General features: G+C 36.8%; 2 protein-coding genes, 1 non-coding gene and 2 pseudogenes across 9 annotated transcripts; 4 read left to right on the top strand and 1 right to left on the bottom strand.

Moving 5' to 3' along the window:
- Positions 1-37,924: 37,924 nt before the first annotated feature.
- On the bottom strand, positions 37,925-42,534 carry LOC148092594 (large ribosomal subunit protein eL34-like). Its single transcript, XM_087819404.1, has 3 exons — positions 42,510-42,534; positions 38,609-38,709; positions 37,925-38,149 (listed from the first exon to the last, which is right to left on the bottom strand). Exons 1-3 carry the CDS (start codon positions 42,532-42,534, stop codon positions 37,925-37,927), a joined length of 351 nt encoding a protein of 116 aa, XP_087675530.1.
- A 42,289-nt stretch (positions 42,535-84,823) lies between these two features.
- On the top strand, positions 84,824-270,094 carry GULP1 (GULP PTB domain containing engulfment adaptor 1). Of its 7 annotated transcripts, none has more exons than XM_087819717.1 (13): positions 84,824-84,918; positions 150,324-150,419; positions 193,942-194,016; positions 200,614-200,675; positions 231,607-231,678; positions 238,934-239,032; positions 244,735-244,872; positions 248,331-248,447; positions 249,109-249,201; positions 251,592-251,627; positions 260,903-261,041; positions 263,922-264,016; positions 269,752-270,094. In XM_087819717.1, exons 3-13 carry the CDS (start codon positions 193,989-193,991, stop codon positions 269,821-269,823), a joined length of 951 nt encoding a protein of 316 aa, XP_087675843.1. In that variant the 5' UTR covers positions 84,824-84,918; positions 150,324-150,419; positions 193,942-193,988; the 3' UTR covers positions 269,824-270,094. The 7 variants fall into 7 exon arrangements, with proteins under 7 accessions (XP_087675843.1, XP_087675841.1, XP_087675845.1 ...); XM_087819715.1 differs by having other exon boundaries at positions 251,589-251,627; XM_016213455.2 differs by lacking the exon at positions 84,824-84,918 and adding an exon at positions 123,848-124,605 and having other exon boundaries at positions 251,589-251,627.
- LOC107537775 (transcription initiation factor IIA subunit 2 pseudogene) lies at positions 111,338-112,788 on the top strand (annotated as a pseudogene).
- LOC148092593 (U1 spliceosomal RNA) lies at positions 163,392-163,553 on the top strand. The gene has a single exon (XR_015714970.1). It is a non-coding gene; the product is annotated as a U1 spliceosomal RNA (small nuclear RNA).
- Positions 270,095-279,676: 9,582 nt separating the features above from the next.
- Positions 279,677-279,784, top strand: LOC148092592 (U2 spliceosomal RNA; annotated as a pseudogene).
- Positions 279,785-288,358: the final 8,574 nt, after the last annotated feature.

Below are 288,358 nucleotides of genomic sequence, written 5' to 3'. Positions count from 1 at the left end.
TTATTTGAATTGCATTGATCATATTTTTTTCTCTTGTGCACCTTGTGAAGTTCTTTACTGAAGAAAAATAACATGGTGATTAAGTGAAGATTCTTGGTTTGTTAAGATAATGCAAATGAAAGCATTTGGTAAACCATGAAGTGGTGTGTGAAAGGTAATGTTTAATTATATTTTCATCCCCCTGAGAATGAGTTAGAAGTGGAAAACCACAGATTGTTAAAACTGCTAATGATATTTTAAGTCAACTTTCACAAGACCAGAATTGAAACAAAATTAAAGCCCTAAAAAAAGGATCTTGTAGCTTCCATTTGCAGACTTTAAAGGAAAGTCTCTTTCTTTCACAAAGTGGCCTGGAAAGAATCAACAGAGCCTTTGTAAATAACTTCTGCCTTAAACTTTTCATTAGTCTACTGTCTGAATGCTGGAGCACCCACCTCTATTTTTAAACCTTTCCCTCCCAATTGATAAGGTACAATCAAATTAGATTAGATTATCATATCTTCCACTTTCCCATTGTTGATGCCTTCATGGAAGTTGTGATTGCAGAAAGCTTCCTAGTTAAGCACTGTCTGCCCAATAAAGTACATAGAGGCAGCTCCAATTTTCTTTAAAGACAGGCATAAATTGTATAAAATGCATTAGTATGACAGAAATAGGGCTAAAGTAAAATGCCTGAGCGTTTAAGAATACTTAACTTTTTGTTTTTAAATAAGTCCTATTAAAGATTTTAATTTTATTTCAATTTTATTATTGCTTCAACTTTTTCAAAGGAATCGTAATAACATTTATAGCAGTAATACTTTACATTTATGTTATTTTAAACTCTGCTTAAAATCCTAAATTGCTATCCCAATAAAGTTTAAACTTCTTAGCATGACTCATGTTTATTCTTCTAAATCCATCACTTTCTAGGACCTGGGTTTGCTCTGTACTTGAGCCACCCCCAGTTGCAACAATTCTGGGAATATGGAATACTGTCTTTAGGCTCAGGCTCCTTTTGTATGTTTTTCTCTACCTACCTTGTCTGTTGGTTCTTATTCATCCTTCACACCTTGGCTTAGAAAACTCAGTCTTTCTTGAACTTCAAATTTGGATTAGACAATCTTCTTTTGTTCTGGCTTTCAAAAAACTTAGCACTTCCATTGTCAGGGTATATCTGATGTTGTGGACAGTATGCACTTATTGTCTGGTCCCATGCCTGACACACACATAGGAGGTGATCCAGCAAATGCTTATGAATCAATGGATGGATGAATGGATGGAACAGATATGATACATTATTTTTCATAAGGATTAATTGACCTGTTTAGGCTTCATCATTCAATTATACAACAAGTGTTCTTGTGTATCTGTTATGGGCAGGAATAGTACTGAGCACTGGCAACTCATTTGTGAACATATTGTTTGTACCCTGAGGTTACATCAAGGCTTCTGAACCTTCTCATGACTGACATTTTGGGCTGGAAAACTCTTTGTTGGTGGGGAAGGCTCTGTCTTGTGCATTAAAGGGTGTTTAATGGCATATGTGGTCTCTACCCACTAGATGCCAATAGCTCCTCAGTTATGATAACCAAGGATGTCTCCAGACTTTGCCAAATGTCCTCTAGGGGTCAAAATCACTCTTGGTTAGAACCCTGGCTTACACTGTATTGGATGATACAGGTGTTAAATTGCTATTTATGATAAAGTGTTATGATGGAAGATGTATAAAATGATGAATGTGTGTATAGCAAGGAATACATGAACTAGTCTAGGAACTAAGGAGCAGAGCAACTCTTCAAAGTGGTGGACAAGTGCAACTTGGCTCCTACCCACAAGAAGCAGATGGGAATGAGAGTGGAAGTGACAAATATGTAAGGCTAGGTTTTGAGAGCAGGAAAGCTGTTACAGTGGACAGATTAGAGCCAGTGCTGGTTCTTGATCCAGATTTAAAGGTGTGCTTGAATATAATTGAATAGGAATATTTAATATTGATTTATGACAAAATAAGGAGACTAGAAGATAGTTTCAGTAATCCAGGGTAAGGTGGCTAAGGCCTGGACAAAGCTAGTGACAGCAAGTCTGAATAAGCAAGGGTGAGATCAAGAATTGCAAACAATAGAACTCGGTAATCTATGACTTATTCTCTCTTTTGTTTTCCCATCCCAAATTCTGTAAAGAAAATAATGTGAGCACAGAAAGTCAAACAGTTGGGGAAAAGAGGTGATAAAGATAAAGAAAAATTCACCTAAAATAAAGGATCTTTTTGTCTGGATCAGTTATTCTAAAACCTGACTTTATTTTTGAAACCTGAGATTTTAAAAGATACTGATACTCAAGGCCAAACAAACCAAGAGAATCTGACTTAACGGCCAACAAGAGGCCCTCTATTAGTATGTTTTAAACTTCCCCAGGGCTGAGAACTGCTGGTCTGCACTTATCTCTGACTGTCTTCACCTAAAGACCATTGACACTCAGGCTTCTGATAGGTACACAGTTTGTCAGTAGGAATTCACAAATGGTGAGCACCGGCCCTACTTTGGATTATGCACTAATTAATGATTTCTTTGGGCCTTCTTTTTCTTTGGAAAGTTAATATATCTTTAAACCTCATAATGGATTAATTGATCAGACTGGCAGTATCCCACTATTAAAGCATTCCTTACTAATGGTGATAGTTTTCACAAATATAGCCCTTATAAAGTGTTTCAGAACAAGATTATTTTTTTCTATGCAACTATGTTTTTTCTTTTCTTTTGGAATCCAGAGGAAGAGGAATATAAAGAGAAAGACAAAAAGAAAGAGCTATTCTTTTTTTAAATCTCACTCCATTGATACATTTTCAATATTAAACAAAGACTTCTTTAAGGAAGGAAAAGTAAATGATTATGTCATGATATATTCACGCCTGTCCTTGCCCCTCTGCCCTTAACAGTACAACATATTTTCCTGATGAGTTAAAACTTTCATTGATGGCATCATATGACTGGAAAATAATATGAGAACAAGATCCCAGCCAAGGCTCTGAAATTTATTATGGAAAATGTGCAAAGAGCATTCTACTCAGAAATGCAGTACATAGATGGCATTGTACTTAAATTAGAAATTCCCTCATGATGTTTGGAATGTACTTGAATTATACAAATTTACAAGGGCACATTATTCACATTTTTCTGGAATCTTAAGTATTAGGACTCATTCTGAACCTCGTAATAACAGGAATAATCTGTGTTAACCACTATCCTCTATTGCCTTAACATGACAGAGTTTTTTGAATCAATTCTTTTTCGTCAAATTCTCTTTTTATTTAATTGGTGGAAAAACACATTTTCAAGGATAAATAAGTCATAGTTTTATAAAAATGCAAATATAATGAGGTTGTTCCCCTATTTTAAACCATTCTACCTTTGCATTACTTTTTGTCTAAATTCTAATAATCTTAAACTAGCCTGTAAGGCTTCCTGCCTCTCTTATTTCATTGTCTGACTCTCCCCTTTGTCCTCTAGATTTTAGCCATGCTGCTCTTCTTTCACTGCCTCAGGTGTCAGTGTCCCCAACAGCCTCAGAACTCGGGCCTGCCAGTCCCTCCCTTGACTTACCTCATACTCTCAGTTACCTTATTCTAAATACACTCCTTATTTAGAGAAGAGTTCACTGTCCTCAGAGACTAGGTCAGGGACCCCTATTGTCAGTTGTCTAAGAACTTCCTTTCATAGTATGTGACAGATTTGCTTTTTGTGGTTTCAGTTGATCATAGTCAACTGCTGTCTGAAAATATTAAATTGAAATTTTCTAGTATAAACAATTCATAAGTTTTAAATTTCAAGCTGTTCTGAGCAATGCGATGAAACCTCAAGCCATCCCCCTCCATCCTGCTGGGACATGAGTCATTTCTTTGTTCAGTGTATCCGTGCTGCATATATGCCCTACTCGCTTCTCAGTCACTAGCAGCCAGTAGTAGCTTAACCCCACGTCGCAATGCCTCTGTCATTGGCCTCACTTTGTCTTGTCACAGAGGCATGAGTTATCTCACATCACAAGAAGGTGAAGTGTGAGTACAGTATAAGATATTTTGAGAGAGAGACCACATTTTTAAAAAATTCACACTTTTATTACAGCATATTGCTAATGGTTCTATTTTTATTAGTTATTGTTATTAATTTTACTGTGCTTAATTTATAAACTAAACTTTATCATAGATATGTATGTACAGGAAAAATACCGTATATAGGGTTTGGTACTATCCGTGGTTTCGGGCATCCACGGGGGTCTCGGAACATGTCCCCTGGGGATACGAGGGGGCTACCCTAACTCATGTTCATCGAGGCTCTTTTGTATGCCTGATCAATGTCAAATGGGAAAAGCATTATTTAAAGAAAACAGTTTATAAGATAACACTTTTTTATGACATGATCCATTAAGGAGGAAAAGAGTGGAAGTGGTCTCTGAGCAATAAAATGGAGTGGTAAGGGCATCAGCTCTCAAAAAGGTCATTATGTGGTGCATCAGTTCTACCACTCCCAGCTATATAAATTTGGCCAAGTTTCTGAAACCAAATGAGTTTCGCTCTTAATCTGTAAAACAGATATATTTACATATATAAAATGCTTAATGCAGTGCCAGAGAGGGCACTGTTAATAATGAATGCCAGTGTGGATAGCAATAGTAGAATTAATAACAAGGGACATATGTAGCCAAGAATTCCCTTTTACTAAGATGTCTTAAATGGAATCTATAAATAGTATTTTTACTTCTGCATTAGCATCTTTTTTCATAAATTTAAACTTAGCAGATAGCAAATATGGTTCAGTGAGGAAATTTTGGTTATCTTAATTGACTGAACTTCATGTTCTCAATAAAAATTACATGAAACTAAAATCTAATTTTTACCATTTTTACATTCAAATTATTTTTATTCTATGAATTTCAGACCATAATAAATTGAAAATAGTTTGCTTATTTTACATGCATTTTTTATTAAGCTATTATAATTTGATAAGTTTTTTTAATGTCATTTTCCTACTTGTGGTCTATACATGGCAAAAATTTTAATCATTGCTAAAAATTACAAAATATTTATTTCTCAATTGATTTGTATCTCATACTAAGACAATAATATTTTTAAGTTGATAAACCTATAACATTTTGTAAGTTTCACTTATATTTAGTAAGTGAAAGGAACTACAGAAATAAATCTTTATTAAAAGAAAGTTTAATTGAACCATAACAAAAAGAAAATCTAACCCAATGGGTTTAGCATTCACATTAGGCAAAAAATGATGATCATACCTCCTTAATCAATGCACACGTGTATTTCTTTATGTCTTGAAAGGAGGGGCTTTCATGTTTCACAAATTTATTAGTATTTATTTTAACACTATATTCAGTTATAAGCCAGAATAAAGATTTTATTTTCAAGTGCTCAAATGTGATGCCAGACCCTTAGGATGCAGAAAAAGACATTCAGTGTAGTAGGAATCACATGTTTCTAATCCATACACAAGAATGGACTTTAAAAATGGGCTTTAGAGTGTCTAAAAATTCTCTGAAGGGAGGTGGGATACGGTGGAAGGGGTCATGCATATTTGCATATTTGTACAGCGAGAATCAGAATTTAAAGGAATCTCTTTCCTTGGTCCAAGGCCATTTTATAAGAGGCATTGTTTCAGCTGAGAAAACAAATTTTCTGCACTCATGAATCTCACATCCTAGAGGAGGCTGACAAAAGTATATATATATATAATTAAATGATTTTATAGGTTAGACTCATTTGTAATGAAAAAAGCAGCAGCGTATATTTTACATTCATTTACTCATTAAATATGTATTGAGAATACAAAGTACCAGGTTTCTTTTTAGGTCCTAGAGATACTCATTTTAAAAAATAAAATAAAGTAAAAACTCTACTCTCATGGACATACATTCTAAAAGTAGAGACAAACAATAAACAAGATCAATAAATATGTGTTACATATTAGAAAGTGATTAGTGCTAAAGAGTCAGATAAAAAGAAAATCAGTCTAGAAACTGTGGTTATAGTGAAAGAAGTTGCAACTTTGGACACAACAGCCAGGAAAGCTTGGATACAAGCAGGTTTGGGGAGTGTGTCATTCCAGGACCTCAGTTTTTGACATATCAAGTTGGAGATGCCTATTAAACATCCAAGTGCAGTTGTCCAGTGACAGTTTTATATATGATTGTGGAGTTAATGGGAGAGGTCCTAGCTGGAACTATAAATATGGGAGTCATTAGCATACACAGGGTATTTAAAGTCATAGGTTTAGAGGTATTCACAAAAGAAGTGAATAAAAATTTTAAAAGACAAAAGTTACAGAAACTAAGTTCTAAAGCAATCCAAAATTGACAAGTCAGGGAAACAAGAGGAACCAGCAAATCTGGCCAGTGAGCTACAGAAAAAACAAGTAAGCATATAATCTTGGAAATTAACTGAAAAACTATGTATTAACCCTCTTACATGCTGCTGAAAGTTTAAGTAATATGGGACTGAGAGTTGACCACTAGATTTAACAGCATGGAGGTCATTGGTGACTTTGACAAGATTATGCTCAGAGCCTGGCAGTTGTGACACTTGATAGAGAATTAAAGAAAATAAATTTAAGGCCATGATAATTGACTTCATTTTTAATTATTATATCTGTAACAAGAATGGAAATAGGGCAGGGCCTAGCAAGAGAAGTAGAGTCAAGAGAAGGTGATTTTGTAATTGGGAGAAATAGTGGCGTATTTGTATACTGGTGGAAATAATCTAGAAGATAGAAGTAACTGATAATACAGTTCATAAGATGACTCATATTTTAACATTCTCACTCTGGTTTCTGAGTGGAGAATAGACTTTAAGAGGACAAGAGGGTAGGCAACTTGGACTCAGTAACTGGTGAGAAGTAGTTAGATTCTGGATGGATTTTTAAGCTATGGGGAAATAATTGATAAAATAATTTCCTTAAGTAGTTGATTGGTGATGAAATCTAATGAACAAGTAGATGCACTAGCTTTAAATAAAAGTGTGGAAGCTCAGCCATTAAAAAAAGAGAGAGAGAAAAGGGAATGTATACACAAATAAAGCTGAGTGGATAGATGGGATCGTGGGGCTTGTAAATGTTCTTTTGCTTCAATTTCCTCAGTAATATAGAAAAATAATTATAAGCTGCAGATGTGAGACAGGTAGGAATGGGTTGAGGAAAGAGGAGAATGTGGGAAATTGTCATTAGGAGAATAAAAGATAGGATGGAATAAGGAACTACTTATTGCTGGACACCTTTGCAGTTTCCCTTGAGGTTCCCTTTTATGCATTTAAAGACAAACTAGCTAGCAGGTTTTATGTTTTCCTGCAGTTATTTTCAGCTGCATGGTTATAAGCATAGAGTTGGGGTTTGCCAGAATGTAGTTCAGACAGACAAGTACAAGTGAGAGAGGGGCAAGGCAGTTGATGGGATATGCAAGGACATGTTTGACTTCTATTGCTGCTCTGACAAGTTACCATAAACTTAGCAGCTCAAAACAGCACAGATGTATTATCTTACAGTTCTGTAATTCGGAAGTCTTCCAGAGGTGACCCACATTCCTTGGTTCATGGTCCCCTTCTTCCATCTTCAAGGTCAGCAATGAGTTGGTGTATCTCCGTGTCTTTCTTCCACAACCACACCTCTCTTACAGGAGCAGGAAATGTTCTCCACTTTTAAGAACTCCTGTAATTATGTTGGATAATCTCTCCATTTTAATGTCCTTAACTTAATCACATCTGTAAAATTTCATTTGCTATAGTTTTCTGTCAAATCAGAGCAGAGTTCTGATTTTCACAATTCTTCCAGTATTTTTGTTGCCTTTATGAAGTGTATTTGTGGAGGCCCTCGCTCACTCTGCCATTCAAGAAATTCCACCCCTGCTGCTGTCTGGAGAATGGACTAGAAGAAGTCATTGATGGAGGAAGCCTCCACTTAGGTCATTATCACAATGTCTTGATGAAAAACGGTGAGTGCTTTGGGCGAGGTAGTTGCAGAGTTGTAAAGGTGAGAATTAGAGGGAATTGAGGTATATTTTTCCTTCTTATTAACTGACTCTATAAATCTTTTAATACTTACTTTCTCTCTCAATCAAGGATATTAGAGGGAGCCATAAAATTTTCATGCTTTCACTTAATCTGTATTACTAATTAATAAAATAAGGCCTAACTCCTATAACTTTACACTATCATTGATAGTTATTTTTAACTCTTAGTTTGTAAGCAATAGAAACTTGCTTACATCAGCAGCACAGCCTCATGTAAGCCTATCCAGGTTTGTATTTGTATTCTCCTTAAACATAGGTTTTCAGTTATTGTGTAATTCACAGACACTTGCTATACCCACACCTTTCTTTCCTCAGCTCAGGTATACACACATATTGACAAATAACCTCTCTCTAATCCTTAAGGCTTTCTGGACAAGTAAGGCCCTACTTCATGTGATTGGCTACATTTACTTTGCTCTTCAGACCCTCTAAAAATGAAACATAAGTTAATAGGTTTTGATTCAGCTTGAGTCAAAGTATTAGTGCTGAAAACACTGGTAAAGATTTTTCTAAATATAGAGTGACCAACTGAAGGATTTTTCATTCTAGAAACACAATTTGATAAACACAAACATACTCTTTTTTCTTCTGTATGCCTCAATTGTTATTCACATCTTGTAATGACACTAATAGAGAAGTAAACACTACATTTTCTCTAAAGAATCTCATGCAACAAAAGATGATTTGACTTTAGGTGGTGAGCACACAATGTAATATACAGATCATGTGCCATAAAAATCCACATTTGAAACATATATAATCTTATTAACCAATGTCACCCCCCAAAAATTTTTAAAACATACCTAAAGAATCCCATGCCTATTTATGTATCATGTCCTTGTTCCTTTCTCTACAAGATAAGCATCAAACACTGATGACCTCAATTAATCTAAGAGATTGACATTATTAAAGTTCAGAATTAATACTAGGAATATTATGTTTCATTACCTTTCTCCTAATTAGGGATAAAGTAGACCAACAAAAGTTTTAGTGAAGTTGTACATTTTTCAAATTTATGTAGAAGTCTATTCTAATTCACACTATGTCAAATCTATAAATGTTCTATACAAATTACTGTAATTAAGTTAAAAGATAATTTGAACAAAAGCTAAGTAATTAATTTTTCTCTTATCTGACTTCACATTGTGATCATAACTGGATTTATTTTTCATTATTTGACCTTGCACTTGAAGATTTTCTCAGACAACAGGAGTCCCTAATGAGTTATTTGTTATGATTTAATTTTTAAAACAAATAGCTGTGAATTTAATACTACCAATATTTAGTAGTATATTCATTTCTTTTCATAATGTAGATAAAATATTTAGATTTCTTTTTTAATTTGGCTTCAAGAGATACCAAAAGATAATACCACATTTTAAGTTTCCAATGAATACTTTATACTCACTCCAGTGAGCTTTACAAGGTCAAGAACTTACTAAATTTTCTAATACTAAGGCTTAGATCAGTATATGGTTATTTCAGAATGATCACTGAACACAGAACAGAAAGGTGAAATCAAAGAGAATTCTTGACATTGAAGGACTCAGGTTAAACCAGAACTGTGGTGGTAAAAATCTCTGCCCAAGTAACTATCCAAAAGACTCAGAAAACCATCAAGAAGATTTCTTATTTTTATGCCTTCTTTATGTCTCTGTGTCTGATTTTTGGGTCTTCCTCACTACCCATGCCTTCAGTAAACTTCAGAGTTCTCTAGTTGTTATCTCTCCAGGAACTCTACTGATGCTTCTACTTAATACTTATTTGTCCCACAGCATCATGATGCAGTTTGTAATAGAATTTAGAATATATTTTTGCATCTGAAAGATTGCTTAGAGACCATCTAGGCTCTTCTATTTCATAGGCAAAAATATTGAAACCTAGAGATTTGTGGGACCTTGTTCAAGTTTAGATATTGTGTTAAGGCAGAAGCAAGAATTGACTTAATATTTACATTAAAGCAATTTAATTTATTACTTTCCATGTAACTCAAATAACGCTATGCCAGTGCCTACTTTCAAATTGACATGTCAATTTAAATCATGCCAAAGAATAGCAGGGAGACACAAAATGTATATGCTAAACAGAAGCCAGTTCCACTGTGGAGATATGCATACCACATGCATAAATATCAATGAAATGAGAGCAGTGTCAGTATAACATTTGTGACTGTCATGGAACCTGTGCTGAAAATAAGGCATTCCTAGAACCTTGACAAACTGAGAAGGGAAATCAACAATGGTGGCTACCAGGTGGAATGAGCCACTTGTGGACATGATCCACCCTAAAGAGCAGATAGAAGATAGGTGAAGAAAAAGCTTCTGTCAGAGTGACAATAGCAGTCTCAGTTGTCATCACTTTTTGGCCTACTCATAATAATAAATGATTCAATAGCTTGATAAATTCTAGAAATGGATGGAGTTCATCGTGAACATAATTAGTGGTACTGCAACCTGCTTGAAGAAAAAAATATGTCAATGTAAGGGGATATATCAGGACGGTAATACTTATTTGTTTCTGCTAAAATCCCTCAAAACTCACTTAGCTTCACTCCTTTCCATACAGACTTCTTTATTAATACACCCGTCCCCTTCTCTGAGAGGTCAGTCTCCCGGAGGATAAGAATCCAATATTAATTAGGAAAAGAGTGTCAGAGATTAGAGAGTTTGTCAATTTTTAACTCATGTTCATAAAAAGCACAAAATCTAAAGATCGTAATCATTCTGGAATTAAAGATAAATCTTCTGTTCTGTGGCAGATGCAGTATATAGTATTTCTTCTTTGCTAGATAAATATACCGTGTAAGTAGTCACCTCTCTTTGCTCTCTTTCCATATTCACTGGATTTATTCACTTTTTTATCATTCAATATCTAAGATGCTCTGTTATTGGGAGAATAGTGATTTAGAGGTGAGGGAACGTGTAGAATTTCAATGTCCTCAAAAGAAAAAAAATGTCCCCATGGTGAATTAATAGGTGCTCTGCCTTATACATTTCAATTTTTCTAGTGTAGTAACACTCTTTCCACCTTCTGCATACTCTAGACTTACAAACCTGAGGTAGAATGTACAAAATGAATTTATTCCACTCTGTATCCCCACATGTGAAGTCCTGCCCAAGCAAAGAGCTGGCTTCCTTGTGTCCTGTCATCTCTTCATAAATGCTACCATAACATTGATGCAGATTTTTATCAAATCAGGAGGTTTTGAAACAAAGGTGAAATTTTAAAAGATGAGGAAAAAACAGCCTAAAAATGTATGGATGTATTTGTCTTTCCTAAATGCTCTCAAAACTCTTAAACTCTTCTTTGGCTTCATTTTCATTCATACAGACATCTTCAGTAACATACTTGCCCTTCTTTGAAAGGGTAAGCTCCTGGGAGATAAGAATTCTCTAGAATCTGGTACAGTGACTGCCATATAATAGCCACTAAATAAATATTTAACAATGAGAAAATGAATGAATAAGTTTGTTTTTGATGGAAAGAAACAATTCATTCTTTCCTATATAGCTCATATACCTACAGGATCTCTGAGTAATCAGTATCAATAACAAAGAGCATGGATTAAATGCCTATTTAAATAATCTTTTTAAATAAACAAGCATTCTCTCTCTCAACGAGAAGTCTCCTTTAATAAAAAAGCATTAACAATTGAAATGGAATTCAAAGTAACTTGTGAATGAATACATTAAAGGAGGAGGAAAATTACATGTCTATGAAAAAGATATGGAAGAAGGTGAAGAAAGAGAAAATCCAGGTCTATTTTTTGTTGGATTCTTCTAGAGTTCTGACTCAAAATATGAGAGTCAAAATTAGATGTTTGCCTTCTATGTCGATCAAGAAAATCTTGACTTTTGAGCAGCTTACTTTATCATTTATCATTAGGGAATATTGACTGTTCTTTCTTCCATTACTCTTAGACATTTGACATAGTACGAGTCACTGTTGATCATTAATTGCAACATCTGTGTAACTGTCTAAGAAGAAAAAAGTCATACTTTGGCACGGTAGCACTGCATTGTGGTACCATTAAAATTGCAGACAACTGAAAGAGAGCAGGTGTTTTCCCAGTTGATGTTTGTGATAAGCAAATGATCAGTTCTCTCATATTAAAGTAGACCACTGCAATCATTAGTGAGATAGCAGTTTGCAAAATTATAAAGCATCCATTTAATCAAAGTGATCCTTGACTATGACTCCATAATCACTTTTAAATGGGCCGTGTTGAATGGCTGTGTGTTACCTGTGATTCTCATAGATTTTACTGACTAATCTCTGTAGGACATCCCTTCAGTGTTTCCATGCTTTATTTTTTTAACTTAAAGTTATCATCTTCACCAAATTATTGTGTGTCACATCTCCAGCCTTACTTTAAAAATTCTGGAGAAAGTAATTGCTGGATTACTTAAGTTTTACTACTTTTAGACAAAAATAGCTATTGGCGCTATGAAAATATCAGTCTTCACAGCCACTTTGATATTCTTTTTTTAAGGATTTCAACTCCAGATTTTAGGATCATTGATGAAAATTAAACAAGCTACAGTTATGATTTTCTGTACTCCTAGTCCAGTATTTGACTTAAGTTGAATTGTAGGGCACCTAAACCATCACATTCCTTATCTACTTTCCAAGTTATTTTTTAAAATATAATATGATGTTCCAGTGACTTTGGTCTATAACAATAATAATAATAATGTTATGTCTTCAAAACAGACGTTAAGATAGTTCACGTTTACATAACTAAAACCGGTTTGACTCTTTAAGGCAAGCTTGCATCTCCACAGTATCAGATGGTTGGTAGTTATTTTTCCTACTTGTTTGGCTCAGCTTAAAATTCCCACATCAAACCCTCAGCTGGAACAGCAGGTGGAAAAGTACAGTCTGACATCTTTAGGTTTTGCCAACTCCAAATGCCAATGTGAACCCAACGCCACAGTGCTCTGTTCAGACACATACCACCTCCCAAACTTTAAAGTTCAAAACACATCTTGAGTTTCATGAACTAATACAATGAGAAAAGAAAAGAGTTGCTTTAATCCTGAGGCAAATTCTTTAAAATATTTCTGGGATTGTTTAATTCAGCAAACCTTTACTATATTTAATATAGTAATTATAAGAGAAGGGTGGCGTGAGCAGAGAGCAAAACAAAGTAAAGCATAAATCTTGACTCAAGGTGCTTAAAATACAGTGGTTTCTTGGATAGAGATAGCAATAAAATACTTTTTATAATTTGTATAATTTTGTGACTTAGGTGTTTGTTGTTTGTTTGTGTGCTAGAAAAATTATCTCTTGTTCCTTTACTTAAACATAACACTTTTGACACCTGAGTTGTGTGGTTTTTCCACACATCAAGCAATTCTGCAGCACTGGCTGGGTGCCCTACAATTCAGTTCAGTTCAAATACTATCTAACTGGAGTCAACATCAGATTTCACAGGTTAAGGGCTCAGTCCCACAAGACCCCCATCCCACCCCCACTTCAGATGCCAATCACAAGTCCAGGTTGTCTCCTGTGCTTCTGACCATCTGGATATAAATTGTAGGTTCCCATGAACCCCTCATGAGAATAGGGGGTAGAGCTGAAACTTCCAAGCTTCTAATCATAGTTTGATCTTTCCTATCACTTAGGAAATTCAAAGGGATTTAGGAGCTCAGTGTCAGAGGTTCCTATTACTCAGGAAATTATAAAGATCTTAAGAGCTGTGAGTCAGGAACTGGGCCAGATACAAATATAGATAGGTAGATTAGATGTAAATATAGATTGTATTATTACACAGTTTGTTAAAAGCAGCATATGCTAAACTACAGTGGAGATTCAAGAAAACAAGTAAACATAACATGGTTTTCCTCAAAAAAAGCTCTATGATTGAGATGGCATTTTAAAGAATGGTAAAATCAAGAAATAAATTTTAAAAGGTAAAATAAAACAGAGTAAGGAATGGTATATAAGCAGTAAAAGAAGTACAAAAGCAATACAAGTATAGCAGCAGTCAAAACACATAGCGTTAAGAAAACATCCAGATATCCAGATTGTAGCACAGCATCCTTGAAGAAGAAAAACAAGAGATGAATCTGGAAGAGCAGGTGGAATCCAGATCACTGATGCCTTGAAATGCAGCCTGAAAAGTTTGAAGTGCAGGCTCTGGGGAGTTTTTGGTAGTTACTATTTGTTCATTTTTAGCAGGTAGGTGAAATTATTGGAGTTCTACTTGAGAAGGTTTTGTTTGAACTGTTTTATTTTTATAATCACTTCAAGTAAGTACCAAAAATGTGTAAATAGCAGTATATATAAACAAAATAATTAAAAATTTACATGGTGTTCAACTACTTTAAAGAGTGCATAAGGGTACTCTACATATTTTACAATATTTACGCCTAAGTATTTCATTTTATTGGAAAGATTACAAATGTTCCACACATGTATTATTAGCATAGAGAAATGGATTCATTTTTGTGTATTGTGAATTGTGCAACCTTGTTCAGCTCAATTATTAGGTCTAAGATATTGTTTATTGTTTGTTTTTTGGTATTTCTTTTCATAGAGTTCTTGGGATTACTGACATAGATGATTGTGTCATTTATAGAGATGGTTAAATTTCTTCCTTTCCAATCTGTATGCCTTTTATTTCTTTTGCTTGCTTTTATTACTTTTTAAAGTGTGGTATTATGGATAGATAATAAAGACACCGAAAGTTCTAACAATATATACCTGCACAATTTAATTTCCTATTTAAAAAGATAGATAATTAATGAATAAAATGAATTATGAAAAGAAAATAAAAGTTTTATCTGAACTGTTCTTTTTTTAATATATCTTTATTGACTTCAGAGAGAGGAAAGGAGAGGGAGAGAGAGGGAAACATCAATGATGAGAGAGTCATTGATCAGCTGCCTCCTGCACGCCCCCGACTGAGGATCGAGCCCGCAACCCGGGCATGTGCCCTGACCGGGAATCAAACTGACTACGATCTCCTGGGTCCTAGGTCAATGCTCAACCACTGAGCCACGCCCGGCTGGGCTGTCTGAACTGTTTTATAATCACTTCAAGTCAGTACCAAAAATAACATCAATAATTCGTGTGATACAGTTCAGTTAGCAGGTTTTGCTCAACTGCATCAAGCATGTTGTTTAAAAAATAACTTTTCTTCTCTCAGTAACAACTAATTATTTAGAAACAAATCAGAATAAACAGATTTATATTTAATGCTGGAATCTATTATAGTTTATAATCTTTATTTTAATCTCTTCAAATTCAAATGAAAATTCTCATTACCTTAAATTAATTTTAATCAAGTGTTTGAATCTGTTATGAAATTAAAGCTCTATAAATTTTTGTTCTATATATACCTAAATGAGAGAAATAAAGTAATATTATAACGAGTTTCATTTCTCTTATAACAATACCTTGAAAAACAACTCATACAAGCCTACCTTTGCCTTTACACTGGGAACTCTTGCTTTCCTAAGTAATTGGAATTAGGACTTCATACAGTGGACTAATACGCCTAGGACAGAATGTCCCAAAGTGAGGTACATAAAATATTGGCCAAGAGAGGTATTCTAGGGTAAAGTTTTCATTGATTTGTTTAGTTTGGAATAAAATATATAATTTTTTTGAGGTTATTACCTATTATTTTTTAAAAATTATCTATGAAGTCCTGAAATCTATTTACCTTTGTTTAATTCACTGTTTTTATAATTTATTAAACACTACTCTGGAATAGCAAACATCAGATTTCCTAGAGTTTCTTGGAATTCATGCTGGAAAATGCTAACATAGGCAATGCTGACTTCACTCATTCAATAAATACTTAGATCTCAGGGTTTTGGTGGGTATTACTGAAGTGTATTTGGTATCCCTTCCTCTCCTTTCAGTCATTGTTTCTCTGGATATATTGCTACCAGCTTGTACCATATAATGGTCTCTAAGTACCTGACTCAATGACTAGTAAACTAATCTGAAAACTGTTTGTGCTAGTGTATTGCTCAACAAATCTTATTGTGTAAATGCTTCACAGCTAACACAAGTCAACAACTAGGGACACTTATATGCATAGCACAGTATTAGACAATTGTTTATTTTCTCCCACCCTCACCTCCTCTGTCTCCAGTACTTAGACCCAACCCCATTTAAATTGTAAGTACCTCAGGAATTATGACAGCCTTAAAAGCTATTTTGAAGCCAGCTTCCAAATCTTCAACTTCCCATATATTACACAACTTGAATGACCGGTTACTCTCTGAAGAAGAAAAGATGCCTATTCAAACAAATGACATTAAGTTGTAGCTACTTTATTCAATTTCAAAGTAATACTAAGATTAGTTCAATTTGAGAACATCCTTAATTTTAATTTTATTATACATATAAAAGGATAGCAGCAACAGCATCTTATAAATGTGTAAGCCACACAACAGGATGACAGTGAATTAATGTAATAATTTTATATAACTGAGAACTGTTGATTTTATTTCTCTAAACTTCTTTACCCAATATATTATTTTTAAAGACATTACCAAAATGAAGGAATTATTTTTCAACTATTTTATCAGCTTCCTCTAATCTTTCTAATTATTTTTCTGCTATTTCATTAGTCTTCCAAAACTCAAATCCCTCTTAACAGATCATTTGCTGCACTTTGTTTTTCTCTGTTTTACATTAATGAAACTATCATACCAAAATCTTTATGTGAAACAGCCTATTTGGTTATCTTGGCAATAAGAGTTAAATCAGTTTAATCCTTTCTCAGTAAAAATATGACAAAAATTTTGACTCAGTTTAAAGCAACACTTGGCTTACACCTCTTTTTTGGAATAACTCTATATTTACATGGTCCTTCCTAGGTTTTCTAACTCTGGCTGACACTTTCCACTTAGCTTTTTATAACTAGCCAAATCAGCATTTGACATTTTAAAATATAACAAATATCAAAAGCAAAAATAATTTTCCTTTTATATCTATGTTTGACCTTGGATTTTTTTCCTAAAGTTTATAAAATTTTACTTTCTGCTTACATTTCTCTCAATAAAAGATTAATAGTTTGAAGCATTGAAGAGACTTCTTAATGAGAAAACGTAAGAAGTATAAAATGTTACTGACATTATTATGAGCCAAAAATGCACTTATCTAATCTTAAATTCTTAAGATGCATAAAGAAAACTTCTACAATCATTCTGGTGCATTTCATATTTTATTTTCAGATCACATAAAATGCTTTCCCTATTAGCCAAGGAAGTGTCTATGTTTGCATCTCAGAAAATATCTAGACTTCTTAATACATGCAGATCTGGAGCAGATCATAACAATAAATATTCAAGAGCAAGCCTGGTAGGATTTTCAAGAATACAGGTGTTGACAAAGAATTTATATGCATAATGCACAACCCGAGGACATGGATAATGGTAGGGAGAGGGACTAGGGAGGGGGATGGGAAGAGGTGGAATGGGTCATTAGGGGAAAAAGGGACATCTGTAATATCTTAAACAAAAATAAGCAAATAAACAAACAAAAAAGAATACAGGTGTTGAGACCAACTAACTAGAATGGGGACTTTGGAAGAATTTGCTCATGGAGTTAAGAGTTGTAGAATAAAAAATTATTAGAGCTATAAAAAACTTTAGATAATTCTCTCATTCTGTCATTCTGAGAAAAAGGCTGTGATTTCTGCCTAGTTAATTGTGCATTCTTTCCAATAAATGAAATTAACTCTTAATTAAACCTGGTTCATAGCAAAATTATCTAGGCATATTAGGGTGGCGTTCAGCTCACTCACATGTAACCATGGATACATGAGTACTTCAGGGAATAATTAGAGGGTTACCTGGGGGTCCAGATGTATATCCAGGCATTGACATGGGACTGGAAAGTTCAAAAAGTTTACATTTCCAGGCAAGCTAGAATTAGAATGAGTCTTTCCTCTGCCTCACACTTCATAATATTTATAATTTTAACAACTTGGTTAAAATCATTCCATTTTATATATTCCCAATCTTTACTCCCTCCTCACAACTGTATTTTTATATTTGCTATAACATGTATAACAGTAGCTCTAAAATGATTTTTTTCCCTGCTGTATACACACACTATGTTTCAAGTGCAAGATTCCTCCCATCCAAATTTCAGTTTTGCTAAATATAACAAAGCCCTTTCTTCCCTACTCATAAAATATATCTAAGCGTCACTGATGGTGATATTATTGAAGAAATAATTTAAGTCCATTAAACATACTTAAAATATAAATTATTCAGAGTCCTTATTACCTTTTTTTGAGAGAGAGAATCACTTTCAACATACTTCATAATTGATTGAACTAAAACCAGTAACACTGAAGGCAAGGATGAATTATTTAAAGTAAATAATTTGTGACAATATGGCACTGTTTAAAATATCACATATGAAAGCAAAGTGAATCCAAATAAAACATCCCTTTTTTCAGGACATGTATTAATTGTACAGATAAGACAGGTGGAAAGCTACATTGACACCAACTCATAGTCACTCCATCAATTCTTAGTTTACAGTGATGTGCCACTTGATGAGGGGAGCCCCTTCTGAGAAATGCACCGTCATTAGGCGATTTCATCATAGAGCTAGTGCACTTACACAAACCTAGCTTGCTGCTCTGTAGGGTTGAAAAAATTCTTTTTCCTCTACCTTTCTGGGTTCTTGACTGAGACATCCCTGTAGTAAAAGAGTTAATGGGAGAAGTAACAAAAGTTGACTAACATGTATACCTCCTGGATGTAGGGAGAGGCCCAAAAAACTGAGTAACTTGCCAAAATGGGTGAAGCTACCACCTTAAATAACATCATTAGCTGAAGACAAAAGGTGTTGGGGATGGAGGGAGTCAGTGATGGAAGGTTACCAGGAAAAGCACAGTAAACAAGTTTAAAGTTGTTACACAGATTCGTGCCCTTACATTCTGCATCGATCAGTCTCTAGAGTTAAGGTCTTCTTCTCGGTACCTAGAGCAAGACCTTACAAATGGAATTTCCCTTACAAATGTCAATATCTTTTTTACCCCTACAAAGGGTAACTTCTTGGTTTTCAGAGCTTCTCCCGGGTCTTCTGTTTCTTAAAATTAACCAGCACATAATAACCCTATCTCACATAAACATATTTGGGGGTGACAAATTTTGTTCCCCTTCAGCTCCTAGGCCACAAATCTGTGCAGCATGTTAGTGTACTGAATACCATAGGCAATGGTAACACCATGGTAAGTACTTGCATAGTACATTACTAGATGAGGTAATGGCAGAGTCGGTGTAAGACCGAAGTTTTCCATGTTTGTAAGAAGATGCAAAAATAGTTAGTCATGTTACTGTGACTAGATGGAGTCTCAGCTTTCTATCCTGAAGGCACTTCAACTAGCATCTTGATATGTCCAACTGAAGCAAATTAAATAAATAAATGCTGACAAAATATGGTATAGTTGGACGAAGGAAAAATCCTCTAGCCAAGTGAAGGGGACAAGTCTTCCAGAAGCATAGGGTGCTACTCCAAAGCTGTTAGCTTGCTGAGCTTCCTAGATTCGGACACCCTGTTAATGGATGCCTGTGCATTATCTTTCACCAATAACATATCTTGTCGAAAACTCATTTTGCCAATGAAAATTTATTTTTACCATTCCTTGTGTTAATTAACAAATTCTCTAGTGCAGATTTAGATTACACTAATTGAAAGGCTTGCTGTACTGTGGCTAAAGCTAGAGCCTTTGATTAAACTCTTTCAAATGCTAATTAACCACCCTTGAATGTAAACAACTGATTTCGGTGCTTAAAATTTAAATGCTTCCTAAAGTGTTCGTTGAAGTTAATGATAGCAAGTTATCATCCAGTCTCAGTGTGGGGAATGGGGCTATGTGAGACTTTTTTATTGTTATTACCACAGAATTGATGGGCAGTTAGTTAGCGAAATAGGACTAAAGCTGCTAGATATGCCACAAGACGTAGAAGAGAGTCTTACAAAATAAAAGAATTGCACTGAATCCCCACACAGTTTCAAATTACCTGTCAGATATCCTAGTAAGTGAATATTTCATTTTTGCATAGACTTTGTCTCTGCTTTACATTAAAACATAAAATATTTCTGCAACCATTTTAGCGAACACTTAATTTTCCAGCAATGCAAGTGACATGTCAGTCAAGGGGCAACACTTATTTTGTTCAAACCTTTATCAAGAATCAGTTATAATTACAGAAAATAATGTCACCAGTGACAATATTGCTTTTGATAGTTGAATCATCAATACTGCACACTTGGATCAGTCTTCATTTGCAGCTGTTGCAATCACAGTAATATTAAACATTAGTGCAAACATCTGGCTATTGTATCATGCCTTTTCGTATAAGTTGTACATAATCTCTTATAAAGTAAAACGCTTTCAGTTGTATTATAATTTCCTTTTATTTCTCTTTTATGTTTCACTTATGTTACAGTAACTTGATCTTTTAAATTCTATGTATAGGGGTCATATTATTGATGAGTCTCATTTCATAATAGTAAAGGAAGGGTTCAAACTGTGAAGCCATTGAGCTATTTCAAGGCAAATTATAGATGATATAACAGGCTTTGGACAAACTGCTGAATAGAGGTGTACACATGGTGAGAATTCAATAGAAGAGAGCATGATTTCACAGGGGGCCTAATCACATTGTTTAGTGATGTTTTACATTAATGCTCATTAGTCAGTCCATAAACATAGTTGTTCCTAAAGATTATGGCAGGAAAAAAGATAAAAATCACTTTGCCTGTGTTCTTAAGCCCATCTAACAAGATGAGAATGGATGTTAGATGTAATAGATGCGTGGATAATTATAAAAAGAGAGCAGTAAAGGTTTTGTCATCTGTCAAAGCAAAAATTAAACCAGACAAACAGGTAAGGAAGATTTTATTGAAGGTTGTTGAAGAAAGAGATCAGAATCTAGCTTTTGAACTCAATTCCAGTAAAACAAAGGGTAAGAGAGTTTTTGAAAAACTGGTTGGGGATCATAAGTCAGTTGTATTTGTTAGTTGACCTTACTCAAGGGAAAGTAAACCTCCTCATATATTCATGAGAGTAGGTGGTTTCATAATAAGGGATCCACCCAAGTTAGGCCCCTACCCTTCCCAGAAACTAGGAAATAAAGATGCTATCTCCCTTGATGTTTACATTTCAAACAGATGGGCAACCAGATCATAGAGAAATTCATTTTTGGGTTATAAAACTTCCAAAGGACAGAGAAAAAACTTTGAATTATTGAGCCAGTTTTTGGTCTTATTTTTCTACTTATTAAAGTTTTAAGGATAAGACAAAGACCAATGCACACATGGGTTCTGTCAACTGTGAAGAAAATTATATGACTGATAATAGTGCACACATGAATGATAACTTCAGAAATGTCTGTTAAAATTGTTATTGAATTATATTTCTAACTTAATAGACAGGGTGAATATCACATTTTATTGATATGTATGCATTGCCCCAAATGCTACAATTTTATCATGTTTTACTGTTAACATAAACAAAATACATAATAATTTAAATGACTGAGTAATAACATCAATTTTTCTCTATAAAATTCAGTTTCAAAAGGCATCATGCCCATTTTATATATCCCTTAAAGCTGATATATTTCTGCTATCCTTTCATTTGAAATAGATTTTCATACATATGCTACTCTATTGCTAGAACACTGAGGGATTACTTTAGAAATATGCATTGCATTTTTACAGTACAAGAAAGTATGAAAAAACTATCATTATTATTTTTATTATCTCCACTCAAATATACCTGTTTATGCAAAACTTGACGTTGAACAGAATATTTTCTTATTAAACCAATAAGGAAGGATTCATTTATCCCTAAGGATAGAAATATTTGTATTTGTGTAGACTTGGCTTTATAATAGCTGTATTATTTCTAAATTTACAGATAAGTTCTATTAGAGTTTTCTCTAGGTGCATCCCCATTCACCAATAATAAGTATTTGAAGAGAATACTGTTATATTTTTTCTTTCTCTCTCTCTTTCTTATTACTTATGTGCATCATCTACTCGTCATATTTGTCCCAAAGCAGCTGGTTTAAATACAGTTCTTATAATATGGCAATTGGGAGTCAGAGTATATTTTCTGAGTAAAGGAACAAAATAACAAAACAAAAACAAAGTGCATTTTCCTTTTCAAATTCTTGTCACTATAATTCCTATAGGTTACAACCTACTCTGAAGAAGCCCAATATACAAACTGAAATATTATAAATCACATAAGGTGAATATTTATGTTATAAAATAATGTGCTAAGTTAATGAAAAGCAAGTCAATCTGGTGCATTTGCAATTAAATTAGATCATTCTTTAAAATTCAATGTATACAGTCTCAATTTCTCAGGAATAATAAAACAAAAATTGTTTAAAGGGAGGCAAATCACCTGTGTTGCAAATGGGTGTCTAAGTGGCTGAGAGGGAACAGAAGTGACCCTTTAAGGATTCCAAGGCAGCCTACTGGCATGGCAAGAGCTGTAGGCTTAGAGGCAGTAGCTCTTCACCTTTCTCTTGGTGTTTATTATATCAGGAATATGCATTGTTTAACCCTATTTGTTCTTTTACAACCATTTAATCATTTTTATCTCTCTATTTTTAAGTTTCTTGTTTTCTCTTTAGCTTTGCAGCTCACACCAGGAAACTTTTAAGTCCGAAATGCATGATCCCGTAGGTCACCTTTAAACATGGGGGCAACTACATGGTTCTGATGTCTCCCATGATCCAAGTCTGTTTTCTCCATAAAAATGTCCAAAGATTCTACCTGTAGGATAATAAATAGCTTTTTATACTCTTTTATTTTAGGCTGCTTCTAACCCCTCCTCTCCCCCCAAGGATTTGCTTGTTTTTTTGTGTCTGAGTCAATAGGCACCAGGGAGGTTAATTTTCCCAGCGCCACTTCCCCAATACAGCCGCTTCCACGGTGGGTTAATGAAGAGTTAGGTGCAAGTTCTCTCCTGAGATGCTTTGGTATAATGTATAGCACCCTTCAATGAAAGGACTTCTTCAGCTCCGGATTGTGCGGTTGTTTATTGGTTGTCTGGTTTTGTTTTGTTTTGTTTTGTTTTCCCCCCAGGTAGACATAAAGCAGCCAGCAGGGGAGAAAATATAGTACCAATTTCCTGATCCCTGGGAGTTCTTAGCCTGAGGTAAGGGAAAGAGCCCATCTGTGGCTCACCACCAACTGAACAGACTCAAGTGTTGCACTCTCAAAGAAGCAAGGGACGCCGCTCCCAAGGTGCCACCAGCAAATTAAACAAATTAACCTCAGAGCTGCAAGGACAATGTGAGTTTATACTGTAGTACCTTATTTCATATTTTAATTACAGCTATAGCTATAATCATTCTATATTTAACTACCATCCTTTTCATATTTTTCAGATACGAACATAAAGTACAAAGTTAGCATAATAATGAAAATTGGTAGGGTTAGTGGGATACTAAAACTGTTTTAATTTATCAATATGCAAAAAGTTTTGCCTCGTAAGTAAAGACACCAAGGATCCAATCAAACTACTTACATGAAATTGATAACATGCTACTCTGTTGTGTAGTAGTTGAAGGCTATTCTGTGCCCCCAAATTATCAAAATTATTCTACCAGTGCTAAAAGAGAAAATTAACCTAATGGGTGATTTTGTGAAAGGATGATTTACTTTTGGGTGAGTATATTCTACTTTGGTTTTCTCCAGTAATTCCATTTCACCTTTTAAAGCAGTCACTCATGAGAAGGGGAAATTTTAAAAAAATGTATACGTACATATTTATATATAACTAAAAATATCCCACTAGAAACCAGCTCTGTTGATTTTTCCCTACCCATCTCTAAACAGTTTCCTGGATGGAATCTACAGCTATCCATTCACTTGTGGGTATTAAAAGTGTCTTTTTGTTCAGCATTAGAAATCCTGGTCCAGTTTAATATTAGCTGCCCTTAAATCTGCCTCCTCCTCTAGGGCATTTTGTTAGAATCCTTGGAGCAGCTCCCTTTGTCAATCAGCTGTCGTTGCATTATAAACTACCCCAGAGCTCAGTGCTTTAAAACAACAATCAATTATGATTTTTCAGAAGTCCATGGCTTGGCTTAGTTTGGGGTGGCCCCGCTCCGCCTGTCTTCTATTCTCACCCCCCTCCAGGGTAAGTGAGCTAGCTGAACAAATTCATCTCGTAAGGATGGCAGGGGCACAAGAGAGGACTGTCTACAGCATGCAAGCATATTCCCAGTCTGTGTGGTGTCATCTGCTGTCATTTCAAAGGCAAAGCAAATTCATGGGAAGCCCAACATCAAGGGGGCAGATGCTCATTCCATGGAAGTGAGGGAGTGTGAATATTTCTGGATAATAATCTCATCTACCACATTGTACCACGTCCCTATATCCTGCCACCCCCCACGCCCCTGGCACGGTTCTTTGAATTAGTGAGGAAAATACTGGAAACATACTGCTTTTCCTCTGTCTTTTTGTGCAGAAGCTGCTTCACTCCCAGAGGCAGTCCTTCCAGCGTGATTCCCGTCTGCTACCTCCAGGGTCCTCACAGCCCACACGAAAACACAGCTTCTTGGAGCCACCAAACTCTGAGCTGTAGTCACTTCCACAATCACCATCTCTGCTCCACACTGAAAGGCATTTCTTGCAAGGTTTTTGCCAGTTTGTTTTCCAAGCAGATGTAGGCATCATCTCTAGGCCCTTTTCCAAACTCCAGGGGACACACATCAAGATTTTCCAGCATACAGGCTGGGGCAAAAGTAAGCTTACAGTTGGGAGTATGTGAAACACAGTGTTGATTCTTATATTATTGTTTACTAATTATTGTATGATCTCAAGTATGTAAACTACTCTTGCCCCGCCCTATGTTCCCACCGTCTGGGTACCAGCGATCCTTGAGCTCTTGTACGCGGCTCCATCACCACTGTGGAAGACAAGGGCAAACCCGAGCTGCACATCTTACCCTAAAGGCCTAACTCGGCCCACTCCCTGCCATCCAGAGATCACAAAGCTACAATGTACCATCTTCAGAGCTCTGGTGGCTTATGTGCTGCATTTTAAATCTCCAATTTAGAATGCGGAGCTAGAGTTGAATAAATTAAGAGAAGGTCCTGTGATTATAATTTTGTTAGTCTTTTCTTCCTTGGTCCATTACTCAATACTGTATTTCATACTGTGGGCCAGAGTCACACAGGCAGAAGCCTGCCTGTTAGAACTTGGAGTTCACAGCATGATCCAGGGCCTAAGCAAATTTTTCCTATCTGGGTGGCATAATATATAGAACTTTATTATTAGACATTATTTCTTTGAGTTAGCACCTCATCTGCAGGAAGTCTACATTTAGGAGGTATATAGTCTCGTAGCCTAACATTCATTACCAGTCCTTCATATGTTTGTTATCACAGCCCTGGGTATCACTGAGGAGTAGGGCCAGAGGTGGAGGTAGGACAGTTCTGAAAAGAATTTGGGGTCAGAAAAAGGCCTCCTTTCATTTTGTCTAAAGCTACTTCTAATTGACAGAATTGTTTAACATTTTTATTGTTGACATGTTAATATATAGGGACTCTTAAAATTAGACACTTTTACAAAACATGAAATGAGAATTCTTGTGCTTGACTTCTCTGCTAAGAATCTGTGACACCTGAGGCAAAACTTGAGTACCTCAGTGTTTCATTTATGCTTGTTTTACATTTACAGGGTGTTGTGAGACTGAAATGATAGAGCACTAGGAAAACGGCTTTAAAATTGTAAAGTATTATATGATGAATTGCTGACATCACTGCAATCATATCTGTTCTGTGTATTTAATTGAAATGCATGCTTCTCACTTCAAACGTTAAAGAATTATAAGGCATTTAAAATGCAGTACTTTGTAATTATTACTTATAAAGTGCTATGTAAGTGGATAATGTAATTGTAACTTCCATTGTTTTTTACCTGCTTTGACCATAAATCTCATAGCAGGAATTGTTTAGGACGTGCTGTAGGTATTATGAGAATGATGTCATAATTTCCAAAGCACTCTGAGAATCTTGGAAAGAAAGATAACCAAAATATTCTTTTTTTATTGGTGATCTCTTTTTGGTTAATTCCTTATTAAAGATACCCAAACATATATATCTCAAAAGTATTATCACATATATATATTTTTTAAATTTTTTAATTTTTTAAATTTATCTTTATTGTTGAAAGTATTACAGGTGTCCCATTTTTTCCCTCCAGTTGACCCCCTCCACCTCGTTCCCATCTCCTCCCCAGGCCTTCACCCATTATTGTCTGTGTCCATGGGTTATACATATATGCATGTAACTTCTTTGGTTAATCTCTTCTCACCCTCCACCCCCCTTCCCTCTTTCCTCTGAAATATGACCGTCTGTTGCATGCGTCAATGTCTCTGGATCTATTTAGTTCATTAGATTCTTTTGTTCTTTAGCTTCTTTTTAGAGAAGACTCTTCAACTTTTCCTGTAGTGCTGGTCTGGTGGTGATGAACTCTAGCTTTTCCTTGTCTGTGAAGCTCTTTATCTAACCTTCAATTCTAAGTGATAGCTTTGCTGGGTAGAGTAATCTTGGTTGTAGTTCCATGTTTTTCATCACTTTGAATATTTCTTGCCAATCCCTTCTGGCCTGCAAGGTTTCTGTTGAGAAATCAGCTGACAGTCGTATGGGTGCTCCCTTGTAGGTAACTGCTTTTCTCTTGCTGCTTTTCAGATTCTCTCTTTGTCTTTAACCTTTGGCATTTTAATTATGATGTGTCTTGCTGTGGGCCACTTTGGGTTCCTCTTGTTTGGGACCCTCTGTGCTCCCTGGACTTGTAAGTCTATTTCTTTCCCCAGGTAGAGGGAGTTTTCTGTCATTATTTTTTCAAATAGGTTTTCAATTTCTTGGTCTCTTTCTTCTCCTTCTAACACCCCATAATATGAATGTAGGACCACTTGAAGTTGTCCCACAGACTTCTTACACTATCTTCATATTTCTGGAGTCTTTTTTTCCTTTTGCTCTTCTGGTTGGGTGTTTTTTGTTTCCTCATGTTCCAAATTGCTGATTTGATTCTCAGTGTCCTCTACTCTACTCTTGATTCCCTGTAAATTATTCTTCATTTCAGTTCATGTAGCCTTCATTTCTGATTGGTACTTTAATATGTCATTGATGGTCTCACTTGTTTTCTTAATAGTCTTACTAATATCCTTGAGCATCCTTATAACCATTATTCTGAACTCTGTATCTAGTAGCTTGCTTGGCTCTATTTCTCTTTTCTGGAGATTTTTTCTGTTCTTTCCTTTGTGACATGTTCCTTTGCCTCCACATTTTGGCTGCTTCCAAGTGTTTGTTTCTATGTATTAGGTAGAGCTGCTATGTCTCCTGAAATTTGTAGAGTAGGTGTCCTGTAGGGTCCAGTGGCTCAGCCTCCCCAGTCACCTGAGCTGGGCCTTCTAGGTGCTCCCCTGTGTGGGCTGTGTGCACTGTCCTGTTGTAGTTGAGCCTTGGTTGCTGTTGGCGTCACTGGGAGGAACTGACTCCCAGGCCAATCAGCTGTGAGGACCAGCTGCAACTACAGCCAGAGAGCTGCTGTGCTGGAGACACCCCTATGGAGCAGGATTTCACCAAGTGGAGCTTTGGTGTTCACCAAGTGTGCCCCTTGAGTGTGTCACTCGTGGCTGTGGTAGGGTTGTAATCCAGTGTGGTCGAGTCTGACCACCAGGTGCACTGTCTCTGGGGCCTCCCTGGAGGTGCAAAGTCAGCCTCTGCCAGTGCCTTGCCCAGGGCCACCCAGCATGAGCTACACAGCAAACCATAGTTGGCTGCTACTTGTGCTGGGCTTGGAGGTGCCCAGGAGAGGCCAAGCTATGAGCCAATGCAGGCTACCTCTAGTGCCAGGCCTGGGGCCACTTATCAAGCCATATGGGGCCCGCTGCTGCTTGTTTGAGAGATTTTAGGAAAGTCCTAAGCATGAGGCTCGAGAGGCCACTTACACAGAAAAGCCCCTGGAAATGGCCTGGATGAGCCTGCAGGTGGGGAGGGGCGGGGCCTCCTGGAATCACGGGGTGGGGCCAAAGGTGCGAGTCAGGTGCTGGCGACTCAAATATGGTGCCTGCCTGCCAGCCGTGTGCGGGAGGACTCGCCACAGGAGCCATGGCCTCTGCCAGCCCTTCTGCCTGGGAGGAAGCCGCCCTCCTCCTCTCGCCCGGATCTCAGGCAGGTTAGTTCCTCCCCGAGTGTCCCGGGTCCTTTCCGGCTGCTGCCCGGCGCTGGGCTCAGAGGGAGCGTCCTAGTGAGTCCGTGCCGGGCCCTTTAGAGGAGCAGCTGGGGCTCCCGCAGCCTCTGGGACCCTCGGCCACAGTCCCCGCTGGTTTCACAGCCTGGAGTTGTGGGGACGGCTCTTCCTGGCCCTGGAGCCCTGGGCTGGGGGCCTGCTGTGTGGCTGGGACCCCTCACTCCTTCGGGAAACTTCCACCACCACGATGTCCTCCGGGGTTTAACCCACGGCACCGGGTGTGGGCCCGCGGCCGCGTCTCTGAGATTCAGCCCCGACCCGCCCGCGTCCCCGCCCCTCCTCCCCGTCTCGGTGCTGCTTCAGCTCCCTGGCTGTGGGGCTTCTGTGCAGCTGGATCTCAGGAGGCTCCGAGTGACGGTGGTTCTGTGTTTTAGTTGTGATTTTGATGTGGTTGCGGGAGGCGGCGGGTGCAGCTGTGACCTACGCCGCCTTCTTGTTTCTCTCCCCCCATCACATATACTTTAATCAAGATATTTATAATTAATTCTTTTATGAGGGTAATCTCTAAAAAGATTATAATGCTGACCTGACATGAAGCATAGGCTTCTTTTTATTTCCTTCAGTATCAGCTGTGAAATCTAGGGGGCTTCTTACTTTAAACTACCATTCAGACCCATACAGTCACACTTGGGGCAGCCTAGTGGGAAGAGCTTAGGGCAGGAGCCGCCCCTCCCAGGAGGCGTAGCAACCATTCCCTTTCCGCGGGCGCTGTGTTCCCAGCAGTCTCTGCAGCAGTCCTCCCACGAGCTATTTCCTTTTGTCCTGGGGTGATAGCTCAGCTGCGAGTAATATGACTTCACATGAGGTTGACATGGGAGTTGCTCTGGCTTAAATCCTCAGGAGTCTACTTCTTATAATATCTCCAATGGCATAGCTTACAGATTGTCCACTAGTGGTGTGCCCAGTTTCAGAAATCATGGTAATTAAAGCAAAGTCAAATGACATAATCTCTTAACATATTACCTAGGGAGCCGGGCCGAACGTGGCTCAGCGGTTGAGCGTCGACCTGGGATCCAGGCGATCAGGGTTCGATTCCTGGTCGGGGCACATGCCCTGGCTGCGGGCTCGATCAATGACTCTCTCATCATTGATGTTTCTGTCTCTCTCTCTCTGAAATCAATAAAGATATATTTTTTAAAAAAACAAAACATATTACCTAGGGAACAAAAATAAAGAGTAAATTTTATCACATGGAGAGGGAAAAAAATATGTGATAACCCTTCAACAGACAGTAAAAAGTAAAAAATTAGCAGCAAATATAATATTTCTAATTCCCTCTGGTCTGCTTCTTGCCCTCCCTTCTCCCCCCCCCCCCCCCCCCCCCCACACACACCATTGAGCCTGCAGCTTTAATTCTTAGGCCATATTTACTCAATTCAGACCGGGAGAGTCACGAGAGCTTTATTTAGTTTGGCAGCAGTCACCTTAATGATAGCTATGAGGATTGACACAATTAAGTCTCACTACATAAAGTAATCTAATGATTAACTAAAGACGGGAGAGGAATCTACCACTGCAAATTTAGTTGAGTAACTTTTTGTTTTGTAAAAGAAATACCAAACAGTTTAGATAAGCACTGCTTTGTTCTTCCTTGAATTGGAGCATTGTTCTTTCAGTGCTTTCATACTCCCCTAAAGCCAGCTTTCTCCTCCGTTTCTACTTCCCTGCCACCCACACCTTCTCTCTAAGTGCTCTAGATCTGGCATCATTATTGATTTCTCTCATCCCTGGATTCTCTGCTTTTAATCAATCACCAAATTTTGCCAGTTCACACCTCACATTTTCTTTATTTTATTTTTCTTTATTTTTCATTCCTTCATTTCTCATTAGCAAAGGCTAATATACATGTATTATATTTTTAATTCCAAGAAGCTGTGGGATGTGAAAAAATGCCTCTGGACAGTGGTATGGGAATGTTAAAAGGAGAAGGGAGGAATCATTTCAGTTTTATCCCGTGGGAAAACCAAGCTGCCAAGTGCTGGCTCTTTTCAATGAGGTTCTGAAGTTTTAGTCAGTATGTTCACTCATCTAAGTTTCCCTCTGTGCTGTCCTTCGCCCTCAGGGTTAGCAAAACATGCACTTTGGGATTCTTTGCCATCAAAATGATGATTTACAGTAACTCATTGATATTCTGTTTCCTGCCTTACATTGCAACTCCCTAAAATATTAGTGTAACTTAGGGATGTGACTCATTGGTTGAGACTCTGGCATTCAAACTCATGACCGCAATGGTATCAATAAGGCCTTAAGACTAATGAAGTCTTCATAGGTCAGGAAAGAAAACTAGCTAAGTTAGAGCAGTATCTTCTATTTTATGAGTCATCTGCATACTATAATATTTTTATATCTGGGGGCTTGGATTGTTCACTGATGAATTACATATAAATTTATCATTGAGTATAAGAAAAATAAGAAAGGAAAAATCTCCTTGGCCTTAACACTGAAAACCTAGCCCAAGTTGCACATTAACTTGTGTGTGAACAGAATTTTTAAACTTCTGAACTATAGACCATAAAATATTTTTAATAGGCTTATTCTCAGAAGAGAAGTAAAATAAGATGGCAGAAATCAAGTAACTATGAGATTTTCTATTAAAAGAATAAAGTTTTACCCCAGAAATTATGTGCTTATATCTTTAACTCTTTAGTGATCTCTTTAGATTATTTTGCTCAATTATTTTTGTTGGAGTTAAGATTTATTTCATTTCATTTACATTTTCTGTTAACATATTTAGTTGACATTTTTTTAAAACTATAGAAATGTAGTTCAGTTTGTTTCAATTGTTTCTAACTTGACATCTTCATTTCTGTTATTATTTTCTTTAGAAGTCTATCATTTTTCTTCTTTTTTAAATATGTTTTTATTGATTTCAGAGAGAGACAGGGGGGAGAGAGAGAGAAATATCAATGATGAGAGTCATTGATCAACTACCTCCTGCACACCCCCTACTGGGGATCAAACCTGAAACCAAGACATGTACCCTGATGGGAATCAAGCCATGACCTCCTGGTTCATGGGTCGATGCTCAACCACTGAGACACATCAGCTGGGCTTTATTTTTTTAAGTTTATTTTTTATTGTTGACAGTATTACAGATGTCCCCTATTTTACCCCCACATCCCACCTCCACCCAGCCCCCACCCCACCCCAGGCCTTCACCACACTATTGTTTGTGTCCATGGGCTATGCATATATGCATATAAATTCTTTGGTTAATCTCTTCCCTTACCCCCATCCTCCTTCCCTCTGAGATCTGTCAGTCTGTTCCATGCTTGCATGCTCTGGACCTATTTTGTTGGTCAGTTTATTTTGTTAATTGGATTCCACATATAAGTGAGATCATGTGATGTTTCTCTTTCTCTGACTGGCTTATTTCACTTAGCATAATACTCTCCAGGTCCCTCCATGCTGTTGCAGAAGGTAAGAGGTCCTTCTTTTTAACAGCCGCACAGTATTTCATTGTGTAAATGTCCCACAGCTTTTTTATCTACTCATCTACTGATGGGCATTTGGGCTGTTTCCAGATCTTAGCTATTGTAAATAATGCTATGAACAGAAGAGTACATATATTTTTTCTGATTGCTGTTTTGAGATTCTTGGGATATATTCCCAGAAGTGGGATCACTGGGTCAGAAGGCAGCTCCATTTTTAATTTTTGGGGTAAACCCCACAGTTTTCCATAGTGGCTACACCAACCTGCATTCCCACCGGCAGTGTACCTAGGGTTCTCTTTTCTTCACATCCTTTCCAGCACTTGTTTGTTGATTTATTGATGGTAGCCATTCTGGCAAATGTTAGATGATACCTCACTGTAGTTTTAATTTTTATCTTTATGATGATTAGTGATGTTGAGCATTTTTTCATATATCTATTAGCCATCTGTATGTCCTTTTTGGAGAAGTGTCTATTCTGGTCTTTAAAAACCACTTTTATCTGATGATTCTTTTGCTCCTAGAGCAATTAATTTTCTGTTCATAAAGTCTTTCACTATGTTTCCTAGTAAATATTTATTTTCTCCATAAATCCTGCAATCCATTGCTTTGCTTTTTAAAAATCTGCTAAAAATATTATAATAAAAATTGATAATCTCCACCTACAAAAAATAAAAAATATTCAGGTAAGAGATTTTACCATTAGGAACTCAGAGCATGAGCCCTCCAGTCCTGTCTGGATTAAAGAGTGGTATACAACAGATTCACTTTATAAAATCATGACTTTACAGAATTACAATGCATCTTCACATTTTTGGGTAACCATGGAAACTGTAGGTAATAACAGGTCCCACTGGGACTCATTCTGGGAGAAAACAAAGCAGGGACTACATAGTTTCTCCACAGAAAACTTCTCTCTGCATTTTTGAATGGCACCAACTCATGCTGATGCTACAGTGTTAGTGAACAGAAGATGAACGTTTGTGATCCTGAGAATGACTCTGAATTCAGCACACTCAGTTTTCAGCCCTGTGGAGCTCAGAACACAGGCACAAAAACCAGGAGAAGGAAGGCTTCTCTCTCAGAAACCAGGAAATAAATGGAGTTTATGAAAATTATCATGAATTTTAAAAAAGAAAATAGATACAAACACAAACCTGATATTCTGCACCCCCTGAAAATAATAAAGCTCTATTTGCAGCACCTAGTTGGGCTCACTTGCCATTTTGAATTGGATTTTTTTAAACCTAGAGATCACCTAGAAAACATTCCTTTATTTTGAAGAAGAAGAAAAAAAGGGAAACCCAGAGAGTTTAATTTATCAGCTCCAGATTACCCCGCTAGTTGGAAGCAGAATAAAAGTAAGAAACCATTCTTCTTCCTGGCCGGGTGTGGCTCAGCGGTTGAGCATCAACCTAGCATCCAGGAGATTGAGGTTCAGTTCCTGGTGGGGTCACATGCCTGGGTTTCGGGCTCCATCCCCAGCAGGGGGCGTGCAGGAGGCAGCTGATCAATGACTCTCATCATTGATGTTTCTATCTCTCTCTCTCCCTTCCTCTCTCTGAAATCAATAGATATTTTAAAAAAAACATTTCATTACTCCAAATCTAAGCCCTTTCTGCTCCATCTTACTATCTAAAAATGGAAAAATTGGGTTAATTTTTTTCTAGATGAATTCCTGCCTTTGCAAAGGACAGATTTCTGGCCTATGACTTAAGCTTGGATCCTCAGTGTGTTGACCAAGAGATAATGACTGACCTTATATTGGCCACTGTTATCCTATTTCCTCCCTTTCTGAACAGCCCATGTAGGTCATTACCCCAGTTACATGATCTGTTTCTCTATAACTCACCTTTAAGACTCTCTCCTCTGCCCCTTCAGTACCTCCTTGCTGTCCCTTGAACACATCCGGCATGTTCACACCTCAGGACTTTTGCACTTATTGTTCTCTAAGCCGGTAATATTCCTCCAGATACTTACATGGCTCCCTCTCTACTTCCTTCAAATGTCACTTTATCAATGAGGACTTTCTTAACCATACTCTGTAAAGCACACCCACCCCAACCCTGAGACTCCTTATCTCTCTTCTGTGCTTTATCTTTCTCCAAAGCCCTTATCATTAGTGACATGCTAGGTTTTGCATGTTTATTTGTTAATTGCCTCATCCATTAGAAATATAGCTTCCATAAGGGTAGATTTCTGCCCATTTTGTGCACTGTTGCATGCCCAGGACCTAGAACAGTGGCTGATATAGTATTTGCTCACTAAATATTAGATGAATGAATTAATTAATACTTAATGCTTCTCCCTTGGGTACCCATTTTTCTAATTTCCTTCACTATGTAACATCTAGCACCACCATCTATCATTTAAAACTGTTAAACCTTAAAACTATAAAGAGAGAGAGAAATTGAAAATGAGATTAGCTAAATCATAAGGAGAAATTACATCAACAAAAAGACAAGAAAGCGGTAGGTCTTTGTTGAGTATGTATACATTGCAAGAAATGAAACATAAATGCCCAATGTTGTAATGAGTCTTCTTCACAGCAAATTAAATAAACATGTATCTCAATACTTATTACACCATGTCTTGTAGGTTTGTAAATGTTGGTCTTTCTAATCTGATCATGAACTTCTGATGTCAGACATGGTTCTACATTTTTGTTTCCCTCAGGATAGTGGCTTCCACATGGGAAAAGCTAGTAAATGTTTACTTGGTTGACTTGAGTTAAATATTACTGTGGAAGTAGGACAAAAAGAACTCCATGAAGTATTGCTGGAGTCCCTGTGTTTGGAGCAACATTTGCAGATGGAAAGAAACCAATAAATTTGAATGAATGAATGAATGAATGAAATAATTACCAAAGTTAGAAAAAAGCAAAAATTCAGAGTAAAAGATTTATAAAGTGATTCATGCCAAAAACTGAGGTTTTCAAAGCCTAAAATAAAGAGACAGAGGCTTGTCAAGAAAGAGACTAAAAACATAGTAACACAACTTCTTCCTTTAATTTTGGTATAGACTCATTACATCTATAACAGCCAATTGCTCTTGTTAACATTCTTCCATTTGACACTTATCATATAACTGCTCGAAAGGCTTCACTCTTCATTCACGGACAAAAATATGCCATGAGCCAAAAACATACTCCAAACCTTATTTTGATTATTTAATTTCCCTGAACACTACCACTGAGACTTCACAAATATTTCCAAGAGGCCCACCTTCCCTACATGATTATGAATATTTCACACAATAGTACTCATACTCTTGCTTCAAATAATACTAACTTAAAGGAAGCTCTCCATATATTTTTTAAAAACTAAATAATTTATTGAACATATCATAATAATTATCAAATTTCCTATGAACAGAAACTTCAAATCCCCAAAATCTGTTGTTTAGAAGCACAACAAATATTGATGGAGTGATCCTTAGAAATCCATCATTCTATTAGGTGCTTGTTAACCACTGTAAAAGAAGATAAGTGTGTATAGGCCCTGAAGTAGCTACTTATCTTGAGAAGCCAAATCCCACAAACCCAGCTAAATTAACTCTACTCAAACTGATTTGATCAGAGGATCACCAGGAATCAGAGGCATTTGCACTACTGGCAAAAATAGTGTCTTAAACTGCTTTCAAGTTGGATTATGGACAGCAGTAGGATATAAAGGAAAGTATCAACAAAGCAGTTCTGAATCATTCCTTTGGGTGCTTCTATAGGAATGCAGACTGACTGACTTTATTTAAGCTGTTGTATGTTTGTTTCATGTATAATTATAAATTAACCCTGCACAGTAAGAAATCAATGGTAAACTCAAAACTATTTCTGCACATACAATTTGGATGTTAGAGAATTTTTAAATTACATATATCATATATGTCACTAGCAAATTAGTATTATTTCTCTATAGAGAGAAACAGGCATAGCATAGCTAAGATAAAGCTTCTGCACACAACACATTCACAGTTAAAAAGGTGGTTAATATGTTGGCACACTTAAGTTATAAAAAATATTAATTCTTAAGCTTTGAGCAATTGATATATATTTGATAGGTTCACAGAGAAAGGAAATATATTTGAGACAACAAGAATATAATTATAATTAAAAACTAATAGAATATAATGAAATGAAACTTTCCAGATATACTTTTACTATGTAAAGCTTTTTTTCTTTATTATGTCACTTATTTTTTATTTAGAAAATAATACTGTAAAATTTTCCAAGTATTTAATTCCCTGAGTCTTGTATCTATATCCAAAATTCTTAATTACATATCTCTTCTTATAAAATGTGCATGTTTTGAATTTAGTAGTTTATAGTCTTTCTTAAGTGAGTTTATAATAAAATATATCCTTTGTACTGAGTTACCTAATTTTAAACCATAAGCAATTTTTTCATTTATAACCTTTAGTTTCATGGATGGTGTAGAAAAAAAAAATGAAGCAGGTTCTTTAAGCTGTTTTAAAACATGCAGCACTTTTTACAGAGGGAAGAATATTTATTTACAAACTTCTTTAAAGGAAAACATCTTTATATACTAGGAGAGTCTCTACACTGCATGTATAGGTAAGATAACCAAGGGAGGAACATAAACTTTTGTCTAAGGATGGATAGTTGTTTGAAAAGCTTATTTTACTCCCTTGGTTATATTACCTATTTCAAAAGAACATAGTCTGTCCTTAAAAAATAAGACTGTATGTTCCATACAGAGAAAGAGGCAAAAGCCCCAAATTCTCCAGAGTGGCTGCTGCTTCTCCTTGAGAACTAAGTCCATTTTCCTATTCAACCAGGATATCATTTCCTTAGGAGCATGACTGTCCTGAGGTCATCTACCTATTGAGGCTCCTGTTCTTTCTGCACTGGGAGAACATCCTTGAAACAAATTCAATTCTACTGCACAGCTGACAAAGGATTTCTTGGAATTTTCCATAACAATCTCTTCAGCAATTTCTCTTTAAAAACCTATTTGCTAGTCTCTTCATGCCCAAGACCCACAAAAGCTCAGTTTACACTGAAATGACAGTCACATAATATTACAAAGTCAGCCATTTTCTCCATGCTTTATATCCCTTTAATCCTTGTTAGTGTCCCCACTGATAATCTTCCCTTCACTATATATAGTTAGGATTTTTCCCTTCCTTTTCTCTGACTTATCCAGGTACTATCTTTCCTGAAAATGTTTTCTATCCTTTCTGGAAACTGCGCAACATGTTCACTAAGCTCTCTTCTGAACTCAAACATTTCACAAAATCCTGACTTTGTCTCCATTCTTTGGCCGCAACTGAAATATAAGCCTTCCTTTGGAATGATCTTTACACTGACCCCTTTCCGGGAGAAGCTGTTTTTATGTCCCATGTTCTATAAGCCATTTGACATTATGAATCACTACTTCATTCCCCAGTGCTACCTACATCCTTATCAGGCTCCTAAGGTCATTGGAAACTTTTCACCTGAGACAACAAAATTTCTCCAAACCCTGAATTCCAGCATTATCCCAAATCATGACTCTTTGAACAGCTTAATTCCCTTAAACTGGGCTTCCATTCTCATTTACATTTGCAGCCATTGCCTCTTTCTTGTCAGTGCCCAGACTGCTTGACTTCATCTCTGTCTTTTTCTAACTTTCTGGTAGCATCCTTGCTACTCTCTGAACATGCCAAGCTTATCCTCACCCCTGCGTTTTTGTACAGCTACCTTCCTTTTCTGGAATACATGTGTCAGTCAGGATGATTTCAGCTGCTAGTAGCAAGGAAAACAGTGTCTTAAAAAAATAGAACCTATATTGGTTTACATAAATAACAGTCAAAGGGAGGTAAAGTTTTAGGGCTGGTGGATCCAGAGCTTAATGTTGTAATAAAGTTCATAAATTCTTTCCATCTTTTGGTTCAATCATCCATCACGTTGGCTTCATTCTAAATCTAGTTCTTATGTTCCAAGGACATCTGCCAGTTGAAATAATAATGAAATGCTTTTTCTTTGACATCCAGAATTGGATTGTCATCACTCCCCAAAAGAGCTATCAATTTCTCTTCCCAGAAACCCTCGTAAGGCCCTCTTTTTATCTCATTCCTCAGAAAAGGAGTCATATACCCTTTTTTTTAACTTTAGCCTTTTAACTGTTTTATTACACAAAAAAGTTTCTTTTTCTTTCTTTTTTAATTTTTATTTTTATTTAGCTTTCTGACTCTGTCCTTATGCCTTCAACAATAATTTTTTTCTCCTCAATAAGGAAAGCATGCTTGATCCTGTCATGGACACATTTAGCACACATGGATCCACCATAGGCCCTGCTGACATGTTTTTTCATTTTAGACAATCTCATTTGAACTTTAGGTCTCACAGCATGAAAGAAATCCACAAAGTCAGCCTGGGGGTTTGGGCACATGCCACATGCAGACTTTTTTTTTTCTAATCCTCACCTGAGGATATTTTTTCCATTGCTTTTCAGAGAGAGTGGAAGGAAAAGAGAGGGCGGGGGGAGGGAGAGATTGGTTGCCTTCTGAATGGGGCCGGGGATCTAGCCTGCAACCGAGGTATGTGCCCTTGGCTGGAACCCAACCCGGGACCCTTTAGTCTGTGGGCTGATGCTCTAAACATGGAGCCAAACCAGCTAGGATGCAGATTTTTTAAAAATATATATATATTTTTTCATTGATTTTAGAGCAAGAGGAAGAGGGAGAGAGAGAAACATTGATGTGTGAGAGAGAAACACCCATCAGCTGCCTCCTATATACTCCCTACTAGGGGTGGGCCGTGCCACACAGGCATGTGACCTGATCAGGAATCGAACCTGTAACCTCTCTGTGCATGGGATAACGCTCAACCAACTGAAGCACACTGGCCAGGGCCCATATGCAAGTTTTGGTGCTTTTCCTACCTTTTTGGTATAAACAATTCTACTACCAGGGGTTTGGGATAGCCTACTTTTGTTAGAGGCTGTATTGTAGGACAGCCTGTCAAATGCTGAACCATTCTGAATGCCTGAACAAACCGTCCTCAGAAGAGTTATATACCCATTTCTAAATCAATAACTGTGGTAAATAAAGTAGGAATACTTTGATCAGCAGTAATTAGGACCCAACTCTGGGGCCAGGAAGGTATCTATCCATCCATCTAGGCCCCCTTCCATCCATCCATCCATCCATCCATCCATGCTAAAGGAATGTCTCTATGTTAGATTTTCATCCTGTGTGATTCAGGGATTGAGTTTAAATAATCTATAAGAAAGAGATGGTTCTCATGATCCTTAGAACAGTGATTTTCAAATCTCATTTTTCTTTGAGAAATATGTTCTCCAAATGAATGCTGTACGGGGCTAACTACTTAAAAGATATCAAAGTAGACCTTCTTTTCTTACAGATGGTAGGGATTAGAAATGGTGTTCTCATCCACTAGGAAGTTTCTTAAGGTTAACTTGAAAACTGTCTGGAGAAACCCTGGTGCTTCATAGGGTGCAGTTTGAAAACAACTGTCTTAGATTGTTTCTTGAGTGATATTCAATTATCCCTAACAACTTACTAAGAGCTGATGAAAATGATGTCTGAAGTTGAGTTATACTTTGCTACTGATTGAAAAAAAAAGTCTATACATTCTAAACACTAAGCATGATGTTATCATAGTTGATATTTAATTATGAAAATTAGGAAACTTATTGTGATTTTACTTCAAAAGCAGAGCTTTTCTATCTCAACCTGAAGATAGATATCAGGCCTGCCTGTAGATAGAGCCAGGATTTTCTCATGAATCATAAGATTTACTCTATCTACATCAAAACCTAACCTGGAGTTAATTTGTTTATCCTGGGAAATGGCTTGACCAGAGTAAACTCTTCCTTGGACCATATTTAGAACCACTGTTTAGGCCTCACTGGATGAGGTTTGGGACAAGCTTTTTTGTTGTTGTTTTTACATAGCTAAATACAGGACCATATTGATCTTGAAAGACATTTGCATTTTGAGCTATTTACATTATGAGTCCTTGACATTTTGATTCAAAGTTTAAAGACCAAACCTGTAGCCACCTGCATTTCTCTGTCCCATGAATTTCCACCATTCCCTTATTGTTGAGCTATGGGAAAATGAGATATCAAAATGTCACAGATTTTTAGTAATCAGTGCAGACTCCCTGCAAGGACATTGCTTTCCTAGGAGAATAGTCATAGATCAGTCATATGATGGATTTCATAAGTATATTAAACTCAGATATCTGAACTGGCTTTTGAGAGCTAGCAAGTCTTTATACTGCCTGTCAGCCTCCTATCAGGGACAGCTAATCTGATGGAAGAAAATGTGAGCAATAGAATTATACAGTTGAAAACTGGTTTCTACTTCTTGAACTTCAAAAGCCGTACAGAATTTCTGTTTTGTTCAAGTCACCCTAGTGTCTTGGGATAGAAATAAAACCAGGATTACATTCCAGAAGACCAAACCCTCCGTTTAGTTGTTGTACTTCTGTATTTGTTTGGTTATAATAAACAAAATCAGGAAGAAGGCTAACAAGGGACAGGAACATGCTCCATATTTCTCAACTTTTTATTCATAGAAGGCATAATTAGAATTGGGCCCTTCTGGTACAACTTATTTGCCATTCCTAATTTAATACATTAAAAATAAATTTAAAAGTGAGATGATTTTGGAAGACATAATACCTAATAGAAACCACTACAAACCAAATAGAATGAGGAGAGATGGGTTGCTATAAGGAAATCAGAGCTCAAAATTGAAGAAAGCTGATATAAGGAAAGAGAATGAAAGTACCAAAGTTCCAAGTGCATTGAAATGTCACTTTCTTTTAAAAGCTAAGGTTTAAACAGTAAGTATATAAAACACAAATATTAAATGTAGAGAAAAATGAAAAAAACCCTGAAGAACAAATATTAAGAGAAGTAGAATCTTCTTGAACAAGGTTTCAAATAAAGCAGAGTAAGAAAAAGAAACAGTAGAAAATAAATAACTAATGAATGATAAAGTTTTAGAAGTCAAACAAAGTGTACAGAGTGAGAAGTAGGGATGCAGTTTCATTGCTAATAAGTGATAAAAATTTAAAAAAATAAAGAATCTATACATCATGAATTCAGTCTGACAACCACAAATGGCTCATACATTACACAGTAACCTAGGCCTCTAGTCATTTTTCCATTGACACACTACAAACGTCAGTGTCTCTATTGAGTCTTGCGGTTATGTACCTTTTAACTCTAGGGAGCACTGTTCTCAGGGTTACCTTGTGTGAATGGCGATCCCTAAAGGGAAGAGCCTGCCCATCAACACATAGCCACCCTGCCCACCACCATGTTTTCAGATCTCCTTTCTCCTCAGCATTCTGACTCCTCCTCAGTCACTCTCAGCAGATGACTTTTCCTTCTGTTTCAGATATAAAACAGCAGTTGGAACTACACCAAAATTCTGCCACCAAGTCCACAAATATTTCTGCATCTCTCTGCACCCTTTTCTACTGTTCTGCAGATGGTATTGCTATCTTATTTCTTGTCTAGAGATCATTACTCCACAATCAATTATGGCCTTTTTCTCAATGTCTTTAAATTGTATGCATTTGTGATTTATCCTCTGAGTTGGATCTATCAAAATGTTTCTTCCTGAAAAGAGCCCTCCTTTAATTGCTCATATTCTTTCAGCTTCTTTTCTCAAAAAAGTTTTGCACTTTTGCTTCCAGTTAACACCCTTCAATCTGCTGTAGCTAAGGTCACTAAGGAATGCCATGTTACTAAACACCGAGCACAATTTTCTTGCCGCAGTCACATGAATGTGACGTGTCTAACTTCCAGTATCCTTATAGGGAAAGAAGTGACTTCCTCTTTTCACTTTCCTTTGGGCTGGAATGTATTCAGAATGCACAGGCTGGAGCAGCCACCGTGGGTTCAGAAATGAAATCATGTGCTGAAATAATAGTTACCTGGCCAGCCCTGTACCACCTTCCTCTTTATTGCTGGAAAACAGAAATGCATGGCTATTTCATTTAATCTATTGCATTATAGGCTTTTTTCATTAGAACAACTTGAACCAAACCTTGACCAATATATAATATTGATGTTGAGGACTCCCAAATCTGTTTCTCCAGGTCAAGCTCCAAATTTCTATAATCAATTACCTAATTGGCATGTCTCAGAGACATCACAAATTAGTAAGTCCAAAATTTAACTTTTGATTTTCATCTGCAAACTTGACTGTTTTATTGTTTTCCATTCTCTGATAGTCACACCATCATACATTCACCTTTGGTTTCATGTTGGACCCCTCCCAATTCCTCACATCCTTACCCTCATCTGCATCCAGTCCTTTCCCGTTGATTCTGCCTTATAAATGTGTCAGTAATCTATTTCTCCCTACTTGCACAGCTGCCAACATAGTTCATTCTCTCTGGCCCTGCCTCCTCCAATATCCTGAGCATGATCTATAAGGAACTGCAGTGCTTGGTGCTTCTCAGTCTTTTAGGAGGGCACTCTGCCAGTGTTCTCACCATACCAGTTCTCCTGGACTTCTCATATTTCTTCACATCTATTGGACAGTTTGTTCTCTCAAAGTCTTTGTCTGTACTTGCTTCTGCCTACAGATCTCTTTGTCTTTGCCTATGTGAATGCTATTCTTCTTCATGACTTAGTGTTACTTCTAATGGAAACATTTCCTGAACTCCCAGGCTAGGTTGGATTATCCTCTTATATATTCCTGTGGCCAAAAGATAATCTAGTTTTTTGTTCATTTGCTTGTTTTTAGCCACATCAACCAACACCTATTTATTAATTCTGTAAGTCAGATGTTCAGACATGGTGTGACTGGGTTCTCTGTTTAGGATCTCATAAGGCTCCATGGAAGAATCTGTTCCAAGCTCACTCTTGTTCCTGGAGGAATTCAGTTCCTTGTGGTTGTAGGACTGAGGTCTCTGTTTCCTTGCTCTCTGTCAGTTGGGGCCACCCTCAGCTCTGAGTCCACCCACATTCCTTGGGAGTTGGACCCTTCCATCTTGAAATTCAGCAGTGGCACATTGAATCCTTCTCATGCTTTGAATTTCTCTGACCACCCTTCAATAATCTAGTTTTAAATAACACACTTATCATCATCAAAGTCTTTATTTATCTAAAGTAATGACATTCATTTTCCTACCTAGAGTGGCAGAAATATGTCTGTTCTGTTCTCTCTAAGCTAGCACTTGGGTTCCACAGTTTTTTGTACAAACTTAGGTACTCAGTAAAAACTTTTGACTTCTTATTTTTAAAATAATGAACAATAGATGGCAAAGTTGAAAAAATTTAAATTTTTGGTTTTATTTCAAGTATATTTAACTGGGGCTTAAGAGTCTTTGTTAAACTGATATTCTGAATTGCATTCACCTGCTAGCTTATTTAATAAACTGAGATATCCTGGTTTATGCATTTGAGAATATGATACAATAAGTTATTTTTAAATACTCTTCTAGTAAAAAGTTGATGAAAACTTGGTCATCAAAAAGGCAGCAAACTAGGAATGAATAAGTAAGAATGAAAATAGCAGAGAAGACAGAATACAATCAAGAGAAATCTAAATAAGACTAGCGTGTGCTCTTTTAGTGACCTGATAGTTTTCCTGCAATTGCTTAAATAGACAAGGCAAGTAAGCACAGTATGATTTCCCCCCCATAAATATCTCCAGTTTAGCCTCTGCATATAAAGCTAATATATGTTTTTTGTTGTTATTGTTTTTCTCATCTATTTTGGGCAACTATATATCCTGTCTCAATGCCAAACAGAAATATAAGGCTATTATGTGACTTTAATATTCAACATTTTTCTCCCTACAATTTTTAGTATATTTGTGTCAGCGTTACCATCTAATTAACACAAAAGAAATCCCAGATACACTGGCTAAGCACCTGCTTTTCCTTATCTAATTGCTTTGTGTTGAATAGTTAAGACATATTCTTAATTGAAAAGAATTGTTTTTACCTTTTTTGTTGTTGTTGTTAGGAACCTGCCTAAATATTTTATAGAAATTATTTTACAGAAGCTCTACCACCACAGCCCCCAACAGTTAATTTATATGGGTGTATTGGAATATACTTAACTTGTTTAATTCATTTAACCTAAATAAGCAACAATTTCAAAAATTATTAAAAAATCACATGAAGGTCTAAAATGGCATGGAAAATTTTCCTTTTAAAGAAGAAAGCTGACTCTGAAAAAAGAGCCAAGGTTATTTAAATTATTTATCTTCCAAGAAGAGGGCCTTTGAGGATTCCATAATAAAAGCTATAGTTGTTCCATTTGATCAATATCTAAACGTCATAGACAGTTTGTTCTGTAATTAAAAAGTAAGCCCACTTCTTAAGGGACAGCAGCAAAAAACAACTCTCAATAGAACAAATCTATGGCATCTCATCACCTTGGGATTCAGATCACTGATGAAGAGAATAGAAAAGAGGCCTTGAGAAACTGTACACACATACACACATGCAAAGCTCATCAGTAAAAAAGATAGTTACCCACATTTATCTGACTGCTGTTACATAGATTGAAAGTTGAACTGGGGATAGTGCAAGAAATAATTCTTAAAAAATTTAACTGTTAATTGAGTTTAAAGAATTAGTGCTCTTCTTTATTCTCTAACTAATCCAAGTTTCATCAGAAGAAGTACAGGGGGGAGGAACAAACAAAATTCAGTCATTTGACCTTCAGAACAATGTCTTCATTTCAGCAACATACTACCTCTATTTTAAACTTTTTAGATTTGCTTGAGTTTTCTAAATATTAAATGGTGTATTATATAAACTCACAGAGAAGCAAAGCTTTCTAAAATGTCCATCAGGGGGGAAAAAAAAAAAAATCCATGCTTGAGTATAAAAGTAACTGCAGAAAAAATAACTGAGTGTAAAGTCATCCAATTTGCATTACTCCCCCCTGAGGTTGACTCGGAAACCTACTAAACCTGAGAAGACTGCACCCTTCAGCTAATCCAATCCCACCAATTAAAAAAACATTCTTATATACAGCTAATGACCCAAGATAAAGCTAAGTGTCAGGGGCAACTTAAACAAACCAAACTCATTTTAGAAAATAGTTTCATTTTATTTCCTATCCACATATACATCTTCTTAACTGAGATGTCAACAAATATAAATTATATAAGCTTGGTATTCTACAGCTTTCTCTGAACACTCTGGAATGAGTGATGTTAAGAAAATTTTTCATATTAATTAAATTCTCATCTGAGCTCATCCAAAGGAAAATTAATTTAAGAAAGCTAAAGGAAGAATTTGTGGGCTTCATCTTTCCATCTATAAAACAAAAATGTTCACAACTGTTCTCTGTGATGTATAGTGTGGCTAGCTTATGGGTCAGAAGAAATAATAGATTCAAAAATCTTCATAAGCATAAAGGACTACAGTAGTTCCCCCTTATCTGCAGGGGATACAGTCCAAGAACCCAGTGGATACCTGAAACTGCAGATAGTAACAAGCCCTATATATATATACTGTTTTTCTTTCTATACATACATACTTATGATAAAGCTTAATTTATAAATTAGGCACAGTAAGAGATTAACAATAAATAATAATATAGTGGCACAATTATAACAATATACTGTAATAAAAGTTATGTGAATGCTCTTATTCTCTCTCTCTGAAAACCAACTGATAACCAAGAAAGCTACTAACTGACTAATACATTCTAGATATGCTGGACAAAGAGGTGATTCACATCCCCAGCAGAAAAGAGCAGGATGAGGCATTATGCTACTCAGAATGGCATGCAATTTAAAACTTATGAATTGCCTATTTCTGAAATTTTTCATATAATATTTTAGGACCATGGTTGCCCACAGGTAACTGAGGCCTCGGAAAGCAAAACCACAGGTAAGGGAGACTACTATATACAAATTCTAAGTGATACTATTCCTTTTCGGTCTGTAGACATCATCCACCTCCAAGCAACATGCAAAATAAAGAATAGAAAATTTGCTGTTATTTTTATCTGCATGAACATTTTACCCAGCAAAATTTCTTCTCAGAAGTGATGGTTTTCATCATTTCTATAAAATTTCAATTTAATAGGCATTTATATTCATGATATTACCATACATAATTCATAATCAATATTTCCTTGTGACTAATTTGGTTAGTGGATTCTGATTCTGAAAAATTTCTCCTAAAAAAATAAGTTGTAGAGATTCATTATTCAAGGTAAAACATTCCTCTATCCATGATACTTGTCAATTTCTTTCAACCCTAAGTGTACATTAAAACCTTTTTCAAGGTTTATTTTAAAATTTACTGTTTTGTTGGTTAGAGCATTGTCCCAATAAGCAAAGGTTGCAGGTTCAATGTTTGTTTGCTCAGGGCACATGTACAAGAAACAACTGCATGCATAAATAAGTGAAACAACAAATCAACGTTTTTCTCTCTCTCTCTCTCCTTCCTGTCTCTCTCTAAAAAAATCAATAAGTAAATTGAAAAATTTTAAATTTACTGTTTTTAATGAGCACTAGTCAATTTTTGGCTGCCCAGCATGTGAACTCCTTTTGCTATGTTTAGAAAATGTTCCATAGGTCTTGATGGAAAACACAACCTACAGCCCACTATTGAACTTGAAATACTAGAACAAGCTTTTTCAGCCTCTGTAACAGCTCACCCAATCTGATGCATAGGAATCAAAAGCTAGAGATTCAAATATAACTTGAAGAGATCTCTTTCAAGAGGAGGCCAACATATAATTCCCATGGACATCTGTGGCAACAGTGGTAAATGTGGCATGACCACAGTGTTCAATGGTGTTATCATCACAGTTTTCTCTGCCCTGTTCTGTCATGATTTTAACTGTGACCGTAGCAGTGTAGTTTCCATATCACTCTTCTTTTTCTTCCTGGAAGATCTATAATCATTCTTCATTCTGTCAGCAACCCGGTATCATTCTAACAAATTCCTAAGGCAGTCAAAGTTCATCGGTAGTATGGTACACTACTGACACATGAACAAAAAAGACAATATAACATTTATAATATATATAACTAAAGTATAAATATATTATGCATATATCTATTTCAACTATATTTATAGAACTAAATGTATTTTTCTAAATTTCAGAAAAATAAAATAAGGACCTATTTAGGAGTAGAGCGGATAAAAATAAAGATACATAATTTAAAGAAAATGTATATTGGCATAAAAATAATCAGTAGTAATTAGTTTACTACTTAGTAATTAGTTGGCTAGAAAATAACATGGATGATAATAATCATTTGTATTTATGGATAACTGTGTACCAGACACTATGCCAAACACTGTACTAACCACTCACCTAATCCTCAAAACAAACTGTGGATGTAGATGAGAATGCTGATGCTCATGAAGGTCAGGTAATTGCTTTATTAGCACAGTGAATAAATATAAAGAACATATGTGAACCTCAGTCCACCTAATTCCAAAATAAAATCTCTTAACCGTCATAATACTCTTTATGTTGTACATGTAGCTAATTTATTAATTACCAAGATTGTACATAAAAGGGTCATTTTCACTCTATCAAAAATAATTATAAAAACAAATGAAATATTGGAAATGACAGATTTTATGCAAATTTTGCTTGAGGGTCCTGAATTTAAATTATGCCCTTGCAAAAAAATACTTCCCAATTCTCCAGTCAGTCATTTTGATACGCTCATCAGTAACTCTTTATCAAAGTAATACAGTATAGCATATTAAAAAACAATAAGAGGCACTCTGCGCCTAATCCTAATGACAGGGATAGAGATACAGAGGTGAGGTAGCGGAGGTCTGGGTGTCACCATTACTGGGAGGACACAAAGCCTCAAAGGCACCATCCAGCCTCTCCTAGTTCACATCGCCCCTACCTATTGGGGATGCACTGTGGGCAGTGTGGGGGTGCAGGGGCAACACTGGGATTTCACAGACTCTGAACCCCATGGGGGCGGGGCCCTGAGGCGGAAGCAATCTGGTCGCAGAGGAGATGCCCAACTTCCCAAAGAATACAGGGCATTTTCCAAAGCCCCCGAGGGATCCCAGAACCAAAGCAGTGCAAGAGAAACTAAAAAGCTTGTGCTTCAGCACCACCAACTGGAAAACAAAAGAAGGACTTCTTATCAACTTACAAGAGAACTGCCACTCTTAAAAAAAAAATCTCATTCCTATAGACACCTAGACAAAGAAAGAATCCATTGAAAACCACAAATAATCAACATAACAAGGCAGCTCAGAAAGAAAATTTTCAAATCTTCAGAAAATAAATTTAAAGACATGGAAATTTATAATCTAAGTGACAGAATTCAAGACTGCAGTTCTGAAAAAAACTCAACGAGAAACAAGAAAACACAGATAAGCAGTTTAATGAACTCAGCAACAGAATCAGCACTTTACCAAAGAGATTGGAATTTTAAAAAAGAAGCAAATAGAAATTCTGGAGCTGAAGAGCTCAGTAAAAGAGATGAATAAACTAGCAGATTTAGGGAATAGAGCTGACCTGATAGAGGAAAGAATTAGTGATAATCAAAGGTAGAAATCTAGAAATGATACAGAGGGAGGAGAGGGAAATCCCACTAGATTCTCATTAGATTCCTCAGCAGAAACCTTATAAGCTAGAAGAGAGTGGACTCAAATATTTAAATTGCTGAAAGAGAGAAATTACCAGCCAAGAATAATATATCCAGCAAAGTTATCCTTCAGATACAAAGGAAAAATACTTTCCCAGACATACAGAAGCAGAGGGAATTTATCACCACAAGACCTCCATTACAGGAAATACTGAAGGGGCTTATTCTACCTGAAACAAAAGATAAAAGGATACAAAACTATGAGTAAGAATACTAACGGACAGACAGAAACAGGATATTGCAACACGTTTTCAGAATGGAGTATTACATACTTAAATGTAACACAGGTTAAAGGAGGTAAAAACATTTTTTTTTAAATATATCTCTATTGATTTCAGAGAGAGGAAGGGAGAGGGAGAGAGAGAGAGAAATATCAATGATGAGAGAGTCATTGATCGGCTGCCTCCTGCACGCCCCCGACTGGGGATGGAGCCCGCAACCCGGGCATGTGCCCCGACAGAGAATCGAACCCCAATCGCCTGGATCCTAGGTTGACGCTCAACTGCTGAGCCATGCCCTGCTGGGCAAAAACATTTTAAAAAGAGAGAAGAGCCCTGGCCTGTGGGCTCAGTGGTTAGTGTCACTCTAGACACGGATCTGCCCTGGGATGGTCTGGAATGTGTAAACTATTTGCTGCTAAGTTTCCTTGGTTAGGGAAGATAAAACCTTGTGATTCATGAGCTGGCTGTAAATTGGTCAAATTGTTTAGCCTTGCTTAAATTGTTTTCTCAGTTTCCCCTTATTCCTCTTGTCAAGGGATTTCCTTCCCTAGCTTCTTGCTATCTTGCCTCACTGATCTGGCTCTCTCTTTAGACTGTGTTAATATTTGCCTTCTGGTGTGCCTCATAATTTTTTCTTAATAGGACATGATGTGCTGGGTAAACGGGCCTTTAGTGATGTGGCGAGGTGGGAGGAGAAGCTATGCTTAGGTCTTGGTCCTTCAGCAAGCCTACGCCTCCGACTCTGAACTACACAAGTCTCTAGTTCCCTCATCTCATCTTCGGTGAGACAGGGTGACTAGGTTGGGCTGGAGCTGAGAATTTTCCTTTCCCGGGTCACTTAGGCTCTGACACCCCAGCAGATTAGGCTCTGGTTAAATAGTTTCCCCTGAGGGCAGGCCTGTTAAGGACACAATGCTTTGGTTTATTTCAAAATGGTTTCTTTTTCCTCCCCCTGCAGAACCCAGGAGGGGACTTTTGTCTTACACTTCCTGTGGGAACCTGGTCGAGCTCATGGTGGTAAACCTCACAATATTGGGGGAGTCTCAATGTCAGGGTCCCTGACTCGCTCATGTATGTGGGGTCCCCACCCATGTGCGTTAAATTTGGTTATTTTCTATTGCTAACCTGTCTCACTTATTTGATATATCATTTTATAAATTATGCTAGGAAAATTGGTAACCCATATAGAACAAAATAATAATATATTTTATATTATCTCACATCTAAAAACTTACTTAAATTTTAGGTGAGTAAATAACATAAAGAGCAACTTGTGTCACTTCTAGAAATAGTAGTAGGTAAAACAAATTTATGAAACAAACGTAAAATGTATAATCTTTGAGAAAAATGATAACTTTGACTACACTGAAATTTCAAACTTTACTACTAAAATGACTTCATAAAATGTGAGCATTCTAGCCACTATTAATATTTAGAAATATGAAAGTTACCTGCAAATCAATGAGATAAGGAAAAGCAATTTAATTAAAATAGAAACAACAACAATAAGGGCTGGGAATAGGCAAGCAACCAAGGGAGAAACTCAAATAGTCAATAAGCAGATGAAAATGTGTTTAATCTCTCTAGAAACTAGGGAAAAAATTTTAAAAATGACCACAATAAAATGCTATTTTACATTCAGCATTGGGAAGCATCTTCTAAATGCCTGGTATTAAAGAGGGAGTGAAGCAAAAGGAAATCTCATACATTGCTGAGGGAAGTATAATTTTGTAAAATTTCCTTTGGAAAGCAATTTTGCAGTATCTGGTAAAGTCTGCAGTAGCTCATAAAACTAGAGATGTACATGATCTAAGACTCAGCATTTTCACAGTTAGGGATATGTCGTACAGAAACATGCACATTTATGTACAAGACACATATATAAGAATCGTTTTTTAAAATAATGTTATAATAATGCTAGGTAACATTATGCAGCATATGATTCTAGTAAACATTTTACCTACGTTAACTGTTTTAGGTTTCAAAACAACTCTCTGAGGTACAAGACAATGCTATCCCCTTTTATAGATGATAAACTTGAGACAGAAAGGAAGGAACTGGCCATATTCACATAGCTGATAAGCCATAGAGCAGAATTTTAAAAGAGGTAGTCTAGCCCCAGAGTCAATCCTCCTGACCTATCTGCTATTTTTATATCTAAAGCCTGAACAGAAATATTTAGGAGCAACCTAAATTTTCTTCAACAAGGAAATAAGTAAGTATAGTCATACACTAGAAAACTTTGCCGTGGCTTCACCTATCAGCTTGGGTCTAACTTAAATCATAATCCCAAACAAAAAAGAAGTTACAGATGCATATATCAATTTGATGTCATTTATACACTAGAAGCATGTTGAAGTGGTATTTGCAGGGAGAAGAACCCCCACCTACCCCAACCCTGATTAATATTGTACACGTGGATTGGACCAGCTCTACCCGCCCGCCGTTATTCGTGGCCCTGGTTCCATCTACAGCCATCTTTAGGAATTTCCTTGGGTAGCATCTAGTGTCCTTTGTCTTCGAAAGACCAGAGTAAGGACCAACTTCAACCAGTAGAGTGGTTATAATAAAACTCTAAGAAAATAGGTCCTCTGTCCTTCATTCTGCAGGGTCCTCAGGTTTTAGGCAGAGTTTTCCCTACCTTTTTCAGCAGACTTTATACTCTTCCTTCAAGAATATTAAGGGGATGGGCTTTATAAGGAAACAATGATAACAGCAGCAGCAAAGTCTTCATCACCCTAAATTCGTATCACTGAAATGAATCCCTTAAATGATTCTAAACAAACACGATCTACTTCAAAATGACCCACTGTTTACCCCAAGACCAAGAATCTGCTGACAACTTTTAAAGAGCAGCATTGATTGCTCAGATCTGACTAATGAGGTTCCCATTATGTTTCATCCATATTTAAATGCTCCCTTTAAGGAAGCCTGACTATGGGTATGATGATCTTCTGTCTCTACCTTTCAAGTCATCTGAAATTTAAAGAGGCAATTTTTACTGAGGTATAAAAGGCATTTTAACAGGAATTTAAAACTTTAAGTGCAATAAATTCAGCTTCCACAGTTCAATTTCAGGCCTCAGTGAGCAGGTGGGTGATTTGCCCCCTTATTGTCTTTTTCTTTAAGGCTTTGACTTTGCTTATGTATAATCTAAAGACATTCTTTCACAAATGTATTTCATTTCACACAATTAATCCAAATTCCCTTATTTCAACCTATATCATTTCTACCTAAACAAGATTTATTTTCAGATAGTAAATAAGTAGCTAATATTTATTGTAATAATTTTGAAAAATCTATTTCTTTATACAATATTCTTTAAAATGTGAAATAGTGATGGTTTAATAGTCATTTACACAATTTTTTAGAAAACTGTTCTTTTCCTCCCTGTCTTCCTGTATTGAGATAGGATGTCAAGATATAAAATAATATTGCTTACTATTATCATGAAATATAACTTAACATTTTAAAAGCAAATATCATATCAGAAATGTATCACTTTTAAATAATACAGGCTTTCTTCATAAATCTATATGATGAAAACTACAGTAACTAGTTTTATACGAAGATGAAGTATACATCTTTATTTTTAAGAAGACAAAAGGGAGCCTCTTGTTTTTGAGGATGAATGTAAATGATGTGTCTTTTACAGTTTAGCATCTTTCCACAAGTACTTCAAATTCAATTATGACTGTGACACACTTTATTTTACTGATGAAAGAAGACAAGCTCCCTCCTTTCATTTCTTTTAGATCATAAGACTCATATACAGAATGTTTTTGCAGAAGTCAAGACTTTATTATTCTCCAGACAACCTCCTTGAGAGCTTTAATGATTCTGATACAGGTTCTGTCACAAGCCTGACACAATAGATGTGTTTGGCAGGTGATATCAAGATAGAACCTGAGTGCGTATTCAGGTTAGAAGTGCTTGTACCTGAGAATCATATGGTTTTATTAAAGGAACATTAGTGTTCAACAAGCTCTTGTTACAACTGTGATTTAATAATGTTTTTCTTTAGTTAATTAATTAATACAGTGAACAGTTGTCAAACACCTACTGTATGTGAGGCATTAACTAGAAGTTGAGGAAACATGAGACTGATAAACTAAAGAAGATTTAAAAACTTATTTCTGCCTTGTGGGTGTTGCTCAGTGATTGAGCATCGACCCATGAACCTGGAGGTCACAGTTCAATTCCTCATCAGGGCACATGCCCGGGTTTCAGGCTTGATCCCCAGTAGGGGCATGTAGGAGGCAGCCAATGATGATTCTCTCTCATCATTGATGTTTCTCTCTCTCCCTCTCCCTTCCTCTTTCTGAAATCAATAAAAACATTTTTAAAAAATTGGTTCCTTAAGGTTTTTGACTGAAGCCATCTCAGTTTTGTAAAGGAGCAAACATACACAAACAAGAGTAAAATATGCATTATAGTGGATAAATTTTGTTTGCCATAATGCCACTCTGGTAGAGTGTATTATTGTGCGTAAGTACTCACTGTCCTTTCCAGTTAGGGAAAGGAAATCATAACTTCCCTAACCAGTTGATGTCATGTGTGACTTTATGACTTGACTGACCAGTGAAATACGAGGTTAAGCGATATATTAAGAGGCAGAAGTTTAAAAGCCAATGTGCGGTTTATCATGGTCTTGTTCTGGCGCTTTGACTGTTAGTGTTTCTGCTGGAGGCAGCAATATCATCCTGGGTCCTGAAGTAAAAACTACTTCAAGAAGAGTCATAACTGGCCAAGAGCGAATATGTAATGTATTGGGGAACAAACCTTTGTTAGTAAGCTAATGAAACTTGGAGGGTGTTTGTTACTGCGGCATAAGCTATTGTATCCAGGCTCCTACAGTCCCTTGGGGTTGTACAGCATGTTTCCAGGAAATGCTCTAATAAGATCAGGTGAAATAAGACTGAAAACTCTGAAATCATAGATGGAGCTGTAGATGGTTCCACAGTTTCACTAAGAAGACTACACTACTCTACTTGAGATTCAAGGAATTCATTTGTTGTTAGTGAAGTGAACTGATACTATTGTCATTAGAAGTAGAAAGGAGGCGTAGGACATAAGAAAAAAAAACACAAAAGGCAAAAGGCAAACCACAAGGAAAACCACAAAAGGCAAAGCACTACTTATGTGTGAGACTAGGATGTGAGCAGGTGCTGAACTCTAAGACTATATTTCCCAGAAATTATCAAAACTCAGGGCAAGAAATTTGAGTTTTACAGACCTTGAAATTAGCTTTGGTACCAACATATAATTATGCCATTGAGCACCAGGTTGCTAACATATAGTTACTCTATGACATAAATGTTTCTATCATAGAATGAGGCACAAAACTGATGTGGAAGACAAACAGAAAAAAAAAATCAAAGATAAGACACCTTCAGGGCCCCATTATCTCTACTTGCTCACAAAATTATCACATCCCTGCCCACTGACTGATTCCTGTGATTTGTGTTGGCAAGCTGCCTCATTTGAGGTATATGAATTGTTTATGTCACTTTAGGGCTCGAGGAACTTACAAAATAATAAACTATATGACAGTTTGAATAAAATTACTATGAGGTGGGGCCCAGGCACATTTTTAAGCTCTCCAAATGATGTCAAAATACAGCCAGAATTTAGAGCCGTTACAATATAGGGGTAAAAAAAACCATTTACAGGAAATATACATTTCAGTTTAGCCCTTTAGAGATAGTGGCATATGTTCATTTATTTTTACCATTTTAGTAATTCTAGTGGTAGAAGTTTTAGAATGAAAACTGAAAGATCAGCAATAATGACCGGTGGTGCTGCCTACAAATAATATAAAACAGTGACTAGTTAAACACCACAGACAATATTTGCTCATTTCACAAAACAGATGTGTTGTGATTTGTTCCCAGGGGCTGAGATAGGCTGAGTTTTTGGTCCCTGTGAGCCATTTTAGAGTTCCTAGTCTTATAGGACAGGAGAACGTCTAAATTCACAATGCAGAGGTAGCCTTTTTCTTCCACTAGAGAGGAAACTAGTCCAGAACCCAGAACTCTAATCCTTATGCCAAATTACCATGCTTTTATATATCTCATCACTTAGCATATGGACCTCAAAGAAACTCAATAATATATTTTTCCTATTTATGCTTTCTGGCAGTAAAATAATGTGAATAATTTGATGCTGGAATTTACTTGATTAAACTAAGAAAATTGCTTCAAAATTACCTCTTAATCTCATATTGTCTCTCAAGAACATTATTTATTTGGTCAGTGGTATATTTCAAAGGAGTTAGTTGACTTTCATCATATCTGAGACATTTCTAAATCCATTCCAAATAAATTCTAAATTATGTAAGAACAATCTTTGAGAACTCAATGGCAATAGAAAAATATTTCAATATCTATAACTTCTTTGATTATATCGAGTTTAAATTCCACAAATTTTTACACCTCGCCAGGCTTGGCTCAGCAGTTGAGCGTCGACCTAGGATCCAGGAGATCGGGTTTGATTCCCGGTTGGGGCACATGTGCCGGTTGTGGGCTTGATCAATGACTCTCTCATCATTGATGTTTCTGTCTCTCCCTCTCCTTTCCTCTCTCTGAAATCAATAAAGATATATTTTAAATAAATAAATTCCACAGATTTTTAAAGGAAAAAATAATCTATAGAGAAAAAGACAGAGGAGCAAGAAATCACAAGATGAACAGTATACTACTGAGTGTTTTTAGGTACAGACAACTTGTCACTCAGAGGGTTAACTAGCTTCAGATATTCTGAAAAAGCTGGGTAGAGATGGGAAGGTCTTAGGGAATCAAGCAGGTGATATTTCTCAATTTGAAACCAGTAATTTGGAGTTTAAGCTTCAACTTTCCTTCTCCCACCCCCACATAAGGGTTGCTAATCAAGGGTAATTAGCCAGATTATAGCTTCTTACTGGGGAAATAAATGAACAGGAGGACACAGCTGCAATACTGTGTACTTCTAAACTGCAGTACTTCTAAACTTTATGTACACAGATCCCCTGGGGATTTTGCACAAATGCAAATGCTAAATGAGCAGATCTGGGGCTAGGCCTGGGATTCTGCATTTCTAACACGCTCCCACCTGATAACCTATGTAGCCAATCCTTTCATCACACGTCTGTGTAGCAAGACCAGAGTTGACATAATTCTATTCTAATGATGTTTTATCTGTGACCTACTTGTTACCTTAGTAACTGACTATTCACTATACTTTTTCTTTCACTAACAAAATAATTTCTTTTTAGGTGATATAACAATAAAAATAATACAAATCTCTTTCTTTATGTTACTTAATTTACTATTTCAATTAAATGGAGTGGAAGGTGGAAAAATGAAATGGAGTGAGAAAAAATATTTTCTCAAATAACCACTTGAGAAAAATTAAGCAAGCAGAAAGAAAGAAAATGAACATCCCTTTATCCAAATGATAGTTTTTTTTAAATTAGGCCATATGAAATTTTTATTTAAAATGTCTACAATAATTTATGTAATAATAAGTCTGTTTGGCTCTAGCTAGCTAGTTGGCTTGGAGTAATATGACTAAATTTTCATATCTCCACCTATAAAATTAATAAATTGAATACAATTACTTTCATTGCCTCAAAATTCTAAAATTATATAAGAATTTTTATACCCTTATTTAGCATTAACATAAAACAAATATTGGTCACTGAATCTAATAAAAGTTTAACCTCAAATCCTAAATAATGAAAGGCAAAGTGGATATATAAATCTGATATCTTAATTAGAGACTGTAATAGGATAACAGGCTTAAACACCAGCTCTGCTGTTTCCTGGCTGAAAGACTGTTTTGCTTTCTTTTCCCACTTAATAAAAAGGGGGAAAAGGTAAAAATTTCCTTCCTAGGGTTGTTTTCTAAGACTAGAAATTTTGATATATGTAAAACCATGCCTTGCCTGGACAGTTGGCTCAGGGGTTGAGCGTTGACCCATGAACCAAGAGGTTACAGATTTGATTCCTGGTCAGGGTACATGCCTGGGTTGCAGGCTCGATGGCCTGCAGGAGGCAGCCTATGGGTGTTTCTCTCTCTCTTGTCGATGTTTCTATCTCTCTATCTCACTCCCTTCCTCTCTCTCTAAATATAAATAAAACATATCTTTTTAAAAAAATAATTAGCAAGCTATTTATTAAGTAAATCATAAAAAATTTAAAAGTAAATAAAATATTAGAGAGGTCTGAACCAAAACACTAACAAAAATAAGCATAACAGTTTACAACCATAATTATTAAAAATATCTTGCAAGTTTCATTCTTTGTGAATTTGACCTGAGACTGATTAAGTACTTTAAATTGTTGATGACCTTAGAAGGCTGAAAGTGAGAATCCACACAGTATAGAAGGGTTCTGATTTTTCTTTTTTCTTTTAAATCTCTGACAGAAGCCTGAAAGTAAAAGCAAAAAGTCCCAAATGCAATGGTATTTGTAAATTCAGCCTGACAACTATAAAGGGTAAACAAGAATTGCCAGGCTTCATATCACTATAGTCAAAGTCTCCTAAAAGGAAAATGTTCTTAACAGAAGCATAAATTTTGGACTATTTAGGGGAATATTTGAGGGGGTTTTTCCTTGAAACCCCTATTTAGTACTAAATTTAGTACTATTGTTTGACATTTACCTTTGGAATTAAGAGTATTCAATATCACATATTGTAACCTCAGTGACTGCTTTTGGACAAAATGAGGTAACATGGGTAAGAAAAGGAAACGTGACTGAAAAGATAATTTTAAAAATTATTCAAAAACAGTTAAGTTTTTAAGACACTGGAAATCCAGCAAGTAAGGATAGTAATCCCTGAGAGACAGAAAACAAATGAGATGAGACTTGGTTATTGTCCTACTTTACTACCTGGAAAGACTTATTGGGCCATGATATCAGTAGAGGAAACACTGGGAGGACTTAATGTTCTCCGTGATTTGAGCAGACTGAGTTGGAAGTCCAGGAGAGTAAAAGTTGCTTGAGATCTTGGGGCTGGGTATGGGAGAAACGAGCTTTACACACAGAGAGTTTCAGAACCTTGCAGAATTACCCACCTGAGTTTCAGCTGAGTAGTGATTAGCACATGCATCCAAGAAAACTAAGGCCAGAGAAGCAACAACCCAAAGGATTAGAAAGAATAATTCCTGGAAGTTTGCACAAAGAAAGGAATAGTTCCTTTTCTCACCATCCACTGTGGAAAAAATTTGTGATTCATGGTAAATTGGCTAGAGTTCCCAGAAGGGTTTTATCTCATTGGTAGAGCAAAATTAATCTTAGACTAAATGTTGCTTTGTAAAGGATAATAAAACTTAAAAGCTAGACCCAAGTGAGTGAATGGTTTCTAAATAATGTAATTGTTTTCCAGAACAAGGCATGAGAAAACATAAAATCAAATAAATGTCCGCCATCCAATAAGACAAAATGCATAATTGTCTGGCACCCAATCTGGTATGCAGAAAATGAATCAATCAATGGAAAACTATCCAGAAATGACAGATAATGGAATTATAAATCAGTCACTTGAAAATAGTTATTATAACTGTATTTGTGTGTACAGGCCACTAGGGGAAAGAGTGAACATGTTAAGTAGAGCTAACCTGTTAAAGGGACAAAAATTGGAACATATAAAGAACTTCCAAAATTCAATAATGAGGAAATGAACCACTCCATGAAAGTGATGAGCAAAATATTTGAACAGATGCTTTCCCAAAGAAGATATGTGGATTGATACTAAGTCCATGGAAAAATATTCAATATCATTAGTCTTTAGAAAAATGGAGAGAAAAAAAACCTACAATGATATAGAACTACAAACCAACTAGCTAAAATTAATGGCTGAGTGTATCAAGTATTGACAAAGAGGTGGATCAATTGGAACCCTCAAACACTTTTCACAGGAATATAAAATGCTACAACCATTTTAGAGAACATTTGGCAGGATCTTAAAAACGTAAATATTCACCTACTGTGTGACCAACCCATTCCATTCTTAGGTATTTACCCATGAGAAATGAAAGCATGTATCCTTGCAAAGACTAGTGCATAGATGTTCACAGCAGCTTTATTGGTAGTGGCCAAAGACTAAAATATAAAAACTCCACCAAATTGTAGTATATCTAAACAATGTGATACTAGTTAGCAATAAAAAGGAATGACCCATTGGTATATATAACGACAGAAATGGGTCTCAAAATAAGATACTCATTGAGAGAAGCCAGAAGAAAAAGACATCACATAACATGTGATAATATTTATATAAAATTTTAGAAAATAAAAATTAATCTACAGTGACAGTAAACAATTCAATGTTTCCTTGAAAATGACAGACAGTGAGAAACTAGAAGGAAAGATTAAAAAGGGGTATAAACAGATTTTGATGATAGACATGTTTATTATCTTGATGATGTTGATGTTTTATGGCATATACATATGTCCTAAATATCAGTTTGTACACATTAAATATATGCAGTTTATTTTATGTCAATCATGCCTCAATAAAGCTATTTTTAAAGTACCTAAACACAATCACATGTAATTCCTGCATTATAACAATATAACAAATACATATATTAATAAAATATTATAGTATATTATACTACTAATAATAAATTATACAAAAATGTAACTTATGGTGAAATAGTTCTTTTTTAGGAGAACTAAAGATGAGATTTTTTTCTTTTAATTAAGGGTCACCTTTTCACAAGTAATAACTATTAACACGTCCTCTAGTTGGCAACTTGGCTGTCCTTCCAGGCTGCTAGTGAGCTCTTTCATGAGAGAAATTAGTATTGTCAATAATAAATTTTGCAACAGTACCAAGATTCTGTTCTATACTGATTCTAGTGACCATGTAAAGAGATGATGGAGTGTGGCTCTCAAAGGGCAAAGGACCCGAAGCATTTCCTCCAATAACTCTTCTGTGCATACACACAGTTTTAAAGGGCAAGATAATGAATGTTTCCCAGGTGAGGAGGAAGGACAGAGATTAAGAAGCTTAAAATATTATAGATGAAAGGAAAGCCCCTGCCTTCTTCACCCCAGTTGTGGGATTAATCTCCTTCAGTAGGACAGGATCTTAAGCACTCACTGGAAAAACAATCATTCTTAGAACCATCTTGCCCAGGTTTAATATTTTCCAGACTATTATTTTCCATTTAGAAGGGATGTCAGGTCATGGAAAAATAAAAATAAACAAACAACATGGAAGCTTGGAAGGCAGACAGATTTGAACTCAGATTTTCTACTCATTATTTAAACCTTAGTTTTTTAACCTGTGTACTGGATAAGTTAACACCAGTAATGCAGGATAATGGTAACAATTAGAGAAAATTTGTACAAAGTATAAAAGATCAGAGGCTTTAGGGAGATAGCAACATGAAACTGTCTAAGCTCCTGTATATTCATTTATTGATTTCATTCATTTATTCACTATTTATTTTAGCCTATAATATATCAGATGTCAGACATTTTTCTAGATGCATGAGTGGTATTAGTGAAAAAGATAAATATTTTCAAACTTAAGTTGCTGCATGGAAGATTAATATTAAAATAAATATGATAAATTAATATATTAGGTTCTTCATTAGAAGATGGAAATTTAAAGGGGAATATATTTAGAGGACAGTTGAACATAGGATCCAAGTTAACACTGATACTCAGATATACAATTGTATCATATGACCCATGAGTTAGAGCGGGGCCATATGAGACAGATAATAAATGGGATCCTAAAGTTCAGGTGGGACCAGCTATATAATTTATGAAGCCCAGTGCAAAATAAAAATGTAGGGCACCTAGCCAAGAAATTATTAAAAATTTAAAGATGGCAACAGTGGAGCATTAAACCAAGCATTGAATACTTAGCATGAGGCCCCTGTGTGACTACACAAGTTGCACACCCAAGAAGCTGGCCCCGGGCATAGATCTGATTCATAGTGGGTTCATTTGTTTGTTTGTTTCTTAAGGGTTTTTTTTGGTTTTTTTAATATTACAAATGTCTCTTTTTTCTCCAATGACCCATTCCACCCTGTCCCATCCCCCTCCCCAGTCCCTCTCCCCACCATCGTCCGTGTCCTTGGGTTGTGCATATCTGCATATAAATTCTTTGGTTAATCTCTCCCCCTCCACCCACTTGCCCTCCTCCATCCCTCTGACATTCGTCAGTCACATCTATGCTTCCATGTCATTGAATCTATTCTGTTCATCAGTTTATTAAGTTCTTCAGATTCCACATATAAGCGAGATCATGTGACGTTTGTCTTTCTCTCCCTGGCTTATTTCACTTAGCATAATTTTCTCCAGGTTCATCCATGCTGTCCCAGAGGGTATGAGATCCTTCTTCTTTATAGCTGCGTAGTATTCCATGATGAATATGCCCCACAGCTTTTTTTATCCACTCATCTACTGATGGGCACTTTGTTTCCAGATCCTAGCTATTGTAAATTGTGCTGCTATAAACATAGGGGTGCATACATAGTGGGTTCATTTGTTCCATAAACCCTCCCAGTTTTCATTTTCTAAAAATATAATTGGAATAACTATACTTGGTAGTTGTCATATCTCCCACATTGGGTCCTAGACACATAGGGTGAACTTGATGATGCATGTGATGCGCCACACAGATCCTCTTCAAGAATGACAGAATTATTTTTGCCAGGGGTGGTGCCAGAGGCCAGCTCTGAGCTATTAGTCCTTTTTCGGTCTCTCCTTACCTAGAGATATTTGCCAAAAACAAAGTCATGTCTTTGCTTGGGGGTGGCTCCTATCTAATGCAAGAGAACAGAGGTACAGCTCCCTCGCTCCACTCCAGAACTCACAATGGGACTGGCAGAAGCAGAAGCCTTCACCGGGGCTGTAATTGTAGCCCAAGTTTGCCTCTGTCCAATTCTGCTTCCTTTCTCTCCCTTCAGTAGGTGTTGGTTCAAAGATCACTCCTTTGTAAAGGTCCTGCGCACAAATCTCCATTCCAGTTCTGTTTCCTAGGAGCCCAACCTGTGACAGTACTCTGGCAACTGTCGCTGAGATACAGTGAAAAGACCAAAGGACAACAATTCATGTGAGGGGTCCATCAGTCTGTACAAACAAAAGTAGCAAAACAGTAGGTACAGTTCATTATTGAAATCTGAGAAAGAACCTTTAAGGAGGCACATATATAGAAAAGAATTTCTAGAAATAATGCATAATTTGCACTAAAAATCTCTGCAGATAAATTAGAGGATGGGCACCGTCAAAACCTCAAATAGAGCCCAGCCGGCACAGCTCAGTGGTTGAGCATCAACCTGTGATCCTGGATGTCGAGGATCAATTTCCCATCAGGGCACATGGCCAGGTTGTGGGCTGAGCCCCCAGCAGGGGGCGTGCAGGAGGCAGCTGATCAATGACTCATCATTGATGTTTCTATCTTTCTCTCCCTCTCCCTTCCTCTCTGGAATTAATTTTTAAAAAATTAAATTTTTTTTTAAAAAAACCTTAAATACAAATAGAGTAGCTAGTGGAAGAGACAGCTGAAAACACAACACAAAAGTATTAGCACATGGAAAATGTGAGTGAAGATAAGAGACTTAAGGGATAGACAGAGGTGACATAAATTTGAAGAATAACAGTTACCGAAGAAGGAAAAAGAATACACGAAGAAGAGACAGTGATTAAACAAATAATGAAAAACATTTTCTCCAAGCTAAATAGACATTTAAGCTTGCTGATTAAAATGTCTCATCCAATTCCAAGTAGTGTTAATGACAAAAGATTTATGTAAAGGCATATTATGGTAAAATATTTTTGAACTCCAAGGATTATGAGAAAATTTTACAGTCTTTTACACAAAAAGGACAAGTCACTTACAAGAAAAAAATTATGTCCAACCTCCTATCTGCTAAAAAGCAGTGTGAGGATTCATACTCAGACTGCTGAGAAAAAAGTGTGATAACCTGAGAATTCTTTAGTCGCACCAGGCATCATTCTCCTAGCAGAGAGAAAGATATTTGTGGATAGCCGAGGATTCAGGGAGTTAATGATCCTCATTCATCATCTGAAATAATAGTTAAGAAAAATATATAATGAAGGTACTGATTTCCCAGAGCTGAGAATTCAAGATAAGAAAATAAAGAGGAAGCAAAGGTTAGTAATAACCTTTCATCATGGAAGCCTCCAGAAAATGTAACTATGATCTTTGTGCTAGACCTTGACCTAAAGGTTTACCAGAATAGATATAAATACGTGAAGCACCCGAACAACATAATCTTTCTGGGCAATGCAAGTGACTTTCAACGGCTGGACCAAAATGCAGGGAAGGATGACAAGACGGGAGAAGTTCAAGGAGAAGAGCCCTTGAACTCCTATAGCATCATTATTGATTTTCTGAGTCAGGATCCTTTTGGTTTCAAGCAACAGAAACCCTAAACACTTAAGCTTAATATAAAAAGGGAATATATTTTTTCAGGTAACAGAAGCATCCAGGGCTAGCGTCAGAAAAAAATTCCAGATGCGAGAGCCAGGTAACATTTACTAAAGGCAGTACATAAAACGGTAAGATCGCTGTAGGTTCGGGATGATACACCAGGAAATTTAAGCATATTGGCCAGTTTCCCCTGTGGCTTCTGGTGAGCAAGGAGAACTCAGGGGACCCGAAGCCACTGCCCCCGCAGAGGGCACGGTCGCCTGTGCAGGAGCCAGCGGGGCCGGAGGAGCCATGCTCACTGAGCAGCCACTGCCCTGATTTCTCCCATGGCCTTCGCCGTCTTTATACACCTCGTGCCGTAGGGATAAAATCAAACGTCTAAAAGAGCTGTAGTATTCATTGGGGTGTTCATATTCACAAGGTGTCAAAGCCAGTGCCCTATGGGGTTAATTTACTTCACAAGGAAATCGGGGATGCCATTACCAGGAGGACAGCATGTAGGCAGGCAAGAGACACAAGGCCACTCAGAGCCTAACAGCCTGATATATATGGGGGGGGGGGGGGGGGTAAATGCCTTAGGAAAAAGCCTAAAAAACATTTTAACCTTCTGTATCACTCAGAAGAAAGCTAGATTAGGATGCACAAAATTGGTAAGATTTTATTCGGACCAGCTAACTAGTTTCTTTCTCTCTTACAGTACTTTTCCTGAATCCCGAAGAACTGTCTAGATGACACACTTTATTACTACACTGAGAGCCTATAAATTTGCTAAACAATTTAACGTGCAAAAGGCTTGTCATCTTTATTAGGTTATAACCACGTAGAAGATAGGCTCTGTTTTTTATTCTTCCCTATCCAGCCACTGGCACAAAGTCACCGATTTATTTAATCATTTATTTACCAAATACATAGAGAATACATACCATGCCTAAGACAGGGCGGTAACTGCTAAGGGTACAAAGGTGAACACGCCACTCTCTCTTACCACAGATTCCAAATTAAGTGTTTTGCACTATTTCTTACCACAGGTTCATCCTAAAGGAAGAGTCAGATTACAGCAAATGACTATACTGCCATCAAAGAAATACTACAATTAGTGTAGGAAAAAGCAGACCACGGAGAACGAAATAAATGTTGCTTTATGGTAGTTAAGGAAATTCTCGAGGCAACCTCACAGTTGAGATGATTGCTTAGACTAAATCATATAATGTAAACTGGGATTTAACTTAGGAGAAAAACAACTCACTTCAGTGTGTATTTATGTCCATATGTATATATGTATTTAGTGTGGGTCTGCTGCTGAAATTTTCTTTCAGTTATCTAGGGGAAAAAGTTTATTTTTTCTCAAACTTTAGAAGACTGTTTTTTACTGGTATAGGTTTCTAGATGGGGATAATTTTTTTTTTTTTTTCCAGCACTGTTAAAATGTCATTTCATTATAGGCTGGTTTCCATACTTTTTGTTAAGAACTTATCTTCAAGTCTTTCTGTTACTCTTTGAAAGATAATGTGCCTTTTTTCCTCTATAACTACTTTTAAGATTTATCTTTGTATTTGGTTTTCATCTGTGTTGATATAATTGTTTATATGTGCTTTCTTTGAATTTATCCTGAATGGGTTTAGCAAGCCTCTCAAATCATTTTTTAAAAAGCGTCAGCCATTATTGCTTCAAATATTGCAATCCTCCTCATTTCCTAAAGTCACAGGCTGGTAAGTAGCAGAGGGAGGATTGGTCACCACCAAGAAAAGACTACCTTGTTAGCTGTGTTTTTAACCTCTATGCTATAACATGTATTTTAGCTAAAAATACAAGATGAGTTTTCTATTTTCACCTTTGCTCAAAAGAATCAGTTTTGCAAGAATTTTTTCAAATATTTTCTATAAATTTGTTATTTTAGTCTTATCAAACAAGACATTTAAAAGAAACAATCTAACTGACTGACTTGCCATTTTATTATATTTTAAATGAAATTTGCTTTGTTTCTAGAAACAAAAATTTTTAACCTACCAGAAAACATTTGCACAGTGTGTGTGTGTAATTTTTCTGTTGCTGGAGATTTCTTAGAACTGGAATTTGTCCAATTCAAGCAGTATTTCCTGACTTTGATGTTAGCACCTTTTCATTTATGTGTGGGAATTTTACATATTGTTTTAAAAGTTATTTTTATGTTATTTCTGAAGGCTTTTATTTTAAACAATTTCCTATTTCCTTCGAGGGCATTTTTAAAAACATACCTTCTCATTGTTTGATTCAAAGGCTTATAATAGGTTCAGAGTTTCTATTATGTACTGTTTAAGAAAATTACTTTGAACGTATAATATAGGGAAAGATTTTTATTTATACCACAACTTAGGACATATCATAAAGTAACATTAATAAAGAACAATTACTTGTCCCAAGAAATATTGACCAAAGAAAATGAACAATTGTTGTTAGAGTAGTACTTTTTAACAAAAAATTATACTAATAGTCTCTTAATGTATTTTACACTAATATACCTTAAAAAAATCATTTCCAAAATATTTTCAAATTTTCTCTAAGTAATACCATTTTTCTCAAGGGTGTTACACTATTTTTGTATATTTAACCTCACATTTCTTCATTTGGGATTAATAAGTTGAAAATATATTGTCAAGCTTGAAAAAATTGTGCTAAATTGAAACAACAGGGAAATATGCAGTAGGAGAAATAAAAATATGAGTTTAAATATTGTGGCAATTGCAAATATGTAAAAATATTTTCTTATCAAAAATGAAATTTCAATATTTATTTTTATTTGAAAAGGAGTAAATTATTTTACTGAATTACTGTAATTATTTTAATTCCCACATGCAGTCTGTAATGCTGATTTTTATTTATCTATTTTATCATATATATATAATTAACGTGTATACCAAGATGCTCTGAATTTAAAATTTAGAGGACAACTGAAGTAGGGGAATCTTAAGTAGATAAGTTATAAGAACAATTTGTATATCTTATCAATTAAACTTATGCCTGAAGTGGTATTTTTCTAAAGTTAATATATTATGGATGGATTATGAACATTATGTTGTATAATTGAAACAAATTGTCTATTTCAGCTGAGAGTGTAATGAATCAAATCTACATGACTCTGTACTTTGAAGACTTTGAAGTGCATCATAACACTAGAGATCTTGGCTCCAAAGCATCCTATAATCTCTACAGTGACTCCATTAGGAGAGTTTCCCTGGTTTAACCACGGCTGGGATTGGAGTAAAATAGGATGTTTTGCTCTTTTTCTGTTCATAGTTCTTGTTTTCTCATTATGTGTGGGTTTTTTTATTTCCTCCTTTATTATTTTACATTTTCACTTAATGGACTTACAGAGATCTCGATTCTATTTTGCCAGCTTTCTGTGAACTAATACACTTCTTCCCACTTCTTGGTAATACAACCACAGTCATAGTGATTGGGGTCTATTCCAGGTCCCATTATTTCCCTGGTCCTTCTAAGTAACAGCTCACGCTTTCCACACTGTATTTGGTTTCTCTCTTTATTTCCAGTACATGGGTTAATAGGTTAATAAGTAAAAGTATTTATATATTGGTTAATTCTCTAGTAATCCTTTCAATATAATTATTTGGATTCCTGGCTATACCCACAGTGGACAACAGGATAAATAAAACATTTTCCACGTAATCGATAAGCTTATTCTAATCTAAACAAGGTAACTTTTTAAAAAGTAGAATGAATAAAAGGTAGAGAAGAGATAAAGAAGGGGGAAAGAAAAGAAATAAAAGAGGAAAAGAAAGACCCAAAATAGGGGAATTCTTCTTAAAGAGATAGTAATGAAAACAGTGTGATATTGATGTACTGATGGATCAACAGTAGAGCAGAATAAAGTACCTGGAAACAGATCCAGAAATATGACTCTATAGTATATACGTGAGGTGGACTTACAAACCAGTGAAGAGTTGGTGACTCTCCTCTTACTGGTGCTGGGACAATTAGCAATTCACATGAATAAAAATAAAGTTAGATCCTCAACTCAGATCTTATACAGTCCAGTAGGTCCAAGAATAGAATTTTAGGGCATTTCAAACTAATCATTAAGATACTTTAATTGCTAAAATATATAGCATCAAAAATGTTTACTCTTTAAGCATCCTTTTAATCTATTCTAAATAACTTTAATTTCTTTTCCACAGAAACATTTTTACATACATGCTTGTTTTTGTTTTGTTGTTTTATTGAGTCCTTTACCAAAAATTTAAACTCTAAAAATAGTTCAACATTAAACTATTAAATGACATTTTATCCATTATTCAGTATTTAAAATATCAACTAAGGGTAGGATATATATGTTGATTACAAATGAAATGATTACATAAAATTAATACACAGATGATTCTATGTGACAGAAAATTGTTGAATGTGTTCTTCTCTTTTGAAGAAAACTCATTTTATCATAGCCGAAATGTCAGTAGGTGAATTATAATGGTTTTAACTTCTCAACCCATCATGTCAATCTTTAAAAAATTGTGAATAACCTGAAAATATATTACAATTATTTCTAGATGATCTTTAAGAAATTTGCATAGCAGGATACTGAGTGGGATTTTTCTGCTCTTCCATTGTACTACAAGCTTGAAGCTAGAGTTAAGAAGACCTAAGTGCTGGTGCATTCCAAAGAGAGCCACCCACAACTCTGGAGGCACCCTAACTCTGGAGCAGAAGTTCAAGCCCCTACTGATAGTCCAGTCGCCTGGAAAGTGCAATGTTCATGGAGAAATTTTCCTTCTGTTCCACTGGGAAGATGGGGGCACTCTCTCCTGTGGGTAGGACTTTCTTCCCCAGGCATTGTTACTCTTAACTCTTTGGTAAACTAGCAGCTCCCCACAAAATCTAGGCAGCTATACCTATTGTTCCCAGAATCTCCCAAATTAGGCCCTCGTTTGTTTTGAGCAGGAAAATTGATAGATTATCACTCAGCTTTACTGGGTTTCCTACCACTAGTTCTACCAGCCTTGCTTTTAATATGCAAAACCCAGCTTTAGAAACTTCAAATGAAATCTTTTCTCTCTCATTTGGAAATCAAAAGCACTTTGCTTTCAGGGCATTATTTGCAGGATGAGTTTCTAAAAGCTTAACTAGGGGCTCAAAAGTCAGAATGTTTGCACGTGTTGGTGTATACAGGCAGAGAACAGAAGGGAATTAGCTACCGGAGCAATGGGTACAAGGAAGTCTGCAAAATTATATCTTATTTAATACTACAAAATGTTATCCTGGACTGTACTGTGGGCAAAAAAGGGGCCACATACTAAACCTGACAAGCTCAGAAGAGGCTGCATGGCGGCCTTAACACATTCAGAGACTAAAGTAACTGCATAGGATAATCTGAAATTAAAACTTCCTAACTAAAAGCAACTCATGGCAGGTGGTCAAGCCCTAGGCAGGTATGTTCTTTGACAAAGGTCAATATTTACCTTAAGCGAGCCTGTCTATTGTAATTTTGCATGTATGATAACATACCTTTGAAATGTCAGAGTCATCTTCTTTTTTCCAGACTCCTCAGGGCACAATCAGAACCCCTCATTGTTAGCTTGTTGCCCAAATACCAGCTCTACGAGCTGTAAATGTTAATTGTTAACTATCCTGTACCCACCAATGTTAAAGAAGCATTTGTCCTTTTTACTCTTGATCCAATCTAACAGATTTTCCAGCTTTGCTTTTTCCACTCCTGCCTCCATAACCTACCACCAGTGAATTTCATATGACCCTCCTTTGCCTCCTCCTTTGATTGTAATGTATAAAATAACCTGCAGAACTGCCATTCTGCAGAGCATTTTCTCAGTCATTTGAGATTTTGCTTCCCGGCAGTTGTCGTCAGTTTGGCTCAAATTCATCAAAATTCTCTGCAGGTTTGGAGGTTTCTTTTATCAACAATACAATTGATTCACATGGCTCTAGAGGAGCTTAACCAAGACCCAAATCCAATTTTTCTGGCTTCAATCCATGCATTTTTTTCTCTTTCCATGTCAGTACATGACTTCTCTCACACATGATTTCAAATGATTTGTCTTAGGCTTGTCAAAACCAGTTATATACTAATGAGGATTATTACCCATGCTTACAACTGGAAGTATTAGGCCTGTTTAACATTTAAATGTTCTTGTCAAGAAAATAAAAGTAATACTATCTATTAACAAAGACCAATATTAAAAGCTATAGAAATAATCTACTAAGTACAAATGAAAAATCTGAAGACTTCCAATAAACAAATAAAATAAATAGGTTAAAACTCCCCTCTGCCTTTCATTAGTAGTGTGGTCTGGGAACTTACTAGAGATTATTAATATTATAAAGTACTTTTGACCAGGACCCTAGCTAATAAAAACTAATTTTTTAGCTGCTACAAATAAAATATTCTGAAAAAAGACACAAAATTTGTAAAAATAAGTTACATTAAGAGGTTTACTCTTAAGTGTATATTTTAATATTGCTTTAAGTATTTACAATAAAAAGAAAATTATTTTTGCAGACCAGTTGAAATAATAAATTGTAAGCCTTTTGGCTTACTAAAATTGAATTCAACTTCTACTTTTAAACATTATTTGAAGTGGATGAGACAATATTGCTTCAATTATACGTGTGAAATGCAACCACTGTACTAAAAGACACATATATACACAACACATTCCCACATGATATACTTTTCTTGAAGAAGGAAATTTGAATGTTAGCGTCATAAAAACACATTATGCTTTGCCTAATGGCATATAAGTGGTTTCTGGTGTTTGGGCATTATGTAAGTTATTTTTCTAAATATCTTTTTTTTTTTTAAATATATCTTTATTGATTTCAGAGAGAGGAAAGGAGAGGGAGAGAGAGACAGAAACATCAATGATGAGAGAGTCATTGATTGAGCCCATGACCTGGGCATGTGCCCTGACCGGGAATCGAACCCCGATCGTCTGGATCCCAGGTCGACGCTCAACCACTGAGCCACGCCCGGCCGGGCAATTTTTTTTTCTAAATATCTTATGTGGATTTTCATATTTATTTTAATGTCAAATTGGATTTCATGCTGCCTAGTAAGAAACTGTCGTTTTTTAAGCTTATGAACTACATTTTGTATTTCATTTCATTCTTTTGTTATAGAAATCTGACATATACAAATACTTCAGGCATACTTGTGATTTCTATATTTGTACATGTTCCTTCTGTTTCCAATAACTGTAAAATTAATTTATAATGTAAAAAAAAAAAACATTCAGCATGCTATGTTCTCTGCTTCCCCAAATTTAATAAATCCCAAACCAAAAAGCTCATACTGATTAAAGCCCCTCTATCATTAAAGCAAGTTACATTCAAATAATGTCCAATCTAACTAAAGATAACTCTTTTTTGCATCTTAAAAATATTAATTAAAATGTGTTGAATATCCTCAGTTTAACCTTCTGGATTTATTCTCCAGCCTTTTTATCCTACTATGCTCCCTAGAAAACTGACCCATCAGGACTGCATCCAATTGTCCCATTGCCTTCAGATTTTCTATTGTGGTTGGGCAATGGGGAGCACCAGCAGGATATGGGAATGTGGGAAGAGAGTGATGTCAGCACAGTTATTCCTCCTGTTCTATCCTGTTTAGTCACCATTTAGTTATGTCTCTCTACTGAAGGTCACAGCTTCTATTAGGCATTCTCCATATAGTTATCCTCTCTACTAGATTCTAGTAACCATTCCTTCTCACTCCTCTTGTCCCTTTAGGCCTAGGGGTGGTAATGGCTTCCCAAAGCATTATTCTATGAGAGAGAATAGCTGTATTTTAAACCCTTCCCATACCTTTATAAATAGTCTCTTTATTAAGCTTGTCTCAAATTATCTAGTTTGAATAAGAGATTTGTTTCCTTCAAGACTCTGAGTAATACAATTTCTCAAAGAACTTTCTAAAATATTTATATAGGTTAATATTTTTGGTACTTATGAAATTTTTATGTTTTATACATAAGCTCAAAGGTCAATTCATTACTAGTTTGTCACAGTAGCATGTAGTCTCAATTGTTATGAACTATGCACTTCTCCATATGTCTCATTAGCCCCTTATTGTACATCTAGAGTCCATGTTGTTCAGTAATAACTAGAATGTTCCTTTACTGTTTACTTTTCTCATGAACTTCTTAATCTTATCTTTTTTGAAATTCCTTCAACTATTGGCTTTACTCTCATGACTTTACATTTTCTCAATAGCTGAGATTAAAAATTAACTTAATTAAAAGGGTGGTGATCCTTGCATAAATGTAACTTTAGGAATGCAGATCCCTAGAAGTATGTACATCACTCTAATTTCCTGCATATTATCAAAGATTATGAAAATATACACTGTAAGGTTGTAAAGGTAGCTAGACAAAAGCAGTAACTGTAAGATTAGTTTTTCCATAATCATATTATGTAATTGACTGTTCTCAGAAGTTAGGAGTATTTAAAATTCCAATAATGCAGTATTTAATATATTAAAAAGATACTAAAGGGTCATGAACAGGGCCCAAAATTTATTGAGATAAATTAAAGCTGTAAGACCCCACAACTGGTACCTTCTCTCAATGCAAAAAAAAAAAAAAATCACATCACTCTAAAGTTTGTCATTTCTATACTCTCTGAATTTAGTGCTCAAATACCCAATAATATTAAGCTTGATGAAAAGGGAACCCAAGTCTCTTCTTAACTGTTTCCCATACCTCCAATTTTACACAGCTTCAATATCAGAGTGCATTTTCTAAAACAAAATTATTCTAAGATGTTGAATAGCTCCCATTACAGAGAACTACGCAAGTGCAAGATCCTCACCAAATACTTACCAACAAACTGAACTATTTGAACTTCCATGTATTTCTCTTTCTACTTCAAGCTTCGCAGCCTTTGATCACTCCATTCTCTCTACCACAAATGCCTTTCTTCACCCTGCCTGCCTGATGCACACTCAATAACTTTTCAAAACTCAGCTCATAGTGTGACAACATGCCTGGTTTCTATATTGTTAGCACATCCTATCCCTAACGCTAAAGAATGTATTTCTATTTTCGCGTCTAACCTGCATTTATTTATTGCATGAGTGTCCCTCTGTTGGACTATGGGTTCTTTAAGGGCAAAGACTGTGCTTATTCGTTGTCATTTCTTTTGCCCCAGTGACCAGCTCAGTGACTGGCATGAGAGGTAATCATACTGAATCCCGCATGAATGATGATGGAAATCCTGGAGCAGGTCTGATCTCCAGCATTCCTGCTCCCTAGCAGTACACTTACTCTAGTTCTTTTATCAGACAGTGTTTTAAGATTAGAACCAAATTCAGTCAAGTGATGACACTAATGAGGTGAAAGAAACACACTTTTTAACAAAAGAATCCCAGTTAATAACTTTAAGAATTGTGAGGGAAAAAGGGAAATCACTATTAGAACACTAGACTAACAATCGCTGCAGGCAAGATCCATCAATGAATGTTAAAATTATTGGGCAGAACTTTAAGGAAGAAATAGCATATTTGCATAGTCTCAAACATCTCTCCCCAAATATTTATTAATTACAAAGCAGAAAAGAGCAACTTTACAGTGTAGAAATCTTGCAGACACCACCTTCACCAAGTTAACATCACCAGTGTGAACTCATGTCAATATCACATACCTCCAATATGATACAATGAGGACAATTTACCTCTGTGACAATCTTTCCCAGTAACTCATGACCCCAGAACAACTATGAGAAAACAACAAAGTTGATGTGAGGGACATTCTACAAAATACTCAGCCACAACTCTTCAAAATAGTCAAGGTCATGAAAGACAAGGAAAGACCAAAGAACTGTCACAGGCTAGTAGAGACTGAGACATAAATGCTATGTGCGATTCAGAAAAGGAAAAGGTACATGGGTAAAAAACAAAAGCAAACAAACAAAAACTGGTAATGTCTGAATAAATGCTATAGATTAGTTAAAAGATAAAAATAAAGGCATAACTGGAAGTTCGAACCTTTTTTTTTTTTTTTTTTGCTTATCAGTTTAAACTTCCAGTTTTAAAATAAATAAGTACTGGGGATGTAATGTACATGTGAAAGCTGCTAAGAGAGTAGATTTTAAGAGTTCTTATCACAAGGAAAACATTGTTGTATCTATGTGTGGTGATGGATGTTAACAAGACTTATTATGGTGACCATTTCACAATATATACATATATTATGCAACTACTATGTTGTACGCCTGAAAACTAATATAATGTTATATGTCAGTTATATTTCAATAAATTTTAAAAATACATAAATAAAATAATGCCAGAAATATCTTTTATTTCTGCAAAGAAAAATCTACAATAATAATTTGATATTTTTAGCCAAAGCTATTGTTTTCCTTTTATTTTGAACCACATTGATTTAGTTTCAATAAAACCCCCAATTAACATATCAAAATTTCATATGTTTTACCTGTTTTCTTGTACAACTATAATTTATTTTGTATTTATTTGCCAGACTATGGTAAATGTTTTATATTTACTAACTCCAGCAATTTTTACAACTCTGTTTCAGAAATAAGGAAACTGATACTAAAGAAGAGAATGTTACTTGTCCTAGATTCCACAGCCAATAAGTGTCAGAGCACAGATCTGAACCCATGATTTTGTGACTCCAAACTCCATGCTTTAAAACTCTGTGCTATGCTTCTTCCTTCAAAAATCAACAGCCCAAATTTCACATTTATAACAAATATTTGAAACTTAATTCAGTAAATAAAATTTAATCTGTCAGAGCTTTCTTGAAACTTTAAGAACTGGGTTTTTTTTAATGAAATAAATCCACACAATCATTTACTTATACTTCATGAATTCTCCCCTGAACTCATGCATAGCACAAAAAAATTTCAATAAAAACAATTTAATTTTGCTTCTTAGGCATTTTATTTTATTATAGAGTTTCAAACAGAACATTGTATTTATAGATAATGGTGTTCACTTAAAATCCTTAGCAGTTCATTTCTATGGGGAAAATGGGTGATCCTTACCTGTGCTATCAGTATATGTGAAAGATTTGTGTAATTTTGAAATTGCTTCTGGAGGGTTTCTTTTTTTTTTTTTAATTGACAATGGACTTGCACAGTCACACCCTTTGAAAACCAGCCAATTTTCATTGAACTGATAGCACTTCATCTATATGTATTCTCAGGTTGCCAGGCTGGAGAGACTGTTGACTCAGACCCAACATGACAAGTCTCTGTTCTAGAAATTCTTGCCACAGATTGCCTTTTGCTGAAGACCATTTGTTAGAATTATTTTACCCCTGTAATGAAAGAGTGACTCAGTGAGAGAACTGTCTTTTGTTGTTAGATTGTGATAGGAGCCAATATCCCCTTTGCGTTTAAAGCTTGATGCCATTTTCCCAAATCACATTATGTCAGGCCCAAGTGTGTAAGTGCCTTGCTTTGCTCTGCTTTTCTGTCAGGCCCTATCACCAGGCCTGGGTAAATTCTGATACAGAATTTTGAAAGGAATTTAAGAAATTAACATTTAGCAAAAAATCACGTCATACTTTTGAAATAAAAAGTTTTATTTTGTCAAAAGTAATTTCTTAGACAATCTACAATAAACATATTGTTTGTTTTCTATCTTACTGCAGGGGAAAAGTACATAATTCTATTTGCAATAAAATTTCTGTTTGTTCTATTTTTTGTATTTTAAGTATAAGAGCCTTCAGTGGACAAAGTAGCTTCTGAACTCAGCAGTTTTTTTGTGCAAATAAAGCTGCTGTGAGCAAACTTTGCAGGCCTGCAAATGCTGGGGCAGGAGAGCACATCTCAGGAGACCACTCCTGGTCATTCAGCCAGGCCTTTCCGTGAAGCAGGTCCAAGGCTTTCTCTTTTGGTCGTGACTGGTTTCCACGGAAGACACTCACCACCAACTGAAGTGCACGCGAACTGAAACCAGAAGTGGAAACCTGACCTGGATTAAGATCTCTGTTTTCCCTCATTTCTACTGTAAAGTAGGGCTGTTGCATTCCAAGTGTTACTTGTGTTCTGTAGTTCTTGTGGAATAATGGCCCTTTCACTCTTAGCAGTAAATAGGGAGCTGAACAAATGGCAAAGTAATGGGTTGCAGGTAAAGATATAATATAAGTGGGTGCAGAAGTCAAGTCTTTTTCAAGTTGGAAATGCGTCTTTTGATTTAGGATCAGAAGAAAAACTGAATAATGAAGTGATTCAAATAAATTGATACGAAGGTTTAACATAATTCTAACATAAGAGTTTTGGGGTCAAAACTAGGAAAGAGAAAGATACGATAAGGAAATTTAACAGGATGATTCTAAACAGGTAGTTCATTTGGGAAAATAAACTTTGAGAGAATAGTATGAAACTTTTGAAGGGGAAATAGGAAGGTGGACTTGTCCAACAGATATTTTTAAACAATTATACTGTGAGGTAATTAATGTTTATTGCAGGGATACACTGCAAGATAAATGGAAAAGGGCTGCTGTTAGCCCATATGGCACCTTTGTACAAATTAGACCTCCCCCGATCCTCCCCCAAGGAAGCTCTGCAGGGGCTCCTCGCTGATGATGCCTCTGAAGTTCGAAAAGATGCCCCTTTCTCCAGGCTCCTGTGTCCACTGGCTTGGCTGGCAGAGGAGCCTGGCTGGATTTCAGTCTTCACCGCACCTTGTTTGGGGAGTCTTATTTCATTGCACATACTGTTTGACACACTAGAAGTTCTGCATGAACAGACCCTATTTTAAATCTAAAATAATATATGACAAGAATTACTTCTAAAATCACTGGGAAAAGAATGGATCATTCAGTAAGTGATGTTGGACAGCTAGGTAATTAGCCTGGAAAAAAAAATAAGACAAAAGCCTTATCTTGGATTTCACACCAAACTAAGTTGAAAAGAAAAAAAGTAAAGCTACAAAATACAAGAAGAAAATGCAGGTGGTTAGTTCACTTGGAATGTTTTTATAAGAATTACAAAAACAACAACAATACACAGATATCGTAAAGATGACATTTAAAGAGATTCTATTCAGCCCAAAAAAACCCCACCAAAATAATTTAATTATTTTAAATTAAGTTTAAAGAAATAAATTTAGGTTCTTTTTTTCTTTTCTTGGCTAGAGATTAATACATTTGTTAAAGAACATTTAAAAAATCAATAAGAAAATTATACAAATTTATAGGGAAAAGAGAAAAATGAACATAATATATAAATAGCCAGTTCATAAAAGTATAAATGCTTACTAACTGTATGAAAGCATGTTCAGCTTTATTCACAGTGAAAGTAAGAGAAATTAATACAATAATTGAGCTAATTTTTCAGATTATTTGAAACCGTAAAAGTGTTTGGAGGAAAAAGTAAAAACCAGGATAGATAGTTTACATAATAATATTTACATACATTAAAAATAAATATAAAAAATATTTTGCAAGAATACATACAAAGACAAAAAAAGTTACATATTAAATACATTAGAATGAGTATTTCTGTTGGGTGAGTAATGGGAGGAAATTAGAACAAAAGTGATTCATTTACGAAATGAAGAGGGGCCTGTGGGAACTTGCAGGCTGGTGATGTGCCGAACGCCCAGGGCCACGCTTCTCGCGGCCCGAGCCTGCACGTAAATATCGCACAAGTGACGCGCTTGAAGAAATGGCACTCTATATTGCCCATGCGCCTATATGTTCATATAGGTATTCCTGAATTACTTTGACAATATGAATTTCTACTATTAAGGATAATGAAAGTGGAAATCAGATTTTCACTGGAGGAGAAAGAAGTTACAGTAATGGAAAGTGGTATTGTACTGGAATTGGGGGTAAATGCATGGACTAGTGGCTTTCAAGATGAAAGGTGATAGATTGGATAGATAGGTAGATAGATGATGATAGATAGAGGATAGATGATGATAGATGATAGATATAGATAGATGATAGATGATAGGTCGGTAGATAGATGATGATAGATGATAGACAGATGATAGATGATAGATAGATAGATAGATAGATAGATAGATAGATAGATAGATAGATGATAGATAGATAGATAGATAGATAGATAGATAGATAGATAGATAGATAGATAGATAGATGATAGATAGATAGATAGATGATAGATAGATGATAGATAGATAGATAGATAGATGATAGATAGATGATAGATAGATAGATAGATAGATAGATAGATAGATAGATAGATAGATAGATAGATAGATGATAGATAGATGATAGATAGATAGATGATAGATAGATAGATAGATAGATAGATAGATAGATAGATAGATAGATGATAGATAGATAGATAGATAGATGATAGATAGATAGATAGATGATAGATAGATAGATAGATAGATAGATAGATAGATGATAGATAGATGATAGATAGATAGATAGATAGATAGATAGATAGATAGATAGATAGATAGATAGATAGATAGATAGATGATAGATAGATGATAGATAGATAGATGATAGATAGATAGATAGATAGATAGATAGATAGATAGATAGATGATAGATAGATAGATAGATGATAGATAGATAGATAGATAGATAGATAGATAGATAGATAGATAGATAGATAGATGATAAATAGGTAGATAGATAATAGATATAAATATGTGCATGGATTCCCTTGCTTTGGCTACTGAGAGGGCCTAAGTAAAACAAAAGACTAACAACAATGACGTTGTACTTGGTGCTCAGCTTCCAAATACCATCCTTCAGTGAAAGGGACTGGCTTTGGAGAAATGGCTGATTCCAGGAATATTAGAAGAGTTGAATATCTTTTTGTGCCCCAAAGTGAGGAAGTGCTCCTGAATGATGGAGTGGCAAAAGGACACAGAAGTTAGCTTTAAGGGTTCCCCTATCCAAATCTGAGACAATTTGAGTGTCAAAATAAATCATGGTAGTAACATAAATAAAATAGCATTTGAATAAAATAACAAACCATTCATCTATACTAACAGAAATAAATAAATGAATCAGTTGAAAGTTTGATGAAAAATGAAATATTTACATAGTTTCAAAGTACCTCCCCAGAAAATATCTACCAATTACAAAGGAAAAGAGATTAACATTACAGAGGAGAAGCCTGGCAGATACCATCACCTTACTGAGTGAGGATCATCAGTAATAGGAGAAATCAAAACTAGGTGCAACTTGATAGAATTTTTTTTAAGAATATAGTATCATACTTTTTTGTCTTACCAGCCAAAGACTCATAACCTGACTCTAACACAATAAATTAAAGGACATTTTACAATATAACTAGAGAGCAATTCTCAAAAATAGCAACATCATGAAAGCCAAAGAAACATAACTACATGTAACAAGCGATCTCAAACTGGGTCCTGTTTCTATAAAGATCATAATAGGACAAACTGGAGAACTAGAATGGGACCTGAGAAGTAGATGGCAGAAATACATCAATGTTAATTTCCTGATTTTTAATGGTTTACCTTCTTTATGGTGAGGACCGTGTTTGTAAGAAGTATGCAAAAATATTTGGGGAAGATGGGGGTATTATGTTGGTAAGTTACACAAAAATGGTTCAGGAAAAAAATAATTATTTGGACTTTATGTGCAATTTCTCTATACCTTGAGATTTAAAAAAATAATAATTAAAATAGTTTGTACTCTAAACTTAAGAATTGACTTTAGGTATTTATTCTAAGGAAATAATAGACAAGGGATACACATACATGTTTACAGATGGTGTACAAAAAATACGTGTACAGATGCCCATAGTTTCTTTGTTTCTAATAGCAAAAAAATTGTTAATAAACTGGTAGGGGAAAAGTCCATGATATACTGGTATACAGTTATAAAGTAGTAAGTATGCACTGCATATTTCCAGGTGAAAAAAATGAAAGAAAAATGTGACTTGCTGCTGGCACTGGGCAATGCCTTTTCTCTACTCCTGATTTCCATGCTAAAATATTTTTTCTGGGTCTTTACTCATTTGCCCTTGGACAGGTGTTGTGACGTATTTGATAAATACATTTAGGAATAAACTTCTGAAGAATTACCGAGCATGCAGGGCTCAGCTACACCCTTCTCTCTCCTCCTATCCCTCCTCCCTCTCCCCCCACCTCCTCATCCTCCTCCAAGAAATGGATCTCAGGAAACAGCATTTAACTCCTTTTTTTGTCTCCTGGGTAGTGAGGCCAGGAACCACGTGACTGAGGCTGATATTGTAGTTTTTCATTTTTAGATCTATCAATTCAAACCAGATCTCTGTCAATAATACAGGTAAGATTTTAGCTTCTATTTTTAACTTTTGTTCTATTTCTCAATTTATTTCCAACTCAGGTATAGAGAAGGAATGCTATTTATTGGACTTCAATAATACTTGGAAGGTACAGAGTGAACGTTAGCAACAAATACACTTGGTGGTGGGAATAAAATTATATTTATTTCTTTTTTCTGTTTCCTCTCTTCATTTTTTTGCAAATGAGTATGTTTCATGTTCTTAATCAGGAAGACCAAAATAGAATGAGAAATAAAATGATGGACAGTAGGAAGTAAATGTAACACTAACTTTGGATCCCCTTAGGAACTCATTGGATCTCTGGCCATTGTTGTACATAACAAAAATAAATATGCCCCCCTTTTAGATTCACATAACTGAGATTTTGAATTCTATCTTAGCTTTTAGAAACTTAAAAAAAAATTATCAAATACTTTAAATGATGGGTTTGCTGTAATATAGAGCTAAACAACCAGCACGTTTGTATGTTTTTGTGTATTTTTGTAAAAATCATCAATAAAATTTTTTTTCTCAACCTAAATAATAGTAGTTGCCTGTTTTAGTCAAGGTTCTTTTTGATCAAGTAAGAGAAATTTCTAACTGGCTTGAGCCAGAAAATTAATTTTAAAAATATTAGAAGGCGAATAAAAAGTTTTCAAGTTTGGGGGTAGATACCAAGAAGAGGCGTTGCTAGGTTATATGCGATCTCTACTCTTAATCTTTTGAGGAGCCTCCAGACTGCTTTCCATAGCGGCTGCCCCCGTCTGCATTCCCACCGGCAGGGAATGGGCTCCTTTTCTCCACAGCCTCTCCAACACTTGTTATTACCTGTCTTGTTGATAGGAGCCGTTCTAACAGGTGTGAGGTGCTATCTCATTGTAGTTTTGATTTGCATTTCCCTAATAATTGGTGAAGTTGAGCATTTTTTCATACATGTGTTGGCAATTTGTATGTCTTCTTGGGAAAAGTGTCTGTTCAGATCTTCTGCCCATTTTTAATTGGATTGTTTCATTGTTGAGTTGTACGAGTTCTTTATAGATTCTGGATATTAACCCTTATTGAAGGGATTATTTGCAAATACCTTCTTTCATTGCCTTTTTGTTTGTTGGCAGTTTCTTTTGCTGTGCAGAAGCTTTTCAACTTGATATAGTCCCATTCATTTATTTTTGCCTTTATCTCTCTAGCCTTTTGGGGTCAAATTTATAAAATCTTCTCTAAGACCGAGATCCATAAGTTTAGTACCTATGTTGTATTCCATGAAATTTATTATTTTAGATCTTATATGTAGGTCTTTGGTCCATTTTGAGTTAATGTTTGTATATGGGGACAAACAGTAGTCTAGCTTCATTCTTTTGCATGTGGATTTCCAATTTTCCAGGCACCATTGTTTGAAAAGGCTTTGTTTTCTCCATTGCATGTTTTTGTGTCCTTCGATAGAGGACTGGCTAAAGAAATTGTGGTAATATATACAATGGAATACTACTCAGCCATTAGAAAAGATGAAATATTGCCATTTGTGACAACATGGATGGACCTTGAGAATATCATGCTAAGCTAAATAAGTCAGACAGAAAAATTTAAGAAGCATACGCCTTCACTCACGTGTGGAATATCAAACTGAAAGCAACAATGAACTAACAAGAAAAACAAACAAACATGCATAGACACACACAACTAACTGTATGGTGGTTACTAGAGGGAAGGGGAGTGGGAGGATAATAAAGGGGAAGGGGGGTCAAATAGGTAATTATGGAGGATGACTTGACTTTGGGTGGTGGACACACAATGCAATATGAAGATTGTGTACCATAGAAATGCACACTTCAAGCCTATATAATCTTATTAACCAATGTCACCCCAATAAATTTAATAAACAAAAAGAAAAAAGGAAATAAGTTGACAAGAAAAAATATTGGAAGGCTGCTGAGTCTCTTCAGAATCCATATGCACCTATGATGAATGTGAAGAATTAGTCAAATAGAAACCTGATCATTTGTTATGGGTAGAACACAGCATATTTTAAGGGTAGTGCCCTGTCAGGGCCTCGCAGCTCTTCTCCTTGGCATCTCCCGTCTTCAGTTCCCAGCCTGAGCTATAAATCTGATTTTAAACCTTGTTCCCTTTGGTTTTAGTGTTTTTAAAAACTTAGTTCTGACATCCTTGAGATTTGTACACTTCTAAGCCATTTTATAGGGCAGTTCATATAAAAAGTCAGTTTATGAAAGTGACAGAATAATTGCAAGTGAGAGACATTGTAAGAAAATATAAAAATGAGAAAACTTTAGCACTGTATGCAATGATTGGGAAGAGATAGTTATGGGGATTTAGGCATCTCCATTTCTTCTTCATGAAGGATGCATTTTATAGTTATAACTTTTTCTCCTTTTGGTGACTTCCAAGTCTCATGGAGAGGGAGAAAATACCTTAAAGAAAAGGCTATGAAATACCTTCAAAAATTATTTTATTGGCTAATTCAGGGGGAGACTCGAACAGTAGAGAACCCCTCCTTAAAAGGATGATATGGGGTCTTATCTCTGAGGACCTGGGAGTTGCATAAAAGTTCAAATGATTTTCAACATTGACTAAGATGAGAAAGGGTTTAGAAAAACTTCCCTTTAAAGATACCAGAGGCAAGTGAATAAGAAATAAGTATGCTACAAGATTTTCCATTAATTTATATTCTTTGAAGCCTGATTGATTCTTTTTTGTAAGATATTTTTTACTACCTGGCTGGTGTGGCTTAGTAGTTGATCATGGACCCACGAACCTGGAGGTCATGGTTCGATTCCTGGGTCAGGGCACATGCCCAGGTTGCAGGCTCCATCCCCTGTGGGGGCGTGCAGGAGGCAGCTGGTCAATGACTCTCTCATCATTGATGTTTCTATCTCTCTCTCCCTCTCCCTTCCTTTCTATGAAATCAGTTTTAAAAAAATTAAAAAAAAATTTTTTTATTTATTTTTAGAGAGAGAGAAAAGGAGAAGGAAACATTGATATGAGAGCAAAACATCCATTAGCTGCCTCCTGCACGCCCCCTACTGGGGATGGAGCCCACAACCTGGGCGTGTGCCCTGACTGGGAATCGAACCAACAACCTTTTGGTGCACAGGAGGATGCCCAACCAGCTGAGCCACATTGGCCAGGGCATAGCCTGATTTATTCTTATGCTCTGAACTTGTTCAAGTGGGGGGGCAGTGTACTGAAGATGGATCTGGTGTTTCCCAAAGTAGGATTCACAGATCCTAGTGGTTCACTGATGTATTCTTGGGATTCTAGAGTTCTCTATCAGAATTTTTTATTTTATTTACTTATAATTTTACTTTTTATGGAGAAGGGTGGAATCTATCTGAATTTTTAAAGTATTATATTAAAAACATATTTATAATTATATAATGTAATTATTTCTGATTCTGAATATTGAGCTACCGTTCGATTTATTTTGTAATCCCATTGATACCAAATGATGACCTAAGTGGCATCATTTATTTTTTAATAGTGTTTGTAAATTAATTGTTTAAAGGTGTTAACCAAAGAAGAGATTCAGGCTGTAATAAAGACCAAGAGGCATGCAGAATCAGATGGCAACCCAAACTGTGCTCTGGAGAGAACAAAGAAAAGCAGGGTTTATAAAGGCAAAAAAACACAAAAAGTAATTCTTTCATGCAAATGAAGGATTGCTGGGGAGGTTAACAGGGATTGGTTAGTTCTAATATGCAAAGGAGGGAGGAGAAAACTACAAGGAAAAGAGTAAAGTCCATATAAGTCCACTTACCGGTTGTTGTGCCAGGGTGTTTATGGCTGGCCTTGAGCTGAGTTTAGCAACAGCCTTAGCAACTTAATAGCAGCTCTGAGAACTGAGGCACAAGATGTGTGCAGATCCCACTTCCTTAAGAGCCACTGGGCTCAGTTTTAAGGGAGTCTCTTAGCCATGCCTATTCCATTTCATTTTCTTCATTATCAAAGGTTATGCACAGAAAAAGCAACTAGCGTTGTCCTCAGGTTAATGTTTCAATGTAATTACTTTACTATGCATTTGACTGTTGTGATGAAGGGAAAAACATAGTTAAAAGACTCTATCCAAGTATAAAGAGGCCTGATTTCTGGTCCTAGCTTTAGCACTCCTAACCATGAGATTCAAGAGAATCAATTTAGATTCTTGGACTTCATTTGTTTTGTATTTAATAAGTTTGGCTAGAGCTAGGTGAGCCCTAAACTTAGTTTTCATTTCAAAAACTGTGATACTGTATCTTTTTTTTTAATGGAAAAGCATCAGGGAGAAGAAAATTGATTCAGTTGACAAGATCTTGGGGGAAATTTCCAGTACCATCTTCTTCTAATTACAGTCAAAGATAGTGGGATGTAAGAACCAAATATTTATTGAGTACCTTCTCTGTGCCTGACACTATTCCAGCTCTTGGAAATGTGAGGGTGACTCTCTGAATTTCATTATATAATTCCTTTTGGCAGTTGTAATTGCATTGAGTGTCCTAGAGCACAGAATGACTAAGTAGCGAGTGGAGAGGAATCTGGCTTGCCTGATTCTAAACCCTAGATTCTACTGTAATACATTATATTTGCTAGCCTTGTAAAATGCCTTTTTCTCCCCTTTTATCCATCTATATTCACATCCAATTGAAAATTTAGTAAATTAAATCCTGAGCAGTGTCCCAACGCTTTTAGTCAAGTTCCTCGCACCCTCTAAGAGCGGCTTACAGGAGGATGCTCCCTGCCCTTCCCTCCACGCAGAGGCTTCCCGGGTAGGCATGGTTGGTTGGCTTCCCTGGACCCAACACAGAGGCCCGGAATTCCGAGAAAACATCTGCATGGGCAAATGGGCATGACCTGGTGGTTGAGGCAGTTTTCATTTTTTTTTAAAAAAAGACATAAACTGCAGAGATTCGGGCTGAGTTTAAAGAAATGAGAAAGAAAGAAAGGCAACAATTCAGTAGAGGTGCCCTCGGAGCAGCAGGCACAACTGTGTCCATGCTTTCTCGACAAGGGGTATTCGTGCGCTGCTCTGCACACTTTTTCCTATTAAGCAGCAGAGATGCTTTTAAACTGCGCTGAGAAACGCACAGAGTGAGGAGAGGCGAGGTCTCCTCGAGGGCTTCAGGGGGAGGCTCGAAAGGAAATTCGGCGGGGGACCGGGGCGGGGTGGGTCATTGTGCTTCTGCTTCCACCCGGGCGCGAGCGGGGTGGGTGAGGCCTCGCCCTCCGCAGCCGGGCTTCTCGCGCGCCCCACTCCCCGCCGCAGCGTCCCGCGCGCGAACGCACACAGCGGCGGGCCCGCGGGGAACGGCCGCCGCGGGCTGAAGGAAGCCCGCGAGCCTGCGCCCCGGCGGCCGGCCTGGAGGCGTCCTCGGAAGCCGCCAGGAGCGCGCCAGCCCGAGTCGCGGAGAGTTCCCTTCTGGCCGAGAGGGGGAGCCCCGCGCGCCCAGCCCGGAGCCACCGGAGTCCCCAGCCTCCAGCCCCAGCCGCCGCCAGCGCCAATTTTGGCTTCAGCCGCTTAGGAAGAGGAGGGAGAGGGCCGAGGGCTGGAAGAGGGAGGGGACGGCAGCCGCAGGGTCCCGCGCGCGGCACCGCGTCGGTGCGCAGAAACTTTCCCCGCCGGCCGCCGAGGCGTCGCCGGCGCTGCGCCGGGGCCAGACCGCGCGGCTGCGAGGACGCGGCGGCTCTCCGCGCCCCTGCCCACACCTCGCCCGGCCGCATCCGTCAGTGAGGTAGGAGCGCGCGGTGGGTCGGGGGCCTTCCCCGGCTGCAGCCCACCCCCCGCCGGGCCGGCGCGACCTCTTTAAGGCTGACATCCCGGGAGGCGGCGGGCGGTGGGCTGCCCCGGCCGCGGGCGCCCGCGAGGGAGGGCGCGGGGCGCCGGGAAGCCGCCGCCGCCGCGGGGCAGGTTGCGAACGTTAGGACGGGGCACGGCTGTGGGCGTCGTCCGGCGGGGAAGGAGGCTGAGACCTGTTGACCGCAGTGGCAGTGCGCTAGGGAGGACGGCGGAGTCTCCCGGGGACCGGGCGCGGGGACGCAGCGTCTCCCGACTCCTGGAGCCTCCCCTCGCCCTTTGTGGCAACTTTGGCCGGGCTGGCCCGGCGGTGGGCTGCCGCCGGCGGGGCGGGGCGGGGGCGCCGCGGGTCAGTGCCGCTGAGGCCGCGTGGACCCGACGGGACGGGGCGGGAGAGGCATCGCCGGGTCAGGGCGAAGCGACCCGGGAGCGAGGAAACTTCTCCCGGCGTCACCTCCCTTTTGTTGGCTCCGGGCGTGTGGGCCTGGGGGCGGGGAGGCGCGGAGCTCCGAGGCGCGGCCGAGGATTCTTTGAAGCCCAGGCTGGGAGGGCCCGAGCCCGGGGGCGGCGCCCACTCGCACCCTTTCTCTGGGTGGGTCAGAGAGCTCCTTCTGGCGGGCGCTGCGTTAGCGGGGCGCGCCGCGCGGCGGGGGATGAGACCCTGGGTTCCCCGCGCCGCCGCCCGCTGCCTTCGCGCAGACCCTCCTCCCCGGGGCGGGCTCGCGGCGCCCGCCCGAGCCCCGCGCCGGCGCTTCTTCCCCGCGCCGCCGTCCCTGCGTGCGGGAGGGAACTCCTGGCAGGCCGGGCTCTCGGAATGTGTTTACGATGTTGGATGGGACTTGGAACGGGAGGCTGGACGCCGCAGCTGGAACTAGCGTCCCGGGCGGGGTAGAGAAGGTGTAGCCGGTGCTGGGCTTGGCGAGTCCGCTCAGTACGCTGGGCAAAGCACGAGTAAGTGCAAGTTGGCCGTCAAGGTGCCCCTTCCTAGGTCCTGGCAGGTTTTTTCCAACTGACCTCGCCTTTCGCTTAGAATCAGACATTTGCATGCACTGTTTCAGTCTGCAAGCTTGACAAAGTATAATGCAATCGATTAGGAAGGATTGAAGAAATTTATTTGGGCACCTGCTTAAAAAAAAAAAAAAACAACCATCACGTTGCACCAACGCTTGAAGATAAAAGTTTTTGGAGAATGTTCTAGTTATCACACCACTTGTTAATTTATAGGACTAGTGAGAAGCGATGCTGATGATTTTGTATCTGTGATTCCAAATGGGTCATTAGGTGCTAAAGGGGCGCATGAGACAGTGAGTGTTGGTAGGTCGGAAACTCTGAGAGGAGTTGGAAAATTTTCAGATTTGCAAATCTCCCCGTTTCTCTGCCAGTCTTTACCCCCTTCCCCCACAAAAACAAGTAGGCTTGCTAGAAAACCCACCAATTGGGAGAGTGCAGTTTCTGGCGACTATAAGCCTTGCTGGAAACCGCCCACAAGCTAAGGTACTGCCCCATTGCATAATTAAAAAGTCTCCTTGAGCTGTCCAGGAGTGTTTTCCAAGTTTTTACGACTGACAAGGAAAGAAGAGAGGAACCTGGCAGGCAGCCAAACTAGCCTGAGCTCAGTAGCCAGGCATGAAAGGGACAGGGGAAGTTGCGGGAGATAATTGGAAAGGAGCTCTTGGTTGTACTTGGGTTTAAACATGGGATTTCTTTTGCAACGAGAATTTTTCGGTGACTAAGACCAGCCTTCTTGGCAAAAAGTTCAACTCAGCTTAGAGTGCAGTGGGATGTGGCACAGGAGGATGGAAGCAGCGCTGTAGGAGTAAAGTTTGATGGTTGCTTATCAAGTATCGCAGTGGAATAGCTGAGGGCCTGATGCTGCTTGTGCTGACAGTACTTTGCAGATGGCCACACTGTTGCTACTTGTTTCCTAAGCTTGGACCCCGCTTGCGGAAACTTCAGTCCTTTGACCTTGACCTTCTTTGTTGTCATAGCCAGTAAGAATTGAAGACGAGCCTTGAGCAGATGGTTTTCCACCTAAATTGAGTAATTCAATTAGGTATTCTCAAATGGCACAGATTTGGGTCATGGAATTAAAGTGAAAAACGTGTCCAGCATGTCTTTCTTGTGTTGTCAAAAGTGATCCTGATAAATAGATCTTGTTCTTTCACCTGAAGGAGTTGAATTTGCGTGATCTTAGTATTTCACACAACATTTGCCCAATACTAAAGGTCCTGCTGCTTTTGAGTTCCAGAGCAGCCAGGAACTCAAAGCTTTATCTGCAATTCAGATCCTTTTATGTATTAAAATTGTTATTTATTTTATTTTTCAGGGACGTAGGTCCACTATTGTGAGTTTGGGGTTGAATGGTTAAAAAACACTAATGTGGTTTGTATTTCCTCTGGATTGATGACTTTGCGATTGTGAATATAAGTCTGCTCTCTGAGATTGACTTTATGAATCACTCTTGGCAAAGTGTTTTCCCTGACTATGATTTCAGTTTTTCCACTTGCAAAGTAAAGAAACTTTCCTTTACATAATTACAAGCTTGGTGTGAGCATTAAACAGATGAAATTATGTTAATAGGTTTTTAGACACAAAGGTCATAGGGTTTCTGACTAAGTGGTTCACTTGAAATTATAGAGGTAAAATAGTAATATTTACATCTAGAACACATACAATGGGGGCATATCTGTATTTAATTTACAAAAATTATTGCTTTTGCATTTTAATCATAGTTAAAGCATGATTAAAGTTTAATCATAAATTTTAATTTTGGAGAATGTTGGGTGAGATCTTGTTATGGTTAAAGCTGAGTCATTCTCTCAAACAGAAAAGAACTATCAGCAAATTCATTTATTTTTATTTCAGTTTGTATTTATACTCAGGACTGGTTGTTTTTTGAGTTTAGCTCAAGTTTATCTTTTTGAGATGTTACCAGGTATATTTGCAGAATTTGGCTCCCTTCTTGGAAATAACACTTGAAAGACTAAAATACATTTATGATGTACAAACTTTATTTTTTCAGTGGCCACAATGACTTCCTTAAGAATTTAGAGGGTAGATGGAGGAGCCATTTATTAATTGATTCAACCAATATTAGTTGGGTACTTTTTATGTCCCAGAAACCATCAGCCTTGAATTCAAATCCTCACACTGTACTCCTGAGCACTGTGATCTTGTGCATACTATTTTACTGGTTTTTTTTTTTTTAAATTTATCTTTTTGTTGAAAGTATTACAAGTGTCCCATTTTTCCCCCCAATTGACCCCCTCCACCTCGCTCCCACCCCTTCCCCAGGCCTTCACCCCATCATTTTCTGTGTCCATGGGTTATGCATATATGCATATAACTTCTTCGGTTAATCTCTTCCCACTCTCCATCCCCCTTCCCTCTTTCCTCTGAAATATAATCATCTGTTACATGAGTCAATGTCTCTGGATCTATTTAGTTCATCAGATGCTTTTGTTCATTAGCTTCTTTTTAGAGAAGATTCTTCAACATTTCCTGTAGTGCTGGTCTGGTGGTGGTGAACTCCTTTAGCTTTTCCTTGTCTGTGAAGCTCTTTATCTGACCTTCAGTTCTAAATGATAGCTTTGCTGGGTAGAGCAATCTTGGTTGTAGTTCCATGTTTTTCATCACTTTGAATATTTCTTGCCACTCCCTTCTGGCCTGCAAGGTTTCTGTTGAGAAATCAGCTGACAGTCCTATGGGTGCCCCCTTGTAGGTAACTAACTGCTTTTCTCTTGCTGCTTTTAAGATTCTCTCTTTGTCTTTAACCTTTGGCATTTTCATTATGATGTGTCTTGCTGTGGGCCACTTTGGGTTCGTCTTGTTTGGGACCCTCTGTGCTTCCTGGACTTGTAAGTCGATTTCTTTCCCCAGGTAGGGGAAGTTTTCTGTAATTATTTTTTCAAATAGGTTTTCAATTTCTTGCTCTCTTCTCCTTCTAACACCCCAATAATATGAATGTTGGGCCTCTTGAAGTTGTCCCAGAGGCTCCTTATGCTATCGTCATATTTCTGGAGTCTTTATTCTTTTTGCTCTTCTGGTTGGGCGTTTTTTGTTTCCTCATGTTCCAAATTGCTAATTTGATTCTCAGCGTCCTCTACTCTACTGTTGATTCCCTGTAAATTATTCTTCATTTCAGTTCGTATAGCCTTCATTTCTGATTGGTACTTTATTATGTCATTGATTTTCTCAGTTATTTTTGTAAAACTCTTACTAATATGCTTGAGCATCCTTAAAACCATTATTCTGAACTCTGCATTTGTTAGCTTGCTTGGATCTATTTCATTTAGTTCGTCTTCTAGAGATTTTTTCTGTTCTTTCCTTTGTGACATGTTCCTTTGCCTCCACATTTTGGTTGCTTCCAAGTGTTTGTTTCTATCTATTATGTAGAGTTGCTATGTCTCCTGGAACTTGTAGAGTGGCTTTGTGTAGTAGGTGTTCTGTAGGGTCCAGTGGCTCAGCCTCCCCAGTTACCTGAGCTGGGCCTTCTAGGTGCTCCCCTGTGTGGGCCGTGTGCACTGTCCTGTTGTAGTTGAGCCTTGGTTGCTGTTGGCATCACTGGGAGGAATTGACCCCCAGGCCAATCTGCTGTGAGGACCCACTGCAACTACAGCCAAAGAGCTGCTGTGCTGGAGACACCTCTGTGAAGCAGGATTTACTTCAGTGGAGCTTTGGTGTTCACTGAGTGCGCCCCTTGAGTGTGTCACTCGTGGATGTGGTAGGGTTGTAATCCAGCATGGTTGAGTCTGACCACTGGGTGCGCTGTCTCTGGGGCCTCCCTGGAGGTGCAAAGTCAGCCTCTGCTAGTGCCTTGTCCAGGGCCACCCAGCATGAGCTACACAGCAAACCGTAGATGGCTGCTACTGGGGGTGGGCTTGGAGGTGTCCAGGAGAGGCCAAGCTATGAGCCAGTGCAGTCTGCCACTAGTGCCAGGCCTGGGACCACTTATCAAGCCGTATGGGGCCCGCTGCTGTTTGTTTGAGGGATTTTAGGAAAGTCCTAAGCATGAGGCTTGAGAGGCCACTTGCACAGAAAAGCCCCTGGAAATGGCTGGGATGAGCTTGCAAGTAGGGAGGGGTGGGGCCTCCAGGAATCACCGGGGCGGGGCCAAAGGTGTGAGTCAGGTGCTGGCGATTCAAATACGGTGCCTGCCTCCTGGCTGCCTGTGGGGAGGACTCACCAAAGGAGCAATGGTCTCTGCCAGCTCTTCTGCCTGGGAGGAAGCTGCCAGTCCAGCTCTCTCCCTGATTCCAGGCAGGTTAGTTCCTCCCCACGTGTCCCAGGTTCCTTTCAAGCTGCTGCCCGGCTGGGGCTTGGGGAGCGCATCTGAGTGAGTCCGTGCACGGGTCTTTTAAGAGGAAAGCCTGAGACTCCCGCAGCCCATGTGACCCTCAGCGACAGTCCCCACTGGTTTTCACAGCCCAAAAGTGTGGGGACTTCTCTTCATGGGCCCGGAGCCCTGGGCTGGGGGCCCTCCTCCCTCCTCTGGGAAACCTCCGCCGCCGGGATGTCCTCCCAGGTTTAACCCGCAGCACCGGGTGTGGGCCCGTGGCTGCGTCTCTGGGATTCAGCCCCGATCTGCCCGCGTCTCACCCCTCCTACTGGTTTCAGTGCTTCTTCAGTTCCCTAGTTGTAGGGCTTCTGTTCAGCCGGATCTCAGGAGGTTCTGAATGATGGTGGTTCTGTATTTTAGTTGTAATTTTGATGCGGTTGGGGGTGCAGCAGGTGCAGCTGTTGCCTGCGCCGCCACCTTGTTTCCTCCCCCACCATTTTACTTCTTAAACATTTCTATTAGATGGGCTATGTACAGAAACCCAGGAACAGAAAATAGGGCACAGAAACTCACCGGGGCAGAAAGCCCCAGATGCCTAGCAAGGGGCAAAACTGGGAAAACAATAACCTTGTTCCCAGGGTAACCTACCCTCCCCAGCATATCACTGGCCCTGCGGTTTAGACCCCTGAACAGTTTCTCCCTAAAGATAACATCTAGGCCTCAGTTGTATTTCAGCTCCTGGCCCAGATAAGCGGACAGATGGCACCAGGGGCTGCCTCAGGACTGGCCACATTACCTAATGATGCCCTGCCCCCAACTAATCAGTGGAGACCTTGACCTTGAAAGAGCACACCTGGAAAGCTGATGAATATTCTGTTGAGACCTCCCCTAAGATTCCTGCATGCAAGAAAGATAAATACGTTCAGGACACAGGACCCAGTGCAAGCTCCCCACAAGGGGAGCACGCGGGAGCCATCTCCATCCCTCCGCTGGGACCCCACAAGACTTGCAACCAGGGGAACAATGGGCAGCGGTAGTTGGTGCCGGGCTCACCCCCTGAACCTGTTTCCAAGGTCCCCAAACCTGTCTCCAAGGCCCTCTTCTCTCTCTGACTTCTCAGGGAGCCAAAGCAGCCCAGCCTAGGCTCTCCTGTTGCTTCTTCTATGTTCTTTCTTGTTTCACTCTCCCAGGTATATTTTTGCTGCTTTCATGGACCCAATACACTTTGGCTCAGTGCTGTGTAGCCCTTCTCTTTCCAAATCCCCATCCCCTTTTAATAAATTTAATTTTTCTTTATTTGCCTGTCTGAGATGGCTATTTAGCCTGCTTGCACACCACCGACCTTAACCTTTAAATTTCACCGACATATAATTTATTGTCTATATTGCTATCTATAATGTAAGAACTTGTTAATTGCTGATTCATGTGTGATAATAGTGAAATAATTAATTTTCAGTTGGGCGTGTCTGTAAAATAAACTACTTATATTTATAGCTCAGTCTGCTGTGCTATATTCATGGATGTTTAATTTAACTCTCAGGAGTATAAGTTAATGTATTAGAGGGAAAAAAAAAAGGAATAAGTTTAGTAGTCTCCCCTTATCTGTTAGGTATATGTTCCAGAATGCCCACTATATGCCTGAAACTTTGGATAGTACAGAACCCTATATATACTGTTTTTTGCTATACATACATATTTATGATAAAGTTATATAATTTTATAAGAGATTAACAATAACTAATAATAAAATAGAATAATTACAATATGCTTTAATAAAAGTTATGTGAATGTAGTCTGTCTCCCTTTCTCAAAATATCTGGAATTTCCCATTTAAGATCTTCTGACTATGGTCGACCAAGTTAACTGAAAGAGTGGAAAGCGAAACCATAGATAAGGGGGGACCACTGTACAGGTAAATTGTTTAAAGAATAAAATATTTCAGTAAAATACTTTTATTTTGAGACCTTACCTAATCATTAACAGTGAATCTATGAAAGTAGTAGAAGTATATGGGAAATAGTAGTTGAATTTTTGGTCATATTAACAAAATTGGTACTTTATTTGAATAACCAAAGAACACGTGAATGTTCCACGATGTGTTAGGGTAATCTTCCAATTTTGCTTTTAATTTTAAATTAAAAAATTTAAATATCTTAATTTTCATTGCTGAATATTAGATTATTTTTATTTAAATTTCACTTAGAATTTTTTGTGACTCATTCTGCAAAATTGCAGTTTGTTTTCTAAAACTTCTAAAGAAGAAAAACAGTTACTTTATCTGAATATAATAAAATCAAAAGTAGTGACAGGTGCCAACTGCCTGGCTGCCAGGAGGCCTGCCCTAAACATATTAGAGGCTGGAGGATCTAATGGTGTTTGCCTTAATGCATTTAGAAATCAGGAAATTTAGACTTGCTCCCAGGGGAGATTAATATGTCCAAACTGGAAGAGGAAAAACAGTATAAACTTTGAACAGAGAAATCTTGTTTCTTCCAAAGAGTAGAGGTATGAAATTGATATTACACTTTTATTTTTATAAATAATGACTAAAAGTCATTGTTCCAGGGTTAGCCTAGAAAGGTGTTTATACTTTTTAAAAGGCTCTGTTATGTGCCAGTTTTATGCTCAGAAAATGTTTTCAGCCATTCTGATGATGCTTACAGTGCGTGATTATTTTTCATTGGAAGATAGTCAAATGACTCAAAAATTGTACTGATTTCCTGTTTTCATTGAAATGATATAGTTATGGCGAATTTGGAATCAGCCTCATCTTTCAATATTGTGTACTAGAGGCTGGCTTTGGAAAGGCTGCTCCGATTTGCTCATATAATATGAATAAGTAAGTTAACTTATGTAATAATTGTGATTTCCACTATATGTTGGTTTGTTTTCAAAGTATAGAGGAGTTTTTAGGCTTTTATTTATACTTGTAAAGGTTGAGAAAAGTAGTGGGAAAAATCTGCTATCCACATTCTTGGTTAGGGGCTCTGATGATACAATCATGAAAGTGTTGTGGAGGAACAAACTTGACTCTCAAGGTTCTTCTGGCTGGTCTAATAATCAAATAGACATGAGACAGATTGACAAGAGAAAATAATAAAATTTAGTACATATATATGTATGGGAACCCCACTTATATGAGAGAGTCAGAGAACACGGAGGTTCGGAGGTAGAAAGGGAACCTGAGAATGTAAGACGTTCTGAGCTAGGGATGCCCTTTGGGCTTCAGAGGGTCAGTGCAGGATGACAAGAAGAGCAGATGCTCGTAAATAGGTTTGTTCTGCTCTACAGATATGTCAGTATCATCTCCTATTGACAAGGCCCTTAATTCAGGCGCTTCTGGGTAAAGAGAGGGGCAGAAGTTTCTCTTGAGCCTGAAGCTGAAACTGCCCTCAGCTCAAAACAATCTGCATACCACACACAGAGCACATCGCGGAGTGACTAGCCCGAACCCCTGTGGAGGCCTTTTCTACTTTCCTTAAGTAGGACACAGACAAATATAAATATTAATGGTAAGTTTATAAGGTACATTGAAGTAATAATTGTGTGGAAATGTAGTGTTTTCCTGGTATTGTATAGCTTTTTCTTACAATTATAAGATGTTATTGTTAACCTGTTTCCTGAAACTCCAAGAATTTCAGAGAACTTAAACTTTGCGAGAACTACCAACAAAGAGCAGACTAAATGATTTGGGCTCCGTCTTTAGTCCACTTTCTTGTAGAAATGATAGTAATTTAAATGGCTGAAACACAGCTAGTTGAGAGTTTTGGTAGAAGAAAATATAGAGTATAAATAACTATAAACTGAGTCATTAAGGATTTGGCTGTATTACATTTTCAAATAATTATGTAATATTTTATCAAATGATAACTAAGCTCTCTTTCTCAGTTTGTATTTAAATGAGGTAATAATTGATTTTAGATAGCATTTTAGTTAAAAAAGCAAGAAGACCTATCTGTACTGTGGTAGCAAATCTCCGAATTTGGTGTAATTAAAAGTTGACATAAGAGAAAAAAAAAGTGATTTTAGCTTCTTGGTTTCTCTTATAGCTAATTACAATCAAAGAGGGAGTGCCATCTTTTAAAGTAAAATTTTAACAGCAAGTAGGTTCATTTATCTAGATTTCCACTTGGGTAAGTTAAAACGAAGGCTGGTAAATACTGATAAGAGTTTTGTTTAAGAAGACAAAGTACTCCAGGCACGTTACCATTAGCTTCCTCAGTCCCAAGCTCCAAAGACCCCTTCCTTAACATCTGTAACTAGTTTCCTAAGCCCATTTTTTCTAGGAATTACTTTTTCTACCTCTTTGATTTACCAAAGAAATGTTCTCCTATTAAAAAAGAGGAAGACAAAGTACTTTGTAAGTGTTTTTAAAGGTCAACATGCATGTTATTCCCTATAATCAGTTTAATTTTTGCGTGCTGTTGAAGAACTCCATAGTAAACACAGAATTTTGGCCGATGGTGGAACTTTTCCTGCTACCTCCCTGAGGGTCTGCACTATTACTAAATCATAAAAACCTTCAACATAAATGTTGGTCATTGCTGGCAGTACACATAAATACAGAGAAAGTTTGGCTTATTGTAAAGGACAATTGTATAACTGAATTAATTTCAATTGAGTATAGTTAGTAAGAGGATGTTGCTTATACAATGCAATCTAGCAAAATACAGTTTGAGAGAATTGTTAAGGAGTCACATTTGAGGAATGAATTGTCTTTGAAATTCTCTAAATGTCATCTGAAATGGTAAAACTCTGTGACATTTCAGAGTAGTTATTGTTTTGAAATTTTGTGAATTATTATTTCTGTTTTAATGCATCCATTGTGAGTCTGGATGTATAGGAGAAAAGCCTTTACAATTGTTAACAGCAAACTAATAAGAACTATTATATTCCTAATATTGTCTTTAAACCTTTTTAGAGGAAGAACAGCTACTAAATTTATAACATTTGAATTGCCATAGGCTTAATTGCTTAAATTAAGTAGATAGGAAACTTATGATTAATTTGGAAATTTGAAATTTCCTAGTGCACATGAGGACTTAAGGAACAACATTTTGTGACTTGATAGAATAAATCTTTCTTTGGGACTTCCTTATTCAATATGATACAGATTTTCTCTTAAGTTGTCATAAAAATTGCAACCCCTCCCCCCTCGTTCTGGAAAATGTAACTATGTTTAAATTATGAGTAAACAAAGGGATTCTTATATGATTCAGTTGAATTTAATAAATATTTATTGAACACCACTTGTTTTTGTTTTGTAGTTGTGCCCTTCTTTTATTAAAATTTATTTATTGACTTGTTTCACCATCCATGTACTCATTGGTTGCTCCTTGTATGTGTCCTGACTTGAGATTGAACCCACAGCCTTGGCATATGGAGATGACGCTCTCTGACCAACTCAGCTACCTAGTCAGGGGCTAGTTGTGTCCTTTTTGGTAGTAACGGACACCTATCTTAAATTAAATTTAAGTAGACTTAACTAGAACTTATTTCCATATAATTCTGTGCTACAGTGGAGAGGATGTTCAGGGAATAGGAGTGGGGCTCATTCATCAGTGTGAAGGGAAGCAGTGTCTGGAAAGAAAGTGTGGAGTTGATTCCTGGGCAAAGGATTAAGGTGAGTTAGGCAGGCAATGAAGGAAGACAGCTAAGACGGAGCAAGTGGCAAAGATGTAAAGTGTTTAACAGGGAAACTTGTGAATTTTGGAACTGTGGAGATGTTTCTCCTCTGTTTTCGTGTTGATGATCATAATCATTAGTAATTGCATATAGAAGTTTAAGAACTTTAACTGTATTAATTATTTTTAAAAACTCTCTTATTTTTCTTTTTCTCTGTCTCTGAATCTAATTGGCGTGTAATCGGAAACACAAGAAGTTGGAGTGTGTCTAGTGGGCCCTTGAATTTGAATGGGAAACAATAATATCATTACTTTCATAAACACCTAATTAAGTTTAGTGTATCTTTAATTTTGAATGTAGGAAACACACACACACAGTATTTTTTTGTTGTTGTTTTGTTTTGTTTTGTTAATCTTCACTGCATGATAGTTTTTCCATTGCTTTGCAGAGAGAGTGGAAGGGAGGGAAGGAGGGAGGGGGAAGAGAGAGAGAGAAAAAGAGAAACCTGGATCGACTGGTTGCTTCCCACAGGGGCCCTGACCTGGAATGGCGGGGTGGGGGGGGCGGGGGGGTAGGAGGTGGGCAGCTAACCTGAAACCCAGGTACGTGCCCTTGACCGGAAATCGAACCCGAGACCCTTTGGTGTGCAGGCCGATGCTCTAACCACTGAGCACACTGGCTAGGGCCACACAAGTTGCAGATATTTGTTGTCATGTCTCATTGCTCTGGCTGTATATATTTTCTGAAATATTTTTATGTTTATCACTAGTTTGAAAATATACTAATAATTACATCTCCTTGTAGGTATTATTTTTTAATATGTGCATATGTCGATAGATATGTAGCTATCTCAATTTGTTTTAAATATATTTTAATAACTGTCAGTGATTGGTTATTGAGGGGCACTTGTTCCTTGTTTCAGTCATAGTTAATTATGTGAGAGGACAGGACTGGGGAAGGGCCTTGGATAGAAGCACCAGGAGAGAGACTAGGTGGGGCTGCTTTAGTTCTCTAGAAAGTCAGAGAAAAGGGGGCTTTGGAAACAGGTTCACAGGGTTAGCCCAGGACGAGCTGCCATTGCCCATTGCTGCCCTGGTTGTAAGTCTCCTGGGGTCCCTTAGAATTTAGGAGATGCGTGCCTGTGGGGGAGGAAGGGGGGAAGCTAAAGGTGCGGGAGTGTTCTGGGGAGGGAGAACTTGTGCTGAGCCCTTTGTTTTGAGGGTTTTTAAAGGCTGAGAGCTTAGGGGAGGTTTAGGGGAGATCTCAGTAGAATATTCATCAGCTTTTTCAGGTGTGCCCTTTCAGAGTCATGGTCTCCACTGATTGGTCAGTGCCAGGGGTCTTTAGTCATTGAAGTTAGTCCTGATTTTGCTGCTTTTCTCCGCCTGCAGCTGAAATACAACTGAAGCCTAGATGTTATCTCTAGGGAGGTGACCTTCTGTATGTATCTGGCTGTAAATAGCTTGGCCAGTTTATCTGTCTCAGTTTCCCCATTCCGCTTGCCAAGGAATTTTCCTAGCTTCTTACTATCCTGCCTTGGTTGGGTTTTGTATACTTTGGATATGATTACTGCTATTACTCTATAAAAATATTTTGTTACTCAAATCACCAAATTTTACTTTTAAAATCAGTAAAAAGATAATCATCTTAACTAAATTCATTTTGAGGTGACTAAATTCTACATATATCTCAGACATTTTCTGCGATGACATGATTTTGCTCCAGCCCTTTGCCTTTGAGACTCTACCTTTTGAAAAATTATTGTAGATAGATAAATAGATAAATGGCTGGGTAAGAAAGCTTTATCTTGCTTGGACATGAAGATTCCCAATGCAAAATTAATTTTTTTTTCACATTTTAGACTATAAAAGTCATGATCTGAGAAACTGAGTACATCTGGAAAAGACAAACCCAGAACTAGTTTCTTTTTACAAATTGTTGAGGTGTTGTGATGTGACAGGTACTGGTGTTAAGAAAAAAAATAAAATTGAACAAAGCAAATCACTATCCTAGAGGGGGAAAAAAATTAATACAGTATTCAATAAAAATAAAATAATTTGAAATGTAAATTCCTCATACAATCGATTCATAAAATTACATCACTCTTTATTTGGTTCTGTGGTGTCTTTAGTGTATTGGAAACATTAAACATACATTAAGAAACATTAAAGGAATCTCAGTGCCTGATCTGAGTAATTTAAAGCTTGGAGCCCGATAAAACTAACATCACTTTAAATGGAAAAGATAAAGCTGATAAGGGTACAATTAAAGAAAACTGTGAAGTGCAGGTCCATTCACACAGGTATAAAAACTGCAGATAAACTTTTAAGTAAGAACTAGTTTTATAAAACTGTAGTTCAATGGAACTATTAGCAATTTAATTCTTTTCTGCCAGGGTGTTCTTGAGTTTGATTTTTGTTGTTGATAATTTAGCATTATACATATTGGTTTTTATAATGTGCTATGTCAAAGTGTGGTGGTAGTTCTGAGTCTTTGTCCTCTTGCTTCAAAGGTGATAGGAGTTACCTGAAGCTGAGAACTGACAAAAGCTGGAGTGAAATATTTTAGAGCATTAATGCTATCTTTGGGGGGAAATGGTTAACCAGTGTTTAAATAGGAGGTGGAGACAAGCAAACCATGAATAATCTAACAGATTTAGTGAAGAGCAAGTGTCACAATGGGCAGGTTTGCTGGGAATGAGGGGGTGTGAGAAACGGAAGGCTGGAGGTTGTGCAAGCAGAGCTTGTGAAGAAGAGCAGTTGGTGAAACGAGGCGGAATGTTGCAGGTGTTTAAAGGCTGCAGTAAAGCAGAGTGGTGCCTGGGTCATTGGTCAAGAAAGAGCAAGTCTGTTGTATTAGAACTGGTATCAGTGTGGATGTGGAGAGCACTGCGATTAGGTTGGAGATTGACATAGGCAGGCCCGTAACTTGAATACCAAAGGAAAGTGAAAGAGACCTTAGAAATGTAGTTACTAATGGAGATATCCGAAGTAACAAGACTTTCTACATTACTGTGATTGAGTAATCGCATACTGTGATTGCATAAAAATGCAGTAAACATGCTTGAGATACTTCTTCTATGAGATCATGACCTTCATTCAAAGCTAGACGAGAGACCAGGAAAATACAAAGTGCTGCAAATCTCAGAGGATTATTGTTCTTCTAGAAGCTGTTGTTCAGGGATTGTCCTGGGGCATCCCTTCCCCTGACAGAATAGGATTGCCCTCTGGTGACCTTTTCCTGCTTTAAAAGGAAACCACATTCTTGTGTTTTGAATATGAATAAATGCCTTTTGGTATGGAAACGACTGTAAAGGGACTTTGCTTATCTATTTTGGAAATTTTAATAGAAAATATAACTTGGCTCACAGCAGATATAAAGTGAGAAAGAGGATAAGTATCCAGATAATCCAAATTCCAACTTCCACTTGTGCTAAAGTAATCAGAAAAGTGAAGAGTCCCCACCTTAAATTGTTTCCTTCTAGTACGATCTTCTTGGCACCTGTACTTTTCTTAACCTATTTTCTTATATATGTGAGTCCACATCAAAAATGACTTTTTGAACGAGATAAAAGTAACAAAGATAGGATGGGGTTTAGGATTTGCAACCTCAAAATGTGGCACCTACTGAATATTTCAACCTGGAACAATTTGGGAAATGGCATGTGAAAGAAGGACTTTGTAAGCTTTCCCTGATGCATTCTCATGTGAGAGGTGCCCTCCCAACCCCAGGAGGAAAAGAGCACCCTTATCTCTGAAGAAAAGGGATAGTATGAAAGACTACAGATGAGCGTTGAAGACTCGCTGAGAAACAGATAAGCCTGGCCCCTTAGCAGATGTTCCCATAATATGTAGTCTTGCCTTCCCTCCCTCCGAATGTAAAATGAAGATAATGGCACGCACCTTATATGCATCACTTTCTCTTGTGTGTCCTTTGGCCCCAAGATTTTTAGAGTCCACACTGTCTCTGTTGGGCTTACAGAGAGGCAGTGTCAGCTTTCCTTGTTCTTATCAGATTACCCGAGAATTCTGATTATCAGAGAATTCAGAGAATAAGTAATAAAGTTCCTGTTGTTGTTGTTGTTTTTGAAACTGTTCCTTTGTCTACAGTTTGAACCCAATGGCATTTTTCTTTTTCAATCCTCTATTTTCAGGAGTGGTCTCTGTGTTAGGAAGAAATTAAGTTATGTTATCTTCAGATTCCAAACCAGTGTAAGAAGAAGCTCTGACAATGGATCAAGCCTGATTACTCAATAATGATTCTCTGTTACTGTGACGTATTTGGAGAAAGGCTGAATAGCTATGGCTTTTGCCTACTATAGAAGACTATCCTGTAGTTTGTCTGTAGCTTAAGACATTGAGAAAGAAGATTTTTAAGGTCAAACCATGATAATAATTGAAATTTAAATGGGGTGATCAGTCTCCTGGAATAACATTTGTAAAATAAGAGAAAGCCAATAATTTTGTGCTAAATGGATTAAAGCTACTGGGATTCCTACATTTGCTCATGCAGACCATTCAAAATACCTTTCAAACCCTATTCTTATGTGCCAGCTACTGTTCTAGATTCTGCCAAAGTATCCTAATCTCAAAGAAGCATGTACTCACAAGCTTAATTTGCCTACTCAGTTTCTTTGAAATCCAAATTCATTTGAATCTGAGCTTCTACTCCATAATTTTGTTTAAAGTAAAATTAATTACAATGAGGCAATATCCATCCTCCAGAATTATGGAGTATTAATCTTGTGACTTCATTTACTCTTTGGATGATGTTACATTTCCCTAAGTGTATATATACCTTTCTTAGAGTACTGTGGCTGTGAGCTGTAGTGAGTCCTTCAAGTTTTCAAACAGAATAAGAGCAAGGGAAAAGGAGGGAAGGAATATGATAAACTTTGCGTTTATGAAACCTCATGGCATGGCTTTGGGCTAGATGGAATGAAGAGGTATGAGAATAATGGTATGGAACCAAGTTAGGAAATGTTCAAAAAGCCTAGATGAGAGATGATGAGGGCCTGAATGTAGGAGGTACAGTAAGGGTGGAGAAGAATGAACTGGAATAATTTTGAACTTCCAGAATTGTTGGCTGATTGGATGTGAGCATTTCAGGAAGGAGTAAAGAGGATCACGTGCAGACTTGGATTGATTGACTAGATTGTGGTAATATTCACCAAGATAAGGAATTATAGGGCAAAGAGCATGACTGGAGGAAAAGACTAAGAATTCCACTTTGGGTTTTTGAGTTTAAGGTGTTTTTGGACAATTATGGGGGAGATGCTCCTACAGTAAGTTGGATATGTCACTTGGAAATAAGGAGAAATCCTAAGATGAAGATACAGATTTGAAAGTTATCCGCATGATTGGTTATTAGTGCCATGAGGTCAGACCCTTGAGAGTATTAACAGTTAAGGGGAATCAGAAAATGAAAAGCCATCATAAGAGACTGAGAACCCAAAGGTGAGCCTGAAGTCTCTATTCCAAAGGAAAGTCTTACCTGCGTAGCAGGTAGATAGAGATCTAAACTAGAATTATTATACAAAGGAAAGAAAAGAAAGAACTGAATTGCCAAATAATTTAAAAGAACTGTTTTGTGTTGTGAAAGGTAAAGACCAAATTGCACCTTAATATAAGGCAGATATTTCTAGAATTGGCCAGTTTAGCTGGCCAGGGCTTCATGTTCATTTTGTGGTTGTGGCTTTCCATGGTCATATTGCTCCACTCCAGAAACAAAATAAGGATCCACAGGTTTGGCAAAAAGAATCTCAATCCTTGGTCAAAAATGAGGTATTACAGGCCTTCCTAGGTTATTTTCCCTAACTCCCCAAAGATATTTATGCAATTTGTTCCCACAAAACCATTGTTAAAGATAATCAAAATTGTATTGTCGAGTCACATTGATTGCGCCTGTGGATTTCAAGGTCAGCTTTGCTGATTCCCACACCATTTTTGAATTTAACCAATCATTGCAGTAGGGTTACCTAGAATTAAGTGCGAGTGGATGCAACCAATTTTGACTAAATGGATTTTCCTAGATTATTGAAAACTATTTACTATTAAATTATATTACTATTATTATTTACTATTATATTTACTATTATTTACTATTAAATTAAATTAAATTATATTTAGAAAAGCATTTTATTATTTTATGATAAACATTATAAACCTGCACCTATATGTTGACTATATTTATATTATTAAACATTTTTATTTTCTAAAATCAAATTTGATTTTTATATAGTAACTCAGCTGGAAAAATAAAGAATTTAGAGAAATAGAGAATTGAAGTAGACTGCAAACCTTAGGCCTTTTTAGACAGCTCCTTCAATATAATTAAAAAACAGCATATCTACATTTATTACTCTCTTTATGTCATGAGTTTTTCTTTAGAAACCAGGGCTTTAGAAGATACCTAAGGCTTTTAATTTTCTTCTTTTTAAAACATTTCATAAGAAGTAAAATAAAATAAAAAAATGCATATAAAAGGATTTTTATAAATTTACTTAGTAAGACTATTCTTGGAGATAGTACTGAAACAGATTCTTTTAACACTTTCTCTGGTTATTTTTAATGCATTTTTAGTTGTGGACTCTTAAATTTTTTATCTGATTCTTGGGTAATCTTTGTCAAGTTAGTTTCTGTGACTGGAGGGGGCAGAGGAGGATGAGAAATAATAATGTATTTAAGTGGTACGCCACTTCCACGCTTGTGTTTTTTGCTCACAGCAGTGGAAGGCCCACAAGAGCAGGGATAGCTGTGCATTTACTTATCCCTAGCGACCCAGCACTTATAAGGGGCCTGGCCCAGTGAGCACTCAAATATTTGGTGAGTGAATGGAGAAACAAGAAATTGAAGATCTTAAGAGAAAGTGTACCTCATCCAACATGCGTATACTAAAATAATGGCTTGAGAAGTGCTGTTAGAAAGATGCTGATGTTGGAGAATGAATGGGGGCAAGGACACACCTGTACTACATTGACCCCTACCCTATTTGTTACCTGAGGGCTAGTGCTTGGAAGTCAGTTTTTATCTTGGAAACATTAGCAGAAACAATCCAAGCTCTGCACCGTGAGCTAGACAGCTCCACACAATCTCTCCTTGGTCATCTATCTCCCTCCATATGAAAGAACGACACGGATTCTCATGGCCTACTTTTTCTTTTTAAAAATCATTTTATTTACTCATCTTTTTGTTAATCCTCACTAGAGGATATTTTTATCATTGATTTTTAGAGAGAATGGAAGGGAAAAAAGGAGGGGGGGATATACAGAGAGAGATAAACAGAGATGTGAGAGAGACACATCAATTGGTTGCCTCCCGAACGGGCCCAGACCAGGGCCGGGGATCCAGTTCGAAATCCAGGTAAGTGCCTTGACAGAAAATTGAACCCATGACTCTTGCCTGTGGGCCAGGCTCTAACCACTGAGCCACACTGGCCAGGGCCAGGGCCTACTTTTTCTATGATTATTTAAGATTATACATGTGATTATACATATGTGAGCAATTCGGTCCTAAAATCATGTTTCAGATTGAATTGGAATATTCTAAGATTGAATGAAATAGAAATTGCTTGTTTACAAAATGCTGGGAGCAAAATGTAGTTGACACTCTCTAATCTACTGGTATTTCAATTGGTAATTTGGGGAGCAAGTTCTAAGAAGCGGTGATAACTAAAGAGAAATATTTAGCATAATTTAATTGTAACTTGGTTTGCATATGTTTGTCTGTTGGAATAATTACATGGATTTATTTTCCTATGTTTCACATTATTTCAAGTTTATTTCTGCAACTTGTCCAGATGTTTGTGTTGAAAAATGCCACTTACTAATAAAGTACGAGAAATAGGAGTAAACATGTTTTATTAGTTTAAGCAGTATTAATGTATAACTCTCCTTGAAAAGTTGAGGACACTGATTTTATTTGTATTTATTTTATTTATTTTATTTTATTTATATGACTCAGTATATGTTTTTATAAAGATATGTTTACAATATAATTTTAAATATGCTATTAAATATATTAGTAGATTTGTGTTATCTACAGTTTTACATATATAGTGCATAGATGATATTAGATGGAACAAATGTTTTTTCTGAGAATGAAATTGTAGTTCCATAAGACCATAGATTTTATGACCACAGACTTTTCTTTTTTTTCTTTTTAAAAAATATATCTTTATTGATTTCAGAGAGAGGAAGGGAGAAGGGGAGAGAGAGAGAAACATCAGTGATGAGAGAGTTGTCATTGATTGGCTGCCTCCTGCACGCCCTCCACTGGGGATCGAGCCCGGACCGCAGCCTTTTCATTTCTAGTTTTTCATCGTTCATTTTTTGCACCTTGGCAAGATAATCTTTAGCATCGGCCAAAATTTCACCTGGCTATTTATTTTAAATTACCGTAATTGATGAGTGAGAAACTTTATGATACTTGCCTAATTTTAGTTGGAAGAGATGACTGATTTTCTTCTCATTCATTTTTTTGTCCCATAAAATAAGTTAATAAATGAGAAAAACCAATCATAAAACCACAAGTGCAGTTATTTTTACTCAGAATTAAATAAAGCAGACAGGAAATTCAAAGTATTTCTTTAACTGTTCATTGACTATAGCTATATATGCTGTCTTAATGAATCAGAGTAACCCTCATAAGAGTTGTAAAACATTTATGGAATCCATTTCAGAGGTGCTATAATTTGTTTTATAATTATTAGGAGAATTTCTGAGTTTCTAAGCATGTCCTAAATGGTCTGTTGCAGGGATTTTCAACCTTTTTCATCTCGTGGCACATAAACTAAGTACTAAAATTCTGCAGCAAACCAAAAATTTTTTTTTGCCAATCTGACAAAAATAGGTATAATTTTGATTCATTCACACTAGACACCTATTGTTGTGTTGGCTGTTGTCGTTTTTTATTTGACAGTCTGAGGGAAAAGAGGTCAGTGCCCCTGCCTAAATAGTCAGGTATTGCACGTTTTAAAATTTGCTGCGGCACACCAGCGTGCCTCTTGCAGCACATCTGTTGAAAATTGCTGGTCTAATGGTATCAGCTGATTAATTTTCAGACAAGTATCAAAGTACAAGTGTCAATAAAATTCCCAGTAGTAACAGTGGTGTGCTGATGACATTCAGTTGTTCTTTTCTTTCAATAAACTCTACATATGGAAATTTAGCCCAGTACTTCATTTAATTTATGCATGATGTTTGCTTTCTAAAAGAAATTTAAACCTATGAAATAAACTTTAGGATTTCTTTAGCTAGTTCCTTTTTGGGAGTATGATTAAAGCTATTACTGCAACTTTTAGACAATTTGTCTCATATAAAGCAAGATATTTGTATGACATGCTTACAGATTATAGCAGAATTTTTGCATTTTGCTTTTGGGAAAACTCATTAGAAAATAAGTTATGACACGTGAATGCATTCCCATTATAAAAGATCCAAATACTCCCAAGACCTAGAGAGCAAAATATGAACGTTTGCCTTCAGGTCCCCTCACACCCATACCCCTTCAGAGGTAAAACTGCTCATAGCTTAGTATGCAGCATTCCAACACAAATGCTACCCATTTATAAACATATACACCTTGATGTTAAAAAATAACATTATAATGTATATTCTTTTAACTTGGGTTGGAAGACATCAACATATTTTGAAATTCAAGAATTTGATCTGTATAACCCAAGGTCACTATTATTTGGACAATTTACACAAGTAGTTATAACTGCTGCCCAATGTATGTCTCTCTCAGTTATTCTAGCTTTTTTTTTTTGGCATAGGATCGCTGAGAAATTGAAAACATGTCCATGAGAGAGTAAAATAGTTATGTAAAAGTCAGTTCATTTATCAGCAAGCTAGAAATGTAGCTTGAAAAAATAGCTATTCATTTTTCTTCTATAAGTGTTTGTCAAGTTTGCCCACATTCATTTTGTATGTTTGTGATCACTACTGGTTTGGCCCCATATTGCATTTTTCATGCTAGCCATACGTAAATGTGTGTTAGAAACTTTAGATTTTTCTTTGATTTTTAAAATCTTGTCTTTCCTCTCATTTGTCCTTTTGTGCTTTACCTATCTTCTCCCATTTTTGACCCTGCCATTTTAGAGTGTGTTTGACGATGAATTTAGTATAGGATCTCTTAACCATGGCAATACTGACATGTCAGGCCAGATAATTCTTAGTTGTTGGATGGGGGCAGGGGTCTGTTCTGTGCACTATAGGATGTTTAGCAACTCATTAGATGCCAGCACTCTGATGCCAGCTGTTTGTTTAACCAAAAGTATCTTCGGATGCTGCTAAATGTCCTCGGGGGGGTGCAAAAACACCCCTGGTTGATGCAGATCTCTCTCCGGGAGGCAATACCATTCCCAGGTGATTCCAGGTGTCCCTGGAGTGCAACATTAAAAACAGTTTATAACATGTGGCTGAGTATAATATTCATGGTGATTTATTATACTCCAAGTTTGTAGCTATTCTTTTACCAGGAATTTCTTCAGCAATTCTCAGTTTCTCACAACCCTGCGATTCTTTCCTACCTTTGTTATTTCAGCTGTTCCATGGTGGTTTATTTTGGAAATGCATATTAACTAACGTTTCTTATGCCACCTTCACGTAGCTCTTTGTAGTAAAGGTCACGTTTATTTAAGGAGACTTTATGACTGAGCGGTACATCGGAGCGGGACAGCTTCCATTCCCATTGCTTCTCCGACCCTTACTTGGCCTTCACTGCCTGTGGCCCTCTTTGCTGGACATTGCTATCTTTCCTCTCACCCCGTGGTAGCTCCTCACTCTGGTTCATTGCGGCTCTGGTGTCGCTTCACCCCGCTCAGAAACCTTGGGAATCTACTCTTTGCAAAGACCCCTTTGTCTCTACTTTGTGTTCCCGCCACCATGGGCCGCAGCCCTCCCGAGGTCCCGCAGAAGCTGGACAGCCATTGAACCCTGAGGAGGTTTTTTCCTGTGTTTTGGTTGTCCCCTCGCATTCAGTTACTCTCCTTGGAAACCAGTATAAATTGTCTGTTAATATTTTCACTTCTTTCAAGGTCCGGCTCACATTCTACCTCTTACCTTAGGCTTCTTGGGTTTTTGTAACCCTCCACAAACAAGATGCACTGTCTCTCTTCTCCCTGAATTGCCGTTGTGCTGCTTATTTTTTCACTGATTTTTTAATGGCCAGGTGCGATGGCAGTGTAGCAGAAAGGCATGGGCTTCCGAGTCAGGCGCATCTGGTTTCTGATCCGTTCCCTGTGTAACTGCCCCGAGCAGGGACCGCGCTGTATATATTCTTTTACTTTCTAGGGACTCTGTTCCTCGCGCACAAAGTCCCAATTGGCAATAAATTCGTGTTTGAAGGATGAATAACCACTGATTTATGAAGGAATGTTATTTTAATATTTCCTCAAACGATAACATGAAGAATCTCAGTGCTTTTGCCACCCACAGAGAAATGATTTCCTTCTCCGATAAAGTGCACAGTTAAGGAGTCTGTGTGTGGAAATTGAATGAAAATACACCATTGAGGGAATATCTGAAGATTGCTTGTGTGTGTGTGTGCTCGCCAGCACGCAAGCTGGGGAAAGAGAAGTTGTCTTTTACCATCATTGCTGCTTCTATTTTTTCCAAGTCTGTATGTACCCATTAAATGTACTCGGTGCCATTAGCCTTTAGAGCCATCTGTGGTTATGATTTCTAATGTCAGTTGCTAATATTTAAGGGGGAAATTGCTATGTCTTGGAATCCAGAAACTATAGGGCATCCCAATCTCTCACTCTTCTATGATTTACCTTCTGTGCAATAAGTCACCAGACAGGAAAAAACCTACCATGTTTGCAAATAGAATATCAAATGATTTATTGATTTGATAATCTAATAATTGAGTTACATAGTTAGGCTCCTGAATATAATAACTTGCTTTTATATTTGCTTGTATCTTCAATGGAACCTTATTGCAACATACGTAGCATTGCAAAATTTGGTACTAGGTGTATTTGTCTTAAACTTACTTCAAAGGGCTAATGACAAAAATAGGAGAAGAGATTTAATTATAAGACATCCAGGTCTCTAAAGAAGTCTGGACCCTTGTGCTGCTCATGCATCACAGAGGTGTCTGTGAGTTCTGAGCACTTTTTAGTATTTACTCGGGACTAAATGAGTAAATGACTGGATGTCAGTACTATTAATTAGATTTTCTGAACAGTCTCTGATGGAATCATTTTTCAGGGAACATTCTGAAACTAAACCTGTAACAGTAATTGCTTAGTGAACATATAAAAATGCCAGCAAACTTTTCTGTGCTCTCTCTTCAAAAAGAATAATATTCAAAAGAGCCTCCTTTTAAATGATACATGAGGATTTTTCTCCCTCCTTAGATGCCTGTCTGTTCTAACCAGAACTTTCAAGACACTGAATATAACAACTTAGAAATCTTTAAGTATTTACCTCAGTTTAACCAATTGAAAAATTAATTTCCCTTAGAAGCATCGCCTCTCTCTGATCTACTGTAATCAGTCACAAGTATGTTGGTGCTAAATGAAGCTATTGCATACTGACACTTTTATTAATGTATATTCCAAAACTCAGTGCAGTGACATATGTTTGTATATCCTTAAAGTAGGTTATACTGAATTGTGCTGATATTCTCTAATTTAGGAGAATCTGGGGCATGCAAATTTGCCAGAAATATTAGGCCATGGCTGTAGTTGGTGTACTCCTTAGAGAAGGCAGTAAAATTTCTGATTATATTTCAGACTTGAATCTTTGAATACTATTAAAAGGAAAACAAATAAAATATTTAAGGATGGCTATTGTTACTTCATGTCTTGTTCAATCTCATGTTGGTCAAATAGAATTATTTTAAGTTTGATTTTCTTAGTTGTTTCTGTCAGAGATTTATATTTATACATAAGAGAATTATGTAAGAAAAAAACCCAGTTTTCTGTTCTCAACCACTTTTCATCTAACTTTTTTTTCTTATTTTAGAGACAGGAGGGGAGAAAGAGGAGAGAGAGAAAAATAGAGAAATATTAATTTGTTGTTGCATTTATTTATGCATTCATTGGTTGATTCTGACCGGGTTCTCGAACCTGTAACCTTGGAATATTGGGATGATGCTCTATCCAACTGAGCTCCCTGGCCAGGCCTGACTATAACTTTTTAAATTCTTTGAGTGATCCTTTAGATGATGATAGTAGTAGTATTAGAGTAATCTTTGAATTCTAAGAAGAAGAAAGAAATATGCTGAAATTTCACTTTTATTTTATGGTTAAATATATTTTGCTAATTTCTTTTCTATAACTATTTGGAGATCATTTTAAACCTAGAATAAATTTGCAAGAATAGTTGAAGGGATGCCCTTTAACTACATAACTTATTGATATCTTATCTCATATGCTATCATATGCTCTCTCATTGTGCATGTGTTTGTGTGTGTATGTAATATGTTCATATGTTATATATATGTGTATGTCCATTTTTTCCTAAGCCATTTGAGGTGGAGGGTTTTCTTATCTTCTTTGTTGTTTAGTATCCATGTTCATGATTTCAGACATTTTAACCTGATTTGGGAGGGGGTAATCAAAGCATTCTGGTAAATTTGCTTTTTCATTATTAGTAATTTTTATCCTAGCTTCAATTTTTTATGCTCAATTCCTAGGCCCACTATGAAAAAGTGTAGACCAGTGGAGCCAGAATATATACCTTTGAGGCGTTTTGACTAATAGTCACAGGGCAGGGGATAAAGGGAAGGGTGGTGGTACATGGAGAGGATGCATTAACTCCCCGTGAAGACAGTGTTGACTGGGATAGAACCACTAGTTAACCTTGTCCTGTAGCACGTAATTACTTTTGTGTTAAAGGTGGAATTTAGTCTGAAAGTTATATCTGAGTACAAACGTTTCTCAGCTCTTAATTTTCATAGATCCTTGATTTCTGAGTGTTTAGACCAGCACTTTATTTCGCCACTCAGCTCATTCTTATTCTTGCATGCATTGATCCAAATAACAGAATAATGTAATACCCATGATCCAAAAAACAATAATGTAATGTAATGTAATGTAATGTAATGTAATGTAATGTAATGTAATGTAATGATATCCAAATAACAAAATAATGTCTCCTTAAAATACAGTTCCAGAAGGACTGTGTTATTCCTTTCTTTGCAGTTTCCTACTGTACTGGAGTCGGCTTTTAATACATGCTGACTGGTTTAAATGATGATGTACTCCACACAGCTGCTCTGTTTTGTTCTGTTAGCTTAGTCCATAAATCTGTGGAATCAGCAAGGCAGTGTCCTTGGTCACCTGATGGGCTGCTTGAAGTTTTCTATATTTTATGTTACACGTGTTGAGTCCAGAGCTAATATTTCAGTATATATGCAATCTGTATAAACTTCAAGAGTTTAACAATATTTTAATAAAATATATTTTATTATTTTGTACATCTACTATTGAATGCTCAACACTTTACCTATGTTGTCTTTAAATTTTTACCAAAATCTTACAAAGTAAGTGAAATTATCTTTGTTTTACAAAGGAGGAAAATGAAAGAGAATTCATAGTTTGCTTTTTAGATAATAATACCTCCCTTACTGTGTCAATGTAAAAATTAAGATACTATATGTATTGAGCAACTCACACAGAGCCTGGCACATAGTAGCCCTTCAATAAATGAAGGTTTTATTACTATTGTTATTGCTGGTTATTGTTATTACTCTTATCAATGCTGGTGTCTCAGCTGAGGCTTAGCTGTGGCTCTGTCTCATCTGAATCTATAATCTGTGTTGATTATATTTGATATCTTTTGAAATGTAAGTGGAGTGAACACTTGATATAGTTTTATTTATTATTTTTATGCAGCTATGTTCTCAATTATTGCAAAGAAGCCAGGTGTTAATGACCTTCTAGAATAACTTTCCATCATATGTCTTAACTTCCAAAGCACTCCTTTAATTATTAGGGCTGACTCTGTGTTTCATGCTGATGACACTATTCCTAGAAGCTATGCTACTGACACGGTGGTCATTGTGTAGACTCAGCACAGGTCTCCTGGACTGTGCTGCTGACTCAGCAGAATCCTGCAGATAAGCAGTATGCCTCTACAAGGCACCAGTCTGCAGTGGAGAGATTTATCTGTAAAATCAGAAAAGAAAAAGAAAAAGATTCACATTAAAATGGGTTGAGGGCTCTAGCTCAACTGTTCTCTGTGTGGCATTTTGTCAGATTTAAAAAGCATGTTGTCAGAGAGCTAGTTCACCCGTAGGGCCAGTTACCAAATAGCCTGGTGTCAGATTCCAGATATACCACAAGTTTACATTTTACACTGAGACCGCTTTTATCAGATGGCTCTGTGTTTTACAAGTGCTCACATGAGGGCAAGATGCCTGGTGTGCAGAACATGTAATTGATGAGTGCCCTGGGGAATAATGACAGGGAGATGAGAGTCCTGTGCCAACAGAGGACTCTTTGTTTCACAGACATTTTCATCATTTTGGACAGGGTTATTTGAATGCAATAATGGATGGACAAGGTCTTCTCTACTTGTGCCTGTAAATTGGGAAATCATTTCTATGTGACATGTGGGCACTATTACTTTAGGAGAAAAGAGAAGTGTGTTTGTTTTTTTGATGTGCCTTGTAGGTTTTCCTGGGACTTCTCAGGTGACAAAACTTTTAGTGATAGGACTGGGACTGCAGAGTTGATTTACTGTGAAGTTAGTGAGCCTTAACTTTTAGGGCTCCTTATTTTCCCAGGCTCTGACCAAGATCCTGGGGCTTATTGGCATGATCACATGTAAAATTTGAAATTAAGATGTTTTATACGCTGGCCATGCTGCTCTGTAGCGGGAAGCTATAGACCTTAATGCAAGACTGAACAAGAAAAACAGTTTCTTCCTCCTAAGCCATGGCATATCAGTTATATAGAAACATCACTTTGGGAAACAGTCTTTAGGAAGGCCTCGATGAGCTCATCCAGCCTCAACAGATGACCCCCAACTTGCCCTTCAAGTTCCACTTCAGTTTGACAAGACTATAAACTCAGCATTGGCTCAGAGGGTCAGAACAGAGTCCATTTCAGGGGCTTTCTAAATGCGTACAGATTCAGTGATAATGTGTGGACTTTTGTATTGAATGATGTTGAATTCAGAGAGATTCCAGAACTTATTACAGTGGGTAAAGTGAAAATTGTAGCCTGTGCTGGTAAAAATACTGGCTCCAATACTAGAGAATGAATAGAAAAATGCCTTTTTTTATGCCATCCTCTGTTGTTATTCATCACTTTTAAAAGAGTAGCATAGAAAAGACTTTATTTATTCTAGCATTGCAGAAATGACTACACTGTGCTATTCTGAGAATCCAGTAAAAAGAAGCTTTTTTTTTTTTTAATATGTTTTTTTAAAAATTGATTTCAGAGAGAGGAAGGGAGAGAGAGAGACAGACAGAGAGAGAAACATCAATAATGAGTCATTGATCCGCTGCCTCCTGCGTGCCCCCGACTGGGGATCGAGCCTGCAACCTGGGCATGTGCCCTGACCGGGAATCGAACTGTGATCTCCTGGATCCTAGGTCATCGCTCAGCCGCTGAGCCACACCCGGCCGGGTGAAGCTTATTATTCTTTAGCCTTTTACGTTACCTTTATTATACAGCATGAAGAAACAGAAGTCTTTTCAAAATGATAGATCACATGTTGCCTTCCTAATAACATTCTTTAATAAACTCCTTTTAAAACTAAAAACAAACAAAGATGTCATACATTATTGGTAAGATTGAGGTCTTTTGCACCCTTACTTCCCTCTGTAATATTTCCCCAGTGCAAAGTGTGTGAGAGCGGCCATGGCCAATTTTGGAATCTGGCTAACGGGATGCTGAGTTGGAGATACATTTATTTTGGGCTTAGTGGGATATATTAGTGTGAGCCATATGAAATTGTCATTTTTGGAGGTCATAGATGATTGAACATTGGCAATTTCGTATGGTCATATGTGGTTCGAAGTTACTTCAGTATATAATTAAGTTATTTCTACTGTCCTGGTAAAGGAATGTCTTCCAGGAGTCTTCCAACTGCTTACTGAGCCTATGTACCCAGCGTGATGAGTGAAAGCACAAGGCCCGAGGTCATTCTGTGACATGCATGTGCCCTGTGTAGCACCTGGCGCAGAAAACATATGGGTAGAGGAGGAACAACCTCATAGAGGAGAGGTTGAATTATCTTTCTGTTCTCCACAGAAAATATTATGAAATCCTTGAAATATGCAGAGGCAACCATAGTGTATGAGCTAAAGCAAAACAAAACACCAAAAAGAGAAGTATACAGAAACATGTCTAGTAATTGTTTGAACACACAGGCAATTTTTCTGGATTTTGTGATTTTTGTGATAACTGTCAAATTATTTTTTTGTGGTATTTTGAAATTTATTTTCTTAAAGGGCTTCCCTGCCCCTATTGTACAAGCTTGGATTTGCCCCTAATGGGAAGCATATGAAATGGGGTCACAATAGCAAACAGATCTTCTCCAGGAACCCAAAGATCCCTTTCAGAGATCATTTTTGTAACTTCTTAATTAGCGATCAATCATAGTAACATGACTGGTTTCCTTTCATAGTTAAAAAGGTGTGTAATAGATCAAAATGGATTATAAAAGTGATACTAGAGAATAAAGGTATGTTTCTAGGGTTAGGATTAGAGTACATTTCAAACACCATAGCAAGTCTATTTCTACCCCTCTATCTTCTGTCAACCCTGTTTATCACTATCTCCCCTTTCAGAAAAATGAAAACGGATAGGTAACATCAGTGAAAGAGATTCTTCTCTTAATGAAACCAAGAGTGGGTGTGAAGGACCTTTTCTAAGGATATCTTCCAATATTTTCCACTTTGTTTCTCCTAATGATGTTACCCTGATTACTTTTTTTTTCTTTTTCTTCAGGGGTGGCCTGGGAGGTGCTACTAAAATCAACAAATATATTACTTGTTAATAAATTCTCCACCAACACTAATTCCTCAGTTTTTGTGAGTAAAACAGATGTTAACTCTCCTCTCCATTATTTTTTTCTTGTCTTCTAATTACACCAACTTTGGGGAGTCTGGGAAAGTCTAAGAAAAGTAATGATATTCTTATTGCTGCACACATCAAGTCCCCACGTGTCAAAAATAAATTAGAAAACCAAGGACTCAGAGGTTCTACTAAAGTATGTTTTTCAAAGAGCTTTTCTTTAATGAACACTTGCAGGGGGATGAAGTGTCTCATGAGGGACCTTGCTTGGTTTATTCGTGGTGGATATGAGTATGTAGGATGGATATTTAAATATTTTATACTTCCTTGCCCTTTGGAATATAACATATGTATGCCTTTTCTTTCCATTGTTTCTTTTATCAGAAACATCTATGATATACATCAAACATCATGAATCAACTGATCATAAATCCCCTGCAAGGCATCAGAATGGGGAGACCCTTGATGTAATGCCCAGCTATGATTCTGCCTCCTTTCTTTTGCATTTTCCTCTCTTGGTGAATGTGACATCAACCTTCAGTTCTATAAAACGGAATGTGAGGCATGCGAGATGCCTCGTGACTTATATACCGTATCAAACTCATGCAAAACCTTCATAGTCTCTCCCTTGGATGACCTCAGTCCCTCCTGACTTCTTCTGAGCAACAGTAAAAGTTCTTTTTAAGGAAATATAGTTTATATAGCATGTTTATAAGCCTAATTCAGTTGACAGTCACCAATGCATCATATTGATTCATTCCACAAATATTGTTTGGTGGGTTGAGTATCTTCAGATTGTCTCCCCTAGGACCATTTTCCACCCTTGACTGTCCTGCTCTCTGGCCTGGAAAGAAAATTAACATAGACTATCTTTATAAGCCCCCTGGGGAGAGAGCTGAGTGTGAGTTTAGGTAGTTCTCTCAAATCTTTTTTTACTGGTGGCCTCAGTTTGACCATTGCACTCTTCTAACCATCAGTGTTTTTTCTCAAGGCACCCTCTCTAACGGACTCTTAGGATTTCCAGTATCTTTCCACTTTTTTGTTCTTTCAGGGCTGGAGATGGCAATAACCCTACTATTATTATCCCCGAGATTATGCATTATCCAGTTTGATTTTCCTACATCTTCCCACACCCTTGTCCTTTATTAAATTCTCCACCAATTATCTTAATTTTAGTGTGGCACCCGTTTCCCTCTAGGACCCTGGCTGATACAATGCCAGTCCAGGAATACCTGCACGATGCTTTGACGTGACCAGTGACATGCAGAGGAGGTGAGGCTAAAGCCGTGGAGATGTGTAGGGAAAGAACCTCCGCGTAGAACAGCAGCTCTTTTCTTGAAATGTTGAATGGACAGCAAGGTGGACTGGGCGGCTGGAATTAAGTAAGCAAGTGGAAGAGTAGCAGGAAATTAACTCAGAGGGGTAGTAGAATGAGATGGGAAGACCAGACAGCACCTTATTAGAGCTTATTTTCAGTATGCAATTGGGACTCACTGGAGGTAATGACAGACTTAATGTGTTACTCTGGATACTGTTTGGAGGATGGGCTGTGGGGGGGTAGAGGCAGAAACAGGAGGCCAGTTAGGAGACTATTGAAAGATGACGGTGATTGCAGCAGCAGAGGTAGTGAAAAATGGTGGGATTTGGTATGGGGACAGGATTTGCTGATGGATATGGGATGTTAAGAGAGGAGTCCAGATTCGTGTCAAATTTAGCAACTGGATGGATGAATCTTGTCATTTTTGATATGAAGACAACCATTAGAGGAAGAGTTTAGGGAGTAAGTGTAGAAATTTGATTTTGGACTTGTTAAGTTTGAGATGCATCGAAGTAGATGTATTGAGTGCGCAGTTCCTAGGAAATGTCTAAGGTTAGAGATAGAAATTTAGGAGTTGTCAACATACATGTTGTATTTAAAGTCAAGGCATTAAAATCACCTAGACTGCTGATTCCCAAACTCTTTAGTTGGATATTTGTAAATATAATTTTTACTGTAAGCATATGATGATTAGATCACTCTTGTCAACCTTTAGAAAGAGCATTATTAAGATTAGACATAATATTTTATAAAAAATAAAGAATTTGTATATTTTATAATTAACATGTATACAGTATAAGCAACCTATAAGTGTGCATATCTGTTAAAATACTGAGATGTATGTAAACTCATAGGTAGACCTATGAAGTGTATATAACACATAGGCTATGTTTGAAAATATTGTGTCTTTTTGAAAGGCATTTTTATTTAAATGTCAGAAAGTGACAGTAATCACTGATTATTTTTTGCCAAAGAGAGAATTAAGTTATAACTCTGAGAAAAGAATATTACGAGTACTATTGTATCTATCCTTGAAATGTCAGTCTTCTTTAAAAATGCAGGTATTTGAAGCCATTTGTTTACAGTGTAGCATCTTTATAAGTACAAATTTCAAACACTTGGGTCTTCTATGATTTATCTCTAGCTTTTTAAGATTTTGAATAAAAGGCAATTTATAGTAGTAAAGAAATCTTAATACTTAAAATACTAGACTAGGAGTGAGCAGTGTAGATTTCTAAGCTAGTTTTTTGTTTTTTTTTTTTTTAAATATGTTTTATTGATTTCAGAGAGAGGAAGGGAGAGGGAGAGGTAGGAATACCAAGGATGAGTCATTGATCAGCTGCCTCCTGCACGCCCCCTACTGAGAGTCAAGCCCGAAACCTGGGCATGTGCCCTGACCGGGAATCTAACTACGATCCATGCTCAACCGCTGAGTCTCACCTCCTGGGCTCAGGTAATTATTTTGTCACCAACTAGCCATGAGAATTTACAACACTTAACACTCTGTAGGCTTAACTTCTCTAGACTTAACTTCTGTAGGTTATTTGTTTGAAAATGAAAAAGTTAAATTAGATTACTGGTATTATCACAGTTCTATAGATGCCCCTTCAGACTGGTTACAATAGGGCAGTTATGCCAAAGATGCCTGGGTCTGTCACTGTTTCAGCCAGAGCCTTTAGCTTTTACTTGCTCTGTGTTAGTGTCTACCAAAGGAAGATATTTTGAGCCACAGGATCACCAGTTTAAAAATATTAGAAAAACAGTTATTTGCTTATCTTTTCCAGAAAAACAATATTTTCAATCATGTGCAAAGTGTTTGTCAGCATTGAGAGCTGTCTACCTCTAAATCACTGCCCCTACCCTGCCCTCCAGTTCCCATTCAGTTCCATAATTGCTTTCCCAGGTAACTATTCTTTTTTGCCTCTGAAGTATAATTTAGCCTTAACATTCTCTGATTATAGAGTCTTAGGACTTTACAGTCGAGACAGACCTTAGAAATGATCTCTTTCAACCTCTTTTCTGATACAGAATGACCACCACATGCCTAAGACTAGTTATTCAAAATCTATTTGCAGAGTGCCAAGGGCTCATCAACTGGGATCGTAACCCGTTCCATTGTGTAATGGCTCTTACGCTTTCTTATGTGCAGCCAAAATAAATACCTTTGAAACCTCCACTTTTCTGTCATTTTACCATAGTGATTTGAAAATACTATCTGTGGTTAGTGGCTCTCAAAGTTTACTGTACAGAGTTTACTGAATTGTTTAGAGGGTTAAGATGGTTAGTCTATGACTCTTTATCCAAATATTGTCTCAATAGGTCAAGAGATGGAGTCCAGCAATCTACATTTTTAATACACATTTCATGTGATTATAGCTGTAGATAATTATTATAACTGAACACAGAATATTGTGAAATGGAAAATTGAGTTATAAATTTGTGTAATATGATTCCATTTTTGTATGTAATAGAATCTATGTATAAAAAAAATCAATTTAAGAGAATATCCCCAAAACATTATCAATGTTGATTATTTCTGCTTGTTGGGATTATGGACAACTTAGACTTTTACTTATCTTTACATTCTAATATTTCCATAATAATTGTATATTCCTTTTGTTATTAAAAATAGTAAATTTTAACGAGTAATTTATCACCCTCACTGCTTATCATAACGGTGATTTTTATAGAAGATGGAACTTGCATGGATGAAAGAGACATCCCTAGTCTGGCAACATTTTTATTGCTCCTGAGTCCTTTCAGGGCACATTAGAGGAAAGGTCCTTTGGTAAAAAATACTGACTCTTCTGATGTTCTCTGAAAGGAGGACAGTGTTCAACCTTTGTAGTCATCTCATTATTTAGTCCACGGGCATTTCATCAGTCATCCATTTGTTCTTTCAGCAAACATTTCTGTTCCAGGATTTGTGCCACTCCCTAAGACTATAAGGAAAAACTTGTGCACCAAATTCTTGCTATATCAGAGGAAGCAAAGGGAGCATAAAGAACAGAGGAGCTGCCTCTCCTTGGGAAGGTCTGAGGTGGAAACGTGAGAATCCATCTTATCTAAGCAGATGAGGTGGTGGTGGTGGAGATTTTTCCTTGAGAAGCATATGCAAAGCCATAGAAATGTGGCCCAGTTGTTATAAATGGGGATTTGATGTGGCTAGAGGGCTGGCTGCCGCCCATGAGAACATTACAGGAGGTAATTTGGACAGGTAGGCAGGAGTCCAGTCTTGGAGCATCTTATATGCTATTTTATTTTTTGTAGTTATTTATTTTATTTTTATTGAATTTATTGGGGTGACAATGGTTAATAAAATTATGTAGGTGTCAGGTGTACGAAGAATTTGGGAATTTAGGTCAGTAACTCGATAAGTTTGACAGATAGGTTGGAGTGGTGGCTGGAGATTGTGAAACCAGTTAGAAGACTATTTTGGTACTAAGAGACTAGAGTTAAGGGATGGAATTAACAGGACATCCTGACTGATCAGGTGTGGGGATAACTAAGAGGGAGGAGTCTGGCATGACTCCTACTTTTTTGTAGAAGATTGATGGGGGATTGGATTCTAGCACCATTTAAAATATTATTACTCTCCCATGGCATAGAATGAGCAAAAAGTACATGGCATATTTAGAAGAAAATAAAATATTTGTATTCACTATCTGGACATTGTTTTCCATGCACCCATCTCTGTATTTAATTTCAGCATTTCTAAGTCTCAGAAGCTTGTTGTGGCCTAGGAAGTTTTTATTATATATGATTTCATAACTTTTCATTTATGTTATTTCCTGTTGTCTTTGTGAATCTAAAGATAACTGTGAAAGAGATATTATTATCTTTTAGAAAAATCAAAAATTCACACCAATGGGAGGGATGGATGTCAAAGAGCAAGGATAAGTTTCATGAAATGTTGGCTATTCAGTGATGGCAGATCATTTAAATGAGACTGGAATCCATGCATATTTATTCATGTGATCTCTATAGTCCATTCTAGTATTTAAAACTTGATTTAGATAAATTTACAGAAGGGGTAAAACTCTAAGAGTAAATGAGCTTACATGATTTTTATGTGTTATTGGTAGCTACTAATGTATGTAGTCTGTTGATTTGAAAAAGTAATTTTCTTTTACGTATACTAAGAAACAGATTGCTAACAGATGTCATATATCTTTAAAGCAAATTTATGGTACATTTCAAAAAGTAACATATGCTTTTATAAATAAATTAAGGTACAGAAGTGAAAGTAAATTTAAAAGCCTCCCAACTTTTCTCTACTACAACTTGATGAGTATGCTTTCATATTTATGTGTGTTTGTATAAATGCCCACTCATTACTTCTGGAAGTATATTATTCAAAGGATATGAAATAAGATAATAGACATAACGGCCATGAAAAACATGTCACTTAAGTCTTGATAGTTGTATTCTAGCTGTTCAAGCGGGTGACACTATTTTGGGCACAGATGCTTATCTGTTACTAAATAATTAGTAATTGGTCTAGTTTAAGCGAGGATTAATTCTCTATGTAGTTGTTCTTTTCTAGCTCAGAGGGGAGAGTAAGTATGCGTGGCATCTCTTCATCTGTAAACTCTATCTGTAAACTTTTTTCTAATCACCCAAGAGCCTATTAACCCTCCTTTAGCCTGATAAAAAGGGTCGAGGCACGTAAAGAAAAGATAGCTCTTTAACCTCCGGTGTCTGTAACAGCAGAGTTGCTTTCATATTCCTTAGAGTTGGGGAAGGGGCTCTGGGCTCGAAGCCAATGTAGGAGACTTGCAGTTTCACAACTACTGGTGTTCCTTGCTTGATTGTTAATGACCTACTGTGGCTCTTTCAGTTTTGTGAGGAGCTGTGCCCGCAAGCCTCAGGACAGCGGTTTGAAAACAGATGATCCTCCGAGGTCTCCTCTTAGGACCAGCTGCAGTTTGGATGCGCTCACTCATTGTTCGGCAGTAAGCAGCTTAGACCCAACTAGCTGCCCCCTCGACGGTCCCCGTACAAAGCTGTTTCTGTCCTACCCAGGCGGGGACTCCGGGCTCAGCTGCTGAATCTGCGGAATTAATCAAAGCGTACTTAGACCACATTCCCCAAAGACTAGTGATTTCTATAGTGACTCCACCCCAGCACTGTGAACTGCCGTCCTTTTCAGTGACCCCCTGACTGCTGGGGACCTGAGAGCGGCCTAACTCCGGGAAGACAGTTTAGATAGAATGGCCTCAGTGCTTATTGATGAGAAATGTGGATTTACACGTTCTTCCTGTCAGGGTTTGTAATTAACACTTCTCGAATCTCGTAAGTTCTGAATTTGGTGCTGACTTGCACTCTTTCATTTGCTCCTAGTAACACCTTAATAGATAGTTGTAATTATTTCTGTTTTACAGAGAAGGAAATCGAGAGCTGCTAGGATATGTGTCAGATAATGTAGGAGGAGAAGTGGTTTTTTATTTTGGCTGCACGTTGAAATCACCTGGAAAGCTTTTGTTGAAATACTGATTCTTGAGTTTATGGCAGATGAATTAGATTAGAATCTCTGGGGGTGGGCCCAGGCATAGAATTTTAAAACAAACAAACAAACAAACAAAAAACCTTCCCAGGTGATTTCCTTTTGCAGCCAGAGCTGAGAACTTTTGTCCTAATTTGTCCCTGGACCAGCCGCATTTGCATGAGGTAGAAAAGTGTTAGAAATCCAGACTACTGGGACTTTCCCGGACATACTGTATCAGAAACTGAATTTTAAAAAGACCCCTAGGGAACTATTTGTACAGCTTTTGCAACCTCTCTGTAAATCCAAAGCTCTTCTAAAATAAAAAATGTTTATCAGAAAGAAAGAGATAACGTTTGGGATGCAAAGATCAAAACCTTCCCTCCAGAAGCTCAGTCTTGCAAGAGAGAAACTTATTAAGAGGCAATTTGCTAAAAGCTATAATGGAAATAATGTAGAAAGTGCTGTCGTTTTTCGGGAGAAATTGAAAAACGCTGCTTGGAGAACCTTGTCAAAGGAAGGTGACTCGAAGGCATTCCCGGCACAAAGAAAGGAGGAGGACAGTTCTTTAAGAAAAGTTGCTAATGTAAAAGGAATTGACAAAGAACATGAAACTGAGCCTTGATGAAAATATAATGTTTAATATGCACATGTATATATTTTTAAAAATAGGATAAACCCTAACTAAAATTGAGGATTAGTGCCATACAGGAGAGGTACTATAATAATTAATGGAATAGTTTCTTTTTTTTGAGAAAAGCAAAGTAATTAAAGGAAATTCATCATTCCTAGCATTAGCCCTCTTGAAGGGGGTTGCAGACAGGCGCTGTTTTGGGATTCTCTTTCTGGGGGCTGTCGTCACCCTACTCTGCCATAACATTTCAGCTTCTTAAAGGAGCCACTCTTAATTTCTCCCCCAGGCCTTTGCAGGTGCTTTTTTCTCTGCTGGGCTGGCCTCACCCCTACTTCTGGTTAACTCCTCCTCATTGTCAGTTAGGGTTCTGCTCAGAATCACGTTCTCCAAAAAAGCCCTTATAAGCACATATGCGTAGCCCATGGACACAGACAGCAGACAGGCGAAGGCCTGGGGTGGCTATCGGTAATACTCTCAACAACAGCAACAAAACAGCCCTTTCTAGTTTACAGTCTAGGTTGGGGACCATTCTTCTGGGTTCCTATAGCATCTTGTATGTGTCGCGTTGTTGGTACTCTCATGAAAGAGTACCTTGAAGGCAGGGATTACCTTACGGCTTCTGTGTCTCCAATTCTTTGCCAAGTGTTTGACTCAGTAAATGCTTTGAAATAAATGAAAGAATTGAAAATAATAACCTATATTTGCTCTTAGTTTACAGTGACAAATAATCTTTGGAGATGGCCAGAAGAGATTGAAATGCTTTTTGCATTAATAACTAGGAAGAAATTTAGAGACTTCAACCTGTGTATAACACGTCTGGTGTATAGTAGATTCCCAGTAAATTTTATATTCTTATTTTAATACTTGAGGACTCTGATTTAGATTATGTTCAAGATGTGCCTCTCAGCATGTTATTGAGAATATGTGTTCAAACATGGATCATTACTCATAAATTAACAATAACTTTTATAGCTTCCAATTGTTAAGAACCTATACATGTCAGGTATTATAGAAATAACATATATATTTAATAAACATATATGGTCACATTTAATTCTCTGAAAAAAACATGCAAGGCTAATATCAGATTTGGAGGCATGGATTATGACTCATAAATGTATGGTTCTGGAGCTCAGGCCCTTTTCCTAATCATCTTTCTTTCTGCTCTTCCCCGTTGCCTCCCTTTCTTTAAGAACAACTGCTTGCACCTTTCTTTTAATGGAAATTACATGGTTGGGCATGAAGGACTTGGCCTTTGATCACTAACTTGCCGTATGATCATATACAAATCACTGAACTTTTCCTCAGTCTCCACACTTATAAAATAGACCTGTTAAACTGTATCAGGGGTTCATTTATTATGAAGCAATTATCTGAAAGGCCAGTGTGTGCCAGGCACTGTTCTAGGTTCCAAAGATAGGGCATCAGAAAGAACAGGCAAGATCCAGAGTCCCATGGAGCGTATATTATGGTGACTGAGGCGGAAAGGAAACAAGTAAAACAGAATCAAATAGTGATCGGTTCCATGAAGCAGGCAGAACACGGCGACCAGGAAGAACTCGGCTGGAGCAGGTGGGATGGCCACGGGGGGTGCTCTGAGAGGCCTTCCCCCAGGCAGTCACATTTAGGTGGGTACTTGCAAGCAGAGCAGGGGTCAGTCATGAATGCATTTGGGGATGCAGAGTTCTAGACCACTGAAGACCAGTGTGGCTGGCAGGAAGGGGTGGCAGGAGAGGAGAAGAGAGGCTGGCAGGTCCAGATCATGGACTTAGAGGAAATAGTAGAGACTCTTTCTCAAACGCTGGTGTGTGGATTCCCCAGGGAGATCCGTGGTGATGTTCTTACACCTTCGATACCTTTGACATCTTTGATACCTCCTTCCAACATCTCCGCCTCTTTTCATGTGTTTGGGAAAATTTGTTTCTATGAGTCATGCCTTCGAGTGGAAGCCAGAAAATTGCTTCCCAAGACTCTTTTGCGTCAAGGACACGTGCGTATGACCAAGGCTCCGTGTTAGTCAGATGCATACAGGTAAAACCTTAAATTGGAAATTAGTGACAAGAAACAGGCACTATCCTGGCAGTGATGGTGGCTGATACATTTCATCTACAGGGGCAGCTATAGCAGAGTTTCTAATATAGCATCTGACTCGCAGATCCTGGTTAGCAAAGTGGAGTTTAGTGAGAATGCCTGGTGTTGGTGGCAGTGCTGAGCTTCCTGGACCATTTCTATGCTGTTATTTCAGTACCATTTCTGACTTCATAGCTTGGTTCTCTTGCCATCATGAAGTTTCTGTGTGTCTCTAATATTCACCTATAAATTTCTTTATTTAAATTTACTAGAGTGTATTTCTGTTTGCAATTAAGAATCTTGTATCAGTGCCCCAAACTAGAAAGTAAGTGTCAGGGAGATTTACTACCCATGTCTGAGAAGCATTAGATTTATGAGAATCATTCCTACTCTAAGTTCTTGAGTTAATTACTGGCTAAAAACAACCTGGAGATGTAAACGCTGCTTATTTCAAAACCCAATTTCCAATGTTTTTATTTACAAAATTAGTATTGGTAAACTTGTTTCTGTCTTAGAAGCCTACTTTATTCTCTGCACTCATGGGACAGCAGATTAATCATTCAATTATCTTCTCTGGAAACCTCCTATCGGCCTCCATTAACTTAAAGAGGAGGACCTAGTATAAAGACTAGAACTTCCCACTAGACCTTAGATCTCTCTAGGCTTCCAAATGTATCATCGATAAGGAATGTATTGCCCTGGACAACTCCTCCCTCATAAAACCCACCTTGTTGGTAAAACTAAATGAGAATTTAATTATTAACCACAATCCTAAACATAAATGCATATCTTTGGAGACATTTGGTATCTGTTTAGTATCATTATTTCAATAAAATATGTAAGCAGCCTTTTATCAGGTCTCCTATGCTGCATCTGGGAAAGAGCATATAAAACTTAAGTGGTTCTTAATAGCTGTACAAAAGTAAGGTGAAAATATGTTTATAATTATCACTATCCCATCTGTTCTCTACTTGTGCCAGGCTGGTCTCGGAAGGGTTGTTAAAAATGTAGCTACTTCTCTAAAATGGCTTTCCATTTTCTGCCTCTCTGGCTACCCTTCCACTCTGTGTTGAAGTTCTGAGTCTTCACTAATTCCTGGCAATTTTATTTCTTCGTTTATATTCTTATATTTACAGGTGAATTTGTGCCCCCTCTCCCCTCCGACATATCAATTGGATGCAGTGCTTTTCATGATGACTACTAGCAGAGAAAATCCCTCTTCCAACAGCTATTTAGGTAAAAATGATGATTGATTCCTGGGAATATTTCACTTGTTTATTTTAGTGGAAATTACTCATGATTACAAGTAGGAGAGAAGTGAGGTACCCATTTTTCTAAAGGCTTTATCTGCCATAATACCAGTATACACTTTTAAGAGCAGCTTACTTTGAATATCAACAGAAAAGCAGATTTTTGATTCAAAGTGTCTTTATGTGAGATGTAATCATTAGGCTTATGCATATTTAGGCTTTGCTTTTGCTAGTGAATTTTCAGACTTCCTGTTCATTTCCTGCTTTGTCAGTAAGATTTTGGTGACTCACTTACTGAGTGTTATTCCCTAGAGTTCTTCTCTCAGTCTTTATGGGTTTAAAGACAGAATGCTTTTGGTGGGAAATTCTCTTCCTGGAATATCTTTTCTGGTTGTCCCTCTGCCCTCTTTTTGTCTTAATATATGATGTACGTTTTAAATTATGCATTACAGCTGGAGATGTACATTTGCTGTATTACTAGGGAAATTTTGAGAAATTGAAAGTAAATTTTTTAAATAAATAGCTAGGTTATGGGTAGATGATGGTTATATATATTCTGTTTATATATATATGTTTAATTTTTTTATAATACAAAATTAAAGAGAAAATGTTATATTATTAGACTGATATGACCCTGTGACTAGGCAATTTGCTAGGCTTCTCTGAGCTTCCTTATTTGTAAAAGGGACTCATAAATAAAGGAGTAAAAGTTTCATTTATAGGATTAGGATTTTATCAGGAAATGAATGCTCTAGTGTTCCAGTGCAGACTCTACTCTAAAAATACTATTCACATGTTGAGTATTAATTATAAAAGGATTTTGTGCACGTGTCACTCAATACTGATTAACCTAAAAAGAACTGGACAGAGATTTGCATAATTATTTTTTGTATCAGGGTAACGTAGGGTCATGGAGGCTAAGAGATGGCTTGTGTGGTTAGAAGGTGGTCACTTGGGAAATGGAATAAAATTAAGCGTAACTTGGAGCAACAAGCCCTTTATTTTCTGTGTTAGTGAAGTAAGTGGTGATCTTAGTTAATAATAAATGATAACTATTTCTTAATTGGGGGACATTCTTAATAATATCTTACTTAAGTTAATATTGGTTTTGTGGGTGAGGTTCTTTAAAATTAGAGAAACTGTCCCTGGAGAAAGAGGTCTAGGCTAGTTTCTCAGGGAGTCCAATGGGAATTTAAATCTGCTCTAAAAGATTGATTTAGAGATAATTTATTGTGAACATTTAATTCCAATTAATAACAGCTAACATTCAAAGTTTACTATATCCCTAGGAATACGCAAAACGTATAACAAATTATCACATGTCTGTTTCACAACTATATAATGGAATACTATTACCTTTCGTTCTGTGGATGAGGTAGGTCATTGCGGCTCAGGGAGGTTAAATACTTTGTCCAAGCTCATATAACTAAAAAAAAAAGATAGAACTGAGAATAGAAATTGCCATTCTAACTCTAAGACCTATGGTCTTTACTATACCACATTGGTTCTTTATAGCAATTATTTCAGTCCAGTCTGTTTTCTAAACATTTTTGTTTTTCTACCTCTTTTTATATGCTTCTTTATTCAGCTCTTTGAGCAAGTACACATGACATTTTTATTATAACAGTTTAGAAAGTCCATTTTGGAAATGGAAAGGATACATATCAAGATGTATAAGTGCAAATAACTAATTACATACTGTGTTCGCTTCCTAGGACTCAAATACTACAAGCTTGGTGACTTAAAACAACATATTTATTTTCTCACAGTTCTGGAAGTCAGAAGTCCAAAATCAATGTGTTGGCAGGACTGAATCCTTCTGTAATCTCTGAGGGAAAATTGGTTGAGTCTCCTAGCTTCTGGTTGTTGCTGGCAATTCTTGTATTCCTTGATTTGTAGATGTGTAATTTCAATCTCTACCCTTGTCTTCATGTGGCTTTCTCCCTGTGTCTCAAATCTCCCTCTTCTTCCTTTTATAAGGACACCAGTCATTAGTTTTAGGGCCCACCCTACATCCAGGATGATTTCATCTGAAAATTTTAACTTAATTATATCAGTAAAGACCCTCTTTCCAAATAAGGTCACATTCACAGGTACTAGAGATTAGGACTTGGACATGTCTTTTAAGGGACCACTATTTGACTCACTACCTATTTTGAACATTTATATTAAAGAAACAGGTGATATAGTACAAGTACAATACAAACTTTAGTTTTAGATCATCTCAATTTATAAATTACTTAGTTTTAAGTGTATTTTATACAAGAATGTTATTTGATACACAGGATATCACATTGCCAGAGATTCTCCCAAAGATTTTATACTAATTATAATCTTTTAGTTATTTCCAGGATATGCTATTGCATATGCACATTTAGTTCCTCATTATTTAATATTTTGATATTCGAAATTATTCTTAAGAAACTCTAAATGTTAAAAAGATATTACATATTCTATTGATGTCTCCTGCTTCTCATTCCAAAGCACTTACCATCATGACACAGAATGTTAGCACTAGACTTAGTGAGGAGATAATGAATTAAAAATATTTACATGGTTTAAGAAGATGTAATAATATTTGATGATTGGCCAAAATTGGAAGCATCTAAGAAAGAACAACCAAACTGGGCATCAGAAAATCTGGATTCCATTTTCAGCATTTTACAAGGTCTGCTCCTCTGCAGACCTTAATTCTAGAGAATAAAATGAACCACAGCATGTAGATTGCTAAGAGCCCTGGAGAGGGTGACTCATGAAGAAATGTGGACATCACATTTTGAACACACTTTTAGAAATAAGAAATTAGGGTACCAAGGATGATAGGTGTTCTGTACATGTTTAAGGCAATCAATATGTGTTTTTGACATAAACTTAGAAATACTGTATTTGTTTTTTAAAAGTTTAGTGTCATACTATGGAGGAGATGCTAACTGAACAATAAAAAATGCTGTAGTACTATAGGGTTAGAATAGAAGTCCTCCTAGCTGATGGTATTGGGAGTATTGTTGATAAAGTAACAATAAAAGATAGTTAAGGTAGTGTAATTACTGAAAAGATGTATATCTACTTAAACTATTTTATTTTAACTTAAAGCTTATACAGATGTATTTATTTGTCAAACTTTTCATGTAAATTAAGGCCTTTCCTTTGAGTATGAGCCTACTGATTGGAGTATTACAAAGACTTTCCTTGGTAAAAAAATTCTCATTACAGATCATCCCAATGATTAGTTCTTCGTATATCGTGGTTTGATTAGGAAGGGGGAAGGAGGAATGGATGCTTGTTAGGCAGTCAGCAGTTTTCATTGCAATAAGCATGAGGCAGGTACAGTAAGTGTGGTGGGAACAGAATTTCTTAAATATATGTGGGGCAAAATCTAGTAGCTGTGGGTGTTTAGTTAACTACAGCACCAGTAGGTATGGTTTACATTTTAATGGAGAGTGTCAGTAAGTCTGGTGAGTGGTGAACTGGGTAAGTGGAACTTTGTTTTGAGAACCTCTCCTCTTTTAATTGAGTTTTAAAAGTGCTACAAAAGGCTCACAGAAGATTCAAAGGAAAAGGACTTGCAGAGAAAATTAGATTTGAGCCAACTTTGAAGGACAAGATAGTGAAAAGATTCATGATAAGGAGAGTGCCTGCTTGTCTTCTGGGATTGAGAATTTATTCCGGGCATTTGTATCACAGGTTGAGAGATAAGGGGAGAGAAACTTCCATTGATTTCAGTGCTCTTGAGAGAGCATTTCTGTGGTCACTGGGTCATCTAGTTGTATAGCTGTTCTTGGGTGGTCTTTTCCTGGATGGCCATTCTCACCTCACTTGAACATGGTAAGTCAGAGACGAAATGTAGATGTGATATTCTTGGATGGTTTACAGCTGTACTTATTGTGTGATATCATTTATATATCTATGCACATACTTCATTTATGATTAGGTTCTTTGAACAGATATGTCTTGCAAAATAAGATTAAATCTTCTATTTTAAAGTCTAACTTTTTTATTATAAAAACACTTAGGATCTTATTTTTATGAATAATTTCATGCCCAAACTCTGAGCAATGCTTAGAAATATCTGCTTTCTTAAAAACCTCAGATTATGTACTTTAGTCTTCGCTAAAAATACACTTTTTGCTTACTAAGTATGGTTATGAAAAATTGTCTTCTTTATTATTTTCCTGACCTGTTTGTAGTGCTTGCTGTGAAGCAAATGTACTTCTTCCTCTCCATTCAGTTATGCAAGATGATTTTCCTGTCATTGGCCTCACACCACTCTCATAAGCAATTTGTGCTATCTGCCAGTTGCCCCTGCTGTCACACACAACAGTCTAAAATTGTTTTCAAGATCTTTTTTACTTAACTGATTTTTTCAAATCCCTCCAAGAAATTTCACTGCACATCAGCTAACTTGATCATCTTGCGGGAGACAGTGAGAGGGAACTATCTCAAGGTCAAGAAGCAGTGTAGAGCGATGAAGGTAAATGGAACTGCTGTGGTTTCAACAGCATGCAGGAAATGGGGAAATACGAATATTGGGTATAAAACACTCTTTGTAGACAGTTAGGTGTTAATGCAAAGGGATATGGTGGAGATAAGGTTTTATTAAAGATTAAAGAGATGGGAACACATTTATAAAGAAACCAGTCAAGGAGGGTAGAAAATTGATGTATCTTGGTCCTATTCCCTTTTCCAGAAACAGTGTTCCTCCTCATTATTTCAAACCCATATTAATAGCAGTAACCCCTAATATTGTTTGACTGTATTGAATGTGTCACTCTGTGTGATGTTTTATGAAGAGAACTATGAGGTCTTGCTCTTGCTCTTTGGAACTTGCAGCCTGTAGCACATGATGTAAACAGCGATCAGTCCTGCTTTGAGCGTGTTCTTTAGCAGAGTTTTCATGTAGCCTATTTTTTTGAGTCATGGTTTAATATATATGTCTGTATGAATCACATAAAACAGACTTATTTTAAACCTTTCCATGGAAAACAGAAATAACCCCTGTTTTTTAGGCCTTAGTCCTCATAGTGTTTTATTAGGATTCTATTGTTTAAGATAATATGGCTTGATTCGAGGTAGAGTTAAATCCAAACAAGATCAGTTGTGTTATAATGGGATGGTTGGCTTGAGCCCAAAAAGAACTTTCAAAGGCATTGCAGAAATCTCCAGGTGAAGGGGCTTCCTGATGAGTCATTTAATGCCTCCAGATGCCTATCAAAGTAGTCATTTTGGAGTATACACAAATTGAGTACACTGTGTACAAATTGAGTGCACTCAACTGTACACAAAATTTTAATGAGGACAATTACCAGAGTCTTAAAAAAAAACAAGAACAGGTTTGTAGAACTTTAGGGGGAAAAATAGCCTTCAAAATCCGTAGTATTTGATAAATCACAGTACTAAAGAATGTTTTACTTTTTTGTGATACGTGTTCTTTATAGTTTATGCAGCACTTAATAGGCATCATTGTTTTCGATTTTGATTCGCAGCATAGCTGATCCATATACAGAAGAGGTATCGTTATTAGGTTATCATGGATAGGGAATTTGAGGCTCAGAAAAGTTAGTAGTAAGTGCTAACATGTTGAGGGCTTATTAAGGACCAGGCACCCAACTTCCCCAGTGGCAACATTTTACATGACTATAGTACATTATCTTATATTAGTCAGTAATATAAAGCAATAGTTGCCTAAGTATGAACCAATTTTCATAATATTGAATATTGATGCCTTTTTTCTTAATAGTAGATAAAAATTACTTAAGCTCTCTGATACACCCAAAGGAAAGTACTAAAATCTATATAAAAAAGAAAACCTGTTGACATTTCATTTTAATTAATGCAGAATGCATTCACAGTGTTGTTGTATTTTGAAGCTTCCACATTCCAAAGAAAACAAAGGCTCTACAAGTGTGTCATCTTAATGTACCACAATCTGTTTATGTGTTTGTCCATTGATGAGCATTTAGGTTGTTTCTGTTTTTTGTTTATTTTGAATAATGCAGCTATGAACATATGTGTGCACACTTTTTGGGGACACACGTTCTCAATTCTCTTGGGTGTATACTTCAGAATGGATATACAGGGTTGTATGGTAACTGTATATTTAATATTTTGAGGACCTGCCAAACTGTTTCCGAAAGTGGCTGCATGTAGTAATTATGATACTGTATTACATTTCTAAAACACTTTGTGGTTAGTAAAGTCCTTGTCTGCATGTTCTATTCTCTCTCTCACTCTGGCACCCACACACCCCATGACCCAGGGCACACGAGGATATTCCCGTTTTACACGGGATGTATTTATGTAGGCTGCCCAGAGTTGTCCAAGCAGCGGAACACAGGTTGGCTCCACCGTAGCGCTTTAGTCTATGAGCATCTCACTGTCCAGTGCAGAGATCAGAAGTGCATATGCTGAAATCATCACATTGGGCACTAGAAAGAATCCTTGGCAACAGGAAAATGGAAACCAACATGCTCATCAGCCTTTTGACCTTTAGATATTTTCCCGTGCTAAGGTGGTTCTTTAAACTTTAGTGCTGATATAATGAACCCATCAAAAATAGGCTGATGTTTTCCTTTAATTTTTCATCTGTGAAGTGATGGTAATGTTAGTTCTTACTTGTATGCTTGTTGTCAGAACTTAAGAAAATAATAATAATATAGGCGGGAGCATGGTGGAGGGGGTTAATGTGTGTGTGGGGGGGAAGGGGACATCTGTAATGCTTTCAACAATAAAGATAAATTTAAAAAATATTTAGAAAAACAAAAAAACTAATATGTTTGTAAAGCACACAAAACAGTGTCTGGGACTCTGTTGTTATCTCAGGTTATTAATAAGGACTAGGTTTTTGGAAATGTGGGCAAGTTGCATGAAATTATCTTCATTACTGGAAATAGCTCCCAAAGCACAAGTGCCACTGATGTCCAGAAAACAATGTAATGTGTTTGTCCTAATTATGAAGAGATATTGTCAATGACCAACACATTATTTGAAGAAAGACTTCTGTATAGTGAGTACTTTGAAAAAATACACTATGTATTTTAGGAAGTTCATTTCCTTGAGGAGTTCATACTATTAAAAACACATTATTTTCATCAGGGCCTGCAAGGGTTGGGTTGTTGGCAACGGGGAGTTGATGTTTAATGGAGTCTAGAATTTCAGTTGTGCAAGATGAAGACAGTTCTGGAAATTGGTTGCACATACTTAACACAAACATGCACTAAAAATTGGTTAAGATGATAAATTTTATGTTATGTATATTTTACCTCAATTAAAACAAAAAAGAAAAAACACGTTATTTTAGTTTTAAATTTTACTTTATTTCATTCAAGCACACATTTGTGGAAGTTAAAAAGGATACATAGGAATGAACATCACTTGAATTAGGGAGTTCTCGAACAGGAAAACTATATAATAAAGGAGCCTGGAGAGACAACTCCTCCCACCACCTCCCACCCTAAAAGACAGAATAAAAAATTGATGTTGCCCGGCCGGGCGTGGCTCAGCGGTTGAGCGTCGACCTGGATCCAGGCGATCTGGGTTCGATTCCCGGTCAGGGCACATGCCCGGGTTGCGGGCTCGATCAGTGACTCTCTCATCATTGATGTTTCTCTCTCTCTCTCCCTCTCCCTTCCTCTCTCTGAAACCAATAAAGATATATTTAAAAACAAACAAAAAACAATGATGTAAAAGGCCAATGAATAAAAATAAAATAGGCAAGTACTTCATTAAAAAAATGGTATGAATAGAACATTTCAGTTTAAAATTTCAGTGATGAAAGGGCTTCCACCCTGTAAACCTGAGAAGATGCCAAATGTATAAAAATAGGTCTTATTTGTATGTTTTTATTTACATGGATAAAAAATACTGTTTCGTTTCTTTTTCCTTCCTTTCTCCCCCCTTTTCTCCCTCCCTTTATGCCTTCCTTCCTTGTCAGAATATCCAGTCAAACTTGATTTTGCAAAAGATGCCTTATGCTTTGTTTTTTATTGGTTCTTTCAACTTAGTTAGCTAATTAATGAGATTTTTGTTGTCAGGAAAAGTAAGAATGACTCTTAGCCTTTGGGCAATGCATCGGTAAAGCGTTGCCTCCTCCGCACTGTAGCAGAGCCCAGTGAGCCAAGGAGGGTGGCCCCTAAGGAATTTTCTGTCTGTGGCTCTTTTCCTTAGTATGGTATTGTTATCACTGTACTTGAGAGTTTATTTGTATATATTTATTTATGCTATGTCAGAAACAAAGTAAAATATTTTTAAGGTCTTTTAAGTCATGTTTTGTGTGTGTGTGTGTGTGTACACGCGAATAAATTGTAAATGTCAAAAGGAGTCAACTGTTAGACTTATATTTCACAGACTATTCCGTGAGAAACAGCCTGCAGCTTTGGGGACTGAAACTAAGACATGTTAGATACACTTTGGATGAAACAAGCACTTGGGAAGAAACTCATCTGGATATATTTTAGTTTACTTAGGCTTTAACTTCAAATGCACATCAGCCTGTGCACTGAAGAAACAACAGATGCTAAAGAGCAATTTAAAAAAAACCTGTCTTTTTTGTTGAGAGTATGACAGGTGTCCCCCCTTCCTTCCCTCCATTGATTTTAGCATTTTGGGGTCATAGGCCCTTTTGAGAATATGATTAAAATATGTACATACACACCTAATATTGCGTAAAATTTTAGGCAGTCTGACGACTTCTTAGAACACATCTATATAGCCGAAGAACCACTTGGACATGAAAAAACCCTCCCACACTAAGAGAGAATAGAAAATAGAATGAAGACCTTGTCAGTGATTCAGATGAATAATTTGCTAGGTCAAGTAATAGCAATAAATTGCTCTCAGTGATGACATTTTAAAAAATTTGCCTTTAGAATACATTTACTACTATGTGATTTTACTGTAGAGTTCTGTAACATTTTAAACACTATTAAAATATTATTTAAAAAGTGTATTTTTCTGTGTCCCATTTGTGGAATCTTATACTGATAACGAACCTATTTTTAAACATAGATGTTAAAGTAATGATTTTAATTAAGTAATAATTTTAGTTTATGAAAGAATATTCAAATATATGTAAACAACCACTTCAAAAACTTTAAAATAACTTTTAAAGAAAAAGGCATTGTCACAAAGAATTTCAAAATGATGTTTGCAAAACAATTTAGCCATAATCACAAAGCCTTCAGATTGTTCCTTGCAATAAATAACATCATTGCTAAACCTTTCTATTAATTAGTAACTGGAAATTTTCATTTTCTGTTTAAAATAAAATGAACTACAGTAAAGTTACTTTACTATAAATATGCATATCATTGATGAATTATGGTCTTTTTAGTTTTGCTTGTCTATATCATGAACTTACATTCATGAATATAAACATATGCATCACTGATATGCTGTGTGATTTGAACAAAATACCTCACTCTTATAACCATGCTTTATTTAGGTCATGGAAGGTATGGTTCTTAATATGGAGAAAATCCTTTTTTATTTTATGGTGGCATAAACCTGAACACAATTATTTTTCCTAACAAATGAACATTTAAAGCTCTTTGCCTTTCTAAAATGTCACCGCACTGTGTAATACTGAGCAGATGACAATTACAGATATCTTGACTATTAAAAAGATATTAAGTGCTAAATATGGTGTGCAGCATTTGAAACATGTTATGCTCTGCAAATGTATTTGATAGGAAGTAGATATCTTCATTTATGACAATCACCCATTCATTTATTCACTTATTATGTCCCAGGCATCTTTCTTTCTAGTCATTTTTCAAGAAACACTGGTGACTACACCTGACCTCAAACTTTTAAAATTAGAAATGCATGGCACCCTGGCACTTGTATATTTTAAAACTTGTTAAGGTGTTACTAATATACAACTAGATTTGAAAACCATGTTTTTAGTAGTAAAGAAGAAAGATAAGAGCTCTCTTCTCATGTTAGTGAAAGAAACAGACAAAATGAATAAAAATTTAAGCTACAGGTAAATGCTATAACAGAAAATAAAACAGGGCAAGGGGAGAGGGCATAGCAAAATGTGGAGTTCTTAAAGAACAGCAGTCACACTAGGATAACCTGTTGGATGTGGTGACATTTGAGAAGGTTGAATGATGGGCAGGTGCTTGAGCTTGGTGAATGAAGGTGCAGGAAAAGGGCTCATGTAAAGATCCTAAACAGAAATGACCCTGATGACCCTGCCATGTTTGAGGCAGGGCAAGAAGACTTAGTGGGTGGAATGGAAGAGGAGAGACGGAGAGAGGGAAGGTGGGGGTGGGAGTGGAGGGACAGAGAGAGGAGAGAGAACCTGAGCACAAGCATGACACAGCTCAGGTAGAGCCTGGAGGTCTGTGTGAGCAGAAGCCATCAAATGATTTGAACTTATATGCATTTTTAGAAGATCATTGTGAATCATTAATATCATTTCAGGAAAAAATAAGGAAGCTGTGGTTGGACGTTAAAGATTTCATGTTTGTTATGATTTGTCCGGCATTCACGCCTAAAGCAAATATAGGTTTGGAAGGCAGTTTGGTGCTCACCATGACTTTGAATTATGAGGAGGCACATTTCTTTTAGGAAAATATAGATGTCACTTATGTTCAATACAATTTTTTCTTAAATTCAAAGGGACTTTGAACAAAATCTAGTTTCTATCATGCTTACCTGCCTTTCCAAATTTAATTCTCTTTCCGCCTTAATGACAAAATGTTCTTTATAAACACTGATACATATTTCAGCTCAATTTTAAAAAATAAAAATGATTTCATGGCTTTTTTATGAACCCAATTTCCTGTGTTTGTAACTACTCACATGTCCTTCCATGTTTCAGGCAAGACTCTAGTTGTAATAGTTGACTGATTATCTGGAGATAAAACTGTTAATCATGAAATCATCCCGATTTCACTTTTCTGAGAGCAGTTTGAATAAAACTCTGGAGATGCTCCATGAAAAAGTGTTTTCTTGGTGAAATAAAGTGTCATGTTATAATAAATTTTTGGAGCTTCAAAATACATAATAATATATCAAAAACATGAGACATACCACAGTGGAAACATTGTTTAGATTTATTTGTTCAAATGTTTTCCAAACATATTTGACTCAGGAACCCTTTTGAGTGTGTGTATGGGTGTGTGTATGCTTATCTTTCATAGAACTAGCTGTCCTCAGAATTCATTTTCAGAAACATTGTTTACATATATAACTGGCTTTTATTTCTTCAGGTGATATTATTGATGGTGTCTCACTAACCTGTACATGTTCATAAACATAACAAAATAGTGGAAGACTTATGGTTCTTTTCGACAATGAACAGATTGACATTTATTCCCTTTATTAGTCCCTGCAGGACTTAAAATTAAACCTGTTAATAGTTTGTGGCTTGTTCTTCTAAAGTCTTCAATTTAAATTTATAGATGACTCCAGGCCTTCTCATTAAAAGCGTAGCTACAGCACTCCTAGTCATATGCCAGGGTATTAAATGGTTGCTTCTTTCAGAAGCCTCTGAACATTAAGGAGTCTGGTTCCTTTCTCTTTATTTTCAGTTATCTGATTTAGAAGGCTGATAGGTTATATTGTCCACGAAAGTAGAGCACTCTTTGTTCCCTTTAGTGTGCTCATTGGTTTTTTCCACTAAATATATAACAATTGAAGAATCTAGAGAACTACCACCACTTACTTCCAACTGGCTAAAGGGAATAGAATACAGAAAAGGAAACATGCTCAGTAGGAGGTGGGTTCAGTTCTGTCAGCCGATGGTGGATGGTAGGTGGAGTCAATTCAGCACTAGCAGGAATTCCCAATTTGGGGTTCAGTGAGGAAGGAAACTTTATTCAGTGCAAACGGCTCAGTTGTGATACAGCAGAGCTGTGGAACAGTGTTGTGGCTCAATTATGAAGCAGCACAGCATGGTTGTGAAGCGGCCCTGGGGCCCGGCTCTTCTGCTAGATATCTCTGCTCTGCTCTGCTCTGCTCTCCCTGCCCTGGGCCACTTTGCTCTGCCCTGTGCTGGTCTGCTGTACGCCAGAGACATGGCTTAGGTGTTTCAGATCCGGCTGCGAACGCAGCCTTCAGTCTTCGGCGGAAAGGCAAAGTGGGCTCTCTGAGCTGGAGGGGAGCTGACTCATATAGACAGAAGCCCCTTATTGGGCTGTCCTCATGCAAATAAGGACTCCAAATCCTCAGAGTTTGATTGGTCCAAAAGGCACTGCTCTGATTGATCGGAATGGAGCCACTCTGATTGGAGTCACAGTGAAGATGCTAACGGGATGTGGTTGCACAGCTCTGATTGGGCTGGGAAGGCCTCAGTCCTACTGATGGAGATAGGGTTCCAGGGACTCCTTTATGAGGGCTGGCTCAGGTGGCAGGGACAGTGCAGGCAGGCAGTGTAGTGCAGCAGGCAAGCAGCTCAGTGCAGGCTTCTCCCTGAAGTGTGGTTTGCTTGAGAGGCCCGTGTTTAAAAGCGGCTTTTAGGAACTGCTTTTAAATTTGAGCTCAGTTGGCCACCAGGAGCCTTTCTCTGTATGTGTCTCTTCTTTCTCAGGTTCCACAGTTCTGTCCAATTAGGGAAAAAAAAGCATAGATTGTAAAGACAGGTGGGCGATATGGCTGTCTAAGTGATTTGAAAGCCCTTCCTACTCTTAATTTCCCAGGAGCTATGGAAATAGTAAATTTTGGAAAACAATTTTCTTCTCAGTTCTCAATATCTTTATTAATGTTATTGCCTATTTTTTCTTTTAAAAAAAATATTATTTTTGTCATTTGTATTTGTAAGAATTCAGAATTATGACATCTAATTGCCTTTGGTACATTCAAGGGTTCATTTTCACACCTTTGAACAATTATAGTATGTCTCTGTGTGTGACATTTTAACTCCATAGAAGATTCTGTGTACCTGTAGATTTGTAGATGCTTTGTAATAATTCTGTGCTCACTCAGGGAATTAAGTCCAATGGATGGGAGCTGTCCAAACAATGGGTATACATCAAGTAATGGTTGACTAGAGTTGGATTTAGTGTATTTGCAGGAACTGAATTATGGAGGAGTGTGAAATGTATCCTGAAAAATTCCAAGGAAGCATCGAAGCGTGGTTAATAGGTGGATGCAAAATAAAGATTTATATATTTGAGCTATGGTTGCCAAAGAGTAAAGCAAGGACTGGGGGAAAGAGTGTAGATAAGGCAAGCCAGTCCAGTTTTTAAGGCAAAAGGTTGTTAGTGTCTGGCAGTGGGAATGGAGAAGATAGAATAAATTCTAGAGATTTTTGGAAAATAAAATGGATAAGATGTGGTGACAGGATATATATTGGAAATTGAGTAAAGGGAAGAAATATGATGTAACTTGAAGAGTTAGCAACATTTTGCTAGGTGAGAAATTTGGGAACTTTGGCAGTCAGGGAGAGAAGGGCTTATTGAGACATGGCTAATTTGTGACACCTTTGGGAGCTGACCAGAAGCAATGGTCTCGCTACTTCATATGCTTGTGTAATATTGAATTTTATAGATTATGTCTCATTCAACATATCAACTTTAATATTGCAGTTTTTCAGAAGGTATATTACAAATCTTCAATTTACATGTGGTGGGCTTAATGCATGCTATGGCTACTTTATCGTCTGTCTTATTCAGAACTAGCTAACCTCTCTTAGTGTTGCTCAGGAGAATCATTCACTATAAATAAATAAATCCTTGTTACTTCCTATCCAGTCATTCTGCTCACAGTGCTCAAGTAATAGGAAGCCCTTTTTGCTTCCACGTGGGGGTCACAGTTTTGTTACATGGAGGGAAATTGCCACCGAGACCACTTGGTCCCTAGGATTACCTGGGTTGCCTACTTGTACAGAGATGTCTGTGGAAAGAATTTACAGTAGAGAGTGAAGATTTTACATTCCGAGTAGCATGCCCAGTGAACCAGGTTCATGGTACTAGGCCCTCCTTGTTCTAATGAAGCCAAACTAATCTGAAATGTCTTATCTCCAAGAAGTATAAAAGTCTAAAAATGCACAAAAAGATAATGATTTTTACCTTTATATATGTTTGTATATGCAGGTAAATAGGGCATAAATTCCTTGAAGGCAGGTAATTTGTCTTGCTCACACCACTGTGTCACTATTGTCTAGACATATCCCTGACACTCAATAAATATTTGTTGAGTGAATTAATTTAGTTACTGGAACAGAGGTTCCAGTTTTTCTCTTAGCTTACCGTTTGTCCGTGCCTGTGAACTGGCCAGGATGGATGGAGGGCAGGGCAGTGTGGGGAGGCTGCTCCAGCTGTAGGGCAGCCAGTGGAGTTCCTGTGGGTGGCCCAGGCTAGTGTCCAAGGCTCCCGGAGGCTACCTCCAGGCACTTCGGAGGACGCAGAGTGGCTCCAGGAGTTCAGGGTGAAGCCGCGGGGAGCTTCTGCCTGTGGGCATGGCGTGGCCGTGGAGTCAGGTGGCATTAACAGACAGACACCCGGGGCTTTCACAGGTGTTCTTTTGAGGTCTAGGTCAGCTCATGCCAGCGAGTGGGATTAATTTGTCAAGTTGTGGTTCTGGAGGGAAAGTGTGCAGAAACAGGTACCAAGATAGTAACAGTTCCATACAGAGGCCCACGGGAGGGATGCACAGTTGGGGACCTGGGTGTTTCCTCCCTCTTAGCGGAGAGGCTGCCATCAGAGTGACCGCACTGTCCTTCAGCCAGTAAGGAGAGTGACAACATCACCGAATGAGAAACGAAGGCCGGGTGCTCTCTCCCCTAAGGGGCTTTGGCTCTGGGGGGGGGGGGGTGACTGCCGCCTGGGAATCAGGGTGTGGTGGTGCTGGGCAGGTGCACTTGCAGCTGGTACCCCCCCACCCCCCGCACCTTTTCTTTCTGTCCTTGACCTCCCTGCGTCCCGTCCCTTCCTCTCCTCCCTTTCAACCTTCTCGCTCCCTTTCTCTCCTTCCTTCACTTGCAGGGTATGATTTTGTAAGTGTGGTAAAGAGTCTGTACCTAATATTTTATAATATAAGAAAATAAAATTTAATATACAAGTAAGAATAATCTAGGAAAAATAGTTGGGCTTTCTTCGTGTTGAGGGAGCCATAAAATTGAGATTGAGAGGATATATTTTGTTTGTTTGTTAATCCCCACCCAAAGATATTTTTCCCCCCATTGCTTTTTCAGAGAGTGGAGAGGGGGATGGAAGGAGAGAGAGAGAGAGAGAGAAACATTGATGTGAGAGAGACACGTGACTGTCTCCTGCACGCACGCCTTTTAACCGGGGCTGGGGAGCAGTTCTCAAACCCGAGATTTTTTTCCTGCTATACTGATGTAGTCTATGAATACATTTAATTTAGTTTTGAGTCAAAAAAGCACAAAATGTTTTAAGAACAACAAAGAAAATACAGAAGCTATAGATGCATTACATTTGCTTTACTGTTCTTGGGAAGAGAGAAATTATAACACATCTTTGTTTTTGCTTTTGAATTAACTGTAGAACAGATGTGTACAAATGAAGAGCATATTTTCATCTTTGGAGACTACACTTTTTTCAGTGACTTGAGATGCATGACAAGAACTTGTGTGGTCCTCCCTCCACCTCTTTTCATTGGATTAGTATAATTCTTTGAAAGTGTATTAATTTGATAGAGTAAAAAGGTTGTTTTTACAGTGTTGTATATGATGATGCTTTTTAATGTGTGGCTTTAAGACGGATTCTTTAGGTGGATAGCGAGGACACCAAGCAGAAGAGGTGATGTTGGGTTCTTTTGAAGCAAGGAAAAAGACACATGTCGTTCCTTCAGTAAGATTTAGTTTTGGGCTGGAGACAGGAATCCTAAGCATGTGGCCAGTCTTCAAGGGGACTCAGGGAAAATGGACTGAGATGCAGAAATGTGCAGTAAGCTGTGCAGCTCTTCTGAGCCTCATGACAGAGTTGAATCTCTGCCATTGGAAAGACATAGCTCCCCTCTGTCTTTGCTTTTCCTGCTGCTACTAACATTTTTTCTAGTCTGTGTTTCTCTGCCTTCTTTTGACAGTTTTTGATCATATAGTCATTATTCTTCATGACTTCTACTGCCTCATAACATCTGCAAAACATCTTTTTCCTGTGTGGTTTGTTTTCTGTTCCAATTACAAATAATCTGATTCTCTTCCTTGTCCGAGTTCAGAATTTAGAGATGTTCTTGGTCTGGGTAACCTACTGTCACTTTGTTTAGGTGGAGATTTTGCATGAGGTCACCACTTAAGCCTTAGATGATATAGTCTTAGCTTGAATGCTCGCTCAAGTCTCCTCAGAGGGGAAGGGTTATGCCGAATGACTCCGGGTAAGTTATTCCTCCCGCCTGAGGATGAGGGCAGGATGCTTGTAGGTGGGATTTATAGGCATGGCAGGCATTTGGGGAGCAAAGAAGGCAATTTGAGTGTAGTGAGAAATTGCTTAGGCACAGGGAGTGCATTGTTTGGAGGACCTGCAACACCTAGTCCAGTGACCGGCTCACACCTGGCCTTCTATGTATTTTTGCCTTGATGAAGCATCAGTGAATGAGAAATAACTGTTCCTTACTTAGTTTTTGAGGCTTTCCTTGGATTTCATTTTATATGTTTTTATCACCGCCCCTCCTTTAATTCGCCAATTTTTCTTCTAAGTTAATTTTCATTCACTACTTAATGGGTTATTTCAACCTATAGGTGGAGCTTAAAAATACATAAGCCACTTCTACAAGGAGTTAAACTTATTTGCTAATGGTGACATCAATAAGTATGTAAGGCTCTTTCTGTTTTAAAAAGTGATAAAGATTGTATCTCAGAGTGTTGTCTCTATCCTGAATAAATTACTTCTGTGCAAAGTTGCTGAGCAAGTACTTGGAGACCACACAGGTAACACTGGCATAAAACAGAGTTAGAGTATTTAAAGTGTGAGGGGTTGTCTTTAAATGGATTGGTTTCAAGTATATGTGCCACTTCTTTTTTTTTTAATCTTCACCGAAGGACATGCTTAGAGAGAGGAAGAGAGAGAGAAACATAGATCGGTTGCCTTCCATATGTGTCCCAACCAGGGATCGAACCCACAACCCAGGTATGTGCCTTGACTGGGAACTGAACTGGCAACCTTTTGGTCCACAGGAGGACACTTAACCAACTAAGCCACTCTGGCAAGCCCACTTATATTTACCTAACTGCGTGTGTTGTTGTTGTTGGGATTTTTTATGTTTCTTTATTTTTTTTCATGGCAGACCTTGATGACTTATAAGATTTTTCTTCCTTCCAGCACTCTTTGCCTTTCTTTCCCAAATATATATTGAGCATTTACTGTGTACCAGGCACAAAAAAAGTGATGTAATTTTTATCTAAGTCAGACATACAGTAAGCCTGTGAGTGCTGTAGTTATAATTCAGCTGGAAAGATGTAAGTAGATTGAATAGAATGTTTCTTTGATTAGGCAGCAATTATCTTTGGTGTACAAGCATCCAATATATTCTTTCTGACTTCACACTGTGTCTGTTTTTTTCAGTTGTAGGTTTTCTTGGCAGGTACTAATAGAAAAAGTAAACATCATTTCATTTGACAATTAGCAATTCATAACTTAGAATAGTTTTCTCACAAGATCACGCTTTAGCCACTATGGCCGATAGTTTTTCTTTTCCAGTATTATCATAAACATAGTTCACCCCCCAAATACGTGAAATAAAATGACAAACAGTACACAGGATTTTAGCAAGCAGACTAGGGTGATATCCTTTAATTGTGAAAAAGAAATAAAATGATTCAGAATTTCTGAGTTGTGGTCTTGGCTCTGATGCTCCTAACTCATCTCTCACTATTGATTTTCTTGTTGGGAAAAGAAGGAAAACACAGCCCTACATATGGGTCAGGGTTGGTTTTTGAAAATAAAATGTCACTATAATCACGAAAACATTTGAAAAGTAAAAAGAACCTTACAGCTTCATCACCATCAGAGGCTGATCTAGTTTGAATAGATCACTATTTAGAAATTAAGAGTTAAGTTAGGTGCAAGCGCTTAATAGGATGACATCTATTTTAGCATTATAATAACAGGTTGTAATTTTTTACACATTTGACTCCTCTGCTGGATTAGAAACCCATTGCTCCATTTGTATCCCAGTGCACAGCACTGAGCAAACGTTCAATAAATGTTCATTGTATGAATAAAACTGCAGAGGAGATGAGGAAAGAACATCTTTACAATGTCTTAGTCTGCTTATTATAAACTAGTGAACAAGCTTTTAGTCATATTTTGGAAAGAGAGGCAAATTCATCAAGCAGCTGGCTAGGTCATTGTTTCCCTTTGCCTCAGTCTATGAGGTTGGTGGGCTTTTGTCCTATTCATTTAACACCTTTTTCCCCCCCCCTATAAATGGTTACAGCCAAACACAGAGAGGAGTGTTATTAGCAATATCATCTTCATTAACTGTATTAAATGAGGACTCTATCATCTGAAAGAAGGTACTGTACTGTTTCAGTTTTAAGTGTTTTCATGTAGACAGCAAAGAGATGAAGACGGCTTTGCCCGGTTTTATCTAGCCGAGTTCTCCGAGGAGTGGCCTGCTCTGGCTAACATTAGCGCTTCCCCTGATGACACATTCAGAGCGTTATGAAGACTGCTCTTTGATCTATTCACAGCTTGGGACTTAGATGTAGTCGGGATTACATGATCTACTTTCTATGGCTCAGTGTTGAATTCTTATGAAATGTCTTTGCAAAAGTTTACATGCAAACGTGGACTCTGACATCACTGTTGGAAAAGGGAAATTTGGTTGTAAATTTTACCTTTCCAGCACACATAATTTTTCCCGGAATGCATTCTTTTTGGCTAATAACATGATATCATATTTGTACAGTACTTTACACTTTCAAACGTGCTTTCATACATAACTCCTTGGAAAATACCCCCAGGGGAGAGGAAGGATGGCACTATCAGCATCGTGTTGCAAGTGCCCTGTAGGTTACTTTGACTTAACTTATATATAAAATATTCAGTTGTCAGATGAAATTAGGCTTGACCTGACTATGATATCATTCCCACATTTTTTTATTCTAAAAAATCTGTGGGCAAAGGAAAGGCTTGCTAGGCCTAGGCTAAACCGTATCATTGGGTTTTAGAGCCTCGGGAGATTAGGCTCAAATGAGATGATTGCAGTCTTCTTTGCTCACAGATAGGAAATTATCTTCATTTATCAGAGTAACTGAAGAGTAATAAAGAGATATCTTTGATGTTTGTCAAGACAGAAACGACTCCCTTCTGATGGAGAAAGTGTGTAACAGAGAAGGCTTAAGAGAAGAATGTTTATAGCTTGGGTAAATATAATGCTTATAAATTATAAATTTGAGATATATTCACTTTATAACTTAGACTCTGCCCTGTGGGGTTGAGGGAAGGAATGATTCAGATATATATTTATAATTCATGAGCTCTTTCTTCAGTAATTATACTTTATTGAATTCTGTTTGAGATGTAGCTAAGGTCTGAAAGAGGGGGAAATGGGAGCAAATTCTAGAGAAGGATCAGGTCACTTTGGGGAGCAGTGCATAATTACACAGCATATTATATTTGAACCTATTTAGGAAAAAAGGAAAATGGTCATAATTTTTTATAAGGGCACAGTGAAGAAAAATGAGCTACGGGAGCTAAACTTCTGTTTCTTTGTGGCTGATATGTGGGGAGAACTTTTTGGTGCCCTATGCTAGTTTGTGCACTTACTCTTCAAAGTGAAATTGTAGACCGGGTATCTGATATATCCTTAAGTCTTTTATAAATTTATTTTGTTTTTTCAGTCCTAAAACACTAATAGTTCATCTTTAATTTTTATAGGCCATTCACATACTACATAGTAGATATTAAATCTTTATCAGATAGTGAAAGCTACAAAAGGTCCAGGTGCCAAAGTAAATAATTGCTCTAGAAACTTCTTTAACCAGTTAGGAAAGCACAAAAGATTTACTTAGCTAATGTCTTTGTGAAAAGCCCCAAAGAAATCAGAAAGTACCTTATTGGAGTAAAATCAGGTTGAAAGAATTCTATTCAGCTGCTGATCAGTTTATTTGCTTTTATGCAAAACATAACATTAACTCATCAGGAATGAAAAGGTATTATTAATCTTGTGTAATTTTTTAATTAGTAAATGCTCCACATCACCTGTCACTTGTCAAATTTATAAAGCTGTTCATATCTATTATTTATAGTTGTTTAAACCAATCACATTTATACTGTCTTCAACAAAAGTGATGTGATTAATATAATACTCCAACCTAAATTTGATGAAAGGCTATATTATATCATTTCTTAAGAAAACACAAACATTTTAAAGTATGTAAGTTCTGCCCTCCTAATTCTGAAAAATCTAACTGAAGGCTCATCTGTACTTCCAGGTCCCTTTCAACTTCTAACAGTATTGTCAAAACACCAAGAATAGCTGAGTAACAGTTTTGCAGACAATTTTTATTTTTTTTCAATATATTAATCAATCATCTTGGCCCATTATTGTTTTGTGGTGTTAGCTCAATTTAGGGAAACTCACATAAAGTTCAATAAGATGTATATTATACATTCGTATATAACATATTTGAGAGTGATGTTTTGGTTGTACTTGACAGAAAACCAATTAAAACTCAGTTAAGCAAAACAAAATATATATTGGTTGTCATAATTGAAAGTTCTAGAGTGATAGTTCAGGCATGACTGAATCCAGGCACTCAGGTATGTATTTCTCATTGCTCTGTATTTCATTGGGTTGGATTCATTTTAAGGCAGGAAACCTGAGGACAAATAACCACCAGGCTTTAATCTTCCATTGAATCAATTCAAGTGGAAAGGGATTGCTCCTTTTTAAAGAGTTTTGGGGAAAGGTGCTGATTTGATTTTCCCTTTCTAACTTAGTGCACATTTCCACTCCTGAGTGAATAATGATGACTGGGGTCACTGTGCTCTCGTTGCTCAGTGTTGGAACGAGCACTACAGTCACCCTCAGCCTAACCTACCAGGAAGGAGGGGAGAAGTGTAGGTCTGCAAAGGGTGTTATTATGAGATTTTTCTTGGAGGTTGGGAGGTGGGGAGGTGCTGATGTTGGCAAGAAAGCACGAGGTACATATACACTAAATTAATTAAATGGAGAATGAAATGTATACTGTTATGTGAAAATACCATTGGAAGAACAGCAGTTTAAAACAGTATAGTAATCTTTGGTAGTAGAGCAACATAAAGGATGATTGCAAAACCTTAATCCTGAAAATGTTTGATTGTGGAAAAAGGCCTTGAAGCAACCAGTCATCACATGAAATACTAGTAATGATGGCATCTCTAAGACTATTACTTCATCAGTAAAATAATTATTTGGTTAACGATAGATACATTTAAACACTTTTTGTGTTAAATTATATTGATGCAGAAGGTATTCCAGTGTTCCTTGAGCAGTGTCTGCATAATGTAAGTCAATTATACATTTTAATTATGATAATACTGCAATTAATGTAGAAGAGAAAGGATTAGTCAGATCCCCTCCTCGTCCCGACCTTAACTGTGGGGAATTGGAACACGGAATTACAGCTCACTGAAATTTGTCTTTACATATATTACATTCTTCTTGGATATTAACATGACTAAAATTAAACTCCACAGAACTGGAAAAATTTAACTAATGACTTTAAATAAAAACATTTTAAAAAATGATTTTACCTATTTCAGAGAGAGGAAAGAAGAGGGAGAGAGAGAGATAGAAATATCAATGATGAGAGAGTCATTGATTGACTGCCTCCTGCATGCCCCCGACTGGGGATCAAGCCTGAAACCTGGGCATGTGCCCTGACTGGGAATTGACCGGTGACCTCTTGGTTCATGGGTTGACGCTCAACCCGTAGGCCACACTGGCTGGGCAAAACTAATGACTTTTTTATGAAATCCAAGTTAACGATTGTTTTTTTTAACCCCATTTTTCATCAAGCACAGTTTCTTGATTTCCTTCATTTGAATAGCCTCTATTGTGTGGCTATTTACAAAAGTGCATAATAAGAACCTTTGTAGAATAGGTGCTCTATTTCCACACAAACTGAAAACTATTTTCATTGTTTTAGAACTTCCGATAGTAATATAAAGTCTTTCAAATGTTAAGCATGGCTTTTAGCATAGATGTTTTATAAATATTTTATTTAATCACCTAAATATGTTCTAATATATTAAAATACTGCAGTAAAGAACAATGACTTATAATTTTTGTCTTTTGAGATAAGGAAGGAAGGAAGGGAGGAAGGGAGGGGAGGGAGGGAAGGAAGGAAGGAAGGAAGGAGGGAGGGAGGGAGGGAAGGAAGGAAGGAAGGAAGGAAGGAAGGAAGGAAGGAAGGAAGGAAGGAAGGAAGGAAACTAAGGCATGAAGGAAGGAAGGAAGGAAGGAAGGAAGGAAGGAAGGAAGGAAGGAAGGAAGGAAGGAGGGAAGGAGGGAAGGAGGGAAGGAGGGAGGGAGGGAGGGAGGGAGGGAGGGAGGGAGGGAGGGAGGGAAGGAAGGAAGGAAGGAAGGAAGGAAGGAAGGAAGGAAGGAAGGAAGGAAGGAGGGAAGGAAGGAAGGAGGGAAGGACAGAAGGCAGGTGCTTAATATATGGAGAATATTGGGACAAAGTTCTGTTTCTAAAGAATTTGATGCTTAAATCCTTCCTATTTGCAGTGTTTCTGAAATAGTCCTAGTATTAGAAGATAAACTAAGTAGGTGTTGAATTCAAAAAATTAAAACTAATTAAACTACAGAACATTGGACAAAAATAACCATTACTTAAATAAGATTCTTTGACACCTTTGGTAATTACTTAGCTGCTTCTGTGTCAATTCATAGTTAAGGCCTTAATGTAAGAACTAGCAGCTTTCATATTTTGTAGGTTAAGTATATAACTGACATTAAGGAAAACTAAAGTAAAAACCTACCTTTTCCTAATCTAATGAAGGAATTGAGTGAATGAATGTAGTTATTTGGGAGAAGGGCAATGAAGGCAGAGGGAATAAAAAGTTCAAAGGCCCTAAGACATAATGTTTGTATCAAAATCTCAAAAACTCATTTAAATATTATAAAAATAAAAAAGCACACCTCAAGGAAAATAAAAATTATAAAATAAGTATTTAATAAATCAAACATAAAACTTGTACTTCACTTTCAGTTAAGGAAGTACACATTTCAGAAAAAAAAGACAATCTAATCGTCAAAAGATTAGAAAAGAGATTATTGCTGTCAAGGTGGTTGAAATTAGCATTATCATTGGCTATTGGTGGAAGTCTTTTAAGTATATCTTTCTAGAAAACAACTTGATAATATGTATGAAAATACTAAAAAAACAAACAAAAAATGCCAACTAATTTTGTCTTTCCTTTGTCTTTTCTCTTTCCAAGATGAAAAAAAAAAAGATCTGGTTAATTACTCTAGAAATCATGACCTAATTTTACGGTTGCCTTTTATCTGTGTCTTGTTTGAAATGTCCTGTCCAGGATGAACAAATCTATTTCTAGAGAAGGAAGAATGTGATAATTCAGTCTTTACATTTTGAGGAAAGATAAAAAAAATAGCTTTCAGATGGCATAGATGCAAAAAGGAAGAAATAAGATGTTTGAGATCTGTCTTTAGTGTAATTTAAAAGAGTAAAAAAATAGGCCTAGCTTTACCAATGGTCTCTATCAAAGTTATGGAAGGAGGCAGAACAAAACAGGTATGTTTTCGTATATTTGCCCCCTCCCAAAAAATAACACCAAACACACAAAACACTCTTTGCCCTTTTGGTAAGGAGAGATAGTATTCAGAGATATATACTGTGAATATTCCTGCTACTATTTGAATTTAGGTCAGAGATACGTTTGAAAATACCAAATTAAGGGAAGGCATGATTTGTGCTGTTGCATCTTGAAGGAAAAATCCTTTTGTTTGTTAGCATACAAATGTAAAAATCTAAACCAACTGCTATGCCTGGTTTAGTTATACATGAGAATGAATAGAAGGGTAAGCTACCTAAACACTTCTCCATAGCAGTCAAAGTGGGATTGTGCTGGGCAGTGAGACAGACGTGAGCAAAGCAAGGACGATGGGCCAGGTACAGAAGGTCACCACAGTGGAAAGTCCTGGGTGCCTAGCAAAGGACAATTGTAGGGTGGGACCTTGCCCCCAAGGTCACCTTTCCTACCCTAGCATATCCCTGGTCCTGCACTTGGGACCCCCTGATGTTTCCTCCCTAGAGATAACATCTAGGCCTCAGTTGTATTTCAGCTCCAAGCCCAGAAAAGCAACAAAACCAGTCAAGGCTGACCTCAGGACCAGCTGCATTGAATAATGATCCCCAGGGACCTACCCTAAAATTTCCACCCTTAAAGCCTTTAGGGCATTTTGCTTAGCATAATACTCTCCAGGTCCCTCCATGCTATCTCAAAGGGTAAGAGATACTTTTTTTTTTTTTTAACAGCTGCGTAGTGTTCCATGGTGTAAATGTCCCATGGCTTTTTTTATCCACTCATCTACTGATGGGCACTTGGGTTGTTTCCAGACCTTAGCTATTGTAAACTGTGCTGCTATGAACATAGGGGTGCATATACTCTTTCTGATTGGTGTTTCAGGTTTCTTAGGATATATCCCCAGAAGTGGGATCACTGGGTCAAATGGCAGAGAGTATTATGCTAAGCGAAATAAGCCAGTCAGAGAAAGACAAGTATCACATCATCTCACTCATGTGGGATCTAAAGAATAAAATAAACCAATGAACAAAATAGATCCAGAGACATAGAAGCATGGAACAGACTGACAAATCTCAGAGGGAAGGTGGGGGTGGGTTGGTGGGTGGGAAGACATTAACCAAAGAATTTGTATGCATATATGCATAACCCATGGACACAGACAGTGGTGTGGTGGAGGACGGGGTGGGGGTGGGGTACTGGGTTGAAGGGGTCAATGGAGAAAAAAAGGGGACATCTGTAATACTTTCAACAATAAAGATAAATTTAAAAAAAACAAAAACAACCCTTAGAACAGAGGACCCAGCTTGCTCTCCCTCCTGGACATGCCCTCACCTTTTTCTTCTGCCGTCCATTCCCCTTCCCCACAAGTGCCTTATGATTACCTTCCTCACTTCCAGGCTCCAAGGGCCCTTCTTATGCCTCTATAACTTGTTTCTTAAGCCCATTTCTTCTTTGAATTCCTTCTTCCACCTCTGCGGATTATAAATAAATGCTCCCTTATAGTTTGAGTCTTGGCTCTGAATTCTTTCCTAGCCACTCAAGTACCAAGATTGCTGAACCCAGGTCTGGTCTGACCCCACCAGTCTTAACACCCAGTGCTGTTCCGCCACCTCCAACATGATGAAAGTTAAAATAGATAAATGCTTCCTAAAATTCTGTTTCACCTTTTTACTCATGGGCAGGGCTGTGGGCTTGATCAACTAGCTAATATGTGAAGGAGAGAGCTGATATTAGTTGTACAGCCTGAGGGAGACGGTGTATATATCTTGGGTTAAAACATTTAGTTTATTATCTAGCAATCTTGCTATTTGCCTTATCTAGCAACTGTTTGTTACTCTACTTTTTCAAAAAACTTACATCATTTACCATTGTTTCCCTTTTGGTAGGTAACTTCCTTGAATTTTCACAAGAAACAATTAGAATTTTAGAATATGTATTGTAATCTCTAAATTGAGATATACATAAATGTAATTATTAATTCTACTAAGTCCAATTTTAATTTTATTTTTATTTATATGTGATTCCATCTGATACACAGAGGAAAGTGATTGAAGGAGAACTTGGATGGCAACTGCATGATTGAAACTGTCCAAAGTCAAGTGTCTCTTCTTTCAACTAAAGTTAGCGTATCCAGGTAAGAATAAGTGATAGTTTATTTATATACTATTGAAGAAAAGATTTGAAACTGCAAAAAATGTTTTTATTTTGTATCAAACATTTAAAAAGAAAATGGTAAAATACATAAAAGCAAAATAAAATTAAAATCACTATTGAGCCTGTTTTCTAAAAATAACTTGTATAATTTTGTTCTCTATCATTTGATTTTTTGTTCTGTTCTTTTTCCCTTTACATGAAGTTGAGATAATATTATATGTATTCTCTGTTGAATTTCTTTATTATTTTTGTAACAAATCTATTTAGTCCTACTTGGTAGTGTTAGTGTTTCATAGTTCCCCTTGTATGTGTTAATATGAATAAATGATTTTTAAATATTTTAGATGTGTTTATTATTCAGAGACTATGCTTATAGATAGATATATACATCACTCTTTTTGCATTAGTAGTTACTAAAGTTAGCATCACTGTTTCAATGGTTATAATATTTTAAAGGCTTTTTTATTCTTATTGTTGACCCATTGACTTAAATATTTTTTATTCAAAGAATTTTCCTAACAAAATCTAGTTGGTGTAGAAGGAAAAATTCAAAATTAAGATTCTAAATTTTGGTTGCAAGCAGTAGCATCCTCCACTCACATATATTCAGCCATTATATCCCTTACATAACTAAGCCTAGAAGAAATGTGAATATTATATTTGCATAATCTTTCCACATTGTCTAAAACATATCATTTATAAATGATGGCAAGTATACATTTATTCAGCTAATATTTATTAAAAACTTATTATTACAGTAAGCCTAAGCACCTTGATTATTTGAATGAGGTGGTGGTGATGGCAGACATTAAGGGCAGGAAGGTACAGGAACAGTTTCCTGGGTCTTCTAATTTTCGATAAAACATGGCAACATAGAAAACATGTTTCAGTTCCTTAGGTACAGGTAGGATGTACTAAGCGCCAAGAAGGAAGTAAAAGGGAAGGGCAATTGCTGGTAATGCTTTCCGAATGGGACTTGAAGGATGCTTCACAAATGAGACACCGATTTTAGTTGCATGTAAGAAGTACAAAGTCAAGACAGTGTGACAGAAAGAGAAAGGTTTAGTTTTGAGACTAAATGAAGTTTAGATTCAAATGTGACTTTAACATAGTTTTAAGCTTTTAGAAATATTAAAAGATACATCCTCATGGACATAACAGTATATTGGGCAGAAAGTGTGATTAAGATGATGCAGCCATTCAAGATAGTGGGAGAATAAACATGACGAAATGGGACGCAGTGTTAAGAAAGCAGCAGGAAGGAGGTACAAGTACAATTTCTTCTGCCCCCTTCTGCTTTAATAGGTGAGACTAATAGCACTCTTGCCTGAAGAGAGTCCCTGGGGAAACACCTCAGTGGGGAGCAAATTCAAATCCTATTCAAGGGATGTATCATGCCCTATCTGCATTTAAATACAAAAGAAAATAGCCTTTAAGCCATTGTAGAAATTAAAGAAACTATTTTGCTTTCACTCACCTTAGGTTGTATATTTAAAATTTATATTCAGTAAATGATACTTCTGTTCTAATAATAAGTGATATTCAAATTAATCTTTACTTGTATAATAATAATATTAGTTTTCATTTAATGAAGAGATTTAAAGGAAAAATGTTCTATATATTTATGTAATATGTAATTGTAATGAATAGTTCCTTTATAGATTAATTGCTATTTGAACGAAATAGTGAAACCTGGCAAAGTAATGTTCATCACATATGTTGGTCTCTGTGTTGCAAAGTGGTGAACTCTGGGTCTTCCAGTGTAAACTAATTAGTTATGCTCTGAGGGTATCATTTACTATACTAAAGCCTTCACTTATTTAGAAATAACATCTTTATTAAATGGTTTAATGTGCTTTAGAGCAGGATTTACGTTGAAAACAAAGATAAATAAAATTTCTAATAGAAATGTTTTTAAAAAGGAAATGTTTTGGAGAATAGGATTTACCTTAGTACGTGCAACGCACAGGGAAAAGGGAGTGGCTGTCTCAGAGGAGTAAAGTGGCAAATCATGAATTTTACATTTCATAGCTCATCAGTAATGGCCTGATCATTGAAACTGAAAGCGTTTCGATCACTGGGCCGTGCTGCGCCTTCCTGCCGTTCCTCCCCCATTGGCAAAGGGAGCGTGCGTGGCGAGTTTGAGTTATGTGCCCTGTGCGGGAACCAGGGCACTTGATGAACAATTCTCTCCAGACTGCTCGCTCGGAGAGGGCAGGCTCCCCCAAGGAACTTCAGAGTTTGGGGACCAGGATGCGGAGGGAATGTGGGACAAGTGAAAACAATGTATGTTTGATAAGACCCTTCTTCCAAGCTGCCTTTCAAAAGCCCTAAATCTCTAAATGCACTTTATCTCATAATAAGGATTTTGCCAGTAAAATTAACATAGATTAAATAATAATGTTGCTTAGGGTTTGATAAATATCTACTATTATGAAAAATGCTTTTGATCTTTTAGACAGGTTTTTTAACTACCGGTCACGTGCCAGTTGATGTCCTTAGCACTGAATATAAAATTGTGAACAGCAGAGTGAGTTCTTGCTTTGTTTGGAACTTATAGTCTAGTGAGAACTGAAATACAACAATTAATATACTACAATGAGTCTAGGGTAGGACGTGTATTAGTTTCCTAGGGTTACTCTAAGAAAGAACCACAAACTGGGCGGCTTAAAACAACAAAAATTCTGGAGGCTGGAAGTCTCAAATCAAGGTGTCAGCAGGGTCACGCTTCCTCCAGCGTCTTTAGGGGAGACCCTTCTTTGTTTCTTCCAGCTTCTGATAGCTCCCTGTTCCTTGACTTGTGCAGCCCGCCTCCAATCTTCGGCTCCATTTGCCCGTGGCTTTCTTCCCTGTGAGTCTTTGGGTGTGTCCCCTCCTCTTATAAATATATCAGTCATTGGACATGGGGTCCCTCGTAATTCCACAGTTTTATCTCAAGATCCTGAACTAATTACATCTGTAAAAACCCCATTTCCAAATGAGGTCACATTCTGAAGTTCTGAGTGAACGTGGATTTTGGGGAGATTCTCTTTAGCCCACTCTAGGAGGGTACAGTACTGTTGGTGTCCCCAGCAGGGACCCTGGGCCTATTCCTGGGGCACGTTAGAGGAGGCTACCTAAAGGAAATGATGTCTAAACGAAGGGTGAACGTTCAGTCAGGAGGAACCGAATATATTGTGGACCCTCCCAGCATCTGAGGAAACAGCTCGTTGGAAGAACTGGAAGTAGTTCAGTGCAGCTGGAGTCCAGAGTGGGCAGGGCTGGGCAAGGGCGGAGAGGAGAGGCATGGTGAAGAGGGTAGGGCAGCTGGCACGGAGGCTAAGGGACCTGGCATTACCCTGAATGTAGTGTGGTGCTGCTGGAGGGGTTAAGCAGCTGAGCAGCCAAATAGGATTTGTGTTTAACAAACCCCACGCTGGGTGCAGTGTGGGAACAAGGAATGATGGAGCGATGCTGAGAAAGAAAGCTGGCTGCGAGACTCCGCGGCACTCCAGGGTCGAAGTAATGGAGGCTTGGAGGAGGAGATGCTGGTGGGGTGAAGAAAAATAAATGCAATAATGGTATGTTGAAAGAGTGGAATTGATTCTGTGTGAATGGGTGACAAAGGGTGAAAGGAGAGGAATCAAGTATAATGGCCCAGGAAGCTAGAGAGAGAGAGAGAGATTCAGTTTTGGATATTTTCAGTTTGGGTTGCTGTGGCACTTCCAAATGAGTATGTTTAAGAGGCATTGTTAATACGGGACAGGCGATGTTGAGTAAGGAACTCTTAGTATATAAAGGCTACCTGAAATTGTGGGGGATATTTGAGAAAAAAACTTTTATTTCTATATCCAACACAGAAATATTATGCACACTGAAATAATGACATTTAGAAATATTTAATGGCATAGGAAATAGTCATTTAAAATGCAAAAAGAACAAAAGTGAAAACAAAACTGGAACGCACAGCTGCATCTACAGTAAGATTCTAATACCCTATATGCCTGACCTGACTACCTTCAGTATTAAATACTGAAAGTAAGTGCTCCTAAATGTTAGCAGTGCTTATTTCTAGGTGATTTTAATTTTATTCTTCTTAACTTATTTTTAAAGGTCATTGGAGCATATACTACTTTTATAATAAGAAAAAAAAATGCTTTATTGAGGGTAAATTTTAGCACATAAAATGTATCAGAAGTAGGATTTTACTAGTGTAGTATTTTTGAAAATATGTAATTGATTTCAAGGATTGGGTGTTTTTGTTTTGTTTTGCTTGGTTTGTTTTTTTGTTTTGTTTGTTTTTTGGGGGGATTGGGTATCTTTTGACTTAGGAGGAAAAAGAGTTGTGAATGAATAGAATTATACTACCTGAGCCAGGTATTTCATAAAATATCTTGAAATATACATTGAGATATGGATTGTGCATCCTTAGTATGGTTAATAAGGTATTTAATAAATCAGAGAAAAAATTACTACTTTTGGACATAAAGTGGAAAATAAATTAGATTTATTGAATAAATTACAAAGCATTCTTCACTTGAGTTTGAAAACTGTATCAGTGTATGAGCAATTTAATAAATCAAGATTTGGATCCTTTTATGTAAGTTGTCATTCATAATGCCAGGTTGCCTTATGTAAGGTGATTAGACATAACATTCCTGTGCAGATTTTACTAGTTTCTATAAGCCACAAGTGGTATTTAGATTTCTGGAATGCAGAGTTAGAGCTTTAATATTAAATCTACTTTACATATCCAAGGGTCATGCTGGGAGAAGAGAACATATTTGCATGTTCTTCTGTTCTTTTCTACTCAGTTTCAGAACATTAAACAACTATTCCATTAAAATTTTAAAATTATTTTTATGCTATTTCCTTTCTTTGGAGTTACCAAGAGATAACACAGGGTAATTAATACCTCATAATAACTTTCATAGAAGGCTGAATGCCAGCTAGCACCTGCAGTGGGGAGAATCATTTGACATTTATGTGGCAGTCTGTTTTTTTTCCCTTCAAATTTTGATAATTGCTTAAATAGAATTGTTTGCTTTGCTTTGTCAATAAAATTATTTGCTAATCCTGACACCTAGGAGGAAATAGAAAAATGTTGTTTAACTATAGTTCAAAATTCAAACATGACTTGTTAATGGCTATAAAGTAAGCAGACCCTCTTTCTTTAAAAATAGTTTTAAATATACTCAACTAATGTGTATACTGGAAATAAATTTGTTGGTTAATTTGTTGGAAAATATAGATTAATAATTATAATACAAAAGGAGCATAAGCTTACATTTTACTCATCTCAGTGTGGATTTTGACTTTTTTGCAAGCAAGTTTACATCCCTTATATCATTTAGTTAAACTATCCCAAGAATATTTTAAATGGCTTGTCCTATTCAAATTTTGACTTATTTAGTACTATCAATGTGGAATTTTACTAGAAAATCTATCTACTTGGAGTTTATGGGCCTTTTATAAAACCCTGTTCTTGGGGGGAGTTTTCTAAACTCTTGAGTGAGGATTAAAATTCTGCTTGGGATCCTAAGCAACATTAATAATATTAATAATAATGGCCAGAGTTATATATTGTATGGTTTGTGTCAGGCACTGCTCTAAGCTGTCTGTGCAAATCAACACATTTAGTCCTCATGGAGAAATTTTGAGGTAGTTTACAGGTGAGAGAGTTTAGGCACAAAGAGGTGACATAAACTTGCCCGAGGTCAAATGGCAGAGCTGGGATTAGAACCCAGTTAGAGTCCTTGTTTTGTTCATTACACTCTACCGCAGATTTTCAGCCTTTTGCATCTCATCACATAAACCAATTACTGAAATTCTACGGCACACACAAAATATTTTTTTTGCCGATCTGACAAAAAATAGGTATAATTTGCGTCATTTACACCAGATGGCTATTGTGTTGGCTGTTTTCTTTTTTTTTCTTTTTTAACAGTCTAAGGGAAAAGAAGTCAGTGCCCCTAACTAAATAGTCAGGTATTGCATATTTTAAAAATTCTTGCAGCACACTGCTTGAAAATCACTACTCTACTGCATAAAGACATACATTAGCATGAGAGCAAGTATTTTAGTCCCAAAATCAAACTAGTCAGTATTCCCATGTCATCTTCTCCTGAGACAATCTGACATTCAGCTCTATGCTAGACACGTTACCTATTTCATCTTCTCCCACACTTCTGTACCTCCCTCCCCCTCATATTCCAGTCATTTCAGATCCCTTAACTCTTCTCTTCTTCTAATATTTTTTTTATTTGCATGTTTTCTAGTATGTATCACTATAAAGAGATTCCAAGATAAACCTCTAATTTTGTTTAAGAAGGATTTTACTATCTTAAAATGGTGTTTTCATCCTTTAGTTCTGTGCCCTGTGATGCTAATGCAAACAGCAACAGCAAGTTTTCAGGGTGATGGGATTATTAAAGGAGCTTTTGATATCTCCTTTTATAATTTAAACTTATATTTTATATTAAGATATATTTCAAAAGGAAAATTATAGATTCTCTATTCCTTATGATAAACCAAGCACATGCAGCAATATCTGACTTACAAGCCCAAATCTCTGGATAGAACACAAAATAAATACATATAATTTGATGCAGAATTATGCTGGGAAATAAGTCAGAGTACCCTCAGTAGACCAAAAAGTAGGAGAAATCCAGAAAAGGACACAGTGTCAGATTTGAGAAGGAAGCTACAACACGAGATATGCACAGGGGAGGACTGTTAACCAAACGTGGGAGTGGCACCAAGAATGTTCCATATCTGCAAATGTAGGCTCCAGGTTCCTGGAGAAGCAGAGAGGCTGGGGATATGTCACTAGTTGCTTAGTTGGGATATAGCAGAGGAGTGTTCAAGTATTGAAACCTGCAGAACCCCATTTATCTGCTGTGGTCAGGACAGTGAGGATGTAAGCTTGGATGAGACAAAAACAGTGACATGTTCAGATGAGCAGCAGTGATGAGAAGCAGGCGACTCCGCTACCAAAGCTGCCCTTTCTTCAGCCTGCTCGCCCATGGCCCCGCTCTCCCTGAAGGGACATGACCGCCCCGAGAGGACAGGAGCTACTGCAGGAGCGGGGTGCAGTTGATATACACAGCCAAGGGTTGTCAGAAATGTCGCTTGAATAGGAGAGAGCCAAGCTGAAATCAAGTGAATTAGAAACTTGATGATATTCCTTTAACATTTCAACTAGGCCAGAGCATAAGTGGGAAATAGTTCAACGTAAAATTCCACTGTATGTTGAAAATGTTAGAAATAATGTTAAAAATCAGGAATGAAGGTAGAAGACAAAGGTCATTATGGAGTTTCAAAACAAAGCACATTATTTTTTGAGAATGCTATCTTTTTTTTATTGTTTTGTTTTGTGTAATTCTAAAATTGGTACAATGTCCAATTTTTTGTTATATCATGGACAAATATTTAAACACTGACCATAGAAAATATTTAAATCTCAAACAGAGTGATAACCAGAGATTCAGAAAGTTATTTTCTGATAAGTGTAGGTTAACATCAGGGATAATTTTTTTTTTTGAGCATATTTATTCTTTCTTCTCAGGAACAGTATAAACAATGTTGAAGAAAATAAACTGTGATAAAAAATAACGTATTTGGATGCAAAGAAGTAAAGAGTGCACCTTTTCATCTCTGCCCCAACCCTCATTAAGGAAATAAATTGAATCCACTTTAAAAGTAGTGGATGGCATTCTACTTTATCAGGCTTTTATAATGACTGTGTATTTATTCTAGAAATAGAGAGCTGTGCAAAGTCTGTCTGTGTGTAGGGAATAAAGAATATTTTTCTATTTCCTGAGCTTTGGAAGTTTTCAAATAATAACAAAGTATTTTCATTTTTTTATTCCAAGGTTGTACTAGCTTTGGCTTGTTTTTTTCTTTTGCCAAACCTAGATATGATGTTATTTGGTTATTCAATTTATTATTCTCAAGCCTAATAGATTCCCAGTCATACTCTTAATATTTCATTGCAAACAAACACATTAAGTTAGCGTTGAATTCTTGGGCAATTCTTCTCCTCATAGTGAGAAGTATAATGCTGAAACTTGGAATCTTTCAGATTCCTATGTTGTTGTTTTTCATATGTGTCTTTATTGACTTCAGAGAGAGGAAGGGAGGAGAGAGAGAAACATCAACGATGAGAGAATCGTTGATCAGCTACCTCTTGCACGCCCCCCTACTGGGGACTGAGCCCCCAACCCAGGCATGTGCCCTGACCTGGAATTGAACCCCGATCTCCTGGATCCTAGGTTGATGCTCAACCACTGAGCGACTCTGGCCAGGCTGGATTTCTATGTTTTTTCCAACTTGCAGAATTGTTAGTTCACCAATGTTTTTGGTAGTACACAATTAAGCTATTTCAGTAACAAGTAGTACAATTTGGTGTGATACAGAAATAAGGACAATAATATGTATTATTTAACATATTTAAAACCCCTACTTATTTAGTGCTTACTTGTCTCTGGTACTGGTGTAACTGGTACTTTCACATGTACTCAGTTATTTTCTTAAAGATGACTCACTATATAGGGAATTTATTCTTCTTGTTGTGCAGTTGAGAAAACTGAGGTTCAGAGGCTTAAGTGACTTGCCCAAGTACATTTAGCAAACATAACACTGAAAGCACAGTACAGCTCGGGCCTTCTGATTGAAAATTGTCATTTTTTTACCCCACAGTGCTTTTTTTTTTTTTTTTAAATATCTTTATTGATTTCAGAGAGAGGAAAGGAGAGGGAGAGAGAGAGACAGAAACATCAATGATGAGAGAGTCATTGATCAAGCCCGCAACCAGGCATGTGCCCTGACTGGGAATCGAACCCCGATCGCCTGGACCCCAGGTCGACGTTCAACCGCTGAGCCACGCCCGGCCGGGCCCACAGTGCTTCTCAATAAATGTTATTAATGATGCATATTGCTGATATTTTCAGAAATAATATGAGATGCATAAGAGTGCAATCTGTAAAATCTGGCTTTTTTTCTGTACTATGTCTTGATTCTCCCTGCCTCAAGCCCTCGAGGGTTAGGCTGTATTTTGCCAGCCTCCTTAGGCAGATGCTTCGAGTTGCTGGAATTGCCGTTTTTTGTGTGGACCTGAGCTGCCTAGTCCAGATCTGAGATGGTATTTATTTATTCATTCACTCAGATATTTACTAAATAACCACCATGTGCCCTGCAATGTTCTAGGCACCGTGGATTCAGTATGAAACAAAATAGAAATAAAACCCCTACCCTTCTGGGCTTACTTTCCAGTATGAGAGCATCATTGCAGCCTCCTCCTCAAGCCCATGACCTAGAATTAAGGAACATTTTTAAAAAAGAACCTTCCTTTTCAGTTTTTTAATATTCGGAAAAATAAAATAATGAAAAAATGCAATGAACTCATCAAATAACTGCAATTATTACTCTATAGACAAATCTGACCTACCTGTAGAAATTGTTGGCTTCTAGACAGTGCCACTGTATAGCTTGAAATTCCCATTGAAGCACAAAAGAATATATCCAGACCAAGAAAGCCCCTGTAGAGGTGTCCATGCAAATGTTCAGAAGCACTGATTGTGTGAAAGTTAGGTTTCACCTCTACCTGTAGCTGTGGCTTTAACTGTCATCGCTTCTCGTTTCCACCCGTGGACAAGGCCAGCTGGGCCGTTCTCTCCGTCTGGGTTCTGTCCAGCTCCATCCCTCGCTGCAGGTGCTCGATCACCTTCCTCGGCGGGGGCCTCTCCGAGAGGTCACTGACACATCAGTATCTTCATCATAATTTTCTGTATTCACAGCAGTTTCAGTGATTACAATTTTTTATTCTTTTTTTTGTTTTTCAATCCTCACCTGAGGATATTTTTTTCCATTGCTTTTCAGAGAGTGGAAGGGACAGAGAGAGGGAGAGAGAGAGAAGGAGAGGGGGGGAGAGAGAGAAGCATCGATGTGAGAGAGACACATCAGTTGGCTGCCTCCTGCACTTGCCCTCACTGGGGCCAGGGATTGAGCCTGCAACCGAGGTACATGCCCTTGGGCCACAATTGAACCCGGAACCCTTCGGTCGCCAGGCTGACATTCTAGCCACTGAGCCAAACCTGGCTAGGGCTGATTATGATTTTTGAACTGCTTCTGTTATTTTTATAGAATTAGCCAACTGTGTTCCAATGTTGGCTACGCCAAAGATGGAGCTACTTTACTGCTTACAATTACTGATGATAACTTCAGCTAATAGATCTGCAACTATGTATTAGAGTATTTTCTATGAATTTTCTGTGCCAATTCAAGTCAGGGGATTTCTGTCTGAGTTGAATTATAGAATTGCTGCTGGGTTTGAGACAGAACATCAATTTATGTGCAAGATGTTAATTTGCATGATTGAATGATTCTCCTTCAGTTCTCCAATACAGTAGTAGGAAGCGTTTTCCTCTTGAGAGGGTTTTGTTTTTGTCTCAGAATAATATTCTCCTTTCAGCCACCTTACAGATAAAAACTATAGTTAAGAGATGTCTGATGCTATGTTTAAATATTTCATACTTACAAATTGTTATAACAACATTTTCATTCCGCCTTTTAATTACAAATTATGTCCATTTTCTATCTGCTTTAAGTCCTTAGAGTTCCCCTTGGTTGTCAGTTATCTTTTCTCTGCAATGATTCCATATTGTTGGAAACAGGATTTATTTGTCCAATTTTATGAGAAAATGATGGAGACTTGGCAAAACCTAATTAAATGTTACATCATTCCTTTTCATCTGTAATAAATATTTTATAACAGTTCCTTGTTTTCACTGACAGTTAACTCAATTCTACATTTCAATGCAAAAGCATTATGGCTCTCACCCTTCACTTTGGAATCTTTGGATAGATTTCCAGTCATCTTTCAGTTTTTCTGAGACATGAGCTCCTTAATCAGTAAGTTTGATTTAACAGTTAATCTAAAACTGTATCAAGTCAGGTGAGGAAACTTGTCTTTGACTGGGAGACCTGTATCTGTTTCCCAGAAATCCGTCCAGCCTTCCAGACCCACCTGGGCAGCACACTGTGGCTAGAAGCATAATTCTGTGATCACTTCGTCAACTTGCTCACCCCCTTACTTTTAGACACTAAATCCGGCCCATTAAACCTGTTAAATATAATGTGTTCACTTTTTTTCCCACCCTCAGAGACAGCTTTTTGTTTCTCTACTGTCATATTTGCCTGAGCTACAATAACAGCATTTTAATTCTTCTTTTAGTATCCACTTCAAAAATATACATATATTAATATGCAAATGTACATGCAGATTTAATATCTCCCGGCAGGAGAGTGTTGTATAGTTAAGGTCATTTTGTGGCTCCTGTTTAGGAGGACTTGATATGTTTTTATGTTTGTGTTTTAAGGAAATTACATCTGCTTCCCATCATAAGGCTTGGCGGGACCAGCAGATTTTTTTGTGGTCTTCTCTCTGGATCCATGTTTTCACACTTTCAGATCTTTACACACAACCTTCCTTCTGCTCGGTAAACTTCACTTTCAAGTTGTAGTTTAAACGTTACTTCCTCAGAAAAGCTCCTCTTGATGTTTTTATGCTAGTTAAGGTTCTCTTATAATATGCTACCAGAGCTACCTGTATATCTTTTTTTCCCCCACTTCTCATTATTTGTGCAATTTTTAAAAATCTAATATCCGTCTTTCCTAATAGTATGTAAGCTCCATCAGAGCATAGGTTAATTCACTCTTGTTCACTCATAATATTAGCCACAAGATAAATTCTCAGTAAATATTGTTTGAATATGGACCTGAATGATTTAAAGATACCTTTGTTACTACTTTTAAAGATGGGTTATTTCTTGAGAAAAGTAAATTTATCCCTGTTATGTATCTTTTGGATTTTCAACTTATTTCACATTGTCTCTAAATAAAAGAAATGTATAATTTTAAAAAATTTATACCTTCACCTTATGCACTAATTATGACTAAATGTTAAAATAACTACTTGGGGAATAAATGGTATTATACATGTGGGTTATTGTATTTGTTGAGAGATGTTCCAATTTCAATTTGCTCGTTAAACACTGTTTATTTTAATGCATTAAAATAGAGTTAGTGTTTTTAAAGAATGTGTTTAGAATTGTTGATGGACTTTTACCTGCTTCTGGTTGATGACCAGTTTTTGTTAAATGTCTAGTTTACTGAAATCTTTATCCTTTTCTTTATAAAGGCGCTGCATAAATATATATGTATAATCTATCTTTCATTGACTTCAGAGGGAGGATGGGAGAGGGCGAGAGAGAGAGAAACGTCAATGATGAGAGAGAGTCATTGATCGGCTGCCTCCTGCACGCCCCCAACTGGGGATCGAGCCCACAACCCGGGCATGTGCCCTGACTGGAACCGAACCCCAATCACCTGGATCCTAGGTCGATGCTCAACCGCTGAGCCATGCCGGTCCAGGCCATAAATATGTTTTTTAATTGAAATACTGACTCCAGCTGTATAACCATTAGACAGATAAGTTTTGACTTACTAGTATGATTCTAGCCAGTAGGTACTTATTCTAAATCATAACATTTCAGTAGTCTTCATTGGAAAAAATAATATGTTATTTTTTTAAGAGCTTAATTTAGCAAGAACTAAGTGAAAGATTTGAAAGATAAGATGTTTGCCCTCCCAGAGTGTTCAAAAGAATGCTGAAGCTGGAAAAGCTCAACACATCTGAGCTTGGCAATTCCTCTGAGAACTCAACACTATTAATCATTAAACAGAGTTTTTGTAATATGTCAGGGGCTTATAATTTTGTTCTATTCTAAAATAGTGTTTGTGACAGGAAGGTGATTTTAATTTCTGTGTTATTGAACATATGCAAATTTTAATATCACACATAATGACAAAAATAGTTCTGGTCTTTTCAAAAGCCAAACTATATATAATTAGAGTAATTTATAATTTTTTAAGTGCAATTAATTTGCATGACTGTTTTAAAATTATAAAACAGGTACTTACCTGGCAGGGGAGATACCATGATCATGAAGGTGGTTTTCCCAGAGTGAGGCTTATTCATTGTACTCTGGATGTGCTGACCCCTTCAATTTCCCCAAATGTGGGACACTTGGCTGCAATTTGTGGTACTGGGGGACTGTGTTGGCACTGTCCCCAGAAAATAAAATAAATTATAAAACAGGGTTATAATTAGGTGATGGCTGAAGGCCCCTTTCAATTCTTTTGTAACAAATTATAATTTTTGGTTTTATGCAATAATGTGCTATCAAGAGAAAATATGTTACCATGTGGGATAAGTCTTAACATGTTGGAATGCATTGTTTAAATGTGATTTTTAGCATTATTTAAGAAATCTAAAGAAAGTTCACTTATTTTATTTTGCAATTTCAGAACGAGTTTACAAATGACTAAAATTCCTTACTGTAGCTAACATGGTCTTGGGAACTTTTCCATGTGGTCTTTTGGAGCCTTTGACAGAATGAATAAATCTGCGGGAACTGTATTTCACAGATAAGAGGAAAGGGACATTTGGGGACTTCTTTTTAAAGACTATAGCATGAAGCCTACTATGGTGCCCATATCTCAGGGCTAGCTAGAGTGATCTCTGATAAAATCTATTTCATCTTAAGTAATAAAACAACTTTATCTCAGAAGACTGAAGGGCTGTATATATCCGCCAGTGAAATGTAGCCCAGATCCTGAAAAGTTAAATGGTGATTCCTGGGAGTTGGCTTTCTGGAGTCCTGTGATAATTTGGAGAATGTGACTTATTCTGCAGCCCTAGCAAATTTTAAAGAAAAGTTAGGTTTGGAGGAAATGGTAACATCTGTCCAAATCATTTGTCAGTGTAGAATCAGAGGAAAAGGTGTTTGCCATTGGAGAAGGAAGGAATAGAAGAAATGGAATATGCCCTTTGAAAAGAAGAAGCAGATGAATCTAAGTGAATTAAAGCGGCAACTGATGCCAATTTTTTTCTTGTCAGTTCATCTCTTCCATTATAGGACTAAAAAGCACAAGATTGTCAAAAACTGAAAGGACATGCCAATTGATTTGAGTATTGGAGTAAGAGTTAAAGGAAAATACTTTCATTATTTCAAAATTTCCTGAGATAGCATGGAATGAGTCCAACCACTTTCAGTTAAGTGAATTCCGTGGTTTGCAGATGGATAAACTAAACCAAGATGTCTCAGTGCTGGGTTACAGGAACACCATTCATTTGCAAAGCCTTTTCTTGGAATCTTTTTCCCATTCAGTGACTAATTAATAATTAATAGAAATAATGCAAAAGGAAGGAAAGATATAATCCTCTGGAATAAAGTGGATTTACTGAAATTTTACTGAATCTATCTTCCCAGTGTTTTTTGATTTTGTGAGCAGTTTTTACTCTTTAAAATGAAATCCTTTTATGCAGCTTGTCCCCTTTTGTCTTTTCCTGTCTTCTTTCCCCTTTCCCTCTTTCCCCTTTCCCTCTTTCCCCCCCTTCTTTCTTCTGTTCTCCCGTTAGGTGGGGGTCATAGGTCCCTTTTGGGCTGAAGAATATGCTCTACATAAATGTAATTAGATTGTAGTGGTCATCGTACTACTTTGTAATTATCCCAAGAGCCATTGAATTGTATATTTTAAATGAGTGAATTCTAGGGTGTATAAATTATGTATCAATTAAACCGTTTTTAAAAAGTGAAATGCTAGCCTGAGGTTAACTGAGGTTACTGGAATAAGTACAAGGACACCAGTCTTAGATTGATTAGAACGAATCACTGAGCGAGACACTCAGTGAGGGCTCCATTGGTAAGTCCCTTCCCTTCCTAACAGTCTCGAGCTTCCCAGCCGTGTGATAGAAGAGATGGACTGACAGTCAGAAAACTGGCACCGGCCGCAGCTTTAATTCACCTGTATCAGTTTGTGGGCTTTGTGTCCTGCATCCTGGGAATGGAGACTGTCAGTAATAACTCAGAGACGGGATTTGCCCTTTATGCAGACAAGCCACAGGAGAGCAAGCACCTGAATATATAGTATTCGATTGAAACGTGAACAAAAAGCACACAGAACATTGACTGCAGTTAGTCAGAAAGAGTTGGGTAAATAGTTTTGAACATTTGTTTCTAAAGCCTAGTAAGTTTTATTCATTTTCAAGTAAATGCCGAATCACAATGATAAAGATTGATTTTTTTCCCCCCAAACGTGTTATAATTTCTGTATTTGAAAAAGTTTGGGTGCCTGGAAAATATCCTTTGTCTACATCAGAAAAATGTTCAAAACAGTTAAACGCCATTGCAAAATTGGGACAGTGAGAATGCATGCGATCAGAATATGTGTCGCATTTTAAAATGCAAGGTGGTTTTGTTTTTATTGTTCTGTCCGTGGTGTCAGTTTGGTTGCTTTTGTTGCCTCATCTCATTCGTTATGACAGGAAATTCCTTTCCCATTATCTCTTTTGACATAACACGGCTGCTTTTTAATTGACTGTGAATGTTTTTCAGGGAACATTGGGAGCTTTTAAAGCATGCCTCACTGGATTATAAAGAATTGTTGTTTTGTTACATGTTTCCTCAAACTAGAGCTATTTGCTAGAATTACCCAGAAGTTTCTTTGTCACTTACTTCCTGTGCCAAAAGTTGCCTGTACACTCCAGATTATTGGAATAGCTCAGGAGACCTTTGTTAGCAGAAAAGAAGATGCATTTTTAACATTTTTTCCCCACTGGTAACTATATGGTATGATTTATTCGAATTAGTTAAAAATAGCAAAAAATACATCACTCTAAAATGACTAGAGATTAAAAATTGCTTTTGCTTCATTTGAAAACCTTATTCTCTTATAAAAGATGAGTTTACCCAGTTGTTATTGGTGGGGTGCCTTCTGTGTCCCCCCTGTTGCTGGTGGAAGTGGGCTTCTTGCAATGTCACAAGAAAATGAATTTTCTGAGAAAGCCTTATTTCAGTGGAATCAAACCCGAGTTTCCGAGGTCCCATCTCCCTCTGTCATGCCAAGGAAAAATCCAGCTGTGTCTTCAGCAGAGCTAGGATCAAAGTCACTGCAAAGCCTCTGTTCCTTATCTGCACAGTCCAGTCCAGCAGAAGACTAGGTTAGCTTGTGTTCCCAGCTGCAGTCCAGTACCTGTGGGGTCTGCATGGCCATGGGCTATGTGGCTTCTAGGGCCAGGTGGCTACGGAGGAACAGGGGCAAGTACAAGGAAGCAGGAGCAAAGCCAGAGGAATGAGACAAACAAAAGAACAAGAATTCTTTTCCCTGGGGATTTTAACCTTCTAAGATTTCATGTGCTTGCAGTAGTGCCGCCCCCTCTAGCTAATTCTTTGTTCCGGGTTAGACTGACAGTCACCTTCCCTATGCCACCCCTTTTACTGAGCATGTGCCCATTTCCCCTTTGTTGGACCCCTTCACCCAGAGATCTGCAGGGAGTGGACTGTGGTTCCCTGGGGAGTGTGAAATTGCAGCTTCCTGGTGAAGCTGCCCAAATGACTGTGCTTACAATGTTTGGCCTCCCCTTTGCCTTTTTCCTATTATTAATAACTAGCTTATTACAATGGTAACACAGTCTTAATGATATTTTGGTTTGATAGAAGTTTGACTTCATGAAAATAATTGTTTAAAATGAGAACTTAAAGGATCCTTATTGATTATCTAGCCTCACCTTCTCTTTGGCAAAGAGTAGGTTTGTTCTTTTAAGAAAGAGCTTATATTTCCTGCAGTTTTAGATTTTTAATCAAACAGTAGTTTATTTAAGTCAACCATACCCCTGTTAAGATTATGAAATTTTGAATATGTGGAGTCTAAACTAATGTAGTTTATATTTTAACTTGGAATATTTGTATGTGTGTATGTGTGTGTTTATGGAGGGGTGTATAAATTAACACAATGATTGTCAATATGTCAAAATATATTTATTCTTTTAAAACATTTTTTACTAAAATTTAAGATTAAAAAGATGAAGGGTCACCATTGCCAGCCCTTTGTTGTTGGTATTTCCATCCACCCATTGCAGCTGTACAATTCAGCAGAGCCAGTGAAGGAGAGACAAAACCTGTTCCTCTTAGACAGTCTAACCTGTGCAAAGGCTAGGCTCTTTTCATAGACACTTCACACCGTGGCTCTTTGGTTCTTCAAGGCCAGAAGGAGAGAGTCTCTTTCTTCAGAAAGGGCACAGTTCCTCTTTAAAGGGCTCTTACTTGATTAAGCCAGACCCACCCAAGATAATTTTCTTTTTGTTGATGTTTAGAGAGAGAGAGATAGAAACATCTATGAGAGAGAAACATTGACACCAGTCGGCTGCCTTCGGCACGCCCCCTGCCTGGGATGGAGCCCACAGCCCCAGCATGTGCCCCAGTTGTCAGTTGAACTGGTCACCTCTTGGTGCTGGGTCGATGCTCAACCACTGAGCCACCCCAGCCAGGCAGTTTTCCTTTTGAATAACTCAGAAGTCAGCTGTTTGGAACCTTAGCTGTATCTGCAGAATCCCTGCAAATTTACAGTGGTGCCTCAGTTTTCCAACGTCTCTGTGACGACCATTTTAGTTTATGAACGCTATAAACCCTGCAATAAATGCTTGGGTTTCCGAACACGCCTCAGAAGTCGAACATGCCCACGGCTCCCGCTGAGGGCAAGACCCCGAGGCCCAGCTGCCGGCTGTGGATCCCTCGGCTTCCGAACGTTTCAGAACTTGAAGGGCCTTCTGGAGCGGATCACATCAGAAACCGAGGCACCGCTGCGTTCCTTGATGTGATCGTGAGAGTGCCGTCCCGTCAGTCACAGGTCTGCCCCCTCTCAGTGGGAGAGACTTTAAGGGTTTGTGCACGAGGGGAAGGCATTCTGGGACAGTCTTAAAATTCTGCGAATCATGATCATCAGCTAATTTTGTTGTAGGTGATGTTTCTGGATTTTTTGTTTTGCTGTCCTGGTCGTACTATATCTTTTTATAAAGAAAATCACAAACCAGACCACCATGACCACTTTTTCCAAAAATCCTGTAATTAAATGTTTTATGTTAACAAAATGAAACAGGAGATCCTATCATTATAAGGTTTACAAAATAGCAAAAGGTTTACAAAAACATACTATAGCTTCATAAGCGTGACCTTCCTATTTTATCAAAGTGTAGGCCCTTCGTCCCTCATCACTTTATTTTGGGATTACCTTCTTCATCTAGCTGCTACCAGATTCCCCTCGGAGAACACGTTCATGCCGCTATCACAGCAGTTAGCACATTTTATTGTCTGTATTCTGTGGCCAGTGACTTTTTTTTTAGTAGGTGAAATTCATCAATTACTCTATTTTTCATATATATATTAATATTTGTTAACTGATAGGACTAATATTATGAGGTAGTGTTCCTGAATCTTTTATAGAAATGGAGAATTTATGCTTTCCAGGTTCCATTTTGCTCCCCAGGAAAGAAGGGCATTAAAAACTAGATTTACTGATTCCTCTTGAAAATGTTCTTTAGGCCTCTTTAAAATTCAGAGCCCATATGCTCTAATCGGCAGTTGCACATATCAAGTTGAAGTTAAAATTGATTATACATTGGTATCATCTGTTTGTTCTAGTTAGAGGTGAAACAGCAGTTCTTTATCTACTTTGGCTTCAATATTTGCTTAGCAATCAAAATGCTTGGAGTTGTAAGTTGCATCGGCATAAACGACTAAGGGGGATTTTTAAAAAATTAACTCTTAAAAATAATCTTTAGCTGTTCTGAGATCAAACTAGAGTCAGCTACTAATATGTTGTATCTTTTCATCCAAAATTGGCATTAATTTCCCAGATGCATGGTACTAAGCCTGTAGATCACCTGTGAAACATGCATACTTTCTGGCTGTCAAGAAGTGATTTGTTGTGTCTTTTGTCCCCCTAAATAAAGGATTTAAAATTAAACATCAATTTACAATGGGAAGTTTTGGTGATTTTCTTTAGCATTATTTTATAACCATTACAATTAATTCTCCTTAAATAAATACATTTTATTATTTCAAGACAGTAAGATTAATTAAAAAAGCAAAAGGTTTACAAATTGATGCTGAAAGCTAAGATTTACATATTAACAATTTGTACTGTCAATTGGTGAATAAAAAATTAACATAAAAGAGGAAATTAAAATCTCAACAATTAAAACACTGAATAATATAGAATTTTTTTAGGCCATCTATAAATTAGATCTTATTAACCCAAATATAGCTGAATCTGCCAGATAAGCCAGTCAGTCATATAATCTTTAATATTGGCTTGAATATTTTTAAACAACGATTGTACTGCATAGTTCATGAATTGCATTGTTAACCAGCTTCTTCCTTTGTTCTAATTGGAACCAGCCTGAGGCATGAAGAGAGGAACAGGTAAATGGGCTTTTGCTTTAAGATTATTTTTTTTAAAGTATTTTTCCAAGTCAATAGTAATATTAGTACAGAATTATAAAATATAATTGTTTAGAAAGTATCCAAAAGAGAAACTTCGATTCATAATTTACCCACAAGTTTGCTTTTCACCCATTCTTTTACTTCAAAACCCCACAGATCACGGAACTCTCACCTCTCGAACCTGCTCTACTCCACAGTCCACCCATTAGTAAGAACTTTTGTCTCCACGCTTCATTTTATATGCACAGTTGACTAGTTTTCACTTCTGCATGGCCAGCACCTTAGACCAAACTACTGTACCTTCATTTATCATTTTTACCAGGACCCTTGCTTGACCTCCCTGCTTTTACTCTTACACCACATTCCCTCCCTTCAGTGGTCTATTTTCCATTTATTGTCAGAGCGATACTTTTCAACAGAAAGCCAGATTATATCACTTACCAGTGTCTTCCTATTATAGTTAGAACAGAATCTGTACTCCCCAGGTTTACAAAGCCCTACAGGATCTGACCCTTTAGACTTCTGCTCTTAATCACTTTCCTTCTTACCTGCAGCTACTGCATACTGGCTCGCAAATGCCAGGCTTGTTTTTTCCTTTTGGTTTTGTTAGAAACCTTGACTTACTGCTTGCTCACTCAGGCCCCTACTCAAAAGTCATCCTGTCTTCTCTATCAAACCCCCAGTCCCATCGTATCACTTTCTAGCCCTTAACTCTGCTTTCTCTGCCTTATTTTTTGCAGTACTTTTCACTGCCTAAAATCATTATATATCCATATGAAAATGTGTATATAAATTTTATATGGATTATTTTTAAATATTCTCCCCCTTTACTCCTCTCAAGAATGTCATCTCCATGAGAGCTGGAAGTCTGTCTTCTTCAGTTATATCTTCCCAGAACTCAGCCCAGTGCCTGGAAACAGAGAAGGCGTCCAATAAATGCCTGCAAGAGGGAAACAGGAGAACCGAAGGAAGGAGAGGAGGGAGGGAACGAAAGGGGAAGAGCAGATGGGCGAGCTCTTCAAGGCCTACTTTCTGTGCCCTCTGAAAAGGAAAAGAACTATTTCTACTTACAACACATTTTCCAACTGAGGTGTGAGTTTTTGTTTTGTTTTTTTTCACACCAAGCAATTCTCTAATTCTCAGTGGACATGAACTAGATGTCCTCCAATTTAGCTCAATCCTGACACTATCTACTCAGAGTTAGTGCAGACCTCACGGGTTAAGGGATCAGTCGTGAAAAAGTAAAAAGGAGGAAAGAAAGTAAAAGTAAGACATGAAATACTGTAGATAGGCTATGGGAGCACCGTTTATGAGTAAGGTAATGCAGGAAAACCATAAACAAATGGACCGCTTCATCGAGTAGTAGCTGATAGGAGAGAGAGGTCATTTATATCCTTACTCATTTATGCACATCATGAATTTTTCCAAAAACAGAGCACAGCCATAAATCTAAGAGGATTCAAAGGGAGGCAGTAACACAGAGGGAATAGAGAAGTTAAAAGAATAGCCCTGGCTGGTTTGGCTCAGTGATTAGAGTGTTAGCCCGCGGACTAAAGGGTCCGGGGTTCGATTTTGGCCAAGGGCGAGTACGTTGGTTGCAGGCTCTATGCCCGTTTGATGTGTCTCTCTCACATCAGTGTTTCTCTCTCTCTGACCCTTCCACTCTCTCTAAAAAAGCAATGGGAAAAAATATCCTAGAGTGAGGATTAAAAAAATAAAAACATTAAAAAAAAAAGTAAGTAAAGCGGAGGTGAGTTGGTTTATGAAATGCATATACTGATGACCTAGCATTCAGGGTGGGGAAAAGTAGCTTTACAGCTGTGAGTACTTGAAACACAGTTTATTTTTGTGTTATGACTTATTAATTATCGTTTACAACTGTAAACCTACTTTTGCCCTAACCTGTATTTGCTAAAATTGGGCCACAAATATGAGTTCTAAGATTTTTAAAAGCCAGAATAAATAAAAAACATAATTCACAGTGTCCATGATGTAAAAGCGTATCTATTGTTGAAAGCTGGAGAAGTCATTTTGCACTGAGCTGCGGGCAGAGTGGTTAACTGCTAAAGTTACTTTCAAGTCTCAATCAGTTACCAAACTTAACTATAGAAAGTCCCATTCTGAAATTAAGATAAAAGCCAGGTTGTCTGAAAACATGAAGTATCTGAAAAGTTATTTTTATGAATACCTTGATCCTCAGGGACAAATAGAGAATGTATTTTGTGCAGAATCACACACACACAAGAATTTATTTTGATATTGTAATATTTCAACTTTGTAATGGCTCCTGTCTTCAATTTAACACCTATGTTTTGTGTTATGGCTACAAAATTTGATTAGTGGTAGTGTTTACTAGCCATTTAGTATTATTTTTGCAAGAATTAGAAGGTTTTCGAAACATCCAGACCTAGTTGTTTGTCACCAACTTGAAAGCAGAACCATAAATAATCATGTACTTTGTTACTTAGTGCTTGACTATGTGGATGATTTTGGGTAGGCAAAAAAGGATGAGATTCCTCTTACACCATTGTTCGTAATTTTCATGTTATTTAATGGCAAGATGATAGAATAATTTCTATTAATAAGTCCTCAGATGAATGTTGGGACTTTAGTCTCTGCTCAGTGTGGTGTTAGGAGCTGTAGGAGGAGGGATGGGGAAAGGGAGATGGAAGAAGTGGCCTCCACCCTGGTTTGCTTACATCGCGGGCAAATGCTTTCCAGTAGCATTGAAAGCCCTGGGGGACAGGTGGAGTGCTGGGTTGGCACACTCCAAAGCAAAGGGCTTGGACATCTGCATGGTGTTTTAATGTTTATAAAAAATACTTGCCCGTATGTTTGATCATCCCAGAATCCATGTATTTGGAAGAAACCACTAGATTTCTCTTATTTAAAGTCTCCTAACGCATATAATGAATGGTAGCTATCGATCAGATCCTCTACAAGCTGTTTTATGTGCTCTTTCATTTGATTCTAATTAAAAAGCAAGTGGTTATTATGACCTTTACAGCTTGGGAAGCTAAGGCTGAGGGAGTTGACATTTAACCTAAATCACTCTCTAAAGTTTGTAGGTGGGAATGAAATCAAGCATTGCCCTATTCCAAATCCAGTGAGGGCTCCTGCCTGTATTTCCAGTGCTAGGAATCCCATCAGTGTGCTCTTGCTCACACTTGGGCCCCATTACCTGGCATCTGGCAACCTCTGTAATGGGTGTTTGTGTTCAGGCTCAAGCATCCACCCACAGTGAGTATTCTAGAAAGATATCTAAAAGGGAAAAACCTGAGAGACTATATTATCTTAATTAAAGTTAACCCAAATGATGGAGAACAGAGGAGCCCGATACTGTCTGGTCCACCTTGAGTCCAGGCCCAGCACTGTCCTCCATTGAGCTTCCCGTTTCTGTGGTTTGGTTAAATGAGCCACTAAAGCTTTTTCTTTTCTTGCTTAAGCTAGAACTGATTGTACTTTATTTGGTACTGAAAGAGCCGTGACTGTCAGTTTAAAATAATGCAACAGATCTACAAAGGCTTCTGTTTGCTGAACTAGCAAACATTTTGAATTAAACTTTACAATGATGGGTTGACAGTTTTAAGATCATTGATTTTCAAAAACACAAAAGATAGCCTTTTAAAAAACTAGGTGAAAAATGTCAGCTAATAAAAATGGTCTTTTTATTTTTAGAATGCCAGTAAAATTATTCTTCTAGTAATAATTACAGAGGTTAAATTTTTTTGTGTGAAAAGTAAAATAATGGACACATTTGGAATGTAAACAGTGGTTTGTGGCACTTTAATTTATATGTGAATGTCAAAATTAATTTTCTTCCCTTTGATGTTTTTGACTAAAATATAGAGACTTCACACACCAATGTAATTTTCTATTCATAAAGTAATGTGGCTTCTTTTCATCGTTATTTTGGTCTTTGCTTATGATGTTTAGTCACATCTGGTAAATGGAGTTAAGGCACTGTGTCCTAAGGTCATATATAAAGTCATTAACATTAATTATTAGCCACATTCTGGGCATTTTATAAAATGGAGGGTGAAGGAATTAATAAAGTTGTGATGGTGTATGACCAATTTGCTTTTCAGATAAAAATATATTTAGATGTTATATATGTAAAAATAATACAAAAAATACTTTCTAAGAAACTTTTGTTTTCAGAGAAATGTATTAAGTATCTGGAAATCTTTTTAATTTGGTACCTTAGGTAAGTTCTGAGATGCTTTGGGGAAAATAGGGTAGACCAGACAGCCTGGGGATTTGACTCTCCCATTTATTACTTAAATGACTGTGGACAAGTTTCTCAACCTCTCTGTTTTCCTTGTGTGTAAAATAGGGTAATAATAGTACCTACCTGATAGCATTGTGGTGAGAATTATTGAAGATAATATTTATAAAGTGTATGGAACAGTACTTAGCTTATAGTAAAATCTAGTAGCTGTTAACTATTCTTAAGATATGATGCAGCTGAATCAAAGTAGCTTTTAAGTGCCTCACTAATCAAATAATGGGATATAAAATTCATTACTTTTTTTAAGTTCCAAGTTTCATTTGAAAGATCAAATTCTGTTTCTTTTTCCATGTCACTCGGGAAAGCTGCTTGTCTTTCAGTTTTATATCAGGGGAGGAGTTAGGAAGGAAACAAAAACTATGGGTGGGCAAAGTCTCAGGGCACTGAAAGTCTGGGTGCCTGAAAACAACAGCAAATCAGAAAACAAAAAACTGTCAGCAATCCATAGCTTCAGCTATTAAAACCATTCGTATTTTAACCTCAACTGGATTTGTAGAATGGTTTTGGAGGGAAGACACGCCAGGGAAATAAGGATTAGTGAGTGCCCAGAGAGATGCGGTAAAGAATTAGCTACAGCAAGGGGCCTTCCCTGTCCTGACTTACTTGCCAGCACAGGAAGTGGTCAGCCAGGTGTCTGCAAGCTGGACATACGCCACCAGGTGCTCCCAAGCCCCATCACCCGTGCTGCAGTTGGCATGACTGACGTGTTTATTTTGCCTCCTGTTTCCGGAAGGCCTCTGAATGTTCAACATCTCATCTTAAACCACATACATCATATTGTCGACGTCAAATGGGAACTCCCTATGGCGTTTTAGTCAACATGAAGCAAACTGGTTCCCATTTCACCATAAGAAAAAAAAAGTTTTTAAAGGTTACAATTCCAGAACCTAAGGAGTAAAGCAAATGTCAGGTTAACATGGAGCATTTGTAAATTAGAACAGTGTCTTATGTTTATATTATTAGAAGTTTAGATTACAAACCCGGATACCAGTTTTTGAAAGCCTTTTTTGTTAAAGAATAATTTTATAAAATAGGCTAAACTAAAAAATATATGAATTTCCAATTTGAATTGTAGCTTAGAATGAAATTCAAAATATATTAGAGTAATAATTCTAATCAGATTTGCTTTCTCTCAGAAAGGAAAGTCAAGTGCACATATTTTCTTCTTTTCTAAAATATAGTTGTAGATAGATTTTAAAAATTGACTTGGCATTCCATTTTCTCTCCTAGTGTCCAGAGCCAGTTTCTGGTATCCCTCCCGTTTTCTAGTTCTGCTTTGGCCTTTGTTGCCCCGGCCTAAACCTCGGCATATGCCCTTAGCCGATCTCCCTGCCTTGTGAACTCTCCGTGTTCAAATTATCCTGGACTCTGCTGCCAGGTTAATATTGGTAAAACACATTTTCCTTCATCAATATCCAATATCAATAACTGTCAAAGTAGTAATTAGAAAAGCCGGCTCCTCCACAAAGCCAGCCAAGAGTGATTTCTGCCTTCGTTGAACTTCTGGATCGCTCGTGTCTCCTAAGCACACGGCAGTTGTCCACGACCACGCTGCATCAGAGCAGTTCGTGTGGACACCATCCCTTTGGCCGTCAGCACATCGGCACATAACTGGGCGGCTGTGCTGGAAAATGCCAGGCTCTGCGCGTGTTGCATCACAAGCCATCAGTAATTCTATGGTTGAGCATCAGGTTGGCAAAGGTTCCCCATGTTGCCTGCTAGGATGTAGACAGATTCTAAAAAAAATATTCTGAACCTTTCTGAAACTGACATAGTCTTGCAAAATATTTCTTTTAAGAATACTGTCTCGTGAATAGTGGATTTTAAGTTATAGAATTATAAAACTAGGAAGGAATTCCAACTGATTAAGTCACCTGCTTTTTTTTTTTTTTTTTTAATATATCTTTATTGATTTCAGAGAGAGGAAAGGAGAGGGAGAGAGACAGAACCATCAATGATGAGAGAGTCATTGATTGGCTGCCTCCTGCATGCCCCCGACTGGGGATCAAGCCTGCAACACAGGCATGTGCTCTAACCCCATTTTCCCCAGGCTTGCAGAGAATCAGAATATTTATCTTGTAAAAAATAAATTAGTCTGCCCTGGCCGGTGTGGCTCAGTTGCATGAGCAGAGTCCCATGCACCAAGAGGTCGCCAGTTTGATTCCCAGTCAGGGCATATACCTGGGGTTGCAGGCTTGATCCCCAGTAGGGGGCATTGGCTAATTGATGTTTCTGTCTCCCTCTCCCTTCTTCTCCCTATAATCAATAGAAACATTTTTTTTTTAAATAAAAAATAAATTAGTCCTATAGCAACTTGACTTTCATTTTTCTTGTCATGCAGTAAACTATGCTCAGGCATAGGGAATTTATTTCACTATTTTCCCTTCTATCTTCATCTATACCTTTTCTTTGTATTCCCTTCCTCCCCCAATTGAATATTTGTCTGTGATTCGCAGTTTTGGCCTGCCTTCCCAATACATCAGTGTATTTTTATCACTAAAGAAATTGTGTAGAGTGACTAATTGGATGGTAAATATACTTCTAGTAACAGTGTTATGGAACCGAACACATAACAGATTCAGAGTACAGATGGCGTGAGCATCGTGAGAGATCAGTGCTTCCTCGGGCCGACGCGCACAGCGTAAGGTATGCAGCACAGCTATAAAGCTAGGAAATTTAAGTGGGTATTTCTGCTATAGATTTTCCAAATGAGAGTACATTTCTGCTAATGTGAAGGGTTGAAAAGCAATTCCCATTGCAACACTAGGATTTGGAGTCTTGGAATTATGCCCGGAAATAATGCATTGGAAGGGTGATTGGAGACTGTGACCAAAATGAATTATTGCCACATTATTGGCAAATTCAGTGAGAAATTGGTTTTGCTTGAACTTAAAAGGAAGTAGAGGATAGCATTAGTTCAAATGGCCTCTATTGAGTTTGTTCATTTTTTCATTCATTCAGATATTTAGAATTATTCTCCTCCCTAATGCTTTCCTTTCCTTTTCCTTTACTAATTGTACACATCTAGGTTTCGGCTAATTCAATTTCTGTAAGTTTAATCAATGTTACAATATGTATATGTACAAATTGATGGTTACCCCAAATAATATTAATAATATTCATGATACAAAGGAAATGCCCTAAATATGTATTACGTTATGATCGTCAACACAATTAAGTACATTTTAGTGCTCTTGCACTGTATTTCTGACATTATACCAGGTGGTTTAGAATTTACAGAATATGACACAAATAATTTTGGTTTCAATAGAGGGAGTAGCGACTTTCAGATTCACATTTATTTGTTGTCTACTGTTTTTATCTTAATATTTAAATATTTAATTGTTTATTGGTTTATGATGAATAATATTGAAACATTAAACATGTATAATACAGTTAAACTGTACACACACAGAATTATATTATATTTTTGAGTCAGTTTAATCAGTATTTTGAATTGAGGAATAACAGTGACCTGGAATAGCTAGATGGAAGAAACTAGTTGGCTGCACAAATTTTGTAGTAACCCCTTCAGTATTAATAAAGGAGTGTTATATATTTTTCCTCAAGTGTTAAAACCAATGCATCTTGTAGACTATGATGAGTTACCATTTTCTTTAACTCTTCAATTTGGAATGTTTTACGTATAAAAGAAACAGAAGATATTGAGACATGAGATATCTTTTCTTAGCCAAAGATGTTTTCTGGTTAGTAGATATATTCATTGGGACTTACGGAACTTTCATAAGAATTGCACTTTCATTGTCCAAAGGAGGGGAGCCAGCAGAAGCAAGGGTAGGGTTCCTCCCTGCCTCAGGAACCTCAGCTTTATTCTTCAGAAAGGTTTAAATTCAGTGTGAAGCACCACCTGTCTCACAGCTGAAAATCATTAAGCTTCAGCATCATTTCCCCCTCTCAGTTCCTTATTTTTCTCAAGCAGGTAAGAGGTTTTACCTTTACCTTGTAGGAAATTACTGTTAGTAAATGACTATATACACTCATTAAAACTGCAAATTCTAGTGGCTTGTTTTAGTTCAGAACAAAGCAGCTCTGGTACCTAAACTGTTAACACTGTATTTTAGTGATTTCTCAGTATGAAATTTTTAAAAAGCTAGCTCTCTACTGAACTTTTCTAATAATCTGTGATCTAAAACACATGATATATTTCAGAAGAAAGACACATTGTTGTTTTACTTTACCTGGCTAACGTTGGCACAGAAGTGATCAAAGATATTCACAGCAGTTAGGTCATTATTGTTGGATTGCTGAGTGAGCGCATTTGTCCAATGTTCATAGAGTGAGTAGGCTGCATATTGTCACATATGGTTTGCATTATAAGAACAGAATGTTAATAGAACAACAACAACAACAAAAACATTGGGAAACATGAGAAAACTCCAGATTTGTTTCTCTTTAAAAGAAAGTTTTGATTTATATTTATCATTAAATAATGATTATCTATGATTCTGTAAGATGAGTTAAGTGGATGGTTTCCAGCCTTTAAAATGTGTTCACACTTTGCCAATATTCCCATAATTTAAAAAATGCAAATTTTAATTTAGGCTTCTTGTCACTATTATTCTCAGTATTAACACCATAATTGAAAACACAGTGTTTGTAAAGTGTTTTTGCTCTGCACTTTATAAAGAAGGTCACTGGGAAATTTACATCTTATCTCTCTTCTCAGTTTACTGTCCTTTTTGCTATGTCTGCTAAGGTGTGCTAGGAGAAAGAATAAATTTTTAACTGCATCAATGCAATTCAAATACATTGAAGTGTTAGGTTTCTGTGTATGTAGAAATGCATTAGTCAGAACATACAGAAATTAAAGTCTTAATCTAGAGCAAAGATAGATGGACCTCAATTTATGATAGTAAATATGTTTAAAATACAATATTTCTCTAATGGATGAAGTAAAAATTTTAAATATATATAGAATTAGGGTGAATGTTTTATCATTATTTGGGTATATGTATTCTTTTGGAACATTAAAAGTATACACACTAATTTAATGTTTTCTAGCACACACACTTAGCTTTCTAAATAAAAGGCTAGGGAACCAACCAGTGATGTTATTCCCACAGAGACTTGTTTCTTTGTTTGTTTGTCACTAAATCTGAAGCTTATGCTTTCCTGACTCCTCTTTTATATGCTAAGGATAATGAAAGGAAAGCGAACACCAGACCCAAAAACAGAGAAATCACAAAGGAGGAGGCGTTTTCCCCTCCAGGTCACTGTCCTGAAAGTAGAGCCAACCTAGGAGGATTGTGCCCCATAGCAGTTCTGTGATGTGAAAATGCAAAATAAGGTGATGATTCAAGTTCCCTTGTTAGATATTAAAAATGCCAGAGATCACAAGGAGACTGTTTTTCCCAAAAATATTTATAAACTTTCAAACCCACATTACTTAAAAGTATTTCTCACTTTATTTTCTGCACTTCTCACCAACCAAGATTTTATAGAACTTCTTGTATTTTATATTAGGAACAAAATAAACATACTGTTTACATGTTTTTCAAAACAACAAATGCTAGGTCCCCTGCCCTGCCCTACAGCTGCTGACATTGGACATGTGTCCTTCCCCCACTTCCCATGAGAATCAGTAGTCCAAAGTAATCCACAGTTACTTTTTGTATTTTTGTTTTTATAGATAGAATGTTAATATTTTATTAATATAATGACATGGCATATTTCAAAAGCAGTAAATAAATCCTTAAGAATATTAGAAATTACAGAATTAAGTGGTAACACAATAGAAATATCAAATATATCTTTGTGCAATATTGCCTGTAAAACGGGGAACTTAAGTGGCTATATCTTTCCATAGATGTGCTTGCTTTTTTTTTTCCAAGATAAATTGTTCCGTTTATTTATCATAACAAATATTTGTTTATGGGTTAAAATGAGACAATTCACAAAATATTGACAGTTGTTTTAATTTTGTGAGTACACATATACAAAACACTAATAATGTGAGAGCAATTCAAAAATATGGATATATTTAGAAATGTAAATGCTTATAAATATTAAAAATTATTATTGCATTATAAAATTATTTCATGCTAAAAATTATTATTCTAGATTTTTTGCTACTTTTAACCCTCCTAGGAAATATTTACAAGAATATTTTTATATCATTAGATCTGTGCTTTTACAGGAATAAGTACCTGTTAATGACAAAACAGCACCAGAGTGTTACCAGGGATTGGACCTCAGTTGCGCAACCGTGGTACTTGAGTTCTGGCTAAAAAAGAAGTTAGAGGCAAGACTCAAAGACAAGCAAAAGTTTATTTAGAAAGTCACAGAGGTAGAAAGGGTGAGCCTGCTGGGCTGCGTGGGCTCAGGAAATAAGTTATAGAGGCAAATAAAGGGCCCTTGGAACTTAGGAGAAAGAAAGGCAAAGGTAATTCACCTGGAGGAAGAACAACAGGGAGAGGTAAAGACGAGCTTCAAAGAGAGTAAGTCCTTTGTCTCTGGAGTTTTTATCTGGAGATCTTAGGGCAGGATCTCAATAGAATATTCATCAGCTTTCCAGGTGTGTCCCCTCAGGGTCGTGGTCTCTACTGATTGGTCTGCCCCAGGGCAGGGGGTCATTAGTCATCACAGCTGGTCCTGATATCAGCCATGGTGTCACTCTATCTGGCCTTGCTGCTTTTCTGGGCCTGGAGCTAAAACAACTGAGGCCTAGATGATATCTCTAGGGCTTAATGCTTAAGTGTGTGGTCATGTAAAGACTTGTATGGGATTCATATGAGGCAGTCTCTGGCCCCCTTGTCCCTCCTCTAAGAGGGCCTACCATATGACTGACTACATGCTGGGGGAGAAAAGGTCAGGGGAGTGTCCAAACCTCATGACCAGTGATATGAAAGGTCAGGGGTCTAAACTGCATGACCAGCAGTATGCTAGAGGGTGTAAACCACATGACCAGGATATGCTAGGGGAGGAAAGGTGACCCTGGGGGCAAGGTCCCACCCTACAGTTGTCCATTGCTAGGCACCCAGGGTTTTCTGCCTTGGGTGACCTTCTGTACCTGGGACATTGCCCTGCTCTGCTCATGCCTGTCTAACTGCCTACTATAATAGTTACATGAGTTGGTAGCTATGACTCAATAACTCTATCTCTTAAGACTTTGAAAACAAAACCAGATCTGAGCAAAGATATAAACGTTCATTACAAATCCCAGTGTACTGGGAGCTTTGAGGCTTACTTTTTCCTTTAGCGAAGGCTAAATAATAACAATTATTGACATATTCCAGGACACAGAACAAGGGCTGCATGTGGTTTGGATTATTGTCTTTTTCTCTGATAACTTGATGAAGGAAAATATCAGCCTTAATTACAACCTTATATCATTCTCCATTTGGTGTTTAGTCCAGGGGAAAAAAGGAAATTACTCCACTAGTGGAATGGAGGTGTTAAACAAAAACTTTCATGGCTAAAAGCTTTTCTGAAAGAAAGGGCTTATTGAGCCAAATGCTAGGCAAAGGAGGTCCAGGTCTCAGGGCATGCAGTCTAAACCACCAGCAACCTGCCCTAGCCGGTTTGGCTCGTTGGTTAGAGGAGCGTCGGTCCTTGAACTGAAGGGTTTCAGGTTCAGTTCCGGTGAAGAGCACATACCTTGGTTGCAGGCTTGATCCCCCGCCTTGGTCGGGGTGTGTGCGGAAGGCAACCAGTGTGTCTCTTTCACATCGATGTTTCTCTCCCTTCCACTCTCTGAAAAGCAATGAGAACAGTACCCTTAGGTGAGGATTAAAAAATAAACCACCAGAAACCTGGGTAGATGGAGAAGGCAGTATGTCTGCTACTGGAAAGGGGATCTGGCCCTGAGGAGGTCTGCCTACGGCCAGATCCCCTTTCCAGTAACAGACATAGTGTAGGTTCTTGACTTCATGCAGGAAAAATTTCACATGAGTCCAGGTGAATTTTAGAGGACATTTACCAAAGCCAGAGGACGGTGAAACAAGAAAGGCCTGGGGAAATGAACCCAAGCTTGTCTGCTTTGGCTCATTAAGAAGTCAGAAAAAGGGAGTCTTTGGGACAGGCTGAGGGGGTTTGGGCTGGGATGAACTGCTGCTGCCCATTGCTGCCCTGGTTGCACGTCTCCTGGGGTCCCTTAGAGTTTAGGAGATGCGTGCCTGTGAGGGAAGAAGGAGGTGGGTTGGGAGCACGGGTGTGCCCCTGGGATGGAGACCTAGTCCTTTGTCTTGGGGCTTTCATCTCTCTCTTGCAGGCCAGAATCTTAGGGGACGTCTCAGGGGAGGGTTTCAGCAGGATATTCATCAGTCTTCTAGGTGTGCTTCTTCAGGGTTATGGTCTCCACTGATTGATCAGTGTTGGGGCAGGAGGTCATTACTCACTGCAGCTGGTCCTAGTGTCACCTACCTGGTTTTGCTGCTCTTCTGGGTTTGGAGCTGAAATGCAACTGAGGCCTAGATGTTTTTCCTAGGGAGGTTACCTTCTGTATCTGCTGTAAATTGCTCTGTCAGTTTGTTCAGCTATCTGTCTCAGTTTCCCTATTTCACTTGTCCTGGCTTACTGGCCTGTCTCATATCCACTGTCCTGGAGTGGATGGACTCTTTTATAAATTATGTTTTCGGAAAGAAAGATGTAAATTGTTTTGAAAGAATTTACATTGGCTGGAGATAAGGGGGTGGGAAAAGATGAAGCGGGCAGTTCCAGGATAGGTGCATAGTCTATAAGGAAGAAATATTTACTACTTTTGATTGGTTGGTTGCAGGCAGTAGCCCCAAAAGTTCATACATAAGAAGGATGTAGTTGCATATGGTGCTCCCTATAGAAGTTGATTCAAAGCTCCAATATACATTGTTAGCGAGCAGTTTATTGTTAGTTGGCCCACAACTATTAACTGGTAAGGACTCTTGTCTCTTCCACTCACTCTCTGGCTCACTATAATTTAATTTAGGATATCTCATAATTTTTCTCTTCTCAGAGGCCAGAAGTATGAAAAGAGACAGGTCAAAGTTTCATGATTTCCGGTAGGAAAAGATCTTCTAGATTAGAAACGTGGGGTTTGTACCTTATATGTGTATATGCCTGAGTGTCCTTGGGTCTTTCTCTCTTTTTGCTCTGTGGCTGCAGCTGCCACTGGACTCCAGCTCCCCAGCCCAGTCTTATTCACTCCTTCTGGTAGATCAGGGTCAAAAATGTCTAATTGAAATTGGGCAAGAGGATTTACTGGTGAAAAGGATGGGGTTGTCCAAAACTTAACATTCGTGGTACTTATGTATAAAGCTAATCAGGTATTTTAGTTACTGATCCACATTTGTGTTGAAATCCATATTAAGCATAAAGATACTAAAATGTATTTTTTCCTTATGCCTCTTACCTGTTAGAAGATCTTCAAGAAAGCCTCCGTAGGTGTAAATGTGTTGGTGTGAAAAACATGATATGTGAGAGTGTACAATATGTGTATATTTTCCCCTTTGGTTGTTAAATTGTGAACAAGTTTTCACACTATGGTAAGTTAAAAATAACTCTAAAGCAGTAAATTATAACTGAATATTCATGTTAATTACAATAAAAGGATATGATAAGAAGATGAAACAATTGTTTGATGTAGTTTTCTAAGGCTGGACCAATTTCAAAGGAAGGTCTTATTGCCATATATGGAATATAACTTCTCAAGATTCTTTTGACTTTCTTTCTGTCTGTCTTACTTGACTGGAAAAATCCCTCCTCCTGTTGATGACTCTCTACTATTCTACACTCAAGTAGGTAAAGTGGCTGGAACAAACACACAGATGCGCACACAAATTCATATGACTGTGGCGATTAGTCTCATTTTATGTTTAGATTGCAGCCCTCATCCTCACCGAGGCCATTTGAATTACCAGAAGTTCAGCTGCCTTGCCTCTTCCATTTGCTCTTCTAGTCCAGATGACTCTTCTCTGCCCCTTCTCTCTTCACCTCTTCTCTCCTCTATTCCTTACACCCCTTCCTTTTCCTCACTCAAGCTAATGACCTGTTTCTTACTTAACTGATAAAATACATGCAGTGAGAAGAGAAATTTCATATTTCCTCATCACTAAATCTACTGTACTGCCAATTTTTAAATGTTCCATGACTCAGCCTCCCCTTTTGTTATAATGAGTGAACTCCCTCTCCTTTTATCTAAGGACAGCCACTTCACTTGTGCAGTTGACCATATCTCTCTATGCCTGTTCAAGGAATTTGTTCCTGCATTTATCCTCTCTCTTTTCTGTATCATCAATTTTCTCCTGTTAAAGTAATTTTCCAGCTGCATAAATACATGTGCAATAGTAACCAACAAAATATCTGTTCCTCGAGTTAGTGTCACCCTGCAGTCCTCCTGCCTTATTTCTTGTTTCCACTTGCAGAAAAATTCCCCGGGTTTCTCTATTTCTTGTCTCTTCTTTTTCACATATTATTCTCCCATGTCAAGCTGTCCTAGCTCCTTCACCCTGAAACTGCAATGCAAATGTCACCGATAATCTCCATATTTTTTCTTTTTCAACCCTCATCCGAGGATATGTTTTTCATTGATGCTAGAGAGAGAGGGGAAGGGAGACTGAGAGAGAAACATTGATGTGAGAGAGAAACATTGATTGGTTGCCTCACCTACGCACCACAACCAGGGATCAAACCCAAAACCTGGGTATGTGCCCCAACCCTGAATTGAACCTATGACCCTTTGGTGCACAGGATGACACTCCAACCATTGAGCAACACTGGCCAGGGCTCCATGTTTTGAAACTGATACCATTTCTCAGGCTTGCCCTTTGTAGACAAGTCAATATTATTTAATCTTCTCTTAATGAAAACATTCTTCGTTTGGCTACCAGAACTGCATACTTTCTTTGTTTCATTTGACTTCAGTGGCTGTTCTTTTACCATCCCCTAGTCTTACTATTCTGACTAATTTGTAAAATTTGGCATGCCCTTGGGTTCAATTTATCATTTTTCTACTTACACCCACTTTCTAGCTGACCTCATCATCTATAAAGTGGCTACTTCACAAATTATCTCACTCTTCCTATTCTACTTGCCAATCCAAACTCTATCCAATCATTCACTCAATACATCTTCTTTCATGTCTAATAAATATCTTGGAACTAACATATCTAAAACATAAGTCCTGAATTCTACCTTTCAAATTTTGTTTTCTCCCTTCCCCTTCTCAATAAATAGCACTTTACTCTGTTAAAAAGAAAAAAGAAAATAGTGGTTGTCCTTGAGTTCTCTTTCTTTTACTCTCAACATCCATCCATCAATTTGACTCGTCAGCTCTCCCTTTGAACTATAAATCAAATAATAATGCAGTGGAAAAAGTAACCAAAATTTCAAGAACTTTGTGGCAAAAGTTGAGATATCTATAGCTCTAATGTTATTTAAGAGATGCAGTGAGGATAATGATCGTGATAATTTCAGGAACTGTGAGGAATTGGGATTGAACTAGAACAAAGCAAAAGTGTAGGGAAGGGGAAGCTGTTCTGGTCCTCTGAGGTAATAGAGAAGATACAGAGAATTGGCAAAGAGATTAATGACTGGGTGTTTGTGTTTCAGTCTTAAAGTGGGCAATCACATTGCTCAATTGACCAGTGGGGATAGAAAGAAATGAAGAATATTAAAGGGCTGACATCAATCATCTCAATAAAGTAGGGGGCAAGATTATCTCCTAGGAAATGACTCAACAAAAGTAGAAACATTTGAAACAGCTGCTCTGAGGTATCAAAAGACAAAGAATAAAAGGAACACTAAGCATCTGGGAGGACCTAGTCTAGGAACCTTAGTTGTTTGGAAGTTGTGATTTTCCTATCACAAATAAGCTTCTGCTTTCTCCTGTACTCAAGGGCAGGGGCTCTGACATTACCCCATAAGTGCACCACAAGACTTTATGTACCTGCGTCACTTAATAAAGAAGAATGACAGGAGAGTGCCAGCCTTGTACCAAGATTTATATATTGACAGCAGGTGCAAAGTATTGAAATAATCATTCTCCTTATTCTACCTTTCCTCTATTTTATTATTTTTATGCCATTCCATACTCTTTTCCCCCTCTTTACCAGTCAGTTGTTTAAGATAGATATTATTAATACCGTTGTAATTACTAGTTATTAATATTAGAAAAGGAGCAAAGGGAAGGCCAGACATTATAAGCATGGTTATTTGGGCAGCTTCACCAGGAAGCTGCAACTTCACCCCCCCTCCTCCCCACTCCCTCCCCCCCAGGGAACCACCGGTCCATTCCCTGCAGAGCACTACATAACAGAGTTAAGTTCGGGTGGCATAAGGAAGGTGTCTGTCAGTCAAACCTGGGAACAGAGATCATTGGTTAGAAGGACCAGGGCCCACTGCAAGCCGGTGAAAATTTGGGGATGCATAATCCCGCAACCAAAGGAATTCATTCTCTTCTCTTGGTTCTCTGGTTCCTTTGGTTTTGCTCTGGCTTCCATGCATTCGCCTGTGTTCCCTCCCTAGTTGTGTGCCCTGTGGACACCACACCAGTGGACTGATGGACTGCAACTGGGAACACAAACTAAGCTAGCTTAATGCTGTACTGGACGCTGCTCCAACACGGGACAGAAATTCTGGGAAACAGCTTTAATTCTAGCCTCAGCGAAGGCACAGCTGGGCTTCTTCCTTGGCGGGATGAAGGGAAATGGGACCTTGGAAACTTATGAGTGTAATTCCACAGAAAGAAAGCTTTCTACAGTAGCTCATCCCTCCATGCGAGTCTCAGAAAATTCCTTTTCTCAAGATATTTCAAGAAACCCACATCTCCCAGCAACAGGTGGGGACAGGGAACTCTCCCCACTGATAACATCTTTGTTTGTATTTGTTCTTTTAATATTGTTGTTATTTTGTATGTAAGTGTTGCTTAGTTTATGGGTTATCAGGTTCACCTTATTTGTTGTAGTCAGCATTGTGTCTAAGATCTATTCATGTTGTTATATTGTCAACGTAAGAAACATTCAAACCTGTAGAGAATTTTTGTGAGTTTATTTGCGCCAAACTGTCCACAATTGCTGGGAAGCAAAATCAGTGGATTGAGGAAATGCTCCAGAGAATGGCAGTTTTGCCTCTTATTTTATACTTTACAGTCAATAAGTGGGTTACATGAAATCCATTGGTGACAGATTAAGCAAAGTGGAGAGACCTCTGGGATTGGATAAAAAGTAAAATGATAGACACATGCTTCTTTTACATAGGTAGGTACAAGACAGTTCACAGTCAGCAATTAATAACGATAACTGAGAGAGTTTTTCGTCTCCACTCTGGTGCATTGGTTGTACCCTAAGAGGTCTTGACATTTTAAATAGATGCAAAAGACAGTAGACTCAATTAAGGTGAAAATTGACCTTTGTCAGAGAAGATCCTAGCCTAGGACATGACTACCTGTCATAAACTGCTTTTAGTTAAAAAGTTTTAATTTCAGACCATCCTTTTTAGTTAAAATGGTTTAATTTATTTTAGGTCTCTGAGTTTGTAAGGCTACCAGGCAAGCCTCCCTGAGCTCCCCTGAGCTTGTCAGCTTTAGTATGTGGCCCCTTAATAGGCACTGTAATCATTATTTTTAACTGATTGTTCTATATAATATTCTATGATATATATCTACCACATTTTGCTTCTCTCTTATACTGGTGGTAGACAACTAGACTGCCTCCAGCTCCTTACGACTACACACAATAATGGGATTTCTCACATAAATCCTTTGTGGATCTGTCATAATTCCTTTGGGATGAATAGTCAGGAATGGAGTTTATGAGTTATAGGGTGTATAAACATTCAATCTGTTTAAGCACTAAGGCTTGTTCATTCAAATGAACAAGTGAAAATTAAAAGGATAACAAATTAAATGGAGAGTTTATCCATTTAATCTTTGAGCACAGTAATTTATAAATTATACCCATTTTGCAATTTAGTCTGTTTATATTGCTTTTTATAATTTCAGCCATTATATTTTCTTATGAATATTTTCTGTTTTGTTCACCTTAATGGCTTCTTATTATTTTCTCATTTACAAATATTGTCCTCCTGTTAATGTAAGAAACGCCCAAAACTATAGAGAATTTTTGTGAGTTTATGAGCCAAACTGATAATATATGCCAAGGAGTGAGATCTCAAATGCTCCAGAGAATAACAGTTTTGAAGCTTCTTTTATACTTTTGAAATTAAGGAGGAAACTAAACTAGGAGGAGATTGGATTACAAGACAGTTAACAAGATTATAAACTCTCTTGAGGGTAGTTACAGTTTATTTCAAAGGTGTGTTAACCTAGAATCCTAGATTCATAGAAACAGTGGACAGGGCTTACCTAAGGCAAAGATAAACCTTTTGCTAAAGAAGTTATATGCCTGGGGCGTGACTACCCACCATGACCTGCCCAGATACGAATTTATGATTAGATCACCCTGTAAAGTTACTTTCCATAGAACCCCTTTTTTCATCCAAATTTTCTTCTATTCTTCAAATTTTGTTTCTATGAAAAGTATACCCTATTAAAGAATATTGCTCTGTTCCTCTTGAAGTAAGTTTTTCCTTCATTTTTGGTATTGAACAATCACAGAGGTTGCTTGATGTCAGTGGAATTTTTGTCTGAAAATATGCATGGCTTTATCAAATTGTTTATTAACTTACATTGTTTCACTAGATTGCTTCTATCCAACAGAATAAGTATTTCTTATACAGAGAATGATCATGGCTATCATTGGCTTGTATATAATGTTTTCTTTGATGAAAAAGTGAATTGTCTTTATTTGTATAACTTATCATAAACTTGTGCAATATGTGTAATAAAATAAGATTATAGTTTTGTTAATTGGATTACTGAGCAACCTTAGAGCATTTCTTAACTCAAAGTATCTTCAAATTAATTAAAAACTTTATATTACACATTTTCAGTAATTTTGGACAACTAAGATAAGTGTTTTTGTTACCATACGATGTATATTGTTTTTAAAAAAAATTAAATGTTTTTATTGGTTTTTAGAGAGAAAAGAAGGGATAGGGATAAGGAGATAAAAACATCAATGAGAGAAAGAGATGTCATTGATCAGCTGCCTCCGGTATAGCCCCTACTGGGGATCGAGCCCACAACCCTGGCATGTGCCCTGACCAGGAATCTGACTGTGACCTCTTGGTTCATGAGTTGATGCTCAACCACTGAGCCACACTGGCAGGGCAATGTATATTGTTTTAGAAAATTTAATTTGTCCATTCACTTTGTAATTCAACAGGTATTTGCTATAAATATCAACTAGATACTAGAGGTGTAAAGATACAAATTTTAGAGCACAGATTAAATTACTTTTCTAGGATATCCCTTTTGCAATTCATTTGATGGTGAAATGACAGCATTTATTAGTGCAAATTTGTTCAGTGAAGTAGATTGGGCTTAGTTGCCTGCAATCTTTCTGAATCTGACCAAATAGAGTGTCAAATAAAAAACAAATTTGGATATAAGGAGAGACCTTATGTGAAAAGATTGCTGCAGTAAGGGGAGGGGATAATTGAAACAGAGAGAATGTGCCCACCATCTCAAAAGCTAGGGAGAAAAGGGCTTTCCTTTTATAAGGAGTAAATAGGGGTTAGAAAGAACAGGATGTGGGAAGGTGGGATGATTGAGGGTGGTGTCCTTAGGGACTGTTGAACAAAACACTTTTTGCCCTGAGGTCAGCCTATTTTTAGGAAAGGTTCTGAAGAATGGATTGAGTCCTAAACTGGGGGTGGGTCAAAGTTCAGGAGCCTGGGGGAAGGAGAGAAGCTTTGCTAAAGTTTGGTAAAGGAAAGGTAGCGGGTTATTTCAGCAAGATTAGTCAGTGGCACAAACAGTTCAGCTAATCATTTATGAAGCAGATAATGGAATTTGGAGAGTCTTTGTCTGACCTTGCCACGAGTAAACACGGAGAGTGCCCTGAATCTTATCTAAGTCAAATGGGGAAGGGTGGTTCTTTGCGGTAAGCCATTTCCAGAACACAAAAGGGTGGGGGAATTTCCTTAACCTTTGTTATTTTCCAGGATCACAGGGCTGGTGTAAAGTTCAATATTGTCAGGATGGAGATGAAGATAAAGAGATTTCCCAGGAGAAATGGTTTGGCAGCTATATGTGAAAGACTCGTAGAAATCCACAGGAAGAAGGCCCCAGAATTAAAGAACACCATAGTCCCACTAAAGTTAAAAATAAGACATTCGAGATTGTAGTGGCTGAAACAGAGCTCATTTTTGATTGGGGCTAAGCGGTATTGTGTGTGGCAGTGTAGTGGTCATATCCAGCACCGCCTCAAACAGCAAGGAAAGCCCGCTATCCCAGTGTAAATATTTGGAAGCTCTGTTTTTAAAGATTAGATTTCCTGCCAATCAGTTTCCTCCCAGTGAAACCACTGACATTGTGAGATGCTCTGGATATCAAGGAAGTTTCTCCTGAGGGCTACTTTAAAGCTGGTAAAAGGAACAGTTCTCTCTCTCTAACTTGATGAAAGAAAACTCTTAAAACAAAAGTTTATGAAATAATTACATTGGTAAGCCTATACACATTTATAATTACTGGTTATTAGAATTAAATGTAAGGATAAAAACTGGGCTCACTGTACAAAATCTCAATCTAAAAAGAGCTGACATTAAAGCAAGAGATTAAAATAAAGTAAAAATCATTTCAAGTGGAGTACTCTAATAAAAGGCAGACCATTTGAAACTGAAATGTTTTCTTTTTTTAAAAATATGTCTTGATTTCAGAGAGAGGAAGGGAGAGGGAGAGAGAAACATCAATGATGAGAGAGTCATCGATCGGCTGCCTCCTGCATGCTCCCTACTGGGGATCGAGCCCGCAACCTGGGCATGTGCTCTGACTGGGAATTGAACTGCGATCTCCTGGATCATAGGCCAATGCTCAACTGCTGAGCCACACTGGCCAGGCTGAAATGAATTTTTTTGTATTGTTGCTTTGTCTCTAGAGATCAACTGAATCTTCAAGCATTATATATTTTACAACTTTTAGTCTTAAAATCCCTAATTGCCCTAGGCAGTTTTGCTCAATGGTTAGAGCATCAGCCTGCAGACTGAAGGGTCTCGGGTTTGATTCCTGTCAAGGAAACATACTTCGGTTGCAGGCTAGATCCCCGCCCTGGTTGGGGTGCATGCGGGAGGCAGCCATTTAATGTGTCTCTCACATCAATATTTCTTTCTCCCTTCCATTCTCTGTGAAAAGCAATGGAAAAAATATTCTCTGGTGAGGATTAAAAAACACACACCATGAAGTCTTGAGTCTTAGACTCTGACAGCTCTAATTGAGCAAACTATTTTATTTTAGTCTTTCAAAGGAATTAAAACACTTTCCCAAAGATACTGTTTTACCAATGTAATTGGAGCCCAGAAGTTATCACTCTTACATAAAATATGGATATCAAAGTGTTTGGTCAAATGACTAAAACAACAGGTCTAAAAAGATGCAGTTCTTATGTGTACAATCAAAATAAAAAGCAGAGAAATTATACTATTATGATTTTTAAAATGGAGAAAATATTGAGTAGGACTTCCACAAAGAACTTCAAAATCTAAGGTTCAAAAGGACAAAAAAACCTAGGTTACTTTTAGGCATATATATTGGAGAATCCTGTGTATTCTGCTGTAACTATTTGTTTCAATATATGGAGTTTATCTTTAAAAATATTTCTCTTAGCATAATTTATTTACTGTGTGATTATCTCATTTCAGAGAAAGGTAGCTGACCTCCCAGGTCGCAAAGCAGGAAACGGCCATTCATTGAAAGTCACTCTAGAGTTCTGAAATAGTCTATAAATATCAGTGGATTTCCTTTTGTAAATCAGTTTTCCAACCTGGATATGCTGGATTTATTTAAAGAAATGATTGTTGATTCCAGCCTTTTAAAAAACTAGGCCTACAAAAAAGTTAAATTTATAGAGTAATTAATACTAATTGGCCTCATAGTGTTTTGACAATGTGGTTACTGATTTTTAAATAAAATTTGGGATTAAAAGAATTCATGTAATGACATCTACCTTTAATGTTATAATGTATTTTAAATTTTTACTTAGAGATTTAAAACTCCTTCCAATTGGCTATAAACTTAGAGTGATTATGTTTCAATAAATTATGAATTATAAAATTTTTTATTGATCACATGTAAATATTCATTTATATTTTTGAACATAACTAGACTTACTATGTATCAAATGAATTTATATGCTTTTCTAATGATTTTTACAATATGTTAAAAATATTGTAAATATGGGATCTTGCCTCTGGATTCTTTAGAAAGATAAAAATATATATTGGTGTTTAATAAAAAATCTCAAAATGGGCCTAAAAAAATCACTCTGAATTTACCCCCGTATATAATGAGATTATCTGTGTTTTTAGGTTTTTCAATATTAAGTTTTGGTTCTTTCCATACTTTAAAGATGTTGCTCCTCTAAGTTTTTTAGTTTGCAATGTTTCTATATGTGAAAACTGCTGCCATTCTAACCTTGTTCCTCTGTACGTATGTGTGGCTTTTTTCTCGCTACTTATAATATTTTCTTTGTCCCTGGGTGTAAGCAATTTGATTTTGATATGTTATGTGTGTAGTTTTGTTGTTTCTTGTATTTGGGGTTTTGTTAAGCTTCTTGAATCTCTGGATTTATATTTTTGGAGAATTCTCAGCCTTTATTTCTTCAAATATTTTTCTTCTCTCGCCCTCTCCTCCTTCAGGGACTATTTGAAGACTTGAAGGTTTTCTAGAGTTCAGTGATCCTCCCCCTCTCCCTCCCTTCCTTCCCTTTCTTTACTTCCTTCCCTCCCTCCCTCCCTCCCTTCCCTTCCTTCCTCCCATTTTTCCTCCCCTCCTTCCTTCATTCCTTCTTTCCTCCCTCTTTTCTGTCTGTTGCATTTTAGATAGCTGCTATGTCTGTCTTCACTTTCACCACTCTTTTCTTTTGCAATGCCTTATCTACCATTAGTCCCATCTAGTGTATTTTGTTTTTTTAGTGTATTTTTTTATGTCACACATTGTGGTTTTCATTTCTAGAAGTTCGATTTGGATACACACACACACACACACACACACACACACACACACACACACACACACAATCTCTGTGTCTAATTAACTGCTTAATCTATGCCTCAGCTTCTTGAGCATATGGAATGCATCTGAAAATCTTTGGCTGTCACTACTATCATCTATGTCATTTTTCTGCATCAGTTTTGATTGATTTTTCTCCCCATTATAGATTGTATTTTTTTGATTCTTTGCATGCCTGATTTTTTTTTGTTGTTGGATGCCAGACATTGTGAATTTTACCATATTGGCTATTGAATATTTTTATATTTCTTAAAATATTTTTGAACAATGTTTTGGGATATGGTGAAGTTACTTGGAAAAGGTTTAATTTTGGTGTGTGTGTGTCTTGTTTTAAGATTTGTTAAGTGGGGCCAAAGCATCATTTATTTTATTTTATTTTTTCCACTTATAAGGTAAGACAGTTATTAGTAAATCTAACTGGTGTCCTGTGGATTATGAAATGTCCCTCCCTTTCTATTGGCTCTTGTGTGAACTACAGGCACTGCTCTCTGTAAACTTTGTCGGTGGCTCTTTTCTCAGTTTTGGTCTGCATATTAGATTTTTTTCCTCCTTAAATTTACAAATAAATATAATTAGTGATATGTAATAGAAAAAAATCAAGAAAATTCAGGAACTTTGGAGGAATTTTATTTGAGATATTGTTTTTGTATGCTTTTCCACTCATAATGAGTACTTATGTTTATCTTACCTAGGGGTCTTCGGGAGATTTCAGAATATTGATTGTAAATATTAAAAAAATTTTTAAAGTCTTTGTGATTAAAATGCATTTTCACAACAGAGGTTGGTCAACATTTCTTCATTTATGCTTTCATTTTTTTTATTTTTATAGGCTATAAAGTGTGATTGAATCGAACATCTATTTGGCTGATCCTCATCATGAACCGTGCTTTTAGCAGAAAGAAAGGTAAGTGTGCCCATTTAATGGCCTTGGGGTCAATTCAATATTAATTACTATGAAAGTCTAGCAGAGATGTTAAGCAATCAGTTTTTCCTATTACCAAACCATGTGGTTCAAGAATGAAGTTAGAATAGAGCACACAGATTTGCAAACATCGCCAGTTAACCCTTTTTGGTTATTAGCTTATTCAAAGAGTAGAGTTATTTAATACATTTGGTTCAGAATACCTTTGTGATCGTATGTTCTCTAACGGTTTTATTCTGTGGTGTGAAATTGCAAAAAGTAAAGTGATCTGAAACTAGTGCTGACTTCATCTCATGTAGCCATATAAATTCTTTGGGTTTACATAAGGTTACCTTGATTTAAATTCACTCGTGTGTGTGTGTGTGTGTGTGTGTGTGTGTATGATTTACTTATATTTCTTTTTTTAATCCACCCCTGAGGATATGTTTAGAGAGAGAAAGAGAAAGAAACATTGACGCAAGAGAGATACATTGATTGGCCACCTCCCATACCCACCTTGACCAGAGATCAAACCCTCAACCTCTTTGGTGTACGAGGCAACTCTCCAACCAACTGAGCCACCTGGCCTGGGCTGCTTTACTTTTTATTGAATATGTGAAGACTGATGATAGGTGAATTGATAGCAGTAAGGCCAAGATAAGTTTGTTATTAATTTTAAGGCAGGAATTGAAAATAAGTATAAATGTAATATAATTATCAGTATAGGAATGAAAGAAACAGTTTTCATTTATTTTTTAAGGGAGAGGAAAACATGGCCTTTTACAAAATATGATACATTCATATGAAAGACAGAAAATTTGATAGTTTTATCTAATTCAGTGAGGGTAAAATAATGTATCCTTGTGGGTAAAAAATAGCCGAAGAATAAAGTCAACAGTGTCATTATCGAAGTTTCAGTTAATTTTCTAATGTATGAATAATGAACAGTTCAGAACCTGGGAATAGATCATTCTGTTCTGTGCAGTCAGGAACAATGTGTTTTCTCTTTAAAGGATTAACTAACACATGTAACATGCCCTGATGAGAAAGGCTGGGATGACTTGAGGACTTTTAGCAGGGAAGCATGGCTGAGAACCCTTGGTGTAGTAATGGGAATTGTCTTTCAGTGTTAGAAAGGCTGTCGTTTGGTCATGAGACTAAGTTTAATAAAGAGCAAATAGGGGGAGAGAGTAACCAAAGAATTTATATGCATATATACACAACCCAAGGACATGGACAATGGTGGGGAGAGGGAACTGGGAAGGGGGCTGGGTGGGATGGGGTGCAGTGGGTCATTGGGGAGATAAAGGGACATTTGTTATATTTTAAACAAAAATAAAAAATAATGGGTTGGTAAAAAAAATAAAATAAAATTTCAAAAAAAAGAGCAAATAGGCATAAATTATGTGGTCATTGATTTAATACAGAAAAAAATTTCAACAAAGTTGTGCAGAAACATAAGGGAATTATTCAAAGTACTAACTTTTTTGTTACTGAAGCAAGAGGTGTTCATTTGGATGTGGTACAGAGGGCTAATGTATCCTGTAGGGATTTAGGTAATATGAACTTTCAGGTACTTTTCAACCCTGGGAAGCGAGGAATTTATTACTTATTTTTTTCCGAATAAAGGGAAAGCAAAGTGACATTTTTTGTGGTCAGTAGCTTGCTTCTGATTTAAAACATATACCAAAATAATGTTTCTTTTTTATTTCCTTTACTAGTAAACAAAATCTAGAAATAATTATATGAAGTATTTCTAATAGAGTAATAAAAACCTTACATCTCAACTCATTACTTTACTCACACTATCTTAATTTTTTTAAATTTATCTTTATTGTTGAAAATATTACAGATGTCCCTTTTTCTCCATTGACCCCTTCCACCCTACACCCACTCCCCGCCCCAGGCCCTCACCACACTGTTGCCGGTGTTCTTGGGTTGTGCATATAAGCATAGAGATTCTTTGGTTACTCTCTCCCCAGCCACCCACTCACCCCCCCCACCTTCCCTCTGAGACTCGGCAGTCTGTTCCATGCTTCTCTGTCACTGAATCTATTTTGTTTGTCAGTTTATTATATTCTTTAGATTCCACATATAAACGAGATCATGTGATGTTTGCCTTTCTCTGCCTGGCTTATTTCACTTAGCATAATACTCTCCAGGTCTTTCCATGCTGTCCCAAAGGGTACTAGATTCTTCTTCTTTACAGCTGCATAGTGTTCCATGGTGTGAATGTCCCACAGCTTTTCATCCACTCATCTACTGATGGGCACTTGGGCTGTTTCCAGATCTTAGCTATTGTAAACTGTGCTGCTATGAACATAGGGGTGCAGATATTCTTTCTGATTAGTGTTTCAGGATTCTTAGGGTATATTCATAGAAGTGGGATCACTGGGTCAAAAGGCAGCTCCATTTTTAATTTTTTGAGGAACCTCCATACTGTTTTCCGAAGTGGCTGCACCAGTCTGCATTCCCACCAGCAGTCCAAAAGCAGCCAGCACCACGCTTTTTAAGAAAAATCCTCCTGGACCTTATCTTTTCATTTGCTTGTAATTCCCTTTCCCATGGTTTTTAAGTTGAAACTCGGCATTTTAACTTACTCTTTATTTGAAGATAATTTAGAGGGCTTTTTCATTGAGAAATCCCAACAGTTGGATAGAAAGAAATATGAGTAACTAGCAATTGTATACTTTGTCTCATTTAAAGACAGTGGGAATATAACCATGAGGAAAATTAACGTAATTTGAAGCAGAAATACTTCTTATTTCCTACTTTGTTTCATTCTCTTTACATTTCTTTGGATTTCTCTTATTTTTCAGGTCTAATGGTTAAATATACTTATTAGGAAATTATCGATCAACATTTTACTCTATTCCAAATAGAACTTGATGCTGGAAGTTCTACCTTAAATTCACCAATCACTTCTGAATCGCTCATTTGGTGAGGTTGTTAAAGGAAAAACTCTTAGAGTCTCTGCTCCCAGTTTCAACCAATGCTACTATTTGATTGAATTTTTTTTTTTTAAATCCTCACCCAAGGGTATTTTTTTCCATTGCTTTTCAGAAAGAGTGAAAGGGAGGGAGAGAGAAGCATTGATGTGAGGGAGACCCACCGATTGGCTGCCTCCCATGCACCGCCCCAACTGGGGCCGGGGATCGAGCCTGCAACCGAGGTTCGTGTCCTTGGCTGGAACCGAACTGTGGACCCTTCGGTCCGTGGGCTGATGCTCTAACCACTGAGCAAAACCAGCTAGGGCTGAGTTAATTTTAATTTAGTTGGAAAACTTGAATTATATGAGAGAATCCATATATCCTGACAATCGGGAGTTTAATTATAGCCCTAGAGAATACAATTTACTTCATCTTTCCAAGAACTAGCATCAGCATACAGTGTGTACTATACTCTAAACTCAGCAGGATGGCCTTCTGTCAGCAAAAGCTTATCGCTTATTTCGTAGGTGTCTAATTCCCTTACTTATCACGTGGAACCTTACTAAGTCATCTTGTGCTGCTCAGAAGCCTAAGGAGGAAAGATCATTATCTTAAACCTGGACATAATAGTTTTTCCTCTTTTTATTAAACTACCCGATTAGTAATTTGCCTGCTGTTCTTTGATTGAATTAGCTAGATTCTTCACTGATTTCTTTTCAAATGCTCTAATGGTATTAGAGCTGCTCATAGATTCTGAAAAAGACTGATTGTATTAGAATTGCATCATTTTGCACAATTTTTAATAATTCTGTAAAAATTAGTCTTAACTTCACAGTCATTAATTAATTTTTAATGAATGTATTTGTTTTATAACTCCTTTCCTTACATTAGCTTTCTATCTGAATTTTTAAAATACAAACTTTATTTATTACATAAAAATGAATAATTTAGTAAACAAGCATAAACATAGCATGTGAATAAATGTGATTAAATAATTTAATTAATTATAATTTATTTACTCTAACTTGGCAGTTAACAAGCTGATGGGTAGATATAATCATAGTATATAGCACTTAGGATTCAATATTTAAATATCATTTCCCTTTTTATGATCCATTCATATGCATCCACTTATTCAACAACATTTAGTTTTAAATTTAATATATTCAAGGTATTAAGCTCTGTGATACAAGAATAGTGAAGTTACTGCATCTTTCTTGATGAGGTCTTAATCTAAATGCATTTTGAATACCTACATTTATTGACCCAGCAGTGAGAGTGGTTTGACACTTGTTAAATATTTTGAAATGTTGGCATTTCATTTTATGTGACTGTTCACTATTGAGTCAGTGATTATAGTTTAATTTCAAGGATTATAGTTTAATTTCATAGACATTCTAGAATGTCTGTGTTCCCCTTTCTATACCAGTTACATGCATCTGATTGCTCCTGTGGGCACATACAGTGACCAAGGACCATCATCTATATGTACTGTCTCTTCAAGGTCAACCTCATGTGTATAAGTTAATATAAAGGGTTTTATACTGCTAGTTTTTTTCTTTTGCCAAAATATAAATTAGCATGACAGTAAGGACTTGTTTTTGGAAACACTTCAGGTTTTATGAGTGTACTACGTATACCAGAAATAAGCAATGAACGGCCACTGAACTATCAGCACTTGATGTGTGGATAATACATTTTTTGTCGTTCTAGCAACTGTAGCTTGTGCACTAGTAATTTAATATTGTAATTCTTTTAGTCTGTCACTAGTAACAGCTGGATATACCTGCCCTCTTTCTAGGTCCCTGAAATATGGGACTGTAACAAAGGTAATACCATCAGTCTTCAAAAAATAGTGGCTTCCTGGGGAAAGTTCTGTCTGCCTCAGGATCGGAATGGGCCATCGTATTCCGACGCCTGGCAGGCCTCGCATCCTCCTGAGCGGCGCTCTATGTCTTAGAAAGGAGGCATGAGAAGAACTGCGTTGAAGGGTTAAAGAAAGAAATCGGGTATCTCTTTAGGTTTCCTAAGTGCAGGTCTCCGGTGTTGTTATTATTTTCGTGTTTTAATGTGTAATACTTTATTTCTTTTCATATGTGAGGGAAAGGCTATATCCCAAATCTAAGTACAAATTATCCTTGCATTAATCATGCCCTCTCCAGTAGCAATCATAAAAAGAAAACTAATAAAAAAATTAGTTTCCCACATCAATGTCAATATGTCAATACTGCTTTTTGAAGCTTGGCATGTATTGCTTCTCAAAATGTTTCCCCCAATTACAGCTATTATGTGTCCACTTCGGCAGTCAGAAATAGCCCTGAAATGCACCAAAAGCATGGGATTTAATTGATCCCTCATGTTTTGTCTTAAAAATTCTTGTGAATATTGGACTGTACTCCAGAAACATGTTTAATATAAATACAGTGCATTATCCTTCAAATGGTATAAAATAGGCATTCTAGAAATAGATGTCTTTTTCCCTTTGTCTTCATATTGCCCCAGCTTGAGAAGAACACATTAATGCTGTCAGGCTGGGTCCTATCAACACCATTTTCAAATGTTCTGAAAATACTGTTACTATTTCAAAATTTCCTTTCAGTATGCACGTAGTTAATATTTTTCATGGCAAAATATGTCTTGATTTTATTCTATTTACAATATTGATTCTAAATTTTTAAATTTCCATGAGGAATAAAATACAAAACTAAGTTGAAGGGATAACGTATTTGAATATTGAGAAGTTTTACTACAAAAAACAATGCAGTTTAATAAAAAGCCAAATTTGGTTTGACTAAACATTAATATTAATATATATATTTTTTCTTCTCACTTATGCATTCCACAAAATATTTGGGATGATATGTGGAATATATAAATAAAGTTCAAAAATTGAATGAAAAGTATATTTTATGTTTCTATCAATAATATACAATACAAATTAGTTTCAATGTCTTCTAGCCTTTTAGTTACTTTTATTTTTAATATTCTATTACTCTAATCTAAGGAACATTTTGAATTAAGATTATTTATATCAAAAATTGCTGATAGTAGACCTGAAATTAATGTTTTCCTAAGTTTAGATAAAAAATTACTCTAATATGTTGATTTCTACATGAACTTAGTAGATTGACTTATTTCAGTTTTATATAAATGCAGTTATTAGTTTAATATTAAAATTTCCCTTTACTAAGCTGTTAATTCTTTGCTAAAAATAATGAGTAAAGAGAAAGTTACTTTTTATTTATTAGAGAATTAAGAAAAATAACCTGTAATTTTAAGAGTAAAAAGAGAAAGTTATCAGAAAATTAATCACAGAATTGATATAATTACTAATTAATAATTGATATAATTAATAATTGATATAATTTGATATAATTAACCCACTGATGCTGTTAGTTTTATGTATTCTTTTAAAACCCAGTAACATTTGTATTATTTGAAAACATTTAAAAAGAAAAGCAGGAACTTTTAGATCAAGGAAATAATTGTATAATCGCTTTCCAGCTACATTGTTCTTATATATGACTAATTATTCTTTCTGAATTTAGCAAGAGGATCTCAGAATTGGAAATGCTCTCATTCATATCAGAATCCTTACAAATGCTAATACATGAATATGACACCCTCAGAACCTGTAATTTAAGTTAACACTGTGTATTCTTCATTGCAGACAAAACATGGATGCATACGCCTGAAGCTTTATCAAAACATTACATTCCCTATAATGCAAAGGTATGATATCATTGAATTTCATTTGTTATATATTCATAATATTATTACTAATTTATAGTTGATCGTAGAAAGTTTGTTTATGCATTGACATTTCCTGGTAGATGATTCCTGAAAAAAATTTGCATAAATAAAATAATTTAAATAATTTTGTAGTATATACTATGGGAAGTTATTTTTGTTTCCAAATAAGTGATTTTTTTTTTAAGTATCCTTTATGATTTCTGTTTAAGGCATGCATGTGGTTATCTTCAAATGATTTTGGTTGTTAAAATTATTTGCAGTATCATGGCCTGTGGGAAATAAAGTAACCAACAAATTAGTGTCCTTTAAAAACATTTTAATGTATCACACAGACAAATATAAAAACTAACTTGGATATGAAAGAAATGAGCTGCAATTTTAATGAATGTAATTATCATCCAACAAAGGAACAAACAAAACTTAAACCATTAAGGAAACCAAAAATAAAGTGCATTTTTTGTGTGAAGATTTTATTCAGTTGCTGCATTTTAATAAGTAGAAACAATCTATACTCCATGTGTTCAAAGATTCGATTAATTGTTGTTGGGAAGCGAGGAGTGAATGCAATAAACCAAATGGTCTTTGAAGAAAGGTATTACTTTGGGGTTAGCTAGCATCAAATCTGTGTTTAAATTTGGAAGAGACGGAAGTGAATGAGACATTTGGGTTTGGGAATATGAGAGTGGGTCAGACTTAAGCAACTCACCTTTGGAGACAGTGTGGGGAAAACAGAACATGATAAAATTATTTTTATAGGAGAATTTAAGAGTTTATGGGTTAGTAAACTATATGCTGGAAAATAATGCAATTAAGTACAAGGAATTATTTCAGAAAAAAGGTTTTAAAATTTTATTGAACAGAAAGTCGATGGTGTTTAATAGGGAACCTCTAGAGTGCTTGTCTGAGTCTGAGTCAGCAGGAAGAAGCCTTCAGAAGGCCATCTAGAAGTTCTCCCAGAGCTGTTACGCAACAGAGAATTTGTAGAATGAAGCAACTATGTTTTTTTGCTGACTTTACAGAAAAAAAAAAGCTTTAAAATATTTTATCTGTAAAACTAATATACTTAACATCACTGCAATGCTTATGAATTTCTCTGTGAAGTTAACATGAGGATTTGATTGCCATGATTTAGCATGAAAAGTTTAGTTAACTGGAGAAACAGTGAGTTAGTATTATCCATGTCTTCCACAGACATTCTTTATTAGTTATTGAGGAACTGTACAAAAACTATATAGGAAAAAATAATCTAGAAAACCATCATCTTGAAGTTCATGCTCTGTTTTTTTATAATATTATTGATCGCAGTGGTATTTTATCCTTTAAGTGATACTACCACAGATTATTTATTTTTATATATAATTGAAATGTCTCACTTTGAAAGAGTGGTTTATATAGGATTGAAAGATTGTAATTAGAACTACCTTTAACTTTAACTCTGTGGCTTAATGTGACAGTGGAGATCTGCTTGTCCCCATGAAAAAGTTGCCTGTGCTAATTCGCAGGTGTCTGGCATCTGTAAGTCGTCACACATGAAGTAGAGAGCACACAAACATCTTCTCTGACTGGGGTCAGCAACATATGGAAGAGCAGGTTGGCTTTGTCCATTCCAGCATGGCCTCCTGAGCGATAATGTATGTGTGTACTAACTAGTGTTTAAAACTATTTGAAGAATTTTCTCCTTTTTGGCACTTTTTAAACTGATCATTTAGTAGTTATTTTTGAAATTTTTCTGTATCTTTTGTAGAACACATGCCCCTTGAAAACCAAATCCATGTCCAGGAAGCACCTTAGCACAACAGAAAAAAATACAGACTATAAACATAAAAGTGTTAGATAAGTATTAAAAGAATATCTGGAATAAAATAATTAATAAATGTTAGAAATTATTAATTTATCTTCTTAGTTTTTCACAGGACTTACCAAAGTGCCTGTCTCATAGTAGGAGTTCAGTATATATGTATTTAATGAATTAATGCATAATAACCTTTCCAAGGTAATTAACAAAATAGTTACATTGCATTTATCCTCAGTATATACAAGGCACTATGCTGGTGTGCTTTTACACGATCTCATTTAATGTTTGCCATGACTTAGTATGGAGATTATTAATCTTTGCATAGGAGAAAACTTTACATTTTATATAAGAGAAAACTAAGTCTGAAAGATTAATTTGCCCACTGTCGCAGAGCTGGTAAGACTTAAAAACTAGTCTATCTGAATTAAAAGCTTTGCTTCTCTTTATTTATGTAACACCACTTAATTTTTCACTCATTCATTAAATGACTGTTATATATAAGGTGCTATTGCTGAAACTTCATGAATGTTGGTGACACTTCAGAGCTGTATGACACATGGCTTATATTCTCCTGCATCTTACTGTTATAGGATAATATCACACAGAAATAACTAACATAAAAAGGAGATCACATTCTATGACATCCAAAAAGCCATAGAAATTCAGAGAATGGTATCTCTGATTTATGAAAGCTGGGGGTGAGGCAGGGTCAAAACAAGGGTGGAGTGACCATTTCAAGCTGGGCCATCTGGAGGAGGGTGAACAGAGTCAGTAAGGTCAGGATCTTCCTGATCATGAGTTGTGTGGTTTCTAGCCAGGCTTTCACAACCTTCACAACCTAATCTTTCTCAACACTTACAGCCAGCCTATTCGCCCTATTTGGCTTCAAAAAACAAACAAAACAACAAAAAACAAAAGCAAAAGAAGATGCAATTTCAGATATGATAGTAAGTGGTTAGATTATGAATATTCTAACCCTTAGTAGTTGAAATCCCCATCTTAGCTACTTACATTTGAAACTTATAGCTACATGTGGTTAGTAGCCATTGATATAGGGAAATCAGAACCTGGATATGTGGGATGCTCAAATGCACCCCACAAAACCAATGATCTACCCCAACAACTCCATTGATGCTATTAGAATTTTATAGCCATGTAGTTGCTGTATGTCATTATAGGATAAGGGCAGCCAGTCACTTCTAACCCGACTTAGGATCAAATTTCATCTCCTCCAACTAATATCTGAATTATGTAACTTTTCTATCTTTGAGTTTTCTCATTTGTAAAATGATATTAATAATTGTACTTACCTCATTGAATTGTTAAGAGGCTTAAATGAGTTAATATATTTAAAAAACATTATATCAGTGTCTTGTATATCAAAAGCTTATTATTCTTAATATGCTTATTATAGAAAGTATCTGTCTACGCTGCAGTTAGCCTTTGCATGATTATCTGAAAAACAGAACCAAGTTCTTAGAATACATTTCAGGTATTGTGTCTTTTCTGTTTATATCAGAAACAGCGAGATCAGCCAAGGTACCTGCTGTGGCCAATCTGAAAGTTTCAATGGGGGAGGAAAGGCTTTTCCTTTAAGCATGGCAACAAACTCAAAACTGCTCGCCTTATAGGCTTACAGACAAGGAAAGGCTTTGAGGGTTAAAGAAAAAATCATTGTAATAGCACTTTCCTATTACCTTGAGTTTTTAACAACCGCATTATGGAGCAAAATGTTAATGCACAGATCATCTGGGTCTTCAAGTAAAATACAGAAATACAAGGAAATCAATGCAAACCTTTTAAAACTGTTATGAAGTTTTACAAGTAAGAAGTTAATGAAGAGAGAAAGTTACATTATGTGGCCTAATGAGTCATGGTAAAGAAGTTTTATTATACTGAAATCATTTTACTAATGCTTCTTAAATTATTTTTGGTGAATATATGATAAATTACCCTTCAACGAAATGTTAATTTTGGTTTATGAATTAGTAGAAGAAAATTTAGATCTTAGAAATAAAGATATCTACAACCAAAAAAAAAGGAAATCAGCATCAGCAATGAAAACATTCATATTAAACCCTGTGGAATCATTAAAAGTTGGGCAAAAGATGTATCCCTGTGATCGATGAGATGACATGCATGCTAAAACATCTAAAATGGTTTGGAATTCCAAATTCATAAGATCCTTTAGAGCAGCTTTGTCATAGCAGCAAACATAAGTGTTTGCCAGTTTTGCTGGTTGTAGATACCAGGGGAAATGTAAAAAACAAACAGAAAAACAATGACAAGCTCAACTGCATTTCATGTAATTCATTTTATTTGTTTAAATGAGATTATAGTTAATCTTCAATGTTTAGGAACTGCTTCAAAAAATTGATTTTATATAGAGCCTTTAAAAAAGTTTTCTTAGATTTTAGAACTACTCTTTAATAATGCTAATATGTACAACTTATATCCATTCCAAAATTTTTTAGATTAAAGAATGAGTGTATGCATTGAACCTTAACTGTCATTTTCTCCAATTAAAAATGATATCTGCTGTCATATATATTGACAATAATTATGCAAGTATAACCATTAGGAACTGTCCTTTTATGTGTCAAAGCTACACTGACATATTTAAAAGGAAATTAAAGCTATAAAATGTTATTTTTCCATTACCTTTCTTGGAGTGGGAAGCTGTATTCATTTTCATGCTAAACAATGTGAAAACAAGTAAGAACAGAGTAGTAACTGGAAGTTTGTGGAATTGTGACTTTTAAAATATAGGTATAAATGGAAAAAGAAATGAAAATAAACACATAACATGACCTAACTTCTCAATTCTTGAGATGAGCCAATAAAACCAATTTAATTTCTCAAAAATATATGCCTATTTTAAAAGAGGATCTTTAGTTGGGTTTTTGCCCCTAAGTTTTTTCAGGTAACTTAAATAATTATTAAACATAATTTTAGAGGGCATCATCATTGTGAACTATTATTCTGCACATGAGATTGCTCTAACAAAGTGTAATATACCTGCGAAAAATGAGTGAAAAAAACCTAAAAATTCCATACTAATTATTCTTGTAACATTCACAATGGACTACAGTATTTTTTTTTCCTTAAAAAAAGATGTGTGCCATAGATTCAAAGACTTTTTGTGTCCAAAAGCACTTTAAGAATTATTTATTAAACTACGTCATTTTCTTGATAAAGTAAATCAAGGCCGAAAGAGGTTAAATGATATAGTCAAGCATACACAGAAAAAGAGCAAAATTAGGTATAGAAATCAAGTCTTCTGTTCAATGTCCATTTTTCTTGATACAGTAATATACTACAGCCAAGTTTAAGGAGAATAACCTACTTAGCCAGAGAATGAATGAGTCCAAAGAATAAACAGGATCTTTATACACATCTGCCCTTTTGTGTATGTTACATATGAAATTGGTTCATTTATGGAGCCCTGTCTGAAAATTGATTAATTAGACATCATTTAAATCCAGCCAGGAGTTTGGCAGAGATGTGAGCTAAGCAGACTAAATAAATTATGTAGATTTGCTTCCCTGACAGAGAGGCCACTGAGCCTAAGCTTTAGTAAAATATGTCATTTTTCTTAATCTGCTTTGCTTAATGATATTTCTATTAATATAATCTTTCAGTAAAAATACCTGGTGTTACCTATATATTCAAATGCTTCCTTAACTTGAGAACACCTCTTGTAAATGAGGAATTTTCTTAATGTTGGATACATTTATCATTTATTTCATAATTCTACATGATATGTTTGGCACTCTGTGAAGTAACAAGAAAGCTTGCTCATAGCCAAGGAATGTTTCTGAAAAAGGAAAAGTCTGATTTGGTCTCAAAGGGGTCAGACAGTAGCATTCTGAAGCCTGGAATATGAAATTTAGGGGTTGAAAAGAAAAGACAGGCAAGGGATGTTGTAGTTTTGGGGGAAAACATGTTAGAAAGGGGTAAAAAAATGTTTTTATCAAGACCATTGTATTAGTGATTTTTTTTTTTTTTTGAGTGTCTAAAATAAGCATATGGTATATATAAGAAAATTGTAAAGAAGTGAGCATTTTTTAAACAGAGGACCTAGGAAAAATGAGAAATGGGAATGAAGAAGAAGGAATTGTTATGGGAGGTAAAATATTGCAGGAAACAGCATTATCTAATCAGCATTATCAGTGGATAGAGAGTTGCATTTCAAATATTAATTAGGAAAGATGTTATGTGTTAGGTAGAAGAAAGTTGCCTCCAGAGTTTTCTCTTTGTCATTTGATTCTGGTGGTGTGAGATAAGGGAAGTAGCCAGCTCACTTCAGAGAGAATCTCTGCTGAAGACAAACAAAGCAAGTTCCCAGATCCCTGTGTTCTTACATTTTAGGAGACATTGGAGAAAGTGATCTTTCACCCCTTAAAGAAATAGGTATGTGAATACACATATTTCAAATCAAACAAAATTCACTTCTTTCTCCTAATGTTATGAACTATGAGTAACTTCATCACCAGAGCAGTAATGCATAATTTTACCTTAAAGAATGGCCTTCTGTTGTGTGCCTAATTCTTCAGTTTCCAAGAAAATGTTTATCATCGTCTCCTTTTTCTTCCTGCTGGAATTAAACAGTTCCTTTCTCTGAACCTTTAAAAATCGTATTTAAAAGAGTAAAAGTAGAGTCAGTATCTGTTTATATCAGATGGCATTAGAGCACCTTCTTTCTCTATAACTTGCATAGTCGTGACAGAAAAGTAGTAAAAATAAAGGCCACTGGGGAACTAAAGGTCTGATGTAATTTATGCAACCATAGTCTGAGAAAAGATGTCTCAAAGTGTAGAGAACATGGAGTATTGAAGAAGCAATTGCTCACATTATTAGGTCTTCACTGTATTTTCTAAGAATAATAACTTTATTGTATTTCCTAAACACAATCTATGCTAATTATTAAAATTTAAGCACTACAGAAAAAACACTGAAGTATAGAAATCTACACATTGCTCAAAACTCTACCAAGCAGAAATAACCCAGTGTTAACTTTTGGTTAACAGTGGCCCAGGTAGCTCTCTCTGAACAAATACAAATACAAGAATAGATATATAGATTAAAAAATAACATTCAACATTACATAAACAACTCTATAGCAGTTATTTCTAAACATTTTACATCTATCATCTCAGTTAATCTTTACAACTGCTCAGTGAGATTGTGACTATTAGTATCCCGACTGTTAAAGAGCAATTTCACAACATGAAATTGCAAAGAGTTAAGGAGAGTGAGTCTGGGGATGAATGGATAGATAGGAAGAATCAGCTTTATAAGAATCAACCTTATAACATGCATGCTATTATTTTATAATTAAAAGCATTGAACTTTACAGGAATTTAACAGAAGAAAAAGGAAATCAAAGTGAGTCAAAGGAGTTACCACACCTCAGATATATGTGTCTTTGCCAAAAGGGATATTAGTTCCTAAAAGATTGCTCTAGGGTTCAAGGCAGGTGATTATGACATTCATTAAGTGTTTGGCATCCTTATGTTTTTTCTTAACAGTTTGTTTTTGTTTTTGACTGTGTATGTATATGAATGATAAGGTGACTAGCCTACTTACATTTCCTTCCTCTAGCATGCTCCACTCCCCAATTTTTGTTGCTTATTTCGGTTTTACTTGCCAGGATGTGCAACATTTACATTTTGTTCTGAAACTATAATAGTAGTTTAATCTTAATGACATATCAAAATAGGTTCACCATCACTCCATTTACCATTTCTTCTCTGTTCTTAAGATCTTAATTTGATTTTGGTTTTCCTCTAAAGAAGTCTTTCATAAAAGGCTCAATAGCTTCAATATTTTGTGGGATATTTCACATTTGGGAATGTCTGCCTATCATCTCAGGTATTCCTTTCCCTCAGAACATTAGTCCTGGTTGTACAGTCTTCCCTCATCCTCCTGTTGAGAAAACTGAATCCACCTTAGTTTCCACCCTTGAAGGTGTCTTACTTTTTCTGGATGCATGCTGGTGAGACTTGGTTTTATATTATTAACTTTTAATAACATAGCTTATGGGTCTAACAAGTCTCAGCAAACATCTCTAATGCCTTGAAATCAAGAAAGGAAGTCCTTAGCTCTATTGCGAAGGCTCCCCCAGAGGAGAAGTGAGTAGGAAATGAGGCCAATGTTCTTCAAAATATAACAACACACTCTCTTATTCAAAGAAATATATATGTGATTAAGGGATATTATGCTATTAGTACGACAGAACCAATAGTTCTGGAACTGGGAAGGCTGTGTGCTATAACCAAAAGAGCAAGGCCTTTGGAGTTTCATAGTAGAGAGTTGAAAGCAGACACTACAACTTAATATGGCAAGCCTGGTATTAATTTCGTTTTTTCACCTGTAAAATGCAAACAATACCTTTTTATACTGCTTTTATGACAAACAAGATAACATCTGTAGAGGGCCTGGCATATGGCTGGTGCTCACTAAATGTTGGTTTTCCTCTTTTTTCCCCCAGATATACCTAGATTTAACAAAAATTTGCTATAGCATTGTTACTATGGACAAACGCTTTCATAGTTTCAAGCAACCAATTGATAGGTTGGAGTTTTTAGAATACAGCACATTCATTAGGAGATTAGTTCCCAATTCTTTGCTTATTTCAATAACATGACTATTCCAAGATTCAGTGTTATAAAATAGAAGCAAGTTGAATAGATTTGCACAGTCTCCCTCTTTCCCTGCCCGTCTCTTAGGCGGACTTTATCTGTGATGGGATTACTCACGAATGGTGAATGGTGGTAGGCAAACAACAATGGTTAATTACTTCCTATGAGATTTACGGTCAGAGATGCATAAATCACCCCACCCCAGACTCTGTGGGTTCAGATAAAAAATGCTACCCTAGGTATCGAGCAAGCAACGAAGCGGCTTGATCTGTAGTTGATCCCCAGTTATAATCCTAAATAATTAGAGCTAGATCTCCAGCTCTGTCAGGTTTTACATTTATCTCTGAGAACTACCACACCATTTACTTGGGACATGTCTGTTTTTATTGCTCATTAGAATGGTATTGCTCCAGGCTTGCTCACATAAACATTTGCTGAGATGACAGAATAAAAACAAGGCAAGTGTTTTAAGCCGAAAAGCTATTTGCATTTGCAAATATTCAGACTAAATAATATGCTGCAGGAACTAATGGGGTAAAATGAGTGGGATTGAATATGCTCAAGCTTTGCCAGTGTTGCCGGGAAGGGGACCTGGCCCTTGGCGGGTCAGCCTAGAGCAGCTGGTAGTGTGTGGGTTCTTGACTTCATGCAGGAAAAATTTCACAATGACGAGTCCAAGTGACTATGAGGGAATATTTATGAAAGCTGGGGACGTAAAACAAAAAGTGCTTAGTCTGGAAGAAGCAACAGGAGAGCCTAGGCTGGGCTGCCTTAGCTCTCTGGGAAGTCAGAGAAAAGGGGCCTTGGGAACAGGTTCAGGGGACTAGCCTTAACTTCTCCCCGCTTCTTCCCCACAGGCATGCATCTCCAAAATCATTTAAATGATTTTGTTGTCAGTTTCACCATGAATCGTTTCACAGTCTAATGATGTATAGAATTATATTTATAGTGAGTTTGATTTGTAGTCATAAAATAACAACCTTTTAACCTTGTTCCAAGAGGTAAGTTTGTAATTCCAGAATAGCTAATCAACAAAAGACATCAGTGGTTACTTTCTAGCTTGCTTTACAGCCTGCATGGACTGGTTCAGCCTACTTCCTTTTAGCACATCCTAGGTGCCAGACTCCAGGTATAGAACATGCCTGCCCCACAGTCTTACCATGGAAGAAAGAAACAGTCTTCAAGGACACACATGTGTGTCCTTACTCATGTAAGCCTCTAATAAAGGCAACGAAAATGTTACAGCAAGAGAAAGAATGCATACAAAAGCATCAGGAGCCTGAGAAGCTTCCAGGCACAGCTCTCTAGGGTCCTTGGTTAGTCTTGCAAGACTCCAGATTGTGAAACACCAACATATGTTGGAAGGAAATTTGGTTTCAGAAGACCTGTTCTTATCTTGGCCAAGGATTAGTATGAGACTTCTACACATCCCTGAGATATGCATATAGCTGGCTCACTCTCTTACATACTATGGCACCTTGACTTATACTGGGCAGCATCCATGCATAGGGTGAGAAAGAATTTGCAAATGGAGATCAAGAACCAGTAGGAATGATCTCAGTGATTGAGATGAGGTAGTCATTTAGTCACAGAGAGCAGGATGCACGAAGTCCGAGAGACATCCCAGAACACAGCGCAAGTCTAAGGGTTTAATGTGGCTGGAGTGTAGAGTGTTTATATAGTAAAATAGATACAGAATTATGAGGATGATCCTCCGTTTACATTCCCAGGTGACGGGAGTGTAGTGATAGACTTGAACTTCAGACAGGGGGTAATGAGTTTAGAGACGTCTTTGTTACCAAACAGAACATGAAGAGTTCATCCACCTGGTGAGCAGAGTCAAACACTAAACACCAGGAATTGCAGTGGAGAAAGATTGGCCATTTTATTATAAGTGGTGCCACCCAGGAAAACAGGAAGCTAATGCTCAGAAGCCCAAACTCCTCAACGGTCTACAGAGGGTTTTATAGAGCAAAATATAGTCATGAGTAAGGGGTTTGGGTTCATAGGTCTTGCTGATTGGTCGAGTGAAGTAAGGACAGTGAGTCATAATTTCAGGTCCTGAGGTCAGCTTCAGCATCCCTCAGTCTGGTTTCTCGGGGTCAGGAGTCCTTTCCTTTATGGCGCAGGAGTGAAAAGACAACTTAGGCCATGACATTATCTTTAGCTTAACAGAAGCCCATACCTTGTGGCCCTTAGTCAAGGCATGGCCATTGTTTCTGGCTGTCTCAGAGGGTTAATGACTAGTAAGGGAAAGGCTCAGGCTTACAGGGCAGGCTGTGAAGAAGCCGAATAGAGTGTTGGGGCTACATATTAAGTCAAAAGCATACATTTAAATCAGGACCTTCGGTTTCAGTTGGCCTTTCGCTTTGTGGGCTGAAAGACATCCTAACAATGCGTGTTCCTGGGTTATCTTGATGTCAGGGGTGGAAGCTATCCATTTTGTGACTTACTCATAGTATGCTATTACTATTTCTGCTGTCTTAGTTATTTACCTGCCCTCCCTCTGCAGTCTAACAGGCTTAGGCTAAACAATACAACCCCCTTTTTTTTTTTTAAATTAAAGATATTTTCTGAGGGGGGGGGTCTTAACATTGAATTTGATATCCTCTGGAATATCTATGCTGGAGATATCCAAGAAATAATTAAAAGCCCAGAATATAGGGTTTCCCCCCCAAAAGGTATACACACACTTTGAATAATTATAAAGGCAGTGTTTATTAAAATACACTTCAATTTCAAAATTGAGCTATCAGCTGTTAAACTGTGTATACATTTTTTGGGGACACTATTTAGAGCATAGTGTTTTATGACCACTCAGCGAACACTAAACAACTAAAAGACTAATACTGTCACCTTGCATTTTAAGAGCTCTAATAATTTGTCAGAAACCTATTATAAATAGGAACACAAACCAAAAAAAAAATGTTTTCAATCTGTCTCATGCTGTGAACTTATGTTAGAACAAACTACTGTTGTCAAGTTTCAACACCATCACAGGAAAGAATGTTTTCTCAGTTAACAAAGGCACTTGCTGACGATCAGGTGAAAGCTGGCCCCCTGTGAAGAAGGAATTTGCCTTGCGTATTTCATTCTGTCTTCTTTCCACCATTTGCAGTCATATCAGACATTCCCTTCCTTCCGTTCCATATTCTCTTTTACCCAAAGATGTTGAGTTCTGAAATAACAATTAATTGAAGTTATATTCGTGTGTGTGTACACATATGCATAATTCACATGTGATATACACACATATAAATGTGCATATATATATGTATACACACATATATTTATATATGAACTCTGAATTTACATCTTACAGATCAAAAGACAAATGGTACCAACTTTTAAATCTGGCTATCTATATGTTGGCAAATAAAAAATTTCTTAAAACCTGAAAAAGCCCACAAAACTCAATTTTTTTTTTTTCCTGAGTGATGAGCCAGTCATTTCCTTTCAAGTACTAAATTGTAAGGATCATTAATATTATATTGCATATGTACCTCACCCTGCCTCATGATAAAATGTCTAAAAAGTAATCACAAACATCAGAAAACCATTTCCTGTGAACTACAAAATTGCATATGTCATTTAGAGTAGTGGCCTCTACACCTTTGCAAACTGCCGTGGCTCTTGCCTTACATTTGTTTATGCTTTTACATTCCAGTGAGGTAGCGAGAACCAATATTGTTATGTATTACAAATAGGAACACAGCCTCAGAGTGCTTGAGTCGCTCGTCAAGGTCATATAAAAAGTGAAACCTGGTCTTCCGTGCAGATAATGTTCTCTCAGGTTCCGACTTGTTGGAAATGTAATGCTTTTCTTCTTGAAGCTGCCTTCTCTAGTTTCAGAAATGCAGGAGGAGAGGTATATATTTTCTAACTACTCACCTGTTTTTAAACAGGTAAAGATTGTATTCTTATCATTTATGCAACTTTTATTCTCATGATGCAACTCTTTTAAATTTTATGTTGAAGCACCCTTCTGCATTGAAGTATATAAAAAAGAGAAAGCTGCTTTGGGGAGTGATGGGCTCTTTTTCCATGGGAATGCTGCTACCTCGTTGCCCCATTCTCTTTTTAAAAACCTGCACACTCCCTTCCTGCACTGTCTTAATATAAATAGACATTCCAGTAAGCAGGTCGTGCGTATCCTTGACCAGATTAAGAGGTACCACAATGCCTTGTGGCTCAAAGAAACATTATTATTGAATATGTAGGATTAATCTTATTTGGATTTATTTAAAATAGATTAGTGTTTCTTAAACTGGTATGCTTGTTAAAAATGAAGATATCCTGTCCACTTATTCTGATTCACTAGGCCTAGAATGAGCCTGGAAACCTGCATTTTGACAGCACTGTACTTGAGAAGCTCTGGGAAAAATAAGGGTATTTTCTTTGTCTTGGAGGATACAAGTGGTAAAACAAATGAATTACACAAATAAAGTCTATTTTAATCAGTAGTGTCTACCCTACTCCCTACCTATCTCTATGGGAAGCTAATAATGGGCAGCAAAATCGAGTGGCTCTCGTTTCAATTCTCTCTGCTGCACACCAGCTGTCGCGGTGTTAATAAGCATCGAGTCATCCAAGGGCGAGGATTTAGGAGAATAAAGAGAAAATTGCAGGATCCGAACAACTCATTGTAGTGGTGATACCTGGATAAACAAATCTTAGGGTACAAAGGTCTTATAATAAAATGGACTGTGCTAAAATAAGTAACTTTCCATTGCAACGGAAATACTTCTTCCAAGCAGTTCTTGGATGTGTTTGCATCGTGTAGACATATCACCATCAGGACTTTTTGAATGTCCTCTGATTAGCAAGATTTGATGGGGTCGAATTTGTATAGCTGTTTGTTTTAGTAATCCCCTGCCTTCCTACGCTTTCTCTTCCACGCTCCCTCAGCGGTGACCCTTGTCTTTCCCAGTGTTTCTTCCCCGAATTCCCATCTTCTAACCTGCTGCTTTCAGTCACATTGGTAAGGGGTAGTGACGGTCGTGGGTATGTGCCAACTGGGCCGCTCGCCTCTGAGCAGTAACACAACCCTATCGGCATTGTGCTCTGTCTTCATCCTCATGTCAGTCCTGTGCAGTAGCAATTTAGTTATAACAACTCTTTATATACTTACCTACTTCGGTTCCTCTTATAAAAATAAGGAAATTGAGGTTTAGAAAAATTAAATACCTTGCCATCACTACACAGTTAATAATCAGCATAGTTAAGACACCATTATTTTAGAGCATGAGTTTCTAATCACTATAGCATGCCTCCAGGTATTAGCCCTTTGCCCTTATATATAAGTTAAGCCCTTTGCCTTTATATATAAGTAGAGAATGTCTCCTGTTAAAGACCTATTGTTCTGTTAGAAAAAGGATGATCTTATGTCTCATCGCTTGATAAGCTTCTGCTATTCTAATGAGTAGTTTGTAGCAATTTATTCCTGAGAATTTGCCAGAACAGAAAAGAACAAGCGTCCTAGTGTCACTGCCTCCTTCCAGGACATATCTGCCTGTAGGCCGTCTTCTCCTCCCCCAGGCTGCCTTTCCCAGTCTTGAGCACCCTACATGTCCCTACCCCTTGGGCACCAGGTTTTCCAGAGCCACATTTCCTATTTTCTGTCCCTCAACTTATGAACTTTATTTTATTCAGAAAGCACACCTTTTACTCATTTGCCCTGATTTCATAGACAGGATAGTTTATACTTTATTAGAATTCTAATACTTAGGAAAGCCTTGGCAAGGTAAGAAGCAGTTGTGAGGAGGCTTTGAGTAGAAGATGCTGGTAGGGTGCAGTGGGTGGTTATGCACTGGGCCAGTTCCAGTGAGGAGAGGGAGAGGGGAGAGAGCTGATGGCCATGGCAGGAGGTGCTCTGTTTGGCATTTAATTGGTCATGATTACACATGGCTGGTAAGGTAATTCTTAATGGAAGATTATCTGTACATTTTAGAACACTTACTTTCTAATTTGTCAGAATGCATTCTTGAACCTAGACTCATTTTTAATGTTTATTATTGTATGTTTGTTATTAGTGCTATAGAACAGGCTAGAGTAAATTACTCATGTCTGTAAGGTAATGTCTATACTTTTAATTTATGTAGAAATGGAAAATAATTCTTAAGGTGCAAATTGTCTGCCTTCTATCTAAAAATTAATGGGTCACTTCCTGATATTTCCATTATAAAGTGAAGAATTATATTTAAAAACAGTTTCTACAGTATGTGGTACATAATAGAAGGCTAATATATATTAGAAATCATCCCCTTCTCTATGCTTTTTAGTCATCTACAGGAATTTCATTTAACCTCTGAGTATTTCAGAATGCCAGCAGAGCACAACTGCTTAAAGGAGCTTTTAAAGGGCGCTCTAATGGACTCTTCCATTAGAGCAGGAAAGTCTCTTTTTCTTGTAAACAGAGCTAGACATGACCACAGCTGCCATGGGCTTTGCATATGGTGTCACTCAATGAATCCTTTCTACCAATGACTGAGAGCACGGTTACCCAACTAATGCCTTGTGAATCCTTAAATTACTAATGTGACCATCACGTTTATTTTGATGATACTGTATAATATAAAGTTTTAGTAATACATATACATTTAAATTAATTCTCAGAAATCTATACACACTTGTATCCTAACTCTCTGGATTTAATTTTATGTTAACATATACTTAACAGAATATAAGGCCTTGACATGGCTTTAAAAAATGTTTATCATAATTTGCCCAACACATTACAGAATATCTCAGAATAACGCTAACAATGATACTTAGGAGAGCAAAGCAGCAGAAATAATTCGGCTGTCACCACACTGTACTGTGGCAGGGAATGTCTTGGCTTCTAACTTCCAACGTTAACAATAAAAAGAGCTCCAAGAGGAATGTGTTGTCTGAAAAATAAAACTGACATGATGTCATGATTCCTGTATTTCCAACTTGGAAAACTTGACTCTAGAAACTTACTGGGGCTCTTAGAAGCTTGACAGATCTATAAGAAGTGGCAACTGTACTAAGGAAAATCATTTTTAAAACAGGGTTTGAGTTGCTTGTATGTTATGTATTCCCTACAATGCCTTGAAGTGCATTTCACACCCAACAATTATTTCCTGGTTAGTAAATTAAATGTTGACATAACATTATAAAGAAAGTTATTTAGACAGGCAACTGTGTAGGACAGACTATAAAGGTAAAATTAGTTAATGTTTTATCTCCTTATGATGGAAGGTGATAGATATTTCTCTAAAGTACTAGAAAATAGCAGAGAAGATGACAAGTTGAAATAAAGTGAATGATAACTGTGAAGCTGTTTTTCATATTTATAGTTATTGTAAAAGAAAAATACTTAGTGGGCTATTTCAAATTTAATGGCCTATCAAACACTTTGTCCAGTGAGTATTATGTTAATCCTGTTGCATATTGAAGTCCCATCATATATATGAAACACTTTTATGTTTATTTCACCTTGTCAACAGTGAATCACATAGTTAACTGATTCTACTTCTTGCTGCTGCTGCTGCTGAAGAACTTGTATCTTAGTTTATGATTTACCTCTATTTTATGACTCTATAGCTACTTTAAGTACATTTTGAGACATAGTGATATAATTTTTTAAATCAGTAAAATGAAAAAATGGGGTTATTTTGAAGAAGGAACTATGCCTGTGTCCCTGGGAACTCAAGGTCACTCATCAGCACATTCCCGTCTGTCCTTCACCTCTCCACTGAACCTTACTTTTTGCTCCAAAAAACCCAGCTCTCTTCTGAAGACACTAAATCCCCTTTGCCTTTCCCAACCTTGAATACTTTCCAAAGTGGTGGGTGTTTCCTCCACACAACTCTTCCCAGAGTGTCTGGCTTGGCAGGTGTCACTGTCCTTTCTTTCTAAAAATGCTCTAGCTTTGAGTCTCATGTTATCAAACTGTGCTGCTCTTCCTCTCTTCGTCGAGGTCATTTGCACTCCCCATATCACTCCTTCGTTCCTTCAGTATTTTAGCTCCTGCTTTATTGTCATTCTCCCCCAAATAATTGCATACTAGGAAGATATTATAATACACAAAATGGTTATTATAGGAGCAGATGCTCTTGTGAGGTGGTGATGTCTCTGTCAATAAATATTCTTAAGCAAATAGACATACCATGCTAAATTTTTGGATATGACCTATAATTGATTCATTCATTGAAAACTGATGTGCTATTATTCTAGGATACCTGTGGTCAGTGTACAAGTCTATTCATACAGAATATCATAATCAATAGGTTAAATATTTTGGCCCAAATCAATACTTCTATCTATATATTGAATTTGGGACATATAAATTAGGGGCATTGATATCATTTATATGATATATTTCCTGAGTTCTGTGCCTTGACATTCATAAACTGGGTCATTTAACAGAGCAAGTTTCAGGCTTTAACCAATTTATAGTCACTGAACCAGTGTGCTTCCTGATTACTTCGGACTAACTTCTTTTGTTCCACATGGTTGACCGACTTCATGACCTCATTAGTGACATCACCCCACACCTACATAGTACACTTATACCACTTAATTTAAAAGCAGATAGAAGTATGGTAACTTATCAAATTATTTCATTTAGAAAAGTTTCTGGAAATAGATCATTTGCCATACACTTAGCACCTAATAGAGTCTTAATACAATGTTTCCTACAAATTTTAATCTCTAGCATTCGACAGATAGTACCTTATTTATGTATTGCTTTCCTTTTGTCTTTTTTAAAGCTACAGTGTCATGGGTATATTTGCTAATATATTTATGTATTTCATAGTCTTTTTTAATTTCAGATTTCCACGTATTAAATTCCTGGAATTATAATGGGACATTAACATAATTGGGGTAATTAGCATGATAAATATCCTTTCCTTTTTACTTGCATTTATATAATTTCAAAGTAGTAGATAAAAGCCAGAAACTAATTGAATATAGTTGTTTTCTATAATATACCTGGATTATGTAGTATGGAATAATTTAATATACCTGGATTATGTAGTATGGAACAATTCAATTTCAAGGAGACTGGCTTTATTATAAAATAGTTTTAGTTTTCCTATTTGATTGAGACAAGTCTGTTAAATGCTAGTGCATTAAATACCAGGCACTGTGCTAAACTGTATTGTCGTATTATCTCAAGCATTCCTCTCAAAGACTCTATATAGAAGTTTCCCTACCACTTTTTATAAAGACTAACAGACTTGGGATATAAAGCAGATTGACCAAAACAACTTAGTAACAGCAGAACCAATTTTTAAAAATTAATCTCCATGAGTTTATAGATTTTTCCTTCAGCACTATATCGCTATGCAAGGTAGGTGTGACTTCATCATTCAGTAAACAGCTGATATTTGAGGACAATAAGAATTGACAAAAATAAAGCCTTTGTGTTCAGTGTTCGCCCCAGGATTTGTATTTTACGCGCCGTGTGTGTGCGATGTTGATGAATTTCCTACCCTGAAAGCGCACTGGCAGTTCCACCCCGGGGAGAAGAGGCGACCACAACCTGGCTTTTCCCTTCTCCCAGGAAGTGTTTTTACAGCAGGAAGCCAGAGTACTTTCTGAGTAGAAGCTAGCAAGTCTGTTGAGAGATTAAGAGAAAGTTCCTCGCCCTTCTCATGACATTTTCCCTACCACCCGCCCACTTTGCGTTCCTTCCTGCAGGCTGCTGGCAGGATTTCCACGGGCACAGCTTGACAGATGGGCTTCTGGTGACGGAGGCCCCTCCAGCTCCAAAGAGTTGTCATCATGGACTTAAAAAAGGCCCTTCCTCAAGCTGTGTGCCGTATGAAATGCTATCTGACCTTCAGGAAATAACTAATCATGTTAAAATGGCAGTAACTTTCAGAGTCTCGGGCAAAATTTCATTATGGAGTGTATTGGGGCTTTATAGAGCGAGGCTCCCAGGGTCTGTACAGACGTTTCAACTTGGGTATTCAATAACAAAATATATATTTTTGGAGCAAAAAAAGAATGCCATTTGTTTCCTAATTCTTATATATAGCACTATCCATAATTTTTTAGGTTAACATTGAAGCATGCAAAAGACTTGACATATATCAGAGAAAAGGGGGTGGGGTGGGAAGAGATTAACCAAAGAACTTATATGCATAACCCGTGGACACAGACAATAGTGAGATGAAAGCCTGGGGAGGGGAGGGGGCAGGAGTGGGATAGAAGGGCCAATGGGGGGAAAAAGGGGACATCTGTAATATTTTCAACAATAAAGATAAATTAAAAAAAATAGGTTAAAAGGTAATAGCTTACTTTAAACTATAGTCATATTCATAATGACCTGTATATAGGATAAATGCCAGTTCTGCAGTGTGAAAATAGCAAGTTTAAATATTTAATATATGAATCAAATATGGGAAATAAAAATGTGTACAGTTCTTTTTTTCAGAAAACTAATATACTGCAATATAATCCTGTATATGTTTTGCAAAGTTTTTATATAATTTGAAATTATCACCACTAATCAGGTTATTAAATCTTTAGACGTAGTCCAGTAAAAACATAAAGGTCTATGTTAATACCAGGATTAAAAACTTTCAAAGGGCAGCTGAAAAATACTCTCAAAAGCTGCCCAGGAATATGAAAAGATTAATTTTTTTAAAAGGCCAAGGAGGGTCAATAAAATCAGCAAATACTAGGGTTCAAAGAAACCGATTAGGCATTACAGTGACGGCAAAGTGGTGCTGATTGGTGATAATTGTCTTCCAGTACTGAAAAAATATAAGTATAGTTCCCTTTAAAAAGAAAGAGGCATGGAATTTAAAAACGAAAAATTATTAAAATGAGGTTAGAAGTATATGTAAGATTGACCTAATTGTAACAAGAGCATGAAGAAGAGTTGTGTCAGTGGACACACAGTAGTTGCTCACTTTTTATAAACAGAGAATCAGACTATTAGTTAATGAGATAAAACAGCTTATGTGCTCACATCAGCATCTGACTGCAAGGCAGACTCCTAGATGGACTTGACTGATTGCACAAAAACACAGTGATTCACCCCTCCCCCGACTCCACTGTGTGAAATTGCCAGAATCCTGCCATTGCTGGATGGTTGATGATTCTGTATTTCCCATGTCACTTAATTAGCCAGTCACCAGCTTCTGGGCAGAATTATTTAAGCCCTATTAGTAAATTTTGTTGAATCTATAAAATAAGAAAACAAACAAAACCCTGACCCTTGTTGAAAATAATTAGTCATCAGCCCTATTTTTTCAGCATTATGCTAGGATCTAGAACCAAATAATCTAAACCTATGCATCATTTAGGAATATTTTTTTAATGGAAACAAATATTTATTGACTGCCTGCTAGGTGTCAGGCACTTTACTCGTGCAAGTTCTGCTCACAACCCACTTATAAGTATGGGGATATTTATCTACATTTCACAAAAGAAGCTGCAGCTCAGAGATAAGATTCATAGACCTTTCAAGTGGCAGAGCCAGAATTCAAATCCTGTGTCCATATGGCTCTAATACCCTTTGGCATGGTTCCACTAAGCCACTTTCACAGAGATCTTTGATGTGTCTGCTCATCACTGTATCGAAGAACCTGCAATAGCTCCTGCCACATAGTAGGTGTTCAGTAAACATCTGTTAAATAAAAGAAGGCCTGCTCTCACTAGTGTTTCTGAGGCACCTGATGGAAATGAGCAAAACAGTGCATTCATAGTCAGGCATTAAGCTTGTCTCAGCCCGTTCCAGATTTCAGGGTTTTGTTTTTGGTTTTCTTTGCTTTTCCTTGTCTGTGTTTGACTCTAAATCTAGGAGGTAAAACCCCAGGGGACACGATCCCGTCTTCTTTGCGTGCACCATCATAGCCCACTAATGAAGGTTCTGCATGCAGCAATGCTTCACAGAATTAGGGGCCATATTAGTCACTGACAGAGTCTGTTAAAGAAATAAATGTTTGCATTTCAGGAGGATCATTAGCCCACACTCATTTTTCACTCAGAAGAGCTATGCCCAACCTGAAAAGTAGATTTTCCTCTCTTTCTAAAAAAACGAGGCCAGCAGTTTGAGTAGGAAAGTCTCTTAATGTGATCACTCACACTGATACTCCCTTGTGAAGAAGAGGCTCTGTTCCCAGCTTGGGAAGAGGTCTCCAGAACGGCTTACGGTTTCAAGTGAACATTGATCACTCATGGCCAGAAAACTTCACCACGACAATTATTGTTCATTTAGAACCTTTCTGGTTACAGTCTGTTCATATTGTACACAAATGATGAGGCTCTGGGTGCAGTGGAAAGAAGGAATGTGTGGGGAAAAAATAGGCACCCTCCCTGGTCATTGAAGATGAGAGGTAGCCCACAGCACCGCTAGTGGGTCAGAGATTTGGGTCTGTTTTGTTCACTGCTGTATCCCTGTGTCTAGAACTGTGCCTGACACATAGATGATGCACAATAAGCACTTCTGAAGTAGATTAGGGTGCAGATATAAAAATGAGGATGATGCATAATAAATATTTTTTATTTTATCCCCATTTTATGAATGAGGAAACAGAGTCTGAGAGGTTCAGTAAATAAATGGTACTTGGAAATTCAGGTTGCCTAACTGTAAAGCCAACTAAATATTTTTTGGCTCCCTTAGATTTTTAAGCATATCTCACAGTAGAGAGAACACATAAATCTTAATTAGCCAAATGAATTTGGCATAAATAAATAATATATATCCAGTATACTATATTATCTTTTATTCTATTTCTGTTATATTTAAGGTAGCAAAAGAAAACAGTATGTGTCTGAAAATTAGGAGAGCTGGGATCCCACTAAGCTTTGTGACCTTGAGAAATCACTTCACCTTCCTGGTCCTCAGTTTCACATCTATAAAATAATGGGGTTTTAATGAGGATGTCGCCACAGTCCACAATCATGTGGTTCTCTAATGAGAAAATGGACTGTGAGCCTCTCTGGCTCCAAAGCCCTTGTTGATCTTCTGTGTAAGTTGGTGTTTATTTACTATTGTAATATTTCTATTTATAATAATACAAATGGATGCCTTGTCCTTCGTTCCACCTGCCTCACTCCTCAGGTATGAAGGAGTTTTGACTGCTGGAGGGGCCTCTGGGACAGGAAAAAAACTCCCTGCTTTTTACTGTGACTGTGTGAGTCAAAGCTCTGTTTGGGAGACCCTTGCCTGCACAGTGGGCATTGAGCACAGTTTCTTATTTATAGCAAGTCTCTTTGTTTTGGCTTAAACTTTAAAGTCTATTGTAAAAGCAAGAGCCTATTAAAATAATACACTCCATATTTATGTGAAATAAGAACCGATGAAATTTAATACAAAGTTACTGTAATAAAATGAGAAACCTAAATATAAAATGTAGACTTCTTAATACTGAGCCCAATATTTTTTTTTATTCCCAGTCAAATTTTCCTGGCCCTCCTTTAAAGGATAACCTTTAGAGTATCTAGTTTCAGATTTAAAGTATAACTTTCCTTTTTGGTGGATCTATTTTAATTATTTTTTTCAGGATAATGGTTTTCACAATTGAGTAATAGGTTTAAATCCGATTGATTCTGCCCATTCTTTAGAAATCGACTGTTACAATGTGCTTCTTAAAATTGGTTTTTCCTGTATTGCTTGGCACTGTGGCATCACAAGTCAGCCAAATAAAGACTATAAAATTAAATTGGCTTACTCCTATACGGCTTATCTACTGGTGCAGTTGAGAAGCTAAAAGGTTTAAATACTTTTTTTTTTTTTAACACATATGCAGTCAAGATAATGCCAAGAAAATTAGCCCCATCCTATTTAAGGCTCCGCAACCCTGTTTACAAAAATGGAGACATATTTGGTTATTTATTTTTTTCTATAATTAGAATCCCCAATTGGTCATTATGATACCAATAGTTATTTAAACTTGATGCTAGATAAAGCTTTTATGCTGTAAAAAGCAGGACTTATTTTCCCTTAATATTTTAAGATAATTATGTAGAGGACATATTATCTACATAAAACTGGAATATTTTGAATTAGATATAAATCATGTACTCCATTTATTTCTGTTATAAATTAGCTTCTTATGTTAAATAGTGCCAAATTTCATAGCAGTTAGGCCTAGTAACTCTTTAGTTAATTATTTTAATGGTTATTAATCTGACATTAAAAAAATAACATCCTAATGTTATTCATCGTGATTAAGCAAGCAAATCAGATATTATAAATGGGTCCATATGATGTCCAACACTGCTCTCTACTGGCAAAGAAGCAAGTCATAAAACAAACTAGACTTTACAGTGTGGGGAAAAAGGCAATTGCAAGTAATATTTGAAATGAAGGTGGAATCCTCAAACTTCAACTCATGTTTTTGAAAAAAAACTTACTGTCTGTAATAGAATAAAAGAAAGAATAAATGAATACAGACATAATTGATTGAAAAATAGTTGTGGAAATTTTGGAAAATATTAAGCCAAATATGAACTATCTTAATAGCATTTAAGTTAAGAAGTCTATAAATATTTTGTATATAATAGCAACTTTGATGACATTTTTATATATTTAATTTTAACAGACTGTAAACTCTAAAATACTTGTTGTGAACACATCTGCTATATGTTCAAATGCACTGAGCAGAGGTGCAGAGGTTGAAGTATTTGTATGAATATATAATTAGCTTTTTATAGTATCAGAAATTTTCTCTGTATTTGTCAGTCTTTATAGAATATATTTTTTTAATTTTTAAAAAATTTATCTTTATTGTTGAAAGTATTACAGATGTCCCCTTTTTCCCCCATTGATCCCCTCCATCCTGCATCCACCCCACCCCTAGGCCTTCCCCATACCAATGTCTGTGTCCATAGGTTATTCATATAAGCATATAAGTTCTTTGCTTAATCTCTCCCCACCCACTCTCACCCCTACCTTCCTTCTGAGATATTTTTAAAACACATTTTAGCATTTGCAAAGTCTGTTTAAAATTATATTCTATGTTGTCATATTTTTCAATGTATACACAAGAATACTCAAAAACATTTTTAGATTGCTGTCTTTTTACTTTTCATAGTCTAATATATTCTAAATGTCCCTTTTGTACTGTATGTCTTCTTATCTGCCCAAATTGCTTGAGTCATATTTAATGTTTTAATCTTAACCCTTTTAATAATTCAGCTAGCAGTCAAAATTAAATATATATATACATATACACACATACAATAATGCCTAAATAGTCAGTCATATATACTAATTTAAGAAATTTTGTTTTCATAAGTTTGCTTAATACTGCCTAACAAATTACTTTTACTGTAACATAAATTTTAAAGATAGAAAACATTTTCAAATAATAGGTACCTCTTGGTTATGAAATAATAGTTGGTGCTTATTTTCATTAATACATTTTTCTGTAGTTTTTAAATTTTCCATCGTGAACATAAATTACTATTAAAACACAAGAGTTTATTCATAAGCAAACAAAACATTTTATTGCAGAGTTTCAGAGCATAAGCCTACAATTGTGCAAAAATGCACACTTGTACTCATATAAGGAATGCCTGATCTTTCCAAAAAAAAAAAAAAAAGAAAAGTACTGGAATGAATGCTGTCTATTTGAGGCTATAAAGGAAAATAATTGATACATTTCTGAAGTCTTAAAGGAATAAAAAATAGCACCAACCATCACTTGCACAGATAACTTTTCATTTGCTCTTTACCACACTGAAAAATAACACTCTAAATCTACATCTATAAATAAAAAAGTCTGATAAATTATACTCTCTTATCATTATTTCTTTCTGCCACATGGAGGAGCTAAGACATAAAGCTACTAAAACATAAAGGCAATTATTTTTACACAGTTTAAAATGTTAAACATAGCAATGTTCCATTTTCTAAGAGAATATAAAAAATAAAATATTTCTGTATTTTCTGGTAAATACCTACCAGAAGAGAAACTTTTTTCATTCAGCATAGTTTCCTTGAGATTCATCCAAGTTGTTATATGTATCAAGAATTCACTGATTTTTATTGCTGAGTAATATTCCATAGTATGGATATACCACTGCTTCCTTAACCATTCACTCCGTGAAGGACATCAGGATTGTTTCCAGTGTTTGGCTATTAAAAAATAGATCTGCTATGAATATTGGTCAGCAAATATTTGTGTGAACAGAAGTTTTTATTTATGTAGGATAAATACCCAAAAAACTGCAGTTGCCATCTTATAAGTCCATGTTTAGTTTTAAAAAAGACCAAACTTCTTCGAGAGTGGCTGTACCATTTTATATTCCCAACAACAGCAGCGTCTATGATTTTATTTGCTAATCGGACAACCCCAAGTAGTGTTAATGATGTAACTTTTCTGACCCCCTTGCCATTTCCCTGAACGCTTATTCCTGGCTGCAGCACCGATCTCTCGCATCTCCCTCTGAAACCTGGCAGCTGCCTGCGGACCGTGATTCTCAGGCCCTTCCCAGCCTCGGGCCTTCCGCCGAGGTCTCGGGTCCAGGGTCTCCCCGATCCACACCTTCTGTCCAGATTCCACTTCCCCAAGCTCCACTTTGTGGACGCCGTTGCGGAGTCTGCTTATCTAGCTGACACATCAGAGGCTTGTAACCTCAACATGTCTGAGCACATGTTTCATTTCCTCCTTTTACTCAGGACTATTAAAATGTCATCCTTTTTAGACAAGACTTTTCCCATCACTTGATCTTAAATATTACTCACATGCTGCCTACTCTGTCTGTATTACTTGTGTTATTTTTACTTATACCATCTAAGATATAACTCTGTCTGTGATCTAGACATAAAAAACACAGAAATATCGACACACACACACACGCACACACACTCTTACTAGGCTGTAAACTCCACGAGCACAGGGACATTTCCCCTGCTGTATACCCAGCACTTAGTAAACACTTGACTCACAGTAAATACTCAGGGTTTTTTTTAAGGAATAATATGTGCAACATTAACTTATTATTCGGGAGCTTCATTTAATGTTTATTTTATCCAAGTAATCCATGTCCGTTTTAGACGGTCAGCTGAAGAAGCATTATGTTCCCAGCTCTTCTCCCGCCTCACGCGCTGAAGCAGCGCTTGGAACTCCTCTGTGCCCCTTTGCTGCTCTCCTCTCTGCGGATAACCGGCCGCACTGCCGCGTCTTGGTCTGTGTGTGTGCAGTGGTGTGAGCATCCTGCTGTCGTTCTCCCCTTGCCGGGGTTCCGTTGCCTGCTGTTTTATTTTACTTCCTTCTTTCCTTACTGGACCTGAGATGTGGGAGGTCAGTATTTTGGTCCTTTCCATATCTCTGTATGTATTTTTCTGTCCTCATAGCATGGAAACTGGGCTCTAAATCATCTTTTTTCCTTGGAGTTTGAAGTTATTTTTCTTCCATTATTGCTGATACAAACTCTGATGTCATTGATGTTCCTGGTCCTTTGTGGGAGTTTTGTTTTATTGTTTCTCTGTGGGATCTTTTATGATCTTTAGCTCTAGTCTGTAGATGATGAACCAACCCAACGTGTTGTGTTTTTGTATGTGGGTTTTCATTCCTTACAATGGTGTAATCTTGATTTCTTTAGTCTGAACATTCATGCCTTTGTTTCTGGAGAAGTGTTGGGTAATTTTCTTCCTTCAGTTTTTCCTGTTCTCTGTTTCTAGAGCTCCTTGTCTGGTTGATGTTGAATCACCCAGAACAGTGGCTTTCACATTTATGCATGCATCAGAAGCACCTAGAGGAAATATTAAAACCGATTGCTGGACCTACCCCCAGATTTTCTGATTCAGTAGAATTTGTATTTATGACAACTTCTTGGATAATCCAGGGGCAGAATTTTGAAAAACACTTTCTGGACCGATTCTCTAGTAGTTTTGTTTTTTAATTTTTTAAATATCTGGCTTTTGCACTTTTTCTTTCCTTGGCCTGGCCTCTCTTCCCCCAGATATATCTAGATGGGTCACTGCCTTTCTTGTTGGTTTACGTATCACCTTACTGAGATCTCATCCGACTGTCCTGTTTTAAATGGCACAACACACAGACACATTCACATACTTTGCACATACTCCACCCCTCGTCTCTGCTGTCTCTCCAGAGCACTTTTTAAATACTATATAAGTCACTTATTTATAGTATATTGCTTATGTTTGGCTTCTTCCACTAGGGTGTAAGGTAAATAAGGACAGGGAATTTACTTTGTTCTGTTCCCTGCTGTATCCCCAACTCCTAAAATAGTACCTGATAAATGATAAGCACCCAATAATTCCTTCTTGATGAATTTCCTCAACTCTATCTCCTAACATTCTTTTTGCTTTTTAACTTGCCCACATCATGTTTTTCATTTCTGTGAGCTCTTTTGCTCTCTGAATGTTGTTTATATAGTATCCTGTTTTAATCTTGAATGCTTTATATGGACTTTAGATTTTAGTCATCTTTTTTTGGCCCTGCTTTCTTGCTGATTCTTCCCTATGTTTTTGTTGTTGTTGTTCCTGTTTCTTTGTTTTTTGTGTGAATGGCTTTCCTCAAATATAGGCAAACACTAGGTGTGCTTTGACAGTTAAGACACTGGAAAGCTGGCAGTTCCAGTTCTGTGTACATGGTCAGGGCTTGTCAACTGGTGACTGATCAGGTGGCCCATCCATTTCACATGGAAACCCCACGGTCAGCACAGGTTGTCTCCCCCCTCACCCCCTTTGGGCTCCTTTGCCTAGAGAAGAATCCTATCTGGAGCTTCATAAGACTAGCAGCCAGTCTCTTGGGAGCCAGACTGGGAGAGGGCCTAGTGGACTTTCAGTTTCACATGCCAACTTGACTTAGTTTCTTTGTTTTAGTGAAGTGCCTTACCTCTGCTCTCAGCCAGACCTAGCATTTTGCAATCCAGAGCTCCCAGGCCTGTTTCTCCAGCTAGTTAACAATTGCTTTGGGATGGGATAGATTAATCCCCTGGACATGGCATGATTCAGTTCCATCTTGTCTTTCACACTCCAGGCACCAGGAAGAGTGAAAAAAGATGAAAACCAAGATCCTACCTCTAATCCATATACAAGCCTATGATAACACTTATAACAGAGTTCTTCAGTTATTTATGGGTTTGTATCCTAGATTATATGTTCCTGAATGTAAGCATTTAAGTGGTTAACAGTGTCTTACACCGCTTCCTCCCAGAATTAAACCCCGAGGCAAAGGTTGGGGTTTAAGTGCTTTACTAAGGGAGTGCTCCCAGGAACAACCATTAAGGGCTTGGGAAAGCAGGACAGACATAGGGAAGAAATTAAGGAAGAATCGGAAGCTCTGCATTACACCTTAGAGTTTACCCCAGCTCCAGGAAAAGGGGCAGGTCCTCTGTACTTCCCCACCAGTCATTGGCTAAGGAAGGTGGTGATATGGGGGAAGCAGAAACTTCCCGGCATTTCCAGCTCTCAGTGCTGGCAAAGTGACCTCATTGCCCAAGGGACTCCTGAAGATCTTGAGTGTGAGCTATTACCAGGAAAGCATGGGGAGGATGGGGTCCCAGAGCTGACAAAGTGGGTCCAAATTGCTGAGCAGGCACCAAGAGTGTCCACTAAATCATTAAATAAAGGAATGGCAACCCCTCTAATTATAAAACACTTGGCAATTTACAGAGGGTTGTTTTTCCCTCATCTCTTACTGTAATTGATCTTCAGAAAACCTTTATAAGGAGAGAAGAGCATATTATTCTTATTTTTCAAGAGTCAGATAAGGCAGATTAAATGACTTTTTTAAAAAAAATTTATATATTTTTTAATATATCTTTATTGATTTCAGAGAGGAAAGGAGAGGGAGAGAGAGAGATAGAAACATAATGATGAGAGAGTCATTGATCGGCTATCTCCTGCACGCCCCCAATTGGGGATCGAGGCCGCAACCCGGACATGTGCCCTGACCGGGAATTGAACCCCGATCGCCTGGATCCTAGGTTGATGCTCAACCGCTGAGCCACGCCCGGCCAGGCTAAGTGACTTTTCTAACATCTTCAGATTCTAAGCCTAGAGTTTATTCCAGCATGCTGCTTCATGTTTAAGAGTTTTATAAATATTTTATATAGACACACAGTGCATATAAATATGAATTATTTAATCTAAGTATCATGATGACTTTTATTATTTAAAAGCATGGAAAATATTATAAGGATTAATCTACTTTTCAGTTTTAAAATTATTTCCACTTAGGTCATCTAACATTACATAGAAAAAATGAGTTAAGTAGTAAGCTCTGTATTAGATCTCTATAGTTTAATTCTCACCATCATTCAAGGCTTCTCCCTGTGTTTCATTACTCAGATGTTTTAATTAAAGCTGGTGTGAAACAGACATATTAAAAGGTTCCTGGAGCTCAGCAAGAGGTTGATTCACTTAGAATGTACTTGGAGCTCTTCCATTTCCCCATCTGGGCCTATTTACATATAATACTTATGACATTTCTGCCAAAGTATGAATATTCTTTTCATAAATATTCCCAGTCACTCTTACAGTCTGTTATTGTTATATCAGACGCTTCCTTCTTTTCAATGAAGAATCACCAGTAAAATACCTACCCTTGCCTCCCTGTTTCTGTTAGCACTGGACCACCCACTCATGGAGAATCTTTCAGTGATAAGTTCAAAGATGTTGAGTTTACCCCATGAATTTACTCAGAACTAAATTGCCCCTATTGTGTTAACTTTCTTCCTGTCACTTGAACCCTTTTTCCTTTCTGGATGATCTAAAACAGTACTTTTCCAATCTGATGGCACATTAAAATCACGTGGGGAGCTTTAAAATACACAGATGCCCTGGCTCTGCCCCAGACCAATTAAATTAGACTCCTAGGCACTGGTCTAAGTTTAAAGTTCCCATGTGATTCTATCATATAGCGGTCAAGGTTGAATACACTGATCTGAAACAGAAGAAATGTGACAGGTACATTAATGCAGGGAATAGATTTGGCTATCTCCCACATCTTAGGAGCTGGTTTTCAATTCCTTTTAAGCTGAGAATTTCTCCATTAATTTTGGTCTTTTTGCAGGCCTGGTCAACAAACTTGAGGTTACAGTTGGGCAATAAAGGACCTGATGATATTGTGTCTAGGCCCTGGTAGCAATTGTTTGTAAAGTTTGAGCTTATTAGGAAAAGAAACTGTTGTACCTTATAGAATTTGAGAAGCAATTTTCCCCCCCTTAATGCTTATCTCCTGTATTTTCAGCTCACCTTTTGTATCTGCCTTTTACTGTCTTTCTGACCTGTTAATATTTTCTAACTCTGTTCCTTAGACTTTAGTATGAAGAAACACCTGTGATGCTTTTATAACTATAATTCCCTAACCCTACCCTTAAAGATGCTGATTTATTTGACCAAGAAATCTGCATTATTATATTTTTACCTGTTCCCTGGCTAATTCTCGTGCAGGTGATACAGAGATCCCATTTTGAAAACTGAGAGTCTAATTTCTTTAGCTGTTATTGTTGTTAACAAGAATGTTAACAATATTGTTATATTTTAAGAATGAAGAAAGGAATAAATATGATTTAAAAGGTACTATGACATTACTGTTTTCTTCCATTCTGTGAGCTAATACATGATGAAGGTTGTACTTAATCATTTGATGTAAAGTGTACACACACACACACACACAGACATCTGTTTATAAAAGAAGTGATGAATTCATGACTCACTTTAATAGTTAGTAGTATGTAACAAGTCTTTGGGAAATTATATACGCTTAATAAATTTAATGAGTATTTGCTATTTATATAGAAATATTTTATAGAATATTGAAAATACTCATATTACAATTCTAATTGGTCTTGAACATTTTATGATATTGGACTTTTGTTTGGGACGTATTAGGTATCTCCAGGATAGATGATTTTATTACAATATATTAATTATTATGAAACTTTTAAAAAATATATCTTTATTGATTTTAGAGAGAGGAGGAGAGAGGGAGAGAGAAAGATAGAAACATCAGTGATGAGAGAGTCATTGATCGGCTGCCTCCTGCACGTCCCCTCCCCCCCCACCAGGGATCGAGCCCACAACCCAGGCATGTGCCCCAACCAGGAATCGAACCACGATCTCCTGGATCATAGGTTGAGTTTGATGCTCAACTACTGAGCCATGCATAGCCAGGTGAAACTTTTTTTTTTTTAATAGATCCAAGTTTTAACAAAAAACATTCAGGGATATTTGAAAATACAGTAAAATTGTAGATTATGTGTTTTATTTTTTTAATGTAGTTTGGCTTACAGCTTTGGTGGATGGTATATACTGGGTATTTTAAAAGTTTGTATTTTAAAAGGTAGATGAGTTTTATTAATTGAATAATAAGAATTTTATGTGATTAAATAATGTATTGACATTTTCATATAATTTAAAATAATATAAATTAATAACTTTTCTGTTTAATTAGGATTTGGATTTGCATTAATATGCATCATCTATCATGCCATGTTGTATTTCAGAATTATTTAGTGACATGTGCTGGAGTAATGCCTGTGTCTGACAAATGACCATTTTCAGTTTCTTGGCAGTACAGAAGTGGAGCAGCCCAAAGGAACAGAAGTTGTCAGAGATGCTGTAAGAAAACTAAAGGTAGGGAACGCCCTCCAAATAAATGTCTAGTATATTGATCCTGCCTTAAGTCATCAGGAGACTGATGGACATTCAAAGCATGAATAACTTTGTGGTAGGTATGGCTTCACCCTGTTAAAAATGGGCTATTGAATAAATATCACCAGATCAAGAAAAATACTTAATAATAAGTGTGTACACATAAATTAATTACTTTTTTCAATATGGCACACTTCATATTTTTCTAAGTGTAATTTCTCATACATAACAAAAAATGTTATGGCAACATTTTATAAGTGTTGACATTTGGTTGCTTGCCTTTACATTGCTTGGACAATGTGGATTCAAAAACCACTGATGGTGTAACAACTGTCTCTCAGTTAGAATATCAGACCCACCAGCTGAAAGTGTAAAGTAAGGTGAAGACATTAAGAAGGACAAATTAGTAGTCACAGGGATGTAAAGCACAGCATAGGGAGTGTAGTCAGTAATATCGTAGTAACTAGGTATGGGACCAGGTGGGTACTTGAAATACGGGGGGGCCACTATATTTTACATCTGAAACTAATACAGAATAATATTGAATATAAACTGTAATTGAACAATTTTTTAAAAGATTAAATAAAATGTTGTAAAGTCCTGGTACATAGTAACTTCTCAATAAATTCTATGTATAGTAATTTTAAAAAAAGAATGTGTGAAGTTAGAGTTGATTTCAAAGCAGAATTTTGGAGTGATATTGTATGTTGAAGATGTCCTAATGACAAATCGAGAGGATCTGTCATGTCCATGAGAAGACATGGGGAACTGTTGAGACTAAGAGCACAAAAGGACATTTAATAAGCAACTTCACACATTCATAATTAGCAGATTTCCTGAGAAAATCTCATGTAAGATGTCGCATATCTTAGCATGTTTTTTCTAATTGTATCCCATCCTAAAATACATTGTTTTCACTGAGGTTTTAAGATTTTAAAAACTCCAACAGAATTCTCATCTTTTTTTTTTTTTTTTTTTTTTAGGTATAACTAACATGTAACATTACATTAGTTTCAGGTACATAATATAATAATTAGATATTTGTATATAATGTGAAATGATCACCACAATAAGCCTACTTAACATCCATCACCACACAGTTAGAATTTTTTTCTTGTGATGAAAACTTTTTCTACTGTCTTAGCAACTTCCAAATATACAATACAATATTATTAACTGTGGTCACTGTGTTATACATTATATCCCAGGACTTATTTATTTCATTCCTGGAAGTTTGTACCTTTTCAGTGCCTTTACCCATTTTGTTCATGACCCACCCCCTGCCTCTGTCAGCCACCAATCTGTTGTCTGTACTAGGAGTTATTTTTTTTTTTAGATTCTGCATATGAGAGCATATGATATTAGTCTTTTTCTGACTTATTTCACTTAGCACAATGCCCTCAAGGTCCATCCATGTCTCAGATGGGCGGGTTTCCTTTTTTTATGGCTGAATAATATTCATATATATATATATATATATATATATATATATATATATATATATATATATCTTCTATATATATGTATATGTCTATCTACCTATCTCTCTCTATATATATACACACATCATATCTATTCATTCATCAATGGACACTTAGTTGCTTCCATCAGAATTCTCATATTTATCTTATTAAGAAAGTCTAACATACCACTACAACAGCAGGTCCCCAAACAACGTCCTTTCATTCAGTGTCATTTTGTTAAAACATTGATGAGATTCCATAGGAACTTAACTATTGTTTTATATCGTCCAGCCTATGGTAATACTGATTTCATGACAAATCATTTTACCATTGTTCCAAGAACCCACTGATGACATTAAGTAAGGACTTACTTTACTTACACAGTTGTTATTCTCTCTAGCTACTCTCACAATTTTTTTGTTTTGTTTTGTTTTTTAGAAACAGCTCTTCTCTAACTTCGTTTAGTTTAGGAGAGTCAGGCCTCATATTGTGCCAGGCAAAATTGTGGACAGTAAAAAGCATTGCTCTGCTTTGAAAATGTTCCATCAGCAGGTTCTCAGAATTTAAATTGAGGGAAAATTAAAGTGGGATGGCTTGTATTCTGAATGAAAAAATTAATATTTTTATTTATTTATTTTATGTGCAGGTATTTTATCTAATGTTTTAAGTAAATATTCTGTAAGGTCCCAAAATGACATCACTTCCATTTGGGAAAAAAGCTAGCCAACCATTTCTTTCCACTAATTTGGTAATGATACAGACATGCCATTCTTTGGCCAATACTTGTAAACACTACTGGAGGTTTTTAAAAGCCTCACAGTTTATGGACAACATTTAGAATAAGATTCTGCTTCAGTGGTCAGAATGTCTCACAGTCTCTTTACCGCCCATCACCATGCACAGCTACATATGTTTTTTTCTTGAGTCCAACTTCGCTTCAATGAGAATGTTTTATAAAAGAAGAATGGTATTTACACTTAATGTTTCTTTATATCTAGGAGGTTCTTTATTCAGCAAACCCAAATCCCAAACCAAAGGGTGCAATGACACAATGGGTAGAGAAAATGTAAAGAGATATTTGAAACAAAATGCTTTAGAAACAAAGCTAGTTTTTATATACAGTGTGGGGCAAAAGTAGGTTTACAGTAGTTATTATGGAAAATAATAATCTATAATAATTCAAGAAAGAACTCTCTTTTGCATGCTCACAACTGTAAGCTTATTTCACCTCCTGCTGTATTTTTGTGGGACTTTATATGCAGTTCCTATGTAGTTTTACATGTGGAAGTGTATTCTGTTAAAAAAGGAATGAGATTTGCAATAAGATAAAAATTACATGGTGTAGTTTAAAAATGCACTGTCAGTTAATAGTAGCTTTATCTTTCAAGTACCTTCCACAACAAGTATATATGTAATAAGCGATCTTTACTTTGCTGATTGCAAAAATTTTGTAGATCAGGAAAATATATCTGAGGGTAATGATTCAGGAACCAATGAAAATGAATAAAACTGTTTTTAATGTAGTTTTTAATTTATTCCTTTGTGTTTGTCAGAGCTACAACTCAAAGTATATAAGAAAGAGTATTTACATTTTCAAAGAAAAATTTAGGCCCTGGCTCCTTTTAAATTCTCTTGCCACGTTGAATTGGCCAGGAGATGGTGCTATGGCTCCACTTAAAAATAAAGAAATTTGCTCATTAACTGTACTTGGTGTGCACATCCCTCATTTTAATTTCCTGTGTATTTTTCTTAAACATATGTATTCTGACTACTTTTTTATTCACTATAGTGTAGTATTTTATTTTATTTGCTAGGTAAGGTAACATTTTATTTATATTTACCAGTTTTCAAAAGTTTGCAATATTATTTTATTGGCGTCTGACTTAAAGAAGAATTCAAAATTTAGGATTAATGCAATATGATGGAAAACTTAAAAGATGTTCAGTAATTAGTTTTTCGTGCTACTATGTTTAATTATGCCTGATAACTTTAAAAGAAAGATCTTTAAAACTGATTTATTTCATTATATGCTATTTTTTCTGTTATTTTGTGGAGAATTTATAGTTTATAAATTTTTCTTAAATATAGTAATTTTTATAATTGTTGAAGTTTTTACTTTAAGAATCTGTAGTTGTCAAAACTACATATTTTATATTTCTTGATTATGTTTTAGGCTTATATTTAAGAAAATACCAAATTTTCCAAAATGTAATGATTAAAATTAAACCTTTCAACTTCTATTTAATATTGGTGTTATTATATGAATTAAATTCTTAATAGTATTTACTTATTTTTATTAATGCAACTAGTATCAATTTTAGAGGACTTAATATATACTGTAAGCAAGGAGCATGGCCTCGGGAATCACCCTCGAGTTCTGTTGACTCTAGGTCCCCCAGTTCTTTCACTCAGCTTCACTCTCTCTGTGTAACATGACACATTGTTTTGTTTCTGTTTTTGCTTTTATGATCACAATAAGTCTAGTTAACATCCATCACCATACATAGTTACACACATTTTTTTCTTGTGATGAGGACTTTTAGATCTACCCTTAGCAGCTTTCTAATATGCAAAACAATATTGTTAACACAGTCATGCTGCATATTACATCCCCATGACATGACACTCTGCTTTTGTCATCATAACCAGTTATTTAATTTATAAAGTGAATAGAGCTTAATTTAATTGAAAGCATACATACATAGCTGATTTCCCTGTTGGATTATTCAGAATAGTTTAAAATAAATTAACAGATATAAGGGCCACAAACAAGAATAGTAGCTCAGAGTATTCAGCCTAAAGTAATACATTTATTAATTTTCTTGCCTAATAATATTCATTTCATTGGTAATAAAGTTAGATTTCATTTTTTGTCAAGTCCTGTGAGAAAGGAATAGAAAGTACATGATGATGACATTGAAAACCTTTAAGCTTTCTTTAGCTCTCCCGCTTACACATATATAAGCAGGAGACATATATTTAACTGAGTACTGTATGTATTTCAAGTAATACTTCATCCTTCCCCAGTAGTTTATGGTGATGAAGCCTTGTTTTTGTGCGTTTATTGTATCCAGATATCCTTGTTAGATGCAAGTTTTAATGGTAGATCACTACTGGATGGCCAAGAAATCAATCCATTGAAGCTAAAATGGAAAGAAACTTGCAAAAAGGCTCTTCAAACATTAACATTCAGGTAGTAAATAGGGAGAGAAAGGCTATGTAAGTAAGAATCACGAGCATGCCTTCCACATGTAAGTCCCCACTCGTGTTTCGGAACACAGGAGGTCTGTAAGTAGGAAAACAGATTTAGAAGTAGGCATTCCATGTACACTGTAGAATACAGTATTCTAAAAATTCAGGAAAAAAAAGGGTTGAACAGTAATACTGTACTCTGATTTAACATATAGATTGAGCTGTGATTATAACCTTGGGCATAAATGTCTTGCATCATCTGTGCAACAGGCAAGGCCAAAACCCCGTATAAACCTTGGTATACATGAAAATAGAACTGAGAAGTTTATTTTTTTAAATGCAGAGAATCTGTTGTGCAAAAGAAAAGTTATTTAGTGGTGGGTAGCTGCAGAACTGGGCTCTAGACCTGATTGCTACAGACTCATGTTAGGACCGAGGTATTTGATTGGTGACCTATGAATCTTTGAACACAATTACTTATTTTGATATGAAGCAGAGGAAAAGCCTTCACAAGCCTTAGATCAGATATTTTATGTTTATTTTTCTTTATCTCATTCTCTGTTTCCCCATCTGTCCCTCCCCTTTTGTTGTTTTCTACCTCCCGCCCCTACTTCCTTTCTTCCTTTCTTCATTTTTTCCTTTCTTTTCTTTTTTCCTGGCAGAAAAGAAATATGTCAACAGATAAGTTTAATGTTAGTGGTTGCTTTGTGTTAGGCTTTTGGGAAATGAAGAGGTCCCGGGGTGGCTGTGTCCAGCTGTGCAGAGGGCCTCGGGAGCCTCGCTCGCTGTCTGTTTCTGGAAGGAACAGCCCCTAGGAAGCCCTGGGACCCTCCTGTAGCCGCCACCGAGGGGCTGTGTTCAGATGCGGCCACGTGGGCGCATTTATTTTGTAAGCCTTCCTATGTGAGCATCCCCAGACGCTTTTAATTATGCCAATGCAGGAAGGAGATTATGGAGGGCAAAACAAACAAAACTAATCCCCTTTCTTTGGGTGAGAGCTGGGATAATTTTTAACGATTTTCACTAAAGCAGAACAAATTTCTTCAAGACAAAAATAATTTTCCTGGCACAAATTAGTCGAATTCATGTGCAGAATGTAAGAATGCTTGTTGCAAAAAAGAAAAAAGAAAGCTGCCTGCATTCATAGAACAGGACAGACAGCAAGCTGAAAATGTATACCACCCAAAGTGAAATCAAACAAATAGCCCCCCTCCTCCCATATCAAGGCAGACACTTCAAGGCATTTGTATATGCATTAATTATATTACCCTCCGTAGCAGCGCAAGGCCACGAAAAGAGAAAAAGGCCTTTAACCACTCTCTGCTCTGGGATTGAACTATGTACCATGTGTATTCACATCTGTCCTGAATTAGAGACAAATGCACAATGAAAATAAATATGACACACAAAAGAGAACTGAAACCCTACCCTGCCTCATGTGTACTCTATTTGAGTCAGGTTAGGATGATCCATATGCTGAAAAGATGGTAAAGAGGGGTAAGAGATCTGATTCTTTTCAATAATTTTTTTTCTTCTTGTTTTCATTTCTTTAAAAGAAAGATGGGGGAGGGAAGAAAGAAGGAACACAGGGAAAGAGTAGCATTGCTAGACAAATCAGGACAGTCAATACCCTTTAAATTTCAATTAAACAATGAATAATGTTTTTTACTATAAGTATGCCCCAAATATTGTAAGGGGCATACCTATACTAAATAGCATATATATGTTATATGTGTATAAACATATATAGAGTGTATATGTATATTCTAAAATAAATTTCTTTTAAATTAATATTGTTTAGTATCCAAATTTAACCGGGCTTCTGTAATTTCTTTCTGGCACTAAGTCTGGCAGTGTTAGCAGAGGCAGAAATCCTGTATACTAAGTACATGACTATTCTGATTTTCTTTTTGACTTTGTTACAGAACCTACAAGCATTTATATACACTTACTAATTCAATAAGAAAATACAATAAATACTACTATGAAAGCATCTTAAAAGGTTTATTTTTAAAAGCTTGCTATATTTATAATTCTAGACTTAGCCTAGTTGTCTAGTTCTGAATACTGTATTTTAGTTGGGATAATTACTTCAGTTCTTAGCTTGACTTTGAATGTGGTAATCTGTTCCATTTTGTTCATTGATTTGGCTGAGTAGGATGGTATACCAAAGGAGGTGTCTAGAAATGGCAAAAGTGGCATCCCCAGCACTGGTGGATGCAAGTTCTCTACAGCTATTAAAAGCAAAAGACCCACAGGAAAAAAAATTGACCTCTGCTTATCTTCCCACAAAGAGTTTTCATTTTCTCAGCTGGTATGAATACAATGTTTTAAATATGAAAGAAATACATTAAAAATATTTTTAAAAGTTACTGGAAATCAATCTGATTTTAATGATAGTGATGATAGATAATACTATGATTTCTAAATATTTTGAGGTTATGTGGGGTTTATAAAACACTTTATAATGGGCAAAAATTTAATGAAAGTTCAACACAACATAAACTCCTTATATATACATATATTTGTTTTCATTCTTCATAGAAACAGTTATAATTTTGTGGATAATTTTTCATTTGTAGTTTGCAAGACACATCAAGAAGTCTGAAGGCCAGAAAATTCCTAAAGTTGAGTTGCAAATATCAATTTATGGAGTAAAAATTCTAGAACCCAAAACAAAGGTAAGGCTTATTTTTTAATGTCAGAAACACTCCATTCTTTAATTGTAAATATCCTATTTTAATAAATACATAAAATTTGTTACCAATTAGAAACTTTAGTTTTCAGTTAATGACCCTTTAAAACTCTATAGGATTTTTATGGGGAAAAAGAACTTTTGGGATTGCTTTCTGAGTGGTCGTTTTTCAGCCTGTGATTGGGATGCTATATTTATATTAAGTGCATTTAACAGTATTTAGTCTTGTATTTAGGAATTTTTCCTTGTGTGCTGTGAAAGAGATGCATAAAGTATAGTTTGAAAGAAGACAAAAGTTGTGTGTTGTTTCTTAAAATGTGCTGGACTGACTTAATGCCTGTAGACGTAATCAGTGTGTATTATTTTACCAGGGCTGCCATAATAATGTACCACAGACCTGATGTCTCAAAGAACAGAAATTTATTTTCTTGCTGTTCTGGAGGCTGAAGTGGCTTCCTCCGAGGCAGCTCTCCTTGGCCTATAGATGGCTGCCCTCTTGTTTGCCTCTGCGCACGCACATCCGCAGCGTCTCTTTGTGTATCCAATTTTCCTTTCTTATGAGGACACCAGTCAGATTGGAAGGAACCACCCTCATGGCCTCATTTTAACTTAATCACCTCTTTCAAGTTTTATCTCCAAAGACGGTCATATTTTGACGTATGAGAGGGCTTAAGGTTTTAAAAGGAATTTGGGGGGGAACACAATCCAACTTAACACATAAACTTAAGTTCTTGTATTTAAGAGCCTTTTCCCCTACAAATCCAATGAAAAGTAATTTTTCTTTTCATTTTTGGTTAAACATACTGCTTTCTTTTCCCCCCACGTATTTTTAAAATAAATTTATTGGGGTGACATTGGTGAGTAGGATAATATAGACTTGAAGCCTACATTTCTATGATACATGATCTGTATATTGCATTGTGTGCCCACCACCCAAAGTCATATCATTTTCTGTCACCATATGGTTAGCCCCCTTTACCCTTAAATATCCCCCACCTCCCTTCCCTCTGGTAACCACTGTACTGTTTTCTGTGTCTATGAGTTTCAGTTTTACATCCCACATATGAGTGAAACCTACTGTGGCTTTGCATTCATTAATATGTGCTTGTTATAGACTGAACTGTTTCTACCCCAAGTTCCTAGGTGGAAGCCCTAACACCCAATGTGACTGTCTTTGGAGATAGGGCCTTTAAAGTAATTAAGGTTAAATGAGGTCTTACCAGGGCCCTAATCCAATGTGACTGGTGTCATAAGAAGAGGGAGAGGAGGGATATGTGAGCACTGTCGAAACTCCTTGTAAGGACACAGCCAGGACGTGGCTGTCTGCAAGTCAAGCTGAGAGAGGCTGCAGCAGAAATCAAACCTGCTGATATCTTAATATTGGACTTCTAACCTCCAGAATTGTGAGAAAGTTAATTTCTGTTATTTAGGCCACCAAGTCAGTGGTATTTTGGCAGCACTCGCAAACTAATACAGCACTTTATTCACAGTGCTTCAGAATTATTGTTCAGTAATTTTAATAAGACCATGAACATCACTTTGGAAAAATTAACATTCAACTCCAATTATTTTACAAATACATATTGCCAGTGCTTTCCTCTAACACTGTAGCTTGCTCACTGACAAATAAATTCACTTTGAAAGTCCAAGGAAATTTTTCACAGGTCTGCAACTTTTCACTAGTTCAGTATTTGCCATTGGTACCTTCATCTATGTGCATACTACACCCCCTGACAATGTCTTGCATTCAAAGTGAGGTCCGTGGACCAGCGTCATCTGGGAGCTTGTTAGAAATGTAGAATCTCAGCCCTTATTCCAGACTTACTGAATCTGAATCTGCAATCTAAGAAGAAGCATAGTGATTCCTGCGCACACTGAAGTTCACAGGGTTCTGTTGTAGGGCATAGTCTGCAGGCTACGTGCAGTAGCCCACATTTCTCAGCTATAGTCCATGGAATATTGCATTAAAAATACCTGATCCAGTTGCAAAAATAAGTTAAGGCCTCATCTTAGCCTACAGAATCAGAGTCTCCTTGGAAATGTTGCTTTAAAAAATATGTTTTTGGATGACTGGAATATGGCATGGTTACACCCGCGGTTATTGTTCAATTCCAAATTAAAGAACAATGGCATTCCTTCAGATTTTCAAACCATGAATTTAAGACCTCCCACAACTATCCTGTCTAATTTCCTCCTATTATCCACACTCAATATGAAATAACGAAGAGTTGGAGACTTTTCTTTGGTTATGGATATTCCCTGATAGATATTGCTGAGGTGGCTGAAAGCAGACAAAGAAGTGGTGAAAAGAGAGTGGAAAGTCTACTCAAGCATATACTGGGATAGATATATACAGTTTGCTGGGAAACAAGGCAGTTAAAAATGAGGCAATGTCTACTGAGAAGGTGGGTTGGCTGAGATGAATTCATTAGGCAAATGGTAGCTACAATAGGTTGAGGAAGCAATAAGTTACAGAGTGACAATGCCATGAAAAGTGCAGCAACCAAGGCATAGTCTTTTTTTTAAAAAAATATATCTTTATTGATTTCAGAGAGAGGAAAGGAGAGGGAGAGAGAGAGATAGAAACATCAATGATGAGAGAGTCATTGATCGAGCCCACAACCCGGGCACGTGCCCTGACCGGGAATCGAACCCCGATTGCCTGGATCCCAGGTCAACGCTCAACGGCTGAGCCACGCCCGGCCGGGCCCAAAGCATAGTCTTAAATGCAATTAAAAAGAAAATAATCCTGGTCATGTATTTCCTTTGTGAAATTAAATGGGTATATAGTTGCAAATGTCCAGCCAGAACAGATCATGTTAAAAAGTTTCTCTAAAACCATACAGGTCCTGTAACTGTTGTGGAGTGTATGTGTGCATGATTATTTATTGATTCAATTTCTTACATGAGTGTTTAGGACTTGTCAAAGCACACCTTAGAATATGAAGGGCTCATAATACACTTAATGTGTCATTTACATGTTTGTTCTTTTTTATTTAAGTCTGCCCATAGTGTATGCTAAGCTATAAAAATTTCACCAATACCATAATCTCTACACTATAATCTACTTAACTCTTTTCCTATTACTAAACATTTAGAATGCTTCAAGTTTTTTATTAATTGATAAGCATTTAGAAAATACAAATACGATTAAGTGCAGTATATAGAGAATTTCTTTAGTGTTTAGAATTGACAGTTTAATAATGGCATATCCTTAGAAGAGCACAAAACATAGACTTAAAGATACTATGAGATCACTAACACTAATATAGTGTGTGCATTTATTTCTCTTATAATCATTTAATTTATTTGTAATTTTAATCTTAAATATGATTTAGTAATATGGATGCAATGCAAAGAGTAATGGTGAGAAGACATAGAGATGGATCATGTGAATGCAAATGTAGCACAATGTTACCAGCTGGTGATTCCAGCGTCCCCCATAGTAAGTCTCCCAGAATAACAAACCTCGATCGACAGCCGGTCAACCATATCATTCTGTTCCCTAAACTCCCAGGTCAAATCTCCGTGCCTCCCTCAGCTCTGATGTTTATAAAACATCAGCGAGCGTGGGATTCAGTTCAAAGCAATTAGCCAACTGACTTTTGACCGTCATATTTTACCTTACCCAACTCAATAACACCAGTGCTTTTCTTCAGCGTCACAAAGTCTCAATTTCCTATACTTTAGGAGCTCATTTTCAAGAGGCCCAATTGAATTTTCTCCAAAAGTAAGTTTTCCAAGCTTTTAATAGGAAAGGCCATCTCTAGGTTTATCCCTACACACTTGAAGAGTGATCTGGAGTTTTAAAGTCTACACAATGTCTTATAAATTCAGTTATATTACGTATGAATAAAGAGTGACGGACTCTATACCCATATATAGAATGTGTCATTTTTTGAATTCATAAAAGATGTAGGTAATCTAAAACAGGGATTTTCCAGCTCTGCTGAGCATCAGTACTCCTAGGAGACTCTTGAGAAAACGAATTGCTGGAGTCCACCCAGGCCTTCCAGCGTCAGAATCCACAGAATAAGACAGCATCTATATTATCAAACAAACCAACAAATCTCCCCAGGTGACTTCAGTATAGCCTGTTCACAGATATGCATTTAGGAATCACTGAGGAGACATAAGTAACCAGAAAAAAATCATTTTATTTGCTATATAAGTTATAACTTGGGGGGGGGGGCAACAATTAAGTATGGAGCCCCTAAAATAAATTTATTTATAGTAAATCATATATGAGGCAGAATTTAAAAATTCATTATTATTCTAACTGGACTTGATAGGAAATAGACTATTTTTCTATCCCATTTGGGTGGATGAAAATGGAAATGAAAAGCAATTTAAATTGGCTCCAGTACCTTTCCTTCTGTACCATTTCCCTTTCTGCTTTTCTCACTTGTCCTGCAAATGAAGATTATGCAGTATTGGAAGCAGGTGTCATAGGTGAATTGGAACTTTACTTAGTTTTGTTCCAATTCCAATAAAATGTCATCCATGTTAAAGGCTAATTGTGTTCTCACTGTTTCATTGTATTCCTGTCTCACCAAACATGAGTACTGCATTTAAAGCTCATAGAGGTCTGTCACCACAACAACAAAACAAAAATCTCACACAAGTAATAAAATTATAGTTTTCAGCTTTCTGGTCTTCTTTTGTAGGAAGATACCTCTGTTAATCTAAACAAAAAGGCAGATGATTCCCAACTTTTGTAACAAGGCTTTCTGTGATCATACTGGTTGGTGAGTGAGTGAGGAACTACATAGGTTTCACCACCAGGTGAATGGTGTGTTCTCATATTACTTATTTTTTTCTATAAATGGAAAAATGAATTACTTTTTCTATATTGTATAGCAAAGATATTTCCTCTTTGTGTATCATTAACATGATTATACAATTAATAAACTGGCATAGACCTTCTATCAGTATTTCACAACTTATAGGGCAACTGAAGACTATTGTTTGATTGACATTAATGCATTAACATTAAAACAAAAAACTGTCAATTAGAAGAGTCTGGTTGGTCAGACAAAGTATAGGAAAAGGAAAGTCTCAGACAGATGTGGTCATTGTCCATCTCGGCCCTAACCACAAGAAAGGGAAGATGCCCTCATGAAAAACTTCAGTAAGTTGGTCCCTTCTGTTTAGCGCTGTTCCTCCCTGCTGTTGACACAGATGGATCAGGCTATCTAGTAATGACAGAAAACATTACAATCACACAATATACTCCCTCATTTTAATTTTCATGCTTGCCAAGTAACGCTTTGATGACTTTACAGTTTGGTTTGTATGCAGGGAAAGAATGCGCTATTATAGACAAATTCTCCTCACATTTATTTGTATATCTCATTTATGTACTCATTTTCAGTCTGATGAATGGTAATGTAAACAGAGTGATCAAATCTCAGCAAGCTCCGAAAGCTGACGAACCTCTGATCCTCTGGTATTTTGATTGTATTTTCCTAAGTTCCATTGAAATGACTGTCTTAGTTTAATCCTGAGTCAGGAGGTCTATCTCCATTACATATTTGTTTAAGTTTGGGGTATATGTAATTATAAAACCAAAGTTTGACAGATGATTGCTTCACTTTTAAAGGCATAAGTTGTATGTTACTAACACAAGCTGGTATTTCGGAAAATGGAATAAAATCTCTTCAACTGTTTATTTCTGTGTGTTCACAGGAAGTCCAACACAATTGCCAGCTTCATAGAATATCATTTTGTGCAGATGATAAAACCGACAAGAGGATATTCACTTTCATATGCAAAGATTCTGAGTCAAATAAACATTTGTGCTATGTATTTGACAGTGAAAAGTGTGTAAGTATGCCAGATGTTTTGGGGTGGTTTGTTCTGTTTTACAATCCAGGAATTGTCTTGTTTCCGGCATTAGTAAAGTATTTGGAAATGAATAAAGCCTGTGAATACTTAAACTCACTAATAGATCCATCCTGTCATGAGAATATGCTTCAGGATTTCATCCTTAACTAAATTCTCATGTCAGGAGCACAAGCTTGCATGCAAATTTCTTTTCTTAGAACGCCATGCCTGCTTATGTTAATGCATTCATTTATCTTGTAATTATATAATTTTTTTGTAATTTTAATCTCAAATATGATTTAGTAATATACGTATAGTGCAAAGAGTAATGGTCAGCAGAGTATTTTTTTTCTGGAATGTAATGGGTCTGATGAAAATAAATATTTTAAATCCAGGGAATACAATCTGTATGGCTTCTTTAAAAATATCCAATACTTTGAAAATATAGATCTTAATTTTCATTATTCAGAACACTTAATATAATGAATCGTATTATAGGTAATAGAATCGTATGTGCACATGTGTGTGCCTGCATGTGTGCGTGTGTGTTAGCTTATGCATGTAATCTAAAGTTCTTAGCAAGTAAGAACAATCAGGGAATTCTAAAATTAAGTTCTGCAACAGTTCTTTAATCTTCTGGAATCTTAAGGGAAACCCTATGTCTTGATTATAAGCAGAAACTAATGCTAATCATAATCTAGTCTGAGGTCCTCTAATAAAACATAAGATGTGAATTCCAAGCACACATTGCAGTTATGGCTTTACTGAAGGAATAACGTTTAACCTCAATAGCATTCTTGGCTTAGACAGGAAAAGAGCTTAATTCATTTATTTGCTCATTTTTCATTCTGTCAAAAATGTCAGAGGACTAATATTATTACTATTATGCAGTTTACTTCTCTGTTTTCATCATGTGAGCTTCTTGAAAACAAATATATTTTTATTTGTCCGTGTAACTCCCACAGCAGGTAGACAATAGATACTCAATGAATATCTTTGGAGAATTAGATGAACGTTATGGAACACCTCATCGGAAAAATATGCTCACCCATGTGAGAAATACTGTGTGCACAATAAGGAATTTTATATTAAGTTCACGTTGTTCTTGAAATTTATCCTGTTGAATGAATACATTATCTATAATGTTCCAAGTGCTTCTTAACCATGATTGTTTGCAGATGTTTTTCTCCAGTGATTGAGAAGATTAAAGCAGACACCTTCTATGTGTAAGACACAATAACCTTTTACCACCTACACCAAGCAGTAAGCTTAGTTGTCTTCCTTACCTTACACATGGAAGTAAACTTCCTTGGGGACCTTTGAAATATTCATGATCAGAGATCATTATGAAGATTAGCCTTATACATATTAAATATATAATTTGAATAGCTCCATAATGATAAAAGAAATTGAATTTATAATTTAATATTTATTAACAGAGAAATTTCCAAGCCCAGATGGTTTCACTGGAGGAATCTATAAAATACTTAAAGAAGAATTAACATTCTACACAACCTATTTAAAAAATTTTCAATTCATTTTGTGAAACTAGTATTTCCCTAGTAGGATAGCTGGACATAGGGGGGAAAAGAAAACTAGCCTGTATTTCTTAGAGTTGTATATGCAATGATTCCAAACAAATTATTAACAAATGTAATTCAGCAAAATATAAAAAGAATTATACACCAAGACCAAGTAGAATTTGCTCCAGTTAGGTGCAAGTGTTGTTCAGCATTCAAATATCCAACAGTGTAATCAACTGTATTTACAGCCTGAAGAAGAAAAATGATATGATTATAGCAAAGACACTGAATCTCTCTGGCCTGGATTTACTTAAAATATGATGAAAGAGTTGTGCCAAATAGGCCATAATTTATTTCCCATGTTGGTTGTTTTTTTTTTTTTTAAGTAATTTTTATACTTTGAGATACTTTTAGATTTACATAGAGTTGTAAGAAATAATACAGAGAGATCCTGTATACACTTTATGCACTTTCCTCCAATGGTAACATACTATAGGAAACAGCACAGATCTTAACCAGTTAATATTGTTGTTAATACAGTAAACCTAGCCCGGCCGGGCGTGGTTCAGCACTTGAGCATCGACCTGGGATCCAGGAGATCGCAGTTTGATTCCCGGTCAGGGCAGATGACCGGGTTGCGGGCTAGGCAGCCGATCAGTGACTCTCTCATCATTGATGTTTCTCTCTCTCTCTCTCCCCCTCTCCCTTCCTCCCTCTGAAATCAATAAAAATATAAAATATATATATTAATATATAAATATATTTATATAAAATATATAAATATATATATTTAAAAAATACAGTCAAGATACAGAAAGTTTTAGGATTTGCAGTAGATGAGTTGAAAATATGCCACTTTTGAGATTTAATCTTACTAACAGTTTTTATGTCATCTGGAGGTCTTAGAATTGAATATGACATATTTGTAATGCATTGAATTCATGCCTTTACCAAACTTCATGTTAATAAAATAAATAGATCTTTAGTGCTTACATTGTGCAAGACACTTTCTATTCATTGAGATATGAATGGAGAAAGAATGAGGGGATGGAGTTAGGATATTTGTAGCAGTTTCTAGTTGATAGACTAGAGACTGTAAATCGTTTACCCGTCCAAACCAGATGATAGATATAGTTCAGTTGGCACCGTGTTTTACAAAAATACTATTTACTATCACTTTAAATTGGGAGCTTTCATATAAAGATTCAGATTTCTGACCTCATCTCCATATTTAAAACTTGACAGCTCTGGGTTGGAATTGCGCCTTTCCACGCATCAGCAGTTAGTTGGATCTGCGTGCCATTCGCCCCATGTCGGGCGCGCCCCAGGTTTCCCGCAGCACCGCCCAGGCGCCCGGCCCAGCCGCGCAGCGAGGGGAGCTGCAGGGGCGCTGCGCTTGCCTGTGACAGGCACAGGTAGTTGAGGAGAAAACAAACTAGGGCAAAAGGGAGTGATACAGGCGATGACAGGAGGGACAGGGCTCTTGCTTCCAGCTTCAACAGCTATTCATTTAATTGCCAGCACATTTTTTTAAATTTATTAATTTAAGAGAGAGGAAGGGAGAGGGAGAGAGAGAGAGAAACATCAATGATGAGAGTCATTGATCGGCTGCCTCCTGCACGCCCCCGACTGGGGATCAAGCCCGCAACCAGGGCATGTGCCCTGACCGGGAATCGAACCCCGATCTCCTGGATCCTAAATCGATGCTCAACCGCTGAGCCACGCAGGCCAGGGGCCAAAACATTGTTTTTAATACTGTGCGTGCGTAGGCATTGAATTATTATGTTAGCAGGGAGGACTTGACTCATTGACCATACCTCTATCCCCAGCACTTGCCCTTTAGAAGTACCTGATATGAATGTTTTTCTTGATTCAAAGAACAGTTGGACACATTATTATTATTAAAATGCAAATCTCTGTTTTGTTTTTACAAAGGCTGAAGAGATAACTTTAACAATCGGCCAAGCATTCAACCTGGCATACAGGAAATTTCTAGAATCTGGAGGAAAAGATGTTGAAACAAGAAAACAGATTGCAGGGTTACAGAAAAGAGTGAGTAAGCTAAGCCTGTTGCTTCACACACTTGTGATATAAGCGCAGGGAAACTTGCATATCATCAAACAGATTTCGAAGGCCTGCCATTCAATTTCCCCCACACTGACTGGAACTGCTTTCACTGTGTTCCTATAAGTTTTCATTCCTGATCCCCTGCACAGTTTTTAACCATTTTATATTGAATTCCCACAAGAACTTAGTGTTCTCATGTGACTTTGCTTCACTTCCTGATGCTTCTCATGGGGATCAGAGCAGCAGAAGCAGCAGATGCTGGGTAAGTGGTTTCCCATGCAGATCAGATTCCTTTGTAATTAAATTACACCCTTTCTCCATTCTCTTCAAAATCATCATAAGCAAGTTTCACTGCCTTGCGGTTATACTCCAAGATTATGGGTACAGATTGCACAGTGCAACAAGAAAACACAGAGATGAGGTATTAAGAACATGAATTTTACACACATGTAAAAGCATTTTTAATTTAGTATGTCTGCCCAGCGACCTAGCATTATGTACTTCTCAAGCTTTATCCAATAATGGAACATAATACATTAAAATTTTAAATAATATGAAATCCCACTCATTAATGCAGTCGTTATAATAGCTGATATTTTCCAGGAATAAATTTCTGAAGGTTATTCAATAATCATTTGCTTTTTAGATTCAAGACTTAGAGACAGAAAATATGGAACTTAAAAACAAAGTACAAGATTTGGAAAACCAGTTAAGAATAACCCAGGTATCAACCTCTCCAGTGAGTATATAGAATATGTGCATGTTTTCCTTGGAAACAGGATTTCATGGTGATAAAATGTCTCTGGATCATCAGCTCTGCAGTATTTCTAGTAATATTCTGCAATCAGTAATTTAAAACTACACATGGATAGAGATGAAAGGTGCTAAACGAGGTTAATTAAAAAATTAAAAAATTATCTAGGTAGCTCAGATCAGAGTTGTTTTTCCATGTTGCTCTTTTCACTTGTATTTTTCTAGAACAATTCAACCCTCCATTTTTTTTTTTTTACTTTGTGGCATACTCTTCTGTTTATTCCTATTGATTACTATTTACTGAGGTTAGACTTAATGACTTAAGACAATCTGCCCATGTAGTACTGAACTTCATCCTAGAAACTGGACTGTTAGCAAGACCAAATTTGGTTTCTTATATTACATAGCAAGGTTTCCCACGGGAATTGTATTTCAGACACTGAAATGAGTGGCAGTCTCTGCAGACAACACTCAAATGTTTAGAGTTAAATTATTTACTTTTGGTTTCTCATAAATTTAAATCCTTTCCCCAATACCATGTATGGTACCATTATTTTGGATTTTGGCTAAGAGAAATTTTGGAGGGAGGTGGAATCTAAAACAATTCCTTTTTGGCAAAGTGTATTTAGGATATTTTTCTTTTTGAATCCTCTGTACTAATGATATTCTCCATAAAAATGTACATTTTATTTTGTATTTAAAAAGTATCTAATATATCATTTATGGCATATACTATGAGCCTAAACACAATTACGGTACTTGCAAACTTTTGAAAAGGATTTTTGTTGCAAATATTTATATGCAAGTTCATTTTGATTCAATCACTAGGCTAACTCAGTGAACACTTTTTAGCATATATGTACATATTTTGCCACCTAGTACTAGAATATTTTACCAGTTCATCATCATGAAGAATGCTTCTATGAGAAGTTATAATTAGGGTTTCAAATTTGGTGTGCCCTGGAAATGGGTCAAAAAACTTTTTTGCCTCTACACTCACCCTTTCCCATCTCCCACACTACAGTAGTTGGTACTTCAATTGCTTGGCAAATGGTTCGTGACTGTGGGGCCAACGTGGCCAAGATGAGAGAGGACAGGAGGGAGCTTACGTCCCCATGTATCTTTGTTATGCCCAGTGAGGCGCTGGAGCCCCCTCTTCAGGTTGTGGCTTGTTATAATATTTCTTCTTATTTTTTTTCTCTTCACTACCAATTACTATTTGCTTCTCATCAAGATGATGATTTTTTTTTGCCTCCCCCATTTTATTTATTTATTTATCTATTTTTATTGAATTTATTGGGGTGACACTGGTTAAAATTATACAGGTTTCAGGTGCACAATTCTACAACAGCTGCTCTGTTCGCTGTGTTGTGGGTTCACCACCCCAAGTCGAGTCTCCTTCCTCCACCATTTATTCCGCCCGTACTCACCTCCCCTCCCTCCCGCCTCCTCTTCCCTCCAGCAGTCAGCACACTGTTGTCCACACCCATGATTTTTTTCTCTCTTTATCTCTGTTTTGCTCAGTCCCTCCACCCACCCAGCCCAGCCTCCCCCCTCTGACAGCTGTCAGCCTGCTCTCTATCTATGAGTCTGTCTCTATTTTGCACGTTAGTTCGTTTTGTTCATTAGATTCCACATATGAGTGAAATCAGATGGTGCTTGTCTTGCTTTGACTGGCTTACTTCGCTTAGCCTAATGCTCTCCAGGGCCATCCATAGCTGTCACAAAGGGTAAGCTTTCCTTTTTTAAGGCCAAGTAGTGTTCCATTGTATAAATGTCCCACAGCTTTTTTATGCACTCACATACTGATGAGCACTTGGGTTGCTTCCAAATTTTGGCTACTGTAAATAATGCTGCAATGAACATAGGGGTGCATATATTCTTTCTAATTAGTGCTTTGAGTTTCTTCAGATATTATCATCCCCAGAAATCGCTGGGTCATAGACAGTTCCATTTTTAAATTTTGCCTCCCCCATTTTAAAGGAACAGAGAGCGTCAGCTCAAACTCCCTCAACTTTCAGTCCCCAAATGGTGCAAAACCCTTTTGGGTCTTGTTGAAAGTCCTATTATAAATCATCCTGTGAAATAAATTAGGAGTATAAAGATAAATGAAGGGGAAGTTACTTTTTCAAGTAGTCTTAATAAGATAGTTGAAAGCATGTAAAAACTAGTTTTACTCCAGTCTTTGTATTTACAAAGGAGTAAAATAAGATCCGTTGCCATTTGGATGCAAATGCAAAGCTTGTTCATTGTGTATCCTCTGTCCCTAGAAGAACTAAGGGTATCATGTTGAGGGCCAGGTGGATTCGGGAGGAGCAGAGGAGTTTGGGGCATGTGGATAAAAAAGCACTTCCCTCTTTTATCTCCTGAAAGCAGTTGCCCTGGATAAGCACTACGGCAACAGAGAAGAAGGTGGGTCAGGTTTGGGGTTATGCATGTGCCTTGGTTCTCTCACGTGGCTGCCAAGTCGGCTTCATAAATGGCAAAGGGCAGGAGGAATGAAGATATGACACTTGCAATTTCTGTGACCCTCTGGCTGAGATGACCATTACAAATAGTGAGCATGAATGTTGGTATATAAATGAACACAGACTATCTGTGAGTATATCCATTTATTCAGCAGTTCTCATTGGTGGAGTCAGTTATATAAAAAAACACACCAAAACACAGTTATTCAAATAACCAGTCATAAAAATGGATTAACTCTCCTGAAGTTGTTTAATAATTTTTATAGGCTTTGTTTGTGTTCATTTTAGTACTGAATGTGTCTCAGTAGAGTGCTTCAAAGACTATAATTAAAAGAGTGAATTAAAAAAGAAATCATTTTCTCTGAACCACTCTTTTGCATTTAAAACACATGTAGAAAATGTATTTCATCAATCATTATGCAAATTACTCAAATTATAAATATGTGATTTACTTATATTCTTTTGTCACATAATATCTTTCTCAGTATTTTTTTCTTTACTTTAACTTTTAAAAAGGTACATGTCTCATAATTTCTCAGGCTCCTAAAGTCTTATTACATGATTTTTGAAATTGCTGATACACTGGGTGATGTACGTCTTCTTTAAGATAAAGCTAGAAAGTATTTGAGTCTTGAAAGAAAATGAACTCAACATTTTTGAATTGCTAAAATATATCTGGTTAACTCAAATATTTTTGAAAATATTGTTGTAGGAGCTTATTAACAATTTTTTAAAAAATTTGAAGAGCATCATCAAATATTTTTGCATTTCATTTTCAATTTTATATAGCTGTGAAATAAATTACTATAAGTACATCTATATTTACTTCACATCTATTAAAATGAGCTCTCAATTTCCTGATATTAAAAATAACTTAGAATAAGTAGTTAAATTACCTAAAATTCTTTTATAAGTATGAAATGTTGACATGGTGATAAATATCCACTGTTCTGAAGGTTTGTGAATGATTCGAACTATTGAAATTTAATTTCAAAAACAATGAAAATTATAAACAATTAAAATACAAATTTAAATATAGGCACCCCATTGCAATGGGTCTGCAATAAAGCAACTTTCTGTTAGGTTAGAAATGCTTTACATTTGTTCTTAGGAAATTTGAGCATTAGCTTTACAGGAGGAACTAACAGGACCCCAAGCACCTCAGAGGGCCAGCTGGTCTAGCGAAGCTGATGCACAGTAAATGCCTGCTGGACTTACAACTCTGGAAACAAGACTCTGCAGGTTTTGTTTGTTTGGTTGGTTGGTTGTTTTGCTTTCAGAGGACTGAAGGACAGCATACTTCAAAGTTTCTAAAGTTCTCAGCAGTTTGTTTAAAGGATTAGAGACAGCAACTAACACATTAATTGAAGAAGCATTGAAATGAATTATGAATCCCATCGTGCACGTTGAAATTACACTCTAGGTGTGTTTTGTATATACAGTTAATTTGGTGTCAGATTCTCCATGAGCAGAATAATCACTGTGTGTTATGGTGGGACAAACCCTCAAGACAGATGACCAGCCCTCAGTCAATGGGAGCCAGATTTTCCTAAATGGGTCCCGGGCTTGATTCTTGGTCAAGGGTATGGACCTCAGTTGCAGGCTTGATCCCCGGCCCTGGACTGGAAGGTAATTCTTTTGCCATGTAAATTACTCCAATTCAAAAGTGGTTCTCTATAAATAATTTCAGATTATATTTAGTTAATAAAAATAAACATATAAACACAGTAATTTTCTGAACTATCAGGATTTGCTAGTCACACACAATATAGTCCATATTAAGCAATTGCTAGTTAAAATAAAATAAAAGGTTTATCTCCAATGTTAGTTTTAAAATAGTCTCTTTGGGAAGAGGAAAATAAGAGAACAAAAGTAGGAATGGAATTTTGGGGGGTTTGGGGCATTGAAAGTAAGGTAGAATATGAAATAATGTAAATTCCTGGCATGGATGTTGTTCTTATAGTGTGTGATGAAGTAGCAAATAAAGTCAGTTATGGGAAACATCAGAAAAATGAGAGGTAACATTTTTGGTAAAGTTTAATTGGATAACCAAAAGATCACAAGCAATCTTTTCTAGCAAGGGATCGAACATTAAAGTTGAATTTCTGGCCCTAGCCTGTTTTGCTCAGTGGTTAGAACCTCGGGGTTCTGAAGGGTCCCGGGGGAACTGAAAGGTCTCGAGTCTGATTCTTGGTCAAGGGCACGTACCTCGGTTGCAGGCTCGATCCCCTGCCCTGGTTGGGGCGAGTGCAGGAGGCAACCAATTCATTTGTCTCACATCGATGTTTCTCTCGCTCACTCCCTTCCACTGTCTCTGAAAAGCATGGGAAAAATATCCTCAGGAGGATAAATAAATAAATAAATAAATAAATAAATAAATAAATAAATAATAAAGTTGAATTTCTGTAACATGGAACAATAGTTCAAAAGAATCAGATCTAATTAGAAATTTCAGCCTTACTTAAGGTGTTGATTTTTTTATTCTATATTAAATTATAGATTAAGAATGTGAGGCCCTGTTGAGTAGCATGTTCCAAATGGAGAAGCTTTGTATTTAAAGGAGTCGCTTGTATGTGGAAACAGGTGCATTTCTGTACTTTCCTCAGAGACACCCTAAGGAAAGGTTGCTGCTGTCAGCCATTTAGGTGTAATGTGAGTTGGTAATACTGATTAATTTTGAAGATGCAAACTAAGTAATTTTAAGTTTAAACTTTTAATGAAAATCTTCAAGAATTCTGAAGTCATTTCAAGGTTTGATTGTGTAAATGTAATATATTTTTTATTATTTCTAGTTCCACTAAGTCATTATTGGTATTTTAAAGCAGTATCTTACGTATTACAGTGCCTATCACTTTGATAATTATTTTCTCACATTGGCCAATTATATACATTTGATACAGTTGTGATCTATTATGGCAGCTTGTAAACTATTTATGGAATATGAAATATAGACACAAGATGTTCTAGGCCCCTGGATGTTAGCAGCATATGAATTTCAGCTGTTAAGAACCTTGTACCTCATGACGAGAGAGAGGGAGATGGATATTAACACATAGGTAAATGACTAAATAAATTTAAAAATTGAGATCTGATATATGCTATGTATGGAATAAAATAGAGTAGGATAGAAGGGAATGAGTGGGAGCTTTTATAAGAGATAGTTATCAGGGACGCCCTTTCTGAGCAAATGGCATTTGAATGGAGGCCTGAATGATAAAAAGTCAATACAAAGGGCTGAAAACAGTAACAAGACCTTGTGCCTGAAGGAGGAGCCAAAAAAAGTTGGAAATGACCTTGAAGAGAGAATCAGAGCCCAGGGGCCATGGTAAAGGTTTTGTTGTTTGTTTAATTGCAGTGAGTGAGAGGTCACTGAGAGGTTTTAAATGGGATTAGGGTATCATCTGGCTGCTGCATGCACCATGGGCTATAAAGAGGCCAATGTGAGGTCCCCAAAACTGGCTAGGACACTACTGCAGTGGAGCAGGACAGGGAGAAGGGTAAATTGGTCTAGAATTCTGTCAGTTGAGGCAATGAGCACGTGTGATTTTTGATACATTTTGGAAGTAGAGTTTGCAGCATTTACTGATGAGTCGCTGGGCTCTGTAGGATACAAGAATGGACAGGATTGTCCCTTAAGGTTTTATCCTGAGCATCTGGATAGTGGTGCCATTTTCTGAAATAGACATGACTTGGGGGCCATGAACGATACAGAATCAGTATTTCAGTTCTGCTCATGTTGATTCTGCCTGCTGGACAGAGATGTTTAATAGATGTAGAATATACAAATCTGCAGTTCAAGAAGGAGGTCTGAACTTACGGTACTTGAATGAAAAAGTTTGCTCTTTTCCTATCGTCATGTAAACTCTTGTTTATTGTTTTGGTTAATACATTCAGTATAAATTTGCTCCTGGTGAGTTTATGGAGTAGTTTAATTCTAGCTAAAGACAACAAAATAAGAGACCTTTTTTTTCTTTCTTCTTCTTCTCAGTATTAAAATTAAAAGACATTTCTCATTATGACAAAAATGTGTATCTTTAATATATATATCCCACCCCCTTTTCGCTTAAAACCAATTCCTTAAATGCATGATGAGTGAAGACCGCTCCTATTTTTCATTTTCTCATGTATAAATTGCAATGCTATCTTTTCGCTTGTTCTTGACAAACAGAATGCATGCATGTCTCCTGAGTACCGCTCCAGTGGTTCCATCATGGGCTCCTTTTCTGCCAAGTGAAATAGCCTTTGATAGTACCCGTGTTACATACCTCTGCATCACACTGAAATTGTGGAAATCTTTTCATTGGTTTTAGAAATTGGGTCCTTATTCAGACAGTCATTTAGATACACCGAGAAATTTCCGTTACTTGACTGTGCTGTTTGCTTTTTGCTGTGCTCTAGTGGTTTGGCAATAGATTAGAGGTTGGGTTTTCCACCATTTGGTACTAATTATCTAGGAACAATCTGATTTCCATTTATTACATTCACATGGCAGTGTTGCCTGTATTTATATCAGAAAAAGGGTTTATTCTGCCCTCCTAGCCTTGTGAACGCCTCCAGAGGATTGTTTCATTATAAGATGTGGGCATAGCAACTTAAATCAAATTGTTCCTCTTGATTCTTGTGTCTGGGAGCTTACATTTTACATTTCTGGCTATAGAAGCTTTTAACCAAATCAAACTATTGCCAGGAAAGCTAAGTGAACAAAATTGTAGTCCTAAGATATACTGGACTTTCTATTGCTGAGTAAAATGTCTTTCTTTCAGTTAAACCAAGTGTTACTGGATAAAATTCTGCCTTTACATAATCAACTGTGTGGCCACTGATTAGACTTGATAGAACAATTATAACCTAAAATGTGTATTTATTGCGAGTAAACAGACCTTCCTATTTATCTTCCTCTAGTGTTTTCTCAGCTACTACTGAAGTCAAGATAGGCAAGAACAAATTGTGAAAACTCCCTAGCACACAGCAAGCCAATGTGAATCTTTAAGCAAAGGCATACATTTTAAACATGAACATTGATTCAGGAACACTTGGTGTCCACAAAAAACGATTACCAGTCCACAGCTTCACTTTCATAATTGTTACTTGCACAAAAGGTGATTCTAAAGAAGCAAACCCTGTCTAATGGGAAGAAAAATATATTCCATTCCAGTTCTAACCATGAGTACCTGATTAAGTCACTTAATCTCTCCTTGTTTCAGTTTTCCTCTTTGAGATATGTAGATGATTGTATTAATGTGTTATACAGAATATTTTAGAAAAAAAATGTTCACAAGGAGCTTGCAGTTGTCACCTATAATTAAGAGGTGGCTATCAATCAAAATTATACAGTAAACTATATAGATCATAAAATAGACTTAAATTTATGTTTAGATACATGCAAACATGTATACATATCTGTAGAGTAATAGATAGATCATTATGGAGATCAATAGGGAAAGCAATGAATATATAACTTTTTGCATATTAATAGAGTGGTAGATTATATAACTCAGACCATCCGAGATTTTGCTTCCCCGCTGAACTCTTCCCTCAGTTTAAATCTCTCACTTTACACTGCCTTCTTTTTATTGAAAGGGGGTGGGGAGAGAGAGACATAGATTTGTTGTTACACTTATTTATGGATTCGTTGGTTGCTTGTTTGTGCCCTGAGTGGGGATTGAACCCACAACCTTGATTATTGGGACAACACTCTAACCAGCTGAACTACCTTGCGAGGGCCTACACACTGCCTTCTTTCTATCAGTGCTTCCAGAAACGTGTGAAGAGGTGGTTCCGAGCTTAAAGGTTTCCTTCAAACTAGTTGGGAACCCCATAACTATAATTGTAGTTACAATCTTTCATGATAAGATTTATAAAAAGCCAGATCTGTGCTGCCTCAAAGTCCTATCAGTGTTGAAAAATCTGTCCAGTGTGATTTGTAGCTGAGGAGCCTGGCTCCAGGCTAAATCCTATGTGTGCTCTTTCAGGCCGCACGATAGGCTTCAGGGCAAGCCTCGGGGAAGACCACCTCCCCACACCAGATTCAGTGCGTAGTAGGGAGGAGGGGGACTCACCTCCTCCATCCCAAGCCGGCAGCTCTTCTGTGTGTCTGCATGCCGAACTCAGGTGCCTCCCCCCAAAGGCCTCCTTGTTGGAGGCTCTGGCGAAGGCCTCTCTTAGGTGCCTCTGCCAAGACCACCTTGTCTGGAGGCCTTGAAGGGACTTGACTGTGAATTTTGCCGTCCTTCTCTACTCCCTGTCCTTTCCGCTTTCCCTCTCCCTGGCCTGCTGCCGTCACCCCTTCCAAAAAGCCCCAGCAGGAGTCTTGTGTTCAGGAATCCCTCAGGGAGAGACAGTACTCTATTTCTGCACTGATACTTCTGACCTTTGCCCAGTGCCATTCCCCAGGGGAAAATGGGGCACTGATGGAACCAGCACCTGCTTCCTGACCTCTTGCATATGCTAGTACTATAAGTGAATAAAAACTTAATAATTACTTTCATTTTGACTTGTTTAAACTGACCACTCTAACACCTTACATCTGGCAGCTCAGCTCTCTCCGGCTCAGCTCTTGACAGTAGCTTTTCAATATGCTGTAATGGAAATAGCTTCTAAAAGTCACCCAAAGACTGATGTTCAGACTCAATACAATGTTCTGCTTGCATGTTGTCTTATTATTTATTATCTCCCTGATTTATGCAAGATGCTCATAAGCTCCCTCTGCCCATCCTGAAGAGTCTGACCATTTGGAACTCACTACCTATTGAAAGGGTGTGATGATTGGAGTCAGTTGTTTTGAAGTTTGGCTCTGCTTTTTACCCCATATTGGAATAAGTCACAAAGAACCTATGGGCCTTAATTCCCATATCTTTAGTATAATAGGGACATAACATTACTAATACTCATACTTCAAAAGAATGTTTTGAGGATTAAATCTAACATGATTGTTATAACCCTTTTTGAAACTTGTACCAAGTCACAACTTTTTATAGACTTTCTCCTACTTCAGTGACCTTTTTTTTCTTATTACTCTCCTTCCTTTTTCCATCATTACACCAGAAACTCTCTCCAAAATAAATCTTTAGGCTTTCCTCAGTTTCCTCTCCAAGTCTAATGAATGCAATATTTTATTTAAATATCTGAAAATGTTATATTTCAGTAAAAAGTGGTCAAATTAAACAGTTCAGAATTTAAAGACTGTCACAAGGGGAAAATGGACTCTACTAAACTCTACTAAAACTATTTGTTTTAAATATTAGTAAAGGGTTTTTTTCCCCCAAATTACTTATCCTTGTAATAAAATAGCATTTTACAAACAAAATTTTACATATACTTTTTTCTTCTTCTTCCATGTCTTCTTTCTTCTCCTTAGTGTATTTCTCTGTCCTTTCTTTACAGCTGCTGCTCAAAATGTCTGATTATGAGCAACACGGGTTTCAGAGCTGCTCATCCTCTCTCTGGCGTACTAGCGATGACTCATCTCCCTGTCTAAACACTTCTTCCATTACTGTCACTCCTGTTAACTCGACTGATTCCAGACTACCACTGGGAATAATACCACCACCTTCCAAATGTGGCCTTCCCAAGCCAGTCAGTGAGAGCAGCATCCCACGACCTCATGTAATTTTCTAAATAGAAAATTCTTATTATCCCACTTATTTCCTTTAATTCTACCAAAATGTGCTATTTACATAGTAATGAAAAAAAACAGGTATGTCTTGAAAAATGTGAAGTGATCTGGGGCCTCTGTATGCCACTTTTGCTTTCTTTGGTTACCTGGTACAAGGGAGTTCCAAGTGGAGAGTGCTGATGGTGTACAAATCCACAGAAAGATGAAATAGAACAGGGACGTCAAAGGACCCAGATATGGCAGTGGGGAAATGAGGTCATTGGTGATAAAAGCAGTTTCAATAGAGTTTAGTGCAGAAACAGCAAAGTGTAGATTGATAGGAGTTGAGGATTGAATGAAGTGTAATTTAGGGCAGTAAATGTAGTACCTTTTTTAAGGAACTTAGCCTTGAAGGGAAGAGAAAGAGAGAGGAGAGGTTAGAGGAATAAAGAGGCACAGAGTGAAGACATTTTTGGTTGTTTTGTTTTCAACTACAGTTGAGGTTTGAGTACCTTTACATTCTGAGAAGGCCGAGGAAGATGGAAGCCAGGGGAATTAGAGGGATGGGATGATCAGGAGAACACTATTCCTGAGTAGGAGGAAAGTGCTGAGGGATAAAGTTGCCTGGGAGTCTGGATAGTATTTACTTTAAACAGGTTGTTAAAAAAGGGAGGTGACAGCAATTTTCCTGCATGAAAACAGATCTGTCACTCTTTACACATAAGTAGCCTTATTGTTCTTCATTGTTTTCGTCGTCTGTGAATCAGAAAAATAAATGTATTCTGAGAACTGTAATTTTCATATGAGCTACTCTAAGCAGTCTCTGTTCATGTTCTATAGGAGAAGCAAGTTTTTCCTCATTACCCCTCCCCAGTGTGGGAATTCTGTTCCGTTTTGTTTTCTGTGGGACACGCATGTGTGTGTGTATGTTTTCCCCTGAATGACAACCAAAGTGATGATTATTTCATTCTTACATTATATTTTGGCCCAGACTGGCCCAGATCACAATGATTTGGGTCGTATTTTTAGTGATTATAAATTTGTTTCAAAAGGTAGGTATTTATTATCGAAAATCTGATGAAATCTTATTCAGAATAAAAGGCACTGCAATGAATCTAATAGTTGACTGTCATTGTAGTTATAAATACAAATTAAAATATACCCTTTAAAAATTTTAAAACTTGTTATCAATTGCATTTGTATAGTTATATTTAAGAAGGTACATCACTTATGTTCAATTATTTTTGTTCAAAACTTACAATCCTATGCCAAATATATTACTGAAATCATGTTTTATATAGTTTCTAACATATTCAATTCTCTGATACAAATGGCATTTATTTCTAGATATACAAAAAATTCAATGCATCTTTTATATGCATCTAGATAGTATTGTCACTATGTTTGCCATCATCTTTGAGAACATTTTTGCAGAAATTTTCAAACGCTTTCTTGCCAATAAGCATTTAGCGTAGCTGTTTGAACCATATGAAATTGCCAATATTTAACAATTTTTGACTCAACTGAATTTGTTGTTTACGTATGTTTTATATGTTTATGAAATATTTAGCATTATAATATATCTACACGAAATACTACCCTAATTTATATTATTTCCGTTGCAGGCAGGCAGTGTGTCACCTAAGTCACCCTCCACTGACATCTTTGATATGATTCCATTTTCTCCAACATCACACCAGTCTTCAGTACCTACTCCCAACGGCACACAGCCACCTCCAGTACCTAGCAGATCTACCGAAATTAGTAAGCTTACTTTAAAAAAAAAAAAAATATATATATATATATATATATATCTTTATTCATTTCAGAAAGAGGAAGGGAGAGAGAAACATCAATGATGAGAGAGTCATTGATCGGCTGCCTCCTGTAAGCCCTGCACTGAGGATCCATTCCGCAACCCGGGCATGTGCCCTGACCGGGAATCGAAGAACGATCTCCTGGATCCTAGGTTGATGCTGAACCGCTGAGCCACGCCCGGCCGGCACCTTGCTGAATTTTTTAATGTCTACCTATCCTGAGTGCTAAAGTTTAAGAAATATAGCAATATGTCAATAGAAAAACTAGATAGATATGTGATAGATAGATGATGATAGATGATAGATAGATATAGAAGATAGATAATAGATGATGATAGATGATAGATAGATGATAGATAGATAGATGATAGATAGATAGATAGATAGATAGATAGATAGATAGATAGATAGATAGATAGATAGATAGATAGATATAGAATCCTGATTACCCATGTACTATCTGTACTAACAATTAGAGGACAAATTGTTCAACTAAATTTTAATTGTAAAATTGTCTAAAACTCTAATCCAGTGGGGGTTTAGTAATAGTACTTTTTCTTTAAATGAAATCTTAAATGTATTCATTCTTTTTTCATTATCTACTAAAGTAGAGACCTATACGATTTCTCCTGAGTTTCTCTCTTTACTACTAGTTCTCCAGAACATAGTTTTGATCTTTGAATATATATCAGACTTGAATTAATTTGTTTAATACTACGTTCCCCGATTTACTATAAATTCCATGAGGGAAAGGACTTGGTCCTTTCTTCACTACTTCAATCTTAGCAAAAATTACCTAGCAAAATGCATGGCACACAATATGTGTCCAACAAATATTTAGTGGATAAAGGAAAGAGTGACTGTCCTGTGGTACCTCAGTTTTCAAACATCTCCATTGACGAACGCTATAAACCTAGAAGGAAATGCTTCGGTTTCCGAACACGCCTCGGGAGCCGACCATGCCCCGCGGCTCCCGCTGAGGGCGAGACCCTGAGGCCCAGCTGGTGGCTGTGGATCCCTCGGTTTCCGAACATTTCAGACCTCGAACGGTCTCCGGAACGGATCACAGAAGAAACCGAGGGACCACTGTATTAGTTTTTATTATTTTACTCTTGCATTAGATTTAATACTTTTAATGTTATTAATTACATAGCAGACCTTTTTTTATTAGCAATTGACTTACGTGATATTTTGTTTTGAATTTTAGATTCATTTGAGCTGACCAAATTAAGCCATAGAGCTCTGTAATGTTTATTAATTTACATGATATTTATATCTTAATATGTAAAGGCAGTAGCTCCTTAAGTTGTGGAGGAGTCATGAACCCTTGAGAATAAGATAAAAGTTACAAAACCTCTTTACAGAAAACCGCAACATGCCCACTTTTACAGAATTTTGCGTCGCATTTCAGGATTGTCAGAGATGCCTTTAAGCCCACCTGAAGTCTCTGGGAATTTTGAGTCCTCACTTCAGAAAATCTGTGTAATGAAAATCTCTATTCCTCTGATTAGCTCCTTTCTCTTCATTAATTCTTTTTTTTAACCAACACCTACCACGTGTAAAGCATGGCTCACTGTGCTTGTGGAGCGGTGGTAACCAGGATACCCCTTCTAAAGAAAAGCTCCTCTGTCCTCCAAGTTCTGGTTCATTGCCTGAGAAACAGACTGGGGAAATAAATTGTAAAAACAGTAATAATACCCATAAGTTATATGTAAGGTGGCAACAAATTCCCATTTGTTTAGGATAGCCCTGGCTTATTCCTTCCGTTCTGGTATAACTATTGGTAGCACTCCTTTCACTTTCTTAAAAGTGTCTTTATTTGGATGATAAATAAATATGTCCCTCTTATTTATACAATACTTACCAGAACCAGGAACTTCTAAGCATTTTACATTTATTATTTAATATATGAATCTGATGACTCCTGAAAATGTTATAACTAGAGAAGCAACAATAATGGCAATGAAAAAGTGATATAGAGGATATGGCAGAACTCAAGCAGCATGAATATTATTTCTTACATAGCTTTGAATTTAGAGAATATAGTTATAGTTTCCTGAAAAATGGAGTTCTTATTACATTATAAATTCCCATGCCCATATATAATTTGAATTTTTTTTTTTAGTCAATTAGGGCTTTATTTGAATTGATTCAGAGAAAAGGAATTTCTTAACCATTTAAAAATTTTTTTCAGTTATATAATAGATCATAGCCTTATCAATCACAGCCACCAATTTTAACTTGCATACTTCTTTTGTGATAAAAAATAATGCATACTTTATATTTACAGAGACCTTTCTGATACTGGGATGAGAGGCATTTTAAAACAACCTGTCTCGTGGTTATCTAGGAAGGCAACATGATTTCACACTACATAAGATGATATTTCTTAAATTTTTTCTGAGATTAAAGTATGTGTACTATGAGTAAAACGACCTACTAATCTAGTCAGTCCCACATATTGCTTCGCTACTGTGTTGCAAAGTCATCGGTAAATGGAATAAGGAAGTCTCAGTGAATAGCACATTCATTTTAGTACATTTAAATTGCTTCAGTAAATTGTAAGTATTGTAATATACATTTATCAAATATTTGGCGAATTTAATATTAAGGACACCTTGATGAAAGACACATTATAAAATGAATCTTTGTGACCACATTGGTACTTAACTAGTCTAAGCTCAGGAAAGCCCAGCATAGAGTGTAAGTGTAGATAGTAGCTCATTTGGTCATATAAGTATTTCTTTATATATTTCTGCCTTTCAAATCTAACACACCCCAACTCACTTCTTGTTATGCATATACTAACTTATTTTCTTCTTTTTAGAACGGGACTTGTTTGGAGCAGAACCTTTTGACCCGTTTAATTGTGGAGCAGGGGATTTCCCTCCAGATATTCAATCAAAATTAGATGAAATGCAGGTGACTATTTAACTGATTGGCCCATAAATGTTTTTTTTCTTTTTAATATGTGATTCTGTATAACAAAACTACCTTTTCCTTGAATTATTAGCAGTATAAAAACTTACTTAAAATAATTACTTTAAAATAAGTATATACATTTAGTCCTAAAACTACTCCTACAGATGGTAAGGATAAGGTTTGGTTTAGTTTTGTTCTTAATGGTGCAGTTTACAATGGCAATAAGATGGTTCATTTTTTTTTTATACAAAATTACGTGGATTCTAATGGTTTATTATTTTGAAATCCAAGAATTAAAAGGTCATTACATTAGATCTATAAGATTCTATCTCGGTCTTAACAATTATGAATTTCAAAATTGTGAATGGGTAGATGAAGGAAAATCTTTGTGAGACTAAAATCAGTCTCTCTTAAAAGAAGCATTGTAGTTTGAGTTCATAACTTTTGGGCTTTTACTGAAAAAGCAGACACCCAGTGACAAGTTTTTTAGGAATGCAGTTTAGCTGGGTTTTCATTCTTTCTCTCCCTTTTATTTTTCAATTCTGGAAGTTTGAAGATACTGGTTTTAAGAACTCTATAGAATGACCCATGATTAATAAATGTTCTTACAAACACTACAGTAAACTCTGCTGTTTATATTTTCACTTTACATTTTGATGAAGTTATATGCTAGTTTTTATCAGAGACATACCCTTGAAGTTCTCATACAAATATTAATTCAAAATCATAAGTTAAATAAAAGGAAAATTACAACACCCAATTAAATTCAAATTAAGAACTTTAATATAACAGGATGAATGATGCTATTTGGCTGAAACTAAAATCACCAATATCAACCTTCTGTTGATGTCAGCATGTATTTTGTTTGATGGCACAGTTTCCCTATCTCTTTGCTATATTTCAAATACTATGAAACTTTGACTCAAATAGTGCATGATAATTTATCAGGAATGCTTAATTTCTTTTATATGAAATCAGTTGGTATGCTTTTGTAAGGACAAATACAAATATAGGTACTGATGTGGTAGTATTTGTTCTCAAGTGTTATACAAACCATAAAGGCTACTTTTCTATTCATGTTTTTTAGATTTTCACAAAATTGAAAATTTTTCTATATATTTTTTGAAGATAAGCCTACAGCTTTAGATTTTTGTAGGAATTTACTTTGAGAAACACTGTTTTGGAATGAGTTCATGATGTGTTAGTCAAATAATGTTAAGCTGTGGTATTTTTGCTTTTAGTTTTTGCCATTTCTAATATTTTCTTAATGTCTTTTTTATTCTTTTCTGCTTTCATGGTGGGTAGCGCCAGAGATGGTTGGTATATTATTTTAATAATAATTTTAAACAGCTTACAACTTTTTAAAGCTAAAACCATAATATTTGCAAGCTTTATTTAATAAATATTCAAATAGCAGTTTCATATGGATGTGTCTGATTATCAGTTGTGTTTAAAGAGATCTTATAACCCATACTTTAAAGTATTTTTTCAATGACTTAGTCACTATTGCATTGTCCATCTCATTGCTTGTCTGTTTCTTTGAGTCCAGGATTTATTTGCAAGGTCATTTCAACTAAAGTAAAATACTGTTTTCATCAAAAGTCTATAATGACTTGTTATTTATCTTGTTAGCCCAATTAATCTAATGCACACATTTAGCTACTATTTTTATCTTTGCAAAGAATGTAAAAAATGTATACGGTATAATGGGTTGGATAAACCATTATATTGAGTTAATAAGTCTATTGAAATATTTGGTTTTCCTTTTATATTTACAGAGGAAATCACAGAAGATCTCATACATGTACAATTTAATCAGAAATGTTAAGCCATATTTTATTATAAATTGTTAGAAAATTATATATTTATTTGAAATCAATAATTTAATTTTTGCATTTCACATAATTTAAACTTCTGTGTGTATGACATTGACAGGCCAATCATTATAACTGTATTGATAGCCCAGAAGTACACCTTATAAGTTATAATAACTTACTACATTAAAAAAGAAGCATGGCAAGTCAATGAATGGTGAAAGAATTATGCATTAAGTAGTATTAAGTCAATTGGTTAATAATTTTGAAGGATTGATGCATAGCAGAAACAGCAAATATTCAAATAAATTTCATTAACATTAGACTGATTAAAATGTTTGAAATATAAGTGAATATCTATCAGACTTTTTATTTGGAGAGAAATTTTTGTAAGGGCATATAGAACTTCTGTAGTTTTAAAATTTTCTCTCTAAAAATATAACTATATCACATACACATAATTAAAGTAAATAGACAAATGATTAAGAAACTAAACAATTAACAGAAAAATTAAAAAACACACACAATAGTTCACAAAAGAAAACCACAGGTGACTGGTATGCAAACATTTTAAGTCTAATCAGAGAAAACATATAAATTAAGTAAAGGACTATAAATGTGTTTTAATCTAGCAAATTATCAATATTATTTTCTTGCTAATAATCAGTACTAGTGCAGGTATGATGAAGCGAGCATTCTAAATCACTGAGGGACCAGGGTCAGCTCATAGCGTTCCTTTGGAAGAGAATTTGTCACTAATACATGTATTTGTATTTTTCATCGAAGTAATGCAATCTATTCTGGGGAGAAAATAAGTATAAATGTGAAAAATATGAAAAATAATTCAGTATACCTTATTAGTAATTGTAAAATACTGGAAACAATTAAATCATATTAAAAAATAATAGAATGTTATATAGTCATTAAACTAGTTTAATGGGGGCTCAGAATAATAGTAGAAAGTTTGTTCTGCTATGATTAAAATATATTGAAAATTCTTTATATATGTAATACAATAAATAGCAAGTTATATGTCATATAATCTGGCTTTTATATTATCAAAATCGTTTTAAAAATTTATAGATGGAAAGAAAGGAGACTCTGACCTACTTCAACATGTTCACAACTTTTGCATATGAGTGGTTTTTCCTTCCTTGATATGCTTTTCTCCCTACTTCAGAAAAATAGAAAATACAATTGGGCAAAATATTTCATACAAAAAACCCATTAATATATTACTAATAAAATTATTTTTGTATGATATTAATTTTAATTTCCATCACTACATAAATTAAATAAACCCTCACTTTTATTGAGAAGTTAAAAATTCCAGAGGATGTGCAAATTCTAGACAGATTGCATGTCCGCCGAATCATGATTTACAAAATGAGAGCGAGGAGGCAAGGTCAGAAAGCGTAAGGGAAATTTTATCATAGGAGAAAAAAACCAGGGCCCCATATAACTGTGTTTGTTAATCTGGGTGATTGAATTAATCTAAGAGGACTTCAAAAGGATCCTTATAAATCACCATGGAGATGTTCTTTTAAGTGATAAACTTTTTTTTAAATTACTGACATAGTGATTGAACCCTATTTTACTTTTATTGCTATTGAGCTTTTCAAATACTGATAGTACGTTGATAAATAGTATTTTCAGGGTCATTGAAGTGACACTGGTTTAATTTCAGATTGAACTGGCAAAATTTTAAAACACTGTATGGTATCAGACCTTTCTGAAGGTAATATATAGCCTAAGCTATCAACCTATGTCTTTCTACCCACCTAATATACCCCAAGATGACATAATACACATATCTTCAGATATTCAAATAAAATATTTTTAAAAACAGGTTATTTGTACTATGTTCAGCTTAAAGTACTGACTTTTCTAAGTATTTGGCAGCATAAATATAACAAAATACTCATGTGATAAGAACAAGGTTTGAAAAAATAATGGTAAGTACTCTGACTTTTGCTCAACTAAAAGTAATTTGTATTCCAAGTCATGGGAAGCAATTTTGGAAAATCTTTGCAGTGATCACTCTGTAGGGTCTGTGCTGTAGACAGTGAAGAGCATTCTCTGAACATTACGAGAGAATAGGTGTGCCTTGCAGTTTTATAACAATCTTTTTCCTCTGCATCATAATATTTACCTTGGATTTGTAATAACATGAGTACATTTAGACACCTGTTCTAAATGAAAGTAATTCAAAGAGATACACAGTTGGTTAACACGCAAGTAGATACAATCTAATTAAACAAAACACACCAAGCAGAACTGGGACAAAAGCCCTATTTTTGAGAGACATGTTTTTTCCTCAGAAATAGACTACTGTCTACATTTTATTTGCCAATAATGTGTCACATGGCTACCCCAGCTACAGATGATCTCACTGAACAAAATTTCAGTTCTGTTAGTAAGAAAGTTAGAAATGTATATATTATATTATATATTTGTATATATACACGTATGGATACATATATATCAGTGATTTTCAACCAGTGTGCTGCAAGAATGTTGAAAACATGCCATACCTGACTGTTTAGTCAGAGGCACGGACCTCTTTTCCCTTAGATTGTCAATTAAAAAGTGACAGCAGCCAACACAACAGTAGCCATGGCCTGAGTGCCCTGTCTTGAACCACAAACATATAGATCATACAATAGAGGTGCATCTTTCTGGTCACATTGCATAATAAGGTTGCATCTGATTGTTTAATTCTTGGTACCAGAAATACTTATATACAAGTACAGGCACCTGATTTTTTTAAAAGTCACTTTGGAACAAAAGGGTAAGTAATCACTTTTATTATTATTTTGTTCTAATGCAATCAAAATTATGCCTATTTTTTTGTCAGATTGGCAAAAAATGTATTTTTGGTGTTCCACAGAATTTTAGTAATTAGTTTATGTGTGCCGTGAGATAAAAAAGGTTGAAAATCGCTGACATATGAAAAGAGAGAAATAAAACACTGCCACACTGCTTCTACAGGAAAAGCTAATCATGGTCTCCAGTTTCATTGATGAGTGTGAGTCTGTGCTTTTCACCTCTTCTTCGTTGGCAGTGTGCAAAGATTTACGGACAAATGTGGGGATGGAGATAGCTTATACTTCAATTATCTATCTTCTGCAAAAAGAAGAGAGCCTGGAGTAGAGAAAGAAAACTTTTTTTTGCCACTAACTTTTAACTGAAAATCTAAGAAATAAAACAAAACAAAAACAACCTTTTACAGCAATTGTGTACTTGCTATCAATAAATCAAAGGCAACTTAATTTCCAAAAATGTCCTAAAACATCTAAAACATGCTCAGTGAAGTGAGATTCAAAGTAAAAACTTACGACTACAGCAGGCCTAGTGAAGGAAGCTTTATCCCTGGCACAGAGGCCTGCAGTCCTGTGCTCCACGTAGGGTAGGACATTGCATCTACTAAATGTATTTTATCAGGCCCTGAAGAGTGGTAACCGGGAAGGAAAGGTGAAAACTAGCAGGCTATCTTGAACCATTTATCAATTTGAAGGTTAACTATCTCACTTATATTTAAATATTTCTTATATTTAAACGAATATTGATCTTTAGAGCCAACAGAGAGAAATTTAAGAAGGACAAAGATTTTACTGAAAAAAAAAGATGTTTAAGTCTTAAAACGGCTTAATTCCATATATTTCTAATTTATTCTCTCTCGTGCATGCTAACCTCACATATATTTAAAACTTTCAAAATGCTAATGGGTATAAAGATCTGTCTAGGGTATACGGCTATATAAAAATTTGTCAAGCCAACATTTGACATTTAATTATTTCTTAGTTGATCAAAGCCTGAAGATTTCAACTTTTGTTCATAGCCTCTTTGATTTACTGATTTTTATTTTACTTTTTTTGCCATGAGCATTTCCTATTTTAATGATTTTACTCTGTTTTACAGGAGGGGTTCAAAATGGGACTAACTCTTGAAGGCACAGTATTTTGTCTCGACCCATTAGATAGCAGGTGCTGATGTCAAGAAAAGAATTCCTGATTCATGTTAAATTTATTTTTATCTACATACCTATATCATTCGCTATTACTTTATGACAGGTCTTATACATGTGCCAATATATTTTTTAATATCTTCACTTTCTGAAAATTATTCCAGTAAAATTTTCTTATACATTCACTGTTGGTCTGTAACATTTTATTTTAAAAGCAACTCACTGTATTCTTTTATGTTCATTTCTGTTGTAGAAGAATTTTTAATCAAAAGACAAATTATCCAAATATCTATCTTGTGTTTGAGTTCTAAATAGTTAGCATCTTGAAATTTGTGTTCATACTCCAGGCTGCTAGTTTATTATTGATTTCCCAAAAGCCATACCTTAATGATACCTTTTAAAGTCCTACAAAGATATACCAATGCCAAACTGAATACTGTATTCAAACTAATAAACATGTTACCATTCATTAGACAAATGTCATTTTATGTATGAAGTGTTGTTTCATATCATTGAAAAAATGTAAACTTTGAATATAATGCCACCAGGTGATTTTTAGTAGAAGTAACAAAAATATAAATTCTTATAATAAACCAAATGTATTTAGAGTATTAGTAAATGCAAGGTAATGAAGTTAGTCATTATCATCAGTTATACTCTAAATATTTTATTTATTTCATAAGTATTGTGGAAAAAATTAAAATTTGCTATTTACAAAACACATAAAATTTAATTTCTAATGAGATAAGTTACATTACTAAACATATAAATATCATTTGATCTCATGTTTCCTGAAAAAGCTTTTGGAATGTATGCTGTCTATAGTTGGAGTGTCTGTTACTCATATTTACTTTACCAAATATATTTTTTTGTCTCAAAATATTGTGATGTCCCATTAGTTTTGATACTGTAAAACCTATGGCAACTATTCTTCATCAATATTCATCACTATCATCAATATCAATTCATTCATCAATATCATCAATATTATTTAGCAAATTTAATTTTTTGTTGTTAAAGTTAGAATCTCATTTTTTCACAAAAATCAAGTTGCTGCTCAGTTTAGTCTTTAACATGAATAATATTTTTCGCTCAGTGCAACAAAAATTTATGGTCAAAACTTATAATTTGGTTCATCACAATGTAAGAAAAATAAATTAATGAGGTTAGATTGCGGGTACATCTCAAAATCAGATTTTTCTTTTCTTTTACTCTTGGAAATTATCTTCAAATGCTAAAGGTACATTTTCACTAGGAAAAGAAACCAAATAGCTTATGCAATAGTATACTTGTATGTATCTCCATAATGTTCTATGATATATATATATAAACCTTCTTGTTTGTTTTCTGGTATCTGTTAAGTTGTCCTTAATTAGAGGTAGTATATGTTTCATAAAGAAATGTGTTTATAATTTTGTTTGTCATATAGTATTTTGGAATTTGTATAATGAGGACGTTTAGAAGCCATATCGATGGCTTTTTTTTAACAGATAGAATTTGTATTTTTATTGTACTTTAAAAAGCTTTATGTAATAGTTATATATTTAGTGGCCATTTATTATCAATGGTAACACAATAGAATACTTAAGATGATATTTGCACATTTAAGATACATTACTTTACCAATTTTTAATGGTAATCAGGTAATCGATTCTGCTACTGGCATGATTAAACAGTCCATAATTGGTCATTAATTATGAAAATTTGTTTCACCAGTGTGTTTTTATGAAGATCCAGTGGAAAATTGTATTTCTATGTAAACTCAATGATATGTTTGATTTTGCTGAGAATAAATGATTTTAATTAAATTAAACTGTATAATTTTCTCATTAAATAATGTCTAATTAAGACACGTTCTGAAGCTAATTACATGCTAGATTTTTCTGGTTCATAGATTGGAGACAAAAGAAAGACAGAAGAGAAAGAGAGAAAGAAGAAAGAAAGGGCCTTAACTTCATTTCTTATAGCCCACACACATTTTTAGCCTTATGAGCAAATATCATTCAGTTGTAAAAACAATGGACTTGATCCTGCTGGTGAGAGAGGTCATAGTTTGGTTCCTTCTACCAGAAGCAGCTGGTGCAATAACTGTATTATGAAAATATATCTTTTCAAAATTGAGAGTCTTTTTAGCCTAGTAATAATACAAAGCATGTCTAGGCTGATAGTCTTTAAAAGGTAGACTTGATAATAGGATTTGAGTTGTGGCTAATGGAATATCATGAAGTTTTGAACCTTTTAAAAACACAATGTTTGTAGTATTTTAAAGACATACAGGATTCACACGCACTGCCTTTGCACACCAATGAATAAATGAATTAATCCATTCCATAAAATTCATTTATTACTCTATGTGAATACTCTATTACGTATGTAAGAAAACACCTCTAGTAAGTTTGCTAACAGGCTTTGTTAAATTGAGAATGACAGTTTATTGTCAGAAAGGAAAAATAAGGCAAGTGTATGAATTAATGAATGAAAAATAATGTGTATTAAAGTACTTTGTGAACCAAAAATTTTCCTGAGAATATTTATATTTAACTATTTTAAATGTGGGTACCTAGCACTGGCCAGCCAGTGACATTAATTGTCTTCATCTCTTCTTGTTTCTTGTATTCTTGAGTTGAATTTTTTTTTTTTAATTTTAGTTACATTACGGTAATTCATTTTCAGATAGAATTTCTGATAGATCTCCTGTTGTTTCATTTCTAAATACTGACTTTTTGTAATTCTTTTAGATGTTACTTAACATAACCATGAACAAACTGGCTGTTAATATTTTTGTGTTCCAGTGTTTCCATATATACTTCCAAATTCAATATTTATTCATGATTTTGGGTTTCAGTCTCTGTTAAATTACTTGAAGAATCTTGGACTCAATTTTGACAACTAAATCTCAGACTCCACCTAAAGTACACCCTTTATAAGCCACTAAAACACTGTTGAGATCAGCATGGGTAATAAGGGGTGGGCAAAAGTAGGTTTACAGTTGTGAGTACACGAAACAGTTTATTCTTGTATTATTATTTATTAATGATTGTATTATTTTCCATGTGAACAATTGTAAACCTACTTTTGCCCCACCCTGGATTGTCCTCAGGCTCCTGTGTCTCACACTTGAAGGGTCAGAGTTAAGTGTCCTCTCCTTCATAGATAACAGGCAAATTTCTCAGTACTGTCTCATAAATGTGACATAAGCTTGAATTCTCAAACACCTGTTCCATGTCTTGATCTTAAGTTGTTAGGTCCAAATGTAACCCACTTCTGGAAATTCCTCCCTTAAAACATTTTTGGATTTCATCTAAGGTGAGATTCCCTTACTCTAATGAGGAGACCTCCTCTTTAAATAATTTATGGTTTTCTATTTTCTCGCTTTCAAGTAAATTTTTATGAAATATGGATATTATTTATTTTTTTTAAAAATATGGATATTATTTAAATAGAAGATGTTACCATTCTCTGGATTCATTTCTTTTCATTCTAGTTCATGATTTCTAAAATACACCACTTCAAGCTCGTAGTTAAATAACATACAAAAGATGGTATACTTAAAAATGGGTTGAGGTTAAAGGCTCATTTCAGATTTTCCTGACATTACATGATAAATTGAAATAGCTGAATGTCTTATTTCACTAACATAAATTTCTATGTATCACTAACATTGGGTTTTGTGTCAGTTACCACCATAACTTTACAACTAAAAATTTGCAGAGACTTACCTTATTTACCTTAGGCAAATTTTTGGCATATGTTCCGGTGCACACTCAAAAATAATTGAACCAAGCTTTTCCAGTTTGCAAGCAACTCTATATATAGGCACTTTGGAACATGCATTAAGGCTCTTAAATATTGCTTTCATTAAACGGAAGCTGACTGGAAGCTCTAGTTATCTTTTTACACTATCAACTTATTAATGTTTTTTGGAAAAATCCATAAAATACTATCTTGTAAACATCTTTTAAAAATATTTGAATGTCCTTTTTTAATCCTTTCTATTTATCATCCAAAAATCTTGAGGGAAGGATTATCTTGACGTTTTTGTATACCCTTTGGTGCCAAGCACAACACTTGATCCATAAGCGTTCAGTAAGAGGTTGAGTGACTCCCTAGCATGCTTCTTGCTAATGACGTGAACTAGAACTCCTTATGCTCTCTGTGAAACAAAAGAACCACATGCCTTCCAATAAATGTTAGGAGACAACCACTTTGTCTTCTCTGACAAAATATTTACCATTATTTTAACTTTAATCTTACCACAGTAATAATTTGATAAATAAAGATGGTGACATACTCTAAGAACATCTATCAACCACCTTAGAATCACAGACTAGGGAAATCTGTCTCAACTGAGGGAAGAAAGAAACGAATGGTTACTGAGTTTTAACGAGGCTGTGAAGATTCAAAGATGAGTGCTGTATAATTTGGGGACATTTCCTGTACTCAACAGAGTGGGAACTCGTCTGTTGAGTGTGTATGTTAAACAGTGAGAGCTAAAGACTCAAACCGTGTCTTTCCTTGAACCTCATGTTATAGCCTCACAGTTGGCATTGGGTTTAAACGCTTTTAAGTTTCTTTATTTGTCCTTAACTTTTTATTGTCCTCTGACTTCAAATGACATTTTACAAGAATATGTTGGGGCCCTTCCCAGTTGACTACTCCCTCCCCTCTGTCTGGCCAGGCTGCTATGTTCTCGTCTGTTCCAAGGGTCACTTGTTCCAGTTGAAATAGCTGTCTGGATGGCCTGGAAATAATCCAGATGCTGGTCTTTCCTGCAAAGAAAGCAAAGAAAGATGTTTGTGTCTTGGCTACATTTTGAAAGAAAAAAATCAAATGAAAGAACTTTATGGCTAAATCGACTAATAGTTGAAAAAAATTAATGTAATTCTGGAACTAATTTAAAATTATTATTTTTCAGTTCTTTGTATCATTTTGTTTTTTTGAGTATTTTTCCAAATCAGTTGTTTACAAAACCTTTAACTAATTGGTATTAAATAGCTAAGAATATATAAGAAGTGTATGCAGAGTGATTTTGACAAAGAGCATATATTAATTTCTCACACACAGAGACTTCATTTAGCTATTTAATTCTTTGTTTATTTTATTCTTGCTATCTGCTTTAATTGGAAAAAACCCTTAACTTATACTAGACAGTACAGGGAACAGGAAGAGATAGGTAATGAGGGAACAGTCATAAATATTCAGAGATATCAACTAACCCACACTGGGCAAACTGGCTGTGCACAGATACTTAACCTGTTCATTTTTCAGACAGTTTGGACCATTTGCAGGCTAGGAGTAGTAAGTATGATGCAGTTATGCAAAAAGCTGTTTCAGCCATGATTCCTCTTTAAATTTCCCCTTGTTCTCTGACAATGCCTACAACTTTCATCTTTTCTACATGAAAGGAATTGAATCGGAAAATACCTGAAGAGAAGCTGGCCTCCTGTTTCATGACCCTGCCATCAATGGGAATTAGAAAAACAAATTTTACTTTCTTAGAATCACTTAAGTTTGAAAATTTCTAAACCATACCTTACTTGAATTTTTAAGTAATTTTCAAAAAGATTACTTATATAAACTATATTTGCTTTAGAACATCTGAGTTTGATCTAAAGGGAACCACTGAACTAAGATTTAAAACTTCATAATTTGATGTTACACTTACAGTAACAGCTTTAGTCTGATCTTCGACTTTGGGAATGTCCTGTAATAAGGTTCATGAAGTTCATGAACATTAGCTATTCTTGGCATAAAAGAGAAGAAAGTCTTCCAAATAAACCAAAGATTTAAAAAATTGTCATAGAAACCGCATATTTCATCTTTTATTTACATACTAGTTATAAATATTGAATCAATGGCTCCTAGGTAAATAGTGCATCTAGTTGGCACTAGTCCTGTAAAAGACGACAGTAGACACCACTAAACTGTCCCAGCCTTTGTGCCTGTTTATGATCTCAAAACCTTCATAATAAAGTTGAACTCAAAGCAAAAGCATGAATCTTAGATTCTTTCCCTTGAAAGGCAGACCTCAGAGCACATTTGCACTGGAGAAGTGGGGCCTACGCTTCTCTTCAAAAGCATTAATGACTTGCTAATTTTCAGGATAACGTCAAGATAAACGATGTATGCTCAAAAGAATTCAGAGGCGCCCCTGTTTCCAAGTAAACATTAAACCTTGAAAATGCCAGCAAGGAAATGTTGACATGTATACTATATTGAAATATCAAAACATAAGTATTCCCAAATATGTTTAAACGTAGAGAAATTTTTAGATTCACGGGTAATTTGTTATATTTTTGGATTTTAATGACATCTGCTTGTATTTGCTTAGGTTTTACAATGAAAATTCATATGTGAGAATGTGAATATTTAACTACTTTCTTGAAATGTATTCAAGTAAAACTGGTATTTGACATATGTTGAGTTATCCTCCCTTGTGTTGCCTTTTTGGTCACATTTTTCATATTGCTGTACTTAATAAGGAAAAGAAAATGCAGCCCTGGCTGGAGTGGCTCAGTCGATTGGACAGGGTCCTGTGCACCGAAGGGTTGCTGGTTAGATTCCGATCCGGGCACATGCCCGGGTTGCCAGCTCGATCCCCAGGAGGGGGCGTGCAGGAGGCAGCCGTTCAACGTTCCACTCACATCGATGTTTCTCTCTCTCTCCCACTCCCTTCCTCTCTAAAAATCAATTTTAAAAAAAGACAGAAAATTCAGAGAACATGAAAATTCCCAGCATCCCTGTTAAGTCTTCCAAAGTCAGAAATTACATTTCTCATTGTTCCGTATCCCTTCCTTAAGCCTTAATCATAGAGCTGAAACTAGAGGAAACAGCTGTACCACAAGGGGCTCAAGTATTTATTTCTGCTCTGCAAATTGATCAAATCTCTACAAACCTTTAGAAGAGAATTTTCAAAAACACAAAAAAACCTAAACCTCCTTCTTAGCAAACAGTTTAATTTTTTTTTAAAGAAGCAATCAGAATGTCTATCTGATCAAATAAAATTAATTAGAAAGCTGGAAGACAGAAAATAAAGTCAGTGAGACCATGGAAAGCACATGAGTCATATGACCTAGTTGAGTTTATTTAGAACACACATACACACACTTAGAAAAATTTGGGATTCCATCAAAACCAGATTGTTTTCCGTACTGCTCCCCAACTAAAAATTAGAACAGCAGAGGAAAATTGGACAAAAATGTCCCAAGAAGCAATGCATGAAAATTGTCAAATAACTAACAAGACAAAATAAATGGAAAAGTAAAAGGAAGACCATGTTTTATAATTTTGAATTTTATGTTAAAGGCAGTTCAACAGTGGTTTTTTTCACTAACATTTCATATTAATAGGCATTTAATACCACTTATCTTTTTCGTTAACAATGATTAGGAAAATTATATAGCAAATTCATTTGTAGGATATAAAATGAAATCATGTAACTAGCATTTAAAGAACACAGCTGTTTTGGAATGTGCTTACTCTCAAGAAAGGCCAAATGAGAGGAAACTCAATGCATTAACTGATTATTGTTCTTGATGAGAATGAGCAATTTCAAGCAGAGAAAAACTTCAGCTCTGTTTCAAAAGGTCAGCTGGAAAACTGGTCACATTTTGAATACTTAAGACAGATGCTTTATGTTACAAGGCTTCTCTGATGAGGTCCTTTGTGCTGACTAGAGTCTGTTCCCCTGGGTGGGTATAGACTGGAAGAAAATACAAGCTCTTGTTCTTCGCTGATGCTTTTCTGTGCCTTAGCTGCACATTTTCTTGAAGGAACAATGGGAATTTCTGCATCCTGGCTGCATCTGCACTCTGACTATGACTATGCACCCATTCCAGCAAGAGAAGTCACCCCCCCCCCCATAATCTATGTACAGAACTTCCTAGAAATGTGATTCAGAATTTGGTCTAAGCCAATTATTAAAGTAGGTTGAGGTAGTCAACGAAAATTTTGGAAACATTTTAGTGACGTGTTTTTTTCTTTCATTTTGTAAAAGCTAAAACATCAAAAGAAAATTATATAAACAATGAATATATATTGGCAAGAATAATGTATATTTATGACTGCCAAAATCTCAAGATTACTGATACAGATTGTGGTATGTCTGTGTGGCCAGAAATATTGTGACATGAACAATCTTTCCATCCAGTATTCATCATAGAATATTTCTTGGTATATGTGAAACCACATGTACATCAGTGAGAACTTACTTGTATGGAAATACTGCAGTCAAACCACTAATCATGGCAGCCAGATTTCCCAGAATAAAGCAGTTACTCTGGAAATTATGCCAACTACTTGGGTTGAAAATATGGTTTAAGAAATTGCAAATCAGCACAATATGGAAAGGTTATTAGCAAACTACAGCAATGTGGTTCTAAAGTACAGTAGACAGCATTGAACAGCAACTTCATAATGACTTTTTCTTAGACATCAGGTCTCGAACAAAAGACAGTTGCAAAAACTGTATATTTAGTCAAGTTAGGGTTTGCATCTAAATATCTTTATTCTGCCTAAATGAGTTTTAAGCACAAAATATGGACGTGTTTGTATAGAATAGGTCAACACATGGAAACATTTTTTTTCTCATTTTAAAGTACATATTTATTCAGATGTTTTCATAAGTTATTCTTGACTTTATTATTTGACACTTCATAATAGTTGTAAATTAATATAAATGAGAGCCAAGGCAATTATGAATATAAAAATATATTATTCATTTATTTATAGCAATATTCCAGACAGACTCAGGATGAGAGGCAGACTGACCAACTATGTCTAAGCTTTTGTAAGAACTTCAAATTTGAAAAACAAAATACAATGACTGTGTACTCATAAAACATGTTTCTCTTTGTGTCAAGATTTTATAAAAAATTTACTCCCTGGCCAGTGTACTAAATGGTTAAAGCATCAGCCCACAAACCAATCGATTCTGGGTCAAGGCCATGTACCTTCGTTGTAGATTCTATCCCGGGCCCTGGTCGGGGCACATGCGCAAGGCAACCAATTAATGTGTCTCGATATTTCTCTCCCCCCTCCCTCCCCCCCTCTCTGTATCACTCTCCGTCCCTCCCTTCCACTCTCTAAAAAGTCAATGGAAAAAAATATCCTTGGGTAAGGATTAACAACAAAAACAACAAAACCAAATTCACAAAATGAGTTTCTATTTAATTTTAACGTACTTTTTTATGTCTTTTTTTTAATCCTCACCTGAGGCTATTTTTTCCATTGCTTTTCAGAGAGTGGAAGGGGGCCGGGGAGAGAGAGAGAGAGAGAGAGATATCAATGTGAGAGAGACACATCGATTGGTCCCCTCCCTCAGGTGCCCCAACCAGGGCCAGGGATCAAGTCTGCAACCAAGGCCCATGCCCTTGGCTGGAATTGAACCTGAGACCCTTCAGTCTGAGGGCCGATGCTCTAACCACTGAGCTAGGGCTTATGTACAATTTTTAATTTTATTTAAAATATTATAGATGTCCCTTTTTCTCCCCAGTGACCCATTCCACCCTGTCCCACCCCCTCCCCAGTCCCTCTCCCCACCATTGTCCCTGTCCTTGGGTTGTGCATATCTGCATAAAAATTCTTTGGTTACTCTCTCCCCCTCCACCCACCCTCCTCCATCCCTCTGACATTCATCAGTCTCATCTGTGCTTCCATGTCATTGAATCTATTCTGTTCATCAGTTTATTAAGTTCTTTAGATTCCACGTATAAGTGAGATCATGTGATGTTTGTCTTTCCCTGCCTGGCTTATTTCACTTAATATAATTTTCTCTAGGCCCATCCATACTGTCCAAAGGGTACAAGAACCTTTTTCTTTATAGCTGCATAGTATTCCATGGTGTATATGTCCCACAGCTTTTTATCCACTCATCTACTGATCACTTCTCGGCCTTTTGGCTAAGATCAAGTGTAGTATGTACATTTTTTAATGCTAAATAATGCCAATCTGTTCTACACAATATTTTTCCAAATTAGTTTACCCATATAAATGATGTTCTTTTTTGATGCCTTAATAATTTACTATACATGTGTTATTATTGACCGAAACTTTACTATCTTATATTGAGTTAATTCTATAGAACAGAAATCATCGCGAGTCTTGTGATTATTTACTATCAACTATTCTAGCTTAAGTTTTTCACAGTGTACATGAAATAATGTGGATAAGTTGACAGAAACTTCTGATTACTATTTTATAGCCCTTTATTCCTGTAGTTGTGAAACTGCAGCATGTAGTATATGGGTTTCTATATGGCTACTCTAAAATCCAAAGAGATGAAAAAATAGTTATGGTATTCAGTATACTTAAGGTCATGCAAAAGGAAAGACATGTACACTGCTGTGTGGTCACAGATTAAAAATGTAAAAAATAAAACCAGTGAAAGTAATCTCACTTGTTTGCTGCAGACACCACATAAATACTTTGAGTAGAACAATTTTTTTGGTGGATTTTTGAAATGTCAACATAACACATATTTGCCTTCAAAAAGATTTTAATCAAGCTGGAGACATCAGAGTTTGTACTTAAGTAACTCAAGAGGATTTAATAGATCAGTCATGGAAAAACCTGTTGATAAGGTCAAAGTGACTTTCTATTTGTTGATTCTATTGAGTAAATCAACCCAGACCAGTATATAATGTGTCAACAAGTATATCAGTGGCAAACAACACAGTTTATCTCTCACCCACGCTACATGTCCATTACAAAATGCTGCTGTTATACTCCCGCCTAAAGAAACTATCTCTGCTCGGGGTGGTAAACACACAATGCAATATACAGATGATAGAATGTAGAATTGTATACCTGAAACCTATATAATTTTGTTAGCCAATGTCACCCCAATACGTTCTATAAAAAAAGAAACTGTCTCTGCCTGGGGCATTACTGATTTTGTGGTAAAGAGAAGAGGCATGGCAAGTCATTTGCCGACTCTCAGCACTCCTGCTGGGCAATGGCACACATTGCTTCTCAGAAGTGAGTGCACGCTGTTGCATTGGCCAAAGCAAGCCACGTGCCTATTTTTTGGCTCATTAGGGAAGGGACATAGAATGAGAACTACAAGGAGGGAAACAAAAATTTTCAAGCATTAAAATAATCCATAGTATATATTAAATGCCTCCAATACTTAATAATTTTGTGACCTTAGTAAAAATACTCTTTAAGCCTCAGTCCCCTTGCCTATAAAATATGAACACTGTTTAGTCATGAAGTTAAGGATAAAATGAAAATTAATATGTAAAGCATTTAAAGTTAGATAGGAACTTAATAAATAATAGCAATTATTATGAATTCCAAATGAATGTAGAGCAATAAGATTCCTATGGTTCAAATAAGTCTTAAGCAATAATAATAAAGCATCAAGGAAATTAATATAAAAAAGCTTAACCTTGTATTCCTTTCACTGTTTTATATACATTAGATTACTTAACAAATATCGTTTCAATATATTTTTTCAGAATGATTTCATTTCGTCTGCCACTTAAAATGTTCTGCACTTTTGAGCTGCCTGTTTGCTCCATATGATAGCTTTAATGAAAATAGGATTCAATCTTTCCAGGACTGGATGTCCAAAACTAAATAAATCATAAGACCTACATAATTGAAAACAGGAATGTTGGTCTAGTGAAAGCCTTACCCCTGCAATAGTGGCCACTGGCATGGCTTTTGAAATGGGTCTGTGTCTGCCAGAGGCCTTCGTGCTGAGCATGGCTACAGAACCAATAGAACCACAAAATATAACCCAGGTTACCTTACTGATACGCCAAAAGCAATGTGCTTTTTCTATGGTTTGCAATTTATCCCAAGGAAAAATTCAATCCCAAACCAAAATTGGCGAAAATGCTTAGAAAAGATGAGTATTTGGGCAACTCAGCTATTCTGAAATGCAAATGACTGCTGACGGAGTGCCTGTCCAGTTTTGCCTCCTTCAACATGATAGGACATGGGCTAGAAAGGAAATATATATATTGCTCAAATGTACTGTCTCCATTCTCCTTCCTCAGAAACTGAATATTTGGATTTCGTTACTCTAAACTCTTATACTCCACGTTTTACACGTACGAATTTTTTCTCTTTCACTAACAAATCTCCTTTCATGTTCTTATAGTTTTATTCACTTCTGTTTGGATATCGTTAAATCCTTACATTTAATGTTATTTTACATTATATTTTCTGCCTTTTCATCTAGTTATTAAGTGCTTACTAACAGCAACTTGATGTAGAGTATACGTTTTTATGACTTTTAGTGTCTGACACAGTACTCTTATCACTAGAATGCGTTAATAATCGTGTGCTTTGTTTATAATCCAGCTTGTTATTTTTCTTGGTTTTATTGCTATCATATTTACAAATTAGATTTCTCCTCAAAAGTAATTGTGGTCTGAAGGCTGACTTAGAGAAAGAGTTGATTAATTTTAATGGAGGAAACAAAAGCACTTTCAAGTATTTGAAAGTCAGTTGATGTGGGACCTTGCAAATAAAGGCACAGTTTGAATTTGTACTTGTCCTACATAATTCTCTAAAAATGTGTTAGAGGTATTCCCGGGGTTGAAACCACTGGGCGGCTTTCCTTGCATGAAGTCAGGATAGAGCACAGATACTTTTAGCAAAAATGTGGGAGGTTGGGTCAAGGAGGACACTTGAGAATTATTATTAGGATAGATTACCCAGAGTGGAAGCTCTGGAGTAAACAATCCCAAACTGGGCTTCAGATCAGAGAAATAAGAGCATGAATACAGGAGAGACTGCTGAATTTGGGCAGTTTGAGCCATAACTTAATAGGGATCTCATGAGCATTCGCAACCAGGAGAAAAGATAAACAGTGCAGCAGCTTTTTACATGCGGATGAGCCTGTTGGGAAAAGACCTCATTTCTCCACAGGGTGCCTATGGGCATTCCAAGAATCAGCACCTAGGGGAAGACCTACGCTTTGGAAAGCGGGGCATTGGGAGGTGAGAGTCCGATTGACAGTGGGGAAGTTCTGCTTAATATTTTAAATATATGCTAAAGTAATTGAGATGTGATAATGTCACAGGATGAGTTCCCTGGGAAAGGGACTTTGAGGTGGAGATTTGTGCACACGGTGTTCACTGGAGGTTGCTCTTGGTAATGACGCCTCTACAGGAGTGACAGAAGATGGATTTGGCAGAGGGAGATACTGAACTAAAATACAACGATGGCTTTAGTCATCCAACTGGAAACTCTGGGGTTGGGACAACCCTTCAAAGATACCCTGAATTGAAGAAAGGGGGCTGAGCATCTGTACCCTTTCATGGCTTAGTAATTATATGCAGTTTGCTTTGGAAAGTGGCAGTTACTTTGGATGAGACATCTCCCTTCCACTAAAAGTAACTCATGGGGAGGAACTCAGCTATGAGCTATGAGAAGACAGCAATTCAGGTAATTGGGAACAAAGTGCCTTGGGAACGTCCTAATGGAGGAATGTGGGTATCTAATAAGTTTATCCTATTTGAGTATAGTTCCTCTATGATTTTGTTTGGTTTTTGTTTCATTTGGAAATATACAGGAAGAAGATTAGTGGTAAATAGAGCTCCCATCACTGAAGCTGGTATTTAGGAAGCAAATGAGACAGTCATCATCATCTACTAACACCCATTCTAAATTTCCATCACAGCTGGCACCTCTATCCATGTAAATGCTCACTCTTAGTGGGCAGAACAAGATACATTATTGAGGAGACTGAGCCTCTGAGTACCGTGCTTTTTTTAGTTTATAGCTTCTGTGTTTTTTATTTATCATCAAAATGAAACAGGGGAATTACCAAGCAGTGCCCCAGTAGATCACCTAGCCACACTGTGTAATAGCAGCCCTACATCTACTTGATGAGCAGGGTCAATTATTTCTGCCAGGATAGTGACTTCTTTTCTTCCCTGAAGATCTCTTGCACAAGGAGCGGGAGGTAAATGATGAGATGGATAGCAAAACGTGTAATGGGACTCTTGCTGTTTTCCTGGTGGAAGCACTTCTGCACCAAGAACCAAAACTTCTGAAGTCACACAGCCAAAAATTGCAAGAACTAGAAACACACATTCCTTATGTGGGTCATTGGGAGTAATTGTAAGCAGTACCACACATACTCACTACTTGGTTATGAGTATCATGTATTCTATTTATCAGTGATCTCACTGATAAGGGGGAATGACTGAAAGTATATATTGCATGGAGGATGACTCTCCATGCTCACAGTGAATTATCTCCAAATTGGTACCTTAGGTACATTGTCAAAAGGCCATCATGCTATCAGGTGTGCAAACTTTTGGATTACACAATATGTGATAGGACCAGTGGATCCCATAGATATGTGCCCACTACTGTGCCTTCTGTACTATAAAACAGATGTCTTAATCCAATGAAATGTCAATAGAGCAAATCATTTATTTATTTATTTACTTACTTTTTAAATTTATCTTTATTGTTGAGAGTATTACAGGTATACCATTTTTCCCCCCAATTGATCCCCTCCACTTCCCTTCCACCCCCTTCCCAGGCCTTCACCCTGTTATTAACTGTGTCCATGGGTTATACATATAACTTCTTTGGTTAATCTCTTCCCACCCTCCACCGCCCTTCCCTCTTTCCTCTGAAATATGATCATCTGTTGCATGCGTCAGTGTCCCTGGATCTATTTAGTTTGTCCGATTCTTTTGTTCATTAGCTTCTTCTTAAAGAAGACCCTTCAGCATTTCCTGTAGTGCTGGTTTGGTGGTGATGAACTCCTTTAGCTTTTCCTTGTCTGAGAAGCTCTTTACTTGACCTTCAATTCTAAATGATAGCTTTGCTGGGTAGAGCAATCTTAGTTGTAGTTCCATGTTTTTCATCACTTTGAATATTTCTTGCCACTCCCTTCTGGCCTGCAAAGTTTCTGTTGAGAAATCAACTGACAGTTGTATGGGTGCTCCCTTGTAGTTAACTAATTGCTTCTCTCTTGCTGCTTTTAAGATTCTCTCTTTGCCTTTGGCATTTTAATTATGATGTGTCTTGCTGTGGGCTTCTTTGGGTTCCTCTTCTTTAGGACCCTCTGTGCTTCCTGGACTTGTAAGTCTATTTCTTTCCCCAGGTAGGGGAAGTTTTCTGTAATTATTTTTTCAAATAGGTTTTCAATTCCTTGGTCTCTTTCTTCCCCTTCTGGCACCCAATAATACGAATGTTGGGCCTCTTGAAGGCTCTTTATACTATTTTCCCAGAGGCTCCTTATACTATTTTCATATTTCTGGATTCTTTTTTCTTTTTGCTCTTCTGGTTGGGTGTTTTTTGTTTCCTCATGTTCCAAATTGCTGATTTGATTCTCAGCGTCCTCTACTCTGCTGTTGATTCCCTGTAAATTATTCTTCATTTCAGTTCCTGTAGCCTTCATTTCAAATTGGTACTTTATTATGTTATTGATTTTCTCAGTTATTTCCCTAACAGTATGCCTAAACATCCTTATAACCAAAATTCTGAACTCTCTGTTAGCTTGCTTGGATCTATTTCATTTTGTTCCTCTTCTAGAGATTTCTTCTGTTCTTTCCTTTGTGATATCTTTCTTTGCCTCTGCATTTTGGCTGCTTTCAGGTGTTTGTTTCTATGTATTAGGTAGAGCTGCTATGTCTCCTGGAATTCGTAGAGTGGCTTTGTGTAGTAGGTGTCCTGTAGGGTCCAGTGGCTCAGCCTCCCCAGTCACCTGAGCTGGGCCTTCTAGGTGCTCCCCTGTGTGGGCTGTGTGCACTGTCCTGTTGTAGTTGAGCCTTGGTTGCTGTTGGCATCCCTGGGAGGAACTGACCCCCAGGCCAATCAGCTGTGAGGACCAGCTGCAACTACAGCCAAAGAGCTGCTGTGCTGGAGACACCCTTATGGATCAGGATTTACTTCAGTGGGGCTTTGGTGTTCACCAAGTGCGCCCCTTGAGTGTGTCACTCGTGGATGTGGTAGGGTTGTAATCCAGCGTGGTCGAGTCTGACCACCAGGTGCACTGTCTCTGGGGCCTCCCAGGAGGTGCAAAGTCAGCCTGTGCCAGCGCCTTGCCCAGGGCCACCCAGCGTGAGCTACACAGCAAACCGTAGTTGGCTGCTCCTTGTGCTGGGCTTGGAGGTGCCCAGGAGAGGCCAAGCTATGAGCCAATGCAGCTGCCGCTAGTGCCAGGCCTGGGGCCACTTATCAAGCCATATGGGGCGCGCTGCTGCTTGTTTGAGAGATTTTAGGAAAGTCCTAAGCATGAGGCTCAAAAGGCCACTTGCACATAAAAGCCCCTGGAAATGGCCTGGATGAGCTGCAGGTGGGGAGGGGCGGGGCCTCCGGGAATCACGGGGCGGGGCCAAAGGTGTGAGTCAGGTGCTGGCGATTCAAACATGGCGCCTGCCTGCCGGCTGTGTGCGGGGAGGACTCGCCAAGGAGCCATGGCCTCCGCCAGCCCTTCCGCCTGGGAGGAAGCCGCCCTCCGCCTCTCGCCCGGATCTGAGGCAGGTCAGTTCCCCCCCGAGTGTCCCGGGTCCTTTCTGGCTGCTGCCCGGCGCTGGGCTCAGAGGGAGCGTCCGAGTGAGTCTGTGCCGGGCCCTTTAGGAGGAGCTGCTGGGGCTCCCGCGGCCTCCGCGACCCTCAGGGACAGTCCCTCTGGTTTCACAGCCTGGAGTTGTGGGGACGTCTCTTCCCGGCCCTGGAGCCCTGGGCTGGGGGCTGCTGTGAGGCTGGGACCCCTCCCTCCTCTGGGAAACCTCCGCTGCCGCAATTCCCTCCCGGGTTTCAACCTCGGCACCAGGTGTGGGCCCGAGGCCGCGTCTCCGGGATCCAGCCCTGACCCGCCCGCGTCTCCGCCCCTCCTCCCGGTCTCGGTGCTGCTTCAGCTCCCTGGTTGTGGGGCTTCTGCTCAGCCAGATTTCAGGAGGCTCTGAGGGACGGTGGTTCTGTGTTTTAGTTGTGATTTTGATGTGGTTGCGGGAGGGGCGGGTGCAGCTGTGACCTACGCCGCCATCTTGTTGTTCCTTCTAGAGCAAATCATTTTTGAACCCTGAAGTTTTACAGGCAGGGAAGGTAAAACATATGCAGAATATATATATTGATTTCAGTAAAGATTAATTGCTATGCCCTCTATGGTAAAAATGGTTCAATATAATCAACTTGCTGTCAAATGTTACATTTTCTCCTGAGAAACTGGTGCCTATTCAGGGAATTTAGGATGTTTTCTATTGCTGGCAGATTGCACATTCGACAACAACAGTGTCTATATCAGCCTTAGTGATAGCCTAGGCTACTGGGCATATGCTTTGCCTCTATCTCTGTCCCAATACTATTCTATTCTTAGATTCATTGTGATAAAGACAAAAGCTGGCTATACCTACAGAAACTGGTCAAGTCATTCTGTTGACTTGGAAGTTTATTGCTACTTCCATGTGGATGCGCTCTGGTGGGTGTTAACACATAACACAAAAACCTTCACATTTCATCCTTAAACCCATAGTACCATCCACATGCCATAAACACAGACACCCTTGTTCTTTATCTTTCAATCTTTCTCCAGATTTCTCAACAGTGAACCAATTCACTCACCACTGGCTATGAATCTGTATGCATTATTACCAGAGGTCACTTTCCTTCATAAAGTGGATGACCAAGTTCATCATCAAAGTCCTGCCTATTTTGAGAATTTCCCAGCCTGACATTCTTGCTAGATAGTGGAATGGAAAAGCACCATTCTCAAGGTCAAAGCACAGAGCATTTACCTGAGATGTAGTTAATCTACTCTGGCATAGCAGCTCCAATTAAGACTATTTGGTTGAATTTGTTGTAGGTCAGTGTCATCTACAAGTATCTATCTGGCAAGGGCCAGGAGGTTGAATTAAATGGGGATTTGATGGACCCATCAATCCTGCATCCTTTGACTCTTTAATTATAAAACTAATTACTCCCATTCCCTCCCTCCATTCTCCTGGAATTTGATACTTACTGCTTTTGATTTACTTGTCTAAAGAGGGGGAGGGTACAGTTTCAGTAGGTCTGACTTTATTTACTATACTGAAATATCTCTGACCTTACAGACCAAGGAATAAATTTGGGCCATTTTGCCTAATAATAAGTACATTCATTCAAGTGATAAATTTATGTAATAGAGAAATGGCCAAGAATCCAGTTCACCCAATGCAAGTTGAACTTTGGCCAGTAATTCATGTATTACCTGGTTCCAAACACTCTAACAGAGGATCTATGATGATGTCTTATATTTAAGCTGTCCTCAAAATACTGGTTATTTTCTTTCTTCAGTGTATTGGCCATAGATCTTTCAGTGGAAGGTCTACAACCATCATTACCATATATACTTGTGTGGTGTTGCAGGGTCCTTATTCTTGAGGATTTGACCTTTTCTTCAGTCACTGGGCTCTGGATCTGAAAACTTGCTCAATTATGATACTAAACAAAGGGCTATTGGACTTTATTGGGACAACTGGCCTTGATTGTCCATCTTTGATTTTCTTTATTGTATAATTTGAACACCATTATATCTATAGATAAAGGTTCAGTAATACTCTTGTTGACTGACCATAGACTATATATCTATTGGTTGAATAATAT

This window comes from Miniopterus natalensis, chromosome 8, assembly GCF_054644295.1.
Source record: "Miniopterus natalensis isolate mMinNat1 chromosome 8, mMinNat1.hap1, whole genome shotgun sequence".
Taxonomy (NCBI): domain Eukaryota; kingdom Metazoa; phylum Chordata; class Mammalia; order Chiroptera; family Miniopteridae; genus Miniopterus; species Miniopterus natalensis.
The sequence above is the reverse complement of the archived record's forward strand: the minus strand, read 5'-3'. Positions and strand labels throughout refer to the sequence as shown.

Coding starts and splice junctions, on each gene's coding strand:
- LOC148092594 (XM_087819404.1), bottom strand. CDS start 42,534: ATGTCTGAACATCTGACTTACAGAA. Junction 38,710..42,509: donor TGAACATCTGACTTACAGAA/TTAATAAATAGG, acceptor GTTCAGCATTTG/ACAGGCTGTCCTACAATACA. Junction 38,150..38,608: donor TAGGAAAAGCACCAAAACTT/GCATATGGGCCC, acceptor GAAAAAAAAAAG/TCTGCATGTGGCATGTGCCC.
- GULP1 (XM_087819720.1), top strand. CDS start 193,989: ATGAACCGTGCTTTTAGCAGAAAGAAAG. Junction 200,676..231,606: donor ACATTCCCTATAATGCAAAG/GTATGATATCAT, acceptor GACCATTTTCAG/TTTCTTGGCAGTACAGAAGT. Junction 244,873..248,330: donor TATTTGACAGTGAAAAGTGT/GTAAGTATGCCA, acceptor GTTTTTACAAAG/GCTGAAGAGATAACTTTAAC.